General features: G+C 46.6%; 5 protein-coding genes across 18 annotated transcripts; 2 read left to right on the forward strand and 3 right to left on the reverse strand.

Moving 5' to 3' along the window:
* Window positions 1–31,316: 31,316 nt before the first annotated feature.
* NPC2 (NPC intracellular cholesterol transporter 2) lies at window positions 31,317–49,222 on the reverse strand. Of its 3 annotated transcripts, none has more exons than XR_012002244.1 (4): window positions 48,924–49,160; window positions 44,543–44,650; window positions 41,584–43,216; window positions 31,317–34,860 (listed from the first exon to the last, which is right to left on the reverse strand). XR_012002244.1 is itself a non-coding variant. In XM_026008595.2 (4 exons), the coding sequence occupies exons 1-4, from the start codon at window positions 49,003–49,005 to the stop codon at window positions 40,581–40,583; spliced, it is 447 nt and encodes a 148-aa protein (XP_025864380.1). In that variant the 5' UTR covers window positions 49,006–49,222; the 3' UTR covers window positions 39,820–40,580. The 3 variants fall into 3 exon arrangements, 2 of the variants coding, with proteins under 2 accessions (XP_025864380.1, XP_025864379.1); XM_026008595.2 differs by lacking the exon at window positions 31,317–34,860 and adding an exon at window positions 39,820–40,667 and having other exon boundaries at window positions 43,044–43,216; window positions 48,927–49,222; XM_026008594.2 differs by lacking the exon at window positions 31,317–34,860 and adding an exon at window positions 39,820–40,667 and having other exon boundaries at window positions 43,044–43,216; window positions 48,924–49,194.
* Window positions 49,223–49,390: 168 nt separating this feature from the next.
* On the forward strand, window positions 49,391–55,945 carry ISCA2 (iron-sulfur cluster assembly 2). 5 transcript variants are annotated; one of them, XR_012002245.1, is made up of 5 exons: window positions 49,416–49,528; window positions 49,697–49,799; window positions 49,927–50,042; window positions 50,423–52,420; window positions 52,866–55,945. XR_012002245.1 is itself a non-coding variant. In XM_026008597.2 (4 exons), exons 1-4 carry the CDS (start codon window positions 49,458–49,460, stop codon window positions 50,595–50,597), a joined length of 465 nt encoding a protein of 154 aa, XP_025864382.1. In that variant the 5' UTR covers window positions 49,391–49,457; the 3' UTR covers window positions 50,598–55,945. The 5 variants fall into 5 exon arrangements, 1 of the variants encoding a protein (XP_025864382.1); XR_012002247.1 differs by having other exon boundaries at window positions 54,540–55,945; XR_012002246.1 differs by having other exon boundaries at window positions 50,423–52,400.
* A 368-nt stretch (window positions 55,946–56,313) lies between these two features.
* LTBP2 (latent transforming growth factor beta binding protein 2) lies at window positions 56,314–156,121 on the reverse strand. Of its 2 annotated transcripts, XM_026008596.2 has the most exons (36): window positions 155,405–156,121; window positions 148,214–148,284; window positions 132,848–133,097; window positions 107,723–107,913; window positions 105,431–105,601; window positions 104,697–104,903; window positions 103,640–103,917; window positions 102,490–102,592; window positions 91,437–91,511; window positions 88,332–88,454; window positions 84,851–85,015; window positions 84,399–84,614; window positions 83,315–83,334; window positions 82,165–82,204; window positions 81,294–81,407; window positions 78,655–78,783; window positions 77,866–77,994; window positions 73,302–73,421; window positions 68,386–68,505; window positions 67,180–67,302; window positions 66,821–66,946; window positions 66,251–66,376; window positions 65,365–65,487; window positions 65,139–65,264; window positions 64,606–64,728; window positions 63,739–63,870; window positions 63,326–63,451; window positions 62,621–62,764; window positions 61,562–61,753; window positions 61,361–61,444; window positions 60,503–60,631; window positions 60,048–60,185; window positions 59,795–59,962; window positions 59,211–59,492; window positions 58,093–58,242; window positions 56,314–57,621 (listed from the first exon to the last, which is right to left on the reverse strand). In XM_026008596.2, the coding sequence occupies exons 1-36, from the start codon at window positions 155,896–155,898 to the stop codon at window positions 57,476–57,478; spliced, it is 5,454 nt and encodes a 1,817-aa protein (XP_025864381.2). In that variant the 5' UTR covers window positions 155,899–156,121; the 3' UTR covers window positions 56,314–57,475. The 2 variants fall into 2 exon arrangements, with proteins under 2 accessions (XP_025864381.2, XP_072618139.1); XM_072762038.1 differs by lacking the exon at window positions 81,294–81,407.
* Window positions 156,122–197,437: 41,316 nt separating this feature from the next.
* Window positions 197,438–239,869, reverse strand: AREL1 (apoptosis resistant E3 ubiquitin protein ligase 1). 6 transcript variants are annotated; one of them, XM_026008599.2, is made up of 20 exons: window positions 239,686–239,869; window positions 222,911–223,224; window positions 218,257–218,317; window positions 216,734–216,960; window positions 215,288–215,525; window positions 211,475–211,644; window positions 211,081–211,234; window positions 210,600–210,847; window positions 208,782–208,859; window positions 207,697–207,838; window positions 207,445–207,566; window positions 206,409–206,484; window positions 205,436–205,545; window positions 204,586–204,765; window positions 204,287–204,412; window positions 203,025–203,154; window positions 202,879–202,937; window positions 200,697–200,786; window positions 200,124–200,299; window positions 197,438–200,018 (listed from the first exon to the last, which is right to left on the reverse strand). In XM_026008599.2, exons 3-20 carry the CDS (start codon window positions 218,270–218,272, stop codon window positions 199,916–199,918), a joined length of 2,445 nt encoding a protein of 814 aa, XP_025864384.1. In that variant the 5' UTR covers window positions 218,273–218,317; window positions 222,911–223,224; window positions 239,686–239,869; the 3' UTR covers window positions 197,438–199,915. The 6 variants fall into 6 exon arrangements, with proteins under 6 accessions (XP_025864384.1, XP_025864383.1, XP_025864385.1 ...); XM_026008598.2 differs by having other exon boundaries at window positions 211,054–211,234; XM_026008600.2 differs by having other exon boundaries at window positions 211,054–211,234; window positions 216,764–216,960; window positions 239,686–239,858.
* On the forward strand, window positions 239,843–256,683 carry FCF1 (FCF1 rRNA-processing protein). Of its 2 annotated transcripts, XM_026008601.2 has the most exons (8): window positions 239,843–239,929; window positions 240,235–240,302; window positions 241,904–241,975; window positions 242,571–242,719; window positions 247,379–247,451; window positions 251,804–251,891; window positions 253,106–253,200; window positions 254,091–256,683. In XM_026008601.2, exons 1-8 carry the CDS (start codon window positions 239,927–239,929, stop codon window positions 254,137–254,139), a joined length of 597 nt encoding a protein of 198 aa, XP_025864386.1. In that variant the 5' UTR covers window positions 239,843–239,926; the 3' UTR covers window positions 254,140–256,683. The 2 variants fall into 2 exon arrangements, with proteins under 2 accessions (XP_025864386.1, XP_025864388.1); XM_026008603.2 differs by lacking the exon at window positions 239,843–239,929 and having other exon boundaries at window positions 239,959–240,302.
* Window positions 256,684–270,940: the final 14,257 nt, after the last annotated feature.

Raw genomic sequence — 270,940 nt, forward strand, 5'->3', positions numbered from 1 at the left:
CCCAGCTGATGAATGACAGGAAGAGGTTGGGCTGTGGACAAAAGACTTCGGAGCTTGTCTGGATATTCAGGTCCACAGTGTATTATCTGAGATCCTTGGGGTCAGATGTTTTTCAGAATTCTAAATTTTCAGATTTTTAACAAGGTAATATGATGTGTCCACTGTATATTATGTAAAATCCTTAGTGAGGTCCAGGGCAGCATCACATAATCAAGCACACTGATATTTCCTCAGAAAAATGTATGACTAGTCATCCCAAATGTGATCGATAAAGACATTAAATAGCTTCACAGCAACTCAAGATCTTCCTCCAAATGATTTTATTTGCATTAGACTTGTGAAAAAGCTTCTGGTCTTAGTGTGTTTTGGATTCAGAATTTTGGTTAGGGATTGTAGTCCCACAGTGGCATCAGCCTTTGGATCCCACCTTGGGTCCAATTGACCTGAAAAATTCCTATGGTTCATCAAACTTTCTAAGCTTGTAAATTTCCTGACTGGGGGGTCAGGCAGAGGATAGATGAAGAGTGAAATGAAACCAAGGCGAAGCAGCTTGAACCATCTAGTCCTTAAACTTCACCACCCTCAAAGAATCACAGGCATAATTTTCTCTTTAGGAGAAATAGCTAATAACTCTTAAAGTATGTAGCTGGAAATCTTGGGGAGCCACAGAGATAGCACACAGAATGGGAGGAGGGGGCCGTTAAGTCCTTTTTTTCTACCCACCAGCCTGACTATCCCTTGATTCTGGGCAAGCTCATATCTCCTACCACATAAGCACAAACATAGTTGGCATGTCTGTGATGGGGAAAGAAAGTTTTGTTATCAGGACATAATAATGGTTCATAGACCTATGGACTGCCAACTACCTGCTAGGCTCTGTACCAACTATTTGACATGCATTAGCTCTCTTATCCTTATCACTATCCTGTGAGGCAGGATTGTCCCCATTTCACAGATGAGGAAAGATTAAATAGCCCAACTAAAATCATAAGCTGGTAAATGGTGGAATCAAGGATTTGAACCTTGACCAGATTCTCATGTACCTGCACTGCTTTACTGCTCTTCCTTTGCCTTCATTGCCATGGGCATTGGCTTGAGTGTGAATAAGGTGCTTAAATTGCTGCTAGTATTGAATCAGGTTAGATTGTGGTGGGGTTTTAGTTAACTATGACATGAAATGACCTATGTTTACAGTATATGTTTCAAATTTTAGTTTATTTTTAAAAAGATTTTATTTATTCATGAGACACACACACACACACACACACACACACAGAGGCAGAGACACAGGCAGAGGGAGAAGCAGGCTCCATGCAGGGAGCCCGATGTGGGACTCGATCCTAGGTCTCCAGGATCACACCCTGGGCTGAAGGCGGTGCTAAACCGCTGAGCTACTGGGGCTGCCCTATGTTTCAAATTTAAAAATTGTAGGAATGATAATTGCTTGAGATGCTTGGGTGGCTTGGTTGGTTGAGCATCCCACTCTTGATTTCAGCTTGAGTCATGATCTAGGGGTTGTGGGGTGGAGCCCCAAGTCACACTCACGTGCTGAGTTTGGAGCCTGCTTAAAATTCTCTCCCTCCCTCTCCCCCTACCCCTAACCCCCTCACCTGCTCAAAAAAAAAAAAAAAAAAAGGTAATAATTGCTCATGTGGTGAAGGAGTAAAGTGTAGAAGACTTCTTTTTGCTTATGGTCTCCCCAGGGCCACTCCCAACAAATTATGGTTTATTCTGTATTCTTCCAGCAGTATTTATGTACTTTTCAGTACATATAGGACATCATACATAGTCTACCATGACATTTTTTTTGCCTTAGTAATACAACTTTCCATATCTGAACATACTGAATACCTGATGTTTATTATTATTATTATTATTATTTAAGATTTTATTCATTTATTCATGAGAGACACAGAGAGAGAGAGGGAGAGGCAGAGACACAGGCAGAGGGAGAAGCAGGCTCCATGCAGGGAGCCCGACCTGGGACTTGATCCCAGGTCTCCAGGATCACATCCTGGGCTGGAGGCGGTGCTAAACCACTGAGCCACCCAGGCTGCCCCTAAACTAGTTTTTAAAATGAAATGATAGGGGATCCCTGGATGGCTCAGTGGTTTAAGGCCTGCCTTTGGCCCAGGGCGTGATCCTGGGGTCTCGGGATCGAGTCCCACGTTGGGCTCCCTGCATGGGGCCTGCTTCTCCCTCTGCCTGTGTCTCTGCCTCTGTGTGTGTGTGTGTGTGTGTGTGTGTGATGAATAAATAAATAAAATATTTTAAAAAATGAATTAAATGATAGGGGCACTCGAGTGGCTCAGTCAGTTAAGAGTCTGCCTTCCACTCAGATCATGATCTCAGGGTCCTGGAATTGAGCCCCAGGTTGGGCTCCCTGCTCAGTGGGGAGTCTGTTTCTTCCTCTCCCTCTGTAATCTCTCTCACTCTCTCTCAAATAAATAAAATAAAATAAAATAAAATAAAATGATAAATGTGCTAGGCAAACAGCAGTGGAAAGAATGAGTTTCTGATTACTAAACTTTAAGACATGTACACAGGGCTGTTTGTTTGGGTTTTTGATGTTGTTGTTTTTTCTTTTTTAAAGATTTTATGTATTCGTTTGAGAGAAAGGGTGAGAACAAGCAGGGAGAGGGGCAGAAGGAGAGGGAGAAGCAGGCTCTCTGCTGACCGGGGAGCCTGATATGGGACTTGATCTCAGGACCCTAATATCGTGACCTGAGCTGAAGACAAACCAACTGAGCCACCCAGATGCCCCCATGGCTGTTTGGTTTTGAAGGAGCTTAGTATAGTGGTTAAGAGCCTAGACCTAGAGCATTTTGGATTCAAGTGTCTACTCTGTTCTGCATAAACTCTGCAACTTTGGATATGTTACTCAATCTTTCTAAGCCTCAATTTCTTTATCTGTAGAGTGGGCTTAATCATGATACCTCTTTCGTGGAATTGTATATGCTAGGCAAGAAATACACGTAATAGGTTTTTTTTTAAAGATTTTATTTATTTATTCATAGACACACAAACACACACACACACACACACACACACACACAGAGGGAGAAGCAGGCTCCATGCAGAGAGCCCGACGTGGGACTCGATTCAGGGTCTCCAGGATCACACCCCGGGCTGCAGGCGGCGCTAAACCGCTGCGCCACTGGGGCTGCCCACGTAATAGGTTTAGTGTTTTAGTACAGTCCCTAGGACAGAACAAGGTATGTATATAGTTCAAATCTGAAGCAGCTACATTCCTACTGCTAGAGTAGATGTATAGGGATCTTCCTATATTTGCTTGTAGGATGGCCTCTAATTGATAGCACTGAATTCTTTTTTTTTTTTTTTTTTAAGATTTATTTATGTACTCAGAGAGAGAGAGAGAGAGAGAAAGGCAGAGACACAGGCAGAGGGAGAAGCAGGGTCCATGCAGGAAGCCCGATGTGGGACTCGATCCCAGGTCTCCAGGATCACGCCCGGGGCTGCAGGAGGCGCCAAAACGCTGCGCCACGGGGGCTGCCGGCACTGAATTCTTTTATCCTGGAAAGTGAGAATAGGTAGGTCCAGGGATCTCTTGCTCTCCTCTCCTCTTTCTCTTATCACAAAATGACCATAGTAAAAAAACTTTGAAGATCACCGCTCTTGTCAGATTGAACCCTGGACCTTGGACACTTAAGCTCTTGCCCTGGGGAAAGGAGGCAGGATGGATATGTGCAATTCAGCATATAAAGCACTGAGTTTGGAGTTCAAACTTCTACCCTTAAATCTGCCACCACCTGGCTATGTGACTTTGGACAGATGGCTTCTCCTCACCAGAGAGCTTTTTTTCTTTTTTCTTTCTTTCAAGGTTTTTTAAAAAGTTACTTATTTATTTGAAAGAGAGAAAGCATGTGTGTGTGTGTGGGGGGGGGCACGGGAAGGGCAGATGGAGAGGCCAAGGATCTAAAGCAGACTCCCAACAGAGTCCCACTTGGGGCATGGGGCTCCACATGGGGCAAGGGGCTCCATCTCACAACCCTGAGATCAGGAGCTGAGCCAAAACCAAGAGCTGGACACTCAACCAACTGAGCCACCCAGGTGCCCCTCCCCAGAGGATTTCTAAATCCCATCCAGCTTTAGGATTCTAGGATCCTGTTCTGATTTCCAGGATTCTGGTTTTTGATTTCCAGGATTAAACAGATATGGCTACAGGGAACTGATGTTCTTAGAAAGCTGCTGGCTAGTCTGGCTTTGGTGGTTGGTCTGCTTGGAAAGCAGAGTGCTGTTTAATTATTAAAGGTTCTAGAATCAGAAAAGCAGGTTCAAATTTTGACTCAGCCACTTCTTAACTGAGCATATTATTTAACCTATCTGAGACTCAACTTCCTTATTATGTAAATATGGGGTTAATAATAGTACCTATCTTAAAATAATACTTATGCTTTTTGATCCTTTATTCTGCAAATATTTGTTGAGTGTTCACTATGAGCCAGACGCTGTGCTAGGCACGAGAATACAATCATGAGAAATAACAGATGGAACTTACAGTCTAGCATGGAACACAATGACACAGTAACTACACTAAGAAATATAAAATCACAGCTGTGACAAGTGTGGCTAAGATTTGCAAAATGGTGTTATAAGAACCTATAACAGAGGGACCTGTTGTGATAATGAATTTCAGGTAAGGTTTTCCTGGGAAGATGATATTTGCACTGAGCATTTAAGAGTGAAGATAGATAACTAGATAAGAGGGGAAACAGGGTGTGCAAATGTCCTTTAGTGGCAGATAATAAAGGAGAAGGCCAGTGAGGCTGGAGGGAAGAGAATAAAAGGCAACCAGGGACCAAGTGAGGATGGAAAGATAAGCATCTAAGTTTTGTTTTAATCCTAAAATTAGTAGGAGACCATTCAGAGTTTAAGTAGGGTACTACTATTCATGTTTGCTTTTAGAAGAAATTTCTGAGAAAAGATTTAAGGGAAGGTGGTAAAATGAGTTTAGGTGCATCAGATATGAGGCCACTACTGTGATCTAGGTGAAATAATATGGTAGCTTAAAATGGGTGGGAGTAGAGGAAGTTAGAGAGAAGTGAACTGATTAGAGAGCTATTTAGGAGAGAAATAAAACAGGATTTGGTAATAGATTAGATGGGGTGGAGTAGGGGCTAGTGAGGGAGAGGACTTAGTCATGAGTGATGCCCAGGTTTCTAGTTTGAGCAATTGGACAGCTAATGGTGCCATTCTCCAGGAGAATGAAACAGGTGTAGGGGAATGAGCCTGAGTGAGTTTGCACCTGTTGGTTCGTGGTGCCCTTGAGACATTTAAGTTGAGTTGTTCTGCAGACACCTGGATATGTGGGTCTGAATTGGAAACAAAAATTTGGGGAAAATAAGCAGAAACTACAGTTGAAGCTGTGCACATGAATGAGATGTCCCAGGAATCAACTATAGTATAAGGAGAGAGCCTCGCAAACTCAAGGAAACCCAACATTTAATTGCTGGTTAAGAAGAATGAACCTCAAAAGGTGAAAAGGGGGCAGGGGAAGTGAAACCAATGCTAGAAATTGAAGGTCACAGTGAAGTGAATGATTCATGAAAGAGGAGTGCTCAGCTATATGGAAAGACAATGAAAGGTTAAGTAAAATGAGGACTGAAGACATTCATTGCATTTAACAACACAGAAATCACTGGTGACCTTAGCCAGAGCTGTAGATATAGAGTGATAAGCCAATGTTGAGAAGAGAGTAGGAAGTGAGGAAATGATAATAGGGAATATAGAATAGTATTTCATAACTGTGGAAGGGAATAAAAAGATTGAGTAGTAAGTACCCTGATTCTTGGAAGTTGTGAATTATATGATGTGTATAAAATGCTTAGGGCAGTGCTTCAGCCAGAGGAAACTGGGACTGAGGGTGTTTGCCTTGGAGAAAAAGATGTGACTTCTTTGAAAGACCTGGGTATTTCGCTTTAGTGCTTCTACATAAAATCAGTGAAACTTATGTTCTAGAACTACAATATGGACTCAAGTTTTTTGAAGGGGAGACCTGGAGGACAGCTGGGAAGAGAAGAGATTAAAACTATTTCCTTCCTTCCTTCTTTTTTTTTTTTTTTTAAAGATTTTATTTATTTATTTTAGAGAGAGAAAGAGAGAATGAGCAGGGGGAGGGGCAGAGGGAGAGGGAGAAGCAGACTCCCCTCTAAGCATGGAGCCTGAAATGCAGTCAATCCCAGGACGCTGAGATCATTACCTGAGCTGAATTCAGATGCCTAACCAAATGACCCACCCTAAAGCTACTTTCTTTAGGAATCATATGGTCCCAGGGTCAGGGTCAGGCAGAGTCAGTAACTGTGGTTAGGGGTGAGGAAGGATGATTTCCCTATAAAGGTCCAAACCTTCAGGCATCTCTCCTTTAGCACATCTCAGTCAAAATCCATGAAGCTTTCATCAGCTACTTCAATTCATTGACTTCTTTGAACTCCTATAGTACTTATGGCCCTATATAATTTATCAGTTGCTTATTGAGGCTCTAATAAATCAGATAATATAAAATTTATTAGAAGGAATTTATTTTATACATTCATTTTTTACTTATTTTAAAATCAGCAAATGAGAAAAATGTGGCTATTCTAATAACGGAAAGAGAAGAAAGAAAGAAAGAAAGAAGAAAGAAAGAAGAAAGAAAGAAAGAAAGAAGAAAGAAAGGAAGGAAGGAAGGAAGAAAGAAAGAAAGAAAGAAAGAAAGAAAGAAAGAAAGAAAGTCGGGAGGGAAGGGAGACAAGGAGGGCATGAGGAAGGAAAGAAACCAGGAGTTCTATTGGCCTCAGAAACCAACCTCTTGAGATGCCTGGGTGGCTCAGCAGTTGAGCACCTGCCTTCAGCTCAGGACGTGATCCTGGAGTCCCTGGATTGAGTCCCACATCGGGCTCCCTGCATGGAGCCTGCTTCTCCCTCTGCCTGTGTCTCTGCTTCTTTCTCTGTGTCTCTCATGAATAAACAAATAAAATTTTAAAAAGCCAACCTCTTTCTTTATTTTATTTTGACTAGAAAAGAACTCTCAAATCCTAATTCATCTGGTAGTTGCAGGTTATAACAGTTTTACCTTTCAATATCAGGATATTCTTTAATTAATCAAAGAGGAAAGAAGGAGTGTTTGGATGGCTCAGTTGGTTAGGCATCTGACTCTTGATCTCAGCTCAGGTCTTGACCTTAAGGTTGTGAGTTTGGACCCTGTGTTGGGCTCCACATTGGATATGGAGCCTGCTTAAAAAGTGGGAAGGGGGAAGGGGAAAGAAGAACATTTATTCTAAGGTCTGCATAAGCTAGTCCTGAGAACAAGTTGGCTTGTAGGGTACCCGTGTGTGTGTGTGTGTGTGTGTGTGTGTGTGTATGTCTGTGTGCAAATACATATATTGACTTAAACTATTTTATGAACACTGTATTATCTGTTTTAATATATTTCTTTATTTATACCTTAAAACAATCCTATAAAGTAATTATTATCAACTCCATTTAATGTACAAGAAATTAAGGCATGGAGAGATTTCATTTCTGGAAACATGGAAAGTCTATATACACTAAAAAAAACCCTTTCACTGAAAACAACTAAAATAATTTAAGGCATCAGTGATTTGGCAAGAAAGTAAGGAATCTACAGAGTAAAAGAAGGAACTCAAATAATTAAGCAGACTACTAAAGCTGGCTATCATTCTGAGGATGTCTCCTTATCTTAGTAAACTCAAATTTAAGATTTTGGGATCCCTGGGTGGTGCAGCGGTTTGGCACCTGCCTTTGGCCCAGGGCGCGATCCTGGAGACCCGGAATCGAATCCCACGTCGGGCTCCCGGTGTATGGAGCCTGCTTCTCCCTCTGCCTGTGCCTCTGCCTCTCTCTCTCTCTCTGTGTGTCTGTGACTATCATTAAAAAAAAAAAAAAAATTGAGATTTTACAGACTTCCAGGGCTCAGGAGACAGAGCCTAAGTGTCCCAAGTTTCTTGTATGGTTTGAGAAGAGGGTGAAAATATTAATTTAATTTATATTTCATTCATTTAAGCATGTAGAATTTTTCTAAGATATCAGAAGAATAATGATAGAGAACATATCCTCCAAACTAGTACCAGAAACAAATGGAGTGAAGAAAATTCAAATAATGCAAAAGAAGTCAAGAAAATGGGGAGCAGATAGAAAGGATAAGACAAATGGAGTGTACAAAATACAATGCAGAAATTGATTCAAATATTGTTTATTGCAATTACAATAAATATAAATAGATTAAATGCTGCAGTAAAGGATTCTCAAACAAGATTAAAAAAACAAACACCACTATATGCTATTTATAAAGTATTTTTATTTTATTTTATTTACTTTTTAAAGATTTTATTTATTTATTCATGAGAGACAGAGAGAGAGGCAGAGGCACAGGCAGTGGGAGAAGATCCACCCAGGGATCCCAGAATTTATTTTATTTCTTAAAAGATTTTATTTATTCATTTGAGAGAGAGAGAGAGATGGAGAACAAGCAGGATTGGAGAGAGGGAAAGGGAGAAACAGGTTCCCCACTGAGCAGAGAGCCAACTCAGGCCTATCCTAGGACCCTGGGATCATGACCTGAGCTGAAGGCAGATGCTTAACTGACTGAGCCACCCAAGCACCCTTATAAAGATTTTATTTTTAAGTAATCAGTACACCCAATGTGTAGCTCAAACTCACAACCCTGAGATCAAGAGTTGCATGCTCCACTGACTGAGCCAGCCAGGCACCCCACAGCTATATGCTATTTAAAAGAGACACAGGGCAGCCCGGGTTGCTCAGCAGTTTAGCACCATCTTCAGCCCAGGGCCTGATCCTGGAGACCTGGGATCGAATCCCAAGTCAGCTTCCCTGCATGGTGCCTGCTTCTCCCTCTGCTTGTGTCTCTGCCTCTCTCTCTCTTTCTCTCTCTCTCTCTGTGTCTCTCATGAATAAATAAATAAAATCTTTAAAAAAATTATTTATTTGAGAAAGAGTGGTGGGAGGAGCAGAGAGAAAGGGAAAGGATCTCAAGTAGACTCCTCACTGAGTATGGAGCCTGACTTGGGGCTCAATCTCAGAACCCTGAGATCATGACATGAGTTAAAATCAATAGTCAGGGGATGCCTGGGTGGCTCAGTGGTTGAGCATCTGTGTTTGGCTCAGGGCATGATCCTGGAGTCCTGGGATCAAGTCCCACATCAGGCTCCCTGTGGGGAGCCTGCTTCTCCCTCTGTGTCTCTGCCTCTCTCTGTCGCTCATGAATAAATAAATAAAATCTTAAAAATAAATAAATAAATAAATAAATAAATAAATAACTTTTAACAAGTCAAATCCAACAATACATACACAGGATGATACATGATGACCAAGTAGAGTTTATCCTAGGAATGCAAAGTTGATTTAACTTTCGAGAATCAGTCATTGCAATTCATCATATTAATCATATTAATAAGCTAATAAAGAAAACCCATAAGATTTTTTTTTAAGATTTTATTTATTTATTCATGAGAGACACACAGAGAGAGAGAGAGGCAGAGACACAGGCAGAGGGAAGCAGGCTCTATGCAGGGAGCCCAACGTGGGACCCGATCTGGGGTCTCCAGGATCACACCCTGGCCTGAAGGCGGCGCCAAACCTCTGAGCCACACGGGCTGCCCCCCATAAGATTTTCTTAATCATTGCAGAAAAATCATTGAACAAAATCTAGTACTCATTCCCAAGGAAAACTCTCAGCAAAGTGGGAATAGAAGGGAACTCCCCCAATCTGGGAAGAAAAAGCATCTAAGAAAAATCTATAGAAACATCAGACTTAATAGTAAAAAGACTGAATGTGTTTCCCCAAAGATCAGGAACAAGAAAAAGTTTCTCTTGTTATCACTCCTATTCAACATTGTATTAAGGTTCTAGTCAGTGCAATAAGGCAAGAAAAAGAAATAGAAAGATGTAAAGATGTAAAAATGTCTTAATTTACAGGCAACATGACTGAAAAAAATCTGATGGAAACTACAAAAAGGTACATTCAAATCATCTACCAAGCTCATATTTATAATACATATACAAATACTCATATATAGATACATATACATATATACGATCAGTATACAAAGATCAATTATATTTCTATATCCCACCAATTAATAAGCAGAAACTGAAATAAAAAAGCCTTTTACAATAGCATCATAAATATGAAGTTCTGATGGGTAAATCTGACAGAAAATGTGAAAGACTTGTACACTGTAAAATGCAGTATGTTACCGAGGGAAACTAAAGAAGATGTAAATAAATGAAAAGTTATGCTTTCTTTTTTTTTTTTTAAAGATTTTATTTATTTATTCATGAGATACAGAGAGAGAGAGAGACAGACAGAGACACAGGCAGAGGGAGAAGCAGGCTCCATGCAAGGAGCCTGATGTGGGGCTCAATCCCAGGTCTCCAGGATCACACCCTGGGCTGAAGGCGGTGCTAAACCACTGAGCCACCTGGGTTGCCCTGTTATGCTTTCTTCATGGGCCAGAAGACTCATTGTTTTGATGTTAATTCTCCCCTAAATAGATCTATGGATTTACTGGGATTCTAATGAAAATCCAGTCTGGTCTTTTGGTGAAAACTGGCAAGCTGATTCTAAAATTCATATAGAAATACAAAAGATCTGGGGTGTCTGGGTAGCTCCGTGGGTTAAGCGTTTGCCTTTGGCTGGATCATGATCCCAAGGTCCTGGAATCGAGCCCCATATGGCGTTCCCTGCTTGGTGGGGAGCCTGCTTCTCCCTCTCCTTCCCCTTCTCTCTCTCCCTCTTTGCAGTTCCCCCTGCTTGTGCTCTATCAAATAAATATTTTTTATTTTTTTTTATTTTTATTTTTTTAATTTTTATTTATTTATGATAGTCACAGAGAGAGAGAGAGAGAGGCAGAGACACAGGCAGAGGGAGAAGCAGGCTCCATGCACCGGGAGCCTGATGTGGGATTCGATCCCGGGTCTCCAGGATCGCGCCCTGGGCCAAAGGCAAGCGCCAAACCACTGCGCCACCCAGGGATCCCTCTATCAAATAAATAAATAAAATCTTAAAAAAAAGAACTATACTCAATAATAAGAAAACAAAGCACTCAAAAAAAATGGGCAAAAGATTTTAATAGAAACTTTACCAAAGAAGGTATGAGATGGCAAGTAAGTACATAAAAAGATACTCAACATCATTAGACATTAGGGAAGTACAAATTAATACCACAGTGAGTTACCACTATACTCCCATTAGAATGGCTGATAATGACTATAGCAAATGTTGATGATGTGGGTGAACTGGAACTTCATACTCTGTTGGTGGTTTATAAAATGGTACAACCACTTTGGAAAACAGTTCGGCCATTGCTTGAAAGTTAAAACATATACAACTACCATATAGTACTAGCTATTTCACTCCTAGATATTTACCCATGAGAAAAGAAAGCGTAAGTCCACACAAAGATCTGTACATTAATGTTCAAATAAGCTTTATTTGTAATAGCCTTGAATCAGAAACAACCCCAAATCTATCAACTGATGAATGGATGAATAAAATGGGCCATACCATACCATGGAATACTAGCCAGCAATAACATGTGGAATGAAGTATTGATACACATAACATGGATGGATTTCAAAATAATTATGGTTAGTGAAAGAGCCAGCTCCCTTCTCCCCTCCCCGTAAAAAGTGTATACTGTATTACTCCCTTTATATAAAACTCTAGAGAATGCAAACTAACATTGTGACAGAAAGCAGATCAGTTGTTGCCTGAGAGGGGAGAAATGGAAAGGGGGAAGAACAGAAAGGAGGGTTTACAAAGAGATAGGAGGGAACTTTTAGGAGTAGGGGGTGTATGGGATGCCTGGGTTGCTCAGCAGTTAGCGTCTCCTGGAATCTGGAGCTCCTTGCATGGAGCCTGCTTCTCCCTTTGCCTATGTCTCTGCCTCTCTGTCTGTGTGTGTCTCTCATGAATAAATAAGTCTCATGAATAAATAAATAAAATCTTAAAAAAAAGAGTAGTGGGTGTGTTCATTATTTGAATATGGTCATAGTTTCAAGGGTATATATCAAATATATTTATAATACATATAAAATCAAATTGTACATTTAAATATAAGCAGTTTAGGGACGCCTGGGTGGCTCAGTCAGTTAAGCATCTGCCTTCAGCTCAGGTCATGATCCCAGGGTCCTGGGATAGAGCTTACATCAGGTCCCCTGCTCAGCAGGGAGCCTGCTTCTCCCTCTCCCTCTGCCTGCCACTCCCCCTGCTTGTGCTCTCTCTCCCTCTCTCCATGTTAAAGAAATAAATAAAATCTTAAAAAAATATATATGCAGTTTATTGTATGTCAATTATATTTCTTTTTTTTAAATTTGTTTATTTATTTATGATAGTCAGAGAGAGAGAGAGAGAGAGAGAGGCAGAGGCATAAGCAGACTCCATGCACCGAGAGCCCGATGTGGGATTCGAGCCCTGGGCCTAAGGCAGGCGCTAAACCGCTGTGCCACCCAGGGATCCCTGTCAATTATATTTCAATAAAGCTGTTTAGAAAAAGAAATGCCTGGGACCATGACTTGTGAGATGGAGCCCCAGGTGGGGCTTGCGCTGGGTGTGGAACCTGTTTAAGATTCTCTCTCTCTCCCTCTTAAAAAAAAGTTGGAATAATTGAATAAAAACACAAAGAAAAAGGAAATAGCAAATAAGTTAATGGAATAAAATAAGTAACTTATTCAAGGTCACACAGATAATGGCAGAACTGGTTCAAATTCAGATATCTGACTCCAAAACCTGTGGTTCAAACATGAGTAAAACATCGTCATTGTTTGCCAAATTTCAATCATGAGGTACCACTTACCGTTGTTTACTTAGTATTTTTCTTTATATTGACTCACTTTTTTGTGAGTGCAATGAATGTTCCCAGAAGCTTTATTTCATAACAGCCAGAAAAAAAATAGAACCCTCCCCCCAAAACCCAAATGTCCCTTACTTAGTGATTGAGTAAGCTAATTGTGGCACATCCGTACCATCAGTAACAATGGTACTAGCTATTTCAGAACAAATCAGTAACAAATCAGAATGAACTACTGATATACACAACTTCATGGATGAATTTTAATAGCACTATCCTGTGAAAAAGGCTATATACTGTATGATTCCATATGATGATGTGGAAAAGTTAAAACTTTAGTGATGGGAAGCAGAGCAGTGGTGGCCAGGGGCAGGCAGGAGGGGAAGGAGTGGCCTCCAAAGGAGCACAGGGGAACTTTGTGGGGGTGATAGAGGTGTCCCATGACTTGATTGTGGTGGTGGTTACATGACTGAACATATTAACCAAAATCTGCCAAATTGCCTACTTAGAAAGGGTAGATTTTCCTGAACACAAATCGCGCAGTCCTGAGACTAACAGCTTGAAAATGTAGAGATTCCTCTTCCTCCCACGAGCCTCCCCTCTGGTACAATCAGTCACCAAGCCCTTCTGGGGGCTGTTTCTGGTTTCCAGCACACCTGTGCACCACACATGTCACATCCCTCACTTCTGTGCCTTCTCATGGTCACTCTCCTGCCTATTCATCACCTGGATAGCTTATTTACCCTTCAGGCTTCTAGCTAACTCCTCACTTCCCAAAGGGACCTTTTTCCCCCTTCTTTAATTAAAATTTGTTTTCCTGGGGATGCCTGTGTGGCTCAGCGGTTGAGCATCTGCCTTTGGCTCAGGGCGTGATCCTGGGGTCCTGGATCGAGTCCCACACTGGGGTCCCTATGGGGAGCCTGCTTCTCTGCCTGTGTCTCTGTCTCTGTCTCTCATGAATAAATAAATAAATCTTAAAAAAAATTGTTACCCTGTTTTACATGCTCTTCCTTGTTTGGTGGAAAATAAACTACATGAAGACATAATCAGCGCTTGGTTTGTTTCATGAATTGATAAACATGGGGAGGATGCCCACATTTCCTCTATAGTTCTGTACCACACAAATTTGTTTTTTCACAAGCATGACTACTTTTCTCATTTTCATGCATTTTTAAACTACTTGTTAAGAATTGAAATGATTTAGGGTGCCTGGGTGGCTCAGTCGGTTAAATGTCTGCCTTCAACTTGGATCATGATCTCAGGGTTCTGGGACTGAGCCCCACCTTCAGGCTCTCTGCTCAGCGGGGAGCTTCTCCCTCTCCCTTTGGTATTCTGTCAAATAAATAAACAAAATCTTAAAAAAAAAAAAAAAAGGAATTGAGGGGCACCTGAGTGGCTCTGTGATTGAGCGTCTGCCTTGGGCTCAGGCCATGATCCCAGGGTCCCAAGGAGTCCCACATGAGGCTCCCCACAGGGAGCCTGCTTCTCCCTATGTCTCTGCTTCTCTCTGTGTGTCTCTCATGAATAAATAAATAAAATCTTAAAAAAAAAGAATTGAAATGATTTGAAGGTATATAGAGTACAAGGTAAAAGTCATACACGCACAGATTTTTATTTTTATTATTTTTATTTTTTTAAAGATTTATTTATTCATTCGTGATAGAGAGAGAGAGAGAGAGAGAGAGGCAGAGACACAGGCAGAGGGAGAAATAGGCTCCATGCAGGGAGCCTGATGCGGGACTTGATCCGGGACTCCAGGATTTCGCCCCCGGCCAAAGGCAGGCGCCAAACCGCTGAGCCGCCCTGGGATCCCCACACACAGATTTTGAAAAGTAAAAATAAGGTACTGCCTTTCCCTACTGGTACATAGAAATCTTATTCTGTTAAATAGGTATGTAATATTCCAGAGCATAGTTATGTCACTTTATTTTATTATTTTCTTTTAGTTAACATCCAGGGTAATACTAGTTTCAGGTGTACAATATAGTGATTCAACACTTCCATACATCACCCGGTGCTCATCACCTATTTAACCCATCCCCCCTGCCCCTCCCTTCTGGTAACCATCAGTTTGGTCTCTATAGTTTAGAGTCTGTTTCTTGGTTTACCTCTCTTTCTCTCTTTCCCTCTGCTCATTTGTTTTGTTTCTTAAATTCCACATATGAATGAAATCATACAGTATTTGCTTTTCTCTGGCTTATTTCGCTTGGCATAATACTCTCTGGCTCCATCTGTGCTGTTGCAAATGGCAAGATTCTATTCCTTTTTATGGCTGAGTAATATTCCATCATATATATACACCATATCTTCTTTATCAATTCATTAGTCAATGTACACTTGGGCTGTTTCCATAATTTGGCTATTGTTGATAATGCTGCCATAAACATCAGGGTGCATGTATCCCTCTGAATTAATATTTTTATATTCTTTGGATAAATACCTAGCACTGCAATTTCTGGATAGTAGAGTTCTATTTTAAACTTTTTGAGGAAACTCCATGCTGCTTTCCAGAGTGGATGCACCAGTTTACATTCCCACCAAGAGTGCAAGAGGGTTCCCCTTTCTCCACATCCTCACCAACACCTGTTGTTTCTTGTGTTGACTTTAGTCATTTCAACAGATGTGAGGTGCTATCTCATTGTAGTTTTATAAAGTGGCTCACTTTTTATTTTTTAGATTTTATTTATTTGCGAGAGAGAGAGCACACAAGAGTGAGCAGGGGAGGGTCAGAGGGAGAGGGAGAAGCAGGCTCCCCACTGAGCAGGGAGCCTAATGTGGGGCTTGATCCCAGGACCCTGAGATCATGACCTGAACTGAAGGCAGACACTTAACTGACTGAACCACCCAGGTGCTCCCACATTGACTCACTTCTAGAACTTAGACATACCCTAGGCAATAATAGCTTGGAAATTAAGATTTTGATAAGCATTTAGAATTTTCCAAATATACATTAAAATAAACACATAGCAACCTAAAGGGGAAAAAAAATCACCTCCTGTGATAGTTTTATGTGTCAATATAGCTAGGCTCTAGTACTTCATTACTTATTCAAATACCAACTTCGGCATTGCTGTGAAGCTATTTTGTAAATGTGGTTAACATCTAGAGTCACCTGACTTTAAATAAAGGAGATTATCCTTCATAATGTGGGTGGGCTTCATTCAATCAGTAGGAAGGCCTTAAAGGCAAAACTGAGGTTTCCCTGAGGAAGAAGAAATTTTATCTCAAGACTACAGCATCAGCTTCTGCCTGAGACTTTCCAGCTTGTGAATCTTTCTTACAGATTTCGGACTTGCCAGCTCCCACAACTGCATGAGCCAATTTTTAAAAATAAGTGTTAGTCTATATGTATCCTCCTGTTCTATTTCCCTAGAGGACCCTGACTGCTACACTCATATATTAGCCATTTCTTCCTCTCCTGTTCTTAAAGTAGAGTGAGAAGGAAACAAGTGTTTGGGGAGGATGGGAATGAGAGGTGGTGGGTCAAGTGGGGCCAAATGAAGAATGATCCCTTGGTGATAAGAGGAATGCAAATGCAGGAAGCAGAGTGGGGAAGCCTCTCTATCTCTTTGAGACTCATCTATCAACGTGGAGGGGTGGGTACAAGAAAGGAAAGCAAAGCAGTCCCCACAAGGTAGATCATTTCTAGAATCAGAGCCTAAGAGTGATCCAGGGCCATTGGAGGTCATCTCCCCCTAGTTCACTCCCTCTTTAATTGGTTGAAACCTAACAGACTGGTGGTTGCCAGAGGGGAGAGAGGTGAAGGGATGGATCTAGTAGGTTTAGTAGGTGAAGGGGATTAAGAGGTACAATCTTGCAGTCATTTTTTTTTTTAAGATTTTATTTATTTATTCATGAGATACACAGAGAGAGAGGCAGAGACATAGGCAGAGGGAGAAGCAGGTTCCTTACAAGGAGCCTAATGTGGGACTCAATTCCAGGACGCCGGGATCAGGATCTGAGCCAAAGGCAGATGCTCAACCACTGAGCCACCCAGGTGCCCCCCAATCTTCCAGTTATAAATAAATAAGACATAGGGATGTAATGTACAGAAGGGAATACAGTCAATAATATTGTCACAACAACTGGGACGCCTGGGTGGCTCAGCGGTTGAGTGTCTGCCTTCGGCTAAGGTGTGATCCTGGAGTCCCAGGATCGAGTCCCACATCGGGCTCCCTGCAAGGAGCCTGTCTCTCCCTCTGCCCATGTCTCTACCTCTCTCTCTCTCTCTCTCTCTCTCTCTCTCTCTCTGTGTCTCTCATGAATAAATAAAATCTTTTAAAAAAAATAGTGTAAAAACTAACAGTTACAGATAGTAACTAGACTTGTCTTGGGGATAGTTTTGTAATGTATAGAGATGTCAAATCACTATGTTGTATATCTGAAACTAATACAATATTGTATGCCAATTATTCTTCAGTAAAAATAAGTAAATGAAGCCTGAGTGACCAAGTTACCTGCCCAAGGACCCACAGCAAGCGAGGGGCAGAGCTACCTGAGTCCCAGTATAGCTGTGAATCAATCTCCCCTGCTCTCCAGTTAGGAATATTAGAGCTGTCCGTGGGGACACACTCTCACCCAGTCTTGTGGTCCCTAGGGATGGCCATACCGGGGAATGAGAGATATAAAGGATCCATCTGTCCCCTACATCCTCTCTTAGTCCTGGCTGCACATCAGAATTTGCTTGGGAGCTTTTTCAAAATTCCACTATCTGAGGCCTACCCTAGACCAATCCTGTCAGGATCTCTGGGGGACAGGGCCTGAGCATCAGTATTGGCTGAAATATCCCCTAGATGATTCTAATGTGCAGCTGGGCTCAGAACTACTGGCTAGACAGAGCACAGGGATTGCCCAACTGCTGCTTCACATCACATTGTCCCTTCACACCGGACTCCCCCCATCCCCACTCAGGGGCCTTCTGTTCTTGTTATTCTTCATGCTTTGCCTAGGATGAAAGAACCAGGGAGGAGGCTAGCCTGGCCAAGAACACCTGCACTGTGTCTGCACTAGCCCTGGAGTCTGGTACACCTGCCCCAGCTCAATGCCTTCCCATCTGGAGCTGCTGCCTCACTGAGGCAGAACATGCTAGTGCCCTCTCTTGCCTCCAGTCGGACCTGGCCTCTAAGATTTCCTGCCTCTTCAGCCTCGCATTCCCCCTCTACACCTCCAGCCTCCAACCCCCTTTCTTTCTCAGTCTTTCTTTACCAGAAATTCTGAGCTTTTTTCCTGGTTCCTTCTCTGCGTGTAGTCTTCCCTTCTGCATCAGTGGCTGACCTGAGTGTCTCTAGGGTGATTTCTCTTGGGAGGGGGATGCCACTCCTCCCAGCCTCCCCAACCCCAGCAGGGAGTAGCTGCCCACATGGCCATCACATTGACTTCAGATGGCAAGTGGGGAGGCGTGACCATCGTTCACCTGACCCTACAGCCCCTGTCCCCTCTCTTCTTCCTTCTCTGTTCTGCCTGAGAAAATTTCTGAAAACTGCAGGAAGAGCCACACGAAAGCCTGCTGCAGTGTTTTCACAGTATTTCAGAATCCTTTCTTAAGGGCCCACCATGTGCCAGGCACTCAGTTTGCAAAGATCAATAAAGCAGGCCTCTCCCTCAAGGAATTTATAGTCAAGGAAAAGGTAAAATGTTTTATGGAATAGGGGAGAAAGGAGGGTGAGAGTGTGGTGTGGGAAAAGAAAATTTTGGTACGTCTTATGTGCCAGGCAAATGCCATCTTTTTTGTTTAAGTAGGCTCTGTGCCCAGCATGAGGCTTGAACTCACAACCCTGAGATCAAGAGTTGCACGCTCTACCGATTGAGCCAGGAAGTGCCCTGTGAATGCTGTCTTCTTAATGATCACAAAATTCCATTGCAGAAGATATCATTTCCCCCGTTATATAGATGAGGAAATTGCAGTAAACAAGGTTCAATAACTTGCCAAGATTATACAGCTGTTAAAGGACAAGATCAGGATTTGGGACAAGATCATCAGACTTTAGTTCCAGTGCTTTCTAGAAGTCTGATGGTTATGCCCTATCTGACCCAGGACTCTTCACCAGACTGAGCCATGAGAACAACAGAAACCCCAGAATTGGAGGCATGGCTTCTCATCCTGGCTCTGCAGCTAACCTGTTGTGTGACACTGTACAATCACATCCTGTCTTTGAGCCTTGGGTTTCTTACATATAAAGCGAGGGAGGAAGACTAGGTAATTTAGAAGATCCTTTTCAACTCGTTGCTTTTCTTGATTCTATTTCCTTTCCCTAGTCAGTTATATATTCATTTTGCTTTCATCTTATAAGAAGGGTCACTGGAGCTCGGGGGCTGGGGGCTGGGGGTCATGCCATCAATTTCCTGGCAAGTTGGAGCTGGAACTCACAGTCCAGCAGCCTGGTACACTGCAGTGTTCATCAGTCAGGGCTGGGTGAGTGCAATTAGACTTCTCCAGGAGGCACTGAGAGTTCTGGCCACAGGATTCCAGGAGCCAAGTCTATGCTATGCCCCTGTGTGAGCTGCCAACAGCGACCACTCAGTCCATGAAATCAGGCTAAGGGGAGGAGAGGACGGCTCAGGACTAGTCACAGCCCCAGGCGTTTCACGCTTTTGAAAATGGCCCGGAGAGAGATGCTATCGAGAAGCGTATTTAATGGGTTTTGGAAATTGGCTAATTTTATTGCAATCGTCTGGATGTTGCCCGATGCATGCTAAGTATCTAGGGCCAGCGTGGGCTCGTGAGTAGGGCCGAGGTGTCCAAGGCCTTCAGAGACATGTGGCACAGGGAATGCTGTGCAGAGTAGCTGGTTGTTCCTTTTGAGATAGCCCTATAGATTCTGAGTGACCTCAGGTCACCAAGCTGGGTGTTGGGTCAGTGCCTTCTGCTGCTCCACAAGGAGTCATCCGGCCTTCTTCCTCTGTCCCTCCCCCTTTCCCATCAGTTCACCCTCACCTCTCTCCCCAGGGCCTCCTTTCCTATCCTTGAGCACAGCCCCTGCCTCGCCCACTGCCCCCAGTAGCCTGGAGCAGAGCAGAGTGCTCCCTAGCCACCTCTCCCATGCCTTGGGTCAATAAACCATCAATACCCTGCATGGAGAAGGAACACACAGCTCTTTGCACGCTTGATTCACCAAGAACTGCTCTCCAGCCCCTCCCTGGGCCTCTGGCACACTCTCTCCATCCTCTGGGCCCTGCTTTTCCTCCTCCAGAGACATTGCCATCCATCAGCTCTCTGCCTCACTGGTCACAGTTCCTTCTCTGACTGTCTTCAGCTGGCTTGTTTATTTTCTTCCTTTCCCATATTCCTATTCTCTCTTCCTCCCCTCATTCCAGGGTTCGGGTTTTCTGCAGGCTCCTTGTCAGGGTAGAAGGGGGCAGAAAAAAGGCCCAAAGCAATATGCTCATTTCCCTCCCTGGTGACTCTTGCCCATCTCCTAGATTTAGGATCATTGAGGAAAGAGGGTTATAGCCTCCTACAGAGATGCTATTTAAAGGGTCCAAGATTTGGAACCAGAAGACTCAATGTCAGGACCAGTTCCAGGAGAGTTTTGGACAGGTTTGTTACCCTCTCTAGGCCTTGGTCCTCCCATTGGTAACATGGAGCTGTGATGGCCAAGCAAGAAAGTAACAGCCATCATTTACTGACTATGTTCTGTATGTTGGGCTCCATGCTGGGCACTTTTGAATATGCTTGCATTTCAACATGTTTGTGAAAGCGCTTTGCACATTAGAAAGGGCTGTGTGGATGCCAGTTATTACAGGGAAACCAGAAAGCCACAATGGTGGCTCTCCGTTGTTCCCAGAAAATGCCTAACTGGGCACTTTTGAACAGCTCTGTTAACAGAAAAATGGATCCACACATCATCTCATTGATCTTCACATGATTGCTCTGAAGTAGGTAAGTAGATATGATTAGCCCCATTCTATGGATAAGGAGACCAAGACTCAGAAATCAGAGCCTGGAGAGCTCGGCCTATTTTCTCCACTTGCCTCTGCCATGGGAAGTGTACCCATTCCATCTTGGGCAATGTGGGAAGTGCATGTGGCACAGGCAGCCTCTTGAAAGCCAGAATGGAATGCCCAGTGAAGTTCCCCAGAACAATCAGAATGGAGCTTGGAGAGCAGCAGTTTTCCCTGATGGCCAAGGTGACTCCACAGAGAAGTGGGCTTGGTGGGGACAGCTCTTGGGGTCAGAGTGTTGGCAAGTAGGCTGATGGCCAAAAGTTGGAAGGAAATGGGGCCACCTAAGAAAAGGCATGGTGTGTCATGTGGTGTGACGTGTGACCGAGCTTCCGCACAAGGGCTCTCAGCCTGAGAGCCTTGCAAGGACTTTTCTCACTCTCAGCTAACCTTAGGCTGAACAGATCACCTCCCAAACCAAACCAAACCAAACCAAACCAAACCATGCCTGGTATCCTCAGGCCACAGGGCCAGACTCTGTCCAGGAGCCTGTGTGTGACCCTGCAACCCCTTCCAGGCAGCTGGCATAATTATCCAGGCCCTGGCTAACTCTACCTCCAGCCACCAAAGGCCACTACTCATTCCCACATGGGCTGAGTCATGGTGCCAGCCGGTGCACAGGAACCAGGGCTCCCTCAGAAGTATGAACAATAATCAGGGCTGTTGCTGACCCTTTCTGAGAGGCTCCCGTTCCCCCAGCCGCAATAACTCATTGCATGGGCAGATTCCTTTAAAAACTATAGGCAGGAAAACCCATCAGGCCCCAGAATCTAGCCCCTTCGGCCAGCTTGACTCTTCCTTACACTTACTCCATTGCATGCTGAGCTTCTCCTCTGACCTCCCATGGCCCTCCTCCCTCCAATATTCCCCGGGGCCATTGGGCACCCCTCATTTCCATGGCCCGATGCCCGAAGGGGCACAGCTTCTCTTTGGGCCGTCTTAGGTGTAAACTGCCCTTCTCTCTCAGCCACTGGGTTCAAGAGATGGGATGGCAGCCTGAGCTCCAACAAACCATTAAGCCCCACCCTCTCTCATGCAACACCCCGCCCCAGTGAGCTCCTGCCACCTGCTTTCCTTTTCTTTGATGCTGGCATGCATCCGCATCATTCATGGGAGACATTGCTCTTCTTCTGGGGACAAGTCTGAATGTCATCATCATCTCAGATGACATCACATTTACATCACCTCCTCAACAGCTTGGTCTCTCCACTGGTGCACTCATGACTCTAGAGTGCACCCCCCTCTCCCCAACCAGTCATCTTGGAGCTGCCCCTACATCTGTAATGTTAAATCCCAATATCCTGAGGGCTGGCCATAATCCACCATCTCTCCTGCGACTGTCATGTGATATCATTGCTCCTCTGATTTCTTGGCTTTTTACTTTCTCCCTGTATCAGCCCCTTCTGTTTATCCCTCAGCCTAGAGTCCCCATTCTATTTCTTCTAACAGCCTCACCTCCACTGCTACCTTATCTTTTCCTGACACCGTTTTGGCAAAGCCCCAGCCCAAAGTTAATTCAATTATTCCCCTTCTCTGTACCTCTATCTAGGATACTGGGTGCTGTGGGGGAAAAAAAAATCACACAACTGAAGACTCAGGGGACTATGCAGTCATAGTCTCCATCACAAGCGCACCTTCAAAGTGGCCCAGAATTTTCTTTCCTGCCTTCTTTGTTGGTTCTCTCCCTAGAGCTCAACATCACCTATTTCAGACCTTCTCCATTCTCATCAACCACCATCTTCCCCAACATCTCCATCCACATTCTCCACAGATAACCTAGGAGAGAATAAGAGTCATTTGGCAGAAATCCCATTAACATCATATCATCAAAAAGATTGTATCCCTTCCTTTTTTGCTCTGTAGTCACAATAGAAGAGATAGGGGTCCAGATGTCTCTCCCAAGAATTTAGGCTAATCCCTTCAAGTGCTTTGGACTTTCTCCCTTTCCACCTTGAAAAACCTCATTTGGGACGCCTACGTGGCTCAGCGGTTAAGCGTCTGCCCAGGGCATGATCTTGGAGTCTTGGGATGGAGTTCCACATCGAGCTCTCTGCAGGGAGCCTGCTTCTCTCTCTGCCTATGTCTCTGCCTCTCTCTGTGTGTGTCTCTCATGAATAAATAAATAAAATCTTTAAAAGAAAAGAAAAGAAAAACCTCATTTGATTGATTTTCCATGCATTTCTCCCTTAGCTGACTTTTTCTCCTCTCTCTTGGCTTCTCATTAGCATTTAAACATGTTTGAGATTCACTCTTTAAACACAAAACAGAACAAAAAATCCTCCCCCCTAACCCCACACCCTTATCTCAATCCCTGTATTCATTACCTATTGCTCAGGTAACACATTTCCCCCAACATTTTGAAGCTTAAAACGACAAACATAAAGTAATGAACATTTATTTTCCCCCAGTTTCTGAGGGTCAGGAATGGGATCAGCTAAACAAGATAGCTTGTGTCACTCATGAAGCTGTAGTCAAGGTTGGGCAGCAATTATCTGAAGGTCTGACCTGGCCTAGAGGATCAGCTTCCACCGGGGTTCATTCATATGGCTGTTAGCAGGTGGCTTCCATGCCTCATCATGCAGGCCTCAGGACCAGGACGTGGCAGCTAGCTTCCCCAATGGGAGTGCTCTGAGAGGAAGTGGCTGCATGCAGGGGAAGCTGCAATGTCTTTTATACTTGACTCTTGGATGTGACATTATATCACTTCTGCTATATTCTGTTGGTTTCATAGACCACCCTGGGACAATGTGGGAGGGGCCCAACATGGGTAAAAATACCAGGAGGTAGGGTCATTGGAAGCCATCCCAGTGTGTGGTTGGCTACCACAACCCACTTCACAGCCAGACCAACTCAAAGAGTCATGCACCTTGGCTGTTTCCACATTGTGCTCTCACCTCTTCACTCAGACTGTTCCCACAGAGTCCTCAGTGACCTCCTTATTTTGAAATCTAGTGACTTCTTCTCAGCCCTCACCTCAGGAAGCCCCTGCAACCTTGCACCACATCGAGCCCTCCCTTCTTCACACTTTCTTGGCTCCTGTGATATCACAAACTCCTGATTTCCATTATCTTTTGGCCCCTCCTTGGTTGTGTTCACATGCTTCTCTTCACCCATTTGTCCATCCCTTAGGGTTACTGCACCTTAGGGCTTTGCTGAGGTTCCCTGCTTCAAATAGCATTTGGCCTCTGCTAACCTCATCTCCCACACTCCTCTCTCTTTTTAAAAGATTTTATTTATTTGACAGAGAGGGAGCACAAGCAGGGGAAGCGGCAGGCAGAGGGAGAGGGAGAAGCAGACTCCCCGCTGAGCAAGGAGTCCAATATGGAACTTGATCCCAGGACCCCAGGATCACGTCCTGAGACAAAGGTAGATGCTTAACCAACTGAGCCACTCAGGTGCCCAACATCCCTGCCTTCTACAGAAAGTACCACGGTCCCTGCCCTCCTCCCTTTGCCATCCATTTACATCAGCACCTCTGGGCTACTCTTTATTCAGTCTTGGATTCCTCAACCAAAGGAGGCAGGGAGAGAGAGCCCCGCAGGAAGTAAGGATCAGGCCATAAATTAATGCAGGGAGTAAGTGAAATTCATCGACCCCAGATGGAGAAGCCCGAGGGGTGATTATATTACTGCTTTTAAGTCTACAGAGGCCCCTTGCTTTGAGAAACAAGACCAACTGCCCTGTCTTCTCCAAAGACCAAATAAGAATAGGTTAAGTTTTAGTAATGACAGAAATGACAGATCCAGGTTAGGATAGAGAGGCGTTAAATGCCAGGAATTAGCTAGAGCAATGTGGAGTCTCATCAGCAGGTTTTTAAAAGTAGGTTAGGATTTTGCACATCTGAGATGATTCCTGCGTAGAGCAAGCTGAGGGTGGGCAGGTGGAGGATTGAGTAACCTGCTGCATCTCAGGATCTGCATGTTCCAGGGCTGTATGAGGGACAAATGTGTGGAGCTGAGCTTGGAACCCACATCCTGTCCATTTCCAGCAGTGGAGTGTGACTGCAGCCATTCCTGGGCTGCAGGGTAGGTTCGTTCTGACCTGCAGGGTCAGGGCAGTCTAGCTACTGCTGCTTGGTTGTACCAGTCTTTGAAAGAGGCCAGAGTCTAGTATTTAGAAGAGGGGCACAATCAGAGAGAGTAACCTTGACTAAGTAGCTGGTTAGAGCATCACCTCCTTCAGAAAGCCCTCTCTGCTACCCCTAGGCTGGTTTAGGGCTCCTCTTCTGTGCTCCCACAATACCCTGTACTGCCTTGGTCCTTAAATGAACCCTGCTGTACTGAGATGGCCTAAGGGTTTGTCTCTCTTTTCATCACACTGTGAGCTCCTTGATGGCAAGACTGTTTTGTTGATGCCTGTCTCTGGGACCTGGCACAGAGCAGAGGCAGAGAAGAGCTGGGTAAATCAGTCTTGACTAATTGACGGAGGGGTCAAAGCCCCTGGGGAACTTTGCACTATATCTACATTGCATATACCTCAAAAGTGACTTCAATATAGCCTAGGAAAAAACCTGTTTTTTGGAACCCCCTTCCAATGGCACAATTGAAGAGCTGACCCAAGCAGAACCGGCTTCTGGTTTTTGCCCAGCCCCTTATTAGAAGAATGAGTGATGACCACATGACAATCCCCTCCCCATGCCTCGGTTTCCTCAGCTATCACCTGGGGGTGTTGACCACACAGATGCACAGAGTTGACTTGAAAATCAAATTGAGATCATGGGTGTGCAGGCAGGAAAAACATCTAGAGAAAGGTCTTTAAGACTTATACAGAGGTAAGAAGTTATTAATAGCCTCATTATTATTCTTACCCAGAATGCCCATGGAAAAGCAGCATGTGGCAGCCCCAGCCCCCGCACCCCACCCTCCCCTACTATTTCTGTCCCTGGAATGCAGGTTCTTGGAGTGGTAGTCCCTGCTTTGCCACTGTGGGGAGAAGGGGGTGAGTGTCAGGCAGAGCTATCCCCCACGCCCAGCTCTCCAGCCTGCCCCTCCTCGGGGGCTATGACCAAACCCTTTGATTGATTTATTTATTTTTATTTTTACTTTTTTTAAACCCTTTGATTTAGAAAGCATGGCCAACACTGTCATGCCAGCCATCTGGAGGGTTGCAGGCCATGTCTTGTCTCTATCCCTTCATTTGATGCTGTAGTGGTGCTGGTGAGGTACTGAGGTAACCCCTCAATCGGACTCAGGTTCAAGAGGAGGCAGCTTGCCTTCCTCTTCTGCATTTCTGGGAAAGGGTGGCTCATCCTATCTCTCTTCCTGCTTTTCTCCCCATGGCTCCTCCACTGCCTACAACTCACCATGCCTGAAGAATGGAGAACTTTGGCTGGGAATAGGAATAATTCCAGGTTTCTCTCCTCCCCCACACCACTCACTTCCCTGCCATGCAAGGGTGATGCTGGTGTGCATCAGCTGGCCTATTACTAGGGACCAGCAGAGAAGCAGGTGGCCTGAAGGCAGGAAGAGGAAATCCGGATGGGTGGGACCTGCTGGTGACCTCATCCCCCACAAAATTCTGGAGGCAATATCCAGGTTTTGGCAGCCAGTAGTATCTCTCAGGATGTAAGTCCTGTGGACTCTCAGCAGAGGGCCTGACCTCCCCAGTCCTGGGCCTCCTCTTCCAGTTTCCCGTGGCCCTAATGCTAACCTGTGAATATTAGCAGGAGGGCAGGGCAGAGCTGTGGAAGTGTGGTCTTCACCGGTTTTGGGAATAACCAAAGCCCTGTGGTCAGCAAGGCAGTGGGTTCAGAGGAGAGAAAGCCAGAATATAGCTGAGAGGTTCAGGGAAGGCTGGCTTCTGGAGTGAGGTATCAGACTTAGGCTCCACCTGCCCTGTCCAGGGCTCAGTAGGAGAAGAAAGACCAGCAATAGTTATTGCCAGTCTCACAGGCATGGGCCACTAAGAGAAACACACTCTGGCTGCTCTGAGGAGGACTCCTAACTCGGCTTAGCTACCCCTCCCCACTTGGCCAGCCAGGTCTGCTCATTGCTGACTTAAAACGCTGCCCTCAATTCTATCTTTAGCTCTGGCTGCTGGGAGCCTGAGTGACAGGCAGGGGTGGGGGCTTGTGCTGGGGTGGGAAAACTTTGCAGCTACTGGGTTTGCTGAGAAGGTGGCACCAATGGCAAGAAGCAGGGACCATGTTGCATTCATCGCTGCATCTGTGGCCAGTGCAGTGGTGGGCAGAGAGCTCCACTGATACTGGCTGAATGGGTGGGGGAGGATGCATCTAAGCATAGATGGAGCAAAGGCCATCAGAGGAGAGGATGTGAGCTGGTCCAGTTGGTTTGTGCATCAAGTCATGGACCCTGATGGAATTCTGCACGATCTTGGGCAAATGCACTTCCCCTTCTGTCCTCAGTTTCTTCATCTGTAAAAGGAGACTGGATAAGCAGTTTTCAGCCACCCCCAAGGATCCCCACTACTACCTCCATCACCACTTTGCATCCCTCCACTTTACCTCCATGAACTAAGCGCTGCCACTGGGCTTGATTTGGAAGGAAGAGAAGTGATGGGTTGACAGGGCTCTCCTACCCCTTCCATCAGGGTTGAGTCATTTTTATCATTTCTGGATATTGTACTTCCTGGAAAGAAGTCTTTTAGACCAACAGCAGCTCAGTTCTCCAAGCACATTCAGATTCAGGAAGCCAGAATGAAATTGCTTCTTGCAGCAGGTGGCAAGAATAGCCCTTCAACTGCCTCTCATCAGGACTGATATGAAAATCCCTTATCTGAGCAATAAAACACAGGCGAGCTCCCATCCAGCCAATTGTCTTTTCCAATAAGAGAAAAGTGAAGTGCCCAACAAAGGATTAGGAGGGGCTGAGGGGATGCCCTTTCATAGTAGTAGGAGAGTGGCTTGGGAAGGGCTGACCAGAAGATGATCCAAACCTATAGCTGGACCTAGGAGAGGAAGCAAGTGGACGTGCAGCTGGCAAAGAGCCTCGAGGCAGGGAGAGCTCAGAGGAAAAGACCAGGACAAGGAAGTGGAGTTAGGATCCATCCTCCCTTGTCCATCCTGAGGTAGGAGGGGGTGGCAGGCCTTTGTTTGAGGTCCTAAGGGAGATATAGTAGCGTAGTGTCCCGGGACCTAGATACCAGCTTACGGTGCTCACCCAGTGGAGTTCAGGGAACAAGGTTGTCAGGAAGGTAGGAAGGTGCTCTGTGGAGAGGGAAGCTGGGCCCGCTGAACTTCTCATTCTTCCTCTTGGCCTGCCTCATGAGATGAATTGGGTATGACCGGGATGTTGGACAAGTTACTTTCACCATTATGTACCTCCATCCACCTCCCTTTGATCCTGCCTATATCACATAGATGCTCGGATCAAATCAAATTACAGATGTGAGAAAGTTTTCCCTTTTAATTTTTAAAACTGCTTTAGAGATATTCTGCAATGGCCAGAGGGCTGGGGTCTAGCTAACAGGTTCCCACTGCTTCTGGAATCTTCTTCCTCCTGCTCTTGTAAACTTGCTCCAGTGAAGCCTCCTTTGAACTTTCTTCTACTTTCCTGCCCAAAGGCATCCTCCCTCTACCCTCCTATTTTTCCCAGCCTTTACCCTGGTCCAGCCTCTGGTGCCGAGCTCCCAATAAGCTAAAGCTCCCGATCGGACCCTTTGCTCCATCTCATCCCACACACTTGGGCTGGAATCATCATCCTCTCTGCTCAGAAGCCTGCTGCACGTTCAGGTGTGCATCCCACATTAAGCCTGAGTTACTCATCAAGGACTCACACAGGCCCACTGACTTCTCACTGACCACCCCAGCCACCAACTGTGACAGGGCCTCTCTGTAAGTAATCAGCCTTCTACTTCCTCCTGGCTCCAAACCCTCTCCCCTGAGATGTGCTCTCCTTTCTCTCTGCTAAATCAAGAAAATACCTTTTGAATAATTGGTCAGACATCTCCCCTCCAGTGAACCTTCCCCGAATGACTTCACTGAAATCTTGACCTCCCTTCTCTTTGAACACTTTCCAGAATAGAACCGGTTTGGAATCCCTGTAGTGTGTGCATATGTGAGGTGTGTGTCTGTGGCTTCTGGTAAGTTCCATGAGGGTCATCCTTCCCAAAGGGACCACAGCCACTGGTTCCCCATGGTGGGACTGGTACAGGTCACTGACTGGCAGGCAAACTCATTACGTCAGAACATGACCAGGTCAGCTTTGGTGTTGCAGGAGATGACAGGATAGCATCAGGTGCAGAGGCTACCGTGACTTTTATGACAGTGAGACTTTCCAGAGACTTTTTGCTGAAATTAGGCCACAGAGTATCCTCCTCTAAGGCCACTCATCAACTGCAAGCTGCGGCAGGGACCGGAGATGGGGCCCTGACACTGCCGCCCATTCCCAACGTGGCAGGCTGGTTGGTTTGGGCCACCCACACATCGCTGAGGGATGAAGGCTCAGAGGCTACTTGTGTGCACAGATTCAGCTCAGCACATAGCCTGGGCCTCTCATGTGGTCTTCCGTTCAGAGCTGCCAAGAACCGTGCATTTTTTGCTGCTAGGTCTGGCAATTTAACCCAGGGTAACCTTTAGGTGCTTTCCAACCCTGCAATTTCTTTTCAAGCCTGCAATTGTTCTGGTTGGAAAATGAAAAGCCCTCTCTGCCAGCAATTAATTTACCAAAATAAACAAGAATTCTGCTTTTCGTGACAAAGACAGTCCCTGAATGCCAATCTTAGGCTTGCCAGATTGCAATTTCAAGTGGGTACAGCCAGCGCAGCTACAGTTTGCAGGTGATTTATCGCGGAGGTTATGAGAAAAGGAGAAAATACAGTCAGGAGGGAGTGGAGGAGTGTTGCCCAGTTCTTGTCCTCATCTCTAACTTCTCTGGCAACAAGGCTCATGCCCTTGACTCCCCCGCCCCCCACCTTTTTTTTTTTAAACTGCAGATGATTCTTGTTTTTCCATTCTGTTCTATTTGGCTTATTTCCAGCCCTTTCCTGACAAGGTTGCAGTCTGGCCTGCTGCTCCCAAGGCGTATCACTGCCCGCTGGCACCCCAAGCATTTGGCGTTCTGGATTCTTGTCTTGCTATCTTTTTCCAGTGGGTCTGGTCCCTTCATCAGATTGAGGCTTTGGGAGTAGTTGATTTGATACTTTCTAGATACAGTATCCAGAGTGCAGAGCTGCCCCCTTGCTCTTTCCCCTTCCCTGAACACAGAAGCAATAGGCTCAGATGCATTGGAAAGGGCGGGGGCAGGCATGGATATGAGGTTCAGAGCTGCTGAGCAGCTGGGAGGAATTTGTTCAGGTAGGCAGAGTTGGGGGGTCTGGGGGTGGAGGCTCTGCGTGGCACCAGCCAGGGACCATTAGAGATGACGTCGGGGGAGTTAAAAAGCAGCGATTAAGTCTGAGAACACTGTCTCCTTCATCTCAGCCCCTGCTGAGAATCAATCCCAGTAATCACCACTCGGATCACCACGGCTGCTCCCTCCCGGAGGCTCAGCTCACTCCTTTGTTAGGTAGATTAGGAGAGAAGAGGAAGGACCTTCCTCAGACACCTACTCTTCTAACTTCCTGTTTCCTACTGCTGCCTACCTCTCAGAATTTTGGTCTTGCAGGCTTTGCAATTTGCATGGTTATCTTCACCAAGATTTGATCTACTCTGATCCCGGGGAATCCCTGGGCTGGACAGTGGGCAAGTATTGGCTGCACATGGTTTCAAGGTGCCTAGTGTTAAAAACAGACACAGCCCTGTCTTCAGGGCGCTCCCTGTTTCTCCTGGAGTGGAAGCAAACACAGCTGACAATGGAAACATACAGAGAAACTAGAGCCTAAATTCCTTATAGGTAAATGCAGGAAGTGAAATTCTCTTCTTTGTGCTTTCTGCTTTCAACTCAGTCTTGCTATCTCCCTATTGTCTCCCCCACGATTCCATCCTGGAAGAGCTTGGACACAACACCCCACAGAGCCTCTTTACTTAGATCTTCTCCAGAGAGATACAGAAATGGCCCCAACTCTCACTGGTGGAGTGGACAGGCCAAGCAATATTGATAAAAAAATCCAATTAACAATTTACAGACTGGACCGGGAGTGAGTTCTTTGCTATGGACTCAGTTCGACACTTAAGGTCCAACCACAAGTCATTGTGCGTGGTCTTTGCAGGTGTGGTGAGCAGTACAAAAATGCATGAGATAAATCTTGCATTGAAACAGCATATCTTCCGTGTATTTCTATACTTGATTTACAAAACTTCAATCATACAGAATCCTTTGGAGTGTAGTACTTTGAGTTATTAATGCTTCTCAGACTCCTTCACTGAACTACTGCTAACGTCATTAATGTCTTTGAAATCTCGTGTGTTTTTATAATCATAAGAAATTTATATTCTACTCTGTATCAGTATTGGTTTCATGATATAAAATGATCCTCCACCTCCCCAATCCCACACTTATCAAAGTCTAGTTACAACTGAAGCAGTAGGAAAATGGGACGGTAATCCTGTCTTTTGTACCCCAGCATGTTATATTGCATCCAAGGCATATAGGTACCACCTGAGAATGAAGGTGGTAGATACTCAATACCCTGGAACTAAGTAAGCGGTTTTTTTTTTTTTTTTTTTTTTTTTTTAAGATTTTATTTAAGAGAGTGAGGCAGAGACATAGGTAGAGGGAGAAGCAGGCTTCCTGTTGGGAGCCTGATGCGGGACTCAATCCCAGGATCATGACCTGAGCCAAAGGCAGACACTCAACCACTGAGCCATCCAGGTGTCCCTAAGTAAGCATGTTTGATTATAATCTGACCACATACCCAGTATTACTAATTCTCCCTCCATTCCAGGTCACTTCCCAGGTCTGACCTTGCCAGGTGGCTCCAGTCTTTCCATTTTTCCTCCCTTGGTCCCGTCCCCACAGATACAAGCTTGGGGCCTCCTAGTTCTGGGACATCCCATCCCGGGCTACCTTCTTTTTGTGCCTCTCTCATGGGAGGCTCTCTGTTTGGTTCTGGCCCTTGTTCTTGTGTATTGTATATTAGCTATTTGGTTTTGGACACTCAACCATTTAGGCCCAAGGCAAAAAGTGGCTACAAAACCCATTTATCATTCAATTAATTTATTCAAAAAATATTTATTGGCCACTTGCTCCTTGGACTGAGAGCACTCTTAGACACTGAGAATACGGGGATGAACAAAATAGAAATGTTCTCTACCCCAGAAGGACAGACATTTAATTATAGAATCAAAGAATCACAGTATGTAATTCTGAATTGTACCATGAGAGGAGAGAACAGGGGGCTCTGAGGATTTAGAACAAAGCACTTGATCTGATCTGGGCTAGGGTGGTCAGGGAAGGCTTCCTCTCAGCAGAAATGTAGAGGATGAGCAGGGGTTAACTAAATGAATGTTAACTAAGTTGAGAGGAGCATTCCAGGCAGAGGGACAAGCATGTGCCAGAGTCCTGTGGCTGAGGGAAGGGAGCACAGCTAATGTGAGGAACTGAAAGGAGACCAGTGTGGCTTCAGTGTGGCTGAAGCATAGATAGAAAGGAGAAGTGGGTCAGGTAGGCTGGGGAGTGGTGGCCAGAATTCTAAAATACTGAGTATGTGGTCAGGACATAACTAAATATGCTTACTTAGTTCCAGGGTAAATGAAGTAGAAGGAATTTTAAGTTAAAAAAAAAAAAATCAGCTGTTTGGCAGGAGGTCAACTCACTACAATAAATATTCCAAAAAAATCTCAGAAGACACAGGGCAGGGACATATTTGTTGAATGAATGAATGAGAGAAGGATAAATGAGGGATGACTAAAGATCAAGAATATGGTGTTAGACATCTCCACTTACGGCCTGGCTCCCAACAGAACCCTGATCTGGCTCTGTCTCTTCCAGACCAAATTACCCCCAGTGCTCTTCCTTCTGGTTGCCATGGCATTCCGTACCTGTGACTGGCATTGTTTCACTGTATCACAGTGATGAGTTTGCTGCTTGCCTCTCCCACTGGACTCTGAGCTTCTTGAAGGCAGGGACCTTGCCTTCCTCATTCTTTTGTCCCGAGGGCCCTTCACTGTGCTAGGCACAAAATAGGAGCTCAGTAAGTGTTGGCTGAAGGACAGCACGCTGTAGCACGCGTTCTGGCCCATATAAATTCAACTAGGCTGTGTGGTGATCAGGATGACGAGTGACAGGTTGCCTAAGCCTTCTATACCCTCAGGACTAAGCAAACATTAAGGGAGAGCCATCTGCATTAAACATCTGTTTTGTGCCCAAATCTTAAACTTGTTCTTCTAAGCGATCAAATCCAGAACCTTGTTTTTCTTGTGGGTTTTTCTGTGGGTGTGTCCAGCTCATCAAGTCAATGACAACTAGGCAGGAAAATCCAAAGGATGAATTGCTAGTCCTCCCCACTAGCCTGTGATAGGAGTATGAGTATGAGTAACTTTTATATTTCCAAGCTTCCAAGCTACCACATGCACACCCATCATTTCCTTTTGTTCATGAACCACCTCTATGAGATATTCAACTAAAAAAAGCTAAATGATTCATCCAAGGTCACATGGCAAATCAGTCAGGCCTAGAAGCTTTTCTCCTACATTCATTCTGCTGCCTTATTCCCTAACCCACCACTTCGCTTTACCCACCTTGCAAGAAGATGGTTCTCAGCAGCCATAATCTGGGAGATGCTCCAATAGCTCTTTGGGCCTTGTTCCTGCTGAGCAAGCACAGGCAAGCTCTGGTGGGAAGCCAAGGCCAGGCGGGGTGGGATGGGGTGGTCTGCCAGAGGCTGCAGGGATTTAGCCTCTACCAGAGAAGCGAGAGAGTTGGATAAGCCAGATCCTCTTCCTCTTGCCCTTCTGGAGTCAAGCTGACACAATGTGCAGCTAGAGAGCCATCATCATGACCCAGACAGGAGGAGCCAGGAGCAGTCAGAAGGTTTGCTGAACTGAACTGAAGCCAGAAGCCAGGCAGGGAAGGGGAGCTACTTCCTCCCAAGCCCAAGGCCAGGACCCTTCAGGCTGGAGACAGGCTAGTGTGGTCAATGAGTCTTGGATGCCGTTGACAGCTGGCTTCTACAAGAGATGAGCCCGAGTCCTGCTCTGGAGCTACCCATCCAGGATAGGGCACCACTGTGCCTTCTTCGGGAGAATGAAAACAGGTCAACCGTTATTCTTCCCGTCCCGTTGGAGACCAAAACTACTATAGAACTAAATGGTCAGATTCAAAACCTAAGGAGTCATGACATTTTCCTGTATTAAAAAAAAAAAAATTCACTAAAAAACTGCTGAGTGCTGAGTTTTGGGCATTTACTTAAATGTGAAAGGGCAATCTCTGTTCTCAAGATGTTTACAGTTCTAGTTAGGAAGGTAAGCTGACAGATGAAAATTATACATAAAAAAGAATGGTTAATCGTTCTAAAGAGAGAGGATTAGAATCTGCCTTAATGAAGGCAAACCACAGGGAGGACCATCAGAGGGAACATTAGTCTTGAATGGCACCTGGAATTAAATTTGGAAGACAAATCCACGGCAAATGCCTACGATTCTAGGCCATTGAGCAGTTTCCATGGCTGCAACCTTCTTTTCTTATCTGGGAGGATAATAATGATCAGGTACTTATTAGAGATGGGCACCCGCACAGAGCACTTTGCATATACCACCTCAGGTCATCAGTAGAACAGCGAGGGGGTATTCTGATTCTATTCTATGGAGGCGGAAAGCAAGGCCTTCAGAGGTTAAATAACTTACCAAAGTCAATCAATGGGGGAAGAGTTGGAGGTGGGGTATAAACTAAGCTTGTAGTTACCATTTTAAATGTTGCAGAAATCTATAGACAACTATGTTCCAAAGGTGAAAATCTCCTCCCAGATCCTGGGGGAAATGCTCAATCATCCCGTGGAGCAGAGCAAAGGTTGGGTGGCATCTCTCTCTTTCTGGTGCCAGGTTTCTAGACTATAAAACTCTCTGGGATGAATCGAGACCAACAACTCCAGGCAAAAGGCAAGTTTAGGAAAACAACAACAACAAAAAACCCAAACCATGTATCTTGGGATTCCTGGGCGGCTCAGCGGTTGAGCGTCTGTCTGCCTTTGGCCCAGGGCGTGATCCTGGGGTCCCGTTATCGATATGTCCCACATCGGGCTTCCTGCATGGAGCCTGTTTCTCTCTTTGCTTCTCTCTCTGTGTCTCTCATGAGTAAATAAATAAAATCTTAAAAAAAAAAAAAAAAAAAAAGACTACGCATCTCAGTGTTCTGGAGGAACAGGTGAAAGTCCCCTGGGTCAAACATGTCTGAGACGCCTCTAAATCAAAAGTCTTGGGCAGCCCGGGGGGCTCAGCGATTTAGCACCACCTTCAGCCCAGGGCGTGATCCTGGAGACCCGGGATCAAGTCCCACGTCGGGCTCCCTGCATGGAGCCTGCTTCTCCCTCTGCCTGTGTCTCTGCCTCTCTCTCTGTGTCTCCCATGATTATATAAATAAAATCCTAAAAATCAATCAATCAATCAATCAATAAATAAATAAATAAAAAGTCTTGGTCTCAGCCGACAGCCTCTCTGGACTCCAGAGATATCCCTCCCTCTCGCAGGTAGGATTAGGCTGCTTCCGCTCCCCCCTGGTGCCAAAACTTCCCTTCAGTGTCTCATTGAATCATCAACTGTGAGTCCGACAGAGACTTTAGAGATTAACCAGCCCAGTCCTTTCAATTTACAAACCATAAGTTACCAGTAGTTACTGGCAGAGCCACCAAGAATGCTTTTTCTCCTTGTCTGGGTCCAAGGTCATCTTACCGCTCAACACCGATGGCAGTTACTTTCCTTGATTGCAAACCTTGAGAAGGAATCTTACCGCTCTTGTGCACATCTACAGAGACTCCATCAAACCTTGTCTTATTTTTTTTTAAAGATTTTATTTATTTATTCATGAAAGACACAGAGAGAGACAGAGACACAGGCAGAGGGAGAAGCGGGCTCCATGCAGGGAGCCCAATGTGGGACTCGATCCTGGGACTCCAGGATCACACCCTGGGCCAAAGGCAGATGCTCAACCACTGAGCCACCCAAGCATCCACGTCTTTCCTATTTGGTTCCAGGTGCAGCACTCTTCTGTGGTAGAGCCATGCGTGTGGGTGGGTAGAGGGCAGAGAACAGAGTGGTGTGTTTCTCTAGTGCTGACAACAGACATGGCTCTGGCTGGCCAGCCTTCTGCTTCCTCACTGGAGGCCCCAACCTCTCGGCCATATTCAAGGGCAGCAGCCATCCGTTTCATCTGCCAGGCTCCTTATCGGTCTGACCCACTGGCAGCCAGAGCTAAGCTCCTTTCACCTGCCAGCTGCTTATCTGGGCCACAGGATGCGTGGAGAAGGGCCTGTCATGCAGAGAGGAGCCAAGACTCTTTCTCTCAGAGCCCCTGCAGATGAGGGTTGTGGCACTGGCATGCTAGGTCTGCCCCCAAGATCTCATGCCCTTCCTCTCCACTTGGGGTGAACGCCTGTGTTCTGTGGCTGCAGGACGCAGGAGGGGGGTGGCACACAGAGAACAGGTGGGGAATGCCTGCAGGAAGTGGACGAGGTCACTGCTTTTCTGTCCTAGTGGTAGGGAGCTAGCGAAGGTCACTCAACTTTGCTCATCCTCTTCCGGGACCCATAAGGGCCTCTGCAGTCCATCTCTTAGGCTCCACCCTCCACCCTGTCCTTCACTCCTTTTTAGGAACCAAACCCCTGATTTGGAGAGCATGGTAGGTTCCCATAGCAATGGGCCTTTCAGCTGTTTCTATGGCAACCAACACCCAGACCATTTAGTTGCTAGTCAACTGACAGCTGTAAGTGAATAGGCTTCAGTTTGGAACCTGAGGGATGGGCCAGGGGATTCTCTTTGTAGAAAAAGATACAACCACCCCAAATGACTCCACTCCTCTCAGCATTCTTTTAGGCAACATCTGTGGAGAACCAGTGCCATCTTCTACTGCAGGTCAGACAACAGTGCCTCTCCTATTCCCAACACACACACACACACACACACAGCTGAGGACCCCAGGCTTTTAAATTTTCTAAGCTGTTTCCAGTTCTCTTTCCCAAAGGGCCCTTGGGAAAAACACTGGTTCAAGATGACTATCCCCTTAGTGACAAATCTCACACATAACCCTTTCCTTGGTGTAGGTGTTCTTCCTATGTACCACGACCTCGTCCTCAGACCAACTGTTTCTCCTCCCAGACTTTCAAGTGTATTGATTATTAAATAATTAACCTCAGTAAGCAAGCTAGTCATTTAAGCAACATTTGCTCTTTGGATTGTCTGACATGAATGACTAATCCTAGATCATCTTCCCTTAGCCTGGACCTCACCTACAGAGAACAAGTTTTTATCAACCTTTTCAAAGCATAATTAAGATCAGTCTTAACTGTTTCTTTTTAAAAAACCAACTAAGATTTCAAAACCAAACATACGGGGTTGGAAATTATTCCATGCTTATTGCTTTTCATTAACCTGAAGATCTGACTAAATGTCAGGCCTCCCACCTACCACTCTCCCAAACTAAATACTGGATATTGGGTTCTTTTTATTCTGTGAGCAGGGGTACTCCTCATGCTCTTTTAATGACTGTGGAGTCTGGGATTGTTCTGCCCTGGAATTCATGCAAGAGAGGAGCTGTGTCTAAGCCTCCACGGCATGCTCAGTGGACTAGAAAAGTCTGAGACTGTCATTGGAAAGAGCATGACCTTTTTTATGTAGCCTAAGGTTCAGTGCTTCCCAATGCTTTAATGACTCTGGGGGCGCCAATGAACCGCCTGTACAGGAGACGACCTTTCCATCTAATCCCCCCTTGGGAGCCCTACCTCGCTTGCTATGGCAGACTGTGTAGCCTCACAATGGCTGGTAAACAGTTATAAGCTGTTGCATTAACTTTCTGCTCTGACTGAAGGGTAGACGCTACCTGAACTACTTTTTTTTTGTCTTCTTTTAACATATGAGGGGCATGAGTACAAAACGCAGGGTAGGTCATGGTGAGCCTGGAATGCGCTCAGTGACGGGAGCAATCCTCTGAGAACAGGGAGAGAGCAGGCATGCACGAGAACTGAGCTTTTCCAGCCATCTCGAGAAGTTCCATGCAGAGAATAGGTTCATTTTTCTAAGGTGGCATATCATCACACATCTGATTGAACCTTCTGATTTTCCTGCTTTTTCTAGAGGAGGAAGAATGTCTGCCTCCTAGAATAATACCGAACATCTACCCAGTGTGTACTATGTACCAGGGGTCATTTAAAGTATTTTACATGCATCATCCCATTTAGTTCCTGCAGCCCTGCTGTTATTACCCCTATTTAACAGATAAGGAAACAGAAACACAGAGAGGTTAAGGTATTTGAAGATTGCACTGGTCGTCCTATTAATTAGTGAAGTGAGGATCCAACTACTGGAAGTCTGAAGCCAGAAACCATAGCAGTTAACCACCTTTGAAATTGGCCAAGTTGGGACACCTGGGTGGCTCAGTGGTTTAGTGTCTGCCTTTGGCCCAGGGCATGATCCTGGGGTCCCAGGATCAAGTCCCACATCAGGCTCCCTGCGTGGAGCCTGCTCCTCCCTCTGCCTATGTCTCTGCCTCTCTCTCTCTGTGTCTCTCATGAATAAATAAAATCTTTTTTTTTTTTTTAAGAAATTGGCCAATTCTTTTTTTTTTTAAAGATTTTATTTTTATTTATTTATTCATGAGAGATACAGAGAGACAGAGACATAAGCAGGCTCCTTGCAGGGAGCCTGATGCAGGACTCAATCCCAGGATACCAGGATCATGACCTGAGCCCAAGGCAGACATTCAACCACTGAGACACCCAGGCGCCCCTGAAGTTGGCCAAGTCTGATAGACCTAGGGCCCATCATGAGGAGACCCAGGAGTGGGCTGACCCTCTAAACACAATGTGATAGGACACACAAAGTACCTTAGCTAAAGAAGACAGTGGTTGAACTGGCTCTGGGCAGTAACTAGTAAGTCTTGGCAGCTGCTAACTTTATTCCTGATCTATGGCTGTCCCCTGGTGGTTTTCCTGGGAAACTCACAAGCCAAGGAAATCCAAGGCTCTAGTGGGATGAAGTGAACTGGACCAAACAGCTTACTTGGTCAATCTTTTTTTAAAAAAGATTTTATTTATTTATAAGAGACGCAGAGAGAGAGAGAGGGGAAGAGACAGAGGGAGAAGCAGGCTCCATGCAGGGAGCCTGATGTGGGACTTGATCCTGGGATACCAGGATCATGCCCTGGGCCGAAGGCAGGCACTAAACTGCTGAGCTACCCAGGGATCCCCTTTACTTGGTCAATCTAAAAGCAGCCCAATCTAAAAGAGATGGCCTTTCAAGGTCCACATTTCCCAACTCACTTGTGAAGAGGGCTGTAATACCTATGACTGCTAAAAGCTGATTGACAGTACATTGTTTAAAAGCGGCAGCAAGAGGGCAGCCCTGGTGGCTCAGCAGTTTAGCGCCGCCTTCAGCCCAGGGTGTGATCCTGGAGACTGAGTCCCAGGTTGGGCTCCCATGGAGCCTGCTTCTCCCTCTGCCTGTGTCTCTGCCTCTCTCTCTGTCTCTCATGAATAAATAAATAAAATCTTAAAAAAAACCCACAACAACAAAAAACAGGCCGCAAGATATATGCCCCATGATTATACTTGGACTTCAAAAGCAGGAAATGCCAAGATTTAATTAACTTGGCCATTATTTGCCACAACTTCACATTTCATTTTTAAGCTCTATGCTTTCTTCATGGCTCAAGGCTCCCAAAAGACTACTATGCTTCATGCCAACTTATAACCTTTTACTCCCTGCCCTTTCCCCTACCTGCCAGTTTAGTTCCCTCGACCTTCCAGATGTTATACTCAACTAAGTGGTGTGTGCTTTCACTGCTTCTTTCAAGCACATATGGTTGTTAAGAGTGAGCAAAATATAGCAAAACAATAAGGTCATTTTGCATAAAACAGGCAAAGTCTAATTGGGCAAAGAGGGAAGAAATGACAGTTTCTGAAAAGAGTCACGTCTTCACTTCACTCTGGGCCCATGGTACCTGTGTCTACCTTCCACAGATCTGGGGGAAAACACTTTGAAAGAAGTAGGTGATCACCACCAACATGCAGAAGACAAGACCACCAAGTTTTATTTATTCAAAAGGACATTTCCAGTTGCACAAAGAGGCCACAGTTAGTGTTGTTAAAAAAAAAAAAAAATCAAACATCTGCTAATCAAGTGCTGCATTTAATGAAAACCACCTTAGACAGAAAAGGAGATAGGAGAGAACTATAGAGAACTGGCCACTCAGACGTGAGTTTCTGTGGTTGAGCATGTCCCCTCCATTGACATGCTGGGCACCACTGGACAGCCAGTCACTGTTGTTGAAGCAGCAGAGCTGGAGGTGCTGTCACAGGTCAGCAGACTTGCTGGCCCAATGTACGGAACTCAAGGAGGCACTTGGAGATGAGGAACTTGCGGATGTAATATCCCAGGAGGTGGGGGAGGTTGGGAACCCGTCCTCCGCTGCAAAGGCTGATCACCCGAGGGCAAATTATCCAGGGGCCCTATGCAGCCTCATTTGGGTCCTGACCAGCTGGACCCTCCGTATTCCAACAGCAAGAAACACTGAGGACAATTAAATTCATGCCTATCCCTCCCTCTCTCTTCTTCCCTCTAACCCTTCAAAGAAGATATTACAAGGGCAATAGTTCTGAGCTCTCAGGAAACAGGGTCTGGAACCTTCTGGAGGCTGAGAGGCATAAAATGGTGGTGTGGAAATTCCTTTCATCTTATGGCACTGATTTAGGTTAGACTGGATTTCTCCTGCCCTCCCTCCACTTGTGCTCTCTCACCCCCAGATGGACATACTGGCTTAAACAGCACTAGCCTTCAATCTGAACTGGGATTTCCCAGCAGAAGAGATGCTGGTTGTTGTCGCCCAGAAGCATCCACTGCACCACCAGTTTTATCTGGATAAAAGAGAGAAAGAATTGGGAAAAATGAAAGCAGGACCTTGCCTCAATCCAGAACTGATTTAACTATAAACCCTAGTAACAAACTGCCTAATTCTTCAGATCTTTCTTCTTAAATCATGCCATTATGAAGGTTGCTTGGGATGTGACCACAGCCCATGGCCTCAAACTTAGAAAAGCAAACTAAGTCACACCTATAATTTGGTGTTAGCGGCACCACATACTAACCTCATGAACTCAACAGATATGATTTTTTTTTAAAGATTTCATTTATTTATTCATGAGAGACAGAGAGAAAGAGAAGCAGAGACACAGGCAGAGGGAGAAGCAGGCTCCATGAAGGGAGCCTGATGTGGGACTCGATCCCAGGGCCCCAGGATCATACCTTGGGCTGAAGGCGGCTCTAAACCGCTGAGCCACCCAGGCTGCCCAAGAGATATAATTTCTAAAGCATTCTTTTCCCGTTTAGATCAGTGGTACATAATGAAGCCTTGCACAGAAGATAGTTTTACACTTAAACAATTTCTATGTATTTGGCAATCTGATCCAACTTTTTCCAAGCATAACCATGAAGAGCAGAGAGTAAAAAATTAGATTTGTAGGAATGATAAAATACCTTGTTAGCTGGAAATATCAAAACACAAAGGATGACCAAAACATTTTGACCATATAAATAATTTTATGAACAATAATGCTTTATAGCAATATAGCTTCAGTTGTATACCTTCCTTAAATTGTTCTTCTTCTTCTTCTTTTTTTTTTTTTGGTAATACACCTCATTAAAAATCTCTGCGTTGACTTGTTATACTCTGAACTGCCCCTTCTAATAAGTAAATTTTATTTATTTATTCTTGAGAGACACACACAGAGAGAGAGGCAGAGGAAGAAGCAGGCTCCATGCAGGGAAGGGAGCCTGATGTGGGACTCGATCCCAGCCAGGATCACGCCCTGGGCCCAGCCAGGCTCACGCCCTGGGCCGAAGGCAGGCACTAAACAGCAGGCACTAAACCGCTGAGCCACCAGGGCTGCCCTAAAGCTGTTTTTCAAACTACCACATACGAAGTGCCTACTGTGTCAGGCCTTAATTAGACACTCCGAGTAAGTGATGAGACTCAGAAATGCCAGTGATTTAATGGATACTCTGCAAATTAATCTGCAAACCTGTTCCTTTTTTAAGATTATTTCTCTCTCTCTATTTATTTGACACAGAGAGAAAGCCAGAGACTGCCAATTAATCTATAAACCTGTTCCTTTTTTAAGATTACTTCCCTATCTCTCTCTCTCTCTCTCTCTCTAAATTTATTTGACACAGAGAAAGCCAGAGAACAAAGGCTGAGGGAATGACAGGGAATGACAGCCTGAGGCAAAGGGAGAAGTAGACTCCCACACTGAGCAGGGAGCCCTCTGTAGGGCTCAATCCTTGGGATCATGACCTGAGCCGAAGGCAGATGCTTTAACTGACTGAGCCACCCAGGTGCCCCTACAAACCTGTTCCTGGCCCATGGGGTCTCCAATATCCCTTAAACACTGACTCCCTATATTAGAATCCCATTGGGATGTTAATTACTTGCCATTTCTAGAAAATAAATGGCCAGATTGCTCCTGGGTTCTACTTGATTTCCTTTAAAAAAAAAAATTCCTTTCCTTTATGGAAAAAAAGAATCCCTTTACTTCCTCCATTCCTATCAGGATTCCTATCTTTAATACAGGCCCATTCCAACAGGTTCCCTCTCACAAGTGTGTGGTAGAAAAAAAAGTAGGTATAGCAGGGCGAGCTAGAGGGGAAGGTAGGGGCTGGAGACAGATGGAGGGGAGAAAGAGGTGTGTGGGAAAAGTGCCTCTGCTGCAGAGCTAGGAAACTACTGTTCCTCTTGTTAAAAAATTAATGGAGAAACCAGGATTTTTTAGATAACCTGACATCTTGAACTATTTGATACTTGCCTAAAATTTTTTAACAGTGCACAGGTTTCAGGGTCACAAGGCCCACCTCTAAAACTAGATACAGTATTTCTTAGAGGAGTGGACTCTGTTTATATAGCCTAACATCAGAGGCTCAAATTTCTTCATTCATAAAACCAACGTAATAATGCCTCAGTAAAAGGTGGTCATGAGGATCCAGGAAAACACTGTATATCAGAATGGAATCAGCAGGTGACAAAGAACAAAGGGGAAAGGGGCATCGTGAAAAATATCTGCCCTACCTCAGGATTCCTAACACTCCAACTCCTCTCCTTACCCCCAAATTTCTGCTTCTTCACCAAGGAGTGATGAAGGACTCCTACTTCACTCTTTCCCTCCTGCCCCCCCTGCCCCCCCCTCACATTTCTAATCTAGTCACAGGCCTCCAGTGTCCTGAACGACAAGGTCACTTACAGAGGGGTATTCGTTCTTCACTGGCAGTTTGTTCAGGTAGCTGTAGGTCTTATCTTTCTGGATGGGGCAGTTGATTCCACTCTTACAACCATCAGCCTCAGGAATGGGAAAGGGAACTGCGACGCCCAACACGATGCCATGCACCACGGCTTTGCTACTTTGAGATGGAATATCTAAGAGGAAAAAAAGAGAATCAGAGAGTGAAGGAAACAGCCTGTTTCTAAACTGTAGGTGAAAAATTCAGTTATGTTCCCAAGCAATGGCAGTGCTATGATAGCAAATCATAAAGTCTGTACTTCTTAATTCTCAGTCTGTTTTTCTTTGTAGTTATGCTTGATACCTCTGTGAATGCTACAGAATTAAGTATTCACTCAAAAAAAAAAAAAAAAAAGCAACTAAGCAACCAAAAGGGTGTTTTCGTTGCTCTCACCCCCACCTTGCTTGCTCTTCACTGTCTTTCGGTTTCTCGGGAGAACCAGAGCTACGTAAATAACCTTATCCAACAAAGTAATGGAGTTTTTTGGCAGTAAACTTTCTTTTTATTAATTATATCAGCTTTTATCAGTGTATCGGGTTATCTTACAGAGCTTTAGAAGATTGGCCTCTGAATTCTCAAATACCCTGCCACAGGATTCCATTAGATATTAAGAACAAAATGGAAAGGAATCGGGGCAGCCCCAGTGGCGCAGCGGTTTAGCGCCACCTGCAGCCCAGGGTGTGATCCTGGAGACCCTCGAGTCCCACGTCCGGCTCTCTGTATGATGCCTGCTTCTCCCTCTGCCTGTGTCTCTGTCTCTCTCTCTCTCTGTCTCTATGAATAAATAGATAAATAAAATCTTTAAAAAAAAAAAAAAGGAAAGGAATCCCCACAGAAATGCCATGAGCTGTAACAATAAGAGAGAACCCTTACCCAAACTGGGTAAGATTAGAAAGAGGAGGTACATTTCTTGCCACCTTGCTACCCTCCACATCACAAGATGGGCAGGAGGAATAAATACAATAAATTAGTGCAACTAGAATTATGAGCTGTTAGGTTATTTTGGAGATCTGGAATATTGGCTCTGTTTCCTTTCTGGGTTGAGGATTATTTTTGTTTAGAAGGTACATTCTTGGTTTGGGACAAGAATGGGGGCAGTGTATTGTCCAGGAAAAGAAAACAACTCTAGTTATTTGGAGCTATGTTTAGGCTTAAGAACAGATGATTACAGGAACTTTGAGATTTCTTATTAGACTGCCCTGTCTAGTTCCACAGATAAAAAATAAGGAAAGGATTCAAGGTAGATGCCCTTTCTAGAAATGAAGCTCAGATTTTTTTCTTGGGTCCCAAATGAATTCCCTAAACCTTATAGAAGGTAAGTCTGAGCTTTGCACAAGTTGGAAGGGAGATCACAGACTTCCTGGCTGCAATTCTCCTTCCCACATCACCACCCTCATTCCAATACTTGGGACTGATGTTACGCTTTAAAATGAATTTGAAGGCAAGAGCCACTTTTACTCACTACTGGTGAAGGTGACATTGACACTGTAAGATTGGCCTTTGTGCAGTTTGCAAGGCTGGGTAGGGCATGGGTTCACATTCAGTTCTTTTATAACTCCAACTGCAGAACCTGTTAAAAAAAGAAAAATGAATTGGAATAGGAAGGAAAATGAATCACCTATGCTGTCCCCTACCTAATGGGAGGGTGCTCTGTTCTCCAGGAAACTCTTCATATTTGATGGCTGAAGGGGAAATAAAATCAGTTAAGTATAAAAAGCTAGCTCCCAGGCAGCCTGGGTGGCTCAGCGGTTTAGCACCGCCTTCAGCCCAGGGCATGATCCTGGAGACCTGGGATGAGTCCCTTGTCGGGCTCCCTGTATGGAGCCTGCTTCTCCCTCTGCCTGTGCCTCTGCCTTTGTCTCTCTCTCTTTCTCATTAATAAATAAATAAAATCTCAAAAAAAAAAAAAAAAAAAAAAAAAGCCCACTCCCCTGCTCTATAAACTGGGAGGGCTATACCAGGGAAAGTCATCCCCACCCCTCCTTCCATCCCCATGCAAGATTTAAAGCAGAATACATATGGCACAAGTGATGACTGCTTCAGCCTCTGGGCTGCCATTTCCACTTGGACTCTCAAGACTGGCTGCTTTTCAACTGTCCTCCCCCACTTCTTCTCATCCTGTCTGGCATTGCTCCATATTGGTGGTCTCTGAGCTTTGTGTACCCCTACCAGTGAAAACAATTTTAAGAATGCATCTGCAGTATACAGGTGTACACTCCACTTTGGAAATGTGTTCTTCGAAATAAGTGTCTTTGAGATGGGCTGTCTGTTTTTTTTAGTCTAAACAAAGACAGAAGTGCTATTTGCTCCCAGTAAATGCTTGACCTAAAGAAGTTAAATAAAATCTTTAAAAGTCTCACTGCCTCAGGATGCCCGGGTGGCTCAGTGGTTGAGCGCCTCCCTTCAGCCCAGGGTGTGATCCTAGAGTCTTGGGATGAGTCCCACATCAGGCTCCCTGCATGGAGCCTACTTCTCCCTCTGCCTGTGTTTCTGCCTCTGTGTGTGTGTGTGTGTGTGTGTGTCTCATGAATAAATAAATGTTTAAAAAAAAATTCCACTCCCTCATCTAGGCCCCTGAAACTGGACAGCTGAATTTGGAGAGAATGCAAGCAAACTGCTAACACCACCTATACCAAGGAAAGTTTAAGCTCTGCCATATGGCCATCATGGCTGAGAGGTTGGTTCTGGGACCTGACACTTGAGTTTGCAATCTCACAGGTTCCCTGACTTCCTGTGAAACCTCAAAACAAGATGCTTTATTCCTCTGGGGATAATAAGTGAGTAGCCTCCTAGGGTCAGTGAGCTAACACACATATAGCTCTTAGGTAAGTGTTTGCAACACAGTAGTTCTGTGTAAGTGTTCATTTTATTACCATCACATCAGGATTCAGTCCATGAATTTAATCTAGAATAGTTGCTCCTGGGTGGGTTAGCAAGTTCCCTCTTAACTAAAAAGGTGAGCCTCTCCTTTGCAGTCATTAGGTTAGTAGCTTAGCCCATAGGATATGAAATGAGAAACTCATGTAAATGTACTTGGCTTTCTGAGCCTGTGGCCAGCTCTTGGGTGGGACAGTTTCATCATACTGACCAAAAGTGTTCCAGCTAGGTCTATAAATAATAACTTGCTGTCCCTCATCCTCAGCTTCTTTCTCCAGCATGGCAATCTTCTCAAAACACACATGCAAGAATTCTCTTCTTTAAACACTGTCTTCCAATCTGTCTTCCTACCTTCTATGAACAGGAAAAAATATCCAGAACTCTAATTAATAACCCACTGAAAATCAGTGCTTAAGCCAGAGCTTTCGACATCCACTTCTATCTGCTTCTTTCAAGGCTGGGTCACCTGATCTTGTGGGACCTGAATAAAAGGTACTACTTGTAGCTCCTTCATCCAGCTTTCCTGACAAGAGGTTCTTGGACTTTCAATGTCAATAGAACAGTCTCAGTCCTAAAATGGCAAAAACAGCAAAACCAGTTTGCTTGGCCCCATTGCTTACTTGAGGAAATACCACTCCAGAGTGTTAGAGTGGAACTTGAAAACCTTTTGATGTGGGCACTGAAGTTTTTACATTGTTATTTTCCAATTCAAAAGTAAATTGAAAATCTGTAACTGGAAAAAAAAAAATCTGTAACTGAAACCATCCTTCCTTTAAGATGTTCTTGCCATAGGGGTACATCCGCTTTTTTCAAATGAGAACAATCTCTGGATTTGGTTTCCATAGCTTTTTTTTTTTTTTAATGTTAATGTTACCACAGAAACTCAAAGTGGTTCACAAACACCCACTAACTTCCTACAGCTTACTAGCTGTGAAAACTTGAGTAAGTTACTCCATGTGCCTGTTTCCTCATCTGTAAAAAAGATCCCGAGGGTTGGATGAGTTAATAAAGTTAATATAGTATCTTCAAAAAAAATTTGGCCACTAAGTTTAATGGAGGGAAACGCAGTAATTTGAGATAATAATAGCATTTTTCAAGTGCCAGTAGTTCAGTGGAACAGGATTTGTTAGGTTTTTTTTTTTTTTTTTTTAATTTTTATTTATTTATGATAGTCACACAGAGAGAGAGAGAGAGAGAGGCAGAGACACAGGCAGAGGGAGAAGCAGGCTCCATGCACCGGGAGCCCGACGTGGGACTCGATCCCGGGTCTCCAGGATCGCGCCCTAGGCCAAAGGCAGGCGCCAAACCGCTGCGCCACCCAGGGATCCCGTTTTTTTTTTTTTTTAAATTTTATTTATTTATTCATGAGAGACACAGAAAGAGAGAGGCAGAGACATAGGCAGAGGGAGAAGCAGGCTCCACGCAGGGAGCCTGACGTGGGAATCGACCCCTGGCCTCCAGGATCACGCCCTGGGCTGAAGGCAGATGCTTAACTGCTGAGCCACCCAGGCAACCCGATTTGTTAGATATTAATAGGCCAGCAGTCTTTACTCCTTCATCAGTCCTGTCCCCTGGTCTACTTTCCTTTTGCCTCAACAAGAATGCCTCACAGATTCTGATGGAATGCCTGGGTGGCTCAGCGGTTGAGCACCTGCCTTTGGCCCGGGGCGTAATCCTGGAGACCTGGGATCGAGTCCTCCATCAGGCTCCCTGTATGGGGACTGCTTCTCCCTCTGCCTGTGTCTCTGCCTCTCTCTGTGTGTCTCTCATGAATAAATAAATAAAATCTTAAAAAAAAAAAAAGAATTTTGACGACATAGTGTAAAGAGTATTTATTCCCTCATTTACCTTTTCAACAAATATTTATTGAGCAGTTACTATTACCTGGGCACTAGACATAAGGCATCAAACTTATTCCGGTTCCCATTCTGCTGGGTGACTTTGAGTAAGCATATCTAACATCTCTGGAATTCAGAGTGATTGACTACAGGATCTCCAGGAGGTTGCTTTCCAGCTCATAAATCTTATAAAATGTCTTCGGGATCCCTGGGTGGCGCAGCGGTTTGGCGCCTGCCTTTGGCCCAGGGCGCGATCCTGGAGACCCGGGATCAAATCCCTCGTCCGGCTCCCGGTGCATGGAGCCTGCTTCTCCCTCTCCCTCTGCCTGTGTCTCTGCCTCTCTCTCTCTCACTGTGTGCCTATCATAAATAAATAAAAAATAAAAAAAAATTAAAAAAAAATCTTATAGAATGTCTTCTTTCATGTCTCATTACACCTTTGCACTTCGGGAAAAGTTCTGCTCGGAACAATTCTATAGACTTGACTGAAGGAGCTCATTATTTCGTACCCTCCCCCTCCGCCCCCTCCCCCCGTCGTATTTCCCAACAAAGATCCCTACCACAGCAACAAGAGCGGGTTGTGTGTCACAAGCTGTGACCAGCAACACGAGTTTTATATCCAGGAGGAAAAAGTGATTAAGAAGCACAAAATGATATAGCTCAAAGGAAGCGGTGATGGAAGAGATCATGCAAAGGAGAATGGACTTTTGACTGGCCAGCAAAAAGGGAAATTTAAAAGAAAAGCAAACGGCGTGGGGAGGGAGAGGGCATCCGAGATAAGGGGCATACAAAAAAAAGGAAGTTGTGCCACCCCCCAAGCCCCGCGCAGCATTGGGACCTTCAACGGCCGGCCCTACAGACTTCAAGAACTTCAGCAAAAGGCCCAGCTCCAGGAAACGCCCAGGGACCCCAATCGCGCGTCCCAGAAAGAGACAAAGTTGCGCGCCGTCGGGTTTCGCCGCGGGCACCGGCTCCCGAACGGCCGCCCGCCGCAGCCCGCTCCCGGAGGGTCCCACGCCGAGCCCCGCCGCCCGCGGGGCCCGCCCCACCTAGCCCGGGGGCTCGGGGCAGGGTTCGGGGGGGGGCTCCCGCAGAGGGCGCGGGAATCTCGGGCAGGTTCGGGCTCACCACAGTCCTTGAAATGCACCGGCTCCGCCAGGGCCGAGGCGCCGAGCGCCAGGAGCAGGAACGCGGCCACCAAGAGACGCATCGCGGCTAGACAGGTTCCAAGCGCTCCAGGGAGGAAGAAGCGACCGCCTCAGTCACAAGATAACCTGCCGGGGTGGGCCAGGGGAGGATCCCGGTCAGGCGACCAGTCACCAGTAACCCGGGCTGGGCCCGCCCGCGGCCCGCCCCCTGCTCCCCGCTCCCGAGAGCCGCGTTTGGCTCGGGCCCGCCCAGACGCCGGCCGTCTCCGCCCATCCTGCCCGCCGCGGGCCCCGCGGGCTAGGCTCCAGCTCCGCCCCGCCCCTCCCCGCCCCGGCGCTCCGCCCGAGCCTCTTGGCACGCCCCCTCCGTCGTGAGAGCATCCCTAGCCAATCAAATCCCGTCTCCTCCAGCACCACCCAATAGGTGTGCTCGGAGGCGGGGTCTCCGTGGGTGGAGACTGGGGATTGGAGCAGAGGATTGGAGTGACGCGAGGGGCAGGGTCTGTGGAGGAAGATGGCGGCCGTCGGCGGGTTGTCTGTAACGGTGGCTGCGTTAAGGGCGGTCACTCCGTGGGCAAGGGGCAGGTACCACGTCTACAAAGGCACTTGGGGAGGGTGTTAGGTTCTGCGCCTCCGGGACTAAGGGGAAACTAAGGCCTGCGGGGGAGGCGAGGGTTTGGCGTGAGGCTGTCCAGGTGGAAGCCACCAGGTGTCCCTCTGCTGCGGGGCTCATCCTCCTGCCTTGCGCTGCAGGCTCCTCGCGGCCTCTCGCGGACCTCAGGCTCGTCGGGAAACGTCGTCCTCCAGCCCCGAGGCCGGCGAAGGGCAGATCCACCTCACTAACAGCTGCGTCCAGGTAGGCGAGCGGCGACGGCCCGGGGTGCGGGGACTGCCCCTTGGCCTCCCCTTCTTTCTCTCTTCGCCTGGCGTTCTTGATCCCCACCCCCCACCCATCTTTTTTTTTTTTTTTTTTCCCATTTCAGAGGCTTCTGGAAATCACCGAAGGGTCAGAATTCCTCAGGCTGGAAGTGGAGGGAGGTGGATGCTCCGGATTCCAATACAAATTTTCACTGGATACAGTTATCAACCCCGACGACAGGCAAGAAGGAAGGGGTGGGTCCTCAGAGAACGTGTGGGAGGGATAAAAGTGGACGTTTAACTTCAAATTTAAAGGGTCTGCTAAGAACGCCTAACACCACCATTCTCACGCAGTGGGAGTACAAGTGAAGATTTGTTGTCATGATTCAGAACAACCATGTTATAGGAGGAAAGTTGGCCTGTCTAGGTCCTAAGTCCCTAAACATTGACCACTATTCATTCCATTGACTCCTTGCCTCAGAGAAAAGCAGCACCTGTTTTAGAGGTAAAGAGGAATGCCTCACCTGTATTTGGTCAACAGGATGTGCACCTCGGGGCTCAGAGGATATTGTGTATTTGGTGTTTATGATCATCATTAATGTTTTCCTCCTGTCTTTTCAGGGTATTTGAACAGGGTGGGGCAAAAGTGGTGGTTGACTCTGATAGCTTCGCCTTCGTGAAAGGGGCCCAGGTGGACTTCAGCCAAGAACTGATCCGAAGCTCGTTTCAAGTGTTGAACAATCCTCAAGCACAGCAAGGCTGCTCCTGTGGATCATCCTTCTCTATCAAACTTTGATGTAACAACAGGTGATCCAGAGATTGCCACCGCTTGTACCAGTTTGAGGAACCTGGGATTAGTAGAATTCTAGAGGTTTCCTTCCAATCATGTCCTTCTCTCAATTTTATTTCCCTCAGTCCAGGAATGTTGTGTTTTGCCACTGTTATTTTCAGAATATGAAGCTTTTACACTTGATTTAATTCCACTCACACATTTCTAAGGCTAAGCCTCCAGGTGCTGTGATCTAAGATCTACTGACTGGTTGAAACCCACCCAGTATAATCTGTAGAGCCTCCAAGCTTCCAAAATTTGGAGTTTCTTTTCTGAGCTTCACAGCTGCTTATATATAGGTGTATAGCTATGTATAAAAGCTTCATTTTGAAGAAAGTCCTTATTTACTTGTGTACTGGATCAGGGTCACAGATTGGGTAGCTTGAACACCGGCTAGGCTAGAGAGGATGAGAAAGGCAAAGGGAAGATTCTTTTTTTCATCTCACTCTTCTGAATGTGCTAGTTGAAATCCTTCTTTTTCTCCACTTCCCATTTGTTAGGGTAGATACATTTTTCTCTCTTACTAGCCAGTGTGCTAGATTCATAAAACCAACAGCCCACCCAGAAAACTTGGATCTAACTAACTCTCACTGATATCCTGAATCATTTGAAAAATAGTCCCCATACTCCATACTCACACAGACACTTAAAGATTCTGTGATCAGTCAGTGACTGAGTCTTTTTAGGATACATTGTTTCACTTAATGGTGTAAAATGTCATTGGTCTCATGCTTTGCAGGAAGTGGTCCATTTATTGGTATAGATAATGGATAGTTAGGGATTTTCTTTCAGGTTGGATTACCAGATAAAATGATGCCCAGTTAAATATGAATTTCAAATAAATGACAAATAACTTTTATTATGTCCCAAATATTTCATGAAACATCTACTAAAATTTGTCATTTATTTGAAATTCAAATTTAACTGGGCATTGTGTATTTTTATTTGTTAAACCTGGCAAGTTTTTTTTAGGGTCACTGAAAGAAAAGCTTTTAAAGCCAAGTCCATTAAATTTTAAATTTATTATTTGGGTATGGCACTTAATTAGGCTACAGAACTAGAATAATTGTGACATGTATGTGACAGTGCTGGGGGAGCCGGAACTGTGTGGACAGACAACTAAAAAAAGACAAATCCCACCATCACAACAAATGATTTATTAATGTTTATGTTGGGGAAACCACAACCAAATTGATTCTGGAAAAATTATTGGTTAAGCCTTTGTTTTCCTAAAAGTTCATTACAGCAAAAACTTAAATTTCTGAACTGGATTGGAATTAAGGTCATTCAGTAGAAGACTTTACCAGTAAAAAGGGAAATGCAGAGTTTAGAGACAGAAGCTTAGGTACTTAACATTTTCAATATGGGAAAACCTGGAATTTGGAGAAAGCAAACCTGTTGTGTGTACAAAGAGGAAGGAGGGGACACTCAGATTTAGCAGATTCAGGTTTAGCAGATTTCTATGGAAGGAAGCAGAAAGCAACATATCATGGGAGTGTCTGTAACTTTACTAAGACATTTAAAGTTATGCCAATACCTGAGCCTATAAGGTTTTCAATTCAGACTAAGTCTTTTCATCCTGTTTAAAAAGAGATTTTGTTACATTTTAAGTGTTAGAACCTATTCTTTTAAAGAGTGCACTTTATTTTTATTTATTATTTAAAATAAGCTCATGCCCAACATGGGGCTTGAACTCATGACTGAAACCAAGAGTCACATGCTCTACTGACTGGACCAGCCAGGTGCCCCATGACTTGGTGATTTTAAAATGCATTCAGAGGAACGCCTGGGTAGCTCAGCGGTTAAGTGTCTGCCTTTGGCTCAGGGCATGATCCTGGAGTCCTGGAATCGAGTCCCACACTAGGTTCCCTGCATGGAGCCTGCTTCTCCCTCTGCCTGTGTCTCTGTCTCTCTCTGTCTCTGTCTCTCATGAATAAATAAAATCTTAAATAATAAAACTCATTCAGAGCGCAAACTTAAAATCTTTAGATGCTAACTAAACCATTAAATTGCATGGTCAGACAGGAACGGAGTCCCTTGAAATGCCCATATGTAAGTGCTGTTTTTTTTTATTTTTTTAAGATTTTATTTATTTATTCATGAAATACACGGGAGAGAAAGACAGAGACATAGGCAGAGAGAGAAGCAGGCTCCAGGCAGAGAGCCTGATGTGGGACTCGATCTTGAGACTGCGGGATCACGCCCTGAGCCAGGGGCAGGTGCTCAACCGCTGAGCCACCCAGGCATCCCTGTAAGTGCTGTTAATGGGAGAATTGGAATTCTCTGTTTTAGAAAGGGTGGGTTTGGGAGAAATCACATTGAGAAAGCCTTATGGGAAAATCTGAAGTAGTAACAAGAAGTTTCCATTGGAGTAGGATGATACAGAAATTTTAAGAGCACAGATCATTGAGAAATAAATACATCAAGGGAACAGTACAGTGGGCAATTTGCTTGGAATAAATAGTAAGTGTAGTAAAATAGGTTTAGGGTCTTTTGCAGGCCCTTAGGACCAGATGCCCTCTTTCTGGGAAAGACCAACAGATGTTTTCACAAATTTTGCTCACTGTGCAAATGCATTTAGGAAAACTTTATATTCTTCTAGTATCCTCTGGAAGATTTTTTGCTTCCCCATTACTTTCAAGGGGAAAGGTCTCACTGTTGCAGAATTGGTTTTATTTATGCAAGTTAGTGTTTGGAGGCAGCATACCTTTACCTTTGCCCTAGCAAACATAATGTAAGAACCAAAGGCAAGGAAGCCCTGCATCTGCTTTATGTTGTGAATCTGCCTTTTTTTTTTTTTTTTTTAATATATTATTTATTTGAGAGAAAGTGAGAAGGAGCAGGGGGAAAGGCAGAAGCAGACTTCCTGCTGAACAGGGAGCCTGATGTGGGGCTTGATCCTAGGACTCTGGGATCATGACCTGAGCCAAAGGCAGACACTTAACTGACTGAACCACCCGAGCACCTGTGTTGTGGATCTGCTTTATGTTTTTGGCTCAAAAGAGGGGGGTCTTTTGGCCAACTGAACCACCGTGGTGCCTCAGCTTTTTTTTTTTTTTTTTAATTTAAGATTTTATTTATTTGAGTGAGAGAGAGCATGAGTGGAGGGTAGGGCAGAGGGAGAGGGATAAGCAGACTCCCCTTTGAGCAGGGAGCCTGAAGCAGGGCTCAATCCTAGGATCCTGAGATCATGACCCAAGCCAAAGGCAGACACTTAACTGACTGAACCACCCAAGCACCTGTGTTGTGGATCTGCTTTATGTTTTTGGCTCAAAAGAGGGGGGCCTTTTGGTCAATGTCCAGATCTTACCTTGTGGCATCATATTCTTCAGTTACGTGATTGATTGTGTAAACTGTAGGTGTCCCACCCACCCTTAGTTTCTTTGGGAATGTTGACAAGTCACAAGGGATTAGGAGAAAATAGGTTTAGAAGTAAGAGATTAGAAAGGGCTACTAAAGTAGGTGTCCCACAAGAACTTTCTAACTTTTCTAACTTCTCAGACTTGAAAACTCATTATTTCAGCCTTCCGTTATAAAGCATTGAGTGGAGGGTTGACATTTGGCAGGAGCATCTTATATGGAGAAGTGGGCAGCACTGATTGTATGGGGTAGCCCTCCCTTAAATGCTGGGTGAGAGTGGATACATGCTGTTCGTAGTGGACAGGACCTAACATTGCCCACTGCAACATAATTATGGTCTTGCGTGTTTGTTTCAATGGCAGAAAACTACTTTACTTTTCTAGGTATCTAGCAATTTTTTTTTTTAAAGATTTATTTATTCATGAGAGACAGAGAGGCAGAGACATAGGCAGAAGAAGAAGCAGGCTCCTCGCAGGAAGCCCGATGTGGGACTCAATCCCGGATTCTGGGATCATGCCCTGAGCCAAAGGCAGATGTTCATCCACTGAGCCACCCAGGTGTCCCATCTAGCAGTAGTGTTTATGATTGCTCTTTTAAAATCCCTATTTGCCATTTCTCCACAGAAATGCTACAGGGCTGTTTAAAGGAAGTTTGCTTTAAGAAGTTTTGAAATAATTAATGTGGCTTTAATTGGTGGATAAATATATAAAGAAGGGAGCATTAAAGTGGTCTGTGGCCAAAGCTCTATTTAAAAATATTTTATTTTTTGGAAAGATAATACACATGGTACAAAATTCAGAAAGACACAAAAGGGGATACAGTGAAAAGTCAAGTCTCCCAGTCCTGTACCCATCCACCCTGTTACCCTCCCCACAAACCACTGTTGTTTCTAAGAATTTACTCTATAGGAATAATCCCATAGATATAATGTGAAATAACATATACACAAGAATATTTATTATAGCATTGCTTATAATAGCAAGAGATAGGAAACAATGGAAATGTCCATCATAGGGGACTGATTAAATAAATTAAGATTTATCCATTTAGTGGAATAGTGTACAATTATAAAATAGAATGAGAGTTCTTTATGTTCTTTATGGATTAAGTGAAAAAAGCAAAGTGCAGAACAGCATGCATCGGATGCTATTTGTGTTTTTTATACAAAGAATTATGTGTATGTGCATGAAGTTTTTCTGGAAGGGTGAGTAGGAGTGTGAGGATTGGGAGGAGGCGCAGCGCCAGTGGGTATATGGAAGAGTTGTAAGTTCTCTGAACGGTGGGGTATAAGGCAGAGTGGCAAGGATGAGGTCAGCAGATACCCACTTGTCTTTCCCCTTTCTTTTGTTAAATAGCAGCATATGTTCCACTTTGTTGTACAGCCTTCTTTCCCCACTTAGTCTATTTTGGATTTCTTTTCAAGGCATTTAGAGCCATTTTTTTTTTTTCTTTCCTTTTTAGGCCTCTGTAACAACTAATTGTTTCTACTCTTTTGCTGTTACAAGTAATGTTATAATAAATAACCTATTACATGTGTCATTTCACATTTGATGAGAATATATCTGAAGGTTAAATTCCTAGAAGAATCAAAGAGTAAGTGCTTTTATAATTTCAAGACATTGCCATATTATCCTCTTCAAAAGTTGTGTCAATTTAAGCCCCTGTTAGCTATTTATGTGAGTACCTCTTTCACCAGATGCTTGCCAACTAGGAGTCTTAACAAACTTTTTGATCTTTGCCAATCTGACAGTTTCTAAAAAGTGTATCAAGTGTGGTTTTAACTCAAATTTATTTTGTTATGAATATTTTCATATGTGTAAAAACTACATATTTTTGTCTGCTGAAAATATCTCAACTAGTATAGTAACCTAGAGCAAACTGTTTAAACTCTGTGTGTTTTAATTTCCTCATCTGTAAATTAGGAATAAAATAGTAAGGATTGTTGGATGATTAAATGAAATTTGTGTTCAGCACTCAGTATAGTGCCTGGCATGTAACAAGCATTTAATAAGTTATTATGGGATGGCTGACAATCAGAGCAGCAGGTAGGACAGAACAGATTAAATTAAGAGAATAGCATTCATCTCCGTATCTTCAGGCATATAGAGTATTGTTCATTTACATTGCCCTTCATCAGACAAATGCAAAAGCAGAGCTTTCTTTGTCTTAGAAGAGTAAAGAACATTTTCCCATTGGATCCCAATCATAGGCTATTGGCAGAGCTGGCAAAAGGATAGGCACAGCCTTGTGTCTAATATTTAGACTTAGCCAATATGGTAAAGATATTTGGTTTAATATGAAATAAAAACAAAAACAGAGGAGCCCAAATGTACATTTCTTTATTCCACCATAGTTCTAAATTCCTAGCTAGCCAAGGTTGGAGTGGGTCTCTACTTGTAAACTGAGAAGGATGCTAGCCATCCCATTTTTGAAAGAAAGACAGCAAGGGCTTCTGAGTAGAGAGAAGAAACAACAGTAGGAAATCTGGCTTCCCCTAAACAAGACTACACTGTATTTCACAAGCTAGAAAATAGACCTCTTATTTTTAGTACCTCAAACTGGTGTCACAAAAGGAGAGCCCAGGAGAGATTTGCTTCCTGTAAGAAACTGTGTATTTAATACGGGTCCTCAGAGATGGGCACCCTGTCCTGTGGCACCCCTTACTGTGACGCACAGGAGCTATCATGGGTAGATTATGAATGTTTACTCAGAGCTACTGAACATTTTCTTCAGCCTTGTTGAACGCCTTGGCTCCCCCTTTCTTATCAACTCCCCATATTTTTCATACTGCCCTCTTGCTGCTTGCTCAGTCACCATGCTCCCCTTCATTTGTGTCTCTTAACACTCAGCAAGCTAGTGTCAGTCTTCCTCCTGAGATAAGGGGATCTTCCGCCCTTCCCTGGGGCTACAGAACTGCTACAGGATGGAAATGTGGCAAAATCTGGCCCAGACGGGATTGGCTGAGGTGATGGTTCTTGGGAGGCCTTTGGAATCACTTTCCAAACTTCCCCCAATCCTTTTTTTGTTAAAGAGATACTGAAGGACCAGACCTGGGGAGATGTAACCTCTGACCCAGTTGTGGAAGCGTCAGGATGTTATGTGGATCCTGTCTGGGAAAGGCAATGTGAGGCTGAACCACCTTGCATGTTTGCACAGCTTGGGGGTGGATGAGGGCCATCCTTTGGTAAGCATCCCATAGCAAGGCCAGGACAGATGGCAGACTGGTCCTCATGGCCAGTGGCTGAAGCATTAAAGCATTTGGTGATGTTTGAGCCAAGCAAGGGCATGGCGGCATGAAGGCAGTGACAAGCTCACAGCCAGAGCCTAAGCTGGGAGAGCTGAAAAGCAGGCAGAGCTGGCTGGGAGCTGGGCTGCAGGGCCTTCTGCCTGCTTCTTCATGGTGTCTTCCCAGCTAGGAAAGCCTCCTCCAGGCCCCTGAGGCTGGGGCCCATTTCCAGGTAGCTGTCCACACTGACCCCTCACTGCTACTCCTTGGCAGTGCAGTGTGGGGGGCCTGCCTCGGCCACATAACCTGGGGAGCAGTGGCAGCGGTAGGAGCCCTCGGTGTTCTCGCAGTGACCATGAGCACAGAGTGCAGCAGGCCCGTTCAAGTCATCACACTCATTCACATCTAAGAGGAAGGGAAGGAAGGAGAGAGCTGTAGGGAGCCCAGGTGCCTCTGGCCTGTTGCCTCTGCTGTTTCCACTAAGCTCTGGCTCCTGCCCTGCAGTGGAATCCTACATGTGGCAGTCAGAAGCTGAAGTCACTGCCCCAAACTAAGCAACTCAGAGACACAAAGCAGGTGGTAGTGGGCCCATCCTGTGCTCCTGAGTGATCATGCTCTTCTGTCCCTGCCTTTCTTCCTAGGAATCTCCAGGGGAAGGGTTTTCTATCCGCAGCACAGCAAGAGACCTTCCTTTGGCACTCCCTCACCACTTGGCCTGGCTCCAGGACACCCCGCTAGGGGGCAGCAGTGGATTTTCCAGCTATCCTAAATTCAGCCATGTATTCCTAAGTGAGCAGTGGGCCTGTCTGACCTTTCCACCTGGAGCCATCAGGGCCATCCTGCTCCCTGGGCATTGCCACTTGGATGGAAACTTACCCACACAGGCCATGTGGGCCATGTCCAGCTGGAAGCCCTCAAAGCAGTCACAGGTGTAGCCCTCCCTCACGCGCACACAGCGGCCGTTCTCACAGCCATTCAGGATGCCGCATTCCTCTGCCTGAAGCCCTTCGAAGCCAGCCTGGTGCTCTGGTAGGAGGGAGTCAGAGAAGGACGCTGAGGCCTTGCACTTAACCCTGGGGCCCTCACCCTCCACCACAAAGAGTTGCTCCTATTGAACCCCTAAGGTTGGGGTTGCGAGGGTCTAAAACCCTCACAGAAAGCTGCTGAAACAAAAGGCAGTATCCTTAAGAAATAAGCGTGTGTCATTACTTGTGATGGCAGAGACATGCTGTGCCTTAAATGTCAACTTACTATTTTCACGGTGCCGGGGCTCCCAAGCAAGGGTGTCTCTACAGCTTTGGTTTTTTGTGGTTGTTGGTGGTTAAAATCTTTGCATAGTTTTTTGTGGGAGGGAGATTGGCAGCAAAAGGGGATTACCCTCAACATAAAGCAGAACTGAGCGATCTGCTTGGACACCTCCTCTCTGAGCAGCTCCCAACCCTGGGAAAGACACTGACCCTATCCCTGTCCCCATGCAGTCTGATAGAGTGGCTATGCCTGTGGCAGCTACTATATCCATCACACAGGTGCCGGGCCTGACTTCGTTAGAATCCAAGTCCTGAGTGCTGGGGTCATTGCCGCTTACAAACCGAGTCACCACAGCAGGCCTTTAAAGTGGTTAGAAATCCTTAATGCACATTTCAGGTCACAAGCATGAGCTCATAGAGCAGGTTATTCTGTACATTGTGAGTGTGTGGAGGGAAAAAAGCAGACTGGAGTGTACCTGCTTTCTCTTGCTCTCAATTCCCTCAGGGAAGCTTTTGAGGTTGAGATGGTGTCCTGTACCTCTTTGTGTCCCCAGTGCCAGTTCATCAGAGAGGGTTGTTAGGGTCTGACCCAGGCATGTGGAGTTGCCCCTTGAGTGACCTGTGAGAGGGCTTGGTGCATCTTTCCCCCTCCTTGGCCTCATCCCACTGGCAGTAGGTAGGTAGGTAGAGATGGAAGTAAAACAGCTTTGGCCCCTACCACTTCCCCATTTTTGCAGCAACACAGACCTGGCTGGCTAGCCACATAGTGGGGCTGGAGTTCTGAGGGCTGCAGGGGTGACTCAAGAACTGGTGTGTGGTCCCCTGTGTGGCTGGCTGTATTGGGGAAGGGTGGCTCTGGGATGGTGTCCTCAGGGCCCAGGTAGTTGTAGAAGGGGGCCCCATCTGGGCCGTAGAGACTGTAGTGCAGGTCCTCGGGTCCAGGGCCATACTCATAGCCTGGCCGGAAGTGGACTCCAGCCTCCCGCTCCGCTTCAATCCGGGCCACATTGCACAGCTGAGCATAGACCTCTGTCAGGAAGGAGGGAGAGAGGAAGCTGCCAAGTTCCTGGTAGCTAAAGCCTGGTCGGCTATTCCCCTACTCACTGCCTGGGGAGTGGGAACATGCTGGGACTGGTGCCCTATGGGAATTCCTGGCAGTGCTCTTCCCACCCCGCCCTACCCCCTGTCCTACTTTGTCCCCCAGGTAATAGGGATGGAAGACAGGGTCACGCTCTGACTGCTCTACTCCTTCTAAATCCGTTCCTCCAAGGTAAGGGCATTCCCTCCCCTAAGGCCCTTCCCCACATGCAGGCACGGGTCACCCTTCTCACCAGAGCTCCTGGGGGGGCACAGGGCACATTGCTGGCTCCAGGCCTCGCCATCTTGGCAGCAGCATTCTGTATAGGTGGTGCGGCGCCCGTGCAGGGGTTGGCTGCACACGTAATTGGTGACTCTTTTCCAGCAGATGTCCATGTGGATGTCGTGGTCAGGCAGGTCCTCTGGTGGCACAAGGCCCAGAAGCGCGTGAGCCCTCCCAGTCCAGATCCACTCTCCCTGCTGCCCCACCATTCCAGGCCTACTGACCTGTGCTACCGGTGCTGTTTATGCAGCGCTGCTGGCTGAGGTCCAGGGTGAGGGGGGGGCTGCAGAAGCAGTGGAAAGAGCCTTCAGTGTTCACACACTCACCATTCTCACAGGCCATGTCCTGGCACTCGTCGTGATCTGTGGTGGCAGAAAGATGGAAGGAATGTATGGGGCAGTATCAAGGCAGCTTGCCCATGGACTGTCTTCGTGGAACTGATAATGAAGTTGTAGCATCCTGCTTCCCCCTCCTCCCCTGATCCAGCCTGGTGTGGGAGACCCCTCCCCAGGGGTGCCTTTCCAACAGGTGACCATGTGCAAGTCCTGACAACCGCACAGCTTCCCACGCTTCAGGCCTGCCTGATGCAGGGGGATCTCCCAGGAGGAATCGGCCTGGCTGGCAGGGGCTCAGTGAGTGGTCAGCGGTGGGGGTGGGGAGGGGTCATGTGTGTCCTCACCCTCACACTTCCTGTGGACGGCATTGTAGTGGTAGCCAGCATTGCACAGGCAGATGTAGCCAGGCACCGTGTTGAGGCACCGGCCATTCTGGCAGAGACCAGGCCCGAACATCACACACTCATCTGCATCTGTGGGAGGGCAGAGATGAGGTGAGAAGCAGGACGAAGCAGAACTTAAGGGGCTCCAGAGCCAGACTTGGTGGGTTGGAATCCTGGTGCTCCTACTGGCTAGTTAGGTGACTATGGGCAACTTGCCTGAGTTCTCCTTGCCTTAGTTCCCTACCTAAAAAATGTGGATACTACCACTTAACCTCTTATCATTGTTATGAAGACTAAAAGGTTAATATATGTAGGTCCTTACATAGTGCCTGGCACATAGCAAGCACTTAAGGAAAGCCACTTCTGTTTCTATTATTTCCGTCACCAGCTTCAGATTAGGGCATTGAAGGGCTCATAACTGAACTACCTGCTTTGAATGTGGGTTCTCTGAAGTTTGTAAGTGGGGCCAGGGAGATAAGCAGCTGTCTTTGTACAGCAGTACTCTCCACCCTGACCCTGTCCCCTGTGACTGGGTCAGTTGAAGCATCATAGTTTGTTCTGGAGGGTTTAGCCGTGGGGGAGCCGAGAAACTGAGGTCGGGTTATACAGACACCTCCAGGAAGAGTTTAGGTCAGACGTTCTGGCTACAAATCTACTGGGCAGTCAGGGTAGTCAGCCCTGGGACAGAACAAGGGAAGCAACCAGGGGAGTGGGGTGGTTTGGTAGGCTGGGGCTGCATGCAGAACTTCCTCCTAGAAGACCAGGCTGGGTCCGCTCAGGTGAGTGGAGTTTGGGGAGGTGGGTCTCTAGGGAGGTTACCTGTATACGTGGTCTGTCCAAACATCCAGGCTCCGTCCACAGGAATGTAGCCTTTACCACTAGGGCAGATCTCACTGAATTCAACTGTGTAGGGAGGCATCCAAGCTTAGAGACAGAAGGGCTCTGTCCCCATTCCTCTCCCCTTCTTTCAGTGTCACTCTACAGAGCTGACACTGAGGAATGGGACCCTTGGGGCCTTACCTGAGTCCTCAGCTGGGCAGGGGTCACAGGTGTCTCCCCAGCTGGCGCCCTGGGTGCAACAGCACTCGGCCTGTGTGGTGTTTCGGCCCAGAAGGCTGGAGCAGGGCAGCTGGCCATTCTGCCCAGAGTAGCATTCCATGCGGATAGGGCCTGGGGGGTGGTCCCCTGGTGGGGCCTCAGGGATACTCTGACCTGTGTATGATAGATGCCCTTTATTATATTGTCTGTCCTTGACCATCTGGGGCACTCCAGCTTTTGAATTTTTTCAGAGTTTTATATTAGCACTTCACAGTGTACAACATGCTTTTACCTATATTGTCTCACTTGTTGCTCTCGACAGCATTAATATTATCAGCTCTCTTTTACAGATGAGGCAGTTGAGGCTTAGGGGGCTAAGTGACTTGCCATGGTGACTTGCTATGGCCACCAGCTATAAGGCGGCACTGACCCCAGTTCTGGCACCCAGACCCCTGCTTTTTCAGGTCTAGCTCCTGCCGCCTTCACTGTACTCCTGGTCCATGGCCTGCCATATGGGCAGGCCTTCTCCATTCCTCAGCTCACACTGTACCCCAGGCCCTCTCACCTTCCCTTGTTCCAGTCCCTGCTTTCTTCTCCCCCAGTCAGAGGAGGCCAACTGAGTCCTAGTCCAGCCTGGAGTGAGGGGCTGAACCCACCAGCTTGGGTAGAGTGAGCAGGGAAAGTGAGGCTCAGCTCAGCTTCAAGGCCTCCGACCCGGAAAGGCCCCCTTTGGGGCTCCATCTGAGGCCCCTAGGCACCTTATATTGGCATCGGTTCTTCCTGAGCCCCTCAGGGTTGTCACAGCCCTGAGCTGCCTAGACGTGCCCTGGCCTGGGGAGGACGTCCTCTAGTCTCGACAGTTGCCGTCCTCCGGCTCCTCGCTCCATTCCACCCCAGTCCTAGGCGGCAGCCTTGCCCACACTGCCCTGGGCCCGGCCCGGGTTCCCTCTCAGGAGCCAGAGCGCTGGAAGCGCAGTGGAAGCGCTTTGTAAGTGGCAGAGGGGTCCCTGCAGGACTAGGGCCTGGAGTGGGGGCGCTCACCTGCAGCCAGCCGGGGGCGGCAGTGCCCCTCCTGAGCGTCGTACTCCTCCAGGTCACTGGCACAGAGGCAGAGGAAGGAGCCCTCCACGTTCTCGCAGAGCGCCGCCCCGCACACCGCCAGCATGAGCTCGCACTCGTTCACGTCTGCCGGCGAGCACAGGCTGGTGGGGGGAAGCCGCGGCCCATGCCCCCTGCCCCTCTGCCTCCAGCCGGGCAGATCCTCCTCTCACCGCCCCCCCCCCCCCCCCCAAAAGAAACCAGCTAGGTCTTGGGGAGGAACAGAAGGGAGTTAGCAGGAAGGAAGAACAGATGAACACAGACCATGAGAAGGGAGAGAGGAGAAGGGTGGCAGAAAAGGGTCTGTCTACTAAAGGGACCAAGAGGAAGGATTTCTCTGTGCATTCTCCAGAGGCGCCCCCGAGACCTGGCTCAGAAGGGTGGCGGCGCCTCCCTAATGTGCCGCTCCCCCTGCTGGTAGAACATGACCGGCTTCTCCTACTAATCTGGTCAGGGTGCCAGCTGTCGGGTTGAAATCACCCACTCTGTGAGGACCTATTATGTATGGAACCGTGTGACCTTGAACATTTCAGGAGGAGGGCCCTGGGGCCTCTCTCCAGGACAGCCACGCCCCGTGGAGATGGGCCCAAGGGCCCACAGGCCTTCCCTTCCCTGGCCTCGAGCCTGGCTAGCCGGTAGGCTTCTCACCAACACAGTCCCAGCCGGAGGACGAAGTCTCGAAGCCCTGGTCACAGAGGCAGCGGAAGGATCCGTCAGTGTTGTCGCAGAAGCCGTGGCTCCCACACATGGTGTCGTTGGCACACTCGTCTATGTCTGTGGGACAGTGGGGACTAGAGTGTAGGGTGCACCTTGCTCTGTTTGCTGGGAACACTTGGTCTACTGACACCAAGGTCTGTGAAAAGGGACTTCTAAACACAGGACAAGAACACTCTAACATTAACATTCCTCTTCGATTGCTGTGCAAGCCCTGCTGCATAGAAAATATGCAAACTTCAAAGAGCTACAAAAATAGTGTCCTCAGGACAAAGGACTTTCTAGCTGGATACCTGACAAATAGGTGTCCTCAGCCCTCCTACCTCTGACGCCCCATTCCTACTCACCGATGCAGTCTCCAGTTGGAGCCATGTGGAAGCCGGGCTGGCAGCCCAGGACACAACGGTAGGAGCCAGGGCTGTTCTCACACCTCCAGGCCCCACATACTGGGTCTCCATAATCCTTGCACTCATCAATATCTGTCCCCAGAGCCAAGAGAGGGGACAGAAATGGGAGGGTCATTGCTCTGGCCCCAACTCTTTGGCATTACAAGGTCATGCCCCACAACTTTTGTTCTTGATCTGTTACAAACTACACTGCTCATCTCAACTCCAAAACATCGCTGGTGTCAGCCAATGCCATGTTCAGGATCATTCCTCCTGACCCAGCAGGGATGGTTGTCTAGGTAGAGAGCTACATGCTATTTAGGAAAGCACTGAGCTCTTTCTGTGACACCCTTGTCCCCCCACTCCCTTCTCCCTCTAGCAGAATACTTTATGATTATATAAAATCTTCACCAAAGTGTATTGCAGAAAATTGTCTTCATATTTGTCTCCCTTGCTCAATTTCAACACTGTCCATAACTGTCTATTTGTCCTAGCAAAAGACATTGAACCTGGCAGGGGTTTAATAAATATCTTATTGAATCAATTTAGCTTTAAAAACTCTGCTAGCAAAAAAAAAATAAAAATAAAAAAATAAAAAATAAAAACTCTGCTAGCATAAGGATTATGATTATCTTCATTCTGTCGTCTCTGGATAGGCCCTGAGTCAGCAGAGACTCAATAAATGCATTATCCATTGGATGATTAATCTGGAAAGTGCTCTGCTTCCTGCAAGCTGCAGTTCCTGGTCCCGGGGAGCTGAGGACCAGGCAGGGGTGGAGGTGGGCAGACATGGGGCAGTGTCCTGTCCACTCGCCTTGGAGCCCTTACCCACACACTCCCCGCTCTCTGGGGAGGGCTGGAAGCCGGTCTCGCACAGACAGTTGAAGGAGCCCTCGGTGTTGACACAGTGTCCTCCCAGACACTGGTCTGTGACTGCACATTCATCCACATCTAGAATAGAGACCTCTGTCAGCAGACCCAGCCATGGGTCCCTGGGGCCCTCGGGAGCCCAGAGGAGAGCCAGAGAGTGGCTCAGGGTAGGAAAGGGCCGGAAGATCTGAGGAAGAGTCCAGAGCTGGAAGCCAGAGGCCCGGCTGTGGGGAGGAGCCCTCAAACTAGGGCATTATCAAGGGCAGAAGGGTAACACCCAAAGGGTTCAAAGGGCACATGTGTGTCGTAGACATCACAGAGAGGTCCTGTGAAAGGTTCTGAGTGCCTTCCTGGCACTTGGCTCCCTGTCACCATGCAGCTTCCCACCTCCCATCTCGGGGTGGCGGGGGGCACTTTATTTTCATAGTCTAGACATAGCCTCCAGCAGCCCCTGCTGCTGGCAAGTGGACATGGCCAAGCTGGCTTCTCACCCTGGCAGCTGGTGCCCCCCTCTGCGCTGGCGAAGCCTGGTGCGCAGAGACAGAAGAAAGACCCGTGGCTGTTGAGGCACTCGCCATGGGGTGCGCAGTACTCCTCTCCCACACACTCGTCCACGTCTGCAAGGACAAGGTGGGCAGTGGTGTCTCCCAGGCGTGTTGCCACCTGTCCCCCCACACTCACTGCCCACAGTCCCTGATGGGATACGGAGCCACTCACCCTCACACACGGTGCCATTGGCCAGCTGGAAGCCTGGGGGGCAGAGGCACTGGTAGGAGCCAGCCGTGTTCTTGCACTCGCCTCCCTGGCAGCTGCTCTGGAGGTCTTCACACTCATCCACATCTGCACGGTCACACAGGGGGGAAGACGGTCCGTGGCAGCACCTCCCAAGAACAGGATCCAGTGGGGAGGTCTTCGGAGGACCTGTCCCCTGCCTGAGGAGCCTGGACCCATAGGGGCATCATCCCCTTGTAAAGCAGCACAGCTGGGAGAAGCTGGCGAGGGAGCCTTTGGAGAGCCTCGTGACTACAGCTCCGTCTACTTCATCCTGGAGGAGCTCAGCTGCCCACACAGTGCCCTTGGGGACACTCAGCCTCTCCCAGCGACCTTGGCTAAGGGTGGCCAAACTTGCTGTCCTTAGCATGGCTGAGACAGCTTAGGTTTTACTGGGAAGCGATGGGAAACAGACGAGAAGTAAAGGAAGGAAACAGACGTGAGAACCTGAGAAGGTCACAGGACTAGGCTCTGGAAGCAGCCCTACAGACTGCCGAGTACAGGCCCATGTTTCCCAAATATGCACCAAGCTGCCGCCCTTACAAAGAACACAGGAGACTGCATGTGGAGCAGACTCCCCTGAGGCTTCTGATCTGGTGGCTCCCTGGCCCCCTACACCCAGATGTGCAGTTGTCTTTCCAACTCCTGTTGAGGAGCGGTGAGAATAGGTGTCCCCAGGTAGCCCACCCAAGGTGGACAGAAGGGCCCCCCACCCCAGCCTGGGAGCAGCCCCTGCTGTGTCTGGTCGCTCCCTTCTCTAAGGGCAGTGGGTCAGTCTCCTGCAGCCGGTCTGTGCTCCCCTTCCTCCCGCGCAGGGGGAGGGGGCTCTCACCTTCACATGTGTGGCCCAGGGGGCTGGGCCGGTAGCCCTCCTCACAGTCCCTGCAGGAGAAGGAGCCGGCGGTGTTGGTGCAGACTCCCGTGGGGCAGACTCCCGGGAAGGCACACTCATCTAGGTCTGGGGCAGACAGCCAGCCAGTCACCCCGGGGTCTGGCAGAGGGGCTCCCTCCACCTAGCAAGGCAGGAGGCCCCCCACACCTCTGGCCTCCCTCTCTGAGCTTGTAGGACTCTCTCTGGGCCTCTGGGGAGGGGCAGGCCCTGGCCATGGGCCTTCTGTAGGGCAACCCTGGTCCCCTCTCCCCAGAATGCTCTGGGGGTAGCTCTACCATCAGTTTCCCTCTTGTGTCTGTGGCTCCTCTTTTTCCTCCTGTCCTCACCCCCCATACTTGGGGACGGTGACAAGAGATACTCTCCTTGGGGGTCAAGTCCATTTATAGGGTCTTCAGCTGTAGCCTGGAGACCTTTTGGCATTAGCCCAAAGCTAGGGACAAATAGAATGTTCCTTGGGAGGTGAGAAGGCCTATATTGTCCGTCCCCCTCTGCCAGCGCCTCCCCGGTTACCTTCACAGGTGGTGCCATCTTCATTCACCCAATAGCCGCTCTCGCAGGCTGAGCAGGTGAAGGAGCCCTGGGTGTTGAGGCAGAGGCCCGTGGGGCACGAGGCCCGGCTGGCACACTCGTCGACATCTGAAACAGGCCATTGAGTTCTGTGTGGGACTCTGCAGGACAGACATGGCAGGACAGCCAGAGGCTGATGGGTGGGCAGGGGTAGAGCAAAAGATGGGTCTTGGCAGGATGTGGGTTTGGGTCAGCGTGGTTAGGGATGTGGTGTCAGGGCTGGGTTAGGAGTGAGTGTGCAGAGGGAAGGAGCCGGACGCTGGTGCACCTGTAGAGGAAGGTGCTTTTTAGCATCTTTGTACCTTGGCAGCCCTTCTCATCTGAGGTGACCGTGTAGCCCTGTTCACAGGAGCATCTAAAGGAGCCCTCCAGGTTGATGCACTTTCCATGGGCACAGACCCCAGGGGTCAGACACTCATTTACATCTGTGGAAGAGAAGTCCAGATGGTGGGCTGGCTTCTTCTTGTCCTCCATGTAGTCCCCACTGTCAGGCTTAGGGCATCTTGATTGTGAGGCCAGGCAATCAGCATTCGGTGGGTGGGGGGCAGAGGCCACCCTGGGAAGGCTGTGAGGTTCTTCCTGCTTCTGGCTCCACCCACCTCGCCCTTCCCGCCTGAGCCCACTGCAGCGCTATCTAGTAACACACAGCACTCTGCATATGTCCTAGAAAGGGGAGCCAGGTCCCCCAGCCCTGGGGCTGGTTTGGGCCATCTGAGGACACCCGGAATGAAATATCCAAGACCCTTGACTCACCTCACAGTGGATCTAAACCTTTCTAGTCTCCTACTTGCCCACCAAACTGGTATGAGTCCATGTTCCCAGCCCAACGACCAGCTTCAGTAGGTGAGTGGGCAATGCAGGGAGAGGCTGATCTATGCCTGGGTGGCTGAGTGGCAGACTCAAGGGCCTGGGAAATGCCTGCCCTCCCCAGAGTCTCAAAGCATCTATTCACAATTCAGTCCCTCCTGGCATTCTGAACCTTGGGCCCTTCTTCCTGCAGGGACTGACAGGAAAGAACGTTCCTTCTACAGCTGACTTGCAGCCCCCTCTAGGGGGAGAAGAGCACCCCCTGGTCAGATAGGTATTGCTGTTTAGACATTGCTGTGGAGCTGCAGAAGAGCAGAAGACCCCTCCTGCCCAGGAACCACAGCAGGACTTGGCTGCCAACTCACACCACCAGTCAGCCTCTTCCTAAGGTTCTAGGCAACTCATTCTACCCTGCAGGATCCAGCCACAGAAGCTTCTGGGACCTTGGGCTGTAGCTCCTGGATGGATATGGCCAAGGAGCTAAAGGGGCCCCCACCCAAGCTGATTCAGAGGGCAGAGCAGCAATGACTGAAGCACACCCATCTCATGCCCAGTGTCATGCAGGAACCCAGCCAGATCCTGGAGGACAATAGCCTCCAAGCCACTTCCCTCTGCCCGTTTCTTTCCCTCCCTGTGTGTGGGCTCAACCAGAGGTCCCAAGGCCAAATGGCCCTCTCACTGCCTTGGCGAGCAGCCCTCACCTACACAGCTCCCGCTCTGGCCCCTGTAGCCCTCCTCACAGGCGAGGCAAGTGTAGGAGCCGGGGGAGTTGACGCATCTCCCATCAGGGCAGGTGCCAGGGTGACGGCATTCGTTGATATCTGCAAAATAACATCCCCTCCCTTGGTCATCCCTGGGAACCACAGCACATGGGTAGTTCAGTGAGGAAGCAAATCCTTGACCCTGCCCTTGGTGGGGGAGAGGGAGGAATGCCAGTTTCTGTACAGATGGAAACTAGGAAAAAGTGAGTGCTGTCCAGTGTTTCAGCTCCACCTCCCACCCACTGTCCTGGACAAAGAGAGATAGAAGAGCTTTAGAAAGGGAGACTCCCTGGGTGGGGCAAGAGGCCGTGGTCACCACTAGCTAGCTCTGGGAGGGTGGGAGAGTTCTATTTTGTGAGCTGGACTGTTGGGAAGGGCCTTCATATCTGTCTTGGTGAATCCTGTTCCCCTACATTACTGGGGTTGCACATGCTTGGGACAGCAGGTCCCAGAGACCTCAGGACAGATCACCAGCTGGGCAATGGAGGCAAAATGGGCTTTCCTGCACTAGGAGATGAGGACTGAGAATGACCCCCAGTCTCGGATGTGGCCAAAACCAGCCCTGAGCCTGATGCAGAGTCATGGATGGAGGCTGGCACGGCTTCTTGACTGGAGGGACTTTTGTTCCAGCCCAGGGCTCCCGGCATCCACTCTGGGGAGACCCACGAGAGAGTCAGAAAGGATGGGCCTGGGTACCAATCAGACAAACAGAGGAAGAGAGGACGCGAGGAAGGAGAGGAGCAGCCAGTCCTGGGAGAATGACAGCAAGGAAGAGGACAGAGATCTTGCTCCCGGGAACTGCAGGCAGTGTTCTTCCCCATGCGACTGGCATAGCTGCAAGTCCATCATTCAAGGAATACACGGGACTTGGGCTGAGTTAGGGAGGTCAAACTTAAACTCTGCGTTGGGACTACAGGAGGACGTTATGTGCCTCTGGCTCAGTGTTGAGGCTCCCAGTTCCTATTTGTGACAGACAGATTGACTGAGCTTGAGGAAAGAAGAGAAATTACTCTTTGTAAATGAGTAACTGTCGTTCTCCTGGAGGAAGTCCACCAGTCTGAGCAGATTCAGAAGCCCTTCTGCCTAAGAGGAAGATCTACTCAGCACCCATGGAATAAATGCAAGAGGCAGGGCCAAAGGGTCAGAACACAGGCTTTCTGCAAAGAGACAAAAGCTGGCAGCTGTTGTTACAGAACAGAACAAGGGTCCCGAAGTGAAGAGTGAAAAGGAGGTGGTTTGGTCTGCAGAAGTCAGTTCACATTGAAGCCCTCGTCCCAGGGAACTGGGATCCTCTCAACACCCAAATTTCACCCCAAAGGTCCAGAAGGGGAAGATATACACAGGGCAGGTGGTTATTCAGGGGGTTATCTGTAAGGAGATGGCCAGAACCCCTAGGCAATCTTGAGGATACTGAGATAAGTCTCATCTCTACAAAGAGGGTAGCCAAGAGCCCCTGAATGGACTGTGGTGACACTGGGCTAACCTATTCTAAGGGGTTCTCTGTAAAGACAGAGATGGAGAGAATGCGACAGAGGAGGGGGACTGAAGGGTCTAGGGCCACCAGCTTTGGCCGTCTGGGAGAGAGCAACCAGGACCATGGCCTCGGGGCCTAGGCTAAGGTACTGGAGGAGGATGGGCAAAGCCATTGGGAATGATAAGCAATCTCTGCTTCAGGAGATAAAGAGGTCAGGACCCATTTCTAAGACCACATTGAGAAAATATGAAGTTTTTGGATCTCTCCTGTGGAGATCAGGCAGGGTAGGAAGGAGATTAGATTTAGCAGGAGTGAAGAGCCCTGATGTCTGGGCACGCTCATGGAGGTGGTGCACAAAGTATCTTATGCTGGGCATTAGGAGACCTGTGGTACTGATTGACTAAGTGTTCCAGCTCTCGCCTGCTGGGCTGGGGTGGGTGCCTCATGGTTCTTTGTGGTTGGGTGGAACCAGGGCACTAGTGCTGGCTGATGAGCCATGAAGTGTGTAATTTATGGACCAATGCATAATTGTGAGCAATTCTGAAGAGTGCTCTTCCTTTCTTCCATGGAGACCGGCCACATTCAAGATACCGGCTATTCCTTTAGGCTAGTTCTAGAGTCAGGAGATGTGGGGCACAACCCCCAGCTGAGCCATGATGGGCCTGTGGCATTGGTCAGATACAAACTTTGCTGTGCTCGAAGTCCTGAGACCTGGGGTTGCTTGTTAATGCAACATAACCTCATCTATCCTGACACACCATTGCTGGCTTCCTTCCTCAGACCAGAGCCCCAGCCGGCGATTAGTGTATGTGAGAGGTCTGTCAGCAAGTGGGAGAAGGAAGGCAGATTACGGCAGCCCTTAGTCACCCCCTAAGCCAGGGAAAGCCTCCCCCAAATGGGGGGTGCATGTCACAGAGCCATCTGCCAAACCCACCCAAAGGAGCCAAGTAAAGATTCCAGATGACGTAGATTCCACTCCTGACCAGTCCATGTTAAGGGCATAGATTCTAGTGTCACCAGGTAGCCTGAGGCTGTTCCACCAACCCATTTGGTATGTGGACTGGAGCCAGATTTTCCTGCCTAGTCTGGGGTTTGAATTTTAATCTAAGATTACTGTATATTTTGCTAGGTTCTAATACTTGGTCATCCGGGGCAGGACCTCTGTCTTACTCATTGCCCCGCCCTAGCCCATGACTGGGACACAGCTGGCGCTCAACAAATGTTCACTTACCAAAGAATGAGCCCACATGATGAAAACTCCACACACTCTTGCTATGAGGCTGCTGAAGAGACCCCAGAAGACTCAGGGAAACAGGTGCTTACCAACCTGTCTGTACCCTGGGAAGATCCTGGAGTTTCCCTAAACCAGGGCTTCAGCCTTTGTGTGGGGAAATGTAACGGTGCCTGTCTCTGCTACTTGTGAGAGCATGGGGTGGGAGTGCGAGGGTGCCCAGGGGCCAGGAGCTAGAAGAATTTGGGTGTGGTTGGGGCACAGGAGAGCTCTGGCAATCTGCAAACAGATCTAACCCCTCTCCGTGAGAACCTGGAGTCCTGGCATGACAGAAATGCCACTGAGACTTTGGATGGGCCGCTGTCCAGAGCACTCGGGCCTTCCATCAGAGACTTCTGAGTTGCAGTGGAGAGAGTGGTTTCTCAGTTGGAGCGAGAAGAAAGAGAGAGAGGAAATTGACCGGGCTCCCAGGGTGACGGCTGGGTCTGTGGTTGCTGATGGAAACCTGGAGAAGTTTGTAGGCTACATCAGGCTTTCAGCAGCCTGACTGTCCGCCTGGGGCCAGGAACCCTCTCTGACCTCCCAGCTGTGGTGTGTGTCTGGAACTTTTCCTCCAGAAGGGAAGGGGACAGTCCAGAGGAGTGGACTGGGGCATCGGGGGAGTCTAAAGGTGAAAAAGAATGGGAGCCTCACAGAGAAATACTGCCCCCTGTGCACTGCAGGTCCTGTTGTGTGCATTAGCTTAGCTGGTTAACTGGTCCTCACAGGGCCTCTGAGATGGGCATTATGGTTTCCATTTTCAGATGTCAAGACAAGAGCCAAGCCCAGGCCCCCTCTCCACCAGAGCCTATGCCCATAAAATGGACTAGTTAGTACAAATTTGATCTTTTTTAATGTACTGGTATTTTCTTGGTTCATCTCTTTTAGTTTTGCCTTTTTTTTTTTTTTAAATAAAATCTAATGGCAAATTTGTCATGTTGTCATGCTTAAATGAGGTCATCTATTCAGTACTCGCACAGCTCCCGGCACAGAGAAGGAACCCATCCAAAGCTTACTCTCTTCACTCTCCATTCTCCTGGAAAATGCCAGGCTTTCTGACTCCATCGTGCTTATGAGGACAAAGAGAGTACATTTTGGCTTTAATGGTGTACAGCCCAGGGTATTAAAGGGAACTCAGGTAGAGGGAGGCATCGAGAGGAGAAGGTGACCCCCTGGGGGCGCAGATAGTTGTCTGTCCTACACCTCCAGCCACCTCTCCCCTTTGCTAAGACCTGCTACAACTCCAGACTTTGCTTCCCTGATAATGGCAATGGGAAGGGGCATTCTCCTTTTGCTATATATTCACCTCCAGGAGGCTGTGAAACCAGGCAAGTCCTGGCCAGGAAAAACCTGGAGGCTGGGAGGTGGCTAGTCCTCACCTCGGGTCATGGGTAGGATTTCTTTCCAGAGAGAACCTTGATTTACCCTCATTTATTCCTATCTCAGCTGGTCTAAGCACACAACCCAGGCCTCTTGCAAGCATCTGACACCCCAGCCTGGCAAGGAGGTGGTAGCGGCAGGGTTGCCAGGAGCTGGCGTGATAGTAGCAGCTTCAAGCCAGCCTGTAAGGAGACTGGTTGGCAACAGCACAGCCGCCTTTTGGCAGAGCCTGGGAAACAGAGCAGGGATCGGGGCTCACACATTCACTCTCCACTCATTCACTCATTCAGCTAGCGTTTGCTGACATTTGTCCAATGCAGGACATTTCTCAGGTGTCTGCATATGAGTCATCTAAGGATATGGTCCAGTCCCGAGGAGCTCACAGCCTAACAAGCTTTAGCAAGTAGGCCAGGGCTGAGACCCTAAGCTCTTCCCACATAGACCAACTTCTCTGTCACTTAAGAGAGCAGTGTGACTCAAGGCGAGGGGAAGAGGCGTACAGAGGGATGTTTCTGGGGTCTCATGTATACAGAGTTGCTTGTGCTCCCCTGCTTTGGGGGGGCAGGCAGGAGGCCAAAAGATCACAGAGGGTATAGACAGCCTCACAAACTCCCTGACAGTGGGCTCAGCATCCAGGAGCCCAGTGGGAGACAAGCTGAAAGGTGAAGTGGGGGCAGCTAGAGCCTGGAGAGGCAATGGGGCGGCCGGCTGCCCCCCCATCTCATTTCTTACCTTGACAGTGTCCCTTCCTGACCATGATGTAGCCCTGGTCACACTGGCAGTGGTACGAACCCTCCGTGTTGGTACATCGTCCCCCGCTGCACACCTCTGGCTGCTCGCATTCGTCTACATCTGTGAACACATAGAAAAGTCCTGAGTTGGGCCAGCCCTGCAGGGAGTCCGGGGGCATCTCTTCAGAGATGCTTGTGCTGAGGCCCCAGCGGGAAAGGCAACCTTGCTACAGCTATGATTGGTGGGAGACTCCTAGGCCAGGTCTGAGACTCCTCCAGCGCAGGCCTCTCTGCAAACCCCTGAGTTCCTTTCTCCCGGGGGATACTACTTTGGGGGCCTTTGGGGACCCCTGCCCCAAGGCAAGGGCTGGTCTTGAGTCAGATGGCACCATTGGAGGAGGCCAATAAAGTCCCCCTCCTGGCCCCAAGACATCCTCCAGAGGTCTGTTCCTAGAGTTATTGAAGGCCTTCCCCAAAGTTAGGGGATTAAGCAGCCAGAGAGAGAGCATCTCAGGCAGCTGTGGATCTACTGAAGCAGTTTATTCCATTGTCCCAAAGCGTCCCGGTACCCCGCAGTGGCTCAAAAGTCCGACCTTGGTCACATCACTCCCCTGCTTAAACCCCTAGTAGGTTTCCCTGATGCTTCAGCCTGGCTCACGAGGCCTCTGCCACCTGGCCCCAACCTCGCTGTGTTCCCTGATCCCCACTGGTCCAGCTACCACGCCTTGTTCATACAGATGTTTCCACGAGGAGTATCTTTCTTCGCCTCAATGGTCAGCAGAATGCTACTCCCCATTTCAAGGACTGGTTCAACTGATCAACCCAAGGTTGCTCTGGCCACTTCCCATTCCTTGCCCCCACAGTCAAATCGATGGAGGATTTGCCTTCGCTGCCCCCCAAGCCCCGGCACTGGTTCAAACATTTCACTGGGTCCCTGTGCAGATTAAATGAGATAATCCAAGAGAAGGGCCCAGCATAGTGCCTGCCTGGCACAAATTAAGCACTGAAGAAATGTTGGCTATTATTATTCTAGCATTAAACCTACCCTACAAAATCTGATCTCCTATGCCTGGCATGTGAGATCTTTTATGATCTGGCCATTGTCTGCTTCTCTCACCTTTGTCCCACCTCTTAGCCTCAGCCATGCAGGCACTGCTTCTGAGCTTGGGCGTGTGCTGCTCACCTGCCCAGAGTGGTTTCCTGCCCACCAGCTTGGCTGTCTCCTACTCATCTCTCAGGTGAGGCTGACCTCTCCCCTCCAACCAATATGCCCCCTCTCCAGGATTCCCTTAGGACCCAGCCATGAGAGTAACTATTCATTTGCCTGCTTTTTTCTCTCCCACCGCTGAGAATGTCCCTTATTATCCTAATGTCCCCAGTGCCCGGCACAGAACTCCCAAAAGTACTTGGTACATGAATGGAATACTAACCATTGGTTTATGGACAGTGCTTTTATCTGAGTAGTACTTTGTAACACTGTAGTGCCCAGTGGGGTCACTGGCAGAAGGTGTAAAATGCACCACCACCCCCAGGCCCACATCTGGAGAGTCTGCCCAAGCAGTATTGGAAACTGCGTTATAATCACTTTCCAGGCATTTCTGAAATAACTAGTCCTCAGTTTGAGACACTGTGGTCCCAGTGGAAGAGAAAAGGAAGCTCAGACACAGAGCCGCATGTGGTCACTTGATGAAGAACCCAGCGATGCCAGTCTATCTCTCTCTTTATCTCTCAAGAATAAATAAATATAATCTTTTTTTTAAAAGATTTTATTTATTCATGAGAGACAGAGAGAGATAGAGAGGCAGAGACACAGGCAGAGGGAGAAGCAGGCTCCGTGTAGGGAGCCTGATGTGGGACTCCATCCCCGGACTCCAGGATCAGGCCCTGGGTGGAAGGCGGCACTAAACTGCTGGGCCACCAGGGCTGCCCTAAATAAATATAATCTTTAAAAAAAAAAAAGAAAAAAAAAGAAAAAATAAATAAAAAAAAAAAAGAAAAAAGAAGGACATGTGGATAAGGTTAGTGAACAGAGAATGAAATGAGAGAGTGGCAATATCTAAACCCAGGCAAGTGGGGATCCCTCGGTGGCTCAGCGGTGTAGTGCCTGCCTTTGGCCCAGGGTGCAATCCTGGAGTCCCAGGATCGAGTCCCGCGTTGGGCTCCCGGCATGGAACCTGCTTCTCCCTCCTCCTGAGTCTCTGCCTCTCTCTCTCTCTCTCTCTCTCTCTCTCTCTCTCTCTCTCTCTATGTCTATCATGAATAAAACAAAACAAAACAAAACAAAACAAAACCCAGGCAAGTATCTGGAATATCTAAGGAACTTCCAAGGAGCCACAAGAAAAGCCAGCAACCACTGGAGAACTGAGTGAAAAATAGGAACAAGCAATTTTCAGATAAGGAAACCCAAAGGCTAATGTACAAAGAAATGCTCATACTTATTTGTAAAGTAATATGCTTTAAAAATATTTAATATTCAAATAATGTATACTGATCAATTAGTTTTACTTACATTCGTTTAAATTCTATAAATTGTTATAATTTATATTAATTAGTTATATAAGTGGAGGAAATAATTTATTAATGATTAAATAATGAGATATTACTTTATAAGACTGGCAAAATTTAGAAAGTGGATGTTATCTTGAATAAGGTCCCATCAGGTGGCAGTGAAGCCCCACTGGGAGAAGCACTGACAGCTGATCCTGGGCTCCCTCCCCAGCTGTTGGGGCCAGCAGAGACATCCCGGACTGGTGACACCATTCCCTGCAGTGGCCATTGCTTGTCCCCAGCCAATGTCCCAGGCTGGGCCTGCAGAGAGCAGCGCCTCTGACCTGCAACACCTGCTAATGCCATGGAGCCCAGCGAAGTCCCGAGAAGCCCCTCGTCCCCAGCCTCTCCCCTCACTACCTCCAGGCCATTCTGAGCAGTGCTGCTGAGTCACAGCCCTGAAAGCCAGCTGAGGGCCATCCCCACCCTCTGCTTACAAACCTCTCCTGGCTGCTCGTGGCCTGCCGAATGGTGTCCAAACACTTTAGCCTGGCACTCAAGACTTCAAAAACTGGCCCCGGCTCCTGCTACTTCCTCCACATACCCTTCGCTCCAGTCACACTGGATTTATCATTATTCCCAGGGCATGCCAGACTTGTTCACCACTCTGCTCTCTGGAGAAATGGTTCCCTTCCCCTGGAATACTCTCCGCTTTCTCCATTCCCTCACCGTGAGTGTCAGAGACTGTGGGAAACACAATGTGCATTGGGGCCAGAATGACTTTGATTCTGTTTCTAGCTCTGCCACAACCAGGTAGGAGGTCCCTGGGTATTTCAAATCACCTCTCTGAGCCTCAGTTGACTTAACTATAAAATGGGGTAAGGATTTCTACCGCATGGGGGTGGGATGATGAGCTTCATATGATTAGGGCTTAGGACTGGGCCAGCACACAGAAGGGCTCATGAAATGGTAGCAATGACTATTCTGTCCCAGTTCCAACCCTCCCTCGAAACATGCAGTGAAACATGCCTGCATCCTACCATGGAGAGCCAGCTGCTTCCTCATCTGGATCCCACAGCACCACACGCACACACCTTACTCACTGCAGGATCCAGAGCTGACATGGTACCTGGCATGTGGGTGCTCAACGCTCGGTGTGAATGAAGGGCATGTGTAATTCTCCCACTCTGATTAAGTTCCCTGCTTGTTCTCTACTCCCCTTACCCCATATCAGGTGAGGGGACCTGCGTAGTCTTGGTCTCTGCAGACCAGATCTTTGGGGGGTTAGGACCTGGGTGACCCTGGTAGTGAGAAGACGCACAGCTTCCTGGTCTCCAGGAGGGGCCCTGAGTGACGCTGGGCTGCCCCGGCCAGAACCAGCACTGTGAGCCTCCAGAGCGGCAGTGCCATCCTCCAGCTGAAGTGTTCCAGTTGGTGAGGCATCACAAGGTATGCTTGCAAAGTGCTGCATCATATTCTCTGTGAGCTCATTCATAAAAATGTACATGGAGGCTTTGTATCACGGGGCAAATGCTGGACATTAAAGGGTTTGTGTTGGAAGCTGCTTTGCCCAGGGCCCTGGTGGTGGTGGTGGGGGGGGGAGGCAGGCCTTCCCAGGGAAGTTCGAAGATATGCAGGCTCTCTGAGCTGCTGAGGACCCTCTGCAAAGGCACTCGTGCTCCCCGGTCTGCCAGGAGTCCCAGCCGGTGCCTTCACGTGCTGCCCTCCTTACCCAAAATGAAAGTTGTCACTCAGAATCTGGGGACTAGACTTTAGGTTCTCATCTCCAGCCATATCCCCCGACCCTCTCACACTCCCAGCTCCAGCCACACCTCCTTGGAGCCTTGAGGAATATTGTTATCTTTCAGGTTTGAACCTCTCCTCCTGGTCTGGTCTCAGCGCAGGGGTCGGCTTCTATTCAGGTCCAGGTCAGAGCCCTGAGTCTCTGTTCTCACAGCCCCTGTGCTCTGCACACTGCAGTGCAGTGCCAGGTGCTGCGAATGCCTAGATCCTCTTCCACCTCAACACTCACTGTGGGGTCCTGTGCCTCTCCCAGGGACACAGGCAGGCTTGCTTACCTTGGCATTCCTGTGTGGTCCCTGAGGTGGCCAGTGTGTAGCCAGGGTAGCAGAAGCAGGAGTAGGAACCCACTCGGTTGACACAGTGCCCTCTTCCTGCACAGGGGTCCCTCAGACACTCGTTGTCATCTGAGCAGAGAAAGGTGGGAAAGGGAGGTCAGGGAGACCTTTCTTTGGGCACCTGCCAGCAACCTGCCCATGCTAGGAGCTGGACAGGGGATGGTGTTGTGGGTCAAGGAGAGGATGAGGGAGTAAGTAGAGAAGGCTGGGGAGATGAAAAATCTCTAAGGCTGGGGTCATGAAGTCTGCTCATAGGGCCCACTCAGGCACCAAGGGCCTGGGGCAGTGGCCCAGCACCTCCTCCTTGCCCCATGTCCCCCTCCCTCAGTGGCCCCCTGCTGACTTTCTTTCCTTCAAGGCACAGTGGATGTTTTCTTTTGTGTAAAGCTCTTGAGATGGGGGATCAGCAGAGACATTTCTAACTAGGCTAGGCCTTGGTCTGCTCTGTAGGCAGCAAGATGGCTAATTGGAAGGGTGGGCTGATCTCAGAGCTGAGGGCTCCAGGCACTGGTCAAGGGGCCCTGGGGTGGCTTCCCACTCTCCTGGAGTTCTGGAGACTCATCAGATGGTGCTCCCGGAGGCTTGTCTCCCCAAGGTTTAGGTTGGTTTTTTCCACAGGGAAAGCACTCTTCAACTCATTGGCCACACAGCACTGCTTGGACTTTCTGCTGCCTGGACTCTTAACTCTGTCCCCAGCACCGTGTGAGCCCATGGTGTCCCAGTGCATACCCGTGCAGTAGGCTTGGCTGGGATGCAACTGGTAGCCGGGGTTGCAGATGCATTTGTACCCATCTGGGAGGTTCACGCAGGTTCCAGGGCCACAGATGTTGGTGGCTCCAGCGGCACATCTGTCAGTGCCTGTGGGAGACACAGCCAAGCAGAGGTTATGCTGGGGTGAGGACAGACGAAGACAGTGGAGCAGCATGGTGAGAGTATGGGGGACAGGGCACAGGCCTCAGAGGACCCACAGAAGCCTCACTCCATTCTTGGCTGGGCCCTCTCATATCCATGTGAAGCATGGCCGTGTATAAAACCCCCTGGCGCCCCTCCTGGGACCCTGAGTCCCAGGATGGATCACAGTAGTGCATCCCTTTGACTAAGACCTAGTGGGCTCCACTAACCCATGTCCTAGTAAAGGGCCTCCCCTGCTGAGGCCTCCAGCCTGACTTCTCCCTGAATGAGGGCATGGCTCTCACCCACAGTCCACAGAGCTTCCCTTCCCTTTCCCTTGGACAGACAGACAGAGCTGGCAAGGAGGGTGTTGGGGGAGAATTGCCAGAGGGAGAGAGGAGAGCTGGGCTGGGGCCAACCCAGCAGGGCCTCGGATGCCATGTTGAGACAGGCCCACGAGAAAGGGGGTTACGCAAGGTGGGGTATGATCAGAGCCATCTTGGAAACACCACTCATCTTGCCATGCCATCTCGCTCAGAAAGGCTGCAGATGGCCCATGGGCTGGGCAGGGAGGCACAGGGGGCTCTCAGAAACTTGTTGAAATAATTCAAACAAGGACTGCCCTGGGTGGTGGTTATGGGGTAAAAAGTACAGAGACATGCTGAGTTCAGGAATAGTGGGTTGACTGCCTGGATTCAGCAGTGGGGCTGTGTAGAGGACAGAGGCTCTAGCTTTTTCGAACTGTGTCCTTAACGCTAGAAAAGGGCCTGGCTCTTAGAGCATGCTGAATGGGCACATGAATGCGTGAGTGAGTGGTGCTTGCAGCCTTGCATCTGCCCTAAGGTTTTCGCTGTAAGCCCACAGGCCCAGGCTCCCCCGCCCTGCCTCACAGCACGTAGGTAACCCTGGAGACCAGACGAGCAGACAAGGCCTGTGTTGGTCCACAGCAGGCCTCGCGGTGGTTGCTGAGTGGGACTGAACTGAATACGCACTGGCCTGCTTGCAAGGCTACCCTGTCCCTGGCCTGGCTCCAAGTTTGGGTCAGCCCAGAGGGAGGGGTGGGGGAGCTTGTGGGGACCCCCTGCCTGGTTCTAAACATCTCCCCAGAGGGGCGAGGCTGGGGGAAGGCAGGGGAGAAGGAGGCTGTGGTGGTGACTGAGGGGGGATTCTGTTCTCCCACATAGCTGATAGCCACTGCGGAGCCTAACCTGGGCTCTTCCTCCTGCCCCCTCCCCCCCGGCCCTGCGTCCAGGCCCATTTTCCTGTGCTGGAGAACCCCTAAGGGAGCCCCTTCACCCAGCTCCTCTTGCTTGCCTCGCAGAGGGGGATGAGCAGTGCACTGAGCACAGAGGACAGAGGTCCCGGGAAAGGGCAGCAGGTTACCCCGGTTCATGGTTCATACCCGGGAGGGCCAACCCCCTCCTCCACCCCCGCACTCTCTGGACTGCCCCGCCTGGCTGCATGGTCTCTCTCTTTGCCAGAAGAAATCCAGAAATCTCTCTCCCCTGAGGTGAGCTCAGGCTGTGAGGTAAAGAGGTCAGCCAGCCCCTGGCGAGGGCACACGCGAGGGCGTGCGCGTGAGCACACACGTGCACAGGGAGCAGCTGCGGCATCACCAGCTTTGCTTCTCTGGAACCAAGTCCCCAAACAATGAGCCTTTGAGGAGGGCACATTCCAGAGCAAGGTGCATTTGCCAGGGATCTCCCCCACATTGCACCCCCTCACCATTGTAGGCGGCCAGAGAGGGGGAGCGCAGGCTCTCTGACAGTTAAACAACCTTGAGAACAGAACCACTTTCCTTCCAGAAAGCTTGCTGTCCCTGTGAGCAGGAGACTGCCCCGCTGCCCGGGCACTCAGCCCACTCAGGGTGGACAGGCTGGAGGAGCCAGGCTCCTGGAGGCTCGCTGCGCTGCCCTTCCTCTAGAGGGCCCCCCTGGATTCTCCTAGAAAGTCTCCCAGTTAGGGGCGCCTGGGTGGCTGGGTAGGTTAAGCATCTGCCTTCATCTCAGGTCATGATCCCGGGGTCCTGGGATACAGCCCCAAGTTGGCTCAATGCTCAGCCTGGAGTCTGCTCTTTCCTCTCCCCCTTCTCCTGCTCTCTCTCTCTTTCTCTCTCATTTTCTTGCTCTCAAATAAATAAAATATGAAAAAAGAAAGAAAGAAAGAAAGAGAAAGAGAAAGAAGAAAGAAAGAAAGAAAGAAAGAAAGAAAGAAAGAAAGAAAGAAAGAAAAAGAAAGAAAGAAAGAAAGAAAGAAAGCCTCCGAGTAAGAGGCTCCCCTAAGACCTCCCTTCTCTTTTTCCTCCCCCACTTGACTGGTGCTCCTGACAGGACCCCTGTGTTCACAAGAGGCACCCTGTAAGATGAAGCCAGGGGTGCTGAGCCTGAGCGGGAGTTCACTGGAAACTGTGCATCTGGTGGGAGAGGCCCTGGAGTTGGCTCTGACCAGCCGCACCCCACCAGGCTGACTGCAGGTACCTGAGGGGCCCAGGGCCACCAACCCCTCAGCAGGGGTGGTCACGTGCTCTTCTTCCTGGTTGTCTGGGATCCCCTGTCCAGGAAGCGGTGGCGTTGGTCTTTTTATGGCATCTCCTGCAGGGGAATGGGGGGTGGGGACAGGGGAGGGCAGCTGGGCCACGACTCCTTGGCCACCCACTTTCCCACCCCCGGAGAGCGTTCCCTCCAGACATACTGGCAGTGGCCCTTCCCTCCTCCTGCCATGCCAACTGGAGAACCAGGGCTGGGGCCTAGGGTGGGTCAGCCCTTCTGCCTCCTACTAGTCTCCAGATACTTAACCTAGTTCCAGACAGAGTTAGAGAATCTGAGAGCTCTAATGGGTCCTAGAGCACCTCCAGTCTCAGCTTCCCTTTCACAGGTGAGGAGATAGGGTTGTGGAAATGGCCACTTGTCCAAAGCCAGCCAGCTTGGTAGAGACAGAGCCCTTGGATAGTGCCCTGATCCCAACTCCAGTCACCCTCTGCAAGCTGGGGTCTGCAGAGCTCCAACTATTTCCCAAAGGAAGATAGGTCACTGGGGAGGGGCTCTGGGGACCTGACCAGCCCCTGCTTCAGCCAGCACTTCCTCTTTGGTCTCATTTATACGTTGAGTGGCACCATGAAATGCAGAAAGGGTGCCGTGGCTAGGGAAATACTTGCAAAACGTCCCAGGGTCTTTCACTGACCTTACAGCACCTTAGGTGGATAGAGTGCCCACAAAAAAACATTCACATGTCATACCATCCATGACCTCATCTGATTTGAGCCCCATGTATCAGCCCACAGTACAAAGTCTATGGTTTCTCCTTCCCTCCCTCCTGTTACCTGGGAGCTGCTAGGAGGGAGGGACTCACCTGGGACCCAGGCAGGTACTTGGGTAACACTGGTTGTGACCTGCACAGAAATAGGAGAAGGTCGTTGTTGCTTCCTCTGTCACCTCCATGACTTGCTTTCTTCCACCACACTCACCCCTGCCTCCAGGCTTCCCGGCCACCTCCCTTCTTCACTTTCTCATTCCTTCCAGCTCTTGAGGAGTTCCTCCTACATGCTGGGCATTCTGCCAACACTTTATGTCCGTTGTCTTAATTAATCTGTTCAACTCTCGGGTGACAGTCGGTTGTACTGATTAAGTGAACTGATGTATATGGCGTGCCAGCTCAGTGTCACACCAGCAATGTATAATGATCCTCTCAATGCTATGAGCCCAGATAAAGCAACAGAAGCTCCAGAGGTTAACTGGCCTACGTAGGGTCACAGGGCCAGTGTGGTGAAGCTAAGAGCCTAGGCCATAGTGCACTGCCAGCAGCGGTGGACTAGGAGGTGAGAAGGGGCAGAGGATGACAGAGGGGCAGGGGCCTGCTGGGGGCTGTGAGGACATGGACGTAGAACTCTGGTCTGGGAGGACAACACATGACTCTCCAGCTCACTTCCAGGGAAAGAAGCACCTGTCAGTCAGGCACACAGGTTGGAGGGGCAGGGGGACAGGGAAGGGATTGACAGACTGGTGAGGGAGAAGCAGGTGCATTCTTCTGGAATGTTTTTCTGGGAGAACATTCAGCTCTTTACAGGGGAAGCCTGGGCACAGGGAAGGGAGTGAAGAGGCCATCCACAGCTCTGCTTCCTCTTCTCCATGAGCCACTCCCAGAGGTGATCTTGTGGTGTAAGCAAATCAGGCTTAGAAAGTGCCGAATCCAGAATTAGTCTGGAAGCAGTTCCTGACCTTATCTGCACTCATAGGACGTGTTCCTACTTCCTTTCCTTCCCCAGAGCACCCCAAATGACAGAACACTGGTACAAGAGCTGCTGTTCTTCCTTCCCTTGGGGTAAAACTAGATCTTTGGAGGGACCCTCCCACGCCAGCATCTCTCCAGGTAATGGAGACCCTACTCATAATCCATCTGTCTCCCTTTCCTCCTTCAGAGGACACTGCCCTACAGCGTCAGTGCCCACCCTGTCCCACTCTCTGCCATGCTTGCCCAGCCTCTGCTGGGAGGACGCACTCACCTGGCCAGTCCGAGAATCTCCTGGGAAGGAAAGGTGAGAGCATGAGCTTGGGGAGGAGAGCCTGGCTGCCTTCTCCCTCCCACCCACGGCCAGGGTTGGTTCAGTCTCTGACTCCTGACCTGGCCCCAGAGGCCAGCAGTGGAGAGAGCGCAGGATCTTTTTACCTGCTGCTGCCCCTCCGGCCCAGCCGGGACTGCCCGCCACAGATCCCCTCATGCCAGGCCTGGAGGGCCAATGCGGTGGCTCCCTCCGTGGGAGGAAACCTCCTGCCTTCCCTTAAGCCTCAGTGATGAGGCCCACCCCTTCCTGGGCCAGTTCACCCGGAGATGTCACCCCCCTCCTTGCTCTGCCATCGCCTCCCTCTCAAACCTCCCACCTGTACCAGGTCGCTCCGCCCCCTGCCCTGGGCCAAGGCCCGGGCAACAGTTCTAGAAAGAGAGGAGCTCCTGGCCTGGCCAGTGTCCAGTTCCCATGACGACTGAGACTCTGTCCTGACTTCCCTGTCTGTCTGTTCCAGATTCTTGCAGCGCTGTGGCTAACACGTAGCTCTCCTGGTCTTAACATGTCCCTGGCCTCCTGCACTGTGTGCTACCGGCAACCTGGGTGTGCTACCAGTGTGGCTTCCCGGGGCCCCTGCCAGGGGTGCCTGCTGGGCCCAGGGGGACTGAGCTGGAGCTAGTGGTCTGACCCTAAGGCCAGGGAGGGGATCTACAGCACCCAGACCCCCGGGATCTCCCTGCCAGCTCTTCAGGCCTTGCAGCAAGCACCAGCCCCAGACGCTGCATGGCCAGGGGCAGGGGATAGAAAGACCTGAGCAGCTGGGGTGGGGGCTGTTGCTGACCTCTCCAACCGCCACTGGCAAGCAACCCTTGGGATGTGGGCATCTTTGCCGCCGTCCGTGATGGGAAGGAGGTGGGGCCTGCCCGGCGCACCAGGAGAGGAGGTTCCTGGGTTGGGTGTTGCTGCTCTAAATGCCCTCTCCTAATGCTCCAGAGTTGGAAAGCCATGGATCCAGAATAAATACCCAGTGGCTCTTTGAGGGGGAAGGGGACTGCCTCAGGAACCTTCCAACCAGCCCAGATACCCTTGTCAGGGATGGTCTCGGCCTCTAGCCAGGTGTCAGTGACCGCCCGGAGTGGCTGCCTCTCTGCTGGCCCAGGCAGGGTCCCGTAGCTCTTCTGTGCTTGCTCCCTGGAGGGCCTGGCCAGTTCCTCCTCTTCGGCTTTCCTCATGGCCAGGCGGATATGTGAGCTCGAGTAGGTGTAGCCGTGGCCAGCCGGACAGATCTCCCTGAAGGCCTCTGCAAAGTCACTGGTCAGAGGACAAGCTGACAGGCACAAACCCAGGGCCCTCCCTTCCCTCCTTTTGGGGGACAAGCATTGTGGCAGCAAGGGAGGAGGGACTCAGGTCGGGGTAAAGAATTGAGCAGGAGGGAAGGAAGACTAAGGGTCTTCTGGCTTGAGGTGAGGTCCAGGTGGCCACTGGTTCGGAGGAAGCCCTTTGGTGGCCAGAGCTGAGACTGGGACAGATGCTTACCTGTGCCAGGCAGGGGGCATCTCTCACACTTGCTGCCCCAGGCTTTGCCCACTCGGCTGCAGCAGCATATTTGTTTGGTGATGCTCTGGGCCAAAGGCAGGGCGCAGGTGCCAGGACCCAGTGACCGGTAGCACAGCCCCTGCTGCATGGAGATGGCCTTGTCGGCTGCAACAGACACAGCAGGGGGTGTGGGCAGGTGGCCAGCCTCAAGTACAGGGAAGTACGGGGGCAGGTGCTGGCCAGTGGATGGGAGTGGCTGCTGGCAGCACACTCCAGCTAGCCTGACCCAAGTCTCGATCTGCAGCTTTGGGCACTGGAAATGCTCAAAAGAATGTTGGGAGGAATGGCCACAGGGGAAGGCTTTGGCATCTCCTTGTGTTACCTGCTGGAGGGGCGCCTTGACTCCCACCCTCTCTTGGAAAGCCTGAGGGCAGGAAATGGAGATGTATATGCTTGTCTCCAGGTGCTGAGTTTACAAATATTTATAAAAGTCTACCACCAGCCTGGGGTTGGGTGGGGAGCAGTGGGCTCTAGGGCCACAGTCTCCCTGGGGAGATGAGACAAAGTGAGAGCCAAAGAACTGATAGGGAGCTTTGAGGACAGTGACTCTATTTTGGCCATCTTTGTAGCCCAACACCTTGTACAGTGTCTGGTGCTTGCAGATGCTCAGTAAATGCTGGCTGGACCCACGTGCATGGATGGCTATATCCACGAATCAAAATGCTACGGACCACTGTTGGTGTGAGCCATGCTGGGTTGAGATGGAAACACCACCACCACCATTATCCCCTTTCTTGTCCTTTGATGGTGAATATTGAAGACTATCCTTTTGGAAGTTTCTCAGTGGTGGATGAAGAGGCCATGTCATGCTGGAACAGACTGAATTCCTTGTCATGCCAGATGAAGGGAGGAGGGATGGTTAGAGAGGACAACACTCAAAGCTAAGGAGTTGATGACCAAGGTCAGGGTCCAGGACTCAGCAGGCCAAATTCAAATCCCTGCTCCACCAGGAGCTTTGTGGCCTCCCTGGGCTTTACTATCTTCATGTGTAAAATAAGGATGATGATAATTCCATGAGGAGCAGACACCTTTGTTTCTGCCTACTTAGCACCGATGCCCCTGTGTTCTGGTGAAGGCACCTGGGTTTCCTCTGGGATCTACCCTGTCTCTCACTCTGTCCATGTGGAGTGGAGGCCGGCCCTACTTCCTAGCTGAAAGAGTCCATACCCCTGGTCATAGTGAGTGGCTCAGGGATGGGCACTTGACCAAGTAGGCCCAATGATAATAATCGGCTTCGGGGGTTTCCCGAGATTATTACAGAAGAGATACTTTTTATTTCTCTATTTTTAAACTGGAGTTTACAGGGCTGAGAGATGTAGGCCTAGAGCATCTGGTGGCCACCTTTGAAGGAATTATGAAACCAACAAACAGGAAACAGAGCAAGAGGCATCCCAAGGACACTGTGTGCACCTGGATCCAACCAAGCCTGAGGCACACACCTACCCCTGGACTTCCTAGTTGTGTGGACCAATTACTTTTGCTTACAGTGGTTTGAGTTGGGTCTCTGTCACTTGCAACCTAGAGGCTCCTGACTATTATACTTTTTTTTTTCAAGTTTATTTATTTATTTAAGTAATCTCTACACCCAGTGTGGGGCTCAAACTCATGACCCCTGAGATCAAGAGTCATATGCTCCTCCAGCTGAGCCAGTTAGGCACCCCCTGACTAATGCACTTTCTTCACAATGATGTATATGAAAGTGACTTGTCAAAGGTCATGTGCTAGATACACAGATCAATTCATGCTCAGTCCAGGAGCCTGGGTCTCCAGGTATAATCTCTGTTTCCAGTGGTCACTTCCCTTGGAATGCTGTAGGAAATGGCTTGGTCCTTCTGAGCCCCAGGGTGGAGGTGACCTGGCTGAGAGTATCAGGAGGCTGCCCTGCACAGAGGGGCCCTTGTAGAGTGCTCTAATCGCCCTGGTCAGGTGGCTGGGAAGAGGGCAAAGCTTAGAAGTGAAGGCAAGAGAAACTTCATGTCTGCCTCTTTCCACCTACAGGGAGGTAAATCATCAAGAGGGAGCTGGAGGGAGTAATAGTAGGGAGGGAGAAAAAAGACACCTAAGTGTCATCTCTGCCTCCCTATATTAAGGGTTTCTTTCTGGCACTAATAACTAAAAGCCACTTCAGTTGTGAAAAATGCCTAATCAAATGACCTTAAGTGGGGCTGTGCGTAGGATGAGGATAAGGAAGTGCTGTATGCCCCTGGAGGCACTGATCGCATGTCCTTGTCACCACAAAGTCTCCCTGGGAGCCCACTCTGGGCCTCCTGACTCTGTGGGGATCCCTCTTCAGGCTCTTGCTGTCTTCTTTCCCTGTAGACATGCACTGGGTCCAGTCTCATCTTTCCCTTCACGTGGGATGCTCCCTCTGGGTGGCACTGGAGTCTTGCTCATCCTGCGGCGCCCCCCAGACCCAGCACCTAGTGGTTTGTAAGACTGAGGGCTTGGCTAGGCATGGGGAGCTCTGCTGAGCTGAGGGTGGCCAACCTGACCCAGACTGCCATTTGACAGATGCCAGTCAGGACTGGTTTTCTTCTGTTCTGGTCAGTCCACCCTGTCTGGGCTATGGCGTCAGCTCTGCTATCTGGAGGTGCTGCCAGCCTGGGCTCCTTCCAGCAGGAAGCCACAGAGGCCACTGGAAACAACTGCCTGGGGGTACACACACACACACACAGCATGCACACACACACAGCGTGCACACACACACAGACATGGTCCTAATATGACCAGTGACGTGTATGTATTCACGGATGCAGACACATTCTGAACCATAAAGGACCCCAGGTTTATGGGAAGGCCTTCGGGCCAGGCAGCAGTGCCGTTCATGCTACAGATGGGACCTTTAAGGGAGGCCTATCTGTAGTTAAGGGACCAGGCTTTCAAACTCAGGCCTAGAAGGGGCAGCCACAGCTCAGAGGCATCAGAGCAAAGGCAACACATGTCCCCTCAAAGTAAATGAGGCAGCAGATGGGACAGAAAGGATTAGAGAAAAAATAGAAGTGGAAAATCCCAAACTGCAAAGCCCCAAAAGAAACGCCAAAAACCAAAACTGAAGTCATAACGGTCCCCGCTCTAGCAGGCAGGGGCAGGTCAGTTTTTGTACATTGAGCCCAGCTCCAGGTTGAGACAGAGGTCCTGGGCCCTGGGCTTCCAAGGATCTGACCTTTTTTTTTTTTCTTTTTAAAGATTTTATTTATTTGACAGAGAGAAAGAGCACATGCAAGGAGAGCAGCAGGCAAAGGGAGAGGGAGAATCAGGCTCCCTGCTGAGTAGGAGCCCAATGTGGGGCTCAATCCCAGTACCCTAGGATCTTGACCCGAGCCGAAGGCAGATGCCCAACCAACTGAGCCACTCAGGTGTCCCCCAAGGATCCCATCTTGTTTCCCGGTATCCACCATCTCTGCTCCCCACCAGCACTTACACACACAGCGGCTCCTGGATGGGTCCAGCATGAGGCCAGGCCCGCAGGTGCACAGGTAGCTGCCCCTGGTGTTCACACACTCCGAGTCCTTGCACAGATCCAAGGTCAGGCACTCGTTGATATCTGCAGGGTTGGAGAAGGTGAGGAAGCACCCGCCCCACCAAGCCTGATGGAAGGGAGGGGCTGGCGCACAGATCTTCTTCCCATACTTCCTCCAAAAAAGGGGGACAACAATTAGAGAGCTGCCATCTGTTAAGTGTGGTCGCTCTCTCTGTGCCTCAGTTTCTTCATTCATAAAATGGGGTACATTAATAGTAACTAGTCTTGTTAGGAAAATAGTCCTGTTAGGAGAATAAAACAAGATAAAAATTGCAAATCACTTAATTCTACTAACTAGTACTAACAGTCATAATATTAGGAGCTAATGTGTATGGACCGTCTGTTATGTGCCAGGTACCATGCCAGGTGGCTTACGTATGACACTTCATTGAATTCTTACCAATAATTTTATCAAGTAGACCCATGTGGCTTCATTTCATAGGTGAGGAAACAGGGTCCAGGAGTAACTTGCCCAAAGTCACTCAGCTGGTGAGTGGCATGCTGGGATGCAAATGAGGGGAGCAGATAAGGGGACAGTTTGGGATGGAGGGTGGAGAACCATTTGCCCAGTCCCCAGTCCCTCCTATTTAGCCTTCCTTGAGGGACTCTGAAGCATCTCTGCTAGGCCCAAGATCTAGGGAGCACGTCCACAGTGAGCTTCAGGATGGAGGGTCCCTGGCAAGGATGAGGAGGGAGGAAGATGGAAACAAGCCCCAAAGGGTACATGGTTTGGAGGGCATGTTTCCAGGAGGCTGGGAGGCCTCAGACAGGCCACACACATCCTCCAACACCAGTGGATGCTCGTGCTGTTTTTTAGATAAGGGACTGACATTAGCTTCCTTTGTGATCTCAAAAACATTTCATGCTGGAAACTTCTTCCTGCCAAGGAGAAATCCCAACCCTCACACTCTAAGCTCCAAGAAGTCTTGGCGATGGTGTCTTTGGTGATGATGGTGAGTATGGAAGATTTGTGAGGGGCGCTCTCACCTCCAGAGCCAGGATATTAGACATGACGACCCCATCACCAGAGTCACCTGCTCACCTGTAGGCTTCAGGGAAAGTGGCACTGAGCACAGGAATGAAGGGGCTAGAAGATGGCCCAACCATTCTTTGGCAGGACACCCTATTGGGAGCGAGGTGCCCTTGGGAAATGCCATTGAGATCTAGGAAGGGGAACAGACCCATTTGTCTCTGGACTGTGGCCAGAGTGATATATCTAAATCTGATATGCTGGGACACCTGAGTGGCTCAGTGGTTGAGCATCTGTCTTTGGCTCAGGGTGTGATCCCTGGTCCTGGGATTGAGTTCTGCTTTGGGCTCCCCGCAGGGAGCCTGCTTCTCCCTCTGCCTGTGTCTCTGCCTCTCTCTGCATCTTCCATGAATAAACAAGTAAAATCTTTAAAAACAAAAACATGACATGCCTCTGGGGTCCCCATTCACCTCTTAGAGGGAGCTCCTAAACCCTCACATGGTATCCAATGCCCTCCACTATATTTCCCCAAAGCCTGTGGGTGGGTAGGTGGCTCCAAAGAGGCCCTGAAATGTCTGTATTGTCTCCCATGGCTACACACGCTGTACTCCAGCCAGCCCAACTGTTCCTTTGCCTGGAATGCCTGCATCCTCTTTAACTGATTGCCTCTACTCATCCTTCTCCAGGTCAGGCATCACCTGAAGCCCTTCTCCTACCTCCCAGTCTGGGAAGGGGTCCCTACCCCACCATCCCATGGCACCCAGAGCTTCTTCCTAGCAAGAGAACTTCTCCCATGGTGTATAATTGTTTAAACATCTGTATTCACCCGAAGCAGCTGCCGTGTTTATCTGTCACTGTGTGCTAATGCCCAGCACAATGCATGCAGCTCATAACAACACTCCCCAAAATTGCCCTGTAGCAGGAGAGAAGGATGGAGAGAGAGAGAGGATGGTGACGCACACAGGTGTAGAAGTGAGCAGGTTCCCCCCCCAGATATGGAGACCAAGACGACAGACATGGAAAGGGGGAGGTTTAAAGGGGAAGGCCTCCTGGGGAGGGCCCCTTAGCTTCCTGTATCCTTGGGGCTTAATGGAGGGAGGGCCAAGAGCTCACATGCGATCCCAAGAATAACTTTAACCCTGTGCACTGGGAAACCTGCCAGGAGGAGAGGCCACTGGGGACAGTTGAGATATGAATGGCCCTTCTGTATCCTCTAAGAGCAACACTAAAGACTTCTCTCCACACCCACCATCCAGTCTACTAGTCCTCATTGCCCCCAGGGGAGCCTGACCTTGGGCTGGGTCAGAGGTCTGCCCTTTTGCCTGGCCCAAGCACTTTGTCCATGGGCCAGAAATCCCCTTCAGGCCCAGTACCCCCCCTGGAAGATAGCCTGGCCACCCCGAGATTTCCTCAGATCCCTCTCTCCCGAAGAAGAAGCCTCCTGGGGGAGGGTTCCTTGGCCTGTCAGCCAGGCCAGCAAGGTCAGGGTCTGTGCTTCACGGTTCCCTCTTACCTCCACCTGTGCCTTTTCTTTGCCCCCTCCTGGCTGCGGGAGGGAGGTCTTAGCAGCTGGAGGTAATTTGTTGAAGGATGTCCACAGAAGTCCCCAACAACTCAGGCTGACTAGATCGTGAAGTCAAAAGTCCTCCCATCCCAGGGGGAATTGGCCAGGGAGGTAAGGGGATATGTGGGGACTGGGGAAGTGCCTTCACACACAGATCCTGAAGCTGGAGAGAGGCACCTGGCTTAGGTCTGGCAGGGAGTGGGGTGGGGCAGTTGGAGAGGGAAAGAGGGACAGGTTCAGCTCCCAGGTCCTTTCTAGGCCTGCTCTATCATTATCCCACCATGACTTTCTTAGGTCCCTGGAAACAGCAGCCCCCACAACTCCCTCAAGGTGGGGCTTAGAGGTGCCCAGCGAAGACCACTCAGTGACACCACTCCTTCTGTCTGTGGATGGGCAGGGGGAGTGCCCCGGCATCCTCAGCCCTTCATCATCCCCCATACCTAAGCCCAGCCCTGGCCTGGGTCATCCTTACCTTGGCAGTGAGTGAGATTCAGTCTCTTGTACCCCTGGGGACACTCCAGCTGGCCATTTTCAATCACCGGGGAGGCTGAAGAGTAAAGATATAGACAGGTCTCACTGGAGGGCCTTGGGCTGTTACTCATGATGAAAAAAAGTAGGGTGCAATCCACTCCACAGCTGTGAGGCCCTGTCCCCCAAGTCATCACTGCAGACAGCTGTGCCTCCTTGGGTACAATTCCTTCTCTGGCTCTCACCAGGTCACTCTGCACCCACCTTGCTCTTTCTATTTTTTTAAAAGATTTTATTTATTCATAAGAAACACACAGAGAGAGGCAGAGACACAGGCAGAGGGAGAAGCAGGCTCCCTGCGAGGAGCCCGATGTGGGACTTGATCCCAGGACTCCGGGATCATGCTCTGAGCTGAAGACAGACACTCAACTGCTGAGCCACCCAGGCATCCCCACCTTGCTCTTTCTAGAAAAGACACTCCATGACTGCAGGTCTTGAACATATATCAATGTTATACACTCTAATGTGATTAAACATGTTTTCTGTATTTATTTATTTATTTATTTATTTATTTATTTATTTATTTATTTGATTTTTTGGTGTTGAAGTAATTATAGATTTGCAGGAAGTTACAAGAAATAGTCACAGAGAGGTCCCGTGTGTCCATCGCCCAAGTTTGTACTATTGTAGATGGAACAGTTCACAGTCTAAGTTCAGTGTATTTCGATCTTGGGTTTGAATGCTGCCGTAGCTGACAAGGTGTCTTGGCTCAAGACAGAAGAAGCTCCTAGTTGATGGCACCTTATAAAACCACACTATTTGGTTTTCATTCACCAGCTGTGCGATGCTGGTGCTGAAATCTGGCCAGTAACTTTCCATCTCCCCTGAGATTGGCTAGTTGTTCTTACAAATGTAAAATACATTAAAAAATTCCAGTTTTCAAGTTTTTTAAATGTGCAAATGGAGTTGGTTTACAGCAACCAATCCCATAATGATGGCACTGCTTCCAAACATCCGTTTCAAAAGGCTCTTTCTGTGGCACAGGCTCTGGCACAGCAGCCCTCCCCAAAGTTAATGGCAGACCAAACTGGTTTGACTCCAGATTCACCAACAAGGAAATAAGTCTCAGATTCTGGTGCTAATACCCGCCCATCTGACCTGGATTTCTCAATATTCTCCTTTACTATAAAGGGGTGGGGAGTGCTTTGAAAAAGAAAAACCTATTGACTTGAAAACAGGGAACCATCTCTCTTACTTTAGTGGGATGGACTAGCACGTCAGCCTCCAGAGGAATGCTTTGAAGGGCATTTTGATTTTCTTTCTTTCCCTGAAAAGCTCTAGCAGGTAGCAGAGTACTGACAGCCGTTTGTCATCACAGGAAAGGGCAGCAGATATGGACACCCATCTTTTTTTTTTTTTTTTTTTTTTTAAGAAAAGAACAGCTCATATATAAGTCTGACCATTTTTTGGCCAAGACACAGCCGGCAATTCTCATGGGTATGGGGATTTTTCCCAGACACTATTCTGACACAGTGTTCCACAAAGCTCCATCCTACTTTAAAGGTCTTGTTTTATAAACAAGACTTCCCCTGGCAATTTGTCTTCTGATTTTGACTTCCTTGTGACTTCCTTGCCTATGATCAGATGCTGTGGTAAGGGGATGTCACACAGAGCACCCTCCACCTCTATGACCTCACCTAGATCTCTTTGTATTTCAGTTAGAGCATCAGCAACTACCCAGATGGAGTTGTTGGAAAAACTTATTTTTATTCAAGAAGTCATTTATGTTGAGAATATATGCCTTGTGATTCATTCTTTCTTTAGTAGTATCTTTACAAAAGAATAGTTCTTCATATAGGGACTCTTGCAAATACCAAGAGGCACGTTAGAGATATCTATACTTTCAAAAAAAAAAAAAAAAAGAGATATCTATACTTTCATCTAATTGTACAATGAAGTTTGAGCATCTTGGCGTTTTAAATGTTTTTCTAAGCTATCTAGCTTTCCCTCTATCAGTAGCAGCTAGTTCCCAGTGCATTATAGACTTGGGGTGAAGTCCGTTATTCAGGTTGGTAGATATGAACCATTATTTCATACAGCCTTCTTGATCATTTGGATCCTAGGGTCCGTTTGGGGTCACATCTGAGAAGTCCTCATTATGTTTACTTTGGAACACGGTTGATTACAGGTCAGAGGAGAAGCAGCAGCATTGCATTGTAAAAGTGATTACTTGCAATTATGTTATTAGTATTATTTTGAATCCTGTTTCTTTACAGGAATTTTTTTAGAGTCACTTCTCTACTTGGTGAGGGTTGTTTTCGTTAAAACTTGACAACATAATTGAAAAACCCCATAAACTGAGCATTGTTGTAGGTTACGCCTTGTGATATGCCAAAGACAAACATGAGGAGGCGCCATGTTTTCTTGGCATCCCACTCTTCCCTGAGGACACTCCACATGCCAAACATGACATCCGACAGTCTGACATACAGACCAAGCAAAGATGTAAATTAGTAAAGCTTTATTTTTTTTTAACATTAAAAAAATGTCAGTTGAATTTGTAATATCTTTCCCCACTATGGACAGCAGTCTCGCTCAGGCTTTGCCTGCTGTCCCACTGTGGGGACTAGGTTCTGGCCTGGTGGGGATAAATGAGGATTCTGAACATGCTGACATTGAGACAGAAGGATGGGAGTGAGGCTGGGAAATGTGAGCGCCCCTGGCATGGGGCCTGGGGGTATCAGCTGAGGACAGGGAGGAGGAAGGAAGGGGGGGAAGTTGTTTGGAGAAACTCAGAAAGCTAGCTGATTCGATGCAGCCTGCAAACATTATGAGGAGCAGAAGGTGGGAAAGAATAATGTGAGGCTGATGCCAGAGGGCCGAGGAACATTTGGGAACAGGGAACATTTGGACAGAGCTGTGAGGCCGTTGGTATGAATTATCCTGTTTCCCACACAAGGACCCTGCAAGGCAGGAAGCGTTATTCCCATTGTACAGATTAGGAAAGCTGAAGCTCAGAGGGGGCCCAGGAGTAGTTGAATCCTAGCCTCTGGCTGCAGAGGCTGCATCCCTTGCATGCCACTCTGCTGGAAGCAGGAGGGAGGAGAGGGGGCCAGGAGGCCAGGGCAGCACGGTGATGTCAGGAGGGAGACATGAGGCAGAAGGACCCTACTTCTTCAGTGAGCAGGAGAGGAGTGGTGGGAGCTGGGTTTAGAGCTGGGAGCAAGGGTGGATTGGCTGCTGGGAACTACAGGGCACCCTGAGAACCCAGGAGTGTGCAAACTGACGGGAGCTGTGCTCATTCAGTCATTTGAATTCACACACTTTTCCCAGATAAAGTGATTTCTTTCCCACGGCACTCTGCCTTCTCACTGGCCTTAAGAGACACTGTTGGATGGGTAACTGTTGGTGAAGGCAGACTTTTCTGGAGAGGAACAAATTTCAAAGCCACTTCCCCTGATGCAATTCCCATTTTGCCAGCAACCCAACCTGATCCCAAAGAGGGCCCTCAGACCCTTCCTCGCACCTCACAGAGGCCACCTATGAGCTTCTGTAAGACCAAGTGTAGCACCCAATCCAGAAAAGTCAGCTTCGGGCTCATCAGGGGATAGAAGGCTGAAGTTTAGATAGCCATGTGGAAGGGAGAACCTTGCCTCGGGGTGGAACTCAGCACCCACCCGAGGCTCCAGGCGTGATCCTGGCAGCCAACGAGCTGTGTGATTCACGGCGAGGGGGGAGGGCAGGCGCCACCACCCCTGCCACCCACACTAGGTTGCCTCCCAAGTGCTCTCAACACTCAAGCCTTCCCTCGCCATGGCACTTAAAATGCTGTCATGGCTGCCTGTTTGCTTGTCTGTCTCCCCCACTGAAGTGCAAGCTCTATGAGCACGGGACCTTGTCTTCATTGTTGCTACGTCCCTAGAGCTGAGCACGGCACATGGCACACTATAGGCACTCAGTCATCTTTTTTTTTAAATTTTTAAAAAAGGTTTTATTTATTTGTTTGAGAGAGAGAGAGAGAAAATGAGTGGGGTAAGAGGCAGAGCGAGAAGCAGACTCCCTGATGAGCAGGGGGCCTGATGTGGGGCCCGATCCTGGTACTTGGGATCACGACCTGAGCTGAAGGCAGACGCTTAACCAACTGAGCCATTCAGATGTCTCATCATCTTTTTTTTTTTTTTTTTGGTAGGTTCCACACTGGACATGGAGTTCAACGCAGAGCTTGAACTTATGACTCTAAGAACAAGACCTGAGCTGAGATCAAGAGTCAGATGTTCAACTGACTGAGCCACCCAGACGCCCCTATAGGCACTCAATCAAAATGGAATGAATAATAAGATCAAACACTAAAATGGTACTTACTCTGGGCTAAGCCCTATTATAAAGGGCTTACATGTATTAACTTATTTAATCTTCATAACAGCCCTTGAGGGAACTTAGTAATATTATCACCATTTTATGGAGGAGCAAACTGAGTCACAGAGAGGTTGGGAAACGTGCCCATGGTCTCCTAGCTGGTGGAGGGAGCTGGGATTATGAACCTAGGCAGTCTGCCTCCGGAGGATAGATTCTGAACCATTCCTCTCTACCGCCTCTGAGTAAATAAATGAATGAACTCATGCCAAGCCTCAGGAATTGTCTAGGCAGGGATCCTAAGGTCTGTAGGCTACAGGGAGACGTGTGCCCATTAGGAAGTATATTACCCTTCTTGGGAACCTCTCTTCTCCCCCTTTTTTAAACACAGGATCAGGAGAGCAAATGGGAAAAATAAAGGCAGAGATGCCCAGGAGGAGGTCAGAAAACAGACTAGAGGACTGATGGTCACAGATGGCCAGAGGACTAATCAGATGTTGGGTAAATGTTCCAGAAGGTCTACCACTAAAGTGCCAAGCAGAATGAATAAAGGCAATGCAGCAGGACCTGCACAACCCCCCATGGCTCCTCAGCCAACACAAGGAGAACACAGGGGTCAGAAGGCAGAGAGAAGTGGATCTGGAAAGAGAGTGGCTAAGTGGTGTTTCCAGTAGGTGCTTCAAAAAGACACATGGAGAGCTGCCAGTGACCTTGCAGTTGGGCCCCTTAGGCCTGAGAAAGCCCAAGCAGCTGTGGAGGGGTCAGCGGGGATCAACCCTAACTCCAAGGAGTCTGAGCATCACAGAATGCCCGTGAAGCCCATAAAGCAGACCTTTCCTGTTATGGATCGTGGTCATGTGGGGCAGAACCTTGGGTCTCCTGGCCCCTGACCTCAGCCCTGTCTACTCACTGCTGTACCTGGGCCAGCTCCCACCCCCGGGAAGGAAGGAGAGGGGCCCCTGCCCTGTTCACTCTCCCCCTTGGCTGCTGGGACTCCCAAGGAGGCCTCAACCAGGACAGACTAATCGCTGGAGACAGTTTTGGCCCTGACTCTACGACAGAGCTCAGGGAGGAGATGGTGGAGACATATGTCTGGCCACGGGGCTGTTTACAAGCCACGCTGATCTCAGCCTGTGATGACAGCTGGCCACAGCAGGGAGTTCTGGAGGGTACCCTGCCACACATTGCTCTGCCAGAGAACAGACAGACAGACACATATTCACACACCCCGGATGAGGCTGGGCTCGACGCACCGGGGCATGTGAGCCGACTGGAGCTGAGTCCTTGATGTGCAAACCTCGGGTGGGTAGAGCTGGAAAGAACCTTCCAGTCCCCCAGAGCAATGGAAGAAGTGTGGGTTCTGGGGCAGCCAGAGCCACACTGAATTCCTGGCTCTACTCTGACTAGCGGTGTGACCCGAAGCACATTTCTTAACCTCTGTCAGTCTTAATTTTTCATCTGTAGAAGTGGGGACAGAAACTCAGTTCCATGGGCTGGGAAGGTCCACTTTACTGAGAAACAGTCAATGTCAGACTGAAGCTAGCACCGTGCCTGGCACAGTCCTTGTAGATGCACTCGAGACTTAGCTCCTCCCTCTTCCTTCCTTCTCTCCTTCCCTCCCTTCCTTCCTCCTTTCCTCCTTCCTTCCTTCCTCCTTCTTTTCTTCCTTCTTTCCTTCCTCCTTTTCTCCTTCCTTCCAGCAACACAGTTTCAAGGATAGCAAGCTGGCTGCTGCCCCTCACTGGCTGGAGACACTTGGGCAAGTTACTCAACACCTCTGAGTTTTCTTATCAGTAAAATGTGGGTGACAATTCCTTCTTTGGGGCTCTTGTGAAGAGTAAACGAGCATGCAAAACTCTGAGCCTGATCCTTGTCACATATTGGTGATTGTCATAAGGTTCATTATTCCAGATATTCCGGTTTGGGGAAGTTCTAATGGATCCCCCTACCCCAAGAATTGTGGAAATCCCACCAAAAGATGGGCTCTGACTGCTTCCTTGGGCAGCACTAAAGCCAAAGAAGGTATCTTGGGCACCAGAAGCAGTGAGGTGGAGAGGCTCAGACCCTGGTTCAGAGAGGTGCCACTCCACCCAACCCCTCCCTAGCCCTTCCTCGACCTCTCCAGGCCGGAGATGCCACGTGTTGGTGACACTTGCCCTGGGATAAGGAGGGTGCTAACATGAGCTGAGGCACAATTCCCAGGAGGCCTCGAGTCCCTTGGAAGAAGCTCTCAGGACATCCCTGAGCCAAAGACACACTGTTTTTTTATTTTTTTCAGCCCAACAACTAGAATTCTGAAAAATCCCATTTCTTTAGGGCAGGAAACTGGGCGTCTCACCCAGAGTCCCAGAGAACAGGAGCCCCACCCCAACACAGATGTTCCCTAAGCCAGGGTCCTCTGGTTGAGGAAATTCCCCAAGCCAAGTACACAAGAAGCAGCCTAGGAGGTAGATCACAGGCTGGTTAGAGGCAGGGGTCTCTGGTCACATAGCCGCAATTTCCTCATCTGTAAAATGAAGCCGGTCACACCCAACTCTCAGAGACATGGTCAGGATGCGGTGGAATGAGGAAGCACTTAGCATGGTGCCTGGCACTTAGTGAGCTCTCTGAAGACACGGTTGCTAACAGTGATGGTGACGATAACAGCGCTGCTGCTGTGACTTGCCCTGGTGCTCCCTGCTCCAAATCCTGCCAACTGCCTGCATCCCCTCACCTACCCCACCTTCTCCAGGGGGGCTGGTCTCACCTGAAATGGTCCCGTGGCAAGGGCCCTGACCAAACCAAGGCAAACCAAAGCGTTCTTTCTATGCAGGGTTTCAAATACATTTTCAGACACATACATACGAGCCTCCATTCCCTCAAAAATCAATTTCCTTTCCCAGCTCCTACGAACCTGTTCTTAGTAGGCATCCTCTCGGTGGTGGGGAGCGAAGTACTTCTAGGACCCTGTTATATCACTGGGTTTTGATAGGCTGCAGTTTTTAATAAGCTATTAAAGCTTGTGCTCAGTTGCAGATTGAGCTCTGCTCACCAGAAGCATCCACGCATCAGCTTTAGCTCTCCAGAAGCACATGGGAAAAGCCTACCGGCTTCTCTCTGGGACAATTCTACTGGCACATCTCCGTGGACTCACAGGCCTGAGCTGCAGGCTGCTCCCCTGCCTGTCTGGCCAGTCCCAATCTTCTCGAGGGATGTTGCCCTTCGTGTGCACATAACTCATGAAACACGACCCTGGGCGGCCCCCTCCTGGCTGTGCACTCTGAGTCTGTGTCCTGGTTTTTGTTGTCTTCACGCGGGTGCAAGTCTCCCCAGAATGATTTAGGGAGATCCTGATCAGCTGAGAATCAGATATACTGTGGCTTGAAGCCTGGCTCTCCTGTCCAGCTGTGTGACCTTGGTCAAGTTGCTCAGCCTTCTCTGAGCTTCATTGTCCACATTTGTCAAGTGGGGATAAAGATCCTTAGCTTGCACGTGGTTGCATCAATTTAAAGGGATCAGGCGGGCAAAGAGCCCAGCATGGTGTAAATGTTCAGCAACTGGTGGCTATTATTGTTTTTAAGAGGGAAAGATGCAGAACTCCTTGAAGGGGCAGAGCAAGGGAATCAGCAGTCCCTGGAGATATGGGGAGGGGCCTGGGTTTTGAGGTGAACTCAGCGCATGCCAGGCAGATGGATAGCCGATCGTGGCAAACAGCTGGAGCCCACCAGTGCGGGCTGTGAGCAGGATGCCAGCACCGCCTGCCCCAGCAAAGGGGCCTGGGGGTTGACACAGCCAGTGCCAAGCCAGATGGGGCAGCGGCCAACTTTCCAGTCAACACAGATGTCTGTCTCTCTCAGACAAAAACTAAAAAATGTGGCCTCAATCAGAGTGGCTTTTGAGAGCTGTGTGCTCTTTGGACCCTGGCAAGGGGATCTGCAGAAGCTCTGAAAACTCCCCAAGCTCAGGAAGATGTGGCTCAGGCTTGAGTCCTGGAAGGTCAGCTGCATCTGTCACTCAGACAGAAGGGAGAAGGGTGGAGACCATGGGCTGACCTAAACTGACTCCCTGAGCCATCTCTCTGAGAAAGAGAGCCCTGGAGAATTTTTCCAGAAGAAAAGGGATTTATCTGTGCCGTGTAAATGAGACTTCAACACAGTCCCTTTCCTCATCAGAAATAGCCTCATTCTGCAGGGGCCTTCTTTGACAGTCCAGCATGGAGCCTCAGAAGCCAAAAGGTGATTTGGGGGAAGCCACGAGGTCACATAGCTGCTAGCTTTCTCACTCCCGTCACCCCCTGATTCTGCTAGATGAATCACTGGGGATGACAAAGCCCTTCTCTGAAGGATACAGCTTTATTTCGTCAAAGGAGACAGAGAGGCTCAGAGGGGCAAGGCCACCAGGCCTGGGAATGTTCTAGAACCCAGAAGTCCTGTCTGTCTTGCCAACTATTCCCAAACCCACCCCAGCAGCTCACCTTTTCTTCCCTGGACTCTTGCATGGTAGCTTGCTTGTCGTGTCTACTTAGAGAAACATCCCCCACCCCCAGCCCCAGGCTCAGGTGTGGAGCTAGGTGTCTGGCACCTTGTCAACACAAACAAGGTTCCTCAGCGTCTTGCCCCGTCTCTATACAATGTCTAGCTGCACTTTAATGTATTTTAAGTGTTTACGTTCCCTGGTCTTTGTTATTTCTTGCTCAGTGTGCCGGAATGCTTGACATTCCAGGGTTTGTACCCTGGTGCCCAGCTTGCTGAGATGTGCTCAGCACAGTGGGGGTGGGGTGGGGGTGGGGAGGGTAGGAGGCGCTAACTGGGACAGGGAGGAGGTGAGGGCACAGCCTTGGGTGTGCTGTGCTCCAGGAAAAGTTTCTCATTCTCTTGGTCTCACCTGAATATGCAATTTCCTTGGGTTGTTAAGCTCTTCCCCCTCTCTTTCGCTGACTCTAACAATTCTTCAGACCTCATCCTGGATGTCACTTCCTGTATGAAACTTTCTCTGATATGCAAATTTGAGCTGGGATCCCCTACCCCACAGTGAACAGATGTGCAGGTTGTCCACTGCACAAAAGCACCACACCTAAGAGAATTGCTGGCATTTATATTTATAAAGGCTATTTTGAACAAATGGAAGTGGCACCTTTCTCTAATTTGTACAAAGGTGCTATAGGACCTATCTGTGGTCCCGGCTGCCGTGTTCCCACAGCATTTGGCATTTGTCTAGTTAGTGCTATCTGTATATGCCCCTCCCCTCATACTCCAGACCATACGCTTGGAGAAAGGAGGCACCGCTTCTACCTCAGTCTCCACTGTCTTGCCAGGGCCTGCACACTAGGAGCTCCAAATGTAATTAATTAATGTAAAGGCCCATTAATGTAAAATCCACTGACTGAATGGAATGTGGGAAGTGGAAGTCTCCAGGGTGAGCCTAACCAGGAAGGAGGAGGGGACACAGGGGAAGAAGAAAAGTGGTGAGACCATCTCTGGCCTGCAGGGGGAGACACTGAGCAGCTCAAGACCCTCTTCTTCGTGGGGTAGTGGGTCCATTCCCTTTTCCCTTTGTGGAGGGATATTTTGTAGCAATAATAATAGCAGTTACTGTTTGCTGACCTAATGTAAGCACATGCCTCATCTACTTTCCACAGCAGCCCCGCTGGCACCATTACCATCTCCATCCTGCAGATTGGAGATGGCGCAGAGAAGGAGGTGAGCCAGCAGAGCTTGGGCTGGTACCTGCTATGTGTTGGATGCTCAAGCCCGGAAGCTTAATGCTACCCTCTGCTGCTTCACCAAAAGCTCCATCATACTGCAAAATCGTCCAAACTTATTTTTAATTTGGAAAATATGGTCACTGCTCCACAACCAAGTCTGAAGCTAGGAGCAGCCCTGTCCCTCCCACCTTTGGGCTCCAGGCCAGCCCCCTACAAAGCCAACTCACCAAGTTGACTGTTAACAGGCAAAAGAAATACATGCCAGGCCTGGGCCCAGGCCCTAGGAGTAGAGCCCAGAGGGAAAAGACAGGCGGGGTGGGCAGAAGCAATGTCAGGCACAGGCATCTCATCACCCACCTCCCAACTATAAGATCGATACCTTAGGAGAGCAGCATGAATGGTCATTTTGCTGACTCCCAAATCCTCAGTGCTTGGCACACACAAGGCTCCTGGTAAGTTTTTGTTGAACAAATGAAGGAATGAGTGAACAAATGAATGAATACATATTAGGTTTTTCCTACCATCCAAAAGAGGGTTTCCCATATCCCAAGGTCAAGGACATTCTGGGACAGACACCCAATAGGGTTAGGAAACAGGAGGTGAGGAGGTGAAGAAGAGGCATGGAGGCCCCTCCAGAGAGATAGTGAGGGAAATGCTCAGTCTCTGAATCAAGATCATTGAGCCTCTGATGCCTGGGCAGGGGGCTGAGGGGCAGAAGAGGGCCCTGCATGAGATGGGATCCCTACAATCTGGGCAAGAACAACTGGCAAGAAGAAGGAGCCCCTCCCAGGCAATCAGATAGAGCAGAGAGTCCAGGCTGCCTCTGGGCTCGAGCCTTATGAGCTGTCCAGAGCCTTAGCCACCAGCCAGAAGCACCCTCAAAAGCAGATCTGGAAAGCCTGCCCAGCTTATCAGCCCATTCTAACTGCCTGGCATCTGAGACCCTGGTGGGAGATGAAGTGGAGGCCAAGCCTTGGGAAAGCTTCATCCATAACCCTACACCCTGGCACCTAGCACTCACCTGGTCTGGGTGGGCATGGGGCACATGAGGTCACTCCCCAGAAGGCTCCCACACTGCCACAGCAATCCTCTTGGGCAGTCAGCTCCAGCAAGGGGTTGGCACACTGGAAAAGAAGCCATGGACACCAATCATACCCTCTTCCCTTCCCTGCCATGCACAGAGATGTCTCAGGAAAGCCTGAGGCAAGAGCTCAACCCCAATATCCTGCTACAGGGATGCCTCACCCAAGGGAGGAGAGAGAGAGTCAGGTGATGTCCTGGAAGGAAGCAGAGAAACTTACACTCCATTCCACCAAACCCTATATTTGGGGCCTGGGGACGTCCAGATAAGATCTGTTCTGTGCAGGTCTGCAAACTGTCCCCTTCCATGTCCCCAGCCCACAGAGGGTCCCAAAGGATGGGCTTTCCTCCATCAGAGTCCAAGGAACTCACCCATGATTCAAGCCTTCCCCATGAACAGGGCCTAGGCTCAGGGATACTACAATCTAAAAGGCCAAGGAGGATCTGGAGACTCAGAGTCCCTATCCCTTGGCTACTCCCTACATCCTCCAGTTCCCTAAAGTCAGGAGGGGTTTCTGGAAACAACAAACTGCAACCCCAGCAGAAATCATCCTGGGTCTGGCTTAGCCCATATTTTTAGGTGCCTAGACTCAGAAAAACTCTCTTGATTTCCCATCACTGACTATGGATGCCTCCAGGAGGGATGGAGGCTCTCTCATCTTTTAGCCCCAAGGCTTTAGGGTTTAACCTGCCTTTTCCAATTCCACATCTCTGTGACCCCAATCTCAACTCAATACCATACTCTTTCTAACAGCCCTACTGTCCATGCACAGGGAGTCCCAGGCTCAGCTCCAGGATGGGCCAGGCTTTACTGGGACCAGAGGATGCTGGTGCCCTTCCAGAGGCGGGTTCTTTTGGGTTCTCTTTGGAATGCCTGGCAATAACAAGTACCCAGCAGAGCCAAGGTAGGGAGGAGCCCTCTCGTTGCTCAGGCAATGTTATATCCTGAGTTTTCCCATATGGGGAATGGAAGATGCTGCAGACATTTATTCCGTAAGGATGAGGAGCAGAGAGAGAAGGAGAAGGGGCAGAGTGAGGGGCAGGCACTATTCTGGAAGTCCGTAGGGCCACGGCGGGGGATGTGCTCTCACCTGTCCATTCACGGAGCTCAGATAACACCGGCCCAGCCGTCCAGGGGGCCTGGGTGCTATAGGGGGTGGCGGCTGAGGGGCCTCTCCAGACCGCACGGGGATGCTGTTGCCGTCCCAATGGCTGTGGCGGGGGCTGGCAGGGAGCCGGGGTGAGGGTCTGGTCTCCACGCTGTTCTCCTCCGGGGCCTCGCCCCGCACCCGTGCTACCTGGTGGACCTGCACAGAGGCCTCCGGCGGGTGGTTGATATGCACTTTCACCAAGGAGGGGTTCACGGAAGCTGGGCACAGGGGCTGGGTCAGAGCCGGGCCACAGAGCCCCAGCACCAGCCCTGGGCCAGGCAGGCCACTGGCTGCATGTCTCCCCAGAAACTTCCTTCCATTTCTCCACTCTCTGCTCAAACCCCAGCACAATTCCCCAGTGAGGACAGGATGGAGCACAAACTCCTTCACTCTGCACCTTCTGAGGAAGGATCTCTCAACCTCCAAACCACCTTCCTGGTTTTTCTACCTGCCCCCACGATCCTGTACAACCCCTGAAATCTGGCCCAACAGACCCTGCAGGGCCCCACCTCCCACCCTCTCTGCTTAGTCAAAGGCTATCCACCCTTTAAGGCCAGCTGAAGCCCCCCCTCCTCCATCTAGCCTTCCTGAGCACAATCGGGGGGCTCTCCACCCCCTGACCTCCTCTAGAAGTCTATATTTTTGGTACCTTTACTTGGTACCTGAGAGCAGAAGGCAGGGGAAATGACATATTTTATAGGGTGATGCTGTCCTTCCTACCCCGCCCCGCTCTCCTGTCCAGGATGGAGGGTTCCCTGAAGGCAGGACCCTGCCTTGATACTGTTTGGTCTCATCCGTAGTGCCCAGTAGGGGGCAAGGGCAAAAAAAAAAAATTGAGTTCAGAGGAAAGGCAAAGAGAAGTTTAGGAAATGAACTAAATTGAGCCCCGGGAGCAGAGAAGGAGGGAGTGCGGACTGGAGGCAGCCGGCGTGCCCTCCACCACCATGCCAGCACCCCCACGCCCGCTCCCCAGCGCACCCCGCAGCCCCACACTCACCCAGCTGGTTGGAGAGGGGCAGTGTGAAGGTGGACTGCCGCAAGGGGCCTTCCAGCAGGGCCCCGAGCCGGGAGCCCCGCTCCCGCGGCCCTGCGTCCAGCTTCGGGGAGGGCAGGTGGCAGAACTTGCCGGTGGAGTTGGCGGGGCACCAGCACTCGTCCCGGCCGATGCAGCGGCCCCCGTTCAGGCAGGGTATCTGGCAGAAATCTGGGACACGGGCCTCGAGGTGACCGGTGGTCGGAGAACACGGCGGCCCCCACCACGTGGCCGGTGGGGCCAGGGAAGCAGGGGAGCGGGGGCTCAAATCTGGATGGCTGGGGGAGCCCAGCACACCCTGAGAGGCAGGGGCTTTCCAGGAGGCTGGGAGTGAGGAAGGGCGGATGAGAGCCAGTCCTTGCCTTTCTAAAAAGCCCTTTCATGCCAGGGCCCTGGACCCCACAGTAACTGGGAGGGACAGGAGGCCAGTGGCACTACTAATGCCCTCACTTCTCTGGGGGGGAGACAGGCCCTCAGGCAGGTTCTGGGGCTTGCCTTGAGTCACACGGCTAGGCTGTAACTGCACTGGGTGAGGGTCCAGCGTTCTGTGGCACTGGTGGCCACTCACAGAAGCCCCATTCTGAGAGTAGGAGGCTTCCTTCCTGCAGAAGGTCTGGGCTCCTGCCCAAGGCAGGCCTGTCCCTCTGCCCCCAACCCCCAGGACCTGGGAACCACCTGAGTCGGGGGAAGGGACTCACAGATGCGGAAGCCAGACTTGGGGTCATGCCCATGACCGCCCTGGCTATACAGGGTGGTGGTGTCACCGCGCTCACAGCTGTTGGAACAGTGCCCATGGGCACAAGTCTGCTTGCAGATGGTGGGAGTGAAGACGATCTTGATCTTCTTGATTTTCTCAGTGAGGTTCAGCCCTGCAGAGAGAGGGCTTGGGTCCAGGGGGCAGGGCTGAGAGGCACAGCTGTGACCTCCAGAGGCTGGTTAGAAAGGCCCCTGGGGTCAGGGGTGAATCCATCCCAAGGGCATTTGCTAAGTACCTACTAGAAGTAAGATCCCATAGTGGGGGCATAGTGGGGACAGGGTAATACCTTTGAGAATCTCACAGTCCAACATTTATTGAGAAATGTCAGTGTGCCAACCACTAAGCCCATGCTTTATGTACATTAACCTTTTATCTTCTTGAGTGAGTACTCTTTTAGGTTTAACAATTAGATCCTTGGCGTTTTTGAGGGTTACAATAGCTGAATACTGACAATGGTCCTATAACCAAGCTGATGTTTCTATTTTATAGTTAAGGAAACTGAGGCCCAGACAAGGTTAGGTTGCTCCAAGTCACACAGCTAGCAAGTGCCGCAGCTGGGCTTTGAACCCATGGGCAGAGAATTGACTGTAGCTCTGACTTGCCAGTGGGGGGTTTTCTAAGAGAAGCAGAGGAAGATAGAGCCTTTGAGAATCACTAGAGTCAGGTTGCAGAGTGCCCTGGCTGCCAGAGCAAGGGCGGGCACTATATTTGGTGGGTAGTGGTGACCTTTGAAAATTTTCAGTAAGAGATCAAAGAGGTGCCTTCCCAGCTGGAGTGTCCAGGTGGAAGGGGAGGCAGGGTGATCACGCAAGCTGGTTATGTAACACAGGTAGTGGCAGTGGAAATACAAAGGTGGGGGGTATTCATTCAGCATGGGGAGCCCAGGGAGGGAAGGCACAGGGCGAGGGCTTGAGGAGGGAAGTATCAAAAGTCTGCGTAGTCGTGTGTTCAAGAAGCTGTCCCCTGAAAGGCAGAGAGATGGAAGCCCAAAGGGAGTGAAGAAATAACTCTGTGGGGGTGTATGCGCGTGCAAACCTGTGTGTGAGAATGGGCACTGTCACTACATGGATCTGCTGATGGGAAGGGGCCAGGAGAGGGGGCAGGCTGAAGAGGGAGAAGGGAGAGAGTGCGGATAAGACAAGGGATGGTCTAGCATTCTAGAGAAATCAAGAAGGGTGATATCCCCTTTCCAAGATAGCAAGAAAGGAGGTCATGAACCATATAAAGGAATGAGTACTGACAGGGATAAACCTTGAAAACATCATACTAAGTTATACCAGACACAAAAGGCCACATTCTGTGGAGGTTCTGTTTACAACATGTCCAAGATAAGCAAATCTACGGAGACAAAATAGACTAGTGGGGCCCGGAGCCTGGGAGAGGGAGAGAGGGGCTTCATGGGCAGGGGCATTCTTTGTGGAGCAATGACCATGTTCTGGAATTAGATAGTGCTGGCGGTTGCACAAAATTGTGAATACACTAAAAACCACTGGTGTGTACACTTTAAAATGGTCAATTTTACGTGAATGTTACCTTAACTTTTAACATGGGAAAAAGGAAAGGCAGTGAGCTCAGGCTAGGGTTTAGGTAAGGAAGTGGTGAGCACAGTGGGACAGATGGGCAGGAAGGCGAGGAGCTCTCCAAGGGGTGGCAGGCGGCCTATCCATGTGCTCATGGGATGGGACATGGGCAAGTAGGGGCAGCTTGGAGTAACTGCTCTGAGGGATGAGAGAGAGAGACAGACAGAGAGATACTGGGAGAGAAAGAGATTGAGAGAGAGAGAGAGAGCAGGCACAGAGGAAAGGACTGTTGGGCAATGACCAGAATGTGCCAAAGTGTGAACCCACAGGGATGCTCAGTTGTCTCCTCTAGAAAGCAGAGGCCCTGCTGTGGCTGCCAGGGGAGGATCTGGCCAGGTTGGTCCGGGAAGGTTGCGGTTTGCAGGAAGGAAGAGGTAGAAGGACCAGGGCCAGGGAGGTGAGTTTCGCAGCTGGATACAAGGAAGCAAAGGCAGGATATGTGACAGGGCAAAGTCCCCGATCAGCTGGTTTGGGACCCTTGGAGACTGGCCCAAAGCAAGCCCTTGGCAACTGTTGGTTGATTGGCTGAGAGGTTGAGGGGCAGCTGAACCTCAGCCCATTGGTGATAGTGGAGGGGAAGCAAAGGTGAGGATGAGAAGGTCAGAGATTTAGATGCCCTGCTCTCCTAGGACCCTGAGACAGGGCATCCTTACCCCAGGGGGGTGACGGGTGGTCCAGATACGCTGCCTGCTGGGCGCCATCTCTCCGCTCAAGGCCTGGCCCTGCGGGCAGGGCATTGGAGGTGAGCTGACCATTGGCTGCGGTGGTTGGGTAAAGCCGGACGGTCCGGGACAGCCCCATGTGCTGCTGGGAGGGCTGGGTCTGGCTGAGCCCACTCAGGGTCCTGTGGAGATCATCATAAAACAGGGGGTTACCACCTAGAAGCAACATCCCTGTGCCCTCTGTCCCCACTCGGGCCACCCCCTCCCCCCTGCTTCTGCACTAGAAAAGTGTCCTCTGTTTGGCTGCCTTCTCTCCACCCACGGGCAGTGACTCAGGGATGTGGAGGTGCCCTGAGCTAGGGGGATTGAGGTAAGGCCCGCCAGTTAGCTCTGTGAGAGTGCCTACTCCTATGTGGACTAGCCAGGCTTTTGCTGGGTTATTCTGGGCAAATCACAGCCTCTCTGGGCCTCAGGGCCCTCAACTATAAAATGAAGGTATTAGACTGGTCCCATATAGCTCTGACATTCTGAGAGTCTTTGAGACTCTTAGGGACCAACTTCTGCCCCCAAATCAAGTCCTGCCCCCAAATCTATCCCCTGCCACTTCTTAATTCAACTCTTAACACAAATTACCTGTGGAATAGATGCCTAACAAATGCTTATTCATTGATTGATTTTGGGGGTGGAGACTAGACTATCTCTCTCATTTCTTTTCATTGTAAAAATATATAACAATATTCAAGGAGAATAAAAACCTAATTCATCATCCCCCTACCCCCACACAGCAAATACCTTTGCTCAAATAAATGTTCTTACCCTATTGTCATTACCTGTAGGCACAATTTAAATTTGAATTTTTCACTAAACATTAGATCATACTTTATACAATTTCGGTTTTCATATTTATCATCTCAATTACTACACGATAGTCCATCTGAAGACAAATCACAATTTATTCAGACATTTTCCGTTGCATAGATGGTTTTTAATTTATCACTGTGGACATACTTGTTTAACTTCTGTTAAAATACTCCTTTAGTAAAGGGGATTCATTATACTATTCTATTTTCTGTATGTTTGAAAAATACTTACGATAGACATTTAAAAAGGATTATTTTTTTAGGATTAATTCTATGGACTAGAGGGACCATATTGAAGAGTATTTTAAAAAGGTTATAAATGTTTATGGCTCTGGGTACACACAGGTGCATTGCCTTTTGAAAGTATCAAAATATATAAATGTACCACTCAGAGCACAACCTCAACATCCTAATGTGTTATTAATTTTTTCTACTTTTCTAATTGAACAAATATAAAATGGTACTTCACTGTTGCTTTTTATCCCCCTCCTTTATTGTTTCTGAGTTGGAAACTTTCTGCTTATGTCCTTTGAGATCTTAACTATTAAGCTGCCTCACAAATTTGAACGTGTAATTCATGTGTTTATTATTAGGCCATTCTACAAGGCGGCCTCCACCATAAATATCATGTCGCTTCACTGTGTACACGAACCACAGTATATGAAAGTATCTGAACTGTGGCAAGTGTGAGCACACTGTGGACACTGAAGCTGAGGGTGCAATTCCTGGTCTGAGGTTAGACTACTAGTAAATCAGGGCCCAGGGATTCCAACCCAGAGCATCCTGACTCCTGGGCCACCCAACAGACCAGCTCAGCCTGGGAGCATCTGCTCAGGCCTGGAGGACGCTCCTTCCCCCAGTAGATCCCAACCCTCACCTCTCCACTGGATTCCTTGCCCAAGTGGGATAAGGTGTGGGACCCTCTCCTTCTGTGTCTACTCCAGTTCTGTTGACCCCGGGTGCCTTGACCAAGAAGCAGGCTTCCTCTTACCCTTTCCTGGCAGGAGCCAAATCAGGAGAGATGTCAGAGGCTGGGACCCCAGTACTTCCAAGGCAATGTTTAGCCCTCCCCCATGCCCCCTTGCTCAGAGCTTGGCTCCTATAGTGTTTAATGCTGCTCTTCCTTCCAGGGCCACCAGCAGCAAATCCTTAACCTGACAGGCCCCCACCACGCCTCACCCTACTTCCCAAGTTTGGGGTCTAGAGTGGGAGAGTGGTTCTATTAGCCATTCGGGAAGTTCTAGGAGCTGTAATGGGCCAGAATCAGGAGCTCAGGAGCTCAGGCACCTGCTCCTCATTCCCAGGAGCAGATCGGCACAACCACCGGCAGCAGAAAACACAATCCTTTCAAGAGCTTCCCAGAGTGTGCCCAAGAGAGAGAAAGAGAGAGAGAAAGAGAGAGAGAAAGTGAGCTGGTGGATTGGTGGGAGTCTCCTGATGGCACCATGCTGGTCCCACGGCTCAGCTTAGTGTCAAACCACAAAGATGAAGGAAGTAGCTCATGCTCTGCCTTGTTCTGCACGTTTTTGAACTTGACCAATGAGTTGGTCAACCAAGAGTTCCCCAATCTGGTCAAGATGGAAACTCAAAGAGTTCTTTCTTGGTAGTTTTTTTTTTGTTGTTGCTATCATTCCTGTCACTTGTTTCTCTAATGGAACTCAATGCTAGTGGCTGCAAGATTCCTGAGTTCAAATCCCAACGCCAGTAGTTAGTGTTGCAGAGAAGACAAAAACGACCACCAACAAAGAAACTCCCGCATTCCCTAGTTGTACGTAGGACCGAGCTGTACTGAGGGGAGAGAACAGGATTAGGGGAGGCAAACGTCATTTCTTACTCTTCTAGCAGAATGGCCTGAGCAAGTTACAGAGCTCCTCCAAGCCTCGGGTTCCTCATTAGTAAAGCGGGAATAGTGACACCCCATCACGGGGCCAGAGTGAAGACTAAGAGAAACAATGAGGTCATGTGATTTCTCTGCAAATATAAGTAAATGGTCCTAGGTTGAAAATTATGCCAGAATTTTAAAATCACATGAATGACAGCAAAAGAAGAGCTAGATACAACTCAGGCATGCCACAGAAAATTCTTCTTCATCCAAGGGGAATGAAAGACTCCCCAAAATGCTATGTTATACTGTCCAAGCATCCCTCCAGGTGAAAGAAAGACCATGTGTTCAATCAGATGTCCATGCATTTTTAACACCTCCTGAACCCAACCCACTATCATCTACTGCTGGGATGGGGCTTTGGGATTAAATGACAGAAATCAAAAGTCTGACTCGCCTGATAGGCTCACAGCAGTGTAAAGGTGGAAGCCCCCAGTTCTTTGATAGGTTCTACTCTTCCACCAAAATTACTGCTATAAGGAAACCGCCATCTCCCTTCAGAAGCCCCAGCTTGGTCCTTAGAGGTGGACAGGGAGGCCCACAATGTGAGGAGCGCTGTGGGAACCCTGGTGGCCTCCAGCAGGTTGCCTGTGCCATCAGCACATAGAAGGTGGTAGGCAGGTGGGACGAGGCGCAGATTGTGAGCTGCAGCGTCTGTAAGCCCAGTCATCTGGCTTTGTGCTAGCTTCTCTTAAGTGATTCACAAGCCTTTAGCAAAAGCCCAGTTGCATGCCCCATTCTCGTCTCAGGTCGTGGGACATTGAGAAGGGTGTGGCACCATGTTGGGCCCAGAGTGGTCGTCTTCTTCTTCTTCTTCTTCTTCTTCTTCTTCTTCTTCTTCTTTAAGTTCAAGGCTATATTGTGGCTATTTCTTTTCTTTCTTTTTTTTTTTTTTTTGTATTTTTTTTTATTGGAGTTCGATTTGCCAACATATAACATAACACCCAGTGCTCATCCCGTCAGGTGACCCCCTCAGTGCCCGTCACCTAGTCACCCCAACCCCTCCCCAAGCCCACCTCCCTTTCCACCACCCCTTGTTCAGGTTCCCAGTTAGGAGTCTCTCATGCTCTGTCAGAGTGTTCTAAAGAAGCAGTGCCCCCTTAAGGACAAGGGCAGAGGCAACAGAGGCTTGCAAGAGCTTCACTGGGAATCAGGTGACTTTCTTGGACCACAGCCCCTGCCTCCACCCCAGGAAAGGTTCCTTCGACTCAGCCTTGGAAGAGCTCCTTCAGTGTCATCAAAGGATAGCAGTTCTTGAGCTTTGCTGACACAAGAATAGAATTTGCTATCTCTCTGGGATTCTTCCAGAGAAGTCCGGCCACATGGCAAGAACCACATGACAAGAACAGCTGTCTCTAGGCTGTAGGACCTCGTGGATCAGTGAAATTTTGAATCAAATGTAGGGGAACAACATAAAGTTGCCAGTTTTTTGTTTAGGTAAGTAAGAAATTCACACACACACACACACACACACACACACCCCTACCAATTATTGCCACCATAATTCCATGAAAGAAAAGACATTGCAATGCCAAAAAGAAACATGTGAATAAGCTTAACTTCATGGAAACCTCACCATATTGGCTTTATTTTCTTCATTTCTTCATGGACCAATGAAAACTTCATGGCAGGCTAGCACCAAGCCAAGAGGAAGCCAATGAGCTACATGATCCACCAAGGTCTGCTCTAGTCTGAGGACTTTTGGGCTCTTTTGACCAATTTGGGAGAACCCACTTCCTGGCCCTGCTGGCTGGGATCTTCAGGCCCTAGTGAAAACTGCCCAGATGGCGCATACCCACAATGATGCTGCTCAGTTCAATTCAGTTCATTCTTCCATCCTGAAAAGATATTAACACTGAGGTTTTCAAAAACAATTGGGGATACAAGTTGGTGAGGGGCTCCATGCCCTCTACCTCATCTAAATTCACCCTAGCCTGGAGGCTCCATTCTATCTACTTTATAAATTGGGCTTCCAAATACTGTTTTGTTTGAAAAGGCTTTTGCTGCTGAAAGAAAGTTTAAAACCATCACTGTAAGGTGCATAGAGTAATTAGAGATACCATCTATTGAGCACTGAGCCAGAGGCTCTAAATGCATCATCTTAGCCACATTATTTTATGGAATGATACAAAGAAGTTGCAGAATAATATAGATAGTATACTTCCAGGTTTGTGTCTTAAGAAAAACTGCTGTCTCCCCCTATAGATATTTATATAGGCATAGGAAAGATCTGGAAGGATCTGTAAACCGTGGGCTGCCTCTGTTTCTACATTTTTGGAATTTTTTCAGTAAAATATTTTTTTTTTACAGTAAACACATATCATTTTGTAATAAAAAGAAATCTATATTTTCTTTAGCAGCTCCATTTTATAGATAAGGAAACTGAGGTTCAGAAAAAGTCTGGTAAATGTGTGCCAATAACTTGGATCTAAGGCAGACTGTGATGGGTAGCAGAGGCACAGGAATTCAGATGTAAGAAAGACCACGGCATTTGAGCTGGGGCTTAAGAGAGGGATAGGATTTTCACAGTCCAAAATGAAGAGGAAGACATTCCAGATAAGAAAAATAGCATTAGGCAATGCATGGAGGAGGGGAGCATGAACCATTATTGCAGGGAGAGTAACAAGCGCAGTTGGATAAAGCATAGAACAGAGAGGAGGGGGCAACGAGGAAATAACACCTGTTCAGTGCTTACCAGGTAGCAGGCATTATCTAAAACTTAACTAGTGTATGACTTACTTGTCCAAACAGCCCTATGATCACAACATCTGCTTGGCCAAAACCCTTAAACAAAGTAAGAAGACAAATGACAAACGGAAAAATATGTGCCACTCCTATCATAAGCAAAGGACCAATCTCCACAATATAGAAAGAGCTCCTAGAAATGGAAAAGATTGACCAGTAGCCCTAAAAAGAAAAATAAGCAAAAGTATGAACAGTTCATGGGAAAAAATACAACTGTTTCCTAAACATATGAAAATATGTTCATTCTTTTTTTAAAATAGATTTTATTTATTTATTTATTTATTTATTTATTTATTTGAGAGAGAGAGAGAATGTGTGTGTGCAAGTGTGAGTGGAAGGAGGAGTAGAGGGGGAGGGAGTGGGGAAAGAATCTCAACTAGACTCCCTGCTGAGCTCAGAGCCTGAAACAGGGCTCAATCTCATGACCCTGAGATCATGACTTAAGCCGAAACCAAGAGTTGGACACTTAACTGACTGAGCCACACAGGTACCCTGAAGATATGCTCATTCTAAGAGATGTGCAAATGAAAACTACTCTGAGATAGCACTTTTTAACCCATTAGATTAGCAAAAATTCAAATGTTTAATAATAGACTAATTTGGTGAGATTGTCCTGAAACAGGCACTCTCAAATGTTGCTGCTAGGAATGTAAATTGATATAAACCCGATGAAAGAGGGTCTATCCACACTGCAGTGCATCTATGCTTTGCTCCTGCAGTTCCACCTCCAAGATGATCCCACAGATAAACCTGCCATGTAGGCACTGCCTTCACCCTGCCCAGGTCCCCTTTGCAGCAGCTGGTGCACCTTCCACTGGTTTCTTCTGAGTCTTGCTCTAGGTGAATGGTAACCACCTGACAAGCCCCACCCACCACCAATGACTGCCTAAACAGGAAGTTCAAAAGCCCTGCCTCTTGCTTCAAGGTGGGAAAATTCTGCAAGGTCCACCCTCCATCATGCCTTGGCTTGATTTCCCTGGGACCAGTCCTTGTTAGGCTTTTTCCACCTTCGCATTCTGCTTCCCGCCCTCCCTTGGCAATGCCCCAATAAATCACACACATCAGAATCCAGGTCCCAGCTCCACCTCGAGGGGAATATGACTACAGACACTTGTTAATGTCCAAAATGATGGATGAACAAGGTTATTCATAGTTGCACTATTCTGTAATAACAGAATGTTTTGCAAAGAATAGAAACAACTTAAGTGTCCTTCGTAGGAGACTGGTTAAACAAACTAGGATATATCCACAGGATGGAGTCATATGCCACTGAAACAGAAAGACGTGGCTCCTCTACATCTATAGGGAAAGGTCTCCAAGACATACTGAAAAGTGAAAAGATAGCACAAATCTGGCTCACTGACTGTCTTTATATGGACAGTGAACAAACAATGGTTTTTAAAAATATATTTAAACGGTTGAAAAAGGTCAAAAGAGGAATATATTTCAGGACATCAGAAAGTGATATGAAATTCAAGTTAAGGTTTCCATAAATAAAGTTGAGTTGGGACACAGCCAAACTCATTGTCTGTAGCTGCTTTTGTTCTACAATGGCAGAGCTGAGCAGTTGCAGGAACCATATGCTGTATAAAGCCCAAAATATTTACTATCTGGCCTTTTATGGAAAAGTTTGCTGACTCCTGGTATAGGGTATGTAAACTTTTGTGTAAAAATAGAGAAAACAGGCATATGTGTTGCATTTATTTGCATCTTTATAAAGCAACCTTGGAAGGCTACCTTGGAAACGAATAACAGTGGTTACCTATGTACGTGGGGTGGGAGGGAGTGGGAAGGGGGTGGGTGGGGAATAAACTCATGACACAATTTAATGAGTGCTTGTTCTGCACCAGGTTCGATGCCAGTAATGCACATTGTACACATCTATCTCATGTAGGTCTCTAACTCTAAAGAGTTACTCATTTTTGCCCATTTTATAGTCGAGAAAACAGAGAGTTGCAAGTTTCTATCCCTTCCTGAAGGTTACAGAACTCCTGAGGGCAGAAACCAGGTTACCAAACCAGGTGTTTATCCTTGCACTACCCCACCATTTGTTATTGCTGTATCACCGTTTTAAAGATGAGGACACTGAGATTTGGGGGGATTGAAGAAGAATAGGTTCTAGTCCATATGATGGACAGAGTGAAATACAAGAGAGGTGTCTGGGCCATACTGAATGGGTGAGGAAGAGTCCCTGGAGAAGCCCTTCTTTCACTCATTCAAGAAGCACTTACTGAATGCCTACCACTTGCCAGACACTGAGGTCCAAGGATGACAAAGACCCTCTGACTCTCTCTGCTCCAGTGGAGTTTGAGCAAAAGTCCCAGCAGTACCCCAGCAAAGGTGTGGGGTCATAGGGGAGCCACATATTAGCCTTGAGATGTTCATGGTCTTCAATGAGGTCCAGAACATGATGAGATAGGACTCTTCAAATGATTATTACTCTGGTGAAAGATGATCCAAGTGCAGATGGACCAGAGAGAAGAGGACTGGAGGCCAGAGGAACCTTTGGCTGTGGTCTAGGCTAGTGGTGACCAAGGATAGGACCAAGAAGAAAGTCTGGATTCAAGGGATATCTAAGTCATAGAGAATTCCCAGTCATGGCTTAGACCAATGAGTGGAGGGAGTTCCAGGAACCAACATCTCAACTGGGAGATCCAAGAAGTGGCTCAGTTTTGACACGATGAGTTTGGACACAATGAGTGTTGGGTGCCTCAAGACGGTGCCTCCACATGGGAGATGCAGCACTCAGGAGAGCGACAGGGCACAGCCCAGAGTGTTGTAAGGGTAGAGGTAGGTGGTGGTTACGGAGTTAAGGGGGAGGGATGCTATCACTCTGGGAGAGCATGCATAACAAACCACGCTTCAGAGTTCCCTGCTGGGCTGAGGCTTTAACTTCAGGCCTTAGCCTGAAATTGGGCTAACACTTCCCAATTTCAGGAGGGGAAATGTGTTAATGGACAGACTAGTCTCAGTTCTAAGTTTCATTCCCATAAATTCGTCTCCGACCTTTGGCACCTGCTACCACCTGTCTGCTCACACACGATAAAACAAATGAACAAGCAGTAAATGAATAGGAAGGGAAAATGTGGCGGGGGCCCATCACACTCCACCCGAGAGCACGTTCTTTTCATGGATACATCTGTGTGCCTATAGCTGGGTTTTTATTTTGAACTCACAGACAATCGTCATAGTTTCTGCTAATAAAACTGCTCTCAGCTCTAATCAGGGAATTAATTTCATCGATGGCATTCCTTATGACTTCCAGGCACCCTGACACCTAAACACATTGAAAAGTATAGGAGTAAAGAGAGAATAAACAAGGGGAATGGGGGGCCTGGGGATGACCAATTCCTGAGGGCAGACAGAGGAAGAAGCTGTGAAGGTGTCAGAGAGGAAACAGCCAGACAGGAGGGGAACACGGAGAGAGAGCACTTACAGACAGGAGGGCATTCCCAGAATGGCTTCCTGTGACTACAGGCCTGGCTAATTGCAGGTGACCAGACACTAGCCCCTTCCAGGTGGCTCAGTCTCCCTTGAGGATCTGGGTGCTGGCAAACCTAGGGAAGCCCTCACAGAGGTCTCTCTGCTCCTTCTCTCCTCAAACCAGGCAGACCTCACACCCAGGCCAGGGTCAGCCAACCCTTGCGCCAAACCCAGGGACCCAACGTAGTGTCACCAGATATCCTGTTCCAGGCCCTGCCACAAACCTGCCCTGCCTCAGCTGAAGGCAAGGGGGCACCAGGCCAGGGTGGTTAAGGAGGAGGGGACACTGTGGCTGTGGCATAGGAGCCAGCAGCCCACTGATCTAGGTGATGTACAGCTCAGGGGTTGAGCAGGTGAGACCTGGCTTGGCTAAGACTTAGTAGCTGTCACTCTCCAGCGTCTGGGTACCAGATGTGCTAGGTTGGTGGGTTTTCTGATGATGCTGTGAGGAGGTGAGGGCTGGAGCAACAATAATGAATATTTATCAAGCGCTAGTTCTGTGCTGTGTGTTCCTTGTTACACTTGCATTATGTTATCTGATCTTCACAACCACCCCAGGGGTAGCTACTGATCTTCACAACCACCCTAGGGGTAGCCCCATGTTTCAGAAAAGGAAACTGAGGCACAGAGAGATTAAGGAACTTGTCCAAGATCATTCGTCTAGAACTGCTCTGTCCAACAGAACATTCTGTGGCGATGGAAATGTTCTATAGTCTGCACTATTCAATACGCTAACTACCAGTCACTTGTGGCTTTTGAACACTTGGAAATGTGGCTAGTGTGGCTGAGTTTTACATTAAGTTAAATTTAAATAGCTCCATATGGCTGGTGATTACCGTATTGGACAGAGCAAGTATGAAAAATGGAAGAGTCAGCATTGGAACCCCAAAAGTGTATCTTGGCCTCTAACTATGTGGATAGAGGCTCCCCTGGCTGCCCTCACTTTGTTCTCTGTCCCTTGAAGGCTTCACTCTTACCCCAGGCACCAGGGTCCCCTGGATGTCCTTGCCTGGGGGAATCAGCACCCTCCTAAACCTTGCTCTCTTGTCTCCCAACACTGCAGTATCCATCATCAGATGTGAGGGCTGTGGCCGGAAAGAGACTGGATTTGCAGAGCACAGACCCAGGACCATGCCGCAGGGGAGCAGGACTTTTCAAGAGCCAGAGCTGACCAGTGACATGGTGACCTCTGATGAGGCAGGAGCTTCATGTGCCTGGATAGTGGAGCTGTGCTCCTGAGTGCCGGAGAGGAAGCCGCAGCCCTATGGGCTCGTGGTAAGCTCGGTGGGGTAGTGCCCAGGGGACACAGGCCCTGCCTGCTGCCTGGCACACTGATGTGGCATCATCAGCGCCTGCACCCTCACTCTTTGGTGCCCTCCTGAAAGGCGTGAGAGCTGGCTGTCCCCAGACCTGTTCTGTTGCTCACCCTGCTATGCCCACCCTGCTGTGGCTCACCCTGCTATGCCCATCCTGTCACCCCTGGGCCTCAGTGGTCAGCCGGAGTCCCCAAGCCAGCCCCATTTCAGGCACTTGTGAGTCACAACCTCCTGCTACAAGGCCTGAGTCTCTAGCTCTTTCTGTGCCCACATCCAGGTCTGAGAGATCTGGAGATCTGGACATAGACCCCAGGGGATGCCTCTGCCAGGCTGGCAGGTGGAAGGGGGCAGTCTGTCCTGTTTAGTCTCTGCCCACCATGCTCTCCCCGCCATCTCAGGAGGAAATCCAGCACCCCTGTCTCCTTGCAGGTAAATAAGAGGCAGAAGTTGGTGGGAGTTGTGCATGTCCAGGGGAATGTCTGTGGGGCACAAGGCTGGCCTGGGGCCTGACTCCTGCCTCTAGAGCCACCCTGAAGTAGCTGCCGCCTCAGTCTCCCAGGGGTCCAGAGACCCCACTAGGCCTCACGGCTCTCCTCTGTCCTCTGGATCCCTGTCCCCTCATGTTGACAAACCCTTATGTACTGAGCAGCCTGCCTTGTAGGCTATCAGGCTTCCAAGCCCTGGTCCCTTGAGACTCTGCATTGCCCTTTTTTTTCTCTCCCAACTGGGTAGGGAGCAGGGCAGGAGAGCCTGAGTGGGCTTCCCAGGGTCCCAGAAATGCCTCTTATTTTCTACATAACTTGTGTAAGTGTTATTGCCCTCTCCCTCCCACCAGACGAAAGAGCCCCTCCAAGAGTTCCTCCGCCTCCCTCTGGGCTCAGCAGACCACCCAAAGGTGGGGCTGCAGTTTGGCCAGGAACACAGATCCCCTTAGAGAGGAAGGTAAGGGATCAAGTCTTACATTGTCTTTATTTTCTCCATAGAGTCACCACAGTGCCGGGCACACAGGTACTGTCCCTCGACAGTCATCATAATGCACCTTCAACTTCTCAGTGGCCTCTTCCAGCTCGAGGTCTCTCCACTGGAGCTCTCTCTCCAGTGCTGGCGGGGCCCCATCCTTCAGCCAGCTGGAGCCAGCAGGCAATCTGAAACCTCTGGCTTCAACTTCCCCTACGAAGACTTGTTCCTCACTCACCTACTTCCAAGGTACATTTATGAGCATCTCATAAGGTGCACAGTCCCACTCAGGTACTTGCAGGAGAGACATATCGCTTCTTTCATGCAGGGAGGCAGAAGGTGGTGGGTATGCACTTGGCACCTCTGTGTGGACTACAGAAGGGCCCCTCCCTGGGCAGCCAGTTCACAGAAGCTGCCCCATTTCCTTCATGGTGCCAGGGTTGGCTGAGCAGAACACAGGCTAGATTTCAGCCCCATTCATGCCCTGACTGACATCTTGCATGGGGCGCAGCACCCCTGGGATAAGACCCTGTGCATGGGTGATTCATAACAATCCAAGGGTGGAAAAGCAGCAGGTGCCAGGAGTCTCACAGCTGGATGCATGGGGAAGGCATCCTAGTGGTTGTGTGACATGAGCTGGAGAAAGGGGTCAGGAGCGCAGAGCCCACCCAAGGCAGAGAGAACCCTAAGGGGACATATCCAGGCATGTGCTATTGGTGTTCGAGGAGGAGGAAGCCTATCTGGTTAAAGATAAAGGAGAAGAGGCCAAAGATGACAGTAAATACAAGCAAATACCTCCATAGGGCTTGTAACATCCAGATGTGGGTCTCAGCATTTTCCATACATTAACTAAATTTAACCATCTTTAAAATCAGAAAGCAGGTATTTTTATTATCCCTATTTTACTGATGAGGCACAGAGAAGCTAGGTGACTCCATCTAAGGTCACACAGCCAATGACTAACAGAGCTGGGAATCAAACACAGATAGCCTATAGGTGTTCTGGTTCCAGAGCCTATACTCTAAACCTTTACACTATCATGGCAGCTTGAGAACTATGTTTTGAGGCTGAGCTGCAGAGCCAAGAGTCTGGGCCTTATCTTGTATATCTCACGTGCAAAGCTCATCATGCCCTCCATGCTCACGCCCGAGCTGCTGTGGTGGTATGGTGGTGTGCATGGCAAGTGCTCCTGGGAGACTGGGGGAGGAGAAGGGGCTGGAGGTGAAGCAGGGAAAGGAAAGAGCTTTAGGCTGACAGGTGGAGCTGGGACCATCTCCCAAAGCCACGAAGAGCCTGGCATATGGGCATTTCACCATTGTCAAATTGGCATGAGATGCCCATCTCCTGAACCCCTGAGTCCCCAGCTCATGGCCTTTGGACTTCTCTATGCTCTGAAACACACTCCCATGCACAGAGCTTAGCAGGCCTGCCCTAGCAGATGGCAAACACAGGCCTGTGATGTCAGATGAGCTTATCCCACTTTTGCACCTGCCCAGATAGGCCCACTGAGGGGGCTGGGGTCAAGGATTGTGGCATCATCCTTCCCCTCTGGGGCAGGCCAAAGTCCTGGCAGCCCACAGCCAGCTTGCTCTTCTAGGGGCTAAAACTCTAACCTGGGGTGATAAACAAAAGGAGATTTCTACTAGTGAGGAGTCTTCACCCAGCCTCATAGCATCCCAAACCTACCAACTGATTATGTGTCAGACATCCACTACAGGCATTTCACTAAAAAAAATTTTTTTTCCCAGACTCTATGTTGATACCTCATGTGGTTAGCACAGCAACCCGTATGATAAAGGAACTACCACTCCCCCATTTTACAGAAGAGAAAACTAAAGCAGAGTGAGGCTGTCACTCTGGCCAGGATCATCAGCAACAGGGAAGTGCTGAGGTGGGGTCTTGAGGCCTGAGGTCTGCCTGCCTTTGATGGGTGATATTTGCCACCCTGTGGCTCACCCTTGCCCATAACTAGAATTATCACTAGGGCCAGAAACACATTCAGGTGGTCTGGACAACCTCTCAGAGTCTCCAGGTACCGCTGCTGCCTTTCTTATGTAAACAAAAGGCCCAGGTAACCCCAGAGTCAGGGGACAAATAAGAGTGGGTGCCATCCACAGAACACTTCAAAGATGCCAGATGCATTTGGATATGTTAGTAAAATCCCTTGACAATTCTATAAGGTAGTGACGGAATCCCCATCTTACAGATGAGAATACTGAGGCTTGTCTGGTTAAATCACTTGCTTGTGGCAGCATGGCTGTTAAGCGGCAAAGCTGAGATTCAGATCCAGACTTACCTAACTATAAGACATCAATAGTTTCATGATTCCTCCCTCACACACACCACTGCCTACTCCAGGGGCTCTGACCTTGACTCAAGAACCCCAAAAACAGAAAGAAATGTGGGATGAATGGTTCCCCAAGGGTGTGTCTGAGGTTTCCCTGCAGTACCCCCTGCAGTACGTCTTGATTCCCTTGAGAGGCTACCCCCACCCTCTCTGGGTGCACATATGAGTGGACATGTTAGGTATTAGTCAGGGGCTGAGGCTCCAGGCGGGAAAGGCAGCGTAGACTACTGGCTAGAAGCAGCAATGTGCTAGTTCCAGGGGTTTTAATTTGCAATCTTCATTTTGCAAGGAACGGGGATTTTTCTTTTCAAAAAGCACTGGACTTCCTTGAATTTTAGACCTTTCACAAATATTTTTTTAGGAGAAAAAAGAACAAAAAACCCCCACAAAATGCCTGTTGCAGCTACTCACTTCCACAATGAATCACGGACACAAAACCACAGCTATGTGGCTAACAAAGGAACTATGTGTTTTCACATTTTGTTATTGGAAATCATTTAGCGATCTTCACGATGTCATCTGCAGACAGACACAGACGTACATACACAACCCTCTTGGTCCTGGGCAGCCAATCTTACAACTATGGTTATCAGATGACTTTGCATCTAATTCATTTTTCCTTTCTGATCTTTTTCTGGGAAATTATCCTGCAAGCCTTAAATCTTCTTCCTTAGACCTCTCCAGATGTGGTGGTGGTGGTGGTGGTGGTGTGTGTGTGTGTGTGTGTGTGTGTGTGGTGTGCATGCGTGCGCGTGTGCGCACACACACACACACACAGACACACACACACACACACACATGGCAGTGATCAGGAGAGGAAGGCTGAGACACTAAATCAGTTTTCCACGAATGGAAACAAGTATGTATTTGAGCCCCATTTTTACTACTGTTATCATAGTACCAGTTTACTTTGGTAAAGCGATTTTCACCCGGGAAGCAAATTAACTTCACTAACCAGTGGCAAATTAATTAACCGATGGCAGATTTAAAGGTCGCATAACCAGAGAAACTACCAGACCTATAAATCAGAAACTTCCTCTGCGTTCCGGACAAGGGGTGAAACCTGATATACGGATGTTGGAAAACCTTGAGCTCAAAAGGAGAACTCACAAGGCCCCCCAAAAATCTCCTTGATAATTTCTTAGGCATGTTCTTTCCTCCAGCTCTCCCACCCATGCTGCAACCACATGCGTGCGCGCATGCACACACACACACACACACACACACACACCCTACCCGGAGGGTGACATTCACTGAGTAGCCACAGTTCTGTACAAAGCAACCGGATGGGACAAACCATCCCTTGGGGCATCTGAAAAAAAAGCACTGACTGTCTTTCTAGTCCCTGCTTGCTTCATCACTCCCTAACCTTTTCCTTTCAAACAAAAATCCTAGAGGACTTTGGTCAGTTAAATGCTGTGTATGAGTACAGCCACAAGCTTGAAATGTTTGTTGTTACTATTTTTTAAGCTGGATGCTGGGAACTGCATACATTATGTTTTAATGATCCCAACAAGCCGCCTTTGTTCCCCACACACGGCTGCTGAGGAGAATCTGCTCCAGGCTCTTACGGGGTTTCTGTAGTTTGCTGCAAAGACACTGGATGCCTGGCCTGACCCCGTCCCTGCGGCTCCCTCATCAGGCCTGCTGCTCTGCACTGGCCTGAGCTCACCTGCTCTACAGGCTGTTTAGCAAAATGCTTGCTGGCAAGGGTTCTGGAGTCTTGAGTAGAGCGGGGCTGGAAGGGCCCTTTCCCTCGGTATCTTCATCGCACAGTTGGGTTAACAGGAATGTCCTCCTCATAGTGTCAACTTGTTAATGTTCTGAAGATCTTCCACTTGCTCCTCTAGAGCTTTCTCCACCCCACTCGGGGCCCTGGGAGGCTCCTTCGTCCCCTGCCTTCCAGTCCTATTCAGCCCAAGTGAGAGTCCAACAAGAAGGCAGGAGAGGGAGTGGAGGTATTGATCCTGCCAATGCCCTCCTGACAAGTGCAGTGCAGGGGTGGGAGGTGGGGAGAACACTAGCAGGTCTTTTAACAGAGGCCACAGTTCTGTGCTGGCCTGTGGCTATAGCTGCTCTGGTTCTAGTAACTACTGGCCCCCAGCCCCTTCAGACTTCCCTACACAGCCACACCCGGGATATTCCACCCCTTTTTCTGTTCCCTCCAACTCTGTCCATGCCTCCTCAAATAGACCCTTTATCAAACTGTTCTCTCTGAGTGTGCTGTCTGTTTCCTCCTGGAACTCTAACTGATACAGATAAGAAAGAGTAGAAGCTCTCGAATATTGAGCACTTAGCCATGTGACTCAGCACTTCTTTTACATTATTCTCACCACAACCCTGTGGGGCCAGTATTCTCGTCTTCCTTTTACATTGAACTCAGGGAGGTGAAGAGACACCCAGCATCAAATGGCCGTGAGCAACAGAATTGGATGAAACAGAGGTCTGACTCATGACCCGTGCTCATAACCACTACGTCACATGGTCCCCATTTTCAGGTGGCGCCTGTTGAGTGCTCTGCACAGGAGGGCCAGCTGACTCAATAATGTTCCATAAATGGTGGGTTAAAATAACAACGATACCACCCACAAAAAAACCTCAGTCCTAAATTCTACTCTAGCATAACCCTAGCCCAACCCTAGCCACAACCTAAGGTTAAAGTCGCATCATAATACCACACTAAAGTTATCCTCTCATCTTTCCCTCACCACCACCCTCTTGTGAAATAGTGTTACCCCAACCACAACCTCAGTCCCACCCAATCCTAACCCGACATTCACCACTGTGACCACAATTCTAGACACCCCATTAGGGTCAGACTAGGGTTAGGGCAGTGGTGAGCCCTGGGAGGTCTCCCATACCCCTCTGCTCCTGGGTGATTGTTCTCATCCCATTGGCAGGTGTAGCCCTGCCACCTCTCTCCATTTAGACTCCAGGTGATGGGCCAGAAGACATTTGTGTAACATCTACTTCTGCGTGTCACTGAGCTGCTGACTTTGGGGTGGGGAACACAAGGGGAGGAAAGACGAGGGTAAGGAATCTAGTACAGTGCCTGAATCATGGCAGGGTGCAATCGACGCTATTGATGGTGGTGATGAAGAGGGAGGATTGGAAGAGGGAGAAGTTCTGTAGCTTTCTCTATCATTTTGCTGCAGGCTGTTGGCAGACAGGAGGGAAACAGCTCCTGTCTCAGAGATGCGTGAGGGCCAGGGCTGGGCTGAGAGGGGTTCCCCCTCTGCAATATCACCCAGGGAGGTTCTGAAAATCCTCAGCTCTGGGAGAATCCTGGCAAAGGGAGTCATGTAGTCTTCATCAGAGATTTTGCGGCTGCCTCAGGCCAGATGCTCACCTTCAGCTTAATTAGGAGAGAAAGGAAGGCAAAAGGAAGTGTGCAGGAAGTGGACACCATTTCCCTGGAACCCGCCTACTTGTCCTATGTGGGGAGCAGGAGACGTGTTAGAAGGCGCTGGGCTCCCTTTATCCCTGAGGACTCAGAAGACTGAACTTGGCACCTCCACCAACCTGGTGGTATCTACACTGAGGTGCCTGGTGGCACCTCAGAAGGGCTGAGTGCTCCTTCTTCATGATCTCTGTCAGGACCACTAGGCCTAGAAGCAAAGCATAGCCAGGACGCATGCCTCAGGCCACATCTGCCCAGAGCCTGTGTTTTTCTGTTATTCATACATGGCTAGCCAAGACCTTGCTCAGGCCCTGAGCTCTGTGGATTCCAGGTACATGTGCGGGTTGAGGAGGTGCATATTAACACTCTACAAAGCCCCAGAGGTCCACTCAAGCCTCCCCCAACCCCATCATTTCAGAGAAATCTAGAAGGGACCTCAGCAGCCATATGCAGCTACAGAGGACTGCTTTGAAGCAATATGCTTTGTGGAGGAAACAGGAAACTTCTTCCTGAGAAGAAGCCAGGTCCAGGGTCATGACATACAGCTGCACAAGCTATACACTGCACAATTCTTGGAGTACCTATCATAGAGACTGTGATGTGATGGGTATCTCCTGTTGGATCCAATGACTGAGAAGTCCAGCATAGAATAACCTGTCTCCTTCCTCTCCCTGGTGGGAATGGAATGCTTCAGACCTAGCCACTTCCTCCAGGCAGTCCTCTGGGCTGTGCCAAGGGACCCTCCACAAACCTTAATGTGGCCCATCTACACTTGCAGAACCCCACTGTGAGCAGCAGGGAGATGGGTGTGGGCAGTAAAGGAAGTACTTGGCTGAGACGCAGATTTTTTCTACTCTCCTCAAAAAGCGGCAGCAGAGCTTCTGGGACTTCAGACTTGGGAAAATAAAACCCTCTCCATTTGTTCTGGCTGGAGGCCCGCAAGTGAGCATCTCCCTCTAACTACTCCCCTTCTGAGCCCTCCCTCTTCCAAACCCACAAGCCCAGGGAGGGGCATTCATGGGGCTCCTTTAAGGCCCAAGAGACAGAAGAAATTGGAAGGGGACTCCTTCACAGCTGCCACAGTCCTGTACCAGACTCCTGGCACTCCTCGGGGTCTGCTAAGTCTGGCTCTGCCCCATTCTACTCACCGCTAGGGGAGCTCCAAAGCACCCAGGCCAAGGGGTAGATAACTACCTGCTGGGAGGATCACAAGATGCCCTTCCTGATCGATGTCATGCTAGGGGATGGGCTGAATGTCAGCGCAGAAGGGAATGGACCCAAGACCAACTTTCTTTGCTCCAAGCAGCAATAGGGGATGCACTACGATAGGGATGTCCATTCGGTAGATATGTATTTATTGAGTGCTTACTATATACCGGGCGCTGTTCTAGGAGATAGGGCCAGGTCAGTGAATAAAGCAAGATCCCTGCCCTCAAGAAGCTCACGTTGTAGCGGGGGGAAAACAGATGATAAACACTAAATGTAACAAATAACTCAATCATACGCCATGTTAGAAAACAGAAAGTAAAAAGCACTGTTAGAATAAAAAGTGAACAAGATGAGGGGTCTCTCAAGTTGAAGTGGGTTATGTATTAAATAATAGGGAAATAGGAGACATCTCCCTCCTGGAAAGGAACCGAGTCCAGGATCACCACATACAGCCACACAGGCTGTGCACCACACAACTGTCAGGATACCCACTGTAGACACTGTGATCTGTGCTGTGAGGTACATCCTCTGGTTTGTGTCCAGTGGCTGAGGTTAACCCTAATGCTAAAATCTTTAAAAGGTGGTCAGAGAGGGCTTCAATGAGGACCTTCTTCTGAAAGTAATCCATGCCCCAATAGGACACATAAACAAACACCCCAGCCCACTGTCAAGGCTGCTAAAGAACAACATTAGCCAGTACCTGCGATAAACATTACGGTTCACAAAGCAATCTTTTGCCCACAATGTTTTTGTTATCCTCACAACATCTCAGGGCGGAAAGAATTCTCTTTCCCATTTTATAGATAGAGACATGAAGTCTTAGAGAAGTGAAGTGGCTAACCCAAAGCCACAAAACTACTTAGTGTCCCAGCTTGGAAACAAAATTGGGTCTCTTGACTCCAAGTCCTTTCAAAATAGTATATTCAAGGTCCTAAGGGTTGGGGAACTCCAGAAAAACCCCAGGGAGGCAAGCTGGGAGCTCAGAGTTACAAAAACAAATCAGAAAAAAATAAGAACAAAAAAAAAAAAAAAAAAAAAAAAGGAAAGGAAAGAAGGCACTCCATCCCCAGACATCTCTAACTGTTTGACTCAGTCTGGATTTAGTGTAGGGTTGACCTAGCAGGGAGGAGCCAGGGCACAGCCACGAGGAAGGGGTGACACAGTGTCAAAGAAGCAGGCGGCTATCCCCACCACGACCTTGCCAAGGAGGACTTGAGGCCCAATCGCCAGGGATGGCTAAGGTCTGCCAGTTGTGTTCAGGTGTTGGAGATGTAGCAGCAAGAAAGCAGACAAAAAAAAACAAAAAAAACAAAAAAAAAACCCTGTCCTCCTGGACCTGACCTTTTCCTGGGGTAAGAAAAACAATAAATCAAGTAAGTAAAACACAGAAGACATTAGTGCAATGGAGAAAAATTGCCAGGGCTGGAGTAGGGCATGTTTGGGAGTGTGCAGTTTTAAATCAGGTGAATAGAGGGCCCCTTCCCCCTCCTGCTGAGGAGAAAAGACTTGAAGGGGGAGGAAGAGAGCCATCTGAGTATCCAGAAAAAGTGTTTGTGGGGTGCCTGGGTGGCACAGTGGTTGAACGTCTGCCTTCGGCTCAGGTCCTGGGATCAAGCCCCACACTGGGCTCCCTGTGGGGAGCCTGCTTCTCCCTCTGCTTATGTCTCTGCCTCTCATGAATAAATAAATAAAATTTAAAACAATACAGTGTTTGATGTGGGTTGTATTGTGTTTCCTCCAAAAATGTGAAGTCCTAACCCTCAAAACCTGTAATTCGTGGCCTTATTTGGACATAGGGTCTGTGCGGGATGTAATCAGTTAGGTTTAGATGAGATTATCCTGGATTAGGGTGGATCCTAAATCCACACACACAGAGCAGGCCATGTGACAATGGAGGCAGAGATCAGTGTGATGCAGCTACAAGCCCAAGGATGTCAAGGATGGATGAGAGCCATCAGACGCTAGGAGGGAGGCATGAAATAGATTCTCTCACAGAAGGAACAACCCAATCGACACCTTGATTTTGGACTTCTGCCATCCTGAACTGTGAGAGAATAAACTTCTGTTGTTTTAAGACACTTAGTCTGTGGTAATTTGTTATGGCCACCCTAGGAAATACTAACACAGTATTCCAAGGAGGGGGAAAAGCAAGTACAAAGGCCCTGAAGTAGAAGCATCTCTGCCATATTTGAGGAAAAACCAGTTGGCCAGTGTGGCAGAAACAGAATGAATGGGGAGAACGAATGATGAAAGCCAATATCAGAGATGTCAGGTTTTGGGGGCCAGATCATGGAGGGCCGCCGTGTGGCAAGCCCCTGACAAGGGAGCTGTTACACTTCAGATGGGGGCGAAGTTCTAACTGGAATGGGCTACAGTGGGTGGATTTGGTTGGCCCCTATGACCTTTGTCCCCTGCTGGTACATCATTGAATATGTTACATTAAACGGCAAAAGGAATGACGCTCATAGGACACTGTATGTTAACTACACTGGAATTACAAAAATAAATGGCAAAGGGCAATTAAGGAAGCAGGTGTAATAAAGGTTGCTAATCAGCTGACAAAAGAGGGAGCATGCCCTGATTTGATTACCCAGATGGGCCCAGCGTCATCACACAGGCCCTTGAAAGTGGAAGCAGAGGCCGAAGAGTCACTGAGAGATTCAGCTGAAGAAGGAAGCAGAGGCGGAGATTCAAAACATGAAGAATTCACATGCCATTGCTGGCTTGAAAGGTAGGAAGGCGGCCACAAGCCAAAGAGTATAGGTGGCTCCTAGATGCTAAGAACAGCCCTCAAGTGACAGATAGTAGGAAACAGAGACTCGGTCCTATAATAGCAAGGAACTGACTTCTGCCACCAACCTGAGCGAGCAAAAAAAACCGATTCTTCCCTTAGACGCTCCAGGAACAGAGCCCCGTTGACATCTTGACTTTCACCTGCGGAGACCCGCCTCAGATGTTCGACCTATAGAGCTGTAGGATCACACACTTGCATTGTGTTAAGTGGCTCGTTTGTGGCAATTTGTTATGGCAGTCACAGGAAATGAACATAGTGGATAAAGACGGGGTGTCTGGAGAGGAGATCCAGGAGACAGAGAGAGAGAGAGAGAGAGAGAGACCGGCTGGGTAGAAAGAAGGTGGACTCCCTAGCTGCCTTCTGGGGGAGCAGCCCACTGGGAGTCACCACCATAGGGCCCGCAGCTGCCCAGACATCTCCCCCTACCAACCCCACTTAGCCTATTGTTGCCCAGGTAGTGAGCAAGCCTGCTAAGAAGGTGCTCAGGGCCCAGCCTCTAGGTCTTCAGGTCAGGCTAAGGAGCAAACTCATGTGCCTCCTATTCTGAGAAATGTTGCAACACTTCCCCTTGGCCCCCTGTCCCATAGAGCTGGTAAGAATGCTCCTGGTGAAACAAATAAGCCAGCCAAACCCACTACTGGTCTACTGCGGGATCAGCTAGTCATGGCTCCCATGAGGCTTTTCTGGGCTCTGACAGCTCCCCACAGCAAGTCCATACATATATGCAGGCACCCCAGGCTTTTTGTCTGCTCTTTGCCACCCAAGATCCCCTAGCAAGAAGAAGCAGCCTGCTGATGGCTAAGACATTGAGGACTAACTCCCATCAGACACTGTTCTAGGTGCTCTATTCACATGGTCTCCGTTCATCCTTTCTGCAATCCTATGGCGGGGGTGGGGTGGGCGGTGGGGGGATGGCGGGTGGCGGGGGACGATTGACTCCAAAAACTTGCCTAATGTCACACAGTTGGTGACTAGTAAATCCAGAATTGGGCCCCCAGGAATATCTGAATCCAAAACCCAGGCTGGACCCTCACTATTCAAGACCTGGTCCATGAACCAGCTGCATCAGTGCCACCTGAGAGATGCTCTCCCCAGCCCTGCAGAATCAGCAGCTGCATGTCAGCAAGTTCCGGGGTGATGCCCATGCTGATTGCAGTTTGAGAAGCACTGGTATAAAGCAGGTTTTCAGGGCTGGCCAGTCCCAGGTTGTTGTAACCACCCTGCCCTCAACCTCTTAAGGCTTGTCCCCGGACGCCTGGCTCTTGCTCCTCAGGTGGGGCAGATCCTCTGCCCAGCCTTGGGGAAGAAGCCTGGACCTGGGTCTCAGAGAGACTCTCCAGGCCCCTGGAGCCAGCCCAGGCCACAGCTGGACAACATCAATCCTTGTCTGGCTTTCCTTAGGGCGTGCTGCTGCGGCTGCCCGAAACTCTCCTGGCCCCTCCCTCTCGACTTCCTTCTGGAACACAAGTCTTTGGCTTCTGTCTAGTGCTTTCTTGAAGGGAGTCTCTGGTCATCACCAATCCTTGCAGTGTCTCCCCTCCTTAAGTATTTTGGGGGCCCCCCTCTGGCTTCTAGAATGCCCCCTGCTTCATGTCACTCCCTCTATCTAGACACCAAGGGCCTGTGCGAGTTGCCATCGGGAAAGAGGCCAACGGCTGTTTGGGGAACGTAGCCAAGCTCACAGGAAATGTCTGACACCACCAGGCAAGCGGGATTTGGCCTCTCAAAGCAAAACACAGCTGGGCCGACAGCGGGCCACTCGGACTTTCCCAGATTTCATGGCACTGAGGTCCCAGGGCAAAGACAGACGGGGTGGCTCGGAGGCGGCAGCAAGTTCACAACATCACAGTAGCCCCTGGCCAAGGAGCCTGTGAAGCTGGAAGAGGATGTCTCTGCTGTGGGCCACTGACCTCACTGTGGGCCCTCACCCTCCACTGCCTCTTGCACACACAAATCCTTTGCCAGGGGATGGAAGGTTCACGGCTCAAACAGCTCCACCTCCGTTCCTCTCGACCTCCTCTCTCCCTAGCATCAGGCCTCGTCCATTCATTCATTTAGCTTTCATAAGCTGAGCACCTCATGAGCCAAGCACGGTATTAGTTAGGTACCAAGGATGTCTTCATGAAAGAGCAGGACACAGTCCCTACTCTCCGGGATGAACAGACCACCCCAAGGCAGAGTAGGATGTACTCCCCCAGGGAAGCGCAGAGCCTCCCCTCTTCCTGTACTCAGGGCAACACAGGGGCTGGTGCTCTTGGCTCTGGGCACAGGGTGAGGGTTCGGTGGTGGGGGCCCCCTTTCTTAGGTAACCATTCAGTTTGGGTCCAGTGAAGAAAATGCTTATTAAGCCCCTTCTATAAGCTAAGACTGTGGGAGGAGTTCTGGGGAGATCCAAAGGGTGCACAACAGTATCTCTGTCTGCCAGGGGCCAGGCCACACAGTCTGATTGCAGACACAGGGCACAGATCCACAGGGTATGCACTGCAGGGGGTCAGAGAGCTAGGTGGAAGTGACCAGGGGAGCTTTTTGGAGAAGGTGGTACTGGGCCTTAAAGAAGAAGAGGAGTGGGCTGAGCTGGGAAGATGGAGCAGGGGATGTTAAACAGCTTTGACTCAAGGGTGCAAGGGACAGAATGACCTGCCAAGCAACCATCCCCCATACTCACTTGTGTGCACACATGGGGGCTCCATGCATTCTAAAATGCATGAATCCTACAAGCCAAAGAGCGTTTGCAGAGGAATGTCAGGCTGGAAGCACTCTGCTCCCATCGTGCCCTGGCCTGACTCTGGAGCTGGTACCTCTGGTGTTCTTCCAGGGGCCTTCACATCAGGCCCAGCCACCTGGACCAACAGCTGGGACCAATCGTAACAAGGCTCAGGCCCTGCCCACCTGCTCACAGCCAATCCCAGGCCATTCACCCTGCCCCCGAGTTGTCTACCTAGCCTTGAGCTCTGCCCCTCTCTCTGCCTCAGCATTCCAAGGCCTTGGCCAAAGGGTTTGGTTCTTCTGGCTTTGATTTGGATCTCCCTAAACCTCAACCAGAGTTCATCCTTCTCCTCCTTGTGCTTCTGGCTACCCTTGCAAACTACCTGCTTGGGTGTTAGGTGCTCTGGGACCCCACCTTCCTCAGACCCTGGTGGCCCCCTGCTTCAGAGTTGTGGGATAATCTCAGGCTCCTTTCCCTTCTCTCCTGAGCTTTCTGGCTGGGGTCCTGATCTTGAGGCCAGCCTCCTCTCCCTGGTTCTCCTGGCCTCCCAGAGGACAAATCCTTTTTCCCCTTAGTTCAGCAAGACAAGGTTGCAACATTTCAGAAAGAACATCTTAAGTAGGAAGCGAATGGAAAAACTAGCCTGAAAAACCAAAAGGAAAACACAGCCCCCTAGAAATGGACCAGTTTACAAAGTTCAGATTTCCTGTCCAGAGCTAGAAAAAGTCTAGCCAGGTTGGCTGGCAAGCAGGCCAGGGAATCCTGCCCATGCACATTCCCTTCGCCCGCACTTTATTCTACACCCTCCCCCAACATGCTTCTTCTACTCTCTTCAAGGAGAGACATTAACTGCTGGGCAGTGAGCGAACCGAAGGGCTTCTTCGGACAGAGGGGTCCTTTCTGCATGGACCACAGGCAGAGGTGGGGGAGGAAAACGTTTATAAAGAGCTTACTATGTGCCAGCCACTGTTCTAAGCACTTTCTTTCTATTAACTAACTTAATCCTTACAATTCCAAGCTTGTGATTATCATCATTGTCCCCACCTCCCTGTGCGAAATCAGAGAAGTGAATAACTTGTCCGAGGCCACCCAGCCAAAAAGTGGCCTCGAAGGATTCAAAACTAGAGGGGCCAGGTTTATGCCCTCCTCAGCTTTCTCCTAAGACCTGGAGGGTAGAGACTCCACCTCCCACCTTCCCTGGCTACCCCAGCCTGGCAAAGCCTGTGCCAACCCCAACACTCATTTCCTGCTCACGGCCCCTCTGTTCAGGGCAGAGAAAGGGGAGGAGAGCAGAGAGCAAGAAGGATAATTCTGGTCTTCTCCACCATGGTCTTCACCAAATGGTCCTAAGGAAGAAGCCCCTCTAGAGGCAGACTGTGCCCCTGAACCCAAGGTCCTATTAAGGAGGGGACTTACCTGACCAGTGGCAGCTGTGATGCCAGGGACCGTGTTCTGGGGGTCGTGGTGCTTTCTCTGGCTGCACTGCTCCTTCGCAGGTTGGGTGATCCCTCAGCTGAGCGTCGGGGTGCTGGCCTTGAGTTCTGGGGGTCAAATTCCTCCTCAGGAATGACCTCCTCACAACGGGCTCCACGGAAGCCAGAGCGGCACACGCAGAGCTGGGGCCGGCTGCAGGATCCCCTGTTCTGGCAGGGTGGCTGGCACACAGCTGGAGAGACATGGAGAGGGATGAGAGGAGGGTGGGCAGGGGTGGGGGGTGACCCTGACACCTTCCTGCCAGGAGGGCCGCTGCTTTGTGCTGCTTGGCCTCCCCCACTCAAGCAGGAAGCCTGACTCTGGCTTCAGAAAGCTCCCTGGGGGGGCCCCTGGGTGGCTCAGTGGTTGAGTGTCTGCCTTCAGCTCAGGTCGTTATCTTAGGGTCCTGGGATCAAGTTCCACATCAGGCTCACTGCAGGGAGCCTGCTTCTCCCTCTGCCTATGTCTCTGCCTCTCTCTGTGTGTCTCTCATGAATAAATAAAAATAAAAATCTTTAAAAAAAAAAAAAAAGAAAGAAAGCTCCCTGGGCCCATGTGCTGCCCATCCCCTCAACCCTCAGGTCCCCAGGGTGAGGTTACCCTGTCATCTCCGAATAGCCAATCAGGGACTGAATGACCAAAGGTGTGCAGCACTCTCAGCAGGACACCTGACATTGTATTGCATGCCTGTGCTCACTTTTAGCTGTCTGCCTCTCCTCCGAGCCTGAAAGTCCCAGGGGGGGAGGCATTTTGTTTTCTTCTCTCCTGCCACCCTAGAACTTGGAATAGAGACTTTCACAGAGTAGATTCTCAGTAAAGAATGAAGGAAGGAAGGAAGGAAGGAAGGAAGGAAGGAAGGAAGGAAAGAGAGAGAGAGAGAGAGAGAGAGAGAGAGAGAGAAAGAAAGAAAGAAAGAAAGAAGAAAGAAAGAAAGAAAGAAAGAAAGAAAGAAAGAAAGAAAGAAAGAAAGAAAGAAAGAAAGAAAGAAAGAAAGAAAGTTTCTTTCATGGGAGAGGTGCAAACCCAGCCTGAAAGTCAGGGGGTAGGGGCTGAGTTGTTGGGGTTTTTCTGTCTTCTGTGAGCTGCATGGTCTTGAACTCACTGAGCTCTGATTTCTTCATGAATCATGTGAGGGCAGGCTGAGGAGCTTGGGGACATTCTTGAGGTCTCTCAAAGTCATCTTCAGCCTTGACAGTCCCTCCTCTTCTTCCTCTTTGGAGGGCATCTGCTCTCAAGCTCCCACCTTCCTGAGTATGTGGTAGACTCTGGGATCAGCCTGGGGGCAAGATGCAGTTGGAACTGGGCGCCTTCCTCCAAGCTGGTGCTATGCAGTAGCCACGGGCCACCAGAGCCGTGACTTTTCACTGCCCTTCCTCACCCTGCAAAATCTGGAGCCTCCTCCAGTGACGAGCAGCCATGGGAGAGAGAGTCACATGCAGAGGCATACACTGGGTGCAGGTCCCTGGCCCTCCCAACCCAGGACCTCCTCTGGGGTATAAGGAGGAACCCAGGAAAGAATGGTCAGGGTCATCCTGGACCCTCTAAACCCAAAGTCCCCTCCAGCTGTCACTCATTTGTTTAACAAACATTTGCCGAGCCCCTACTGTGTACTAGGCACTGGGGATGATGTCTTTGCCCCACATGGAGCTTGCAGTCCAGTGGGGGAGACCAAAAGAATATAAGAAATAGCATCAAGTTGCTTCCAGGCAGTATCTCAGGCTGTGAAGACAATTAAACAAGGTGATGCAGTGGCTCACCCTTGACGTTAGATGGGGAGGACAGGCGTCTCTGAAAAGCAGGGTCCAACTGGTACAAAGGAGGTGGACAGGTGAAGGTCTGGGCAGAGCCTTCCAGGCAGAGGGATGGGCACGTGCAAATCTCTGGGGGCTGGAGGGAACATGGCATGTTCGAGGAGTTACCAGAGGCCCAGGGGGGCTGGGGTCTGATGACAGGGGGAACCATGCAAGGCCAGGGAAACAGAGGCAGATCATCCAGACCCTCGTGGGCCTCAGTTATTCTAAGTGCATTTGTAAAATCCCAGGCACCGCTACACGGACCAGAGCCTGGGATTTCCTGAGCTGTACTTTCCCCTCTGAGAACAGGCCCGGAGTCCAAATCAGGGCCTTGAAGAAATCTCTCCAAAATTCCACTTGGCCCATGCCACCTCCTTGGAGACACTCACTGGCTCCTGGGTGCCTCCAGGATTCAAGTGCATAGACTAGCACTGAACACCTCCCTTGTCTGATCCCCCTCTAACAATAAATCCCTCTAAGTCAACCTACTGCAGCCAGACTGGCCTGTGGGTGTGGCTCTCTTCTCTCTGCCTGTGTGCGCACTGTGTCCCCTCCCTGGCACTCTTTCTCATTCCTCTCCACTTACCTAAGTCGTCCTATCCCTTCAAGTCCTCCTGCCCATCCCTGATGACCTCCTCCAGCAGTGTGCCCTCCTCTGAGCAATGAGGACCTGCACTCACTGGGTAAGCCCCAAGTGCCATAGTCAGTGATGGGTTTTCCACTATGTGGCTAATTCCCCAGTTACTATGATCAGCCCCTGCAACTGCCCCTTGCACCTCTTTGCATCCTTAGCTCCCGGTATATGCCTAACAATGACACCAGCACTGCTATTTATTTTTTTTATGGCAGCTACTCTCTATGGAGTGCTTATACTATGTAGGCACTGTACTTCGCGTTACTACCTCATTTAACCCTCATGACAATCCTCTGTAGCAAGTGTGGTTACGAATCTCATTTTACAAACAACGCCTCAAGCTCAGAGAGGTTAGAAACTTGCCTGAGGTCACCCAGCCAGTCAGTCGAATCTAGGATTCGAATCCAGGTCTGTTTGACTGCAAAGCCCAGGGTCTTTGCTCCCCGCTGCCTCCTAGCAGGGCTGGTATGGTCCTTCCTCCCTACCATTTCTGAACCTTGACTTGGAGCTGATGATGAAACAAAGGGATCTGTTGGCTTCAAGTCAGCCACCCAATGTACCTTTGCAGGTGGTAGAGACTGTAGGATCCCATCCCTCTCCAAAGCCCACACAGGAAATCTTAGATGACGATGGACCATGTTTACCAACTCATGCATTCATTCAGTGAGCATTCACAGAACATTCACTAGGTATGAGGCCTGTAGGAGAAGGCCCCTCTTTTAAAAAGTATATTATCTCACAGGGAAGCCAGGATATAGGTCATGTGATAAGTGTCAGCCAGTGCCTCTAACCCAGGCTGAGGCAAGGAGAAAGGAGTCAGGGTAGGCTTCCTGAAGGAGGTGATGCTGATCAAAGACACCAAGGATGAGTTGATTGGGCATCATGTCGATCATGTGCCATCTGACTCTTCAGGAGAGAGTAGGGGAAATAATAGGTCTCACTTCAGGATTCTAAACATGATCTGGATCCTGATGCCAGAGCATTTTCCTCAGTGCCTTTGCATCACTTCCTGGCAGGGCCCAGTTCTCCAGATAAACAGACCATGTCAGAGAATTGTCCCCTTGAGCACTTCCCCAAACACAAAATGCCACAATGGCAGGATTTGAGCCTTCTGCCTGGCTGCCACTCAATCTGCCCAAGCCAACTTGGCCCTCACCTGACCAATCACCAGGCCCCATCACCACCACCAGAGACTAGCCTGGTAGGCAAACCATTGGCCAATGAACACTGGGAAAGCAGGTTAGCCCAGGGCAGGTCTTGGCCCTGCTTTAGTCTTGGGAGGAAGTAAAAAGGGAAGGCCTGAATGGTTTCCCATGAACATTGCATGACTCCTAGTCTCTCAGACCAGGGTTGGCAAACTTTGTTTGGTACAATGAACAGCTGATGGAAAATGGGTACTTGGGGGGAAATCATAAAAATAGTATTTACATATGTATGTAATACCATGGTAAATGAAAGTTCTAAACCAGCCAGATCTGTTGATGGAAAAAATCTGCTTGGGAAGATAACCTTTCTGGATCAACCATTTATGAAATTGCGCAGAGGCCAGATGTGCCAAGGAAGATCCTCCAACAAGCGTCAGGTTTTCAGAGGTTTTGAGCCAGCTCTCATTGACTCCATCTGCATCCTATCTTGAGTTGTTGTACAGGGAACCACTTGACATCCTCACTAAAGCGGTCATGCTTTTGTCCTGAGCCAAGTGTTTGCATCGTGGGATTGGAGCATAAACTCCTCTCTTCAGTCTGCGCTACCCCAAAAAGTCATCCCCAAATGGCTCAAAGTGGTGGTTCCTACTGTCTATCTGTCAAAAGGTACATTCTTATGACAGTTTTTACTGGTCTGCCATAAAATAAAGAAAATAGTTTCTTGTTTTGTAATGCTATATTGCCCATTTAAAAAGTGTCTTTTCTACCTTTTTTTTTAATGTTTTTAAATTAGAAGTGCTGGAAAATGGTCGTTTGTATTTCTAAACATCCTCACTTGGCAAAATGAAAAACTGCCTACTGTACTTTGCCTACTGTACTGTGGTGTTTGGGGATATTTTACTGGTACATGAAATCCAAAAGTTTGGGACCCTTTGGCCATAGTGGTAGTGGTCATGTGTCCTCTGGTTGAAAGGAGACTGAAGCAAGACATTCCTGTCAAACGGGCCCAGATTTCAGAATTGAAGTTTCAAAGAGGAAACCATCCGAGTCAAAATGGCCAATGGCAGGGGCTGTTGCCTAAAGCAAAAGAGGAAATGCTGGGGCCCCTGGGAGAGGCAGTTCCTTGCAGCACTGTGAGAATTTTAAGAGAGAAAACTCTCAGCCCTGGTCGGCTGGGAAGTCTCCATGTTTTGTTCTTAGAGCCCCATCTCTCCCATTTTCTCTCAAGAACAGAGATCATGCCCTATACTTGAGAAATCAGTCCAGAATGGGGTATTATATGGCTTTATGAGGATTCATTGATTGATGATGGGTAAAGAGTTCTTGAGCAGGATGCCCCATGTCCATGCTGAGCCATGGAGGGCACACCTTCACACACCCCTCCCCCGGCCAGGGGCCATATCCTCAGACAACAGCAAGCGAGGCCGTGTCAGCCTTCCTGTGCTCCCTCACCAATGCCAGTCCTTAGCCATTCATAATTTAGGCTTCTCCTGAACCCTTGCTTTTCCACACTCTCCTGGCACTCTCTTCCTCACTGAGGATTGGACATGTGGAAAGTTTCAGCCTTGGGAGTTCAGCTCTGTGCAGTTAGCAGGATGCCAAAAGAGAGGGGAATAAAAAGAAAATTTTCTAAGTTGCTTTGAAAGTAAGCAATAGAAGGCATCGTTCCCTCCAACCCCCCACCTCTGGCTATGCCCCTTCTACCTTCCCTCGGCTCCAAACGGCCAAGCAGAGATTTGCTCAGATTTTCCACACAAACCCCTGCCTCTGGGAGGAGACCAAACTCAGAACGGGCAGGCCCAGAGGGATTCTGGAAATAGCTCTCACCGTGTGGCCTGCTCCTACCACCCGCTCAGAGCCTCTGTGATCAGCTACTTGGTAGCAGAAAGAACATGAGGCTGGTTTGACCCAAGCTCAGGCACATCCCTGCCGTGTGACATTGGGCTGGTGACTCAGTTATCTCATCGCACTCTCTAAGGCTGTGCTGTGCACAATAGTCTAATGCTGCAGCCACAAGCTATAGGCAGCTATTTAAAATGAAATTGAGGGGTGCCTTGTGGCTCAGTGGTTGAGCGTTTGCCTTTGGCTCAGGTTGTGACCCCGGGGTCCTGGGATTGAGTCCTGCATCGGGCTTCCTCTGCTTATGTCTCTGCCTCTCTCTGTGTCTCCCATGAATAAATACATAAAATCTTTAAAAAATAAATAAAATGAAATTAAAATCAAACAAAATGTAAAATTCAGTTTCTCACAGTAGGCACATTTCCAGTGCTTGTAGCCACATGTGGCTCATGGCTACCATGTTGAACAACAAGATATAGAACATTTCCAACATCATAGAAAATTCTATTGGATTGCACTGCAAAGCTTAAAGAAAAACCACCATATATCGCCTAGTGGCAGAGGTAAGATGGCTTCTGGACTTCTCTTCCACAACTCTTCTCCCAGGGAAAGGCAACAGTCAGTACAGGCCCTGGTTAAAGGGATGGACCAAGCCCTGCAGTGCAGAGGCAGGGCTCCTTTTCAGGTGTCACTGGCTCTTTCTCCAGGGGGGCGCCCCGAGACAACTTCCCCCTCCATCTATGACCTATGAGATGAGCACTGACTTCATGATGGGTCCTGTAACCTTGTGCCTTGCTCTAAGGTCTCTAGTACCATCCCCTCTTGCCTGGAAGATGACCTTTAGCTCCAGATCAGACTCTCTGATCACCCCCACACCTGAAACTCAGCCCTTCCCTAGATTAAATCTCCATCTTTCCTAAAATCTATGTCAGTGGGACACCAAGAATCTACCCACTGAGTCACCAATCCCTCCCTGAGGATGGGGCCCTATGCCTTTCCACACCCAGAGGCCTTGGTAGACAGGACAGTCTCCTACCCATCCTCAGTATTTACCTCAGCCTTTGCCTTGTGCACCCTACCTTAGGCCTCTACCCAGAGGTTTTGGTTTGCCCTGAAATTCTCTTACAGGGGGTGAGGTGTCTACTTATGCCTTGAGTAGTTTCTCTACAGCCTTGACCTTTGGTTTCCACAGAAAGGAACCCCGATGTCAGATCCCTGAGGCCAAGAAAATCCCTGTCTGGTCGCCACACATGTGTCTTCAGAATCCACCTGGGGACCTGTCCCCTCCAGATGCGGGCTCTGCCCAGGGGCTGTGTCTCCGGGCCCCAACCTCCCAACCTCATCTCTGAGCCCCCCGCTGGCTGTGGGAAAAGTCAGGTCCTCAAGGACTTGCCCTGCTCCTGCCACAGCTGTGCTGGGCCTGCAGCTCAGGACGGCTGGAAACGGCACTGGGGCTCAGGGGCCAGCCAAGCACCCAGCTCCAAAATAGCAGTTGTGTTCACATAAAAGCCTCTAATGAGAGAAAGATGCCGTTTCTTGGCCCCTCGTGCACTCTCTGCAGACGCCGTCTGGCAGGCCAAGTGGGCCTCTACCGTTTGGCGGCCAGAGGGGAGGAAGGGGGTGTGAGTCAGACCTTGGCCCCCAGCCCCTGAGCATGGACCGCCCTGCTAATTGCATTAACAAATGCCACAACACTGGGCCAGTCGGGGGGCCGGGGAGGCCGGAGGCCAAGGGCACAGAGCAGTCCCAATTCCCACCGGCTCCAGCAGGCATGAGGAGGGAGACCATGGGGCAGGGCTGTGGCCCACGGCTGAGGCCTGGGTGTGTCTCCAACTCCTGCCCGAAAGCAGAAGAGTTCTCCGGCTATCCCCACAGCCCGGGGGGCCTTGTCTGGGAAGAGGCAGGGCTTTGGAGGCCTCGGTGCCAGAGGGGCCTCTAGAGATGCGAGAAGGATGGGATGGGGTCCCGGGACAGCCTCCATCAGGGATGAGCCCAGGCACCAGCCTTTTCTAGGGGAGCAGCTCTAGGGCATGGAAGACAGTTCTGTGGCAGACACAAAGCCACCAAGCCCCTTCTGAGGCAGCCCCAGGTCCCTGCGCAGGCCCTGGGAAGGTCAGGAGAGGGGGAATACACCACTCCCACTTCACAACTCAACCGAAGCCAGGACAGAGCATGGAAGAGAAAACAACCTTGCAGCCAGAGAGTCCTGTGTTTAAATTCTGTGTGATTTTGGGCAAGTCTCTTTACCTCTGTGAGCCTCAGTGTCACCTAGAAAACCATCATGCGTCCAACATTTACTCTTTACCTAGGATAATAAGCAAGACAGACACTGTCCTTTTCTTCATGGAGCTTCCAACTTAGAAGGATGGTCACAGAGCAAGCAAACAAATAAGTAGAAGCACCAAAATTGAGATATGAGTTGTGGAGGGAGAAAAATCAAGGGGCTAGAATCCAGAATAACAAGGCTGGTGTGGGGAAGCCCTGAAGGAGTGGCTGGGGGTGCTCCTCTGAGGGGGGAGCTTGAAACAGAGATGGGAAAGATGACAAAGAGCCAGCCGCATAAAGAGAGGAGGGAAAGCAAACAGAGCAGCCTGTGCCAGAGCCTGGAGGCAGCGTATTCCAGAATCCCAGGCTGGATTGGGTGGGTAAGGGGGATCTGGGAGATGAGGCTGGGTGGGCAGGAGAGAGCAGAGATGTGTTATGATATGATGTATGGAGAAAGAACCAGAGAGTGGGGAGAGCAGGCAGCGGGCTATAGCTATCACCCAGGAGCTTATACCGGAGCCTTGGACTAGAGAGGCAGCCGGAGAAGCAGGGAGCAGACTTCTAGGAGATTTAGGAAGGTGAAACAAAGAGGAAGATCCCAGTGAGGTAGGTGTCCCGGATGGCCCCCAGATGTCTGACTCGAGCATTCAGGTAGATGGGGATGCCTTTTTTTTTTTTTTTAAGATTTTATTTATTTATTCATGGAAGACAGAGAGAGAGAGAGAGAGAGAGAGAGAGAGAGAGAGGCAGAGACACAGGCAGAAGAAGCAGGCTCCATGCAGGGAGCACAATGTGGGACTTGATCCCGGGTCTCCAGGATCACACCCTGGGCTGAAGGCAGTGCTAAACCACTGAGCCACCCGGGCTGCCCAGGGATGCCTTTTAATAGGGCGGGTAACACCTGGGCAGGCGAGCTGGCATAGAGAGAGGGAAACTTGAGACAAGTTTTGGGTGGGGATGTCTGGGGAACATCAAGAGCAGACATTGAGTAGGAATCAGGATGAAGGAGTCTGGAGGTCAGAGGAGAAGTCTGGCTGAAGATATATATTAATCTGGGTGTTGTTAGCCCAGAGACAATGCTTCTACCCATGGAAATACTTTAGATCATTCCAGGTGTGGTATGGCAAGAAAGAAGAGGACCCAGGACTCAGTCCTGGGAAGCCTATGTTTAGTCATTGGGTAGAGGACCATCAGCAGCTAGGGACGCAGGAGGGGGCACACAGTAGAGAATCACACCATGACCACTCACCAAGGGCCAGGGGGGTGGGGGCTGACATGTTTAGTGTGGTCCCTGGCACAGAGTGTGGCTGTTATTAATATTGTTGTATGTTAATTGACAGTTAACAGTGCCTACGAGTGCTCAGTGATAGGGAACAACTAATGCTTGACTTGGCTCCCACTGTCCCCCTCTTTGTGTGGGAGATTTGGAAGATCTGCAGAAAGTCTTGGGGGAAGCCCAACATTAAGATGTTGGGTAGAAGAGGAGATGCCAGCCAAGGAGGTGAGGAGGGGATGGAGGAAGGAAATTGTTAGGCCATCCATGTGATCCTGCACCTGCTCAGCCCTTCACCAAACCTGTGCTAAGTAAGCACTCTCCTGGTATCAACAGGACACAGCACCTGGCTTCAGGATCCCCTGGGTAAGAACATCTCCTAAATACTTATTTGAATAAAGAGCCCTGGGGACATAGCCTGTTCACCAGGAGAATCTCAGGTACCCATACGTGGTGAGGAGAGAGATGACGGTCTCTTACTAGGACTGTACCCTTCATGTTAGTTGGGTCTCCACTGAGGTCATGTGATTATTCCCCTTAACTACCTCTCACCTTGCTCTTCTCCACTCCCTGCCAACTACTCATAAGATGAGTCTCATAAGACTCTCATAAGATGGTTCTTCCAGGGACAAGCCACACAGAGCCTCCAGACCCTGGCTCCTGGCAGTTCCTAACCAGTCAGTGAAAATCCCACCCCTGCCGTGATACTTCTCTCTAATGTTTGCTCAGCATTTACCATTATGAGTCCCTGGGCTAACTTCTTTACATGTAATCATTTCTCTTTATTCTTATAACCACAAGGGTTGCTATTCTTATCTCCATTTGGCATATGGAGAAACTGAGGCTAAGAGCAGTTGAGCAGCTTGCCTGAGATCACCATGCTACTAAGTGATGGAGGAAGGGTTTGAACCCAAGGAGTCTGGCTCCAGATTGGGGCTCTTACCCACCTGGCCATAGTTTTGCCCTGTGGGATGAAGTCATTACAGAGATGGGATGAGTAAGGCCACATTAAGGGTGTGTTGGGGGGAATAGGGTCCTCATTGCACTGAGATGTGGACCAGAGTAAAAGCCACCATACACACAGAGGCTCTGGACCAAGAAGGGAGGAACAGATGCCAAGTCACACACCAGGATCTCTGGAGTTTTCTGGAAGAGCTGAGAGAAGTGAGGCAGCAGACGGGGACTTCTCAGCACAGTCCTCGGATAGGCCCTGTACTATTCAGTACATGCTTACTGAGCTTTTCCTTGTGTCCAATGAGCACTTGCCACGACTGTCCCTTCCCTCAGTATCAAGGCCAAACATGTATGGAGCACAGAGAACAGGCCAGCTCTTGAACTAAACATTTAACCGGAGTTATCTCATTTGTCTCTTACAACTCTGTGATGTAGAGACTAACATTAGGCACATTTCACAGGGGAGGAAACTGAGGCACAGAGAGCATAGTAAGCACCCTGCCCACGGCCATATGGCTAAGTGGTGGAGTTTGCCTTTAAACCCAGGTAAATCAGCACAATCTCCAGGGTGTGGATTAAAATGATGGCTAAATTTACCACGTGCCAGGTTCTCTATTCAGACTTGCCCATTTATCTGGAGCACGAGCCCTGTACTCCAGAGCCAGGCTACCTGGATTCTTATCCAGGCTCTGCTGATTCCTGGATGCATGACTTGGATAAAGAGTTAACCTCATTTGTAAAGGGGGAGAAAGATCAAATCTAGCTTATGGAATCATGAGGATGAAAAATTAACAATATAAAGTCTTGAATAGTACCAGACCATGGTAATAGCTAAAGTGTTATTATTATTAATCCTCAAAAACAACACTATAGAGATAGTTATACCCATTTTATGGATGAGGCTGTATGGTAGAAGAGGACCAGTCTCTTGCCTGAATACACAGAGCTGGGATTCAGATCCACAACTCCTTGGATTTACCAAAATCCCAAACAAATGCTCTTTTTTTTTTTTAAGATGTTATCCATTTATTCATGAGAGACACACACAGAGAGAGAGAGGCAGAGACACAGGCAGAGGGAGAAGCAGGCTCGATGCAGGGAGCCTGATGCGGGACTCGATCTCGGGACTCTAGGATCACACCCTGGGCCAAAGGCAGGCACTAAACTGCTGAGCCACCCAGGGATCCCCCCCCAAACACATACTATTAACCTCAAGCATGTGTTTGGTGGTGGTTACAGTGGGGGAACCCACCTAACCCCTCCTCTACAGCCACGGGACACCCTCTGCCCTGCCCAGAATAACCTCAGCCTCTAGGCCTCTGTGCTAAAATAAAAGGAGAATTCAAAGAATTCTTCAAACCTTCTTCCCCAGTGTGAGCCTTCAGAAGTCCCCAAAGCTTGTGTGTGTGTGTTGGGGTGACAATGGGGGCGAGCCAGTCTGGGAAAGCTGGACAGTCTTCCAAAAGCCCTAACTATAAACAGGATCCAGTCAGCCCACACTCTCCAGCGCTCCCCCTCAGGAAGGACCTCAGGCAGGCCCCCAGCAGCTGCCTCCACAAATATATAAACACATAAATCCTGTGGCAGAGCTGGCAAGGCCACAGAAGGGAGGGCAGATACTAAGACCAGAGGAAGGGAAGAGAGCCCAACATCTGACCTTGCCAGGGTGGAGTGAGGAGTTGGGGTTCCACCAATGACCACTGGGGTGGCTCCCAGAGGTCCAAGGACTGGACAGGGACAAAGGGGCCTGCCGGGCAGACAGACTAGTAGGTCCCAGCAACCCAGGATTCTGTGAGAGGTGGCAAGAGGGGGCTGAGGGGTGGCCTGAAGGGCAGGGGGGCAAGGGCTATCCCTCCATGCCCATGAGCAGTGGGTCGGACCCACAGATTTCTGGCAGATACTACGAGGCCAACTGAGTCTCCCCATGGTTCTAGGGCTGGACTTCATTCTTGGCTATGGGGGTAGGTCACACACCCCTCCTTGTCAACTCCCCTCTCCTCCTGGCCAAGGAGACACCCCACATGTGTGAAAGTGCTAGGAAAGAGTCCTGAACATTCTCCGAGTGTTGGCACTCTTGGCTCTGGCCAGGAGGGCAGCTGTGGGGAGGGGGAAGGAAGATACTAACCACGGGGCGGGGGTGGGGGGAGAGCCAGCTGACAGGGTGTGGAGCCAAGAGCCCCACATTCTCCACAGCCAACACCCCACCACCCACGTGGTTCTCGTTAGGCTCTTTAGCAGCAAAATAGCAACAAGCAAACAGCATCAGGCCCAGCTAATTAGCACACAGCCCTTCAGTGGCCAAGCCAACTTCAAGTGGGGAAGGCTAATGCCCACTGGCAATTCCTCCGGGAGAGCTGCCAGCCTGCGTGCCAGGGTCGGGGGGGATGACCCGGGGAACAGCAGGGCGAGAGGACCGGGAGAGAAATACAGGGGCTGAGGACTCCCAGGCTGGAGTGGGATTTGGCAGCACCCTGGAGCATTCCCAGGCTGGGGCACGGGGGTACACACACACACACAGAGCACCCTGGAGCATCCCCAGGCTGGGGCACAAGGGTACACACACACACACACACACACACACACACACACACACACACACGTTGGTTCTGACAGTATGCAGATTCACCCAACCTTGAGTTTCCAGTGTCAAAACCTCAGTTTGGCAGAGACTAACATGGGGAGAACCATGAATGATGAGTTAGGAAATCAAGAACCTCCAGGGCCCCAGGGCCTGAGGGCCGGGAGCCAGGTCCTTGCCCAGAGCCCTGCAGCTGGTGAGGAGCCCACCCCCTCTGAAGCCCACTGTGGTCCAGCTTCAATTCAAATCTCAGCCACCCTCTCTGCCAAGTTCACTGAAACATACCAACCCTCCTCCCCATCTCCAACCCCCAATCCGTCCCCAGGCCTCCAGAGTGCCCCAAGGCTACTCAAAGTGTGGTCCCTGAACCAGCAGCAGCAGCCGCTTCTGAGGGCCTGTTAGAAACTCGGACTCTCCTGTCCCACCCCAGACCTGCTGAATCCAAATCTGTGCTTTAAATTAGATCCCAGAGGAGTCGTGGGAACATCCAGATTTGAGATAGGGCCCCCAAGGCAGATCTTCCTATGACCAACCAAACTCTGCTCAGTAGCTCTGCTCTTTAGTGCTGGCTAGAATTGCCTGCTGGGCTTTAAAAATATACCAGCCCCCAGGCGCCAGCTCCCAACTTCAGGGCTTCTCTGAGCACGAAACCACCTGGCTACCCACAAGCCTGGCTTCTCTGCCCAGGGGAACTGTTGATTTTGAGTCTTTGATCCCCCTCCAGTGAGTTTGTGACCATAAGCAAGCCACTCGAGGCACACTGTCTTCATCTTTATCATTTTGAAGGACAAGGGTCTTTCCCTCATCTCTGCCACCAGCCACAGAGGGCCTGTCCTCTGAGAGCCCAACTAATCCAGGCTCCCTGAAAAGGAAAGAATTTTCAGGGGGAAAGATCTGCTTTGCTGTATGTTTCTGGGTTTAGGGTTTTGGTTTCTCTACCTTGGAGACCCAAGATTCTGCTTTAGTTTCACCGTCAGGCTGGGAGAGGGTCAGGGCCATGGGGTTTGAAGCAGAACCAAGAGCTTGGTGAGTCAGCATCTCCATCTCCACAGAAAAAGAAGCATCCCCATCTTGTCCCCATCTCATCCCCATTGCAGGAGGCATCAGAATCAGAGCTGAGGGCATCCATCAGGGCTGGGAGCACCACAGGTTTCGTCATATATCCAGACCATTAGCTGTGAAACCCTCACACTGGCTAGGGCCTGGGGCTTGTCGTTGGGCAGGAAGGGGTTCTGGTGAGACCAGTCTTCACAGCCAGGCAGGAGTCTTCATAGCCCGGCAGAAGGTAGCAGCAGGGGCGGTCAGGCAGGGCTCCTGGGCCAGCCATAAAGGTCTAGGGAGCTAACGAGGGCTCAGGAGGGGAGCCCTGGAGTGAGAAGGAGAAAGAGCCAGTTATCTCTTTTCACCTGTGAGGATTCCAAATTCTAGAAGGCCCCGGCTCACCCAGGGTTGGGAGCGAACAAACCCTCACAGGGAAGAGTATGGGATTCAGAAATCAAAATGCCTGATCCAGCCCCAGCTCTAGGGCTTAGAGTACTGTTAGCTTGGCCATGTTTCCTAATCAACCCAAGACGCAGCTTCCTTGTCTGTAAGTGGGAATGATTACTAAATACCCACTCTGTAGGATTACTGAGAGGCTTGGTGATGTACATGAAGAGCTTAGCACAGTGGTGGGCACAGAGCAAATGCTCAGCTGTCAACTACTAGTAGTAGCAGTAATGGTAGTAGTGGTAATGGTAGGAGTAGCCATTCCTAGGTCACAGGTGTAGAAAGTGAGCCCCGGAAAGATAAGGTAAGAGATCTGACAGCAGGGTATAGTGATTAAGAAGAGGGACCCTGGGGACACCTGAGTGGCTCAGCGGTCTGGCACCTGCCTTTGGCCCAGGGCATGATCCTGGGGTCCTGGGATCGAGTCCAGCACTGGGCTCCCTGCATGGAGCCTGCTTCTCTCTCTGCCTGTGTCTCTGCCTCTCTCTCTGTGTCTCTCATGAATAAATAAATAAAATCTTTTTTTAAAAAAAAGAAGAGGGATCCTGGAGTCAGATGACCTGGGTTCAAATCCTACCATTTTCAGGCCATGTGACCTACCTGTGCCTCAGTTTCCTTCTTTGCCAAATGGATAGTGGTACTCCCTGCCCCATAGGCCATGTAAAGTGGACTTTGCATAAAATGAGTGCTGCATAGGCATTGGCTGTTGTTGTCACTGCATCTGCCCCATGAGAGGAGGCTTGGGCATGGAGGCCCTGGCTCTTCCTGTCTCCTGCTCCTTGGTTTCCACATAACTAAGATGATTACTCTCTCTTTTCTCTCGCCTGGGCCAGGCTGCCAGCTTCAGAGTGGTCTAAAGGAAGACTGCTCCAGACATGGGATCAGAGCCTCATCTGATAGCCTCATCCTGGCAGGATGCCTGACAGAGGCCAGGACCAGCGGGGCCAGCGGCCAAGGCAGAGGTGCAATCCCACAGCACACAATGTGAATGGTGTCCCTAGCAATGTGCAATGCAGAGGTTCTGGAGCCAGGCATGTTCTGCAGACTACAGGTGTATGTGGGCACCCAAGGGACCCTATGGACTAGGGAAGTGGGGCACCGACATGGTTGGGCAGCAGGAGGGGAATGCAGAAAGCTTTGAAAACATGAGTGGGGACTTTTATTTGAGAGTTGTTTTCAGCTGGAGGCCTTTTTGAAACCCTCTCCTATCCACTACCTGTTACCTCCATTCTGGAGAGGCAGACTGGGGAAGACACCTCTGCTCCAGGTCCCTGAGTCCCTGGGCCTGGCCAACCTCAAAGGAGAGAGGGGGAGAAGGGTGGGTGGGCAGAGGCACTCACGTTTGATACAGTGGTTGGTGCTGTTTGCTGTTGTCCATCCTGGGCAGCACTGTCCCCCGCAGACATTCCTCCTGTGGGGTCAGCAAAATGGGGTCAACACAAGGGTACTCAGAGTGGTACAATTTCCAGAGCTCCTTTGAGGGTCCCACCCTCTACAGGCAGGGTCCAGGGGAACCCTGCCAGACTGGCCAGACCGTCTTCCTTCTCTAGGGAGTCCATGTGGCCCAGTGGCAAGCACATTATGATCCCGTAGATCTAACCTTGAATCCTGTCATTCTCTGAGTGATCTTGGGAAACTTCACTCTCTGCATCAGTATGATGAGGTAATAATTCCTAATTGGGTTATTCTCATGATTGAATGAGAGAGAAAATACCTAACACAAAGAAGGCCCTCCCTGGGACAATTAATGACAGTGATCATACAAATGAGAAAAACGTTAAGTTCAGAGAGTTTCAGTGACTTGCCGAGGCTCAGCAATGAGCAAGTGCCAAAGCCAGATTCAAACCTGAGTTTGCCCACCTCTAAGTCATGGTCCAACCCTACACTGCCTCTCACCAAAAAATAAGCACCATGGTCCTTGGCCCAACAAAAGCTGGCTCTCTAAGGGAAGCTAGAAAACACACATAAAACAGCCTTAAGATATGCATCACCTGCCAGCAAATGCACACTGGAGGAGCCTTGGCCCTTGGGCAGGCTGGTGTGTGGTTCAGGTGGAGACAGAGAGACCTGGGGTGAGAATTTCTATTTAAGAGGGGCTTAACCAAACTATGCAAAGAGCCAAGATGTCCGTTGACAGATGAATGGATAAAGAAGATGTGAGATATAAATACACACCATGGAATAATCCTCAGCCGTCAGAAAGGATGAATACTTACCATTTACACTGATGTGGATGGAACCAGAGGGTATTATGCTGAGCAAAGTAAGCCAATCAGAGAAAGACAATGATCACATGGTTTTACTCATATGTGGAATATAAGAAACAGCGCAGAGGATCATAGGGAAGGGAGGGAAAACTGAAGGGGAAGTCATCAGAGAGAGAGAAAAACCATGAGAGACTCTTAACTCTGGGAAACAAACTGGGGGTTGCTGGGCGGGGGGAATGGAGTAATTAAGGAGGGCATGTGATGGGATGAGCCCCAGGTATGACATGCAACTGATGAATTACTGATCTCTACAACTGAAACTAATAAGGTACTATATGTTAGCTAATTGAATTTAAGTTTTAAAAATCCTAAATAGGGATCCCTGGGTGGCACAGCGGTTTGGCGCCTGCCTTTGGCTCAGGGCGCGATCCTGGAGACCCGGGATCGAATCCCACGTCGGGCTTCCGGTGCATGGAGCCTGCTTCTCCTTCTGCCTGTGTCTCTGCCTCTCTCTCTCTGTGACTATCATAAATAAATAAAAAAATTTAAAAAAATAAAAAAAATAAAAATCCTAAATAATTCTAAATTTTAAAAAAGAGAGAGAGGCTTGAGGTGATGAGCTGGTAAGAAGATGAAACTGGGGACTTGAGTTAAGCTGCCTCTGCATAGTGCACACATTCCTTCTGTTTGGGCAGGGGAATGGAACTTACTTTATGGGGGCTAGTCCTTCCCCAGCTACTCCTTGGTGCCCGCACTGAGGGCCCCCACGGGAGATGCTGGTCTGTAGTAACTGCTGAGGCACTCACCCAACTCGCCCAGACTTCACTCTCAGGTATGTGGTGAGGCCCCTGTAGCACCAGCAGCTTTCACCAGTCTCGACTCACCATCTAAAACTCCAAATCTCTGGCCCCGGGTAACTTCTCTAGAAGTCTGGAGAAGGGCCTTCTGAGGGCCAGGGCCTGGGCCTGACCCTGGCTTTTTGTGGATCCCATTATTACCATCAGAGACTGTCTACTTGAGCACTCACTGAAACAGGGCAAGTGGGGCAGCAAAGTATGAGCCGGAGGAGCAAGGTGCAGGACAGAGAAGGGGGCCCTTCCTGTAACCTCTGTGGATAGCAGAGTGAGCATCTGGTCTTGTTTACTAGTTCATTTGACATTTGAGTGGACCCCAAAGCTTGTGTGGTTTCTGGAGCCTGAAAAAACATTCAAAATAAATTCCTGCAGCTTGGAAAAGCCGAAGCTCATTTTTAGTTCCATGGCCCAAAGTTGCAGGGAGCTGCCTCCCAGGGAGCTCCCAGAATGTCCTCCCAGCCAAAAGCTGTGCCATCCTGGCCACCTCGAAGCTTCTCTGGACGGCTGCCTTCTGCAGCTTCCTAGCTCTCATCAGGACCCAAGTCACTGGCTTCTGAGGAAGGGGCTGATCCTCATACCCAGGCTTTCTGAGGGTACACGCCAGTAGAAGGGGTGGGCATACGAGCCCTTGGGGGTACTGACAAGTCCTGTTAGAGGCCTACGAGGTCTTCAAAAGGAATCAGACTGCATGCATGCCCTGAGAGTTTTCTAAGAACTAGGGTCTGTTTGTGCCCAGATAGAACAGACTGAGGGGCCTCTTGGCTGGGAGGTCATGGCATGGATCCCAGCCCCAGGAGGCCTCCTGAGCCAGCTGTCACCCCAGATGCCCTCAGGACAGCTAACTATAGGAAGCAGCAGTGAGCCCTGCCCCACTGCCCTATGGTGGTAGAGTCTCAGGGCCCTCGGGAACATAGTGAGGCCTGGTCAGAGTCAAAGGCTGCCAGGAAGGAGCAGCCAGGCTGGGGCTGGAGGGGGCACTCAAGAGATTCAGGTACCCAAGGTGGAGAGAACTCTGAGAGTTTGTTCTAGGCCCCTATTAGAATCTTGGGCAGAGGCCCAGGGAAGTGGGAGATGACCATCAGCAGTCTCTGGCTAACTAGAGAGAGCAGCTAAGTCTGACTAGCTGAGACATATATGACTCAATGGTTCTGACTTCTTGGAAGGTACCACCATGAGATCAGAGGAGCCCAACCTTCCAGGTGACATCTCTCAGCAAACATCAGCTCAGGATCCAGCATCGTGGTCCAAACCTCGGCACATCTGGCTAACAGCCTGGAACAGCTGCTGGTCAACCTAAGACCAATGTGATCATACTGGCCCTTCATTAAAAATCTTCCACAACTCTCTGTTGGCCTCTATGAAGCTGGCCAGGCTCCCACCTGCCCGTGCAGTCTAACTGTCCCCATCACCTGTCCCCTGTCTCCATGACCTTCCACAACCAAGGCTATGATCCTCCAACGCTACAAACTTTGTAGTCTTGCAATGGCACCACATAGGGTCCCATTTTGATGCTTTGCTTAAACTGCTCTCTGCCTTTCCTCTCTTTGCCAATTGAAATCCTTTGCATACTCCAAGACTCCCAGATCAGATGTTACCTCCTTGGTGTAAACCTCCCCTGATATATGCTCAGCCTTCCCCATTCCCCATCCACTGCAATCATTTAGTACTGATTGTCTCAGGTCATTGGTCTTATGTGGCCCCATCTTGACTATATTGAGAATTCTTTTTTATTCTTCTTTGGGTCTAACACGATGCCTGACACGTGATATACATTTAATACTTCTTTGTTTCACTTAATCCACTGTTTCCCAAATAATGGATGAGCCACACCCAGGTTAGGAAAGGAAGTTTTAGGTTTCCACAACCATAGCATTCAACAATGCGATTCATGTGGTGAGAAAGTTATCCCCTTTTCAGTTACCTTTCTAGCCTGATTAGATCAGTTAAAAAAAAAAAATTGAGGTTGGGTCTCCATGCCAGGTCCTTCCCCCAACACTTGCTAGTCTCTCTTTTCAATAGGAATGACACACCAGAGGGTTGAGCTTCCTAAGATAGTGGTGTCTGAATAGAATTTGAGAACATTTTCTTTTCATTTCAATTTTCTGACAATTACCTTCTTTTTATGACAAGTGGTACTATTTTCAACTATGATAGTGATACAAAGTGTCCTTGAAAAATGAATTTATTTGTGGAAAAATGAGCCAAGTACTGTTTGCAATAGCAAAAAAAAAAAAAAAAGTAAGTCATCTAAATGTTCAAAAACAGGAAAGTGGACAAATTGTGGTATATTCAGACAATGGCATAATATACCACAGTTAAAATGAATAAACATGGGCTGATTATATTAACATAGCTAAACTCAAAAATCTAAGGAGGAGGGGAGAAAGCAAACTGTTGGAAGCTGATACAGTATGGTATCACTTATCTGAGTTTAAAATATGCAAAACAATATTGTGTATTTTATGGAGGCATGCATCTGTAGTAACAGTGCAAAAACATACATTGGAATCATGAGTAAATCCAGGGTAGTGGTTAATTCTGGGGAGAGAGAGACAAATTTTTAGGGGAGTTTTCAACTAAAAATATCAAAAGCAAAATATGCCCAAATATTAAGGTCTGAAAAATCTGGATGGTCGTTAGTTATATTATTTCCAATACCTTTTTGTATGTTTGTACAAACCCTTATAATATAAAATACTTTGATAGATAAAATACAAAATCATGCTATTTTAACAGTGTCTAAATTTAAAGAAAAATAATAGAACAAGAGGGAAAAGATCAAGGAAAATTTTATGAAAGTATTAGCCTGTGAGGCTATTTCAAGAAACACTGAATATTGTGAAACCATGGCTTAAAAAGTCCCCTATTGACCATAAATTCCATTAGCGCAGGATCTGTGTCTGGTGTGGTTACGATGTTCCCACACACTAGCACTGTGCCTGGCACATGCTTAATATATCTTGTGTGCAAATAAATCCCCACTACATGCAAGTTGTGTGAGGACACGGGCTGTGTTGGCCTCTGCGGTATCTCCAAGGTCCAGCACAAGTGCCTGGCATACAGGAGGCTTTTCAAATATTTGTTGAATGAATGAAGAATCCCCCGTAGTAGTAATGCAGTTCCAAGCTTCACCAGCAGGTGGCACTTGGTCTTTGGCCCTGAGGAACCCACTAGGCAATTGCCAGAGAGGTCAGCCTGGCCAGAAGCCATTAGCCAGAATGGGCCTGCGGAGAGGAAGCAGATGGACAAGATTGCTACTCAGCTGACTTGGAGTGGTTGGGTGCACGGCCAGAGAAACCCACCCTTCATCAAAGCTGCAGAAAAGAATCTGGGGGAGGAGCCAACCCCAGCATGTGATTCCATGTGTGCACCTGTGTATGACAGGTGCCTATGGGTAACCCCCTGCCCATATCCTTACACACCTGTGCACATATACCAGCTTTATTTTGGTGACAATCTGCTTTGTATATCCCCGCCTCATTTCACAACTTCCACTCTCAACCTCCACTATTTTACCTTCCCCCAACTTCCATCTAAATGCCAATGATATAAGCTCCTCCATGATCTGGCCCAACCTATGCCTCCAGCCTCACTCCTATGGCTTCCCTGCAGCAGGGTGTCATCCTGCCCCCAGGCCAGTGCCAACAGTGAAAAGCTCTCATTCTTGGGCAGTGCTACACCTCTGGGCCCCACTCCTGCCACCTCCCCTCTGCTTCTCCGCATACTGCCCACCAAGCCCCAGGGACTCGGGCTCCTCTGAGCTCCTCAGCCATAATTGTCCCATTCCGTTATGCTTAATGTGAAGCTTCCGTTACTAGTAAGCACATTCACTGGCACGTATCTGTTCATCTCTCCAACTCTATTTTAAGTGAGTTGCATTCTCAGCAGGAACAATGCCTTTGTTTTCGAGCCCTCATCCCCTGTCTCAGGCTCTGCACACTTACTCTTAAGAAGCATGTACTCACTTGCACACGTCAGGAAAGGAAAAAAGCTGACACGTGGCTGGTGCTCCATTAACACTTGTTGACTGATCCTGTGTGTAAGGGACTTGGCAGTGCATGGGTCTACTCTCTGCCTGCTTTAAGCTGGGCCTTCCTGGGGCAGCAGGGAGTTCATTTGCTCACTCAACAGATACTTAAGGATCATCTACTGTAGGCAGGCACTGTTCTAGGCACCAGTAACATAGTCATAAAACAAAGCCTCTGATTTCCTAGAACTGACATTAGTGTGGGCAGGGAGACCAGACCCAAAATGCAGAAACAGGTAAAGCACGTGAAGGGAGAGAGGGTGGGGCAGGAGTAGTCAGAGCCGACCTGTCTGAGCAGAGATCTGAATGAAGGGAGGCAATCCTGCTGAAACAGAGAGTTCAACAGCCGAGGAAAACCTGGAGTGGAAGGCCGCGAGGCGTGCGGTCCTCCAGTGTAGATCTGCGGGCGCAAGTATCCTTGCTGCCCACTGGGACTCAACTCAACTGGGGAATTGGGCCCAGGCCATAAGGGGCTGCCAGAGCCCTTCCCAGCCTCTCCGATCCTGCCCTCCTCCAGCCCCGCACTGCCCGGGGTCCCGTGCCCGCCATTCTGGAGACACCTGGCAAACTCGGGCAAGGAAAAGTGCCCCTGGGGATGGGGTTGCCTGGGAGCCTCCCGACGCTGCGAGGGCGCCCCCAGCGGGCGGCAGGGATGCCGGGATGAGGGGGGGAAAAAGCAAATCGCAGGGTTGGGGGAGACAGCCCTGCAGGTTGAGCGAGTCTCGCGGACACCTTGCTGCACAGGGGCACGCACAGACCCCCTCTCCCACGTACCCACTGTGCAGCGTACCCACTGTGCCCCACGTACCCACTGTACCCCAGCGCAGGCAGGCTTCCCGCCCGAAGCGCCCTGGAGCGCACGCCCCCTCCCACGTCCCGCCACGCGCGGGCCCAGGCCGACCTGCGTCCCAGCTCAGACACTTGTAGCCAAGCCGGAGCTTCGCCGCCAGCCCCGTTCCCCGAGATGCATCTGCCTTGGCGCTCGGGAGCCCCGACGTCCTCCGCCTACCTGCGCTCTGGGCCCGCTCAACCGCTCTGGGGCCTCAGGCGCCTGGGACGCCCACCCCGCTGCCCCCTCGGGGCTCCCCTCGGACGCCCGCCGCGCTGCGGGTCTGCCCGCACCGTTAGCGGTTGGCGGAGGCCCGGGAACGCACGGGCGCCTTGGGAAAGGATCTAACGTCAGGTCTCAGCGAGCCGGCACGAAAGGGTGACGACAGTGTTTCTCTCTGCCCTCAACTCTTCGGAAATCGGTCAGATCTCCGAGCCTGAGCCTGGGGACCCCGGGGCTTTCCCTTGCGGTCCTGAGGCCGGGGGGCCTGGGGGGGGGGGACCAAGGGCACGAGCCGGGGGCCCTCTCCTCTCGCCTGCGCATCGCTCCACTAGTGAGCACATGGAAACCCGCCCTCGCTCCCCCGACCCCAAGCTTCCCTCTGCAGTGCTCACCCCGTCAGCCGCCCTCGCGGCGGGGTTGGGGGCGCAGCCCCGGGCCGCTGGAGGGTTCCGAGGCGCGGGAGAGCCGGGGCGACCCGCGCGCGGGCTGCGGACTGCTGCTGGCCCACGGGGCTGCTTCTCCAGGTCTGCGCAGGTGGCTGGGCTCGCCGCGGCTGCTGCGCGCGGGGCGGCCTCCGGGCCAGCGCGTCGGCGGGCCTCCGGGGGCTCCCCCAGCCCGGCTGGGCCCGCTCCGTGGGCGGCAAGCCCGGCGCTGGCGCGTCCTGCTCTCGGAACAGACTGTACACCTTGGCTGCAGGCGCTGCGGGGTGACTGCCCCCGGGGCGGCGCAGCCGATTCGCGTCCCTGCCAGCCAGCTCGTATCTTCCCACCGGGTCCCTCTGAGCATGGCCCATGCCCACGAAGAGAGCCAGGGTGAGGGCCAGGAGGCCCCCACAGGGGTTCCGCGGGGCGCGCCCGGGGCAGCGGTGGGTGGTCGGGGGCCCCATGGCGCCGGGGGCCACTGGGGAGCGGCGAGCGGGGGGACCTGCCCCGGGGGCTTGCGGCGGCTGCGCTGCGCTCCCCCGGCGGCGGCGGGCTCCCCGGGGTCTAGGGGCTCCGAGCCAGCCTTCCCGGGGCGAGGGCCGCGCGCCCCGAGCTGGGTCCGCTCCTCTCCAGCGGGCGCGCACCGCCGCAGCACCTTCGCGCCTTCTCCCCGTCTCTGCAGCCTTCCGAAGGGCAGACGGACGCTTTTATTTTTGGAAACCTCCCCCTGTTTTTCGTCTCTTTTATCTACACCGTGCCCCCTCCTCGGAGGGACAGCTCAGCCCCCTCATTACGGGAGAGGGAGAGAGGAATTCCAGCAACACCCACTTTGGCACCGGGAAGCGAGCGGGCGGCGAGGGGGGTTAACCCCTGAGGAGCTGGGGGCAGCGCCCGGCCGCCCCGACGGCTGGCAGGGGAGACGGCGCCTGCCGGGACAGGGGCCCCCGGTCCCCTTTCTCTCGTCCTGCTCAAGCTCGAACTGCGGACCCGTCCCGCATCTATCTCCTGCCCCTGCCCTCTGGAACGGACTCGCGGTCGGATGACCCAGGCTGCGCCTCGAAGGTCTGAAGGAGGCCAGGAGAGGCGCTGAGATCCGCCTGACCCAGCCGGGCCTCGAGGCGCCCGCGCCCGGCCCCTCCGCTTCCCGCCCCGGCCACTGGGGGCGCCCGCGCCGGGGTCGGCTAGCGCGGGGCAGAGCCGGGAGGCGCGGGGAGCCCGGCTCCCTCCGGCCGGGGCTGGGCGCAGGAGCGCTGCAAGGTCGCCTGGGGGCTCGCGCCCTCTAGTGGAGCCGCCTGCGTCCTCGGCCACCTCGCAGCCGCTGCCCGCCGCCCTCGCTCCTAGATCTTAATCCTTTTCCTGTTGCGTCAGGGGTCCAGGCTGGGCCTGAGGCGGTGATGGCGGATCCTGGAAGAGATAGCATCTTTCTAGCAGAGGTATAGCCATGGAGGATCTTGAATTAGGCCACAGCAGGAAACAGCGTGTGTCCCCAAAGGGGATGAGATCCGGGCCTCCTGCTCCCAGCTCCCTCGGAAGCCCATTCTCTGGACTCCCTCGGGGAATTTCTCCAAGGGGTGGGAGGGGTGGGAGGGACTCCGGGAGTCTCTGACTGACCTGCTGTGTGTGCTCACACCCAGTACTGGCAGCGAGAGGGGCAGGGGTGCGAGAGTGCTGATTGCCACCCATCCGAGTACCTCCAACAATGAGCTCATCATTCACACCATGGCCCCTTGCCCTAAAGCCTGAAGGCCTGGCAACCCTGCTGTCCCCAGTGCATTTCTGCAGCCTACTGTTTCCTAGAAAGGAAGAGTGACAGCAGGCAGGAGGGCACCAGTGGATAACTTCCCACACCACCAAAGGGTGGGCATAGTTAATACCCGACCCTGACCAACAAAGCCCTAGCGTGACTGGGCCCCCTCTCTGATCTATCTCCCCTCTTGCTCTGGCACTCACCACCTGCAGCCTCCTCGCTGCTCCTTGAACAAGCCAAGTTAATGCCCACTTCCCTCTCCCTGCAACACTTATCTCCAAGATGTTTTCCAGAATGAGCTCTTCATCACTTCACCTCTCAACTCAAATATCATTCACCTCCTGGAGTGGCCATCCCTGAGCCTCCAATCCAGAGCAGTCCTCCCACTTATAGCACAACACCCTGCTTTACCTTTGTTGCCCCAGTGCCTAGTTGAAAGCATATTTTTAAATTGCTTACCTGTGCATCTGACTTATTGAATGGACTGAATTGAAAGGGGACTATCAGGAAAGAGCTACATTTTTCATTCCTCACTGCCCTCAGCCATATTACGGTGAATTTCCCTTCTCCACCTTTGATGACCTCTTGAGCAGAGTCCTTGGCTTGCCCATCCCCACTGGCCACGAGAATAGTCTCATTTCTGTAATTAAGAGCAATTTTTAGGCACTAAAAAGTCTAGTCCTGTCCAAATCAAAACTTCATCCAGTTTAATTAATCTTGCAACCAATTTAACACTCGTCCCCCTCCCCCATAGGCCTATCCCCTGGCCCAAGATCCTGTAGTGGAGAGGGTAGAACATGGTCTCTTTTCTTTTCTTTTTTCTTTTCTTTCCTTTCCTTTTTCCTTCCTTCCTTCATTTCCTTCCTTCCTTTCTTCTTCTTCTTCTTCTTCTTCTTCATCTACTTGTTTATTTGAGAGAGAATGTGTGCAGGGGGAGGAGCAGAAGGAGAAGGAGGGTATCTCTAGCAGACCAGTAGCTGAGTGCAGAGCCTGACACAGGGCTTGATCTCAGGATCCTAAGATCATGACCTAAGCCAAAATGAAGAGGTGAACTCAACTGACTGAGCCACCTAGGCGCCTCTCACATGGTCTGTTTTTCTAACCTCCCTTTTCTACTGTGGTTCCCCTGTGTCAGGACTGGGGGAGAGGCATTAGGGGAAACATGGCAAAATCCTATGTGACAGGTGCCCTTGGCTGGTAGGTGCCAAGTGCTTGTTCTTTCATGGGCACATTCATGGGCTTTTGGGAGTCTCTCTGTAGGACCTGCACCCTGCACTGCTGTCACAAAGCACTCTCTGGCCAGCTTCTTGCAGACCCCTGTATTACCTGCCTCTTGTGGGACTTACTCGTCCATGCTGGCAAACCAGTGGTGACTTGGCAGCTCCTTGCTCTGCCATAGAAGCCACTCTGGCCAGGATCCACAGTCAAAATTCCCCAGACTGGAAGTCCACACAAGTCTCTTCACTTATGCCCATCCTCGATTCCTAAAGATATGTGTTGGGTTCTCTCCAGAACTTCCTTTTTTTTTTTTTTTCTCCAGAACTTCCTTACTGTGCTCTGGGGCACTGGGGAGTGCTTGCAACTTCCAGCAACTCAGCCAGCATCCATGGAAGGAGACTCCATGAGGAGTCATGCTAGTCTCCTCTTCTTGGAAGCCCCCAATCTCTATGATTGGTTCTTTGGGGCTTGATTTGCACTGATGAGTGCCCCCAGGGGAAATCTCAGCCTTGCCTACTAATGCAACAGTTCCCTACCTCAACAACTTTCTTCAATCCCTTTCATGTATAGACTGGAATTGAGGGATGTGGCCTAAGTGTTGTTGAACCAGTTCTGCCTTTGAGAAAGTGTCTAGTACTTCTCTTCGGAATGTGAGATTATTTAGTCCTTATTGTTCTAGTCTTTGCGGCCTCAGCAGAAATTCAAAGATCACAGAAGAATCCTGTTCAACAACCTATAAAATCATGTCCGACTTCCCAAACCACGGTGATAGCTCTAAAGGAATGGATATCTTGTCTGCCTGGCTCACCACTGTTTCCCCAGAACCTAGAACAGTGCTTGACTCCAACAAACAACTGAGAAATATGTGTTCAGTGTTTGGCTAGGTAAACGAATGACAGAATGGTTCCATCAAGTAAAAAGGTAAGATTAGATCCACTCTAAGAGAGAAAAACTGAGTTTCTGGAGGTAGTTACTGGTCCAAGTTCATGTGCTTGCTGCCTCCAAGTCTGGTCCTAAGGATCTCCGTGAATCATGTGCCTTGTGTTTTGAGACGAACGCCATCTGAATTTCCAGAATGTTTGGTTCTCTCCCGGAGACACTGCACCTTCCCAGCTTTGGGAAAGCTTCAGCTCCACACTTACCCCTTGCCTGTTATCCACCCCACTCTTTAGCTCCAAGTCCCCCTCCTCTGCCCACTACCTGCCCTGTTCCTTCAGGAGCTCTCCTCTTCATCTTTCAACCCTCACCTCAGAGCCCCATGAGCCTCCCAAGGCCAGAAACCTTGGCGTCATCTTCGTCCCTGAGCTATTTTTTCCTCCCATGTGTCCAAGTCATTATTACTGCTCCGTCTCCTCCGTCTGCACTTCTGGAAGTCTGCCGCCCATTCAGCCTCTCACCACTGGCCTGGGCCAAAACCCTCACGCAGACACACTTCCCTCACCACTAGGCGCCCCGCCCACTCCTCTTTGAGTACAAGTGGTCCTTGGAAATTCCCACCCTGTTCTCCCTGGGGCTGCAGCCTGGCTCATCTACTCTGAAGACTCTCCTTCTGCCCTACTCCAGGGCCATCCTCCTGTGCTGGCTTCCCCACTTATTGCCCATCCCTCCCTTCCCCTGTAACTGTTGGGACCTGTTGACACAGCTCTTCAGAATCTCCAATCCCATAAACACTTGAGCTTTTTGTTTGTTTTTCTTTTATAAAGCTGCCAAAATTTATGGAGCCTACTATGGTCCAAGCACTGTGCTAAGCGTGCTACATAACTTTAACAAAATAAAGGAGGCATTATGATTTCCACACATACAAAGGAGGAAACTGAGGCTGGGAATAAGCTACTGGCTTGTGGGCAAGTAGTGGATGCGGGACTCAAGCTTTGGTGGTTTTCCAAAGCTTGAACTCAAGCTTTAAAGCCTGTACCGTGTTGTTTTAACCCTGGGTTGTGCCTCAGCAGCCCTTCTCATAGCTGAAGTGGTACCTTTCCGCACCTCTGCTCCTGGCACCACCTGAATTCCGCCACTGCACATTCCCAATGGCCCTTCCCTATCTCAGTTCCCTGGGGATATGGAGTTATCAGAACCTTCTGCCCCCCTCTGCCCTTGCCCAGTAAAAGAAGGAAGGGGGGCCTAACTGTTTCCAGCAGGGCCCCTGACTCACCGTGTGTCACTTCCTCACCCTGATCCCAACTTCTTCCCTAATGAGGTACAGAATGCTGCTAAGCCTACTCACTCATCTCTTGGGTCTGGGGAAGGAAATCATCTCTGGAAAGCCCTGCAGAGAGAGACGGAAGGGACAGATAAAAGATTCCTGCAGGAAAGTTTGGCGGACACATGCACGACAAAAGGGAGTAGTGACCTGCTGGACACCCAGGGCAACCTATTTGCTTTCCCATGTTTTGTTGGAATGATGCTGGCAGCCATATAGCTACCAGAACCTAAACTAATTTAATAAATAAAGACCAAAAAACAAGGAATGAATCTGTGTTCCCTTTGCAGAGACCCAGACTTCCAACAAAATTCCATGGATTTTTCTTCCTTGGAAGTGACTGGACCTCCAGCCCTGAATTCCTCTCCCCAGGAGAGCTTGTTCCCCTGCTCAGAACAAATAACACATTTCCTGGTTAATCAGTGGGCAAAACAGCTGAAGGAAGGTTGATTGGGCCCCTGGCTTTCCAGATTGGAGTGGCTCATGGGCTCCGATGTTCTTGTGCAGATATTAGACAACTGTGTAGCCTCAGCTTCCATTTTGAAAGGTGGGGGCTGTAGGACGAGGCCCCAGCTTCCTCCTGCATGAGGCCTTCAGGGCCCACAGGGGCTGCCAAGACCCTTCCACCTCAGACACCATGGCCTGGCATCTTCCCAGAGCTCACCACCACCCTGCCTTAGTGGGCAAGTGCTATCTTCTCCAGGTGGGCACGAATGCTTTTGCCTTCTGTGACCTGAGCTCAGCTCTCAGCTGTGTTTGGCTTCCATTTTCTCATCTGAAAATGGAGACAAAGATGCTCTTCTTGCCACCTTCAGGGCAAATTAGATAACCAGCCCAGCTAACCTGTGAAGGGGGGCGGGGGGATCAATTACTATTACTCCATCAGCCAGCTGGTATTTCTTGAGTGCTTAAAATGCACCAGGCATGAGGCTGAGTGTTTCCCAGAAATTTTCTCATTTAATTCTTGCAGTAATCTTATGAAGGAAATATTCCTATTTCATCATATAGCACATGAGGAAATGAAGGCTCAGAGAAGTAAGATGGCTTGCCCACAATCACAAAGCTAGTAAGTGGCTACCTTAGGGTTCATTCCTTGGTTTGTCTGGTTCCAGACATGAAGCCAATGGCAGCTTCTGGAGGAGCATTGCTCTGGGAATGTACCCCTAGCTGCAGTTCTCTGGGAACTGGGTACATTCATAGCTGTTTGTGATGTGGTGGGAGGTGCCACTGGCCATTTGGACTGCTGCCATAAGAGAGCCCCCAGCAAGCATGTCCCACCTTACTCAGGTCTGTTTGCAGCTAGGTATCCATTTTGGGTCAAGGGCAGATAAAAGTCATCATGATGAGTCTCAGTGAATCTGATTCCCTCTCGTGGAGGAGAAGGAAGGAAAACCAAGATTACCTTTACATCAAATCGGTTTCAATTGTTAAAGTAAGTCTCATCTCAGTCTTCAGCTTTTCTCTTTGGAAAAGAAAAGTGCCATAAATAGAACACCCGTATGTCCCTGTGTGGTAGGCACTGTAATTCCCATTTCACGAACCCAGAGGGGTGAAGACCCTTGCTCAAGGGCTTACAGCTAGGAGTCGAGCCAGAATTCAACCAAAAAGTCTGAATGGCTCCAAAGCCCATTCTGTCTCCATGCAGCACACTACACTTGCTCTAGGATGTCTTGCGATCATGTGAAAATGAAGCGTTTCAAAATAGTAGATTGTACTCTGTTTCTCTTCATTTCCAGTCTCTGATACAAGAGTGGGCTGATCTGAAGGCTCTGTTCATTTAGCTAAAGCTCAGACAACGTTTCCTACTTACCTGAATAAATTCCTTCAGCCACTGGCTGGGGTGGAATCTTCTAGAACTCCTGGAGGATGAAGCCTAGCTTCTCTCCAGAGTCTCTGAAGACTGAGCACGAAAACAATGTGAACAGCCTGGAAGGCTTCCCCTTTTTAATTCCTTCTGGTAAGATTGCAGGGGCTTCGAGTGCTCCCTTGGGGGTGGGGGTCAGGGGTATTTGGAAGGGGAGGAATCTCATACCGTATTACCCATTCCAAAGCCCCAGGGAGAAAGTCCTGTGGGCCAAAGGACTGTGCCGACCTATCCAGGATTCTGGAATGGCTGTGCTGGAATTTGAGAAGGCAAGTAGAAAGAACTTCCCTTGGCTGTCATTGGGGTCTCCCAGCCTGTCCCCACCATGCTTCCTGCAGGGATGCAGTGGTATCCCTCATACCCCAAATGATAGGAGTTGTGGGGACAGGAAACAAAAGCTGCTGTCCGGTGTTTCCCAGAATAAGCTCTTACCAGGGAGGTCTGTAAGCACCTCTCATGCATTCTTCATCATCAAGGCAAAGAAAGGGGGATAACACCTTCTGCTATCATCTCTTGACCTCCATTGTCCCCTGGATCACATGCTGAGGATGGAGACACCCAATGAGGTCTCCCCTGGTGCCCCCAATACTCTCCCTAGGACTCCAAGCCCTTGGGGACAGGCTTGGACCCTAAAACTTTTCAAGACAGGGCGCAGACACCAGGCTGGGAGTGGGAGAGGAGGGGCAGCCAGATCCCAGTGGGCCCCAGCCTGCCTGCATGACTCATTCCTTGTTTCCGTCCACTCTGGTCTGAGCGCCTTGGCCCAGGGGCCTCCAGGAGGTTGTAACACAGGCTGGCCCCTCGCCCATCGGGGCTCAGCAGACAAAAATTAAAGATCTCACTGCTCAGGAACTCACACAGACAGCAGAGGCATGCTCTGTGCTCTGCCTCACCAGACCAGACCTCAGGCTGGAGGAGGCCGATGGCCAAGGAAGGAAGGAAAGGCGTCTCCAGCTCCTCCCCCTCCTCTCTACCCGCCACATCCAGTCGCGAAGCCCTGGCCACTGCCCACTGTCTTCTCACCCCTCTTCAGATCATCGCCTGAAGATATGGGTGCCACTGGCCCTCCTTAGCTCCGCTGTAGTCCTCCCCACATCTGCCTGAAGACAGCAGTGGAGGGGAGTCGGACTTGTAAACAACTCCTCAGACATTTTCTGGCAGCAGAGTTCTAATCAGGCCTCTCACCTGCTCAACAACCTTCAATGACTCCCCATGGCCTCACAAATCAAGCCCAAACTTCTCACTAGGCCTGGCACACCAGCTCGTCTCATATATGTCCCCTCATGTGTGCTGGTATGCAGCACAGTCCTACTTGCTCAAAATTCCCCTAGTTTCCTCTCCCATGTCTCCTCACCCACATACTTTGGCTCACATCATTTTCTTCACCTGGAATATTCTTTCAGCTTCTGCCTGCCTGTCCTTCAACTCCTATCTCAAAGGCCACTTCTTCTAAGAAGAAGACTTCTCAGAACCCCCACCCCACCCCAAGTCTGGAAAGCTTGCTCCCTCCACTGAAGCCCTGTAGCTCTCAGTGTACCTCACTCCACCTGCATGACTGGGCCACAGTTGCCAGCCCTCAGTGGTGCGAAATACATGGGGCTTTGGGGTTCCATCTGCACTATCTTTTACCGGCTTTGGGTCCCAGTTGAAGTGACTTAACCTCTTTGAGCCACGGTTTCCTTACCAATAAAATAGAAATTTTAATAGATGTCTGTCTAAGCATCTCATCTAGATAGGGCAACTGTATTTGCCAACCACAGAACACTCCAGACACAACTGATTGGACCAGAGATGAGCATCTGACCCAAGGGAACCTTTTCATTGACTGGTTAGGCACCTAAGACTTCTGGGTCTGACTTGAACGCAGACATCATTGGTTACTGGAAAAAACAGATTCTGTGTTAAAAATGTGAACCAATAGGTTTTACTTTGAAAATCAAGCCCTGGGATTAGAGCAGGTGAGTCCCAGTTCTTGAGAGCTTGCAGTCCAAGGGGGTCATGCAGCTAATCAGAAGCACAGAGAAGGTTAGGGCTCAGGTCTCTGGACCTGGGTTTAGTCCAGGGTGGTTGGCCCTTCCTCCAGTCTCAAAGGCATGCGGCCCTGAGCAGATTGCCTGAAGAAGACCAAGGAGCCACCATGCCTTGTGATGACCTGTGACCTGTGCTGGCCCAGCTTCAAGGCAGCTTTTTTTTTTTTTTTTTCAAGGCAGCTTTTAAAGGTTGGATCATGGCAGGGAGCACAGACCCTGGTTCTAGTCCCCTATATGTTCCCCGTGTCTGCCTGGGCCTACTCCTTCTCTCCCAAATGTCAGTTTCCTCATCTTAAAAACAGGGGATTTTACTGGATGAACTCAAACTTAATGTCAATGCTAAGATTTTGATTTGAGGAGCAGACAGACAAGGGGTGGGTGTGGATCCAAGAAATGTAGGATCCACAGAACGTGAAACTGGAGGGGACCTCCCTGAGAGACCAGCCAGCCCACTTTTTCAATTTAGAGTGAAGGAGACTGAGGCCCAGAGGGGGAGAGATGCCTGTCCGAGGTCACATGAGTGGTTATTGGCAGCCTCAGCTCTTGAACCAGGGTCTCCTGACTCCCAGACCTCTCAGCTCTTTCTCTTTCAACTCCTTCAAGAAGCTGGGAGCTATTTGGCTGTCTCAGCCAGGAAAGCCAAGAGTGTCTGTGCATGTCAGCAGCAGGGCCTCAGAGCCTGGGAACATCTCTGACAGGGTAGGTGCAAGTGCCAAAGCTGCTGGTGGAAAGGGATGGGGCTGGTGGCCAGGGAGGGTGTATTGGAGATAAGCTGTCAGCATCTCTCCTCTTCCAGTTGGCAAGAAGAAATGGAGAAGGGTCCGTAATGATTGAAGGGAAACAGCCCCCACTTCTGATTGAGCCATTGCTCCCTGGAGGGCTGGCGTCTCTCTCTCTCTCTCTCTTTCTCTCTCTCTCTCTCTCTCTCTCACACACACACACACACACACACACACGCACACTATCCACCCCTGCCTAGCTGCTGAAAACTGTTGCCCCACCTCCTTGCTCTCAAGACGTGTATTGATATTCTCGGGGGCAGTATTTGGTACAGCCTAGAATTTCTTTAACTGCCAGATATGTCTCTAAGGATCTGCCTACCCTCTAATGATCAACCTGTCATGGTGCCCTCTCATTCCAGAAACATTTTTGAGCATCTACTATGCACCCAGGCACTGCATCAGGCACTGGGAATGGGTAGGACAACCTCACTGCAGTGTCATGGTGAACATTTCAATAGGGGAATTCACAGTCACTTGGGCTCACCGGCGAGGAACCATGCAGGGTAGCGATTGGCTAGGAAGAATTTCTCAGTCTTGACTTTGACTTGAACCTTGAAGGCTGAAGGAGATTTCACCACGTAGGGGAGGGCAATGTGCTAAGGACAGGCACTGCATATGCAAAGGCAGGGATGTAAGATGAAGTCTGGGCTATTGGGGGAATTTCAAGTAGCTCGTGTGGCTGGAGTTTAGATAGGAACAGAGGTTATAGAAGGGGAGATAAGGTGGGAGGGGTAGGCTGGGAACAATTCAGGGGCAGAGGGTGGGGGTAGGGAGCCTCATTCTAGTCTGTTCCTTTTTTCAGAAAGATGAACCTGTTCTCCACATCCAAGCCATCACCCTGGAGGGCATGGAGTGAACTGATATCCTCTGGTTAATAGCAGGAGGTCATTTGTGTGGGGAGGAAGCAACGTACTCATAATCTCTGTCAACATTCCATCCCAAACCACCCCAAGTAAACACAGATTGACATAAAACCCATGAGCCTGCCATGCTTAAAAACAATCCTCCAGCCTTGCTTCCAATCAGTCTATTCTCCCACATGCTCCTACTGCTGTGACCCACCAACCCTTCCCAACCCTTTCCCCAAGTACTCCTCTGAATTCCCCACTCTCTCTGGACCCAGATCTTCCTGGAGATTCAGCCTCCCTAGTCAGTCTCCTGCCTCCCAGTCTCATTCTTGCTGGGCCTCAGATTCCTCTCCAATCCCATAATTTCATGTTGTTGAAGTTATGGCATGCCTAAGTATCTTAATATACATCTTCAATACTCACCCTGCATCCTCTGGCTTGGCTTTGCCCCATAGATAGATAAGCCATATGTGCCTGACGTCAAACAGAGAGCAAGGGAGGGCCTGGTGCATTTCAGCCACCATTCATTAATCATCCCTTTGTCAGGCATCAGGGTTGCCAAGAAGAATAAGGTTTAGCCGTTATCCTCAAGGAGCATCCAGCGTGGTAGGAAAGGCAGCACCACCCATCACGGTAAGTGCTATGATTGAGGTGAGTTCAGGGTGTAATGTGAATATAAGGACCGAGCCCTCCTGGCTGGAAGCATGGGACAACTGGTCAGGGAAGATCCTACCTATGATGCTGTCTGAGCAGGGTCTGGAAGGCAGGCCAGGTTTTGGCCTGGAGAAGGAGGAAAGGATGGTGAGGAATAGGCACGGCAGTGAATACCAGAGCCAAGTTTGCAAAAATTAAACCACACCAGAGTCTATCCCATTTCCTTTTTCGACGGAGTTACTGATCAGAAATTTTTGCCAGAGTTCTGAATGGTAGTCAAATGAAAATCACATCGTATTCAATGTGGATAGCCTGGGGAAATGTGGAGCTTACAGTAATGCGGTTGGATATGTGTGTAGATGTTTAAGCCATTGTTCCCCACGTTGAGGAATAGGTGAAGATTGTTGAGATCTACGGTAGCACATGAGCCAGGGCTGGCACTCACACAAGATTTCTCACAATTTGGATGAAGTCAGAGAAAGTATTTTAATCAAATTTTCACATGACATAGGATTAGAGGAATAAATGATAAAAACTGGATGAGAGAGGCAAGATATAAACTGATCTAGATAAATTGAGATTTAATAGAGATAAGTGAAAAAGCCTTGCATCTTGATCCAAAATAAGTAATAATTAAAGGATGAGGGATACTTGCTTTGATAGCAGTTTGTGTGAAATGACTTTATTTGGACAGAGTGTTGTGGGGAGGTACAGAGACTGTTGAAAAGAGAGATCCTGGTTAACTACTGGTTTGAAATAACCTAACAATGCAAACTTCTAGAAGGTCTAGTGCCATCTTGGACTGTATCCAGGGCTTACAACAGAAAGGGTAACAGTGTACTCCAAGCTATGCAGATTGTTTAATACTGCTGCCATGTTTTAGATGGCTTGTTACAAGTCGTCTAGGAGAAGGAAACTTCCACGGAGATAAATGCAACCAAGGAGGAGTACTTAAGATGCTGGAGAAAAGTCTGGCAATGTTCAACTGTTTTCAAGATTATTGGGTAAGAGCAGTTGTTCTGTATTTGCATTAGTCATAGCAGATTAACTGCAGTAACAAACAACCTCAAAACAGTAAGTGAATTTTTGTTCATGTCAAGCAGGACTCAAATTCACAAGGTCACGCAGGGCACTAGGATGGGGCTCCATTATAGAGATTCTTCCTCCTTCTCATTCAGCCAATAGATAGAGGGAGAGGGAAAAAATGTGGAAGATTGCACAGGGTTTTTAAGGGCAATGTCTGGAAGAGGCAAGCACCATTCTGTCTGCATTCCATTGACCAGAACCCAGTCACATGATCCCACCTGACAACAAAGGAGGCTGGAAAATGTAATCTAACTGTGGGTCCAGGAGAAAAAGACTATGGTTGTGGGCTTTAGAGTTGTAGACTTGGAAGAGACTGCCCTAGGAGTGACGAGTTCAGAGTTTAATTTATCCACACGAAGACTTGCAAATAATTGATGTAGACTTAGCAGCATTATTCATAAAAACCAAAGGTTAGCTAAAGACAGAATGCCTATCAACCGGTGAAACCGGGTCTATCTATACTACCAAATACTACTCATCAGTAACAAGAAGTGGGCTACTGACACATGCTACTACATGGATGGACCTCAACAACATTATGGTCAGTGAAAGAAGTCATTCACAGCATCATATGTGATATGCTTCCATCTATATGAAATATCCAAAAAGGACAAAGCTATAGAGACAAAGAAATCCCAGGGACACAGATGGGAGAAGAGGGAAGGAAATTAACAGTAAGTGGGCACAAGAGATCTTACTGAGGTGATAAAAATGTTCCAAAACTGAGTGATGGTGGTAATTGTACAACTTGGTAAATTGACTAAAAAATAATTTAATCTGACATTTGAAAATGGTGAAATATATATATATATATATATATATATATATATATATATATAATTTTTTTAAGAGTCCTGGGTTTAGTGCTTTGACGTTGAAGGAAGGAAAGTAATCCTGCAAAGGAAATAAGAATATCCACAGTGGAAAAAGGAAGTGGTACAGAATCCAAGGAAAGAGAGGATTTAAAAAAGGAATGCATGGCAACTTTAATCAGAGTGACTGAAATGTCACGTAAAATGGAAAGTCAATAGTATTGTCTCTGCCATAGCAGAGCTCACAATGTTCTTCCAGGTCCAGGATCGGGTACAAGAAAACACAGATTTCTACTGGCAGTAGATGCAACATTTAGAGTTGTCCGACAGCAGGACAGATCCCATCGCGGAGTAATGAGTGTCTGGATCAACATCTCAGACAGGATTTCTGTGTGGGAGGAAAGCCTCTAAAGACTGCCTGAGTCTGTGAAGGGCCCAGGGTTTTTCAAAGATTTGATTATCTCCCTTTGACCAAGGCCTCCTCTCCACCTTTGGCTTTGGGGTCCTCATCTCAGACACTGAGAGTTGTCTTTTGGGAAAGCAGAGTTGCTCTGCTTCATGAACCCTATGGGTCCTATAGCTACAGAGGGCTCCTTAGAGCCATGAGCTAGCTCAAGGGTCAATAGTCTGTACAACAGCAGGTTTCACCAATGTCAATGCAGAGAATTGAATAATCCTGGGAGGGGAAAATAGGGCTGAAGAGCCAGAGAGATGACACAAGAGGATTAGTACTCATTTTTACGTTGCACTTGTCCATCATCCCCCCAGAGTGAAGACATGGGAGGGAGAGAATATAAGATGAAGTTCATGGTAGCCATGTGGAGGATTCCTGAGACACGAAAAAGAGGAGGAGATGAAACACAGATGTAAATGCACATCTTCTGATGGGCAAAAGGGAGCTGGCAACCCACCATGTGAGTGTGTTTGAGAAGAATTTAATGCGGCTTTCTGAATTGGAGCTTTGTTTGCTTGTTGGATGCCCTATCTTTGTCACTTGCCAGAAATGGCCACCATGGTGTAGATATAAAAACCAACATCTAGAAGTTGGAAGACTCTTTTTTTCAAGGACTTGGAAAGCTGCCTGAAGCTTCTGGATGGCCCGAGTTGCCATGGTCATGACTGAAGCTGTTGGCATTGCTCCAGCCCCAACTCTGATTCCACGGCAAAGGGAAGGGAATCCTTCTTAGCTCCTAAGTGGACCTGACAAGCTAAGGTGCTGCTTCCTTACCAAAATAGACACCCAAGAGGTGATTCATTCATCTGTCAAACACTTGTTGGGTGTCTTCAGTGTGTCAAACCCCCTCAGAGAGCTTGGAGTCTGTTCATTCTGAGGTACAAGGAGGACTGCCCCCACAGTTCTGGGGAATATGCTGACCCTGGTGGGTTGAACAGAGCTGGAGAAAGGGGAGCTAAGTGCATGCTTCTGAGCCTGCCTCATGGAATCAAACCCAGAAGTTTTTCTTGTCTCTAGACAAGAACCACACCTGGAGAAGTGAGGAGGAGGGAGGGGACAGCACCAGAAGCACAGGTCAGCTGGGACTGGTGTCTTTCAAACTCTGTAACCACAGCTCATGGGGAGGACATCTTACAACATGATTCACCACACATGGGCATACGTTTATTGCTGCAGCAACTTACCCTTGCTACGTGCAATGGGTTCTCCTTTTTTTTTTTTTTCTTTCTTTTGGAATGCTTGTGTGACTCATTACATTGATCTTGGTAAAGGTAAGGAAACGACAGAGGTCTTTAAAGGCTGGTTAAATTCTTGTCATTCTGGAATGGTTTTAATGTTTTTTCCCAGAAGATGGGGGAAGGGCTACATGGCTTGAGGTGGTCTCTTCCAGCCCTGAGCTGTCATGACCTCTCAGATCGCCCCAACAAAACCCGTCTGTGGCTTTTCACGCTGGCTCGGTGTTAGCTAGGAAGGTTGGGCTAGATCTGTAGGATCCCTGAGCAGAAAGGCCTCCCTGTTTCCAGACCCTGGAAAGAGAGCCAAGCCTGGATAAGTCAGAGAGAGAGGACCCTCGGGGGTGGGCGAGGCGGGGAGGGCTGCTCGCTTCAGGCCAAGGGCTCTAAGACTGGGTGAAAAACACAGGGCATTGTGGCGGGAGCATGGGAAGGGGCCCCTAGCAGGCCGTGGGCTCAGTATTGGGCGGGAGACCGGGCTGGCTCCTGTTGTACCTGCACTAATGAGCTGGAAGCAGGCGGAAACAGCCCAGCATGTGAAGGCCAGCAAAGGGAAGGCCCTCCCCATGCCAGCTGGACAGGAGAGGACCGAGCGGGGTGGGAACAAAGCCCGTCCCCTCTCCACACCCTGAATTCTCAAGCTGGAGGCTGGGGCCTCCAGAAGAAGGGACTTGGGAGGTCAGGGCAAATCAGCTGAGGCCGGAATGAGGCCTCCTGGGGGAAAGGGGATTAGAAAGATGCCAAGGGTCGGTGGCATAGGGGGAGAGAGAGCCGAGGAGCGACAGAGGCACCCTGCCAACCCTGTGGAGGGTAAAGACCCCAGGGGGGTCCCCAGCTGTAGCCACAGACCCCGAGGAGAGAAACTGAACAGAGGCAAAGTCTGCATGGTCGACTTGCTTAATAAGGCAGGCAGAATGGGTAGCCGCCCAACCCTGTCAGGGAGGCAGAAACGGCCACCAGTATTCGCAGACTGTAAACACCAAGAGGGACGGGGCTTGTCTGGGTCTGCGGGGACCTGGCTAGGCCTGGCAGGGGAGGGGCAGAGCTGAGACAGACGCCTGAGCCTGGCATTCTCTGCAGTGAACTGTCCAGGGGCCCTGGAAGAAGAGTAACTCTGGGAGCTCCACAGCCAGCCCACAAAGCCAGCCCACAAAGCCCCACTCAAGCCAGGAGCTGGACACAGCCCCAGACAGGTCTCTCCTACTGGGGTCCAGGATCCAGGAACTCAATCCTGGCAGTTCCGTTCGGACCCAAGGCATGGTGCTAGATGGGGGAGCCAATTCTGCCTCCCAGGATCAGGTGGGGCCAGGGCAGTTGGATAAATATTTATGGAGCATCCACATTCACCTTTCCTATGATCTCTCCCAGCAGCCTCCATGGGGACCCTCACCCCTACTCCATTTCTGTTGTGCAAAAGTTCTTCCACAAGCAGAAGCCTATGTGCTCCCTTGGTCGGCCCTAGCTGCACTGAACTCCGGCTGTGACCAGGGACAAGTCACCTGTCGTCTTGGGGCCCCAGTCTGTCCACCTGCAACATGAGGAGACTAAGCATGCTCTTGATGCAGTGGTTTTCATTCGTAGGGCCTTTCCCTCAGCCTGTGGTTGCCATGGGAATAGCCCAAGTCACAGGTGGATCAGCAGACAGGTCACTCACTAGTCTGTGACTAAGGAGGGCTTTGTTAATTTGTTTGCCAGGCTATCCCTTGTCTCACTCATGTCTAACAGCATCTCTTTTTCTTTAGGGAATTGTCCTACTTTCTAGATCATTCTCACAGGACACCAATTGCAATACCTGCCAGGGGGCACATGACCCAAACTGGCCAATCAGATTTTCTGTGATGATTTGACCCGGAAGCAGAGACATTTATTTAGAACTGGATCATCCAATGGCAGCTTCCAAAAAAGACATACTCCAAGGTGTTCCTGGGACTGAGCCCTGTTGCTGCCTAGACACTTTCTTGATACCTACCTGTTTACCTCTATTATTTTTTTTAAAGATTTTATTGATTTATTCATGAGAGACACAGAGACAGAGGCAGGCTGACTACAGGGAGTCTAATGTGGGACTCGATCCCAGGACCCCGGGATTAAGACCTGAGCCGAAAGTAGACACTCAGCTACACTGAGCCACCCAGGTGCCCCCCACCTGTTTAATTCTTAATTCTATTTTGCTTGCTCCTAAAATCTTTTTTTTTAAATGTACAAATTAGAGTTTTTGTTGTTGCTTGCAACCAAAGTACTCTATACATAAAGCAAGAGAGAGAGGCCAGGTGGATTAGATGCCAGGCCCCTGCTCTCTACAGGCCTCCCTCCTTTGTGGCCTTGGGGCAATTGGTTCAGCTCTTCGGTAGCACTTGGTTCACGTAGGAGACACAGTAGGGTAGAGTGTGTTTGCTCAACAAGACTTCAAACATCAGCAACCAACGACGTTTGTATTCCAGATACAAATAGTTCAGGGTCTTGCACCTTGCAGGTGCTCAGTTTCATTGAATCAAGATCTAACAGCTCGAAGCTGGTGATCCCTATGAGGACAAAACTTAACAAGTATTGGGAGATAATATGTGGAGGGCAGATATAATCAGCTGCTGAATAGACCACAGCTGGGACGAGGCAATTCCCAGTGCATGCAGGGGATGAGTGCTGGAGAGAAGTGGTCAGGGCTCATTTCAGGGTTTTGGAGAAGGCCCGCTCTGTCCCCCCAGATATCTCTTCCGTCTCTTCATGAATACTTCTCATTCCTGAAACAAGAGGCAAAGGCACTCAGTTAACACTTAGTTATAGGGCTGGAAACTCATCTACCCCTCCAAAGTGTAAATGATGGGTGTAGACCCTTCCCAGAGAACAGACCTGGATAGGAGAATAAGGGTTGGGAGCATAAAAGTTTTCAGGGTGTGGAAAGTGAAAATGAGGGAGTGCCTGATAGCTTAGTGGTTGGGTATCTGTCTTTGGCTCAGGTCATGATCCCTGCAGAGCAGGGAGCCTGCTTCTTCCTCTTCCCCCTACTCATGCTCTCTCTTGCTCTCTCTCTCTCAAATAAATAAATAAAATGTTAAAAAAAAAAAAGGAAAGAAAGAAAGTAAAAACAAGTCTGCAGGGGGAATGAGAGGACGAGGAAGGGCGGGAAAGAATGGCCATTGCAAGTGTATGAGATACACATCAGCTTTGGCTGCAAGTTCTGGAAGCTGACTCGGGCAAACTTTAGTGGAGAGAAATAAAGTACCTTGCACCTTTTCCATAAAGGAGGGGGAAGGAAATTGGAGAAGGTGTTTAAAAACCAGGCCTGGGAAGCCAGGGGCCAGGGCAACTGGGAGTCTGGGTCACAGGAACTCCTAGGTGGGCTGGCTTGGATGATTTCAAGCCAACTGTTTCCCGTGGTCAGTGGTGACTCCACCCCGGATTGAAATTCCCCAGAAGAGAGTGTGACCTGGGGTCCTGCGCTCACCCTCTCGGGGTGGAGAGGTGAGGTGGGAGAGTCTCCATGGTGGACAGCTCCCCCAAGGAGGGAATGCCTGGGATTGGTGCAGCGGGGTCCTCCAAAGGAAAACTGAGTTTCCTTTATCTGAGGAAGGGAAGGGATTGGTGGGCATATGCACACAACAGATGTTCACTACACATGGCATGTCAATTTAGAGTGGAGGGAGATGAGGGGGTTGGGATATGGGAATTGCCAGGACTCTCCAGAATCTGCCATAGGAGCCAAGGCTCTTGCTTCAGCCCTGAATTCCGTCTCCCTCTCCTCCTATAAAAGCAAGCTCAGGGGAAGAACACTGTTTCTGTTCTTGACAGCTCAATAGAATTGCCTCCTTAGCTTCCAGTCACGCTCAGCTCCTGCTAGAGTAATTACCACCCACCTGTTCTCCATGCAAGAATTCACAGCCAGTGGACACACATCTGGCCTGCAAAAGACATGCTTGGAAGCTTCCCAGGTTGCTTGGAACAGGCTGGGGACGGCACAGGGTCAGCCACCGATTCAAAGGCAAGGAAACAGCTGGCCTGAGAGCTGTGGTCACTGGGTCCTGAGGTGCTATACACCCCTCCCCACCAGGCAGCTTCATGGACATGGGACAGGTGTGTTCCAGGACAAGCAAAACCCCTGGGATTCAATACTGCGCCTTGCCATCTTCCTCCATCATAAGGCTGTCCTCCCCACCCCACCCGCTTCTCCAGTGGCAAAGGAGGAACTGTTACCCCGCCTTTCTTAGGATTCTTTTATTTTTCTTTTCATTCCTATCCATACTTCTCCCTGCTGAGCACCCCAGAAGTTAGGAGAGGTCCAGGTAAGGTTTCAATGGGAGGGCCAGAAATATTTTGGTGGGGAAAGTAACTGCATCTAAGTTTTACAGATGTGAGTACAGAACTGAACAGGGCCTGAGGAGGCCGCTAAGCCAATGATTTTCAAACTTTTTTAAAAAATTCGCAAAATCTTTGCACAGTTTTCCAGCATTCAACAAATATTTGTTGGATACCTACCGTATGCCAAAAGCAATGTGGGAAGACACAGCGGTGGCAGTATGGACCTGATTCCTGCCCCAGTGAGCTCCCAGTCTAGCAGGGGAGGCAGACATGGAATAAATAATGAGGTAAATTGATTAATAATGAGTCACAAGTGAAGTAGAGCTGTAAAAGAGTTGCATGCAGCTAGGTGGCCTAATATAGACTTGGGGGGGTCAGTGCTGGGGAAAACACCCCCAAAGAAGTGACATGTGAGCTGAGATGTGGTGGGTACACAGGAAATAAGCAAAGAGGTGGGGAAAAGAGGGGTCCAGACAGGAGATATCATGAGAAAAATCCCCGAGGTAGAAAGTTCTGTTAGAGGGAATTGCTGAAGGTCACTATGGTGAAGCCAGGCAAGCTGGGTAGAAAGTTCTGTTAGAGGGAATTGCTGAAGGTCACTATGGTGAAGCCAGGCAAGCTGGGTAGTAGGGCAAGAAGGTGAAGGGATGCAGGGACCAGAATGCCAGGGCCTCGTGGGCAGGTCAAGGACAAAAGCAGGAAACTAGGGGAGCTGCTGTAGTAGCTGCAAAGGGGCCTACCTCTTAACTCCTTGCCAAACACACACACACACACACACACACACACACACACACACACACACCTCCTTGCCTTGAAGCCCCTGAGACTTCTCGGAGGAACCACAGGGTTCATCAGAATGCAGCTTGGAAACTACTAATCCGGGCCATTTTCAGATGAGAAGAGTAAGATTTGGCAGTCACCCACCCCCACTGCCCTGTCAACTCTGGGCACCTCACCCAGTCTCCCTGGGGAGTGGCTGGCCGGATATGATCTGGGGACAAACTCTGAAAACACTGCACAACTTAATGTCGCAAGAAGGAGGGGGCGGTCTCCAGGGCCAACCCAGGGTTAGGCATGGGGAATGGGCCCCAACGATGGGATTTTGCCCCTTGCCTGCCCGGGGGCCCTGTCTTTCGCCCTATGCCGTGAGGGTCCCTGACACCCAGGGCCCTTCCCCATCGCTCGCCTGAGAGGCACAGGGAGGCGGCCTGCCAGGATTGCAGATCCTACTTGAGCTCTGGCCTCAACATTCCTTTCCACCCTGGGGGTCAAGGTCAAGTGTGGGGTATTTTCCCAAGCCCTGGGGAATGGAGGCGCCTCCTGACATCTCCAGCCACTGCCCCCAGCTAAAAGGGCAGCTACCGAGAAGACAGTCTAGGGAGGAGAGTCGTCAGCCTGTTCTCAAAGCAGAGCTGCAAGGGGCAGGGGGCCAGAAGGGGGTGGGGCTGTAATATATCACCAACTTTAGCCCGGGAAAGCAGAAGTAGAAGCTGGTGATCTGAAAGGGGGGTGCATGGCAGGAGTCTGAGCTGAGGCTGGGATTTTCCTGCCTCCATGCAGCTGGTCCTTATCTAAGTAAACCCCAGGCTCTGGCCTCTCTGGAGACCTTCACTGGCCTGTCTGCAGCTCCTGGGCAAAAGCCTAGAGACAACAGCTGGACCAAGACTGCCCAGCCTCTGCCCCTGCCCCTGCCAGCAAGGGCCAGGCAGGACAGGCATTACAGGGGGGACAAAGGCCAATAAGGTCCGGCTGGTGGAAATGTTCTTAAGAAGAAGGAGGAGGCAGAGGTGGTCCCCTCTGAACCTGATTGGGAGTAGCTCTGGAGAAAAAAGTCTCTTGGGGTCCAGAAGGTGGTTTCATCAGCCAGGGCTGGCCTGAGGCTAAGTTGTGTCACAACAGCCTCCTTCCTTCCCCGTTCTCCCTCTGCCCTTCCTCCGGGCACACTGCTCTGTGAGCATGGAGCACCTGCTGTCCTGCTCTCCTCCCCCCAGAGGAAAGCAAGTGTAGGAGGACAAGGGAACAGGTGGCAATAGGCCTGAATTCAAATCCTGGCTGCTTCCCATTGTAACTGTGTGATCTTCAGCAAAGAATGCAGCTTCTCTGAGACTCCCCTTCCCCTTCTGTAAAAATGAGAGGAATAAAACCTACAGCAGGACTGTAGAAATGATGAAAGGAGAAAATGAAGGTAAAGATGTTCGTTCGCTCTTGGTTGGGCATGGATCCTCCCAACATGACAGGGAGAAGGGAGGTGGGGAAATAGGGAAGTACGGGGTGGGGGGAGCATTTGAATTTTTAGATTGGGGTACTTGATAAGTTGGGGAGCTTCCAAAAGTTTCATACTTCATTTCCAAGCCAGAGGCTGGTCTGGCTCGTGGGTGGGTATTCTCTATTATAAAGAAAACGGCAAGAGGGAAGTCGGGTCTCACAATACACGCCAGCCAAGGGCCTCGGCAGACAGTGTCTCCTCCAAAGGAAGGGCTGGTGTTCTCTGCTCCATTGCCCTCTGGCAGCCACGTCGCTCCTGTTTTCCTCATTAAGGCTGGCTGTAACCTGGTCCCCTTCACACTGCTAATACAAGGTCCAGAAAAATCCAGAGTTCCCAGACAGGCAGCATCAGCTACTTTCAACATCACCTTCTGGGGGGATCAACAAGGTAGGGCCAAACTTAGGGCGCTGGCAGCGATTCAGGACAGAGAGGTCTGACTCTTGGGACTGGAAACCAGGACCCAGAGACCTCACCATGTGCCCAGCAAGGCTAAGCATCATGGGCACCATGAACTATAAAAAGCTAATACTTGGGGATCCCTGGGTGGTGCAGCGGTTGAGCGCCTGCCTTTGGCCCAGGGCGCAATCCTGGAGATCCAGGATCGAATCCCACGTCGGGCTCCCGGTGCATGGAGCCTGCTTCTCCCTCTGCCGGTGTCTCTGCCTCTCTCTCTCACTGTGTGCCTATCATAAATAAATAAACATTAAAAAAAAAAAAAAAGCTAATACTTGTTGAGTACACACTCTTGGCTTGGTACTCAGCACTAAAGTGTATTCCCTCATTTAATCCCTGTAACCACCCTTGAAATTGATCACTATTATTTCTGTTGCAGAGATAGAGAAACTAAGGCACAGGGTAATTAAGTACATCAACATGGGGGCTTATATTCATTGGGGAGGCAAGACTATAGATTCCTACCATCAGGTGAGAAGGGAAAAAAAAAAAAAATGAACCGCCCCTCACCATCTTAGGTAGCCTACTTCTCAAGTTCCATTGGCCATCTACCTCAGTTTCACTTTATTTCCAGCAGCCACTATGGTGGCTGGACTCAAAGGGTAGCCGTCACTCCTTGCCTAGGGATAGTCATGCTTATTTCCCCGAAGTTTAGCTAAGGCATGGTCAGAATTTTTCAAAAGGAGCTTATCTAGAAAAGTTAGAAGAAAATAGAACAAAATGAAAATATAAAAAGCCAAGAATCTGGGAAGAGATGAATTTATAAGGCAGTTTTCATGTCCTAAGATAAGGAAAGTAATCATAGCTATCAGTTGTGCCAAATGTCAGATACTATACTATGCTCTTGATATATGTTATTTTGTTTAATTGTCAAGGGCACCCACTGCGACAAGTATTATTATCCTCATTTCACAAATAAGGAAGCAGATGCTCAGAGCGGTAAAGCAATTATCCAGATCACACAGTTTGTAAGGAATGGAGCAGGGGGTCAAATCAACCTTTGCTCTTAACCACCTAAATAAAAGAGATGGGCGGGATGGGCGGGATGGGCACAACCCTCCCTGCTCCTGACCTGAGCCACCCAGATCCTAAACTGATGAGCTTCAACTTGGCCCCACTGCTCCACCTGATAAATTTTCAGCTATTGCTCAGGAAAGCATCAGAATGCTTTTCCTCCTGGACAAAGTGGGAAAGAGCTTGGCAAATCCATACCTTCCAGTTCTATCTTCCATTTAGGCAGACCTAAACAAACCAATAAATCACAATCCTTGTATTTTTATTTATCTTTCATTTCAAATTACCCACATGCCATGATATAATTTCCACGATATTTCATTGGTTAATCATCGGGCTGATGCTTTCTGAAGCCGAGAGCTAATGTGTGTGAAGCCCTTAAGCCAGTTCCAGGCACATAGCCTGTACTTGGGATGTTGTTGTTGCAATTACCATCATTGAGAGACCTCTTCTGTGACCACGTCAACAAGTTAGCCCTGACTCCCTTGGTAGAAAATAATATGAAGTTGATTACTAATTGCATAGTTGACACCAACAGGTATTGATGAGTACTGAGCATTTGCTACATGCCAGGCTTTGGACTGGGTAGCTTACCTGCATTGTCTCTTTTAATCTTCATAATAATCCAGAAAGGTAGAAATTATTCTTATTACTTCCCTTTTACAGACAACGAAACTGAAGCCTGGAAAAAATTCAACAGCTTGCCCAAGGTCACACAATACCCCAATTCCACGTCTTGGGTTTGAACCTAGAGAGTTAAGTCCAGAGCCTGCACTGCTAGCCTCCATACTGTACAGCCTCTGATGATGATTCTGACAATAAGATCACGGGGTGGGGGTCAAAGAAGGGAAATGTTGTGTGCTGGGGTGGGGGAGGAAGCATCCTAGGGGGATGGGTACTACTTGAAGGAAGAACAAGATGGGTAAAGCAAAAAAGAGGTGTTTGGCTGGAAGATGATCCCTGAAGGCTCAGGGGACCTACCAGTGGGGCATCAGGAGGAGGTCCTCTGTCCTTCGCACACGAGGAATCACTACTCTAAAGCAGTGTCATTTGGCTGTCCAGCAAAGGACTCAAAGCTTGAACAGGAACCTTTGGGGTCTGTGGCATCAGAATGGAGAGAGAAAATAGCAGCAGCCTCCTGAGAGGCCCTGGGCATAGGGTTGGCCCGAATCAGATTGACCCTGTCATCTCCACATCAACCACAAGGTTTGCTTTGAGGAAGATGTTTTGTTTTGCTGTGACTGTGGTAGGGTTGCCCCAGGGAGTATGGACACAGGCCTGCAAGTCTGTAGAAGTTTCCAGAAATCTTAGGGAGGAGCTTGAGTTTCACTTAAGCCATAAAAGTGTTGGAGCTGGAGTGAGGGGGAGATTTCATCCAATGGGTCACACAAGTACTTCCTTGCCTAGGAGCTGGTCAGAAGGCTAGCTCCAGGCAGAGAAGGGCCACTGATGGCCAGTGGAGGTCTGGAAGGAAACATGTGTGCAACCCCAGGCTCAGTTCTGGCTCTTACAAGCATTGATGGAATTTCACTTAGCTGCAGCTGGCCTGGCCCGGCAAGCCTGCAGCCAAAGCAGCCTGGAAAGAAATGGCCAACCCTTCTGAGAACCAGGCTTAGGCCAGAGGAGTGAAAAACCTGAAGGATTCTTCTCTGAGCAGGCACCTGTGTGAGAAGCCGCTGGCTGCTGTCACCTGTGTTGTGTAGGCCATACTGCACTGCACAGTACCCTTGCTGACTTCTTTTTTTTTTTTAATATTTAATTTATTTATTCATGAGAGACACAGAGAGAGAGAGAGGCAGAGACACAGGCAGAGGGAGAGCAGGCGCCATGCAAGGAGCCCGACGTGGGACTCGATTCCAGGTCTCCAGAATCACGCCCTGGGCTGAAGGCGGCGCTAAACCGCCAAGCCACCCTGGCTGCCCCCTAGCTGACTTCTGTTGTGGCCACGGGTATGCATGTTTTGCTCTCTTATTAGACTTCAAGTCGCTGTTGCTCCTCCAACTATAGCCCATAGACCAGCAGAAACAGCATTACTTGAGATCCCCTTAGAAATATTGACTCTCAGGGCACCCAGGTGGCTCACTCTAAGCATCTGCCTTTGGCTCTGGTCATGAATGGTCCCGAAGTCCTAGGATCAAGCTCCGCACTGGGTTCCCTGCTCAGTGGAGAGCCTATTTCTCCCTCTCTCTTTGCCCCTCCCCCAGCTTGTGCTCTCTCTTGCTCTCGCTCACTCTCTGTCTCAAATAAATTTAAAAAAATCTTTTTAAAAAATGTTGAATCTTATCACAGAATACTGGATCAGAATCTGGATACAGAATCTAGTCCCCCCCACCCCCCATCCCCTTATCTGCAAGGGAGACATTCTAAGACCCTTGTGGATGCCTCAAACCACAGATAGTACCAAGTCCTATATATACAATATTTTTTCCTATACATACATACTCATGATAAAATTTAACTTAAAAATTAGACACAGTAAAGATGAACAATAACTAATAATAAAATAGAATAGACTGTCATAAAAGTAATGTGAATGTGGTTGCTCTCTCAAAATATCTTATTGTCCTATACTCATACTTCTTGTGATGAAGTGAGAGGATAAAATGCCTTGGTGGTGAGATGAAGTGAGATGAATGAGGCAGGCATTGTGACACAGTGTTAGGGCCACTAGTAACCACCTGATGATATGGACATAGGAGGCTCATCTGCTCCTGGACCTGATCTTGGTTGACCTAAGATCACTGAAACGACAGAAAGCAAAACTGCGACTAAGGGGGAACTCCAAGGTCCCCAGGAATTTTGAATGCATATTACAGTTTGAGAAACACTACTACTTGGAAGCAAGAGTTATCCATGCCAAAGTTATCTTTATATACTAAGCTTTTGTATCCCGGCTGCTTGGCAATAAGCAGGTACTCAATAAACGTATGCTTCAACTTTTTATTTTGAAATAATTTTAGACTTACGGAAAAGTTGCAAAGAGTATGGAGTTCCCATATACCCTTCCCCCAGCTTCCTCTGATGTTAACAGCTCATAGCACCAGACTGCAAGTACCAACTCAACATGGTAAATGAACTAAACCAGAGTTCCTTTTCAAATTTCATCACTTCTCCCCTAATGTCTTTTTTCTATTCCAGGACCCCTGTGGCATTTAGTTGTAGAGTTTCCATCTCTTTTGATCTGTGACAGTTCTTCAGTCTGTCCCTTTCTTGCTAATGAGCACTTTTCTAATGAGTACTCCTCCGTGATCTTTTAGTTGGCCAACTTGAGTATGCCTGACGCTTTCTTGTGATTATGTTAAAGTTAGGCATTTTGGGCAAGAATACCCCAGAAGTGATGCTGTACCCTTATCTCCTGTGGACATGTCTTATTACTAGTGATGTTAACCCTGATCACTCGGTGAAGCTCCTGTTTGCTGGGTTTTGTCACTCTCTACTGTAAAATCACTACTCTCCTTTCCTTTGTAATTAGTAAGTATCTTGGGCATGATGGAAGAAGAATTTTTTTTTGAGACTCTGCAAATATTCTGATTCTCCTCAAACTTCTTCCCAACTAATTTTAGGATCCATCGCTGGTGGGTCTTACCTACAACAGTTATCGCTGTTGTGCTTGTCTGGTGATGGTTTTGTATTTCCTTCATTCTGTATTTATTAATTGAAATTCTTCTATAAAGAAGAGCTGCACCTTCTTCTCCCATTTTTCTCATTTTCTTTTTACTCAGTAAAGACTCATGGCTATTTATTTTATTCTATAGGTTATAATTCAGTATTATTGTTATTATTATCATCTTATTTTTTTTTAATTTCTTTTATTTATTTATTTATTTATTTATTTATTTATTTATTTATTTATGATAGTCACACAGGAAGAGAGAGAGAGAGGCAGAGACACAGGCAGAGGGAGAAGCAGGCTCCATGCACCGGGAGCCCGACGTGGGATTAGATCCCGGATCTCCAGGATCGCGCCCTGGGCCAAAGGCAGGCGCCAAACCGCTGCGCCACCCAGGGATCCCTATCATCTTATTTTGTTCTTCAAATTGTTCCATCCACTGGGAGCTCCCACAAGTTGACGCCTTGTCCTTTTGCCATGCCCCATCCTTTTCCAAGTGCGTCTTCATTTTTTTGTCCCCACAAAATGTTTTAGACTCATTTTGTCCAGTAAATATCTTTTTTTGATGGTTGCTTAACAACGTATATGTGTTTATTTATTTTTTTTATTGGAATTCAATTTGCCAACATATAGCATAACACCTAGTAAATATTTTCAAATGACTAAATGGTAGAACAATAAAGAAGGTGCATGTATAGAAGAAACTCAGTCCCTCTGTGATTCCCCAACTAGGAGCTGTATCTAATTCAATTTTCAGCTGGAAGGAAGAATGGGAGATGCTCCTATGACTCATAGGATTACTCACTTCCACTGCCCTATGAAGGTCAAAGCCGAAGACACTTTGAAACTGAAGGCAGGAGAAACAGGATCTGTGGAGGTTGTAGGCTGGGTAATTGGTCTGCCCTGAAAGTCCAGGGCATGCACTTAAAACATCTATCAGCTGCGCCAGGTGGTGCTTGAGAGCACACTGCTGGAGCCAGATGCCGAGCTGGTTCTGCTACTTACTGTGTATATGCCCCGTGCCTCAGTTTCCCCATCGGCAAAATACAGGTAACAATAGCAGGGCTTGCCATGATGTTGTGTAATGACTAAATGAGTTTAAATGTTTAAGTGGCTTAGAACGATGTGTGGCGCACGGAAACATTCAGCAATCATTAGCCGGGGCCTCACACTTGCCGCAGTCCCGAAGCCCGCTGAATTCACTGGGCAATGATTCGCTGAGCATTGTAGCAGGTGGCATCGCTGTGAGCGGCTTCCAAGAGCGAGCAGAAGGCGAAGTCACTGTCGCGGAGCCCACGTTCTCCTAGGATAAAATCAGCCTGCCGCTCCAGGACACTGCAATACTTTTGAAGACGGGAGTGGGGCGATGGGAACCGCTGTTTTTGCGGGTCACCCAAACCAGCCACCCTCTCCGGGCCAGAGGGTTCGTCTTCCTCTGGGAGCCACCCCGCGGCATGATGGCATCGAAGTCTTCGCCAGTCCAGACATGGTGCTGACCTAGCGCAGTGATGGGTTCAGGCAAAGACCCGCCGCCCAGTCAGCACCGGGGAGGCGGGAGGCCTCTGCGCTGGGGCTCCTATGGGTCAGCACCTCGGAGCTCAGAGCTGGGGCTGCGGGGATGGCCTGAGGATAAGCCACCACCATGCAGGGCGGAGCGGACGGGGAGGGAAACAGAGTCCCAAGGGCGGTGTTCGAGCCCCCGGGTGGAGAATGGGCCTGAAGTCAGCTCTATTCTGGACTTTTCAGTTCCACAACCCAGTGAATTCCCTTTTACTACTCATTACTGAGAGGGCCCTGAGCTTACTTCGATTCCCCACAAAGCTGAGCCCTCAGTGGGAAGCTGGACCCTGTTCTGAGCTCCTGCTCTCCCTCTGAGCATTTAGTTTCCTGCCTTGACCCCAAGTGTAAAGCATCAGGCAGGCAAATCAGCGCTCCATCCCGCTTCCTACCTCTGGCCCACTGCCGCCTGCTTGGGAAGGGCAGTACTCAGCCCACCCTCCCCGGTTCTCCAGAGCTGGAGCCGCTCCCTCCAGCTCACCCCACACCCCCCAACATACACAACACACACACACACACACACACACACAGATGTGTGTGAGATGGATGGGTGGGCTCAACCATTATGCCCAAGCACCTTTCTGAGGCAAGTCAATTCCCAGGCCTCAGCCTTACCTTCTGCGGCCCTACCTCCTCCATCCCAGCAGGCCTGAGGGGCACTGCCCAGTCCCTGATGGCCAGAGAGACCTCCATGCAATCTCAGGAGTCACACTGAGGCTCAAACCCTAGAAGACCCCCCTTTTCACTACCTAACTTCTTGTCCCCAGATTTCTCTCTTTTTTCTTTCTTTCTTTTCTTTCTTTCTAGATTTTATTTATTCATTCATGAGAGACACAGAGAGAGATAAGGGGAGGCAGAGACACAGGCAAAGGGAGAAGCAGGCTCCATGCAGGGAGCCCGAAGTGGGACTCAATCCCAGGACTCCGGGATCATGACCTGAGCCAAAGACAGACGCTTAACCGCTGAGCCACCCAGGGGCTCCCCCTAGGGTTTTGTTTTGTTTTTTCCCCCTAGGGTCTTAAATCTAGACCTGGGCAGGTGGCTCAAGGATGTTTGAGCTCTCCCACCTCCATGTCCTGGTCAAAGCCATGTCCTAAGGGCAGACCAAAAGAACCCAAACTGCTACTTCCTTTGAGACGATTTCCATCTCCAAATTCTAGGGAATTCACTGTCTCCACCACCACACTAACATTTCTTTTACTGTCCTCTAACCCCTGTTGTGTTAGCTTTTACTCAGTATATGATTTGCCTTTTTGACAGATTGCCGTCTTAGCTCAGGCTGCCATAACAAAATGTCCTAGACTGGGTGGCTTAAACAACGGAAATTTACTTCTCACTTCTCACAGTCTAGAGGCTGGGAAGTTCAAGATCAAGGGGCCAGCAGATTCAGTGTCTGGTGAGAGCCTTCCTGGCTTCCTGTGTTCTCACGTGGCAGAGAGGGAGCAAGCTCCGGTCTCTTCCTCTTCTAAGCCCACTAATGTCTTCATGGGCCCCTACCTTCATGAATGAAGAAATCAGTGGTTGAATAAAGACTTACTGAATGGATGGTGAAATGAGTGAATGAATGAATAAATAAATCCATAACTAATATGGAGACGCAGTAACAGGACTGGAATGGAGTGGCAGAAGGATTGAAAAGCCCTATAGGGGATGGGGGTTGGACCCAGGGAAGAGAGGAGCAGAGAAAGGAGAAAGGTGGGCGCCTGTGTAGCTCAGTGGTTGAGCGCCTGCCTTCGGCCCAGGTCGTGATCCTGGGGTCCTGGGATTGAGTCCCACATCGGGCTTCCTGCGTGGAGCCTGCTTCTCCCTCTGCCTGTGTCTCTGCCTCTATGTGTCTCTCATGAATAAAATCTTTTAAAAAAAGAGGCAGGAGGTTGGGGCAGATACCACGGCAGGATGGCGGGAGAGAGACAGATGCCACCCAATCTCCCAGCGTTTACATAAAAACCTGGAGGTTGGGCCTTTTATAGAGTTTAGCTTTTTAAAACCTCTTTTTTTTGTTTGTTTTTGTCTTTGTTTTTTTACCTAAATGCCATTTGTCAAGGACAATGTGCATCTTGCTTTGACATGACCAGCTCAGATGGCTGAGGACTCTGGTCTCGCCTGTCCCTCCCTAGATGTGGGAAGGCCAAGCTGGTCATATCGCCAGCACACCATGCACAGCCTCTGGGGAAGGGCCTGGAAGGTCCGGTGAACTCGAGGTGCCTCCTGAGAGCACTGAGGTGAGGACTCCAAGTCCTCTCCGGGTCAGCGCCAAAGGGCTGCTGCCTCTCCTTCAAGGGCTCCCCTCCTCTGCCTTCTGTCACCCACTCCCCATCCCTGGTTCCACAATGGCATTGCCTGTGCCCACGGGACCCCACGGGACCCAGAAGAGCTGCAGATGTTTGCGTGGATTTGCAGCTAGGAATGAAAAGCCAAGATTTGTTTTGAATGGATTGTGGCTCTGGAGAGAAAGCCTGGGGATGCAAAGCCGCCATGAGTGGGAAGCAGATGGGAAGCAGATGTGGGATGTGGAAAGTCCCTGCTCCAGCGTCAAAGGCCCACCTTGGGGAACGCATCCCTTTCCCGGCATGGGGACCAATCCTGGCGGTGGGAGCCCCAGCTCCAGGTGGAGTCTGCTCAGCTCTGGGCCCTCTTTCTCTCCATTCACATTTCTGTCTTGCGTTCCTACAGGAGATGCCTGTTGGCCTGTCTCTAGCCTGCTCTGTCTCATTGAGCTTCTCTCTCTTGCTCTCTCTCTCTCTCTCTCTGTTCCTCTCTGTCCCTGTCTTCATGTCACTGCTGGTCTTACTCTGTCTCTTGCTCTCAGACAGTCTCTGACTCCGTGGCTGTCCTCTGTCTCTAGCTCTCTCCCTCCCTCTTGCTGGCGGCTCACCAAGGCCAGTGCCCCTGCCCTCCATGCTTGGATAAATCTGCCAATCAGCTTGAGCCCCTGAGGTGAGGGACAGGAAGAACAGACTAAGGGCAGATACCCCAGTTCCATGAAAGAAGGAGATTTTTAAGCCAGAGAGGCCTGGACAAGCTGAGGCCAAGAATTTCTCACTTACCCGTAGGGCTGGATATTTAGTCTGAGGTGGAGAGGGCAGGCGGCAAGCAGCCTGGAGCTCCAGAGCCTGCAAAAGCAGCTCCACTGAGGCCCCGCAGGGGTCGGAGGCCCCCTTCAGTGTGCTCTCTGCCTCCTGGCCCAGATCCTGCCCTCTCCAGTACGGGGGCGGGGGGAGGGTTTGGGGGGGCAGGACAGCTGAGCACCGAGACCACTGCCTCCCTCATGGACCCAGGCCCAGGTGAGGGGCAGGCAGCGCTGGAGAGGGTGTGTTTTGTATCCCCCACTGTTCTCCCAAGAGCTGGGAGCAGCCCTTCCCTTTCAACCCCTGCGGGGCCTCAGACAGTCTCCAAAGGCAAATGTGCTTTTTCTTTGGCTTGTGTACAGTCTAAATACTTTATCCAATTGATATCGGCTCCACATCCAGTTGTCTTATTTTCCTTTATGAATCTGTCCACAGCCCTCTGAGCGCTCGGGCAGGGCCTCAGGACCATCTGTGGCACACTCCCAAGGCCACTAGTGACCTCAGACATTAACTTGAAATTCATGTACAGGCTGTGAGGGGCACCTGGGTGGCTCAGCTGGTTAACTGTTGCCTTTGGCTCAGGTCATGATCCCAGACTCCTGGGATCGAGCCCTGCATTGGGCTCCCTGCTCAGCAGGGTCTCTGCTTCTCCCTCTTTCTCCCACTCCCCCTGCTTGTGCTCTCTCTCTCTGTCAAGTAGATAAACAAAATCTTCAAACAAAATAAATTCATGTACAGGCTGTGAAGGCCTTGTACAACTTGTGGCGAGGGGTGGTCTTGAGGGACAGACTGAAAACCATCCCCAAACAGGCTGCTGTCATTCCCAAGAAACTGGAATTAAGAGGGCAATTTCACAAATGATTCTGCAGCTGTGCATGAGGATGCTGTCAGAATACAGCTGAGTCCTGTCTCCCTGGCACCCTCCAAGGCTCTGCTCAGGGCTGCCTTCTCCTTCCAGTGGGCATTTGTCCCAGCCCCCAGGGGCACCGTGTGGTCCCCAGAGGCACCGGGCTGGCACCGAGTGGGCATCGCTGCAGCACTACATCACAAGCTACGGACTCTGGAGTCTTGTGGCAGCTGAAGCCTTGGTCTGGAACCTATGCATCAAGCACCTATTACGTGCTGACCCTGTGCAGGTGGTGAGCAAACCACACGGGATGACATTGCTCATGAAGGAAGCAAAGGGTGGTGAGACTGGGGCTAATGGTCAGGGAGGGCCTGGGACAGCACATTGAAGAGGGTGCAGGTCACAGCACCTGTCTCTGAGCTTTGGTTGCTTCACTGGTGAAGCTGGGAGTGATACCAGGGCTGTCTGAGGATTCTGTGATATAATCGATGCCCAGGAACTAGAGATAATAAGGCCTGTGTGGCTAAAGCAATTAGCAGCAGACAGGGCACGGATTCAGCAGGTGCCATCAGGACTCTGCCCACGTTATCCTCTGGTCTCTGTACCACCTCAGGACACTTGCTAGGGCTTGTCTCCAGCTGTGAGAACCTGCTTCGGCCACCTGCATTGAGGTCAGGGAGGTGCTCATGAAATTCTGCCCCTGGCCCCCAAGGACAGCCCCTAACCAACAGCTCCGGGGTTGGGGTTAACACAGGTCCATCTCCCAAGCTCCCTCCACATGGAGCCACTTTCCCCTGTGGCTTCTCACTTGATATCACATCCTTGTGTGATCTCGTTCCTCCTCACACTTCCTGCAGAGCTACCCTCTGGTCAAGGTGGGTTCTCGCAAGTTCCTAAGGAATCAGTGACAGCAGACTCCTAACTCTGAGGAAATCTGTCCTCTCTGTATTTGAACACACAAAGGCAGTACCATGGGATGCTGGCAGGAGAGTCCCTGGCCTGTAGCTCTCGGTTTCAACTCAAGGAATCGAAACATTGATTGTAGGACTCTGTCCCTCCCGCCTCCACAGACCTGCACAAGGTACCAAAAGATGGCATAAAATTCATATTTAATCATTATCATCTTTCTTTATCTCTGGGAACCCCAAATGGTTACCTTGAAGTTAATCCTTTATTGGTCCTCTCCCTACATCCCATCAGAGGGGAAATAGCAGACCCACACAGGGGAGAGACACATAGAAGCTGACAGGGGCAGATCCAGATGCTGCTCTGGATTACTTTTCTAGACTTTGTGATATTTGTGCTATTTGCTAGCTTAAATTTTTTTTGTGACTTTTTTTTTTTAATTTTTTTTTTTTTTTTTTTTTTATTTATGATAGTCACAGAGAGAGAGAGAGAGGCAGAGACACAGGCGGAGGGAGAAGCAGGCTCCATGCACCGGGAGCCCGATGTGGGATTCGATCCCGGGTCTCCAGGATCGCGCCCTGGGCCAAAGGCAGGCGCCAAACCGCTGCGCCACCCAGGGATCCCTTTTTGTGACTTTTTAAATTTCAAATAAACACTCTCCTTTGTACATACTTTAGTATTATTTTTCTTAACAAGGGATCCCAAAATTTTATTAGCTTCAGATGACAGAGTTCCTCAATATACTTTGAACATTTGATGAGTAAAAGAATTTTCACAGATTAGCTTCCGAATCTGTATATCTCAGCCCTTGTTTCTCCTCTCCTACCTGAATACTCCTGGTACCTTCAGGCCCTGCACCTGTCACTGCATCAGGTGAATCCCTACAGTGGGCAATGGGAACATTCCAGAAAGCCATTTCTAACCACATTGGCTAGTATTAGATGTATTAAACAGCATAAAATGTATTACACATAACACAACTGAATGTTTTCCCAACATAACTAAATGAACATCTAACAGTAAACCCAACCGAATGCATTCCCAACTCAAATTTTCCTCATTACACCCCTGAATGCCACAGCCACTTCCCCCTACATGACATGAATGATGTGACAGAGGAGAAATCATGATGGGGACAGTAGAACTACTACGGTTTAAAAAATCTTACTTTAGCAAATATTATAAAATATATGATCTTGAAAAAGATATATATGACCTTGGAAGGGGCTTGTGCAAGTAAGGAGCCCCAACTATACACCTTGTTAGCTTCTCAGGACGCCTGCCTCTGATGGCTGGCCTCACTGTGAGGCTCAGACACGTCGTATTTGAAGACCTGTGTGTTTTAGCCACATCCTGTGTGTGTGAGAGAGGAGGTGGTTCACTATTATTCTGGGCTCTCCTTTTCTTGGTGCCCCTCAAACCCCAAATCCACTGGGCAAAGCAGAGGAAGGACAGCAGATGATGCTTGTGGCCACTGCTCAAAGTGAATTTGCTCCTGAAGGTTGGACTTCACAGCAAGAGACATCAGATTCTTAAGCCAAATTGCTTTCCTTTTGTATTTTCTTGGTTTAATTTACCCCTTTAATTTTTATTTTTTATTTTATTTTTATTTTTATTTATTTTTTTACCCCTTTAATTTTTAAACCAAAGTTTCTTCTGAAAAAATTCCAGGCTTGTCTTCGCTGAATAAAGGGGCAAAGGGACTTAACCTCAGCCAGGCCAGTTGCAGGGGTCAGATCGCCCAGAGGGCAGGCATGCGGGCGGGGATAGGAGCTTTGCCAAGGCCAGAGCCCCCACGTGAGCCAAGGAAGTGGGAAAGGCAATGCCAACATTCATAGGAGGTTCTGAGATTTTACAAAACGTCTTTCACAACCATTATCTTTGAGCTTCCCACTCCCTCTGTGGGGTATGCCATGTAGGTGTTAGAATCAGTGTTTTCTAGTTCAGAGAAATTAAGCAATTTATGCAAGAGTATTCAACTAAGAAGGGACAAGGTCAGGATTTGAGCCCAGATCTTCCAAATTCAAATCTATGATGAAGCCAAAGATAGCTGTGTGTATTGATTTGCTGTTTTTTTTAAGGCTCCACATGTGTTAGACTGGAAGCACTTTCCATATTCTCTTACCTAAGGGCACCTGGGTGGCTCTGTCGGTAAGCATTTGGCTTAGGTCATGATCCCAGGGTGCTGGAATGGAGCCCCACATGGGGCTCCCTGCTCAGTGAAGAGTCTGCTTCTCCCTCTCCCTCTGCCAGCCACTTCCTCTACCTGCCACTCCCCCTGCTTGTGTGCATGCTGCCAAATAAACAAAATCTTTTAAAAAATTCTTTTAGCCTTCACCTGTTCTGACCTGAGTCTAAAGGGCAAGGTGGTTGGAGGGACCGAGATGGGCAGTAGTCTGCAAGGAGTGCCCACCATAAGCAAAGGCTCAAAGGCAGGCATCACCTGGGCTTGTTCATTTCATGCTTGCGACCCACTGTCCATGGGGCTCTGGTCCAGTCAGGAGAGGGCCCTGTGACCTCTCACCAGCACATGCTTCTCTCCTATGGAAAAGGGACATGAATTGGGCTCTGGAGAAGCTCTGGCAGCAGCAGCTGGAAGGGGCCCTCAGCCGGTCGCTACCCATGAGGTCGCTTCTCTGCAGATAGAGGCCCTGCCAGGGTGAGTTGGTATGTCACTGAGGCTCTCAACTTCCCAGCCAAGTGATGGGCCTGGTTCCCTCCCATACCTCGGCTTGGAAGTTTAATGGTGCTCCTGGCAGCACACAGGGCCTAGCCAACTCCTACCCTTCAGGGCCTCTTCTTCCCGAGGGGCCTGGAGCTGGGGCAAGTCTCTAAGGTGCTTCCCCCAGCTCATCTAGGTGGATGGAGGGGTACCTCCTGCCCTGAAGAGAGGCGTGGAAAGTGTAAGCTCTGACCTGGAAGGGTAGTGGAAGCCTCAGGAGGCACAGAACAGTGGGACCCGATGGAGAAGCCCTGCCAGACTGACTTCCTGGAGCCCCAGAAGTCAGAGGGCCACACAATCTGTCTCTGATTTGGAAGATGAGCCGAACACTAGCACTTTCTTACCAGCATCCTATGGGTTTGACTGTCCTGCCCCCAAACTCTACCTCCTTTGAGCTCATATGAGTTAAAGTGTCAGGGCCAACTTAACACCTAGACTCGTCACTGGACATGCAACCTTGGGCAAGTTACTTCTCTGTGCCTCAGTTTTTCATCTGTAACATGGAAATAATTTGTCCGTACCTTGTAGATTAATGTGAAGATTAAATGACTTAACACAGGCAGTACCTTCAGCAGGGCATGGCACAGTATTAGATGCTGGCTATTACTAATCTAAGAGTTCGAGATTACTCCCTAAGACTCCCCAGTATTTTCCCTTGGGGAGTTTCTGTCACTTAAAATGGAGTGACGGGGCTCCTGGGTGGCTCAGTCGGTTAAGTGTCCAACTCTTGGTTCTGGCTCAGATCATGATCTCAGGGTCTTGGGATTGATCTCCTGGTCAGGCTCTGCACTCAGCAGGAGTCTTCTTGGGATTCTCTCTCTCCCTCTCCCTCTGCCCTTCTCCCATACTTTCCCTTTCTCTCTTTCCCTTAATAAATGAATCTTAAAAATAAATAAATAGATAGATAGATAGATAGATAGATAGATAGATAGATAAGTAGATAGGACTGACATTTCAGGGCAGGTGCTAGAGAAAGTTTAAATTCGTCCCAGTGAGATGTTTGAGGCTGCCATGACTAACTGCTAGCACCGGCTGGTTTCTTCTCTCCTGCCACCTCTAGTCCTGGGCTTGGTTCACAGCTCTGCTTCAGCCTCCAGGCAGCTGCTAGCTGGAGAAGAATGTTTACTACCTCATTAGCACTTCTCAACTGTTCATTGTGGACATTAATGACTTTGGTTTCTCCCTCTGGAGTGACTCTGAGCTGCCTTTGAAAAGCAGGCCATGTGATGGCCCAAAGACATCCCCAGCTGGTCCCAATTCCCTCCCTCAGTTGCTCCCTTGACCCAGAGAGTGAAACAACTTACTGGTTAGATTTTGGGGATATACATGCACATTGAAAAAAAATAAAAAGAAGAAGAAAAAGGTCAGACCCTTAATCCTTCTGCAGCACCTGAAACAAAATCTTTCAGCGACTTTCCCCAAAACCTTCCACTTCCTCTTATTCCCCATCCCACACCTGCAGACCTGCCCCTCGCCCTCGCCCTCGCCCTCGCGGTTTGGTACAGGAATCAGGGAGAAGGCAGGGGCCCAAATCTGAAGCAGATGTTTGGGACGATGAGTGAGGCTGGGGTGGAGACAATAGGAAGGATGTGGACCTTGCTAGAACTGCTTGTTGCTCTGACCTGCTGCCAAGGCTGAGAAAAATAGAGGGACTGTTCCTGGTTAAATACCCAGCTTTTACTTGTGCCAAACTTTCCTGGGCCTCAATCCTCAGAGTCTCTGGCTCCACTTCCAAAGTTCTCCCTATCCTTGTGCCAACCACTATCTTGGCCCCTTTTTCCCACCACGCCAAGCCCCTGAGCCCAGCCTGCGCCCCAAAAGCAAGACTAGAGTTGTGCTTTTTAAATCCCTGTATAGCTAACCCACAATGGCATTTTTGGAATCAAAACTCCAGATATGGCCTGACAAAAGTTTTAAAGCACTGCTTCCGGGTATGAGAGGCTGTCTGGAAGACATAACTTGGATGCCAAAGCAATACAATTTTCAAGGTGTACGGGGATCGGAAGTCACAATTGTTGAAACCAGAACCACTGTGAAGTAGGGAGATGCATGCATGGCTGCTGCACCCACACCCACCTCCAGACCTCCCACCCACCTCCAGAGCCTGTCAGGATCCAACATGTCTGTCTACCTCGATGAGGATAGCAAGTGCCAGATCTATAGAATACCCAAGTTTTAATTCTGTTGCTTTGAATATTTGAGGAGACACAGGCTGCCATCATCATAAAGTATCAGAGGAGAAATCCCCCCAGGACAAGACTGAAGGTTTTCGTAAAGGCAATGTGGCCTGATTCAAGGGCCACCCAGCACTGATCCAGATCAGAAGCTTGGGGAATCAATGCTACAATTTGTCCAAACCCCAGAGAAGAATAGGCATTAGCTACAGCACACTACAAAGAAATGAGGAAGGACTTCAATTTCCTGGGTGTGATTAACATCAAGGGAAATTGGAGTGAAGCTCAGTGTTTCCACCCATCATGGTCTCAACCAACCAACCAATTTCAGGGCTGTTCATGAAGTTGATTTGCCTCTTCACGCCTCTAGACTCATTGGAAATGGAATTATTTTCTCTGCCACCTCTGTACAGACCCTTCTGATGGCTGCTAGTGTTGGAGATACCTCCCTCTCCCCATCCACTCAAGATTTTAATTTTATTCACTGAGCTGTAGGCTACTGGCCAGTCCTCCCACTGCCAAAGTCAACACTTCAGGTCTGCTTTGTCTGGAAGAGGAGGTTAAGGGGAGAGTGGGTCCTGAGATCACAAGAGTTCTCTTTCCCAGCCTTTCCTAGGACCTGCTCATGTGATGGCCTATTTATGGGACAATGGGGGTCTCCTGGTTTGGAATCCATCTTTGCAAAGGTTCTTGCTTCTCTGCAAATCAACAGGGAACACAAATTCTGTCTCGTTGTATATGTGTGAGGAGCTAGACAAATTTCACTTGCAGCCATTATTCCTACACTATGGAAAATCTCCAAATGTATAGAAGTGTTCTCCCCACCCAAACCAAACTAAAATGAGAGAAACTATAGGGAAGGCTGGTGATGGGTTTGGGTGTGCAAGCCTTGGGGGAAGGAAATGACGAAAACTGGATTATTTATATATCTGTCTCCCCCAAAAAGAATGTGAGCTGCTCAGAGGCAGGGAACACATATTGTCTCGTGTGTCCCAGCTCAGTGCACAATGCCTGGTACAGAGGAAAAGTGCTAACATGCAGAGCTGCAAAGAAGGACAGGGAAAAGGGAGGACACTAACCCAGTGATGGAACAGAAACATCAGATTTTGGTGTTTGGTTATTTGGTGGCGGTTGCAGAGGTATATTTACAGGAAATGAAAGACAACTTGGGGCAGGATCAGATCTAGAACTTATGAGATCTAGCACAAAATGATGACATGCACAGCATCTTCCTCTTACACAATTAACATTTTGTTTTCAACGGAACATGAAAACCATCAAAGGCTCTCGAGCTGGCTTGCAAATACTCTGATATCCCTGACTCTGCTAATAGGCAAACAGAGGAATGTCCTGGCAATTCCTTCTGAGTGGGAGTTCTGAGGAGAGAGGGAACATTGCTGGCCTGTAGGAGGATGGGAAGATTCCGAAAGATTCCTTCATGTGCAAAACCCATACTGCAGGTGAAGTGGGGGTTGTAGAAATGGTGACTTCATCACAGACAGGACCAGGACCCTCACCGTAGGGAAGATGCTATGTTGCTAGTTTCAACAGAATGAGTCTTGTGTGAGGGGGTAGGTCTCCCTTTAACTGGCATTCTCGAAAATGTCTGCTTCCTTAGTGAGATAACCACCAGGAATTTGGCCTTTACCAAACGGTGCTGTTTCATGTAAGGAAAGTTTAGAAACAAAAGATTTATTTAAATGAGGCTTTTTCTGCAGACTTAGTTACCAGAGATAAGCATCAGGGTATTGTGTGGCTTGTCTGACCTCATTCTAATGATTTCATTTGCGTGCGACCTGCAGACTTTCTACCTAAGTGGGGATATTAAAATTTCAAGATTTTCCCCGCCTCAGTTATTTGTATTCTTTATGCAGGTTCATTTAAACTTGGAAGTCATCTCACTCAAGCCATTAGTTGTTATTCTGTGGAGCTTTAAAGCCACTAGCAATAGTTACATTTCTTTCCTTTTTTTAAAGTAGGCACCAGGCCCAACATGGGGCTTGAACTCATGACTCTGAAATCAAGAGTCCCATGCTCTACACACTGAGCCATCTAGGCATCCCCACCTCTCCCCCCTGCCAATAGTTGTATTTCTTACAATAGGGCTTTTTCCCTTCTGTAAATCCCAAATCCTCAAGTGACTGACAGGTATAAAACAGAGGTATAAAATGTTCATCTGTCACATGGTGTCATCAAACAAAAGTAAGGCAGAGTCAGTGAGCACTGGTGGCCCAGTACCTGGTGTGTTCCTTAGTCTAAGCTAACCTGTCTGAGACAAACCAGCAATGTGAAAAGAGTTTGGGCCTTGATGTAAAACAGACCCAAGTCAGAAATATTAGCCTGTTTCACAACTTTTGAGACAATTTAGTGCGGAATAATTTTCAATACTACACCTAGGTGATGCTTAAGACCCTTGAGAACCTGCTGCTGAACACCAAAGAGAATCATCATCATGTTAGACCAGCCCCCAAAACCTGTTCGGGGTACAAAAGCAAAGGATTTTGTATTCAATTTAGAACATCTGGGGAAAAGTCTTTGCAGAAGGACCTTGTCTTTGAATATAATTCATCACATTCAGCATCAAGAATCTGAACTAGATTCTCATGGTGCAACAAAGATCTCAGAATTCTCTTTAAACTAATTGTGATGTGTAGTAATTACTATGGAGAAATTGACCTTGCTTAGTATATTATCAAGAGCTCACATGGGCTCTTATTTTCCCCTCCTCCATTGTGACTTTTAGGACAGATTGTTTGAAAAAGGAATTGGCGCCATGACGACCATAAAAGTCAGGATAATAGTTACCTTGGGAGGGGTGGGGAGTGCTGTGGTGCTGTAATGTTTTATTTCTTGACTTGGATGGTAGTTACACGTGTGTTTCCTTTATAATTATTTATTAAATTGTACGCGCTTGACCTTTTTTTTAATCTATTGCATCTCAAAATCAAAGAAAAAAGGGAATTTATTTTCAAATAAAAGTATTACAGAACACTTAGAGCTGTTCTATTATGCCTGAGGGTCTATATGAAGCCCAAGTAGAGGCAAGGAGCCTCTGGTTCACTAGAGAATCTCTACTGTGCTCCTATGAGAAGGTTGGCTGGGCAGAGGTCTGAGAGCTCTATCTGCAGTGGTTCAGAGGTAACAACTCATGAGAAGCTGATGTTAGTATCTATGTTGGTGTTAATTCAAGAACAATCCTACCACCATCTTGAATCTTAAGAATAATTTTATGATAAACTGCAATTAATGACGAATGTTCACAGGGATCCACTCAAAGCCATAAGAGCAGCAAGTGTAAAAGATGTAGGATTGTTAACCTAAAAATATGAAGTCAGAGGAAATTTTGTTTCTTTAAGGACATCTCCTATCACTGAGGAGCTTGAGGAGGTGGAAGTAGAGCAAATATACTCTAAAAGAGTGGTGTTCAAACTAAGATTCCAATTCACTAGGTCTGGGAGGTGGGGCAAAAATGAGTAAAAACAATTCCAAGGTATTTTTTTGATTTTCCAGATTGGGAACCAAGGTGTAATGACACCATAATTACTTTTCTAACAAAACCCTGATACTTTTCCTTGTAGGCCCCAAATCAGAAGTCTGGTTTTCTCTCTCTGCCAAACTTACCTCTGGTTGGAAAAGAATTGGTACTACCTGCCACCCACACTTTTGAGAAGCTGTGTTTTTGTCTGCCATGCCCAGTACCCTTGGGAGGAGGAGGTGTAGAAATAAATGTGATTGTACGCAAACTAGAAGGCAATATACATCAGTTAACAGTGGTTACCTCTGGATGGCAAGCGAATTATTTCTCTTGGGCTCTTATTTCTAAATTTTCTATACTGAGTTTCCGATGTAGTAAAACAACAAATGAGCATTTAAAAGACAGATGAGAACAGATATCCTCAGCTCTTACAAACTGGTTTCTTCTTCATGAGCTGAGCATAAGCATTTGTCCTGTGCCATGGGCCTGCCTGGCATGAACAGCATTCAGTGGAGGGTGAAACTGCAGGACCTGGGACAGGCCAGGGCTCCGTAGGTACCTTCTACTCTGAGCTCATGGCTCTTGAAGAAATTCCTGGGGAAATGTGAAAACATTTCTAAATCTTTCTTTTCCTCCTCCACCTCCAGTCTGAGCTCTGAATCGCCATTTACAGAAGTCACTTGCTCCTTAGTCCTTTTCAATATTTATTTATTTACTGTACAAAATATTTACACTATCACTGCAACTGTCCGGCCCCTTTGCCTGGCCTGATGGATTTGCAGCAGGGCTTGGTCTCTAGAAAACACGCTGATGCTCTCCTTAGTGTTCACTTGGTGCTTGGTCTCCTTCAAAGACACTAAAAGGCCAGGCTAAAGCTTGGCTGGCCCCAAGTACCTGGGCCACAGGAGCATAAATAAAATTAAACTGGCTGAAGTAAGAAACGTGAAATTAACAACTGCCGGAGAAGTAACAGATATTCTTTCTTCTCTCTGAGGAGTTGTACCTTTTCCCCATACTGGCAAGTGCCAAAGCAGGATTAGAAAAAAAAGGTAAAAGAAAAGGCCAAACAGAGCAAAGATACTTTGGAACAGACTTAGGAGACAGAGTGCAGTGGAGGAATAGAAAACCACAACAGTACCAAATGGTTTTGTTAAACAGAGACCCTGGGGCTAAGGACCAACCACGGGGCTGCAGGCTGCCACGGCACCCAGGATGCTCTGAAAAGTGCTCCCACTAGAGCTGAAAAGGACAGATCTAGCCAAGAAAATCAAATCGAGCTCCAGCATCAGTCTCTGGAGGGCTGCTGGAGAGGAGAATGCAGAATCCAGAAGAGGAACAACTGCCAAAGAAAGCAGAACCAGCCCACGTGCCCCTAGCTGGAAACCCCTCTCTAGGCCCGAGGGGCATTGTCATGTTTCCCAGGGTGATGACGAAACTTGCCTGTAGATGTCCCATGGGAAAACACGGGGGCAAGCAGCAGCACCTTGTCCTGGTCCCTGAGGAGAGCAGTGACCATGTGGCATGGAGGACCCTGGCTCAGGTGTTGAGGCCCTGATGCTGGATCCTGGCCCCCAAGAATGAGTGAGGTCAGCACCCATGCCAAGAAGGACAAATGACGACTGCAAAGGGGTGAGGTCAGGCAGCAACTCGAGCAGCTCAGGAGGGCTTGTTCCTCATGGTCCCTGGGAACGGGAGGGCTCAGACATGCTTCCAGGAGGCCGAGGCATTGCCACAAGTGCTGCCTCATCTCTGGACTCTGTGGACTTGCTGGTTTTGGCAGTAAAGATGGCTTGTAATATTCTCAGAGTTGAATGTCCCGTTGAGCAGCAAAGCCTTCTTAAAAAACAGAAATGTGGAAAGTTGATGAGATTCTGAGTCTTGAAAATGTCTGCATTCAAATTGTAGTGAAAAAGGATGGTGGGATTTTCCAAAAGACAGATGCAGGTTCTCTTCAATCTCCATACAACAGTGAACCTACTAATTGCCTTCCCTTCACAGGGACTCTTTGCTGGCAACTTACAGAGTAAAGGAAGTCATGGACAGGTGGGTATTTATTGTCTGACACAGCTTCTCTACATACATTCTCAGGGCCCTGACCCCGTGGACCTGTGATTAAGCACTTCAACCACTGGTCCCTTTTCCTTGCCACAGTGCTGCTGCCAGAGAATAGCAAGCAAAGAATCAGGGATCGTTAGCATGCTATTCTTACTGTCCAAATCCCCTGCTATTAAATTTTCTTCTGTAGAAAGCTGAAGAATCCCTACCTCTCAGCAGACTGCATAAGTTGGAGTTAAGTGGCCAGGACCAGCCACACCTGAGCATACAGAACAAACCCAGGAACAAACATCAGTAGTCTTCAAGCCAGCCAGATGCCTACACATGCTCCTTGCCCTAGAGGAAAATCATTTTCAGCACTGGAAGCTATAGCCCAGTTATCTTTCACATTCTTGGGTCTGTCTTTCTCACTGGCTCAAATTCAAGAAAAAAGCTTAGAGTTTTTATGGATTAATGATCATTTCCAGAAATGCCTTCAGGGAAAACGCTCCTTTTCTAGTTTTGACACCACAAGAAAAGGTCCTTTTGTGCCATCAGTCTCCATTAGAGGTAGTCTGGCACCATTGGCCTGAGCCTGCTATGGTGCAGGAGGAGAAAACTGAAGACTGCTCATGTAGGCCACTTCCTATCTGTGCTCCTCCTGACTCCTGATGAGAAGAGGTGATTGCCCCGCATACAGGAAGGACTCATGTGCCTGTAGGGCAAGTAGCAAGGGCTGCAGAGAGGACCTCTCAAGGGCATCAGCATAGGAAGCTGAGCAAGGCCACCCCAGCCTTCTAAGAAAGCCGGGCCCTTTTGCGATCTCCCTTAGCTATTGAAGCAGCTCCTGCTCCTGAGATCTTCTGAAAACCAGGTGAAGTGAAGCAACGTGGTCCTCTCCTCATGAATGAGCAGTACAGATTCTATACCATGCCAAAGTGGCCTGTGGGGGAGATGTGCTAGAGGCAGCGAGGGAACGACCCAGCTCATAGGTGACCCAATACTTCAGACACTGGGGTGCATGCAGCAGCTTCTGGCTGATGGTTATGTGAGTGTTAGGGTCGGTGGTTGTCACGGTGTTATGTGCACCCAGGTGTTCCAGGAAGCACGGGGGCCAGGTGGGCGGCAGGAGTGGTCAGAGCATGCCAAAGCCCTCGCAGCCCTCACTGATGGCCAGCTGCAGCATCCGGTGCACCTCTTCATACGAGTCATATGTGGGGAGGCACAGCTGGTTAAAACTGGAAGGGCAAGGAGAGAAGTGATTCACTCAACCACCAGAAACACTGGCCAGGGCTGGGGGACCTTCCCCAGTCAGAGTGTGCCCTAAACAGTCTGGTACCTACCATGTGTGTGCAGTCGGGAGCGTGCTGTGGGTAGGAGCGGCAATAATCTGGAATGAGGGGCAGAGGGCGGCAAAACCTCCGGGTGGTAGCTGAGAGGAGCCTGTTGTGAACTGGAGTAGCCGAGCCAACTCCTCCTGGGTCAGGCTGGAAACCACAGTCCAGAACCACCTCATGACCTGGCAGGGAGAGCACAAGGTGGTGTCACACTCAGGGTACAGCCTAGGACTTGACCATGGGAAAAGAAGAGGATACCCTGCAGTGGGAAACATGGGTAGCAATGGGGAGAGTCAATAACTTCTTCAGGAATTTATATGATCAAATCATCAGCAGGGCAGTCTCTGGTTGGCTAGTGCTATTTCTTTGCCTTGCCAATGTACCATTCCCATGGCAACTGGCTCCACAGCCCTTAGGGACCAGGGATCCCTTTGGCTTAGACAACCACCTGTCTTTCCCTCGCATACCATTTCCCCCCAGTTGACCTATCTGCCTCTCTGACTCCTCAGCATTTCTCTTCTGAAAGGTTTTCCTTGCGACACGGCACAGATCCAATGAAAAGAAGTTTGGCCCACTTACCTTTTCTCTGAAATGCCAGGAGCCGCCAACAACCACTGCGTGGGCTTTGAAGTCAGACACACTGATGTCCCCAGTCCCACACATCAGCAGCTGGAGAAGACAGTTCAGGTGTTACTAGGACAGTTGGAGGACACACACTCAATATAAGGTCAAAATTGCCTGTGTTAACATGCAGAATATGGAATAAAGGAAGGACCAAGAAAAAGACCATGAGGTAAGATCATAATGCCAGAACTCTGCTTTAGGAAAATTATAATAGGCCAACAGTTTCTAACCAGTGTGGTAAAAAATCACACAGCTTTAAAAAAAAAAATATATAGATGCCCGTGGCCTCACCCTAGACCTATTCAATCAAAATCTCCAGGAATGTGTTGGGAACTTGTGTATTTTGAAAAAGTCTCCTGTTACCGACACGTATCCCTAATTAAGAACTACTGCAGTGTAGTGGGGGCACCTGGGTGGCTCAGTGTGTTTAGTGTCTGACTCCTGATTTCAGTTCATGTCATGACCTCAGGGTCATGAGACTGAGCACCGTGTCAGGCTCCATGCTCAGTGGGAAGTCTGCTTCTCTCCCTCTGCCTCTCCCTCTGCTCATGCACATGTGCTCTTTCTCTAAAATAAATATTTAAAAAAAAAAGAAAAAAAAAAAAAGAACTACTGTTGTAGATTATTTTGAACTGAAACAAAAGACAAAAAAAAGGAAAAAAGAAAGCCAAGTATTTCCTGATTCTGCCCGGAACACAGCCTGGGAATACCAGGAAGGCAGGCCCCTTCCGCTGATGAAAACCCCCAGCTCCATTTTCAAATTTGTCAGATGGCCTTTCCTGTTTCTCAGGATCCATCCTTCTTTTGTGGACTGAACTTTTACCACCTTCCCTTCAGCCCTGCCTCTACTTGATCAGATAAATCAAAAAGTATACCAAAAAATGAGAACATTAATCATTATCAGAGGCCTGAACATTTTGCTGGTGTCCTGATTTGGTTTGGATCCTGCATGTGACTTAGTAGACTGCGAGTAACTCCTTCAATAGCTATAAAGAATGGTATGTCCTCATCAAGAGACAAGAAAAGTCCAAATTAAGCCTGAGGAGCTTTGGCTCCTTCAAAAAGAACCTGCTTAAGCTAATGAGTAAGAATGGGGCATGGAATGACCCTAAGAGACTGTGTCCTCCCCTTCCTACTCACTTTTACAAACTGTTACAAATGTTATGCTTTCTGATAAAAAATGCACCAGTACCTATTCCTCAGCCCCAAAAAATAACAGCACTAGATGAGGTCTTTAGGAAACTGTAGGCTCCGAGATGGAGCATTCATTTTGTTTGAATTTCATGTCTCAAAGTATAAATGTGATGAAAATCACACACAACTTTGATTCTTGTTCTCAAGGCCAATTCAGTTAATATGAATAAACATTGCACAAGACCATGTGAAATTATTTTTTTCTCATTTTTGAAGAAGAATCTCTTCCTTACAGGGAAGAATTTGCAAAAACACACTCTTCATAAAGGCTGTGGGAAATTGCCTTGTATGTTTCATTTGTGAGCAACAGATAAATGACCAACTTATTTTATTTTTTGCCCACAACTTCAATTTTTGATAATTATAGAATGGTATTCACCATTTTTTGGTTGTTACAGGATCTGTGATAAGAAGATATTAACTGTATAGTGTTGTAGCCCAACACTATACATGAAAGATGTCACATCTTTTGGTTTGCCTCCTTCCCTGAAATGTAGTTCCATGAGGGCAGAGACTCTGTCCTATTCATTGCTAGCTCCCCAACTGCTTCAAACATCCATGTCTTACAGGAAATACTTAATAAATAGCCCCTGAATAAATAAATTCTACTATTCCCTTAAATCAACTTTAAATGTCATAAGATTTACAAGGTCTGTACACAATACTAATGTTCTTTACTATTCAACCAGTATCAATAATACTTGAATAAACAACTATTAATTATTACTCTTCAAAAAGAATTAGTTATTTGGTTTCTAATTTTCACATTCTAATGTTTTGAAAGCAAGAGAAAGGGTCAATGCATGGAAGAGTGACAAAAGCGAAACCAATTCTTCCATAAAGGACTTTCCCACCACATCTCACAACAGAAGATGTAACAACCTGGTTCCTATGAGCACATTCACAGACTCAAGAGTGGGGGTCTATAATTATAAGCACTTACCTCAAGCTCGTTTTCATCAAAAATAGCCAAGAGGTTCTCAGGGACCAACTCATTCAGGCCTGAAACAAAGTAGCCAAGTTAAAGCCACATCCACACCATGGATACAGAGGTTTTTATCTCAAGGCCAAGAGTAGACAGGTTCTTACCTTTTAGGAAGTGTTCCACCTCCTCTTTCACTTGACTGGCCAGCCGATATTGGGCCAATAAATTCAAATAGAAAATTTTATTTGCATTGGTGACTGGGGTTTGAGCTCCACCTGTCATGAGTTCTACAACCTGAAAGAGGCAAAAGACAGATGGGGGAGGCTGTGGATGGGAGTTATCAGATGACACCTACCCAGTCCTGTGTTTACGTCTTGTAAACACAGCTAGCCATGAGTTTCTGCTGCATGTCCAACCTCTCAACACATCTAGTTTTATTCAGTTACTAAGCTCCAGCAATCCTACCACTGTGGCCTATCCCACTGGCGACTAGGGTATCAGAGTGAGTCTTCTCTGATATGGTGATGTAATTGGAAGATATCATGGATCCTTGTTAGCAATATGCTAACGTCTCTGTGATCCGAAATTAAGGCCCTAGTGACTTCTCTTAAACCCCTGAGCCTACTTATTTGAAAATGAGTAGGGCCAGAGAAGTAATGAAGAAGTGTTTTTAGATTTCAGAAATTCTAGAATGGGAACAACTATTCCTTAATCTTCCCAATGTGTTCACAGAGGCCATGTGATTATCAGCACAACAGATTCAGTAATCATAATTTTTTAGTCCTTGCTATTTTACTTTCAACTATATATTACTCCAACTTTACTGTCATAATTATTATCTAATACTACTTAACATAAACAACCAAATTTGCATCAGAAATGTTTTTGGTCAAAAAACAATTCTAATTTAAAAAAAAATTTTTTTAGTGAAATTAAATTAAAAAAAGAAATGTTTTGGCCATGAATTTTCTAGTAACGAAGCTGAAAAATATACAGGCACAGTGTTAAAATAGGAGTTACCTATATCACAACTCTGGAAATTGAGAAAGACACTACTGTCCCTCCCAAAGCTGCTTGTGCAGTGACACTTGATTATTACTCAGTTCTTTTTCTACTGGAAAGTAGGAATGGGTGGGATATATGAGTACATGTGTCTTTTGCTCCATCATACGGACCAAGATCATCAAGCTGTGGGATGCAAGGTCCTGATATGGTTGCCACTAGTCCCACGAGCCTATTTACATTTAATGAGAATAAAATAAAGTGGAAAATTCAGTTACTTGGTGAATACCTTGGCACATTTTGGGTGTTCAAAGACAGCACTGATAGAGAACATTTCCACCACTGCTGAAAGCTCTAGGAAGTAGCCCTACTCTAGAGGAGGCTGGAAACCATGGGACCCAAAGGCTTTGGTTCTCTTTCTCACCTTATCCAGTTGACCTGATTTGTTATATTTCTCTTCTGCAAAGACCAGCTCCATCTCACTCATGTCATTATTGAGGATGAAGCAAACTTTAGATTTGTAGAATTCTGGGTCATCTGTTTCAAAGTACTGGGAAGACAGAAAGACAGAACAGAACATGACTAATCTTACCCAGAAATGAAATCTGTAACTGTTTGGAACCCCTTACCCCTTCAACCTTAAGAACAATGAGTTCAGAGCAGAGGGATTCCAGAATTAATGGCTAGGGGTCTTAGTTAAAAAATGTACACCTAAGACTTTACCTTGTAATGCATACGTAGTCCTATGATTTGAGCCAAGAAAGAGCGGGTGAAGCGAGCCCGGACCAATTGCTTATAGGCTCCTCCTAGAGAGGACTCATAGAGACACTTGCCCACCAGCCGCCCTGCAAACTCATACATTTTTAAGCGTAGATGAGCAGGGCGATTAGGGTTGGGATGTACCTGTCAAAGAGATTAAAAGGCTCTGGATCATTTTTCTTCAAGCTTAGTTCTGGAAAGACCCTCCCCACCAACTCCATCCCAAGGGAACAAGAATTTCCGTGTTAGAATCAAAAAGTCATCTAAATGGTATTAGTTGTTTGGTAGCTACCATGAATAATTTAGAGTGACTGGAAGATAGAGGGCAAAGATGGACTTACAGTAAGTGGAAGAATCTTCCATTAAGTTTGTGGTCCCTGGCTGAGTATGGAAGTCAACCAGTGGATGATGTGCTGCCTTTCCCCTAAACCAGAACTTTTTTCAAACAAAGTCTACTTCTCTACTCCTGATACCTCTGCCTATTCAAAGATCTAGTACAGAATTCAATGCCTTAGGTACGTTTTGAGAAAATGGCTTAATCATTTATAACAATAATTAAAATAGCCATTGTATTATACTACTTTTTAGTCAAATACTCATCTGTCTGCATTTTCTTACTTTACAGATGAAATAATAAAGGCAAAAAAGAGGGAAGCAATCTAATTTGGGTTCATATTGTAAATATCAAAGTTAAGAACAAGACACAGGTTGTCAAATTCCTAGGACACTTTCATGATCTCAAACCCTTCTTAAGCTATCCACTATAACACAATTGGCATTTTTCCACCCACTCATGGAGAAGTCACAAACTCACTAATGCTTGGTTGTTGTCACTGAATCGAGTGAAGAGCTGATTGGTGGTATCAAACAGTGCTTTGCAGATTAGCTCAAACCATTCTCGGCGAGGTCCTCCCCAGTCCAGAGCTGAAAAGTATAATAAAAATAAAAAGTGGGGGCGCTTGGGTGGTTCAGTGGGTTAAGCAGTTGACTCGATTTTGGCTCAGGTCATGATCTCAGGGTCATGAGATTGAGCCCTGAGATGGGCTCTGCACTCAGCAGGGAGTCTGCTTGGGATTTTCTCCCTCTCTCTCTGCCCCTCCCCCTGCTGGCACACGTGCACGCTCTTGCGCTCTCTAAATAAATAAATATTTTTTAAAAAGCAACTCTAGCTTACCACTTCTTATTGCTTGTGTCTGTGTATTCTTCGTTCAACACGTTCCACCTTCCTTCCATTCCACTACATTAGTGTTTCCCCATTCTAACCCACCTAAACTGTGGCGTATTTTTTAAAAAGCAACTCTAGCTTACCACCTCTTATTGCTTGTGTCTGTGTATTCATCGTTCAATACGTTCCACCTTCCTTCCATTCCACTACATTAGTGTTTCCCCATTCTAACCCACCTAAACTGTGGCGTTTTTTTTTTTTTTTAATTCTGTAGAATTAAAATATTCTATTCACTAAGTTAATGCCCCTTAGTATGGAAACAGGAGCTCAGATGTCCCAGGAAATAGACATTTCTTTTGTTCTATAAAGGTCACTTTTCCTTCTGGTCCACTCTTAAAACCTGCCCTCCCAGTCCCTTTGTGCTCTACAAGCTCCACCAAGCCACCTGCCTGTCAATACCACCTTTTCTGTTTTGACTCATGACTTCTTTTTCCTTTAGAAAAATAAACTGGAACAGGGGCAGAAGGTGGGAGTAGGGGGATATTTTTTTTATTTGCAGAGAGCAAGTAATGGGGGGCGGGGAGATCGTTAAAGAAAATGAACATGAACTTTAAAAACTGACCTTCTTCATCTTGGAAAACCACTTCAAAGTTCTTGCTCCAATCTGAGATTGAGAAATTCCGAGTGGCTTTCAGAGACTGAAAAGCAGTGAAGGGAAGGAAACTGTCAGGAGACTGGCTGGCGACTCTTGGGTGTTAAAGAAAAAACACAAGAATATTGCCACTGTCCCTTTAACAATTAGTACTTGGAGGAGACGCAGTCCTCATAAATAAACTTTAACCATCTCATTTCATATTTAAAGTGCACATATCTCCAGAAGAAATTTAAGATTTAAAAAAACAATCTAATTCATCTTTATACCATTGTTTTGTTGAGCAGTTGAAGCTTTTTTTTAATGCTCATTTTATTAATGAGAAAACTCTTGCATAAAGAAATAAAAGGACTCAAATTAGTAAGCTGTCAGCAAGAGAACCAAGGAGTCCTGGTTTTCAGTCAAGTACAGTGTCCACTGGAACTCTTTACCCACAAGGCTATGTTCAGACACAGAGAATGTGGCTGAGAAAAGGGGTTTCCAGTCACACCTACCAGAGCCAAACATCACAAACACTTTCTGGACAGGGACCAAACCTTCTCATTCTTGAGGAATGCAACAACTATGCCAGTGTCTGCGCAGTGGAGACAGACACACATCAGGTGTTCCTTTTCCCTCAGACCAGAGTGACAACAAAAATCATTTCCTCTTAACCCAACAAGAGCTCTTCTCTTTCAGGAACTCAAGAACAACAATGTTCTTCTGTACCAACTACTTCTACCTTCCCTACACAGAAGTTCTATGAGATGGTTCAGGAACTAGTTCAGTAAAGATTGTAAAGCCACGGTGTCCACTAGTCTCTCCCTTCAATAATAGGTCTTGAACAAATTTACCCCAAACTTAGTATAATTAAACACAGAGAAGAGCAGTCTTTAATAGATATGTTTAAAGAGAAGAGAAATTTGGGTTTCATAAAAAAGATGGCCTGCAGGACATAACCAAACACCAAAGGGGTTTCTAGTTCCAAAACCCTGACAAGTGATGACAGAAATTAACCTTTACGCACCGATTCCAACAAGGTGTGTCTGCTGACTTTCAGGGTGACTTTGGAATGTGGTCTTTTCATATGTACCTGCCGAAGCTCTCGCTGGAAAAAGTTCACCTTGTCCTGAAAGGTCTCAGAGCCTCCTAAGGAGCAACAAGATCCATCATGATGACAGCCTCATTCCAAGACATCTGTGTAGTCCACTCTGCACCTTCAGACACCCAGGTGGGTAGGGTCGCTGCTTTCCCTGTCAGAATCCCTGTTCAATCTTACCTATATTCTTATGAAGGGAGCGGATGAAAGTGGCTGCTAGAATGTTCCTCTCCTTACAGCTGAGCTCCACAGGTGGCTGAATGCCATCATCTACCACCAGGGTGAGGAGCTTATGAACAGGGTCAGGGCCAAGGTATGAAAACTAACAAAGGAAAAAAAAAAGGCATTAACCTTTAAAGCCCTCAAATCCAGCAAAAACTTTCCATATCCCTAACCTTCAGTATCAACCAATAAACAAGTTAAGCCTGTTCTCTCTAAGAGACTATCTCCTAGGAGCATATCACCTGTTTTTCATTTCAGTACTCTACAATCCAATTATATTTTAAATTATTTGAGTCACCGAGACTGGCTTTAGTGACAATCACAGGCAACATTACAGACCTCCTAACATAAAATATAGGAATGGTGAAGGCAGTAAAGATATATCAAGCATATGACTACCTGACGAGGTTGGACGGACTGGCTGGAGGAAAGCGACTCACCCTGAGATTCCAAAAGCTCAGAAAAGTTAGAAGAAATGTTTTTAATATATGAGAATGCTGGGACGCCTAGGTGGCTCAGCAGTTAAGTGTCTGCCTTTGGCCCAGAGCGTGATCCTGGAGACCCGGGATCAAGTCCCACGTCGGGCTCCGTGCATGGAGTTTCTCCTTCTGTCTGTGTCTCTGCCCCTCTCTGTGTCTCTCATGAATAAATAAATAAAATCTTAAAAAAAAAAAAAAAAAAGAGAGAGAGAGAGAATGCTAATTCTAAAAGAGCAAGCTTCAGCACACTCGGAAACCAAGCTGGAGCCAGAACTGCCAAGACTCTCTCCATTAACTTAGTCTAGGGGGCAAAAGATAACTGTGGAAGAATTCTGACTTGCTACTAATTCCTGTTTCTGCAGGTATGTGTCCTTCTAGAAATTCTATATTCTCTATGCCATGCTGTGGGGGGAAAATGACCCTTTCTGTCCGTATTTGGCAATGAACCCTGTCACAGTAAGAACTTCCAGAAACACCGACGGCCCTTTGAGGAAAAAAGAAAAGGTAAAAACATCCCAGGGTTGGAGTCTGCTTAGCACAAACCAGATGGAAGGTTCAACTTACTTTTGTTCCTGGGCACACTCGGAAGGTATAAAGGCGCCAGGGAATGATTTTCAGGTAAAATTCCTTCACTGAGAATTGCTAGAGGACCAACACACAGAAAAGGAAGTGAATGATAAAATAAAAAGGGTCTATGTGGGTACTGTACTGAAAAAAAACAGAGTTCCTAACCTCCATTTCTCATTACCTTTTCCCTCTAGGGATGAAGGGGATAATTCTGTATTACTAACATCAAATCGGTAACATCTATTTTATCTTAAAATAGCTTAAAGGTATTATTACTCTGACAATGCAATTTTGCACAGAGGCATTTGATAATCTTGACACTCAAGTCTTACTACCATTTTTAAATGCCTGAGATCAGGTTTGCACTTTATGAGCAAACATTTCACCTAGAAGCAATCAAAATCTCCTCCTGCTCAGCTGGGTGCTGCTCAAACTTCCTCAATGGATACGTGATACCAATGACCTACACCCACTGCTCTATCTCTATTAGGATGGTACCAAGGATCTGCCACAGGAGGGCAGGTGGGGGATGGGAGGGCAGGTGGGGGATGGGAGGGCAAAGGTGGTAGGATGGTTTCAAAGAAAAAAGTTCATAAAAATAGGTAAGCATACAGAAGGGTCTCTTTATACCATTATATTAAAAAAAGAAAAGGCAAAGCAATAACTTTAAATCTAAAAAAACTGTTACATAAATGTATAAATCATAGTTTTCCTTGATTTTTAAAAAACTCTTCATGAAGAAATTTTCAAACACATGCTAAAGAAGAGAAAACGATATAATGACCCAACACCAGCTTTAACAGTTATCAATTCATAGTCAATCTTGTTTCATCTCTACCTCACCTTGGCCCTCATTCCCATTCCCCTAGTCCAAAGTAGGCAGAAGGGCTAGATTTTTAAATGATAAACCACACATAGCAAAGTCTGAAGTAGAACAAAATTACAACTGTTTTGGTTACGAGATTAAAGGGATGTGATGGGATGTTTGAAGAGCTTATTTTCCTGTGATCTGAATTAATAAGCAAAATACAAATATTAAAAAGAAAATTCCTAAAACAAAGTGCCTCTTAGCCCAGGGGCCTTGGGAAGTTCACCTCCTTGCCTCTGCCAAAATTTCTCTATTCCAATTCTTTTTGCCTGATACTGACATGCATTTATTGTGGTTTCATGAAGCACAGGATGAAAGATCAAACTCTTTCAAAAGAGCATAAGGAACCAACAGTAATTTTTCTACCAGTGAAAATTTTTTAACGGTCAAAAGTAGCTTTCTTTAAAACTCTAAGAGCCATGCCTTGAAAAATCTTCCCAGGGCAATCAAAGGGCAGAATGCCTCTGGTGCTCTGAAGCACAAGGTACAAGGAATTGCTACACAGAATTTTCTTTTAGTCCAATCCAAACAGGTGCAACAAAAGAGAGGGAACCATCTTCTGATGCTCAGTCTTAAGTAGCCTCTCTCAGTATTCCAGAAAGCCTACAAGTCAATGATCTTGCCCTGACCCTCACACTAATACTGAGCTTTTACTACCAATGGCCAATTATATGCAGATTCAGGCAGGGGGATTTTGAGATAAGAATGGGAAAGCCAAGGGCATCTGGGTGGCTCAGTCAGTAAGCCTCTAGCCAAAGGCTCAGGTCATGCTCCTGGGGTCCTGGAATTAAGCCCCACATTAGTCTCCCTGTTCAGTGGGGAGCCTACTCCTCCCTCTCCCTGTATGTCTCCCCCTGCTCACACCCTCTCTCTCACTCTAATAAATAAATAAAATTTGAAAAATAAAAAGAGAGAGAGAGAGAGAGAGAGAGAATGGGCGGTCCAACCTTTGGTGACACGTAGCAGTACACCTTCTTGGGTTTCTTCACCTTCTCAGGGGTCTGGCACTCAGAGGGTGAGTCTTCATCTTCCTCCTCCAGGGCTGTAGAAGGCCGACGCTGGGAGGAGCTCATGTGCATGGGCGGGAGGTGCCAAGGTGTGCTGGTACAGTTGGTGGCATTATAAAGATAAGCCTCAAAGTAAATGCTCACTCCTGAGGTGGACACGTTGCGTTCAACGATATTCTTCTCGTTCTCTGAAGTATAACAAGGAATAAGGTTTTAGAGTCAGAGACAGGGGACAAGAGAAATGACCTATCACTAGACCTTCAGTCTGTAGGACTCTAAAAGCCAGTTCTGGCTCAAATAGCAAATGTTTGTGAGGCTGGTCAGAAGGGTGCAGACACACAAGGAATAAGTGGCCTAGGAATGGAACTAAATCACAGCTTTTCTTTCAACTCACCACTTAGGACAATAATGTCAAATTCACCATTATTGATTGGCTGATTTTGGTATGAAATGCAGGCATGGAAGCAGCCGCGAGAATGCAGGGTGAGTCGCAAAAACACCTGGCAGGTCTGCCTGTTGGATGTCACTGACTTCTCGAATGAGACACCGCTGCTCTCTTCTTCTTGAGGGCCGAGCTATAGGAGGAAGACAGAGAGCATCACTGAAAATTTATAATTTTCTCTACTGCAGGGCAATTTACTCTTTACATAGAATTTTCTTATGGACAAGCTGGTCCAAGTCTCATAATTACTAATGAGGTGGGCACGGCCAGACAAGGACAGGCAGACAGCACAGAAGTCAGGGTGGCGATGCAAGGAAGTGGATCAGAGAGGATGAGAATAACAGAAAAAGGTGGAGGAAAGGAAACCGCTCACCTCGTGGATGGACAAACTGTAATTGTGCTCGTCTCTCAAAGAAGCAGAATTGTTGGTAGGGTTGTCATACTCATCTCGGGGCACTATCTGAAGGGTGTGTGGCTGTCCACAGGTCAACACAAGAGTAGAAAAATGGCACACTATTTTGGTCTTGGAAGGAACCACCATTCCTGGAATAGACAATGGAATCTCATCCTTAGGGGGGGTGCTTTTCAGAGCATGAAGATCTCTTCAATCAGTGAGTCCCAGAGAGCTGGGTCCCACTAAATTCCTAGGGATAAGTGCCACCACTAAGAGGATGAGGAAAAAAAAGAAAAAGAGATTAATTCAAACGAACCAGGGGGCTCATTTTCACAAATTTCTAACCATTGCTGCACTAAACAAAATGAGAAAACTCACAGGAAACAGAACTGAGAGTTACGTAGTGCCTACAGTACCACTGGGAACCTACAACTGAGGCAGGCCTCAGAAATAAGTGCTAAACAACCATCAAACAAAAAGCCCTGAAACACTTAGCTGTAAATCTAAGGACACACGCAGAAGACTTCTATGTTGAAAACTACAAAATGCACATGAAAGAAATGAAGAGGCCAGTATGAAGTCAAAGGTTACCATGTTTACGAACTAGAAGATTCAACATAGTAGAGGTGTCCATCCTCCCCAAGTAATACACAGGTTTAATGCCATTCTTATCAAAATCTCAGGAAGAGTCTTTGTAGCTACAGAAAATACTGTTCTAAAATTTGTATGGAAAGAGAAAGGATCTAGAGTAGCAGAAAACAATCCTGAAAAAGAGTAAAGCGAGAAGTCAGTTTACCCAATTTCAGGATTTACCATAGTAGCTACAGTAATCTGGATTCTGTAGTACTGATGGAGGGACAGACCCACAGATCAATGGAACAGAACAGAGGATCTAGAAATAGACTCCTACAAATATGACTAACCAATCTTTAACAAAGGTACAAAAAAAGGGCAATGTAATAGGGGAAAGGGCAATGTCTTTTCAAGAAACTGTGCTGGAACAACTAGACACTGATAAGCAAATAAATAAAAAAAATAAAAATTCAAAAATCTTGACACAGTATACAAAAATTAACTAAAAATGGATCATGGCACATGAGATGAGCGCGCTGGATGTTATACTCTATGTTGGCAAATTGAATTTAAATTAAAAAAAGAAAAGAAAAAATATTTTTGGCAACTTGGTCTTTGCCTAATTTAAAACAAACAAAATGGATCATGGCCTTATATATAAAATGTAAAACTTCTAGGGAAAAAAGCACAGGAGGAAATCTTTGGGATCTACACTAGTCAGAGTTCTCAGATACCTAAAGCGTGAATCCTTAAAAGAAAAAATTAATAAACTGACTTCATCAGAATTAAAAACTTTTGCTTTGTGAAAGACTATGCAAAGTGGATAAAAAGAAAAGCTAAAGATTGATAGAACATATTGGAAACTACATATGTAACGGAGGACAAGTATGTAGAATATATGAAGAATTCTCAATATTTAAAAAAATCCAATTAGGAAATGGGCAGAAGACGTTTCACCAAAGAGCATATACAAATGGCAAATAAGCACAGGAAAAGATGTTCAGCATCATTAACCATTAGGGAAATGCAGATTAAAACTACCCACCCTTAACAGAATGGCTAAAATAAAAAACAGAGACAATATCAAATGTTGGCAAGAATGTGAAGAAACTGGATCATTCGTGCATTGCTGGTAGGAATGTAAAATGCCATAGGCACTCCAGAAAAGAGTTTGGCAGTTTCTTAAAAATACTAAGTGTGTAACTATCATACGACCCAGTAGTTACATTCCTGGGCATTTATAACAAAGTAATGACAACTCATGTTTACACAAAAACCTGTTCATGAATTCTCACAGGTTTATTCATAACAGCCCCAAACTGAAAACAATCCAAGTGTCCTTCATCTGGTGAATGGCTAAACTATGGGACATTCACACTGTGGAATGAATGACACTCAGAAATAAAAAGAAACCAACTACTGATACTCTCAACAACTTGGATAAATCTTTAGGGAATTATGCTGAGTGAAATATAATTCCAATTATGTAACATTCTTGAAACGACAAAATTACAGAAATGGAGAAGGGATTAGCGGGCTGCCAGGGGTTAAGAAACAGGTGGGAGGAAAAATGGATGTGGCTACAAAAAGGCAACATAAGGATCCCTGTGGTGATGGAAATGTGTTGACCCTGACTATATCACTGTCAATTGACCTGGCTATGATATTGTACTTTAGTTTTGTAAGATCCTACTACCACTAGGGAAAATAGGGTCAATGGTACACCAGATCACTCTGTATTATTTCTTACAACTGCAGGAGAATCTATAATTATCTCAAAATGAAGAGTTCAATTTTAATTTAAACATAAAAGGGCTGGGTGCCTGGGTGGCTCAGTATATAATCTCGGGGTCCTGGGATCGAGTCCTGCATCGGGCTCCCTGCTCAGTGGGGAACCTGCTTCTCCCTCCCGCTCTGCTGCTCCCCCTGCTTGTGCTCTTTTTCTAATAAAAAAATAAAATCTTTACCAAAAAAAGGGGGCTGATACATATTGTAAGGATATGACCCGTTATCCACTGGTGGCAAGGAGGTGGGGTGATGATAACTCCTGTGGAAACGAGTCTGTGAGTGAGTCACTGAAGTAAAGGAGGAGGTACATGGAGAAGGAGATGGCTTGGGAACCACCCTGTCCACAGCCTTCCTCTGTAAGAAAAGAAAACTGAGGACCAGTCAAGCAAAGATACATAAATCTTAAGACCCCTCTTCTTACGGTTTGACTCCAAAAGGTTCCCAAAGTCCTCTCATTTCTGTGGATACCAACCTGGCCAGTACTTAATGACACCCTTAAAAGGAAGCCAAGGCAGGGCACACAGAGCAGATAGGATCTTTATACACTGAACAGATTTGCTGCAGAATTAGAAGTCAGAGATTGTACCTTTAGGCTTCAAAGTCAGTGAGCACCTATTATCTGGCATAAAGGAGATGAGTGGGGAAAAAAGTAGAGACCGAGTTCTCAATTCTTAGATACCAGCAGCTCGGGCAGACACTCTGCCATGAGAAGTAACACACATATGGGTGGCAAGGGTGGAATTAGGGTAAGGGGCTTTTACTTGAAAAGATTTCAAAAATCAGAAGAATTTGCCTTTCATCTATCCTGGCACCCTTACCCCTTAAGAAATCACTAGGCCAATGACCCAACAATTCTACTCATAGAGAAATAAAACCGTACATCCACACAAAAACTTGGACACAAGAATTCACAGCAGCCAAAAGCAAAAACAGCCCCAAATGTCCATCAATTGACGAATGGATAAATAAAAGGTGGTATAGCCACACAATAGAATGTCATTTAGCAGTAAAAAGAAATGAAGTCCTGATTCATGCTATAACATGAATAAACCTTAAAAGCACTATGTTAAGTCAAAGAGGTAGTCACAAAAGGTCATATATTTTATGATTACACTTATATAAAATGTCTGGAGTAGGCCAATCTACAGAATGGGTAAAGGGTTACTTAGGGATGGAGAGGTTTGGGGGAAATGCGAAGTGACTGTGAACGGGTACAGGATTTCTTTTTGGGGTGACGAAAATGCTCTAAAACTGACTGTGGTGCTGGCTGTGCAACTCTGAGTTTTTAAAGCCGTGAAACTGTGTATTTTAACTGGGTGAATTATGTGGTGTGGGCATTAAATCTTAATAAAGGTGTATTGTTACAAAGCGAGGCAGGAAAATAAAGGAAGATAAGGATGGGGAAAGGGAGGCAAAAAAGAAGGAACATACCAGGCTGAAAAATCTTATAGTAGGGACTGTAGGCCACATTTAATCCACCAAGCTTCACTGAGATTTCGTAACGGCCTGCCCTGCGCACGGTGAAGGCCACTTTGACCACATTGGAACGGGGCTCCTGGAGGACCTCCTGGGTCACTGGAATCTCCACGGCCAGCTCAACGTGGGAGATGTGAATTCTCAGTCCCACAGGCCTATGTGCTGGGAAAGGTTGCCCGTTCTTGTAGAACAACTGCGGTGAGGAGATGAGGGGCCCATATTAGGGAACAGGAGGAGAAAACCATTTCCCACCTAACTCAAGGGAGTGTAGGGAGGGAGGAGGCGGCTGGCAGATCCCAGTACCCACTGGTTCTTCCACTCCTGCTCACAGACACGGAGAGAAACAGCACAGCTCAGAGAAAACATTAAATCATGAACAAGTTCTTAATTTGTTCACAAGACGGGGATAAAATGTACTGCTGAATTCATTCTGACTTGACATTTCTGAGCTGCAAATGTTGCCTCCTCTGTATACCCAGTCCTTATTATTATATTATCACTGTTAACCCGAAATGTGAAGGTAAGTTAGTAGGCACCACTTGGCGCTGAGCAAGCTAACGCACCAGGCAGGGCTGGCAGAGGGTGCGGGGTGGGGTGGGGTGGGGTGGGTGGTTCAGGCCATCAGCCTAGTAGAATGCTGCAGTGAAGTCATGGGGGTTGGGAACAAACTGTTCTGTAAAGGGCCAAAGTAGATATTTTGGCTTTGTGGGTTAAACACAGCTACTCAATTCAACTGTGGTTAACTATTCAAGTGTAAAAGCAGCCACAGGCAACACAGGAAGATGAATGGGTGTGTCTGTGTTCTAATAAAAGTGTATTTACAGACACAAGAGGTGGGCCTGATTTGGCCCCTCAGGCCATAGTTTGCCAACCCCCAATCTATCACAGCTATCCTTTTTGGTAATATTCTTTTCATTTGGAAAAAGCAACATTAAGCTTTATACATCTTCAGAGTTAAACACCCACTAAACCAAAATAATAGAGAAATTTGTGACCCTTCCAGATATTCACAATTGCCTGGGAATTGCCATATTAACAGGTCCTTGGGAATGGCTGAAAAACAAGGAAACACGTTTTTAACATTTCAGGCCAGCACTACCAACAGACTGAACAGGGCTCTGGAAAGCAAGTGATTCTGAAAACCCAATGGGGGGCAGCCTGGGTGGCTCAGCAGTTTAGTGCCACCTTCAGCCCAAGGCCTGATCCTGGAGACCCGGAATCGAGTCCCACGTCAGGCTCCCTACATGGAGCCTGCTTCTCCCTCTGCCTGTGTCTCTGCCCAACCCTCCACCCACCCCCCCGCCCCATGTCTCTCATGAATAAATTAGTAAAAAATCTTTAAAAAAAAAAAAAAGAAAGAAAGAAAACCCAATGGGTATGGAGACAGAAACATTCCCTTACATGCACTCGGAAGGCCATGCTGTGGCCCACCTCATAGGGGTCCTTCCAATCCCAGGAGACTTTGCAAGACCGGGGATCCAGGTAATTTCCCCGCACGTAGTCATAAATCGTCCGGTCCCCTCTGCGCTCACGGTCCTCATTCTGGAGGAAGCTGACTACCCGTGCGGCAAGCTCAAAGAGGAACTTAATTGTGAAGAAGAATGCAACCACAGACACTGTGATCCCACCTATGTAAAAGAGAGAACACACATACCACCTGCCAGTTACACATTATAGCCTCTCATTGTAGAAAAGGCCAGTCATCTTTCAAAAATTAAGTCAGGATGAGAGAACAAGACTTCTGAAGAAACACTGTACTAGGGCTCCTGTGTGGCTTAGTCAGTTAAGCGTCTGCTTCCAGCTCAGGTCATAATTCCAGGGTCCTGGGATTGAGCCCCACATCTGGCTCCCTGCTCAGCAGGAAGTTGCTTCTCCCTCTCTCTCTCACTCCCCCTGCTTGTGCTCTCTCACTCCTTGTGTGAAATAAATAAATAAAATCTTTAAAAATAAAAAACACTGTACTGGGTCACTACCTCTGTAGGTGAAGAGAAGAACTTCTAAGATTTTATTTACTTATTTATTTATTTATTTAGAGAGCACGTGACAGCAGGGGGAGAGGCAGAGTGATAGAGAGAGAGAAAGAATCTCAGGCAGACTCTGCACTGAACATGGACCTCGACTCGGGGCTTGATCCCACAACCCTGAGATCACGATCTAAGCTGAAACCAAGAGCCAGATACTTAACTGACTGTACCACCCAGGTGCCTCGAAAAAAGGAACTTCTATACCAGGAGTCAGACAAACAGGCCAAATCCCAACCACTGCCTGTTTTTATAAATAAAGTTTTATTAGAATACTGCCCCACCTATTCATTTACATATTGTCTAGCACTGCTTTTGCCTTAAGCCAGCAGAATTCAGTAGTTGTGACATAGCCTGTATGTCTGGGAACCCGAAATATTTACTCTTTGGCCCTTTATGGAAAAGGTCTGCCAACCCTAGTTCTATATCATTGGCCTATTGAATGTGCAACCCCCAACTTCCTGCACGTGCTAGGCCCTCACAGGAGTCAGGGAAAAGAACGTCAATTCTATTCCCTCCATTTGAAAGTCTTCCCCTCTCTTGTCCACTTGGTAAAAGCCCTCCCCAATCCTCACCTGCGTGAGGAGTTCCCGCTCCTGGGCTCCCTCAAACTCTCACATGTTATGGCTTTTCTCCCCCTTCGTGTTACAAACTTCTTGAAGGCAGATTTTTACCTTATTCGACTTTGCCTCGGCAGGAAACAGTGTCTGGCACAGACCAGAATTACTCCATAAATATTTCCCAAATGAATGAATTCCACTGCCAGCTCTGTGAAGGTACATTCTGGCATGGGTAGAAATAATTCTAAGTCTATTTTCAAGGGGAAAGGGATAGACTGAGAAGCAAAAATGATGCAGCAACCCTAACAAAAAGCTAATAAAGAGAGCTTTTGCCATAACATACCAATAACGTAAAACATCAGGTCCCTTCAATGCCGACGGACAGCCGAGGATCACAGCTGCAGCTGCAAAAGAAAACTTGTTTAGTTCTTTCTCCAACTCTCCCTTACAGCCATCTCAGAGAGAGACAAAGAACATATGACTTGAATTGAGTGACTCAAGCCTTACTATCCTTGTCCTCTCTAGCCTGACAGGTGCCCTATAACAAATGTCAGCAAAACAGTGACTGCATCACTCCTAAAGTCTTCCAATCTACGACCACCCTAGGAATACCACCAACAGCCACTTGCTTGCTTTAGTGCTCATTACAAAATGCAATAAGATGGCTTTTATCTTCTTAGATCCAGGGCCCCAAGACAGTTTCCCTCCCCCATGCAAAGTAGTGCTAATTAACACAAGCAAAGAGGATAATGGAATCACTTTCCCCTTCTATTTGCCTTCTGGAAGTAATTCATCTGAGTAGAAATAGTTATATCAAATGGGGATTTTTAAAAGTATTATTATCATCATGTTGGCACTATGTAATTAAAGTAAACCACAAGGTCGTCCCAATAATAAGCAGTGGGCATGGAAGAGGTCATTCTTGCTGTTACCAATTAGACAACAGGTCTTATGGAAGATGAGCTTAGCAGAAGGGCCAAGGACAGGAACAAAAGGAGGAGACTGTATTTATCCTAAGTGATGCCTGTCAAGGTCAGAACAATTCAAACAGAGGGATCCCTGGGTGGCGCAGCGGTTTGGCGCCTGCCTTTGGCCCAGGGCGCGATCCTGGAGACCCAGGATCGAATCCCACGTCGGGCTCCCGGTGCATGGAGCCTGCTTCTCCCTCTGCCTGTGTCTCTGCCTCTCTCTCTCTCTCTGTGACTATCATAAATAAATAAAAATTAAAAAAAAAAAATTAAAAAAAAAACAAAAAACAAAAAACAAAAAAAAAACAAACAGGGGCCAGAGTTTGAGGGGAAACTTTCACTGTTATTAAACTTTTTCCAGAATAAGACTTTAATCGCCGTTACTTGAACTTAAGGTATTACCAAGGAAAAATGCAATGTACATTGACATTGGTATCTTATCACTGAGTTTGACCTTAGTATAGTCTATAAGAGCTCTTCCCTCTACAATGCAGTGGAGTCATTCTTTTCAAGTCAATGTATATTAAGGTTATCAACATTAACTCAACCCAGTACCTTTTATCAGCAATAGAATATTACTCAGAGACAAGACAGCTGAAAGGCTATCTAGGCTCAAGTCTGGGAGGGACCAAAACAAGTCTTGTTCTGTTTTTTAAATAGGATATGCATTTATATCTAACTGTACTGGAAAACTTTAAAAGAATGAAAATGGCCATCAGTTCCTCTGACAGTAACAATATTCCCAACAGAATCCACAGACAGTAGAGAAATTACTTTGGCAAGCAACCATACCACATTTCATAGAAATCTTTATTTAGACTGGCATCTAAAGTCCTACTAGAAAAGAGATCCAAAAAAAAAAAAAAAAAAAAGAAAAGAGATCCACACAGGGAACATAACACAGTCTGTATACAGAGATTAGGCTGCTCCCAGGAGGGTCTATTATAAAGAGACAATATATAGACCCAAAAGTTGGGATCACAACTACTGAGCCTCTTTCCCAAACAAGTATCTCATCTCCTGGGACCGTATGCTGAAAGCTGTTTTCATCTCTCAAAAAAGCATCTGTCTGCACCTCACAGGATGCAGATGATACCGCTGACTTTGTAGAAACCAAACTGGCAGATGAACTGTCTGAAGTCCTCCCTCAGTTGGATGCTATCCAATCTGATCCTGGATATGAAAATATGGTCCTTAGCAAAGTTATAACACTCAGCAGAAAATAAAGTGTATGTGGCTGATGTTAGAGGACTTAGAAGAACAAGAGCAATGCCAATTGTATGGCAAGTATCATGAGGGCCAAGAAAATTGCCATGTGCTATCTCTTGACAACTATAACATTTCCTGGGAGAGGCAGTGGATAAGCAGTGAGTCACAGGCCTGCAGACCAGTTCCAAGGCTGCAATTGCGTGACCTGTCCAGGATTCAGAATTCTCATTGCTATAGAAAGAGTTGAGGTTTAGCCATTTCCATGGCACCATATCCTTTAGTGTTGCACAACTTCAATATAACTCCCCATAGCCATCAGGACTCTAAAATCAAACAGTACAGCAAACAGCCTCAGTCCTCATGAAGCTAGCAGTAATGAGCTTGACCTTGCTGAGTCCTTGTCCATTTTTTCCTCATTCACTTATTTCTCAGCCAAATTGTTACCACTGATCCAGAACACTGAGATTTTTTCCAGTAGGTCAATTCTACATTTGCACTCCAATTCCTTTTATTATTTAAAACTGTGCATACCTGTCACCACTTTTTCCCAAACGACCCTCCTCTCTTCTCCTGGAAACCTCCTTGTGGTGAGGGAATTAGCTCTGTCGATTCATTACCCCTTGATTGACCTTTATGAAGTATTCCACTTCTCTACAGTAGCTCTCAACAACCTCCCTGACAGTATCTACCCATCTCTCAACTGGTCTCATTTTGAACTTGCCTTCCTTCTACGTCTTCCTCCTGTCTTGTTCCTCTTGAAGGCTGTCACAAACCTTCCTATCTTTATCACTTAGATCACTTTTATTCGAGATTTCACTTCCATTCTGTAAGCACTTTCTGTCCTCTTCCTGACCCTGGTTAAGGCTCTCTCTGCTCGGTCTCCATTCTCTTCCCCACCCACAGTATTCCCCTTGGCTCCTTCTCCTGCAATACCTTGTTGCCATCCTGTGATCTACCGGACTCGCATCCTTTCCACCTGGACATCCAAGCTCTGAAACATCCTATCTCCATGCTTTGCAAAAGTCACTTCCTCTGCTTCCACTTACCACTCCCCTCTCATGTCTCTATGAAATCTCCTAACCCTAAAGTCTAGGGAAAACCCTGTCTCCCCTCCCTGAAATCTTCCCTGAGCCTCAACTTAGAAATTCCATTCCTCCTCTGAATTTGCACATTACTCTATTATTTATCTTATGGCACTGATATTCTCTTTCATTTTAGCCCCGTATTTATTTTCCATTTCAGAGTGGTAAATAACATGAGGCAAAGACTCATCTTTAAAATTCTCCATGGCATCCAACAGAACTGCCTATAGTAGCTGCAAGAAATATGAATAAGGTATCTGAATTATCGGATAGGGTCAAACGTTTGTTCTTTCCTTTGTCCAGAATGCCTTAAGGATCAGGGATTTTTCTTGATGGGACCTCCTTTCTGATACAGTTTTTAAAGACTTCTCTAAGTGGCAGTATATTCACTTAACCACGGATTATAAACTCTTCAGACCACAAGTTACCAGTTTGCTTCAGTTCTACAAGTATGTACCAAATACCCACAACTACCCCATAGGTTCTTATGCATGGCATGGTATCTGGCTTTATGATTCTATCTCCCTTATCTTGAGCTTTTATTTTTCCATAACAGCTTCTATAGTACCCTCCATTTTCTGCTGCTCACACTTCTGCTTCATAAAATTAGTTTGGAACTCTTCCCAAGACTAATTCAAGCGCAAAGAAGCAGTATGTAAAGCCTCTGCCATACTAATTCTTACCATTCAGCTACCTGAGTATTTTGTTTTCAAGTTCATCTCTTTAGTATCTTGCTCTCATAAAACTCAGCAAACTGTGTGATACTCTAAGTTAGCAGAATAACAGTAGTAGTAGTAAAGTAATACTCCCCACCCTGATTGAGCCACTTATGATAGGCCAAACACTACACTGTTTTTATGTGTTAGCTAAGTAGTTGTCCCCATGACAACTTGGTAAAATAAACACTATTATTCTCATTTTACAGATTAAGAAACACACACACACACAAGCTGAATTTGGAAAGTTAACCTGAACATCTTCCAGCTGGTTAAGTGACAGAGCTGAGACTCAAGTCTGCGCCTAACTCTGAAACCCAATGTTCTAAGCCTAACAACACTAAATCATGACAAAAAATGGAGTCATGGCAATTGTGAGGTGTTTGGGAAGAGGAGAAAGATTAAAAAAAAAAAAAAAAAAAAACCAGGTAAAAGAAAGTATGAAAAACATTACTTAATCTTACTGTGAGGAATCCCACCAGGAGATTAAAATTAGAAAAATAAATGCTTATGGCCCTTTTTAAAAATCTTGAAATAAAAATAAAGCATGACAAAGGAAAATGGAATGCAGTACCAATTATCTAATGCAGAAATATCACTTGCTTACTAAAAGATCCCGGGCCAGTTGCTTAATACTACAGTCCTTTGGCTCACATTGCCTACAAAAGGTGGGGGAGAGGGAACACTTGAAAGTACCTGCCTCAAGGGAATGTCAGAAAATTGACTAACATACCTATTCTAAAATTCTTTGCTTTTTTTAGGAGCCTAAAGATTTGTGATTATAATGCCAAATATATTTTAACCCTGGCACTGGAGATGAGTGATGAAAAAGTCACTTCCTAGAAACAGAGAACTGATTTCTTCATTCTCAAAGGTGCTCTGGGTGGGGGGCAGATGGAGTATTCTAACTGCAACTACGCACTTCAGCAGCGATTCCTTGCTGAAAAGGTTTAGATGCTGGTTACTGAGTCTGTGTTCTGTATCCCAATAACAAGTGAGTTTTAACTAGTCTATGGTCTTACCTTGAAACGAGGGCCCATGTTCTGGGAACGAAGGGGGGTACTTCTATTCACCAAAGCAGGCAACTTTTGGCACCATTCACCTCGTCCTCCAACCTCCACAGGAAAAAGAATCGCTGCAAGGTCAACGGAAAGTGTCTGTCCATTGGACATTCACTGAAGCTGCGTCACGGAAGCATAGGGTCAGTATTTCTGGAACGGACTGGATGAATTCCAGGATGGAGAAATTGAGCCCCAAAACTATTATCCTGGACTTCTCTCTAGTGCAGGGTGCAATCGACTGCCAAAGGATGCATCTGTCCTCTTGTCCCAGGATCCTACTCAACAGAGAAAAAAGTGTCAGTGGAAGAAGTTTTTATTTCTGAAAGAGAATCCCCAGAAAACATCAAAGAGGAGGTAGATAGGATGGGCAGAGGAAATTCTGGGACACTAAAAATAAATAAGGCCTGGTAAACTCGGAGTGGGCTTTCCCAGCTAAAACTACACACACAAAAAAAAGGCCAGTGGCAACCTCACTGCCTTAACTGTGTCACTCCCCAAAAGGAAACTACAGCACTTCAGTTGATTCCAATCCTTCAAGAGAAGTTAGTAAGGCACAGATTTAAAAAGTGAGCCTCATCACTTATCACATGCCCAGTTCCAGTTTAATGGGACTGGAGCATAGGGTGTGGGGGTATGGTGAAGAGAAATGAGACCACAGGATAGGTGGGGACACATTACAGAGGGCCTTATTATGCCACAGAAGCAATCAAAGTAATATTCAGTTCGAAAGGGGAAACCACCCAAAAGCTTTAAAACCTATGTGCCTATGCAGTCTGCTGCCTTTGCACCCATGGCTGCATTTCTAAGACATGGTGAAACAACACTAACTTTATTTTTTAAATAGTAAAATTTACTGACCAGGAAAAAAAGTCTGTGAACTTTCAAGATAAAGTCACTAAGTAAAGTCTAGTAAAGTCAGTGTGTAACTCAAAGACATTTGAGTTATAGTCATTTATAAACTAAATATAGCAGAAGAGGGATTATGGCAAAGCATACACAAACAACCACCATAAAACAAATAAGAAGCTACTCATCATTACAAAAAAAGATTCTCTTTCCACATGGTGGGAACCGTGCTCAGTTCTTCATCTATATTAACTCACAACCTCAGGACAAATAGAATTATCCCCATTTTACAGATGAGGAAACTGAAGTACCTTTTCAAGATTATGTACCATTAAGTAGTAGAGCTAAGTCAAACCCAGACAACCTGGACCCAGAATCCATGCTTTTAATGACTACCCTACTGCCTCCCTCCCCTGGGAAACCAAGAAAGAAAACCCACAGTGCTAGTAAGAAAAGCAGAATGGAATGAGTGAAGGCCAGCAGATCAAACAAGTTAGCAAACTTTTATAATTAAAAATAAACAAGTATATGTATTTATTTTAAAATATGGTGACAGAATTGCCAAGTACATGAGCCAAAAACTGGGTCAACTAGCAACTGGAATCAGCTTAAAGGATCCACAAACAAGATAAGTTCCATAAACTATAGGAGCTCTACTAGAATGCTATCTAAGCATTAAAAAATGACACCTTTTAAGGAATAAAGAAAGAAATTTCCCACAAATAAAATGCTAAATAAAAAGCAAGCACAACATTATTTAGATAGCATGAGCCCAATTTTTAAAATGTTACATTACATACAAAAGGCTAGACAGAACATAAAAATATTTAAAGTCGTCATGTCTTGGTGTACGGAATTATAAATAATTTTTATTTTCTGCCTCTTACAGTGTCTTCCAAATTCTTACTGATGTAAGAACCTATTAAAAGTTTCTACTTCTGGAAAACAAATAACTTATGGGGAGAGAACAGGCAAGTTATCCTTTTTCAAATTAGAGTATAAGAAATTAGCTAAAAATAATAGAATGTACTGAAATTTTATTTCTATTCATTATGATCTTAGTGGGTCTCCAGCCCTGTAATCAGCCATTTAGTTATTAAATAACTCCTAGTTCTTTCTTTAAGTAGTCTTTTTTGTTTGTTTGTTTGTTTTAAGATTTTATTTACTAGAGAGAGAAAAAAAAAGAGAGGGAAGGAACAGAGGCAGAGGGAGAAGGAGAAGCAGATTCCCAGCTAAAGAGACAGCACCCCAATGCATGGGGCTTGATCCCAGGATCCTGGAATCATGACCTGAGCCAAAGGCAGATGCTTAACCAACTGAGCCACCTAGGTGTCCAAATAACTCACGGTTCTAACATCATTTTTACTGCACCCCACCATGAACCTACTACCCATGATAATGCTTCATTCAGTGTCTCTAGTAAGCCTCAAAATTCAAATCAAGCACCCTCCCCCTTCCTGGTCCGATTCTCAGGCCCCTGTGAGGATTGCCCCCCTGCCACGCAGACCCTATCACTTGCTCCTCTGTGATACTCCTATGTTGAAAATACCTCTATTATAACATGTATTAGCCTGTAGTTGTTGTACTGTATAGTAGTCTCTCCTAATGAATTCAGGGATCTCTAAGGATACTGACTGGGTCTTACTCATCTTTGTCTCCTAGTAGCTAGTATGCTATTCAGTTTATTTCCATCTGTACTTTGATAAGGGCCCCCAAGTGATTCCTACACACATTAAAGTCTGAGAAGCTCGGTCTAAGCTATAGAGCAGTCCCTCCGAGAAGCGACCCGATATTCGGTATCTCTAACGGACTCACAGGGAGTGTTGATGCTGCTGGTTTACAGATCATGCTTTTGGGAGCAAAGGTCTAGGGCAGGAGTTGGCAAACTACAGCCTGTAGGCCAAGTCCAGACAGCTGCTTTTTTTAGAAGAAAAAAAAAGGTGAACACAGCCAAGTTCATTCGTTTACATATGGTCTATGACTGCTTTTGCACAAGAGGAAAGTCGAGTAGCTGCAGAAACTCGTGGTCTATAAAGTTTTCCTATCTGACCCTTTACAAAAAAAAAGTTTACCAATCTCTAGAATAGAGGTCTCAGTCTTAAAGCTACATAACTGCTTAATATAAATGAACTCATTTTTATAAATCAAAAAAAGCATAAAATCATTTTCTTCTAGTTCTACTGTCCCCTCTTAGGAAAAGAGCTATAAAACTTGCAACATTATGCAAATATTTCTCCTGGCTAATTTCAACTGTTATTTAAAAGTTTTATGCCTCCCATACCCCAAGTAGGAATTTTATACAATCATTTCCCCAAAGTACATGTTTCCTACAATTACACTTGCATTTTATCCAGGCTATAATTTCCTAAAACCAGTACCTCAAGGACCAATACCATATCCAGGTTTCTAAAATTATTACAATATATATTACTGACTCAGGGTCTACTTTTAAACTACTATAAAAAGTCATGAAAAAAATGGTGTGAAAGTCCACTTTGGAATTCTGGTGAATAAAGAAAAGCAGCAATGGCAGCACACAATCACCCAACTATCATCCACAGAGTCCGACAAAGAAAGATGAGACAAAAGAAAGATGTTGGCTTTGGAAAATGTAGTCTTCAGGATTCTCTATACAGAAGCACCAGCCACAAGCCCAGGAAAATCAAATCTTAAAAAAACAAAATCATTCAATTAAAAGAGGCCCACAGTTTAGAGTGATCTAAGTAGGTTCCAAGAAACAAAGTGCGCCATCAGATACTTCAGATTATTAGTTTACGTTTTCCTTTGCTTAATTTCAGCCTTGGTTTATTCTCCACCAAATCCCACCATAAGAGATCACCCTCCCCCATCAAGTTTATTCTCGTGAGATATTTATACAGTTGTGTATTCCTGCTATCTCAGTTCAGCCAAGTTATACGGTTTTCATTTATATTCTTCCCTCATCAGTCAGCCCCTCCAGTCTCTTAATCATTCCTGTGGGTCTTCTGTGAACTCTCTCCAGCTGGTCTCCAGTGATCTGGTAATGAGGTGCCTCCAACTGACTGCAGCCTTCCAGAAACAGCCTTGTTAGAGCAAAGATGAGCTCACCCTCCTCAGTTCCATGACATAATACTCCTGAGTAGATAATCCCCCACATCACAGCAAGCTAGCATACTGCCATATTAGACTATAACCCCATTCCATGCTTCCCAGATTTGGGCATTGGAGCATGTCAACGTGCTGGAAGCCAGAGGGTAAATGGTACAAGTTCCTGCAGCAACCATTCACTGGAGGATGAGGTGGGTGGGGAGAAAAAAGTATTTTCATCTTAAAACACTCACACATAATGGAATAGGATGCAAAATTTGCATTAATTTCTAAAATATGGGTATGTTCATAATATTCAGATACTTGATACTGGAGGCAGAAAAGCTGCTTGGGGCTCTACTCCCAACTCCTAAGGAGTTACATGCCCACTATCCTCTACCACCAAAGGTACTTAACTGCAAACTTTGAAAAGCACTACAGTCCCCACTCAACTTATGGTTCATTACCCCACTACCACCCATCCCATATACCCACATTTTAAATAAAATTTTTTTCTGCTATGTTCCCCCATCCCTGGATATCTATATTTTCTCTTTGCCTAACATAATTTGATAAAACATTGTTTTTAGCAAATTCAGCAAATTCACTGTAACTCACTGACTATAATCTGCCAACATTTTCAGGTTCTTCTGTAAGGTTCATTCTTCATTCATTTCATATTTCTTGAGCATTTGCTATCTGCTAGATAGTGTGCTAAAAGCTAAGGTAACAAGGATAAGTAAGACAGGGTTTTTCTTACCTTGGATGAACTCTGTCCAAGGTGGGAGATGGACAATACAATGTGGCAAGTACCACAAAAAAAGGAATAAACAATATGTGGAGGGCAAAGGGAAGAGAAAGGTAACTATGCCTGAGAGTGGTTAAGTAATGACAAGAGAGACAGCAGAGCTATTACTTAAGACTGAGCAAACATTGGCAAGGCAGACATAAAAGGACTAGTACTCTAGGCAGAAAAAAAACAGCATAGGCCAAAGTTGAGTCAAGAAAGGGAGTGAAGAAAAAAAAAAAGAAAGAAAGGGAGTGAAGAAAAAGGTCAGCATTATGAAAGCAAAGAGTTTAGAAAGACCACCTGGGGCAAACTAAGGTGACTGGTTCTCAGCACTGTACGGTAAAGTGCTCAGGAGCATGACTCTTAACTACTGAGTAATCTTGGACAAGCTACTTCTCTTCGGTTGCCTTGGATATAAAATGGAGGTGTCCTAAGAAAAGGAAGGAACTCAGCTGCTCTTGAGTGCAAGATACGGTGCATAAGACAAAGGACTGGAAGAGGCTGGGAACTGGCAGCAGGTGATTGGCAGGATACGGCTTTACGTGCAAACCAGGCTGCCAGCTTATGATGGTAGTTTGTGTCCAGGCCACAATGACAGCCCAGCCGGCAGTAAATTATGAAGATGGCATTGAGTGTACCTGAGGGACTAACTGGTTTTCCAGAGAAATCTTATTTGGAAACAACCAGAGCAACAATCCAAAATACCGAGTGTTCTCTTTTTTTCTCAAGAGTGATGATAAACAAATCTACCTTTACTAAGAACCCACTAAGCGCCCCCACTGTTTGAAGTACTTTACTTATTATCTCACTTAACTAGCAGCAATCACATAAGGTACCTGTATTGTTAGCCATGTTTTATGGACTAGGACACAGAAGCACAGAGAGTTAAAATAACCTGCCCATTGTCACCCAGTTGACAAATGAAAGAGCCAGGCAATGAGATTCCAGAGCCTACACTCAACCAGGAACACTGATGTGTCAAGAACCCCAAGAAAGGGGGGGGGGGGGGGAAGATTCTTGGGATAGGAAGAATGAGAGTTCAAGAAATACTTACCCTGGAAATTTCAAAGAATATGACTTCCTTTTAGACTTTAAGCAATCACAACCAAAAAAAACCAAAAAAAAACAAGAGATGTTTTTTAACTAAGGGAGAACGAGGATCACACATTAAAAGAGACTGAAGAGGAGGATAGATCAATCAATGGCTGAGAGTCAAGGAAAATGCTGGTCCAAGGGAGCAGCCGGCACTGGCCGCAAGGCTCGTGGGGGGTGGGGAGGCTAGAGTATGCATTGTTTCCCAGTTAGAGGCAACAGGATTAGTGACCTGTGAGGTCAAAAAGATAAAAGAGAGCAAGAAGCCAAGGACAAATCGGGATTTTTTATGCTTGGGAGCCTGGATGAATGATGGTGGTGAATTAAGGAGGCAGAGCCAAAGCTTAGGGAAAGATAATGAGTACAGAACTAAGTCTGAAGTGTCTATGAGATATCCAGGTGAATATATTTACAAGACAAATAGAACTAAGCATCTGAAGCTATGGAGATACCAGTATCTTGAGGGCAGTTAAAAGACACAGGAAATAAAAAGGAATGTCATGCAAAGCAAGCAGACCAAGAAAAAGACCAATTATAAAACCCTGAAGGGATCAGCCTTAAATGTACTCCTCAACCCTCCAAAAAGGAGGTAAAGAGTGAAAAGAAACAATCAGAGAAGAGGGAAAAACTGTATAAGTGGTTACCTGGAGGCAAAAGGAAGTGAGTATTCTAGAAACTGGTGGTCACAGTATTAGAACCAGTAAAGAGTTAGGCCAAACCCTAATCAACCCCAAGGTTTTTTCCCTTGATTATTTGGAACTATGATTCTCTAATCAAGCAACTCCAAATAAAATGTGTATCTTATTTCCACCTACTCTCATTAATAATACTAGTCTTTTAGCCTAAACTTGACCCAACTTGATAACTAGTAAGCTCTTTGCAACTCAATTCAGGGATATTGATTATTCCAAAATTATTATTTTTATTCCAAAATTATTTTAGTGTCTATAACAAATTCAGATCTGAATTAATCTGAATCCAGTCTCTAATCCTGCAAAAATCACTGGCAAAAAAAAATATTCCCAAAATCAGCTGTATTGACATATAGCTTATATATAGTAAAAGTCACCAATTTAAAGCAAACAATAAGAGCTTTGACAATTTTCTGAGGTTATGATATAAAACATAATCATGATACAGAACTTTCATCATCCTAAAGTTTTCTCATGATCCTCTTGTGCAACCACTGATGTGCTTCCTATCACTACAGTTTTGCCTTTTCCATGTGCCAAATGGCATCATATACAAAATGAAGTCTTTTGTATGTGGCATTTCTCCTTCAATATATTTTAGATCCATATACGTCATTACATGTAGCAGCAGTTCATTTCTCTTTACTGCTGTGTAGTAGTCCATTATAATACAATTCCTTCACCAGTTGAAGGATTTGGTTCTATCCAGTTTGGGGCTATTATGGATAAAGATGCTATGAACATTCAACTGTAAGTCTTGTGTGAACACATGTTTTCATTTCTCTTGGGTAAACAGCTAAAAGAGTGCTGGGTCACATGATAAGTATATATTAAACTTATAAGAAAGTGTTACACTGTTTTCCAGAGCATCTGTATTATCTTGCATTTCTACCAGCAATGTATGAGACCTCCAGTTGTTCACATTTGCCAAAAGTGAATATTGTCAGTCTTTTAAATGTTATCATTCTAAAGCAATCCAATGAGATACAACAACTGCAAATATTTACGTACCCAACTTAATGTAGTTAATAACAAACATAAAGGAAGAAATCAATAATAGTATAATAGTAGGGGACTTTAACACCCAAATACTTAATGTAGTTAATAACAAACATAAAGGAAGAAATCAATAATAGTATAATAGTAGGGGACTTTAACACCCCACCTACATCAATGGACAGATCATCCAAAAAGAGAATCAGTAAGGAAACAGTGGCTTTGAATGACACACTGGACCAGATAGATTTAAGAGACATTCCTTCCTAAAATAGCAGAATATGAATTCTTCTCAAGAACACATTCTCCAGAATAGATCACATAGTAGGCCACAAAACGAGTTTCTCAACAAATTCAAAAAGATCAAAGTCATACCATGCATCTTTTCTGACCACAATGCTATAAAACTAGAAATCAACCACAAGAAAAAAATCTGGAAAGAGCACAAATACATAGAGGTTAAAAACATTCTACTAAATTTTACCCATTCTAATAGGTGTGAAGTGGTCCCTCAATCTGGTCTTATTTGCATTTCCATAAGGACTAACAATATGGAAAGTATATTTTCATGTGCTCATTGGCTATTTGTGACACTTCGTTGGCACTCAAATTTTTTGCATTTTTTAAAATGGAGCTGTTTGTCCTCTTACTACTTAGTTTTAGAATTCTTTTTTTTTTTTTTAAGATTTTATTTATTTATTCATGAATAATAGAGAAAAGCAGAGACATAGGTAGAGGGAGAAGCAGGCTCCCTGATGCAGGACTTGATCCCAGGACCTGAGCCAAAGATTACCACCTGAGCCAAAGGCAGACACTCAACCACTGAGCCACCCAGGTGCCTCAGTAGTTAGAATTTTTTATTTTGCAAACAAGTCCTTTACTAGATATATGTTTGACAAAGATTTTCTGTGATTTGTTTTTAACATTTTCTCAATAGTGCTATTTACAGAATTAAAGTTTTTCACTTGATGAGATCCAACTAATCAATCATCCTCTTTTATAGTTTGTGTTTTTTATAGCCTAACTCAAGGACACAAAATTTCTTCTAGAAATTTTATCCAAAGTTTCACAAACAAAAATTTCTTGTTAAGATATTTAACAAGAGTACACGTGAAAAGATGCTCAAGAGGGATGCCTGGGTGGCTCAGCGGTTGAGCGTCTGTCTTTGGCTCAGGGCATGATCCCAGTCTGGGGATCACTCCACACCAGGCAGACACAGACAGAGGGAGAAAGCAGGCACTGGAGCACTCTCCCTCTGTGTCTCTGCTCATGTTCTCTCTGTGTCTCTAAAATAAATAAATAAATGGTTTTTTTTTAAATAAATAAATCTTAAAAAAAAAAAAAAAAAGCAGAACTACATGACCCAGTAATTCCACTTCTGGGTATTTACCTGAAGAAAATGGAAATGAATTCAAAAAGATATATGCACTACTATGTTTACTGCAGCATTATTTACAATAGCCAAGACATGGAAGCAAGCCAAGTGTCTGTCAATAGTTGAGTAGATAAAGAAGATACTTTGCGTGTGTATACATATGTAAACATACACATAAATATACACATACCATATCTCCTTGATATTATATATACATACACATACAAATATATATAGGTAATGAAATATCACTCAGTCATAAAAAAAAAAAAGAATGAAATCTTGCTATTCAGAGCAACATGGATAGACTCCTAGAGAGTATTATGCTAAGTGAAATAAGTCATACTGAAAAAGACAAATACCATATGATTTCACTTATATGCAGAACAAACAAAACAAACAGAAATAGACTCATAAAATAGAGAACAAGCTGATAGCTGCCAGAGGGGAGGGGTGTGAGTGGATGGGTGAAAATAGGTTTAGGAGATTAAGAGGTACAGCCTTTAAGTTACAAAATAAATTAAGGCACCAAGATGAAAAATACAATATTGTTGACTATATTCCCTATGCTGTAATATCTTTGTGTGGTAACAGATAGTAACTACACTTATCATAGCAGGCATTTCATAATGTGTATAATTGCCTAATCATTATGTTGTACCTAATACATACACAATATATATGTCAACTATAATTTAAAAATACAAAATATGGGATCCCTGGGTGGCGCAGCGGTTTGGCGCCTGCCTTTGGCCCAGGGCGCGATCCTGGAGACCCGGGATCGAATCCCACATCGGGCTCCCGGTGCGCGGAGCCTGCTTCTCCCTCCGCCTGTGTCTCTGGCTCTCTCTCTCTGTGACTATCATAAAAAAAAAAAAAAAAAAAAATTTTAAAAATACAAAATATATTTTTAACAAGTTTCTTAATCTCCTGCATGCCCTTTATCTCCTTATTTACTCAGTTTATTATTGCTTTGTTTCTTTCAAATTCAACTCTCCACATTACCAACTCTCCAGCATTTCAGTTACAGTCTATTTCAGAATTTTGAAAGATTTTTTTTTAATCTTTTAACAGGTCTCTCCCTACTCTGCAAACTAATAAAAGGCATTTCTAAATGGAGCCAATGTTTTAGATCCTCAGTTCTCTTCAAATTGACATAACCCTCTGGACCCCTGATGCTGGGTCTTAACATGACAACAACAAAATTCCAAAACCCAGAGCTTGTGACTGCAGGTTAAGCCAAGGACAATGAATCTACTTGCCCTTCTGGTTCTGAAGAGAAGCTTTTACAAACTTACTCTCACCTGAGAGGAGGCTGGAAACCGTTCCCTTATCAGTCACTGGTTAAAAGAAAAGTTAGGCTTATCAAGGTGAAGCTGACAGAGACCAAAGTGATTTTCCATTTCTGGATTCAATATGGATTCTCTCTGTTGCACCATTCTCTTTAAAACAAACCAGAGTTCATCAACCTTGAAATGAAGAGCACATGTGCAGTTTAAAGATTTTTATTTATTCATGAGACAGAGAGAGAAAAGCAGAGACACAGGCAGAGGGAAAAGCAGGCTCCCTGCAGGGAGCCTGAAGCAGGACTTGATCCCAGGACTCTGGGATCATGCCCTGAGCCAAAGGCAGATGCTCAACTGCTGAGCCACCCAGGTGTCCCGAAAGTGCAGTTTAGATTCAACTGCTCCTTGGAATAGGCTTTGCCATTCTCAGCAAAGCTCAGAGAAAGGAGGAAAAAGTGATTCAAAGCTAGAGTGAGCAAAACAGGGAAACCAGGGTCAATGTATCATTGCTCATTTTGTAACTTCCTGGGACATCTGGAGAAAAAAAAATAGGAAACTGGCCCATCTCTGCCCTATAGCAGTCTTTCATCTATGTCAAGAAAACAGCGGCTTCAATTTACAACTCTCTCCTAGTGTGATGTTTTTTTCTTATTTACCAAACTAACTCTGCTGGGCCTGAGCCACAGAATTAGGACAGGCCCCTGTGTTCCCATCCCATGGCAGCTTTTATGCTTAGGTGACCCTGGGCCACTGAATCTTGGCTATAACAGGAAAATTTTAAAACGAATTCCCTGAATCTGACAAGCCGTCTCCCTCAATAAGTCTAGGAAGGTGTTATTTCATTAACTGTGCATGAAGTAGCAGGCAAACAGCCAGATCTACAGTCCAGTGGGATGAATCTAGAGTCATCACACATGCATTTAAAAGCTAACAAAATTTCTACCTCTACTGCCATCTATACTGCTGTTATTTTTAGAGAAAATAATTTACATAATCAGAAAAAAAAAGGCTATCTTAAATGAGCATTATACAGTTCTTTAAGATTCCAGGATGAAAAACTCAACTAGCCACAGAAATGGCAAACCAAGATGGCTCAATCAAAAGGAGAAACTCAACTCTTACATAGTATTAAAACAAAATTTTTGTTGACCTAATAATCAGTGTTACCAAACAAGAAAAAAAATGAGTGGGAAATATCAGAAAGGGAGACAGAACATGAGAGACTCCTAACTCTGGGAAACAGAACAAAGGGATGGTGGAAAGGGAGGTGGGGGTGACTGGGTGACGGGCACTGAGGGGGGCACTTGATGGGATGAGCACTGGGTGTCATGCTATATGTTGGCAAATTGAACTCTAATAAAAAATAAACTAAAAAAAAAACAAGATGTGAATTTCTTCAAATGTGTATTAAAAATGTATTAAAAGTCAAACTTGGGCAGCCCGGGTGGCTCAGCGGTTTAGCACCGCCTTCAGCCCAGGGCGTGATCCTGGAGACCTGGGATTGAGTCCCGCATCAGGCTCCCTGCATGGAGCCTGCTTCTCCCTCGGCCTGTGTCTCTGCCCCTCTGTCTCTGAAGAATAAAAAAATAAAATCTTAAAAAAAAAAAAAAAAAGTCAAACTTATGTTGGACCCTGAGGATTCCAAAATGAATAAGGTGGTCCCTGACCCTTAGAAACATACAGTTTAATAAAGAAGTAAACCAACTGGTGACAATTCTGTGTAGTAATGCCTATGAAGTGAGCACATGGTGTCAGTGGAGCCTCTCAATCAAGATTAGCTCTTAGCTTCTCAGGAAACTTCATACAACCTTCCCGGGAGCAAAGCCAACTCTTCCACTGAGTTAACAGTGTTTTGGGAATTAAGGAGGTATAAAACACTACCTACACAGTATTGTCTATTCTCATGGTCAAATGACTTCCTCTCTTCAGCAGTGGTCAGAGGGGATTCCTGAACCACATACATGGCAGAGAAAAAGTTCACATGGTGAACTTTTATTGCTCACCTATTTATCAAATTGCACATGGTCTAAATCAATGTGGTATCCTGATTTGGATCTTAGAACAGAAAAAGGCACTTAGTGGAAAAACTTGTAAAGTCCAAATAAAGTTGTAGTTCAGTTCATGGTATTGTACCGAAGTCAATTTCTTAGACGTGACAAAAGTACCATGGTTACCATTAGGGGAAAAGCTGGGTGAAAGATATATAGAAATTCTCTCTACCATCTTTGCAACTTTTCTATAAACCTAAAATTACTCCAAAATAAAATGTGATTTTAAAAAGTTACATCCAGTTCCCCACTTTACATTCTCATTCCCCCTAGGATTCTGATCATGCCTCCCTAATCCAGACCCCAATCCAGGTAATGCTTGGTTAAAACATTTTTTTCAAATCTTTCAATCTTTCCTATAAACCATTTATGTAACCCAGCTGGGTGTCCTTCTTCACCCAGACATGAGAAACTAGATCATATTTGGGAGATTTTTAACTGTTTTTTCTTCTTAATAGCTTCACCACATACACCAGGGGGTATCATTGGAGTGGAACCTCTCTAAGTGGACAAAAAGAGGAGTTAAAATAACCTGGGCTGGATCTCTGGATAAGAGCAAGAGGACTCTACAGAAAATATATGTTGTATATTATTAGATTACCTTTACCTTATCTCTGGCCAAAAAGGATTATGACTAGAAAATACAATGAATAGATGTTGACTACTAGCATCTCAATACCAATAGGCAAACTGCACTGAAATGATGCTGCAGCTAGAAGCTCTGCAAAACATTGTGCAAATTCTTCAACTATTCAAGGTAACAAAAGTTTGTATTAAAATCATATGGTGTGGCTCCTGGGTAGCTCAGTTGGTTAAACAACTCTTGATTTTGGCTGAGGTCATGATCTCAGGGCTGTGAGATTGAATCCTGTGTCCAAGCTCGATGTGGAGCCATCTTGAGATTCTCTCTCTCCTTCCTTCAAAAAAAAAAAAAACTCATATAGTGCTGTTCAATTCAGGCTAAATGACAAAACATCTATTTACCAGGACTATTTGGTTTCTGATAATTAAGTGAATACTCTCCATATTAAACCATAACTTGTAGGACAGGTTTCAAGAGTTCCACAAGGAAAACATGGTGATATAATACCAACCATATCAAGGCCTCAAAGTATATATGTGCTCATGCGCATGGGTGTGCACACACGCACACAGACACACATGCATATGTACATATACACAAGCTGCAATAAGGCTAAATAACCTCAAAAGTTTGAAAACTACTATATAAAAGAATATTAGTGAAGGCTAAACATTCATGAACCTTCAAAGAAAAAGAAACCAAAGAAAGATAATTGAAATTTAAACCTATTTAATAACTAACATCATTGGCACTGATGGGGGCATTTGATGGGATGAGCACTGGGTGTTATTCTATATGTTGGCAAATTGAACACCAATAAAAAAATAAATTTATATATATAAAAAAACTAATGTTTAAAAAGCAAAATGATATACTAGAATCTGTTAAGTATTTGTTATATGGTATGTTGTGATAATTAAATATATACATTAAAGATTTTATATATTTATTCATGAGAGACAGAGAAAGAGGCAGAGACATAGGCAGAGGGAGAAGCAGGCTCCCTGTGGGGAGCCTGATTCAGGACTCGATCCCAAGACCCCAGGGTCATGACCTGAGCCAAAGGCGGATGCTTAACCACTGAGCCACCCAGGCACCCCAATAATTAAATATATATTACACAACAGTACTCTGACCTGGACCACTTCCATAAAGATGAACAGGTAGAGTAATTCCTGTGAAAGAGTTCAATTTGCATACCTCTGTTGAACAATCTACCATAATATATGTGTTCACCAGTCTATCTCCAATACAGATCTGAGCTCTTCAAGACTAACCAGTCCACTGCTTAGAGCAGAACGGGCCCTTAATACATGCCTTCTGAATGAAGGCACGTGCAGCACTAATGTACCTCTGAGGTATCCTTATGAGCCAATTTGGTATCAACACCTTAGGAGCAGAACATGCTGTATACCATGTGACATATTTAGGAGACAGTCAAGTCAACTGAAAAATAATTGATGGCAACTAATGTTGAAAAAAACTTGTGTCGCATTGGACACAAAAATAAGTGTATAAACTGTAGCTTGAAAATGAAGAAAATATCTGTGAATTAGTTTTTTTCCCTTGAAGTCCACCAAAGTCAATCTATCTTTAACTTTCTAACATTGAAACATAAGTTTTAAAAGAATCTTGCATTAATCCATAATTTTATAAAGAAATTTGTTATTAACTTAGATTGGTAAGTAAGACCAATTAGTGAATGGAATGAAGTCCAAGCCCAATTATGTGTTCAAAACTGTGGGTTGAATGCTTTAAAAAATTCTTTCTCTTCAAGACTGCAGAAAAATACAAAACAACTTTCTTGACTGCTGAGAAGGACTAATAGTATTTCTTTTTCTCACAAGTATGTAATCAAAAGCAATTACTTTCTGCTCCCACCCAACACAGAGCAATACCATGCCCCCCCTCCTATTGCCATCAAAGCATGCTATACCTCAGTACTTTAATCTTAGACTATAAGAATGTCAGATTGCAATCAAATTACAATTTAACAAAAACATTTTTCTAAGTATGTTCTCATTCCCTGTGGTGTTCCTACACCAATTTAGCTCCCTCTCAAAAATTAACAAGGAAACAAGAAAATGCTCAGAATAGATACTACAAGTTACTTGTTTTTTAAAAAGTTTATTATTGTTCATGGATTCCAAAATTCATGGCACAAATTACCAGGAGAGTGTTTTCTGTCAACAGCTGAACTTACATGTGAATTACTTTTTTTTTTTTACTTTTTAATTATATGCAGTTTTTCCTTTGACCCCAACTATATACTGGTCAGTGCCCTTATGTTTAAAATAAACTGGTCATGTTCACTTGAAAAGGTTATTGCCTAATCACCAAGGGGTTCTAATGCATCAAAAAAGTGGTTGCTCTCAGTTCTACCCATGAATGACAGCTTGCAGACAAGCTGTTTTGATGAGATTAGGAACTTCTGACCGCAAATGAGGTAAAAAAAAAAAAAAAAGTACACATGTTATCAGCAGACGGTTCAATAATAAAACTGTTTCAACATCAAAAACTCAAGAGCCTACAAAGTCAGATATGTGAACGACAAAGCTATCTAAATACCTATGAGCTGAAAAGAAAAAGAAGAAATGTGTTTATACAGAAATCAACATGACAAATAATCCTGCAACTGAGCGTTTCAACCGAAAACTTCATAAGGTTCTTGAAGATATCAACACATTCAAGTTCCAAAACAGAGCAACTATATTAAAATACGAACAGCATAAAATTCAAATGTCACCACATGTTGGAACACATACACTAATAATAGAAAACACTTTAATAGGGTTTATTTGTGGTAGGCACTGTTCAAGAGACTTCACATTTTTATTCATTTAGTCCTGATAACGTCCCTATGAGACAGGTACTATTAAGAGTATATCTCCACTTTACAGATGAAGGAACTAAGGTACAGATAGATTAATTCACCCAATGTCATACTGCTAGTAAGAGGCAGAGCAGAGGTTTAATTCCATTAGTCAGACTCCAAAGTTCATGTTAACCAATGCACTGTGTTTTATGCAATAGTCAGCTTAGAAAAAAAAAAACTAATAACTTTTTTGGATTTCAAACATTAGAATAGTTTTGTGCAATATGAAAAGTACACAGGCTTCGGAATCAAATCAAACCCGAACACACTGCTAGGCAATGTCAAGCCTCGGCTATTCCACATGTAAACGGATGATACTTAAGTTACTGTGAAGGTCAAAGAAGATAATAGAATTAAAGTGCCAAGTACATATACAAGATAGAGGTTCTTAAGTTCACAGACATCTAGAGAGTCCACGGACGGGTTTCAGTCTCTGAGTCTCATCAACTGTATGAAAAATGTTGTATGTAGCCTTTTTTTTTTTTTTTTTTTTTTTTTAAAGAATCGTCCCTGGCGGTCCACAAACCTTCAAGGGGTACCTGATCTCCGAAAGGCTAAGAACCACGGAAGTACACAGCGGCTACTCAAAAAAAAAAAAAAAAATTCTCTTTCCCTTCTTATCCTCAAAAACCATTCCTTTTCCATTAAGGGTGATAAATAAACCAAGGCTTTCCAATAAATGTCAATTATCCCCTCGCCATTTTCCTGGTTTGGTAATTAGTAACATATGCAAGCTTATGCCCCAATTTTCTAGAGATGGTCTAAAGTAGGCGATGATTCATCCCTCTCTGCACCGACACAAGTACACGGTATTTACTCGAGAGAATCGTGAGAATCGTGCACCCAGCTGCACGAAGCACCGTGTCAGCTAGGACAGCAGAGTAGGCACTACAGCTTCCCAGCTGCACCGTAGAGACCTGACACCCCCAGCGCTGAGGGATGAGGAGAATGTGTTTCCCTAAAGTACTGGAAAACCCAAAATTCCGTCCCCCCGCCCCGACCCCCTGTCCTGCCTCTCCGGAACTCTGATGCAGGCGAGGTCCTCGGGGCACTGCTCCGAGCTAGCGGTGGTGGAGACGAACGTTACCCGAGCAGCGAGGCGAAGTCCCAGAAGTGCTGCCCGGGGCGACGCCGCAGCACCCGGGACGAGACTGGCTCAAGATCCTCCCAGTACAGATCTCGGTTCGGGCTGAGAACCGGCTCCAAGCTCTTCCGTTTCCCAAAGCGGCTTCCGCTTCCGGGCTAGCCTTTGCCGGAAGCAGTATTTGGATGACGCAAAAGTGTCGCGCAGTCGGTGATTCCGGAAGAAACAAGAGTGCGGCGTGAACATGGTGAGAGGAGGGTGGGAGAAAGGGTTTTGTCCCACCACGTTTTGGGAGGAGATGGAGCCAGTCATCCCTTAGCCAAATTTCCTCCGTATAACCCTAATTATTGTCATCGTGGTTGTGGTTCTTAAACTGCTCCCAGCGGTGCTTGTTCTACTCTTCTGAGTGGGAGAGGAGAACCAGGTTGGGGGCACAGAGGATGAAGTGCTGGGTATTTGAGGAAGAAGAGAAGGGAATGGACAAAAGAAGAGAAAGAACTCAGGAAGATACAATGTATCCAGTTCTTTTAACTCTAAAATTTCTGTTTCAAGGGGAAGCAAAAGAAAGCAAGGAAGTATGCGACCATGAAGCGAATGCTTAGTCTCCGAGATCAGAGGCTGTGAGTATCTGGATGGAATCAAGCTGTACCCAAAGATATGAGTTAGGAGGGCATAAGTAGTAAAAGCTTTGTTGTTATTTTGTGTTTACGTGTAAAATTATGTATCGTGTCTTGGATTTATATAGCGTAACATAGTAGGCAAGTGTGTAACAGCCACTCAGATGCTGAGCAATTACACTGGAGAAGGGAATGGGGATTAAACATTCCTGAAGCGTTCGCTCTGTTCCGCCTTTTTTTATATACTCTATCTACCATATCACATTTAAGCCACCTAACAGCTTCGTAGGTAGGAATATCTTTGTTTTTGCCATTACATTACTTATATCCCCCCCCCCCCCCCGGGGAAAAAATACCTTTTAAAATTGTTGAAAGATGGTGAGGTCAGAGGCCATGTTTGTCTTGTGTCCCAAGCACCTGCCACTTAAATAGGTTTTTTTTAAGATTTTATTTATTTATTCATGAGAGACACAGAGAGAAAGAGAGAGAGAGGTAGAGACAGGCAGAGGGAGAAGCAGGCTCCATGCAGGGAGCCCGATGTGGGACTCGATCCCAGGACTCCAGGATCACTCTCTGTGCCAAAGGCAGGCGCTAAGCCGCTGAGCCACCCAGGATTCCCCCCCCCCCCTTTTTTTTCTAAAGATTTTATTTATTTATTCGTGAGAGACACACACACACACACAGAGAGCACTTATATAGTTTTGAAGGAAAGAATGGGAAAACACCTAGATGTCTTCATTTTATAAATCTTATAAAAATCCAAACCTCTGCTAGAGAGTGGAACGATATTCCCTATTGTAAGCTTCCCTGCTTCGGTGAAGAATAGACAAAGTTATGATATAAGGACTGGTCCCAGGGCATCTGCCTGGCTTCATCAGTAGAGCATGGGACTGTTGATCTCTGAGTGGTGAGTCCAAGCCCCAGGTTGAGCCTAGTAGAGTTTACTTTAGAAAGAAAGGAAGGAAGGAAAGAGAAAAGAAAAGAAAGACTAGTTTTTCTTTTGTTTATTAGCCTTAGAACAAAGGAACAGCCTTCAGAGTTATCAAATTGTATTCTCAGCCTTTAGTATGTATTATGTAATTTTTAGGGAAGTTGCTTCATTGATAATATTTTATTTTCAGTTAAGGGTTAAATTTTGTGTGTATAATTTTACATTTTAGTCTCTTATGAGTCATATGGAGGAATCTTTTTCCTCCCTATGGTTGGAGCGTTTGAGTCTTTAGAAGATAAATGTCAACCTGTTTCTCCATTGCATTGAAGTGGATTTTGATCCTTGATATGAAGAGCTTCTGACAAAAAAATGATAATATAACTAATATAATTAATTATATAACTAATATAATTAATTTGTATGGATTATTGGCTATTTTTAAATTTCATTATGTTTAACTGATTGTTATTTTCAGCCTACTTCCCACACAGTTATTTGTGCTTAAAAAGGGTGTATTGTTATGAACATGAAGAAATCACAAAGTAGAATTTCCTCTGTAAGAAAAAAAAGAAGAAAGAAACTTTAAATATTGATTAAGAATATAACTGCTATGATTTTTTTCTTCTCTCTTTCATTTTTTTTCTTGCGTTTAATTTACTTTCTTTTTTCCTAGTAAAGAAAAGGATAGATTAAAACCTAAAAAGAAAGAAAAGAAAGATCCCAGTGCACTCAAGGAAAGAGAAGTGTGAGTAATCAAAAATTTTGAGTTTTCCTTTGAAACTAGAGGAGACATTTTAGAACCATAGAATTTTTAGAAATCCAGGCTTCCCCTGAGCTGATTTGCTCAGTCATTTGTAAGTCTGGCACAACTATGCAAATGAGAGTGATACTAGTGAAAACGTATCCATTCCAGTGGTTTGAAGGTTTTTGGATTTCATGGAGCAGTAAAATTTCCCCTAAAATCTTGGGAATTAGATCTAGAATTATTATTTTTTTTTTCTTTCAAAAGATCTTTCAAAAGAGGCAATTGTTATTGTTTAACACACCAGCATTTGAGGAAGAATGTATCACCAAAAATAGTAAGCAAAAAATTTCAGGGTCATTTCTTTTAAATAAGTACACTTAACTTTATGAAGCTTCAGTATATGTTCCTTATTATCTCATTTTCCCCTAGATTGGTAATGGATATATCATAACAGGATTTTTTAAGATTATTTCCAATGAATAAGGAAAAAGGAGCTTAAACTATAGCAAACAGTTTGAAGCAGAGACTTCATTTACAATGTTGATATCAAAGTATCAGTGTAGACATTACTTTGTTTTGTGTCTTCTTCCTTCAGCCCCCAACATCCTTCCTGCTTATTCTTCCAATATAACACACAGCTGGGCCCACCTTACCACATCCTGGTTGATACCAACTTTATCAACTTTTCCATTAAAGCCAAACTTGACTTAGTACAGTCAATGATGGACTGTCTGTATGCCAAGTGTGAGTATCATACTTTTGCATTTCTCTTGACATTTGTACAGAATAATTATAATTATCCAAATACATGAAAAGAGGGGAGTGGGGTCCTAGTTTTTGGATTTCTGGTCATTTAATTTGCTCACAGTAGCCATGACGATTTTCAGTGAATTGAAATGTAATGCAGTCTTGACTGGGAATAATTAAACTTCACAATTCGGAAAACATTTAGCCTACTTTGACTATTGTTGTGGACATCAATTTTGAAAATAGGATGGGAATTTTTTGTTTTAGAATTTTAGATTTTAAAATTCTGGGCAATAAAAATTTATTACATTTTTAAGAATATATATTCTTTTACATTAAGGAGGAAACATTCTCCATTCCACTCTATTGTGGAAAAGCTAAATAAGATATTTTGCCATTTATGATGACAGAACTAGAAGTAATGCTTTTTAACATTTCCTAAATTTATTCAGTTTGGTATTTATTTGTACCACAAAGGACCAGAAGTAGTTTACACATAGGTATGCAGTTTACCATTAGTAGCTTTCCCTTGTATTTGGGTCCCCTCCTTTAGTGATCTTCCTTCACTACCATGAGTAAGAAAGAAAATCTAGGCCATGTGTAAGAGAATCACTTCCTAATAATGAGATCTGTTGCATTTTGTGATGGCTTTACATTTGTTTATTTATTTATTTATTTATTTTACATTTGTTTATTTTCCGGTCATCTAAAGGTACAAATGAAAATTAAACTTCACTTTGCCATAAAGAATACATAAAAGGAAAAAATTTATGCCTCCTTTAATTTTGAAAGGATGCTGTATAATGAACATTTATAGAGTGATGATAACATAAATGTTGCTTTGATTTATTAAAATGGGGAAGATGGGGGAGGGAATGTGATGAGTAAGAGAGCTAAATTATATTAATATGTGAAGGTAACTACCAAATGAGAAAAATAGCTAATAAAGGAAAATATTGCTCTTTAAGAATCAGAATTGGTGGGGTGGGCTAGGATCAAGGAACAGTAAATTTTTCATACAGACTTTTCCTTATCTTTTTAAGCTATGTACATGTAATACTTTAATTTTTTTTTAAGCTTGTAGAATAATAAAGAGTAACCTGAAATTGGGACACTACCTGCCTGTGAAAGTGGACTAGAGTGGTCTTGGATGGGGGAAGACACTTAACTTGGTAGACTCTTTGTATTCCCGTGGTGTTTTTATAACCATAAATAAAGTGTGCTAGCTGCTTATCTAGGAATGCTGTGACCTACTTATAAATGAAATGGATGGAGGGTTCAGGCATGGCCCTTTGAAGGTGAATTGTTTCCTTGACTGTATAGTTCCATCACTGTTATCTAAATGGTGACTATTCAGGATAGCTTTCGTCCTAGAGGATTGCTTTCTCTAGATATGGATACCTAGGAGTACAGTTATAATATGTACAGCTAAATGCTCTCACTGTGCCTTTTTTAAAAACAAACTTATTGGGGGCATCTCAGTGGCTCAGTTGGTTAAGCGCTGGACTCTTGATTTCGGCTCAGGTCATGATCTCAGGGTTGTGAGATCTAGCCCCATGTTGGGCTCCATGCTGGGCATGGAGCCTGCTTAAGTCTCTCTCTTTCTACCTCCCACTCTGCCCCTTCCTGTCTCTAAATAATAATAATTAATAATAATAATAATCATAAACATAAAAACAAGCTTGTTAAGGAAAATACCACTTTCTACAGTTTTCTGTGTAATAATACTTCAAAGGAAAGGATGAAGAAACATTCAAAATTTGGTTACCTAGGAGGTTCCATAACTTTTTTAAGCTTTAGCTATTTAATTTTTCCTCACTTGCCTTTATACCTGAAGGAAGACCTTTAAAGATGCCCCTTTGACTTTTCTTAGCTCCTGGTCCCCTTTCTGCCTGATATTCCAACAAGTAAGGGCGGTTAGCTTTCCATGAGCTTTCTTTTCTGCCCATGAGTCCTTTTCTCTGTTACCTTTCCTTTCTTGATAGTCCTCTTCCTGGGCCTACTTTCCTACTCTAGATGCAAGTCCTCCTTAATGCCCATCACCCGATTACCTCATCCCCCCACCCACCTCTCCTCCAGTAACCCTCAGTTTGTTTCCCATAATTAAGAGTCTCCTGGGACACCTGGGAGCATTATTGGGGGCATCTCAGTGGCTCAGTGGTTGAGCGTCTGCCTTTGGCTCAGGGCATGATCCCGCAATCATGGGATTGAGTCCCACATCAGGCTCCCTGCATGGAGCCTGCTTCTCCCTCTGCCTGTGTCTCTGCTTCACTCTCTCTGTGTTTGTCATGAATCAATAAATAAAATCCTTAAAAAAAAAAAAAGTCTCCCATGGTTTGTCTTCTTCTCTGATGACTTACCATTCAGTTTCTCTCCCTTCCCTTATGATCCTCTGTGTTGTTTCTTATATTCCACATATGAGTGAAGCTATATGATAATTGTTTTTCTGTAGTTGACTTATTTCGCTCAGCATAGCATAAAAACATTAAAGCTCCCTGTAATACCTTTCCTCAGAGAGGAACAGTTTTTATTTTTATTTTATTTATTTATTTATTTTTTTTTTTCTAGTAGGCTCTACACCCAGTGTGAAGCCCAATGTGGGGCTTGAACTCACAGCCCTGAGATCAAACCTAAGCTGAAATCTAAGGTCGAATGCTTAACTGACTGAGCCATCCAGGTATCCCCTTTAAAACTTCAGATACAAACTGCAAAGTATAGGTTATTTTTGTTTATTTTATTAATGAAAATGGATCATAGATAATTTACTATTTATCTTTGTGCCTTTTTTAACAGCTTTGAGATATAATTCACATAGCATTTAAAGTAGATGATTCAATGACTTTTAGCATATTCAAGGTCAATTTTAGAATATTACCCAAAAAGAAACTCGGAACCCCTTAGCCATCATCGCCAACCTTTCCCATCCTCCTCCCCTAGACAACCACTAATTTGCAGTCTATTTCTATAGATTTGTCTATTTTGGATATTTCATTAAATGAGACTGTATAATATTTTATTCTCTTCCATTTAGCATGTTTTCAAGGCTCGTCTGTGTTAAAACATGTATCAGTATATCTTTTTTTTCATTACCAAATAACATTCCATTGTATGGCTGGGATCACATCTCACTCATCCATTTTTTTCTTATTTTTTACAGTTACATTTTGTACATTACATTTACATGGAAGTTTAAAACTTTAAAGGTTTTTTATTTGAGGGACAGGGAGAACAAGAGAGCACAAGCAGGGGGAGCATCAGGTAAGGGAGAGGAAGAAACAGGCTTCCCCCTGAGCAGGGAGCCTGATGCGAGGCTTGATCCCAGGACTCTGGGATCATGATGTGAGCCGAAGGCAGATGCTTAACCGGCTGAGCCACCCAGGGGCCCCTTGCACAAATATGTCTTTTTTTTTTTTTTTTTCTTTTTTTTTACAAATATGTCTTAAACATTTTTCTGTGTCAATATGTATAATGGACCTCATTTTTTTTTAAGTTTACATAGTATTTATATAATTTTTAAAAGTGAATATCCTATTAGATATTTGGATTACTTGCAGTTTTTGCCTTATTATAAATAATTCTATAGCGAATATCTATGTGAATGTCTCTGTTAGGGTGGAGTAATTCTTTAGAATACATTTCTAGAAGCTGTATTATAATATAAAAGGATATGTAAAAATAAAAATAAAAGGATATGCATATTTTATTTTAATAGGTATTGCAAAATTGCCCTAAAATAGTAATATGCATTTGTACACCTACTAACTTAGTGTGAGAATACCTATTTCCTCAGTATTGGGTATTTTCCTTGCTTAATCTTTGCCTCTTGAATAGGTAGAAAGTAAAATCTTGTTTCAATTTGTATCTCTTTAATTAGGCTTAGATTGAGCACCCTTATGCTCATTGACTGTTATATGTCTTCCTCTATGACCTGAAGTGTATGAACTGAAATATACCATTGGTGGTTAAGAATCTAGTCTGTAACTGCCAATCTCCATTCAAGTCTTGGCTTCACCATTTATTTCTACTTGCTTCTTTGTGCCTTAGGTTCCTGATCTATAAAATGGGGGTGCCAATAATAACAATGCTACCTGGTAGGAATTATTCTGAAATTAAGTGAGATAATCCTCATAAAGTGCTTGGCCTAGTGTCTGGCAGATAACATTTAATTTAAGCTCATTACAAACAAGCTCTTTGTATGTTAAGAAAATTAGCCCTCTGATGAATGTGTAGAAATATTTTTCCTAGTTTGTTTTTATTTTAATATGACTTTGGTAGCTGTCAAACAAGTTTTCTATTTTTATGTGATGAAATTTACATTTCCTAATTAATTGCATGGATTCTTTTGGTTCACACTTAAAATTTTTTCTATCTAGAATTTATTTTAAGAATGACAGAGATCCAGCTTAAATTTTCCCTCAGATACATTCATGACATTTTATGAATCTGTGGGTTTGAGATAGTTCAGTTCACTAGTTTCCTTACCAATAGGGATTTTATTCACCTCTCGTTCTGTTGTTCGTTTCAGCATGCTTATTCTGCTGTCATTCTGGAAGCCTCATGGGTCTCTTAAAGATTCTCAATGGGATATAATTCAGAGAGAGCAAAACCAGTTCCTTCACAAATTCTATCATTAATATGTATTTTTTTTCATGGCAGGTATCCCTTGTATAACTGACTGTGTAATGGCTGAAATTGAGAAACTGGGGCAAAAGTATCGAGTGGCTCTAAGGTAGGAAGGAGCTGGTCTAGATTGGTATACTGAAGATTTCTTTTGACCTTCCTTCATCTATTCAGTGTCCAAGAATTTCTTGGATAATTAGTTTAAATAAAAACTACACAAAACTAGTAACAATTTATGATCAAGAAAGCAAACATTTGGAGGTTAGAGAATCTTAAGCTGAAGTGTTTTTTGTTTGTTTGTTGTTTGTTTGTTTGTTTTTGAGAGAGAAAAAAAAATGAGCCAAGGAGGGGATAGTGGGAGAAGGAGGCTACGCATTGTGCAGGAAGCCTGCCATGGGGCTCTGTCCCAGGAGCCTAAGATCACGACGTGAACCAAAGTCAGACGTGTAACTCAACCACCCAGGCACCCCTAAGCTGAAATTTTTTGAATGAAGTTAGTCATATTGGTCTTGTAGGAATTCGTTTAAGTTCCTCTGGATTTTCAATTAGAAAGTGTCTTTTTATTATTAGTTATTTAGATACCTCTTTTAGAATCTCACACGTAAAGGATTCACATTCTAAGTTTTGAGCTTACTCTAGAAAGTACACTTGAGTTAAAAGTAGTAGTTCCTGAAGTATGGTCCATGGACCCCTATGAGTCCCAGACACCTTTGCAGGAAGTCCACAAAACTATTTTCATAATAATATCAAGACGTTGTCGTTGTTACTGTGCTAACATTTATCCTGATGGCAGAAAGGCAGTGGACCCAAATAATACTAGTAGACTGTATTCTTCACTGACATTCACTGGCAGTTAAAAAAACAAGAGCCACCACCCAGGGGTGCCTGGCTGGCTCAGTCAGGAGAGCATGCAACTTTTGATCTTGGGATTATAAATTTGAGCCCTAAATTGGATGTAGAGATTACTTTAAAAAAAAAAAATCTTTAAAAGAAAAACAACAGGGATCCCTGGGTGGCGCAGCAGTTTGGCGCCTGCCTTTGGCCCAGGGCGCGATCCTGGAGACCCGGGATCAAATCCCACGTCGGGCTCCCGGTGCATGGAGCCTGCTTCTCCCTCTGCCTGTGTCTCTGCCTCTCTCTCTCTCTCTCTGTGTGTGACTATCATAAATAATAAATTTAAAAAATTTTAAAAAAAAGATAGAAGCTACTCTTTAAAAAAATAATAAAATAAAAAAAAAACCAACAACCTAGAGTCACTTAAGAATATCCTTGATGAAGCAGTAACACTTGTTGACTTTGTTAAATATAGACCCTAGAGTACACATCGGTATTCCTTGTGATGAAGTGGGTAAAGTATACCTAAAGCACTTCTGCTGCTACCCAAGAGTGAAACCTACCTCAATGAAAAGCATGTGTGTGCTTGTTTGGATTATGAGCCAAACCAGCTACTTTTGCATGGAATGTCATTTTTATGTGAAAAATAACTGACAAACACTGATTTTTCAGACTTTAGCATTTAGCAGATAGTTTCTCAAAAATTAATGCAGTGAATCTGTTAAAGGAAAACAACTGTATTAGTTACCAATGATAAAATTCAAGCTTCCAAGTGAAAAATTAGAGTTTTGAAAAGTCATGAATTTGTCACATTCCCAATACTAAAGACCTTTCTGTTGAGACCAGTGAAGATACTGAGTATGATTTTTTTTGTTACTGTATAAAGAAATTTGGAAGATTTGTGTAATTCAGCGAATTGGTATTTTCCAAATGATCATTGAATACTATTACAAAATTATGCGTGGGTAAAAGATTCATTCGAGGTCCAAGATGTACCAGTGAATTTGTGTGTGTCACCTTTTAGAGGTGTAAATTACATACTGTAAAATTCACCAGGGAAACTGAGTAGGGAAAAATTAGAGAGGAAAACAAACCATGAGAAACTCCTAACTCTGGGAAACAAACAAAGGGTTGCAGGGAGGGGGAGGACTGGCGGGGTGGGGAAGGAATAGGGTAACTGGGTGACAGGCATGAGGGAAGGCACATGATGAGATAAGCACTGGGTGTTATATGTTGGCAAATTGAATTTAAATAAAATATTTTTTTAAATAATGAAAATAAAAAAAATTCACTGAATTTGTATAATTTGATGGGTTTGGCAAATGTGTACAGTTATGGAATCACCATCATAGTCATGAAATAGAACATTTCTGTCATCCCAGAAGTGTGATCCCATTTATATGAAATTCCAGAAGAGTCAGAGCTATACTAATAGGATATAGTGGTTAACTGGAGCTGAGCATGAGAAAAGTGGATTAACTACAAAGGGATACAGGGAACTTTTTTGTAGTGATGGAGGTATTCTATAGTTCAATTGTGGAGATAGTGATATGGATATATAAATTTGTCAAAACTCATCAAATTTTACATGTATAACCAGTGAATTTTATTGTATTTCATTTATACCTCATAAAGCCAACTTTTTTTAAAGGCAAAGAAAAATGGGAACCCAATGTATAAGAGCATTGTTCAGCTGAATGGAAAAGTGATAAACTATCAAAATATTGATTATTACTGTGGAAAGAAAATTAAATTCTTATTTTACCTCTTTCACAAAAATCAGTTCAAGGTAGATTAAGTATCTAGGCTTTTGTGGAAAATATAGAGAATATCTTAGTGATTTTGGAGTGGGCAGAGCTTTCTGAAGAAGTCCAAACCATAATAGAAAACTAATCAATCTGACTATATTGAATACAACTGTGGAACAAAAGGTAGCATAAAGAAAGCAACACAAGAAGCCACAGATAGTGAGAAGATATTAGTAATGCATATAATCAACAAACGGCTTATTTTCAAAATATATAAAGAAGTACAAATCCATAAGAAAAAGACAAAACCCTTAAATTCACAAGGAGATAATCATTTCATACCTAGCAGACTGGCAAGAATTGAAGTCTATTTAACAATGCCACAAGTAGTTGAGACGGGGGACCAATGGAATTCTCATACTCAACAGATAAGAATGTAAAGTGGACAGTCACTTCTGAGAGCAACTTGGCAATATCACAGCAGAAAGTTCTGTCTTCCCAGCCCTGTTTCACTGTCCTCTGCACGAACACTCTTCTTCCCTCCAGAAACATGTGTTTGGTCTTCCCTCACACCCTTGAGCCATTTTATAGATGTTTGGTGCCCTGTTTGGAACATGCCTGCCTTCACTTTTTTTGGGAATACTGTTTTGTGTTCATTTTATTTAACCTCCATATAATTTTGTTTTTTAAGTATACATACTAAATCCACAGTGACTTAGCTCTGAACTATTACAATATGGAGTATTTTTCTTGCACTTGGTACCTATGTGATGCCTTGTATTTTTACTCTGTTTGTAATTCATCATCGTTATGTAATAGGAAGAACATGGCTCTGGGAATCACAGATTTGGGACTTTTTTTCAAATTGTAGGAAAATAACACGTTTATTAATGGCAAACAATATAAATATATATATATACAATAAAAAGTAAAAGTCCTGCTTATTCAACTTTGTCCATTCTTCTACCTTAATGGTGATAACTGAGAAGGGTTAGTGTATAGTTTGTATATGTTTTTCAGGCCTTTTTTTCTAAGCAAATGCAAATGTAGAGAAAGAAAATGAAAGAGATTTATGTTTTCTTAATTGAATCATATATGTATATTGTTCAATGACTTTTATTCAACAGTTTGAATTTTTTTCTTTAAGATTTCATTTATTTATTCATGAGAGACAGAGAGAGAGAGGCAGAGACATAGGCAGAGAGAGAAGCAGGCTCCACACAGGGAGCCTGTATGGGACTCGGTCCTGGGACTCCAGGACCACACCCTGGGCCGAAGGCAGGCACTAAACCGCTGAGCCATCCAGGGATCCCAACAGTGTGAATTTTTTGAGTTTGTTTATTCAGCAAGCCTTCCATGTTGGTAGACAGCTGTACTTATTTTTTAAAAAACAAGATGGGACACCAAAATATATTTAACTTTTACCTTGCTGATGGGTGTTCAGATTATCTCCAGTTTTTCACTATTATAATACTGGCCAGCCTCATGCCTGTGTTGTTGCACATTTGTGTAAGACAGCTTCCCAAAGCGAAGTGGTTAGGTTAAAATTGATTTTGAATCCTAGCTTTTCCCAGCTGTATACTTGGAACAAATACAATTAATTAATCTCTCTGAATCTGCTTTCTCATTTGTAAATTGGAAACATAGTAATTCAGAATTCTGTGAAGATTATATGACCTAAGGCACACCAGCTGTCAGTCAGTAAGCTTTCGTTCTCTTCTCTGTTAGGTGTCTTTCCAATTAGAAGATAAGGTGCAGAAGGAGAGGGGTGCCTTAACATCTCGACATAGGTCAAGTCATTCTTATTTCACAGATCAAGAGTCAGAAAGTTATCCCATTGCCTGAATGTTGTCATTAATCCAGTTTTGTAACCCTTTAGGATTGCCAAGGATCCAAGATTTGAACGATTGCCATGCACACACAAAGGAACCTATGCAGATGACTGCTTAGTACAGAGAGTAACTCAGGTATCATCAGTTTCTAAATGTTTACTCTGTGCTTCACAGGAAGCATAGATGCCTCTTGTACTTGAGGAAGTGGATTGGAAATGTATACTCTAACTTTAATGGGAAAATCATAGGCTTGGGGAGGAGACATGGTTTCAAATCTCAGCACCTGCATTTACTGGGTATGTGATGTGGGGCACTTAACTGATCCTTATTCCACAAATCATTTATATAAAATGCTGTGAGTGTACATATAATATCGTTTCACCTCCCTGTGAATTAGAAATCATCTATTTCCATATTCCTCATGCAGGAATTTTGTTTCTCTCCACCATGCCTAAGCAAGAGTGTTTCTCAGTTACATCTGAGTCTCCAGGGATGCTATCTTAGTACCCTGGAATAACTAGGTTTTTGATTCTTCTGTTCTGGCCTCCTTGTCAAGCACCACAAGAACTTCTGCTCTTGATTACCCTTATTATAGCCTCTCCCTGCTAAGGATAATCATCTTCATTTGATGACCACGCTCCCATCTCTTAAGCCATTCCATTCCATGGGTAGAGATAGCATTTGCCTTACTTTCCCACAGCACAGCTGACACCAGGTTATGAATCTTTTCAAAACTTAATGGGAGATTGGGGTATGACAAGTGAAACATGAAACGACTGGCAGCTAAATGCTACTGCCTTCAGAGCTGCTAGACTCAGACTTGTCCTGGAGATCCATTCTGGCTTCATTGCCAAGGAAGTAGCCTCCCTCTACCACTAGAAGGTCTCAGGGTAGGCCCAAGCCCAGAGATTCCAGGAAAGGTAAAAGCTGTACCCTCTGATCTAAGGCATTTACTCTGCCTTTGCATAGTCTTTTGGGGGTGTTTCCCAAAACCAAGAAATCATCTGCCCTAAATGTCAAAGTCCCTTCCACTTAAAAGACAAAAAACAATTTGCAGCTCTTAAATAGTTTTTCTATCTTCTCCCCCTCAAGATTCTTAGAACTACATTCCCCGAGGCAACTTGTTTGTGTTTTATAAATATGAGCTCCTAAATAAATAAATAAATAAATAAATAAATAAATAAATAAATATGAGCTCCTAGATCATAGTAGGTATTCAATAAATTATTAAAACCTTTCCTTTGCTATTTACTGTGAAAATAAGTAATTCTCCGGATTAGCCAGTGTACTATTATTCAGTATAACTAAGTAGACTTAAAGTATGAACACTCAATGTGTATCTTTTACAGCACAAGTGTTACATTGTGGCCACAGTTGACCGGGACCTTAAACGAAGGATCCGGAAGATCCCTGGAGTTCCCATCATGTACATTTCTAACCATAGGTGAGAACTGTCTCTTGGGGAAGTAATTAAAAGTATATAGCTGATGTCAATTAAAAATGAGGTCAGGTTATGGGAAAATTTGAAAGCGATTGTTGTATCAAATGCTCGCATAGTTGTATTTGAAGCAATGAGAGGAACAAGAACAAGGACAAAAGATAAAGCTAGGACTTGGGAATGAGGCAGACATTCCCACTGTTGCAGTAAGATCACTAGAAGAAACAGATGTGTAGCTTTTTTTTTTTTTTTTTTTAAGATTTTAAAAATTTATTCATGGGAGACATAGAGAGGCAGGCCCCCTGTTGCTGCCTGATGCAGACTCCATTCCAGGAACCTAGGATCACGACCTGAGCTAAAGGCTGACGTTCAACCACTTGAGCCACTCAGGTGTCTCGAAATGTGTAGCTTTAAATACAAAACAGTAATTTAAGTTAAGCTAATCTTTTGGCCAGAAATATCTTTTTTTTTTTTCCCAAAGCTTAGTATATCTGATCAGCACCTCATCTGGGAAACTAAAAGCTTATTTAAAAAAAAAAAAAAAGCTGGTCTTTACCCTGTTTGGATGTTCTCATACCAGTGCTCAGACTCCCCACTTTTCAACCTGGGAAGAATGCAATATAGTGGGAAGAATATGGGCTGGGAGAAATTGGGCTTACCTGGACTCAGTGCCTGGCTCCCTCACTTGTTAACTCTCTGGCTTTGAAAAATAAAGATACTATATTAAAAGCATTTTGCTATACATCATTTATTATGATATCCCTTTAAAATTTTCCCACTGACAAAAAAAGGATTCATAATGGGGAGGTGAAAGTGTTGCAGGCAGAAAAGGATGGGTTTTTAGGTGGATTCTGGACCCATCTTTCTTACCAGTGTTAATTTTTTGTCCTGATCAGGTACAACATTGAGCGGATGCCAGATGATTATGGAGCCCCTCGGTTCTGATTCTTAAAAGATAGTTTTTCTGTCTTCTTATACAAACTTTTTCTGTTGCCAGTTCATATTAGCAATATGCTATAGTATGAATTATTCTTCTTACCCATTTGCTCTGTTACGAGCTGAGTATGGTTAAATATATTCATTTTTTGATGTTTTGAAATCAGTATTTTGTATCATTTTAAGTATTGTTGCATCTTTCTATAAATCAGATGATTGTATAATTTGATGGTTGTTTTATATTCATTTAGTCAACAAACATTTATTAAAGTTATATTACGTACTTAGTAAGGTATGGTCCTGCTCGCAAGACATTCATATTATAATAGGGGAAAAGAGAAGCATGTATATGAATAAATATAGTAACATAGTGATGCCAGATTAAAACTATATAGGCAATAGACCTGTGTATGAGGAAAGAATGATTTCTTTCTCCTTGGTGGGAATGGGGAGGGAAGATAGATAGGCTAGAGGTAGTAATATTTGAGTTAATTTTTTTTTTTTAGTTAATTAAAAAAAAAACAAATAGGTGCTTGCCTAATATGTGAAGTAAAGAAAATTAGCATAGGAGGCATATGAACAAAAGTATGGAAACATGGAATGGCTGCTTGGCCTGCCCAGACAGCTACCAGAAGGTTTTTCTTACTGGAACATAAGGAAAAGAGATCTGTACCACACCTGAGACTCCGAGGGAGGAGGTGGGCTAAGAGGGGGCCTTATATGACACACTAAAGGGTTTGGACTTGATTGTGAGGTCAATAGGAGCTTATTAGAATTTTAACTAAGGTGAAAAACAGGATCGGATTACATAGTTTAAATGATCAGAAGGTAGTGTAAGGATAGACCAATAGATCATTGAAATAAATAGAAAGTCCATAAACAGACCAATATATTTATGGCAAGTTGGTGTATTATCAAGGTAGTATTTCAAATCTGTGGGAAAAGGAAACTTTATTGGAAGGCCAAATAGTATGGAGTAATTCTTAGTGGCGTTAGAATCCTGATTCTACCAGTTACTATCTGTATGAGTTGGGCACTGTATGTAACCCTTTGGTGCCTTCCTTGCTCCCTCTTTATTTATTATTTTTTTTATAGAAACTTTTTTTTTTTTTAATTTATTTATGATAGTCACAGAGAGAGAGAGAGAGGCAGAGACATAGGCAGAGGGAGAAGCAGGCTCCATGCAAGGGGAGGCCGACGTAGGATTCGATCCCGGGTCTCTAGGATCGCGCCCTGGGCCAAAGGCAGGTGCCAAACCGCTGCGCCACCCAGGGATCCCCCTTGCTCCCTCTTTAAAATGTGTTTTCTGATCCTCACAACAAGCCTGATAAGATGGGATGAAATCAAATAGTACATGACAATTGAAGTATTGTTCAGTAAGTGTCAGTGATTATTATCATAGTGACGAGTTGGCTATCCATTCAAAAAAGTTTTAGTATTCCTACTTCATATCCTTCATGAGAATTCATTTCAAGTGGATCAAAGATCTAAACTTTTTCTTCTAAGCAATGGAAGTCTTAGGAAAAAAACACCAAAAAATGCTTATAATTTTTTGATAGAATTCTTAAGATGGAGAATGTAAAAACCATTAAAAAAAAAAAGGTTGGTAAGTGTGACTATATTAAAACTAGATTTGTGCAAGGCAACCCCCCAAAATTAAGACAAGTGGCTGGCCAAAAGATCTTCCAGGATACATAATAGGAGTGTGAAGAAATGAGTAGTTATGCGATGCCAAGAAGAGTGCAGATAGATATAACCATTTTAGACAGCAGTTTGGCAGGAGCCATTAAAATAAAAATTACAGATATCCAAGGAGCCCAATTCTATTTTTTGGCTTTTATAGGTATTATGCAGGTGATTTTCCTTAAAATACGTGGTTAATGTGTTATAAGTGAATAAGTATAATATAAATGTGTAAAGAAACATTAACACATGAGTACAAGGAAGTGTCTAGAAGCATCTTATTGCACCACTGTTTGTAGTAGAGAAAGATTGAGAAGAATGTAAACTTCTATCAAATGAATCTTAATATAGTTACATCTATACAGTTGACCCTTGAACAATGGTTACGGGAGCTGATGCCCCACACAGTTGAAGTTTTGTTCCCCAGAACTTAACTCCTAATAGCCTATTTGTGACTGGAAGTCTTAGTGGTAACATAAACAATGAATGAATATTTTGAATGTTACATGTATTATATGTGTTATATACTGTATTCTTTCAATAGCATAAACTAGAGAAAAGAAAATGTGAGGAAAATCATAAGAGCAAATATGTTTCTAATACTGTACCAAAAGAAAACTGACCCATGCAGTTTAATCCCGTATTCTTAAAGTATATATGTCCTGAGCATTTAAAAAGAATGAAGTAGATTTTAAAATGGGCAAAAGACTTGAATAGATGGTTCTCTGAAGAAGACATACAGATGGTCAAAAAAGCATATAAAAGGATGCTAATTGTTAGGAAAATGCAAATCAGAACCACAATGAAATACCACTGCATACCTATTCAGATGGCTACTATTGAGAATAAATAAATAATGAGAATTGACAAGGATGTGGAGAAATTGAACCTGTTGTGCACTGTTAGAAATATAAAATAGTACAGTCACTATAGAAAACAAAATGGCGGGCAGCCCTGGTGGTGCAGTGGTTTGGCGCCACCTGCAGCCCGGGGTGTGATCCTGGGGACCCGGGATCGAGTCCCGCATCCGGCTCCCTGTGAGGATTCTGCTTCTCCCTCTGCCTGTGTCTCTGTCTCTCTCTCTCTCTCTCTCTCTCTCTCTCTCTGTCTCTATGAGTAAATAAATAAAATCTTTAAAAAAAGAAAAGAAAAAGAAAACAGAATGGTGGTTCCTGGAAGAATTAATGGAATTACCATATGATCCAGCAACTCCACTCCGGAGTGTATACAAAAGAATCAACACAGGATCGTAAAGAGATACTTGCACACCACACCTATGTTTACAGCAGCACTATTCACAATAACCAAAAAAGTGGAAGCAGTCCAAGTGTCCATCAACAGATGACTACTCGAGTAATCAAAATGTGGTATATACATATAATAAAGTATTGTGCAGCCTTAAGAAGGAAGAAAGTTCTGACCCATACTCTAACATGGATGACTCTAGAGGACGTTTATGCTAAGTGAAGTAAGACAGTTACAAAAAGACAAATACTGGATTCTACTTACATGAAGTACCTGCAATAACTGAATTCATAGAGACATGGTAAAAAGGTGGTTCCCAGGGGCTGGAGGGAGTGGGGGATAGGAAGTTTAATGGGGATGGAGCTTCAGTCTTCCAAAATAGAATTATGGAGATTGGTTGCACAGCATTGTAAATGTACTTAACAATACTGAACTATTCACTTAAACATGGCTAAAATGGTTATTTTTATGTATATCTTACCACAATTAATACGAGCTATACTACTTAGTAATGTTAAGAAAAAGAAGCAACTTGTAGAACAATTAAGTATGGTGTGATAAGTGTTTTCCTTTTTTTAAAACAAAATTACAAAATTGTTTATATGGTAATAGACATATATGGATAGAAAAAGGTCTGAAAATAATTCTTTTCCTAGCCTCCCTTCTCTGCTAACAGAATTCCTCTTAGGAGAAAACCATTGTTACAGGACTGGATAGTGGCTCACTCCTACCCCAGCACATAGTATGGATGTTTCATCTTCCTGGTTGGACCAATCAGACTATCCTTATTCCCTTTGCCATTGTTCTTATTTCAAACCTGGGAGATCAAACTCAAGTGAAATAGTCTTACCCAGAGTGTTTACTGGAGAGTTGCTCTCTTTTTCTGTGGGAGAGCCGTTGGGTAATGTAAAGTTGGAAACTCAGTGATCAGATTTGGCAATACATTGGAAAAGCTGGCTTGGTTTTTACTTTGGTTGTATAGTCAAACTTAATCCTAACTAATATAGGATGTGTGTCAGAAAGAAGAAATGGGAAGGGAAACTGAATTATTTAAAAAACTCAAAGAACAAAATAGGTTTTGTCAAAACCCATTGAACTGAATCACTGGAGATTTGCATATTTTGCTATCTGTAAATCAAAAAAGAAAAAAATGCAGAAGAGAGGAGGGAAGAAGAAATAATGATAAAAAAGAGAAAGTAAGATGGTAGAGAAAAGTACAAATTCACAGTAGTCATGATGAATGTGATTAGGTAAGTTTTCTTATTAAAAGACAAATATACAGGTTGGATATTTTTAAAATCTTGTGGCTGTGTGGTATTACAAAACACACCTAAAATAAAATGACCCAGAACAGTTGGAAATGATAGAATACACTGACTGCACAACCCAGTAATTCTACTCCTAGGAGATAAACCCAGGAGAAATGAAAACAATATTCACACAAAATTTGTACACAGTGTTTATATTATCTTTATTCATAAAAGATAAAAACTAGAAACAACCCAAGTATCTATGGATAAGTGGATGGATAAATTGTGGTGCCTTCACACAGTGGAATACTATTTAGCAATAAAAAGAATGAACTGATACAGCAACATAGATAAATCTTAGAATCAAGTAGAGCAAAAGAAGCCAGACACAAAAGAATATATACTATATGATTCCATTTATATGAAACTCTAGAAAAGACTAATTTATAGTGATGGGAAATCATTAATTACCTGAGGTTGGGTGGAAGGTTGGCTGTGTACAGATACAAAGGAATTTGGGGGGGGGAGGATTATGGAAATATTCTATATCTTAATTGTTGTAATGGTTACTTGGATATATTGATTTGTCAAAATGCATTTTAACCTGTACACGAAATGAGTGCATTTGTTGTGCATAGATTATACTTAACTAAAAGATGGAAAAAGATGCAAAAAAATATGCTGTTCGAATAAGCAATATGGAAAACACAGAGGGTTTTTTTGGTAGCCTAACATCAATTTCATGAACGTCCCATGTACACTTGGAAAGGAGGTACAGTCTCTGTTACCATGATTTTTTTTTAATTTTTATTTATTTATGATAGTCACAGAGAGAGAGAGAGAGAGAGAGGCAGAGACACAGGCAGAGGGAGAAGCAGGCTCCATGCACCGGGAGCCCGGTGTGGGATTCAATCCCGGGTCTCCAGGATCACGCCCTGGGCCAAAGGCAGGCGCTAAACCACTGCGCCACCCAGGGATCCCACCATGATATTATCAGGGTAAAAGTTTTGATATTTATCCATAAGATCTATCTAATTGTTTAGGTCTTCTCTATCTTATTTGACTCTTTGATCTGTCTCAAGCTGAGAGGAATACATTAGAGTCTCCTGATATTAGTATGTTTTGTTTATTTCTCCTTGTGCTTCTTACTTAGTTTCCACTTGATGAAAGTTGCTACTGTGTGGTTCTGTGCATGGGTACTCATAACTGATAGGTTTCTTGTGAATTGTAGCCTTTTTTTTTTTTTTTTTGGTTTTTTGTTTGTTTTTGTTTTGTTCTTTTGTTGTGAATTGTAGCCTTTAGCTTTATACTGTATCTATTTTGTCTCATTGAATGCATTTGGGCCCAAATTCTCTTTTCTTTGACGTTAACAGGATCTCTGCTTTCTCTTTGTTTTGTTTTGTTTTTTTTTTTCTTTTGTAATACATTTATTTGCCTTGTATATGTTTAGCTATTTTTTATTTTTTTTATTTTTTATTTTTTGTGAATTTCTTATCCTGAAACTGAGGTGACCTGGTGTGTTTTATCTTATAGACAGAACTGCTAGAAACCAATCATTTATTTGTGCTCTTTTTTCTTTCTTTTTTTCTGAATGAGAGTATTCACTGTGGTTGTCCTACTCCTATTACAACAACTGTGTGCTTGGTATATGAGTATATGAGGGCAGATCATTTGCCCTCTTGTTGCATAGGTCTTTAGATCAAAAAAAAGCCACACCTGATAAGGATACTACTACATATATGCCTTGCTGTAGAGACTCCTGTACTTTTCCTAGGTATCCTGAATTTTGAGCCTGATGTCATGACTGGACACAATTTTGAGAATGTCTCTGGGGAGCAGGGGGTTGTATGTCCTTGGCCTCTGAGAAGGAAAGTGAGGCAGTGAGGCCAGCATTTGGTAACTAAAAGGGTGGAGTGTAGCAGTTGTTGTGCTGCTCAGCAAACATTTCCAACTGTATTTTATGAACCCAGGGTAGGATTGCTCTTCCCCACCATCTCTGAAGTTAGGGGTGGCAACGTGAGTGAAGATGACATTCATTTCTAGGCAGAAGCTTTATTTTTTTTTTAATTTTTTTTTTATTATTTATTTATGAGAGTCATACAGAGAGAGAGAGAGAGAGAGAGGGAGAAGCAGGCTCCATGCACCGGGAGCCCGACGTGGGACTCTACCCCGGGTCTCCAGGATCGCGCCCTGGGCCAAAGGCAGGCGCCAAACCGCTGCGCCACCCAGGGATCCCTAGGCAGAAGCTTTATTTTTTTTTATTTTTATTTTTTTTTAATTTTTATTTATTTATGATAGTCACAGAGAGAGAGAGAGAGAGGCAGAGACACAGGCAGAGGGAGAAGCAGGCTCCATGCACCGGGAGCCCGACGTGGGACTCTACCCCGGGTCTCCAGGATCGCGCCCTGGGCCAAAGGCAGGCGCCAAACCGCTGCGCCACCCAGGGATCCCTAGGCAGAAGCTTTAAAAGTCATTGTGTGATTAGCTTTTTTTGCCCCCTTTGTTTTTTCTTTTTTTTTTCTTTTAAAGATTTTATTTATTTATTCGTAGACACAGAGAGAGAGACAGAGACACAGACAGAGGGAGAGGGAGAGGGAGAAGCAGGCTCCATGCAGGGAGCCCGATGTGGGACTCGATCCCGGGTCTCCAGGATCACACCCCAGGCTGCAGGCGGCGGCAAACCGCTGCGCCACCGGAGCTGCCCTGTTTTTCCTTTACAGTCATGAAGACAAAGATGGAAACTTGCTTTGTCTGGATCCCAGCTTAATGATGGGAACATCAGAGTGAATGATAAATAAGCGTTTGTTATTTTAAACTATGAAATTTGGATTGGCTTTTTGTTTGTTTTTATTACCGTAGCATAACTTATCTGTATCAGCTAATAAAGAGCATGTTAAAAAGTCTGGGTTAGAACAATTAGAAGCGAAAAAGAATTAAAGGCAACCAAATAGGAAATGAAGAAGTAAAATTATATCTTCACAGATGATATGATCTTACATGTAGAAAACCCTAAAGAAGCCATTTTTATTTTTAAGTTTTTATTTTAATTCCAGTTAACATTCAGGTGTACTAAAGAAACCGTTTTTAAAACTGTTAGAACTAATTAATGCATTCAGCAAAGTTTCAGGACACAAAATCAACATGGAAAAATTAGTTGTATCTCAGTATACTAAGAACGATTAATTCAAAAAAAAGAAAACAATCCTGTTTACTATGGCATCAAAAAGGATAAAATACTTTAGGAGTAAACCTAACTAAGGAGTGAAAAACTTCTATACTGAAAATTACAAAATGTTGCCAAAAGAATCAGAGAAATGGAAAGACATCCTGTGTTCTTGCATTGGAAGACTCAATATCATTAAAATGTTCATATTACTCAAAATGATCTACAGATTCAGTGCAATTTTTATCAAAATCCCAATGACATCTGTTTGCAGAAGTAGGAAAAAAATGCCAAAATTCATATGGAATCCCAAGAGATCCTAAATAGCCAAAACAATCTGAAAAAGAAGAACAAAGTTGGATACCTCACAATTCCTGATTTCAAAACACACTACAAAGCAATAGTAATGAGGACAGTGTTGTACTGACATAAAGACAGAGATATAGACCAGTGGAACAGAATAGAAGGTCCAGAAATAAATACTTGAATATATTAAATGATTTGTGCAAGGGTGCTAAGACTACAAAATGGGAAAAGGACAGTCTCTTCAACAGATGGTCCTGGGGAAACCTGGATATCCACATGCAAAAGAAGGAAAAATGACTCCTGCACCATGAAATTAACAAAGATTAACTCAAAGTAGATAAAGGCCAAAACATAAGACCTAAAACTAAGAGAATGGGGAAAGCTTGAGGATATTGAATTTGGTAATGATTTCTTATATATGACACCAAAAACAGGCAACAAATGCAAAAATAGACAAATGGAACCACATGAAATTTAAAGATTTTTTTTTAATTTATTTATTCTTGAGAGATAGAAGGAGAGACAGAGCCAGAGACACAGGCAGAGACAGAGCCAGAGACACAGGCAGAGGGAGAAGCAGGCTCCATGCACCGGGAGCCCGACGTGGGATTCGATCCCAGGTCTCCAGGATCGTGCCCTGGGTCAAAGGCAGGCGCCAAGCTGCTGCGCCACCCAGGGATCCCGAACCCCATGAAATTTAAACGATTCCTTCTTTCAAAGGAAGCCATCAACAGAGTGAAAAGGCACACTATGGAATGGGAGAGAATTTTAAAAAAAAATTTTTTTATGATAGTCACACAGAGAGAGAGAGAGGCAGAGACATAGGCAGAGGGAGAAGCAGGCCCCATGCACCGGGAGCCCGTCGTGGGATTCGATCCCGGGTCTCCAGGATCGTGCCCTGGGCCAAAGGTAGGCGCCAAACCGCTGTGCCACCCAGGGATCCCGAGAATATTTAGAAAGCATACATCTGACGAGGGATTAAAATCTAGAATGCATTAGGAACCTCTATAACTTTACAACAAAAAAAAACCAAATAACCCAATTTAAAAATGGGCAAAAAGACCTGAATAGACAATTAGCTGAAGATATACAGAAAACCAATAAGCACATGAAAAAATGCTCAATATCCCTAATCATAAGCTAAGTGCAAATCAAAACCATGATGAGATACCACCTCACATCCATTAGGACAGCCACTATCAAAAGAACAGAAAATAAATGTCAAGGATACAATCAGTATCTGATTAATTGGAGCACTTGTCACTGTTGGTGGGAATGTAAAATGGTACAACCACAATGGAAATAGTATAGTGGTTTCTCAAGAAATCAAAAATAGAATTACCATATGATCTGGCAATCCCACTTCTGTTTATATATCCAGTAGAATTCAAGGCAGGATCTCAAAGAAATACTTGCATACCCATGTTCATTACAGCATTATTCACAATAACCAAGAGTGGGAGCAACCCAAATATCCACTGATGGATGAATGGATAAAGAATATGTAGTATATACACACAATGGACTATTATGCAGATTTTAAAAAGAAGGAAATCCTGTTACATTCTGCAATATGATAAACATTGTTCTAAGCAAAATAAGCCAGCCACAAAAAGGACAAATACCATATAATTCCACTCATAAAGTGTCTAAAGTAGCTAAAATCAAAAACAGAGAATAGAAACATGGTTGCCAGGTGCAGAGGAGTGTGGGCAGGAGACATTAGTGTTTAGTGGATATAGAGTTTGTTGTGCAAGATGCAAAAGTTGTAGAGATTTTTTGCACAACAATGTAAATATATTTAACACTTAAGAGCTGTGCACCTAAAAATGATTTTTAAAAGATGGTAAGTTTAATGTGATGTGGATTTCAGTACAAAATAGATACAAGATCAAAGCAATACACAGTGAGAAACGAAAGTTTGAAGTCCCATTCCAGAGAAGTCCCATTCCCACTCAGAACTGCTTCTTTGGGGATCCCTGGGTGGCGCAGCGGTTTGGCGCCTGCCTTTGGCCCAGGGCGCGATCCTGGAGACCCGGGATCGGGTCCCACATCGGGCTCCCGGTGCATGGAGCCTGCTTCTCCCTCTGCCTGTGTCTCTGCCTCTCTCTCTCTCTCTCTGTGACTATCATAAATAAATAAAAAAAAAAATTAAAAAAAAAAAAAGAACTGCTTCTTTGTTTGCTATAGGCCTGTAGACATAAGCCCTATTGGCTTTCAGAGGTAGGTGTTTTGGGGACATCCAGTGTGGGAGCCTTACAAGTTGGGGCACTAGATGCGTGGTTCAAACCCCTTACTCCTCAGGAAGAATCTGGGTGTTGGGGGTTCCCTCCCAATTATTTGGTGCTATGCCAAGGATAAGCTTCATGGTAAGTAACAGTATGTCTCAGCCCTTCCTATCCTTTTGAGGTGAGTATTTCTCATTTGCCTGATATATAGTAGTCACTCAGCTAGTTTCTGGATTTCTCTCATAGGGAATTGCTTTGTGTGTACATTCGGTGTGTCCAGGAGTGGAGGGAAGTTCAGGAGCCTCCAATGTCAGCATCCTGGTCCCTCTCCATAATAAAGGCATTCTTTAATTACAGAAAAATGCAAAGAAGTGCTCACTTTTTGAGGAGCCAGCTTGAAAAGGCTCATGCTGGCCAAATTTGAGACAGTTTAGTCATCAGAATTAATGATGACAGTAATGGATTATCACATTGATTTTTAAAATATATTTGACATATAATGTGTAAATTTAAGGTATACAACATGTTGATGCACACTAATTTTTAATGAAGAATCCATGAGTCCATAAGATACTAAGAATAAATAAAATGGGATAGGAGAACTTTCATATATAGAAATATGACAACTATTCAGTGTAGAAGGAATGATTAAAATATAAAATCATTGTTTTACAATCACCATTGTACTGTGTCAGGCAAGAATCATCAGTGGATGCTAGAACCATTGGTGGACAACCGTAAGGAACAAGATATTTCCAGAGCTTCAAAGTATCACCACACAGATTGGTTATATACACCTTTGCAGTAGAGAAATTTGGCAGACACTGCCTTGACCAAATGATTAAACTTGATATTACTATTAGGAGGATAAGTTGGCATAATGTACATCATGATGCAGTGTATAGAAGGATACAATACCCATGTAATATTTTTGTCCCCCAAATTAGAATTTTTTCACATGAATCTAATTATGAGGAAACTGTCAAATCCCAAACTGAGGGACATTCAGCAAAATAATTGGCTTGAATTCTTTTTTGTTTTTTTTTTTAAGATTCAGTTATTTATTTTAGAGCACAAGCAGGAGGAGGAGCAGAGAGCGAGAGAATCCTGAAGCAGATTCCCCCTGAGCACAGAGCCCGATGCAGGGCTTGATCTCAGGACCCTGAGATCATGACCTGAATTGGCTTGGATTCTTAAAAATTAATGTCATGAGAGACATAAAAAAAAAAATGCTGGCAAACTATTTTACATTGAAGGAGACTAACAAGGCATGACAATTAAAAGCAATGTCTTATCCTTGACTAGACTCTGAATTTAAGAAGACAAAAACAAAAACCAAAAAAAAAAAAAAAAAAAAAAAACAAGAAGCAGGGCACCTGGGTGGCTCAGTCAATTAAGCATCCAACTCTTGATTTCAGCTCAGGTCTCGATCTTGGGGTCATGAGTTCAAGCCCTGTGTTGGGCTCCATGGTGGGCATGGAGCCTACTTAAAAAAACAAAAACAAAAAACCGGGTGGCTCAGGTGGTTGACTGTCTGACTCTTGATTTTGGCTTAGGTCATGATCTCAGGGTTGTGGGATCAAGCCCCACATTGGGCTCTGTGCTCAGCGGAGAGTCTGCTTCTCCCTTTCCCTCTGCTCCTCCCCCTACTCACTCCCTTTCTGTGTGTCTCTCTCTCAAATAAATAAATAGATAACGTCTTTAAAAAACAAACAAGGGCAGCCCTGGTGGTTCAGCGGTTTAGTGCCGCCTTCAGCCCAGGGCCTGATTCTGGAGACCCGGGATTGAGTCCCACATCGGGCTCCCTGCATGGAGCCTGCTTCTCCCTCTGGCTCTCTCTCTCTCTCATGAATAAATAAATAAAATCTTTAAAAAAACAAAAAACAAAAAAACAAGAAGCCATAAGAGATACTGTTGAGACACTTAGGGAAATTTAAATATGGACTGATTGCTAGATAATATAATTGTATTTATGTTAAATATCCTTAGCATGAACATTATATTGTAGATACATGTAAGGATACCCTTGTTTTAGGAAATATATGCTGAATGTTTGTGTGAAGGGTCACAGTGTCTTCAAGTAACTGATGGTTTAGGGAAAGATGGATAGATAATAGATGTGAGAGAAAAGAGGAAGAAGGAGAATGTAAGAAAACATAACAGATGGTGTGCCTCGATGAAGGATAGAGCGGGGGGGGGGGGGTGGAATCCCTGGGTGGCTCAGTGGTTTAGCACCTGCCTTCGGACCAGAGCGTGATTCTGGAGTCCTGGGATAGAGTCCCATGTCGGGCTCCCTGCGTGGAGCCTGCTTCTCCCTCTGCCTGTGTCTCTGCCTCTCTCTCTCTCTCTCTGTCTCTCATGAATAAATAAATAAAAATCTTTTTAAAAAATTTTTAAAGGATAGAGGGGTATTTATTTACTATTTTTACAACTTCTCTCTAGGTTTGGCATTTTTCAAAATAAAAAGTGATAAAAAAAAATAAGCTAAGTGAAACACAGTGGAGAGAAAAGATAACTGACAGAGTAGCAATGTCAAGGGATGGAATCTAGAATGTGAAGACCAGCATCAACTTGGGACAGGAGAAGAGATACTCAAAACTGGAGGATAGGGGGCAGGGGTGGCTGCCAGTGAAGATTAGTACTTAGGAGGGTGAGCAGAATTTGAAGGAGTTGGTGCCTGTTAGTCTCTCTGTAAAGTTGAAAGCATGGCCATTTATTGAGACACAAGGCTTGAAATAGTGGTGAAGGACTGAAATAGCTACTGTACTAAGTGGGAGAGGTCGATGACATAAAATAATGGCAAAGTAAATGATGAGAACCCAGACAGGACTGCAGAACCTGAATAGGACTAATTGCAGGCTGTGTGGTTTCTCCATAACCATTCAGCAAAATGAAGTTCAGTAAGCTATAAGGGGAACTTACAAGACAAATGCCACAGTAGAACAAGGAGTTGAAGATACATGTGAGAAAGATTGAATTGATGTAACATAGGTTCAAGAATTGATAGGAAAAGAAGTAAAACCATGAGAGGAGCAGTGACCTCGGATTAAGCATCAGTCAAGGGGCAGGGTCTCAAGAAGATTGATTAACGTATATTAAAAATTAGGAATTGAGAGGGCTATCGAAATAAAAGATTGAGATCTGTAATTAAAGTATCAGAGGTTCCAGCAAAGTAAGAGTTGGTGTTGCATTACGGGTACCAATTGTGGTTAAAGATTTTGAGATTGACATGTTGAAAGAACTTTGTGCCTAAATTATTCCATGATCAATTTGAGCCTAAATTGTTCCATGATCAACCCAAATGTGTGCTAAACAGGAGCCTAGCATGAATAGCACACACATAGGCTAATGCTAAGAGGTTCTTTTGATATAAACTGCCAAACTGGTCCTTCATGATCACAAACTTAATTCTGTTAATTGAGTCAAAGCTACAGGCAAATTACCCACAAATATCCAATGTACAAATTGGCCAAGAGATCATGAGGTGGGCTGCTGGAAAGTTCTGTCCTAAGGAAATATATCCTCTCTTGGGGAACTTTAGGTCCAAAGACATGAAGAGTTGAATAGTTATAGCCAGAGTAGAAGCCACATGTAAAAGCAGGGGTGCATCTAACACCAGAGTACAATGATCTCAGAGTCCTGGGGTAGGAATTAATCAAGAACCTCCTAATGCTGAGGGAGTAACAGCTATTATCTACTTTGGGTCCTTAAGCACCATTGAGATCCTGAAACACACTCCAGTCTCTCTAGGGCCGACATAGGCAGCCCTTCTTATAGTGCCTAGTGGAGTTTCTGAGTTTCCATGCCCCCCAACTGTGTGTCTGAGATTCCTGTTTCTACATGTATCCTTAGACTATATATCCAGATTTCAGCTGTGGTGCTTTCAGTGTAAACAATAAGGAAATGCATCTTGAATAACAGGAATTTCAAAGGTAGTGTAGCTCTATGCCCAGTATAATCAGCTGAAGCTCTATGTCCCTCAACTCTGAACTTTGCCCTCTGTTGGCTTTGTCATCAAAGCCCCCATTTGGCTGTAAACAGCAACTGGAGCAACAAGCTCCTTGTTTACATCCATTGGAGAAAGAAAGAGGGTTTCTTTCCCAATCATATAATAAAAATCCTTCTCTTCAGTATGATTGTACCAAGTTTGGGAAGATGCCAACACTTGGGTGGCCAAAGAAAGGTCATGTGCTGATTAGGTTACTTCAGAATCTCCCAATAAATGGCAAGAGGGATGATGTAATTATGATTGACTTAAACTAATTGGGACCTACTCTTGGAGCCAGAGATGGTCAGCTTTTTCTGAGTGACATGAGATATATACCGGGAGATGTGAATATCTCCGCAAAACTGGGATTTTATTAAGGAAGAATGGATGTTCTATAGGCAAGAATAGTATTCACTACACCTCATTCTCAAACACTTGAGTGGTTTATTTTATTTATTTATTCATGAGAGACACACAGAGAGAGAGAGGGAGGCAGAGACACAGGCAGAGGGAGAAGCAGGCTCCATGCAGGGAGCCCGACGTGGGACTTGATCCCGGGACTCCAGGATCAGGCCCTGGGCTGAAGGAGGCGCTAAACTGCTGAGCCACCCGGGCTGCCCACACTTGAGTGTTTGAGGTGGAATTTTAGAGTATAGGACAAGTGTCAACAGTTTTTTCTAATTTTTCTTCAATCCACTTTGATATTTCTCCATTCTCCTTAATTTTCCCACCTTAAAGTAGGCAATACTTTAGGCATTTAAAGGTATTGATTTATGTTATATATTTAAATACATATGCCGTTGAATTATGAAATACTGTATGTATGATTTAAATATTACATATATAGGGATCCCTGGTGGCTCAGTGGTTTGGCACCTGCCTTCGGCCCAGAGTGTGATCCTGGAGTCCCGGGATCGAGTCACACGTCAGGCTCCCTGCGTGGAGCCTGCTTCTCCCTCTGCCTGTGTCTCTGCCTCTCTCTCCCTCTCTCTGTGTATCTCATGAATAAATAAATAAAATCTTTAAAAAATAAATACAAATAAATAAATAAATATTGCATATGTATATATTTAAGGCATAAAGAATATTACTAGGGGCGCCTAGGTAGCTCAGTCAGTTAAGTGTCTGCCTTTGGCTTAGGTCATGATCCCAGGGTACTGGGATTGAGCTCCGGGTCAGATTCCCTCTGCCCACCCCAATCTCCGTTCCTGTGCACACACCCATGCTCTCTCTGTCAAATAAATGAAATCTTTTTCTTTTTTTTTATAAAAAAAGGATATTATTGAAATGAACACCCTTGCACCCCATCCCAATTTAAGAAAAAGAATATTAACCACAACTTTGAAACTTTTATGTAATCCTCCCTGATTATATTCCTTTCCCTCAACTCCACCCCAACTCTGAGGTAAACACCGTTCTGGATTTTTATTTGTGTCCCCTTGATTTTCATTATAATTTTACCCATTATTTGAATACCTTGACTATATGTAAGGTCTATGGGTTTTTTTTTTTTGAGGCTTAATAATTTGCATTTTAAAATTTTTATTTAAATTCAGTTAATTAATGTATGATGTATTATTGGTTTCAGAGGTACAGTTCACAGATTCCTTGGTCTTATATCACACCCAGTGCTCAGTACATCATGTCCCCTCCTTAATGCACATCACCCAGCTACCCTGTCCGCCCACCCCCTCCCTCTCCCCTCTAGTGACCCTCAGTTTGTTTCCTATGATTAAGAGTCCCTTGTGGTTTGTCTCCCTCTCTGATTTCATCTTGTTTAATTTTTTTTCCTCTCTTCCCCTATGATCCTCCTTTTGTCTCTTAAATTCCACATATGACTGAGATCATATGATAATTGTCTTTCTCTGATTTATTTCACTTAGCATAATATCCTCTAGTTCTATCCATGTCATCACCAGTGGCAAGATTTTATTTTTTAAATTTTTAAAAAGATTTTATTTATTTATTTATGGGGGGGCAGAGACATAGGCAGAGACATAGGCTCCTTGTGGGGAGCTCAATGCAGAACTTGATCCCAGGACTCCAGAATCATGCCCTGAGCCACCCAGGTGCCCCTGGAATTGTGTCCTAAGGCACTGTGTATCTTCAGTGATAATAGATATTGTCAAATTACTCTTTATGTACACATTTGTACTCCAATCAACAGTGTATGAGAGTTTCTGTTGTTCCACAACCTCATTAGAACTTGGTATTGGGGGCACCTGGGTGGCTCAGTGGTTGAGCGTCTGCCTTTGGCTCAGGTCCTGATCCTGGGGTTCTGGGATGGAGGCCCACATCTGGCTCCCTGCAGGGAGCCTGCTTCTCCCTCTGCCTGTGTTTCTGCCTCTCTCTCTTTGTCTCTCATGAATAAATAAATGAAATCTTAAAAAAAAAAAAAAAGAACTTGGTATTGTTGGGGCTCCTAGGTGGCTCAGTTGGTTAAGTGGCCACCTTTGGCTCAGGTCATGATCCCAGCGTCCTGGGATTGAGCCCCATGTGGTTTTCCTCCCTCTTACCCTACCTGCTGCTGCTTGTTCTCTCTCTCTTAATTAAAAAAAAAAAAAAAAAAAGAACTTGGTATTGTCAGGTTCAATGCTTCAATACAGATACTGCCAGTTGTTCCCATTATTCCCTCTTTCATCCTCCCTTAATAATGTATCTCATGAGTTTTATCTGGGTTTCCCAGGTGGAATCTTTATTTCCAAGCCTTCCTAAGGCTAGGCAAGGCCAACCAACTAAGTTGTAGCCAACAGGATGTAACTGAAAGTGATGTGTATCTCTTTTGGTTCCTTACCTTAAAAGGCATGCTCCTTAAAAGGTATGTTTCTCTACTCTAACCCATTTACTAGCCTACTGGCTAGATGCAGATTTAATGGCAAGAGCCAGAGCAGCCACTTTAAACCCAGAAATGGAAGCTATATGTTGAAGATGACAACTTTGGACTGCT

Source organism: Vulpes vulpes, chromosome 6 (assembly GCF_048418805.1).
Source record: "Vulpes vulpes isolate BD-2025 chromosome 6, VulVul3, whole genome shotgun sequence".
NCBI classification, from domain to species: Eukaryota; Metazoa; Chordata; class Mammalia; order Carnivora; family Canidae; genus Vulpes; species Vulpes vulpes.

Bases quoted from the DNA above. Each gene is read 5' to 3' on its own strand.
- NPC2 (XM_026008594.2), bottom strand. From the start codon at position 49,005: ATGCGTCTCTTGGTGGCCGCGTTCCTGCTCCTGGCGCTCGGCGCCTCG. The intron at 43,217-44,542 runs GTGAGTAAAAGT...TTTTCCTCTTAG, and splicing joins CAATGTCACCTTCACCAGTA to ATATTCCATCTCAAAGTAGC. The intron at 40,668-43,043 runs GTAAGTGACCTT...TCTTTTATCCAG, and splicing joins TGAAGAACGAATACCCCTCT to ATAAAACTGGTGGTGCAGTG.
- LTBP2 (XM_026008596.2), bottom strand. From the start codon at position 155,898: ATGGGGCCCCCGACCACCCACCGCTGCCCCGGGCGCGCCCCGCGGAAC. The intron at 85,016-88,331 runs GTAAGTGCTGGT...TGTCTGTTGCAG, and splicing joins ATCCAGGAGCCGCTGTGTGT to CCGACAAGGCCATCTCCATG. The intron at 84,615-84,850 runs GTAAGCATCTGT...GTGACTTTGCAG, and splicing joins ATGCCCCCTGCCTGGCACAG to AGGCCTTCAGGGAGATCTGT.
- FCF1 (XM_026008601.2), top strand. The intron at 240,303-241,903 runs GTGAGTATCTGG...CTTTTTTCCTAG, and splicing joins AGTCTCCGAGATCAGAGGCT to TAAAGAAAAGGATAGATTAA. The intron at 251,892-253,105 runs GTATCATCAGTT...TATCTTTTACAG, and splicing joins TAGTACAGAGAGTAACTCAG to CACAAGTGTTACATTGTGGC.
- ISCA2 (XM_026008597.2), top strand. From the start codon at position 49,458: ATGGCGGCCGTCGGCGGGTTGTCTGTAACGGTGGCTGCGTTAAGGGCG. The intron at 49,529-49,696 runs GTACCACGTCTA...CTTGCGCTGCAG, and splicing joins ACTCCGTGGGCAAGGGGCAG to GCTCCTCGCGGCCTCTCGCG. The intron at 49,800-49,926 runs GTAGGCGAGCGG...TTCCCATTTCAG, and splicing joins TCACTAACAGCTGCGTCCAG to AGGCTTCTGGAAATCACCGA.
- AREL1 (XM_026008598.2), bottom strand. The intron at 215,526-216,733 runs GTAAGGGAATGT...TCCTCACCGCAG, and splicing joins GCATGGCCTTCCGAGTGCAT to TTGTTCTACAAGAACGGGCA. The intron at 207,567-207,696 runs GTAAGATTGAAC...GTTGCTCCTTAG, and splicing joins CTCCCTTCATAAGAATATAG to GAGGCTCTGAGACCTTTCAG.